Source organism: Cupressus sempervirens, chromosome 4 (assembly GCF_028749045.1).
Source record: "Cupressus sempervirens isolate cs-2001-9-10 chromosome 4, ASM2874904v1, whole genome shotgun sequence".
NCBI lineage: Eukaryota > Viridiplantae > Streptophyta > Pinopsida > Cupressales > Cupressaceae > Cupressus > Cupressus sempervirens.
Window position 1 is genome coordinate 499876841 of NC_143121.1, and position 288358 is coordinate 500165198.

General features: G+C 35.3%; 1 protein-coding gene and 1 pseudogene across 1 annotated transcript; one reads left to right on the top strand and one right to left on the bottom strand.

Annotated features, from left to right (window-relative positions):
* Positions 1-30663: 30663 nt before the first annotated feature.
* On the bottom strand, positions 30664-31200 carry LOC149562126 (small COPII coat GTPase SAR1A pseudogene; annotated as a pseudogene).
* A 78289-nt stretch (positions 31201-109489) lies between these two features.
* LOC149562127 (DEAD-box ATP-dependent RNA helicase 37-like) lies at positions 109490-227959 on the top strand. Its single transcript, XM_089825666.1, has 6 exons — positions 109490-110422; positions 112638-112721; positions 145207-145449; positions 175065-175232; positions 175431-175544; positions 226984-227959. Exons 1-6 carry the CDS (start codon positions 109757-109759, stop codon positions 227371-227373), a joined length of 1665 nt encoding a protein of 554 aa, XP_089681792.1. The 5' UTR covers positions 109490-109756; the 3' UTR covers positions 227374-227959.
* Positions 227960-288358: the final 60399 nt, after the last annotated feature.

A 288358-nucleotide genomic window follows, 5' to 3' on the forward strand; every position in this document is an offset into this window, starting at 1 on the left:
TTCTTAGTAGCTGAGGGAGAGGCTTCTTCCTCTTGTATAGGTGGTGACACTTCTTGTGCTTCTTGTTTTGGCACTTGTTCTTGTTCCTATTCTAGCAAAGGCACCTATAGAATATCCTAAACTTGAACTAGTTCTTCATTTTGAGGCTCTTGTTTCTCAGGTGCTTAAGCTACCTCTTGAGGCTGATTCACCTCTTCTTGTTGAGGGACTTCAGCTTTGGGTTTAGCCTGATTTGGAGAAGCTATTTTCCTCTTATTCTTCCCTATTTCAACTCTAAACTAACCAACTTCCCTATCATGTTTATATACTATCTCCAGCCTAATTGGAGATTGCACAAGGAAATTTGGTACTATTACTTTTGCACCTTTACCCTTTATTGGGTGTTTTGTGGCTTGGAGGTGATTGTCTAAGGAACTGGGTCCATCTTAAAGGGCTTCTTGATCCAATCTCTTGTCAATTGAATTACATGTCTCACCCTATGATTGATATATGAATTTTCTTCCCTGTCAATCTTTGCATTCATAATTAGTTTATTAAATATCTTGTCATGATTGTACAGGGGATCTAAGACCTCTTGAGTGTCTTGTTGGACAACCTTTAGTGGGATCTTTATCTTCAAGGCACTTCCTACCAAATATAGAGTCATCCTACAATAATCCCTAATCTAGATATATAGTCATCTATCATGTTTATCCAATAATCTTCTACTACATCTTCATGAACAAATTCTTTTCCTACCAAAAGTTGAACTCTACCAATATTGTCAAAGACTAGACGAGGGGAGTTGTAATCTTCCAACAGATATTGATCCCAGTCTACATCAAAGGTCATGATATCCTATTTTGGCTCAACTTCAAATGGACCTATAGTGATGGGTCATACCTAGGTCTTCTTATATTTTTTCCTCACTCTATCATATGCAAATGTGAGTTGTCTTGCAATCTCCAATAAAATGAGCCTATCCAATGGATATTTCAAGAGTTTCTTTGGATTCATAGTTGTACCAGCTACCCTTAGGTAGGTGAATGTCTTGAACTAGATGTAGTAGGCACCCATCTCTGCAATCCTTGTTGTTGCCTCTACTAACATCCTATTGGAATAATCAACCTCAATAAACGAGATGATTGCAAAAATGAAAGCATCATTCACCATTTTATACTCCTTGCTCTGATCCAAGAGCTTCTTCTTTACCAATTGGGGATATACCCCATACAAGGCCAGGCATTAGCATCTTGCATGCTTCCCTTCTTATACAATCTTGGATAGTCAGTTTTCCTTGCCACCAGTAAATATATTAAGTATGATTTCATGTAAAACTTGGGGTCGCTTTGACTCCTACCAACTACTCATCTAAGTTTTCACTTAGTATTGTGGCCCAATAAATTGGCATTTTAGTTGTTCTAATGATTGTGATGAAATGTACCATCCAGATATTTAGGTGCACAACTACCGGTAGACCCATAACCTTGCTTAGAAGCACAATGGAGTATATAATATCATCCTTCATGTATCCTCTAATCATATCTACCTTGCCTGGTCTTCAGCCCACCAATGTTCTATCAATCAAGAATGATGATTTTATGATCTTTTTAGCTTCCTTTTCATTTTCCCTATACCATCTTTTTGCTTGATGATAAGTAATCTTAACATATTGATCCACTCTTAAGAGATGGAAGACTTTCTCAATGTTCCCCGGTCTTAAGTCTAGGACTATCTCCCTTATTATACTCTTCACAACTCTTTCTACTGACACATAATTCTCTACCAAGGCCATGACCATCTCTAAAGATTGCATTGATGTGGGATGTGAGGCCGCATTAACCAAGCCTGATCTGATAAGTGCTAAGACCATCAAGGACCTCTCCTTAGGCTTGTTGCAAACTACCAGGAACACATTCTAATCTATATGTCCCAACTCAGTATCTCTAACCTCTAAATGTTCATCCTGAAAGCGTGATTTCTTCGGTGCACCTTGAAACTTGAAAATAACTACTTTTGGAGTCATCTTCTCTGCAATTGAGGATGATGAGGAAGCCATTTTATCTACACAAAACATAAAAACATTAGTCTAAAGCCATGAAAATTAAACCCTAACAAAACCCTAATTGCTAAAAAATTAGACACAAAACACCAAACCCAATGCAAAACCAATTAAATCCCCTAAACCCTTGATTTGTAGTTTAGTGCACCTTCTGCACCTTGATGGATGCACTAGGTGCACTAAATAACCTTCAAAAAAGGTTTTAAGTATGCAGTGGTGCACCTACACAGGTGCATGCCCTTGTAGAGTGTGCACCTACACATGTGTACTACTACACACATGTTGCTTAGCATGTGTAAAGGGGGCTTAATTGGTCTAGCAAGGTTATGGGTGTGCATATGTGCATCTTGATGACATGTGCATATTATATTTCTATCTAGGGTTTTAAGGGTAAATTATGGTGTGCACATGTGCACCATTACAAGGTGTGCATGTGCACACCATTACCTTGGTCTCTTAGTTAGGTTTTGATGAAAGGTGTGTACATGCACACCTTGGATAGGTGTGCATGTGCACATATTTCCCTTAGGAGTGTTAGTGTTATTTAAGTTTTTTAAAGATGCAAATAAACATGTGCACCTCTGATAGGTGCACATGTCTGCACCTTTATAGTGCCTTGACTAAGTGTTGTGTGTAGATGGGCAGAATTGTAGTGCACCCCTATGGGTATGGAGGTGCACTTGTGAATGCTTTGTAGGGGAAAATGAATAAGGGGAGGGGCAGTCCTAGGTATTTATAGACTCGAGACCATGTACACCTTTGAGATGTGTGCACCTATGTAAGTGCACACCTCCAAAGGGTGCACATGTGCACTTCCACATCTAGTGCACTTGTATAGCTTAACCTCTTAATCACCTTTCAGGTCCAAATTTCTCAAATCTGGCAATTGGGTTTTTTAGATAGAGGACTAGGTAGAGTCCCAAAAAGACTTAGACCTTAGTATAAGAGTTTAGGAAAGAAAAAAATTCACTAGGGGGTCCCTATTTCTAGAAATAGAGCGTGTGTTATAAAACCACAACATGTACAAAAAGCTTCAAAAGCATGTCAATTGTAGAACCATTTCAGATGAAGGGTATTGATTGGCTCCTTAAGCGATTCTCTTTCAGTTGTTGAGAGTTGATAAGCATTGTATCCAAACACTGCAATGGCTATGTAAGGCCCAAGCTAGTTAGGTTCAAACTTCCCTTTATGTATATGTTGTTGATTCTTAGGGTTTCCCTCAGGATGAGGTCACCCACTTGGAAGTCACATGGTTTAATTTTCTTGTTGTAGCTTTTAGACATTTTCTTTTGATAAGCTCATAGATGATCAAACACCACTTACCAACATTCATCTAGTAGTTTTAGCTCTTGTCGCCAAGATATTTTGTAATCATTATCAATGATGAGGCCTTTTAGAGAGATTTGTAAAGTATGAATCTCAACCTCAATGGGAAGCACAACATCCACTCCATATACAAAGGGCATTATTCTTGTAGGAGTCTTAATACTTGTTCTATAAGCCCATAAAACTAGATTGATATGAAGGTGTCAGTCCCTTCCAAATTTGTTGATTGTGTGATGTAAGATTTTAAGAATAGCCTTATTGGATTTTTCTCTTGTCCATTACCCTAGGGATAATAGATGGAAGATTAATGTTGTGTGATTATAAATTTTGTACACAGCTCCTTGAGATCCTTGTTTTTAAACTATCCCCATTGTCAGTAATGATGGAGGATGGTACATGATACCTATAGATGATGTAGTTGAGGATGAACAAAGCTAGAATATTTCCATCAGCCTTAGAAAGAGGGACTTCTTCTACCCATTTTGTAAAGTAGTCTATAGTTGTGATAATGAACTTATGTCCATTTGAAGAAGACAAATGAATATAACCCACTAGATCAAAGGCCCATTGTTGAAATGGCCAAAGTGTGATGAAAGGGATCAGCTCCATGGATGGAGCATAAATCAAATTTCTATGGAGTTGGCACTATTTGCAGGACTTGGCATATTGAATAGCCTCTTTCTCCATATCTGGCCAATAGTAACTATCTCTAATAAGTTTACAAGATAGTTTCAAGCCATTTGGATGAGATCCACAAATGCATTCGTGTACATCTATTAGTGTGCATTCCTACACATCAAATTCTAGACACCTAAAGAGTGTACCGTTGAGACCTCTCCTAAACAAGTGATTGGCAATGATGACATACCATAAAGCACTACAGATTAGGTGACATTTTTCATTCCAAGTTAGATTGTCCAGAATTGTTTAGCCATGAAGGTAACAGTAGATATGAGAGTAGCAAGATGAATCATGTCCTATGATAGAATAGATCATTCAAGATTTGGGTGAATCATAAGTAGGTAGGATAACATCTAGACCAAGTACTTATGTCAAAAATCATTTTCAAGCTTTTGTAAAATTGAAGTGAGATCATTCATTGCATTGGTTCTCTTGTTATCTACCAGAAGAACTTGCTAGAAAGTGACATGTACAAAGTACCTTTTTAGGTCATCAAACATTTTTTTAAGGTATGAACTTCTCATCTTTTGTTTGAAAAACATCATTAACCTAGTTGATTATCAATTGTTAGTCACCAAAGATATTTATTTGATCTACCCTCCATTCAATAGTGATTTTCATCCTATCGATCAAGGCTTCATATTCAGCAATATTATTTGTACAAGGAAATATAATCTTGTATGCCTTGGGTAGAGAATATCGTTGTTGTGTTATGAATAGAATTCTAGCACCAGATACTTGTTGAGTGAAGGATGTTGGTCTTAGATGGTTTTGACATTTGAGTGTCAACACACTTAACCACTTTCTACATTGAAGTCGAGCGACTTGAGGTGCCAAGCAGTATAGAAGTGCTGAGTGATATATAGGTGTCGAGTCACAGTTAATGCCAAGCAATCCAAAACTATACATGTGCCAAGCAATCTAGAACTATACATGTGTCGAGAAATCCAAGATCTTACATGTGTTGAGCAAGACAAAGTGTAATAGGTGTCGAGCAAGCTAGGATAGTATATATGTCAAGCACCAGTAGTCTAGTATGTGCCGAGTAACACAGAATCAGCATATGAGTTTGTACCCTCACAAACTTAGATGTAAACTATTTTTGGAGCCAACATAGAAGGATTTTGAAGGAGAAAAAGGATAAGGATGAAGCTTTTACATTCCCTATGCAATTAGCATGCAGCCAATTAGAAAAATGGAGAAGGCATGCAACCAATGAGGAAAATGCAAGGAATGAGTGAGAACTTAAAGATTCAATATAGATCATAGATCCATACCTAACTCTAAGCCTTCACAATCTTTAAAAGGAGGTCGAAAAACCCATTGCATGTGTGGAAGAGAATAGTATATGGAAAAAATATAGCAAAATTCAGTGTGAAGGAAGAATGACTTAGAGAAACTGAGTAGCAATTATATATCCATTTGATCAGAATAGCATAAGGGACACGATCAAATATCAGATCATAGAGGATCAAGACCAGAAGGAGCAGATCAAGTGCCTAAAATTAGCAATTAGAGATTGTAAGCAATTAGGTCAAAGATTCCTAATACTCTCTAGCCATCCTTTAATAGGGTAACACTTAATGTAAAGTGTTTGTAAATCCTCTAACCAGTTCACTATTGACACAGTGTAAAGCCTTTAATAGGGTAGGCCTTTCACAGGGTAGACCATTAGAAGTGGTCAAACATTTATTGCTACAATGATTTTTGTGGGTATCATCCCCACCCCAGTTTTATCTTCTTATTCTTGGAGGGTTTCTGGGTTACCAAATTTGGTGTTATGTATTATTGCATGTGTTTAATTTATGTTCATTTATATGTTTACATGCATGTAGTTCACTTTTCAGTTATTTGATTGAAAGGATTAGAAAAGGTTAAAAGTGTGGTACTTCTAATTCACCCCGCCCCCCCCCCACCCTCTTAGAAGTACTCTTCCCATTTTGAACATTCCAACAATTGGTGTCAGAGTTGAGGTTCTCACAAGGAGAAGCCTAAAAAGTTAGAGAAAAGGTCTGAAGATGAAAGTCTTCAAACTTTGGAAGATCATAGACAATCAAGTGATTGATGTGCACCTTTCTCTACACAAATTGGAAGAAGCCAAAGAAGAATTGAGAAAATCCTTTAAAAGAAGGAAGGCTATAGCCATAGGTTAAAATGACATACACTACAAGGAGATTGATACCACACAAGTATTTTCCAATGGAGATTCCAAGGAATTTGATATAGCAATAGCAGAACTGATGGAGAAAAATAGAGCACAAGCTGAAGAAATCAAATTACTCAAACTTGAACAAGAATCACAAGCCATAATGCTTTGTGAATTGACTCAACAAAAAAAAAGAGCCATTGAAGACAGGGCCATGATAGAAGATGACAAGAGAAATCTTACCAACAGACTGGAGGAGAAGACAATTGAGTTTGAAAGGATCTCAAGCATGCAGTTAGACACCTTAAGTCAGATGATGAATGCTAATCATGAGCTAAACATCTAGGACGTTGAGATTTCCACTCTGAGAATAAAGAATGAACAACTACAGAATGAATTGAAGAAAGAAAAAGAGGTAACAGAAAGCTTCAACAAACCCAATGAGGCTATCAAGAACTTTGAGCAATTGCTGAAATCACCAAGGGCTAGTAATGATACTTCAGGACTTGGTTACACCAGCACTGAACAAGGAGAATCATCCAAGACTATAGAAGAAAAGAGTAACAAAGGTAAAAACACTAAACCTACTTGTCATTTCTATGGTAAAAAGGGACATACCTCTAATTTGTGCAGGAGCAAGAATAGTAATCAGCATGATAAGCCTACAAATGCAAGCTTTTCTGACAAGTGCAAAAAGCAAGGACATCAAGCACATGAATGTAGAACCAAGACCATGAGGACACCAAGATTTGAAGGTCATTGCTACAACTGCAAAAAATATGAACATAGAGCATTTGAGTGTAGATCAAAGCCCATGTGGACACCTAATCAGCCTGTAAGAAAAACCAACCATGCACATCACTACATTGGGATTACAATACTAGATATAGTTGTCACTATTGTTAGGAGTATGGACATATTCTTGAAAATTTCATAAGGACACATTTTAGAGGGAGTTACAATAGATGGCTAAGTCAAACTACATGTTTCAGTTGCTTGAAAATTGGCCATATCAACATGAATTGCCCAACAAAGTCAAAAGCACCCCAGACAAAAGTCAACAAAGGAAAAGAGAAGGTTGATGTTGAAAAAATAAGAGGATAAATGGACAAGACTTGCAAGAAGAAAGATGAGTACAACACATCAAATGGAGGGATCACTTCACCTAAGAGGTCAAGTGGTCACACTTCATCCAACCAAGCAAAAGAAAGGTGCATGGGACCAATATACAAAGTTATGTCATATATCAGTTCCAAAACAAAGAAGCATTGTAAGGAAGAAATCTACATGAGCAAAGATGCCAAGTCAAAATTTAAAGTTTTTGCATATACTATTGAATTATCCTCAGATGTCGAGTAAAGCTCCAATGGATGTCAAGTTTCTAATAGAGACCGAGTTGATAGTTGATTTGAGTGAAGTGGAGAATTATTGGAAGTCGACTAAACAAAATACAATGGGAGTCGAGTCATGGTGAAACCTTCAAGTGTTGAGTTGATAGTTGTATGCACTAAGCATTTAATGCTAGGTTTTGATAGGTATAAGGTTGAATTTTCTCATTTTCACACCATTCAAACATAAGAGCAAAGATGAGAAGAGTGAAGAAGTGATCAAGCAATAACCTAATAGCCATTTGCATGAATTTGAATAGCAATTCAGCACAAGTTCATTGATTCAAAGGTATTTATCAAGTGTCGAGCTATGCAGAGTTAAAGTTGTTAATACATTTAAACCCTAGTTTGGTATAATGGCTTCTAGCTCAAGGAACCCCAAAGGGAAATAGAGTCATGAGATTCAATTAGTTAGGAATGAGGTTAAGCAACCAAAGTTTAGGCCAATCCCTGAAGTTGCTTACAGAAATGACCCAGCTGGTGCATTATCCATTATTCCACCTAAAGTAGTCATGGTACAAGATGTGAGAAAATGTTACAACTAAAAAATTGGTGCCATAGGTGATTTTGAAATATTTCAAGCTTATGACAAACTATGTGAGAAAAAGATTCTGAAAAAGGAATTTGAGGTAGTTGAGAAAAAGGGTTTTACCAATGCCCTAGTCTACCCTATAGGATTCAAAACTGAATGGATACAGATTGTTTTGAGTAAAATTCATGATGGTTGTCTATGGTTGGAGACAGGACCTATTAAGATTACAAAGAGGATAGTTCATAGGGTTATGGGATTCCCAACCCTAGATCAGCCAAAGACCTTGAGAAGCGATAGAAAGGAGGTCATTGAGAAAAATACAAGAGCCAAATGGAACAATTAGGGAATGACCATTGATACTATAACTGATCCTCTTCTAGATTTTGTTGTGAGAATAATATCTCACAAATTCTATCAATCTAGTAGATTAAACAGTGTGCCATGTTTAGCAGTTGATATAGCCTACAAACTGGTGAAGAAAGATCACACATGATCTGTCAAAACTCATGTTGCAACAAATTAATGAAAACCTAGGAGCAATAAGGAGATCAAAAGGTGCTCAATGTAAATTTGGTTCAGTTCTTATGTGTATATTCTTTTATGTTATGGAAGAATTTCCTTCTATAGGAAAGGTGAATTAGAACCCCAACAAAATTGCAATTACACAAATCAATGAGTTCATTGATCAAATGGGTGACAATTTTGAGGCACAAATGACAAGTTATTTTGAAGACTTTAAGAAATTCATGAAGCAAAGAATGAGAATACTAGTTTCATTAGTAGAGAAACATGTCAATGACATATGCTTCTTAGTTGACATTGACTACACCTACATCTAGGCAGCAATACCAAGAGTAAGATGGCTAATACCATTGGGATATGAGCTTGATGTAGATGAAGCCTCAGCAGCAATCACAATATTACTTGCAAAAGAAATAGATAAGGCAGCTCCTCACTTTGGAACATATGATGGTGTCAAATCCAAAAATGAAACTGAATTGAAGATAGCTTTTGTTATCAAGAAGAAAGACAAAATAGTGAAAAAGATAAAGAAGCAATTTGGAGAAAGCATTGAAGGTGAAATAGGGGAAGAAGAAGAAGAAGAAGAAGAAGGAGATAGTGAAGAAGAAGAGCAAGGGAAAGGCCCAATAGAGCTTACACGAGGCTTAGGAGAAGACAAGGAGGAAGGTGTCAAGGGAGAAGAAGCCAAGGAAGCACCTACACCTACCAAGAAAAAGAAGAGAAAGAAAAAAACTTAGCCTACAGCTTAGGCCAAGCCTAAGAAGGTCACTAAGCCAGCACAAACTAAGCCAGCTCCAGCAACAAGGGCTACTAAAAGAGCATCCACTGAAAAGGCTAAAGAGGCATCAAAAGAGATGAAGAAAGCCACTAAATAGCCTGCTAAAGAGCCAAAGAAATGAAGAAGGTATGTGGCACAGCCAAATATAGATGATGAAGAAAGAATAAAATTAGAGGACACCAGCCAATTTAAACTGGTAAGCCATCCTCCTAAGACTACAATTGATAAACTTTGTGATAAGATTAAAAATGTAGATTTGAATGATTTAAAGCCTCTTAATTTCAATAAGCTCAGTAGGGAAGAGTAGAATAAAGTAGAGGAATTTGTGTATGCCATGATGGCAGAATTTAAAAACACACCTCTAGAACTTGACAATACCATGCCTAAGGAATTGTATGAAATAATTGAGAATAAATGGCATTATTGTCTAAAAATGGAAAAGGAGATTAAAGAATCTACTCTAGCTCAAGTAAAGCCTAACATGACAAAGGGTCAAATAACAAAGGCAAATAAGAAATATGGTGGAAAATTTGCACCAAAGTATAGAGCCTTCAGCATCCTTCAAAACAAGATTGAGGATGTAGTGAATAAATCCACACAATTGTGGAAAATAATTTATAAGATAACTGATGACAAGCAAGAAGAAACAAATGAGGCAGAAACTAATGCCAGGGAAAAGGAAGAGGTAAAGAAAATAGAGAAGAAGAAAGGAGAGGAAGAAAAGCAAGAGGAGGAGGAGAAGGAAGCAACAGCAAGAGCTGAAGAAGAAAAGAAGAAAGAAGAGGAAGATAAGAAAGTTGAGGAGGATAAAGAAAAAGGTGAGGAGGAAGAAACATAGGAGGAAGAACAAAGTGTGCAAGACATATAAATGCCACCTCCCAATCCACGTCATGTAACCATTACACATGTAGAGACAATAATTATTAAGGATGTTCCTGACAATTTAGCTTAGAACATCAATCCCCTATTATTAGAGGATCTCTCCAAGATCCTTCACCAATCCACTCTACAAGCACAGTTATGCACAAGCCCTGTATTGGTGAGTGTTGATGAGTTACAAAAGGTAGTAGCAGCACCACAAAAAGAAAAGGTGAAACCAAAGCAACCACCTTTCACATATACAACTACTTACACTAAGATTTTAATGCTTCCACCACCACCTCCACCAAGTGCAACAAGTGATACTATTTAGATGTCGAGTGCAATGGAAGGAAAAATAGATGAGAAGGAAGATACCTCAAAAGAAAAGGAGGAAGCTGCCATACAAACATTGGTAGAACTACCAAAGACTGGCATTCCTACAAAGACCATTCAAAAGCCAAGCACTGAAACCATTCCTTTGCAATTCTCAACTCCAGGCTCAAGCTCAACCAGAGTGGCCAGGGTACTTCACTATGGAGAACTTGAATTAGATGAAGATATTGTAATACCCTCCTATGATTCCAAGACCATCACAATGGCACAAATAAATGAAATGCAAAATGCATTAGACAGAAGGATGAGGCAGGAAATACTTAGGAAGGAGTTCAAACACAAACAAGCACTACATGACATTAAGGACATCTTTATGGATGTCTTCAACTTGCAGTCACCAGATGAAGCAAAGCCAATAATAGAGAAACTATCAGATATAGTTGACCAAGTGACCAATGAAGACCAGGATACTAATGTTCATGGAATGGTCAAAGAGAAAATTTCAAGGAAAAGTAAATGAGAAGATATCAAGTGGAATAACACTTGAATAGGTAGAGTTGGCCAAGAAAATAGACAAGGTCAAAGTTGTAAGTGAAAACATTTTCTCATTTTACAAGGAGTTGTTTGATTTTTCCAATTTCACACAAGAAACAAATCAGAGAATAATGAGCTTGGAAAGAAATTTGAAAATTTCTAGCATGCAACTGCCAAAAGATCCAACTCAAAGTGAGAATCATTTTGCACAAATGTTTCACAATTAAAGGGAGTTAGTTGTACTAACAGTAGAGGAAGCCAATATAAATGTGCAAAATTGATGCAAATTGAATCCTCCATCACTCCACATTTAGAAGTCCTCCACAAGGAGCAAGTGTATGTAGAAACAGTTTTTAAGAAAGATCCAAATCTTTCTACACTTGATGGACTTGTACACCTTGCTGCAGAGACTGCCATCCAGTACAAGTCACTTGACATTGCTTTGGAGAATTGGGATGCAGCTCTGAAAAAAATATTGGAGGTAAATAGTATTTTTTTGGCTAAGTATGGTATTTTTCCTTAGAACTCTTTGACATAAGTGTCAAAAAGGGGGAGATAATAAGATAGGGGGAGAAATAATAGTAAGGAAGATATATCTAAAGGGGGAGATACAAAATTTTTGGCAATCATATGGAAGATAGCATATAAGATCTAATACAAAATGCAAGAATTCCATAGCTCTGATAGATCAGATATAGAAACACAAATACAAAAACATAGGTACAAAATATAGGTACAAGGTAGAAGACAAGGAGTATTAGGCACATTCAACACAAAATTTTGGTTGCAAGAATGCCAAGGCACAAATCAGCTCAAGGGGAGTTAAGGTATTTTGAAAAAATTTTGAAATTTTGTGGATTAGGTACTCATAAGGACATATTAGTAATGATTAGTTAAGTGGTTTTGAAACTCATGTCAAAGGGGGAGATTTTTGGTCTTAGATGGTTTTGACATTTGAGTGTCAACACACTTAACCACTTTCTGCATTGAAGCCGAGTCACTTCAGGTGTCGAGCAGTATATAAGTGTCGAGTGATATATAGGTGCCGAGTCATAGTTAATGCCGAGCAATCCAGAACTATGCATGTGTCAAGCAATCCAGAACTATACATGTACTGAGCAATCCAAGAACTTACATGTGTCGAGCAAGATAGAGTGTGATAGGTGCCAAGCAAGCCAGGATAGTATATGTGTCAAGCACTAGTAGTCCAATATGTGCCAAGTAACACAGGAATTAGCATATGAGTTTGTGCCCTCACAAACTTAGATGTAAACCATTTTGGAGCTGACATAGAAGGATTTCAAAGGAGAAAAAGGATAAAGACAAATCTTTTACATTCCCTATGCAATTAGCATGCAGCCAATCAGAAAAATGGAGAAGGTATGCAACCAATGAGGAAAATGCAAGGAATGAGCGATAACTTAAAGATTCAATATGGGTTGTAGATCCATACCTAACTCTAAGCCTTCATAATCTTTAAAAGGAGGTTGAAAAACCCCATTGCATGTGTGGAAGAGAACAGTGTATGGAAAAACTATAGCGAAATTCAGTGTGAAGGAAGAAGGACTTAGAGAAACTAAGTAGTAATTATATATCCAGTTGATCTAAACAACATAAGGGACATGATCAAATATTAGATCACAAAGGATCAAGACCAAAAGGAGCAAATCAATTGCCTAAAATCAGCAATTGAAGATTTTAAGCAATCCGGTCAAATATTCCTAATACTTTCTAGCCATTGTATTAGATAAGTGAAAATCCTATGTTGATAGGTTAGCTTAACAGCTACATTGTAGATCCTTTAAAGAGGTGACTAAATCCTTTAATAGGGTAACATTTCATGTAAAGTGCTTGTAAATTCTCTAACTAGGTCACTATTGACACAGTGTAACGCCTTTAACAAGGCAGGCCTTTCACAATGCAGACTATCAGAAGTGTTCAAACATTTATTGCTGCATTGATTTTTGTGGGTATCATCCCCACCCCATTTTTACCTTCTTATTATTGGATGGTTTTTGGGTTACCAAATCTAGTGTTATGTGTCATTGCATGTGTTTACATGCATGCAGTTCACTTTTCAGTTATTTGATTGAAAGGATTAGAAAAGGTTAAAAGTGTGGTACTTATGATTCACCCCCCCCCCCCCCCTGCCTCAGAAGTACTCTTACCATTTTGAACATTCCAAAAAAGGAGAAATTGAATAACATCACCCATGTTTGATGTGTTAGCAATAAAATAGATTCATCAAGGAATTCAATATTTAGTGGTAGAAGACTTTGCATTGGTGCTCATGCTAGTTGATCAATAATTAACTGCCCTTTGATGGCTTTATGTTTGACATACTTAGTGTCAAACTCGCTCATGATCATAACCCATTTAGCTAACCTTCCTATTAGAGAAGCCTTGCTGATAAAATGCTTTAATAGATAATTTTTTGCAATCAATCATGTAGTATGAGCAAGCATGTAGTGTCACAACTTTTGGGAAGAAAATGCAACTGCCAAGCAAGCTTTCTCAATCATACTATAGCTCATCTATTATAAGATCAATTCTAAAGAATCTCACTAAAAATTAAAAAAATTAAATTTGTAGAATGCAGATCAAGAAGCTCTTGTATTTTAGTTGATGGCAGATCAAGCGTTTCAAGGAGTTCAAGATTTTCATGATGGTTGGGCAAGCCTTTTATACCATAACAATAGGATAAGTGAAGATGCTTAAGTGAAATTAGCTTTGTTGCACCATGTAATAGCTCTAAGTCCTCTAAAAAGGATAGATCTAGATATTTCAACTCTTGTAGTAGATAAAAATAGGTTGGTAACCTTGAAAATTTCTTGCAATTATTTAGGTGGACGGCCATAAGAAATGTGTGGTATGATAGATTGGGAAATTCATTTAGATGTAGGCAGCAATTAAGGTTTAACACCTTGAGATTTCAGGAACATGTTGAAGTAGTAAGATGCATTAATTTCTTTAGTAGAAACAAATAAGAAAAAGGCAAAGAATACTTCCAAGATCCAAAAATTACCGTTGGTTGTGAACCCTAGCTCCATAGAGTTTTGATATTAGTTCCATTCAAATCTAATATAGCTAGATGTTCCAGATTCCAATCTATGTTTAGGTGATCCAAGCTAGTACGAAATTCCATTTTCAACCATCTTAAATCGGACAATAAATTTTTGAAGCCACCACAGATTGTCATGCTAGTTAACCATAGTAGTTGTAGATTTTGCATTGATTCCAAATATTTTGTGCACAAGACAAGATCTTCCCTATCCAATTCTCCATCTAATATTAGATACCTGACACTCTTTTTTTCCTTACCAATTATTTAAATAGGATCAGCACAATAAAACTCATACTCATTCCTTCTCTTAAAGATAAATAATCATAAGTATCCAAGTAGCTTGCTTTACTTGACAACTCTTTAGCACTTGTTGCACTTCATGTGGCTTCCATAGGAAGTTGTGATGGCCAAGATCTATGAATTCATTTACAACAATAGCCCTTCCATAGTCATGTAGGTGATCATGCATCATGAATTTTCCATCATCACTTATTCTAACAAGGGACTTGAGTACCATATTCATCACATTTATATTTGGAGCCAAATCTAAAGCTCCCCAAAATGTGATTGTTGTTTCAGTCTCTTTACCAAAAAATATACAAGCTATGTCTATGAATATTTCCTTCTCATTAGAATTAAGACTTTTGTAGCTAATTTTGAGATTTCCATGGATATTTTCATACATGGCACTCTCCAATTGCTTTTTTGTTTCAAGCCAAAGGCTTCTCTCTCGCTTTCCATACAAGAGCCCCCCCAATTACCTCTAGTGAAAGTGGTAATCCATCACAGTATTTTACAATCATGAGAGAGAGATCTTCAAATTATTTATCAGATCTTTGGTGGAGAAAATTATGCCAACTAAATATTTGAAGAGCTTGATCATTAAGAACTCCCTTCAAGTCATACATTTTATCATCTTTTTACCACTCAAAACATTTTTATCAGAAGTTGTGACAATAATTCTACTTCCTAGCCCAAACCAATCTCTCTTAATTGCATTCAATTGTGTAGAGTTATCAACATCATCAAGAATGACAAGGAAACAAATATATTTGAAACGATCTTTGATGAGAGATTTTCCATAAGCAACATCATTTTCTTGGAGTTCTACCTTCAACAAATCTTTCACTACTTGACCTTGCAATTGACTTATATCATTAACTTGCTATGATTTTAGGCAAGCATCAGACACAAAACATGCATCTTTGAATTTGAGGTAAATATAATTATATACCACCTTTACAAGGTTGGTTTCCCCACACCTCCCATACCACAAATTCCAATAGTTCTCAATCTATCTTCTAAATCGATACCAATTATTTGGATCACCTTGACCATCTGCTCTTCCATTCCAACAAAAAATTCTCCAACATCTAATGGAACATTATTTAACTTGTTAACTATGTCTTGGACCACAAGCTTCACCATCTTTCCTTCATACTTGAAAATATATCTGTACACTCAAAAGGTGTCACACTCTAAACCCTTTTATTCAAGTGATTCCATGATATTGGAATGCTTGAATGGTGGCTTAGAGCTCCCTATCCATGGAGTGCAAGAAGTGTGTTTTAAGCATATAATGGGCTCTCATATGAGCCTTAGGAACACATTCCTTGCTAGTAAACCATGCAATAGGAGGTTCTTTGAGACAAGAACAAGAAAGCAAGTGTCCACAAGAGAACCCTCAAATATGCAACGCAAGCATGAACTAAGCTAATTTGAAATGCAAAATATAGCTATATTAAACAAGATGAGATTGTTAAAAATCCAAATATTTAAGCTATGTGAGCTAGATTATTGCAAAAGATAACTAAGCTACATTCATCTACACTAAAATGCCTTGATATAAGAGAATTTATACAATAGGATTGAATTTCTCCACAAAGCTCTCAAGGATTCAAATGATAAACTTGTAGCATAACAATACTCAAGAGTGTGGATCCTTTGACAAGGGGAGAGCTCCTTCTTTTGAACATGTAGGGATGGTGGAGATCAAGATCAAATGATGAATGATCAAGGGTGGAGTTTGAAAATGGGAGTGATCCATGTGCACAAACAAGTCAACCAATAAACAAAGAGTTGACTTTTCATGTGAGACAAAAAGATCCTTTTCTTCTAATTTTGAAATAGGAATAATGCTTTCTATGTGTACATTGAGTGGGTTAGAAGAATGTGTTCTTTTATTTAATTAAAAGGGGACATTTCTTTTAATCAAATAATGAACTTAAGATGGCTAGTCAAAGTATAGGTTACCAAATTAATTGATTTTTAGCAATTTGGCCCAGGCAAATGGTTAATTAATTTAGACAAAATGCTGAGAAGGGGGCTAATAGTCTAGGTGACTATTTTTAGGTGATTACATTTGCCCCTCTTTGACTAATGTGTGATCAATTTGGGAATGCATTACGTCAAAGAAAATAGAAGCCAAGTAAGCAACAATAGATAGAGATGTCTGAAGAATGAAGAATGAAATGCAAAAAGAAATAGAAAATCCTAAATGTACAGCCTAATAGCGATAATATTGAACACTAGGAAAGAGGCGATGTCATAACTCAAGAAGAATGCTAACATCAAGCAAAGTAGATAGATCAAGAGAAAATGAAAAGATCAAACATATGCTCCTAAGAAATATATAGATGTAGCAAGCAATGATAGAGTATTTTTGCCCCCTTGGGATCAAAATCAAAATGAGATAAAGGGAATGCAAAAACAAGCTAGATATGAGAAAATTGAGATATAGAAATGTTCATGATGACATATATATGATTAGAACCAAAAAATGACTATAAGAAAATGGTAGAATGTCCTAGTTTGACTAGAGTTGACCACAAAGGATAAAATATAAAAATTAGGTCAAATTAAGTAAAACAGTGATTTAGAAGTAAAAGATGCAAAGTGAAGTAGATATGAACTCTAGAAATGGTGAAGACATGGTGAAATGAAGATGCCCTAGCAAAAATTCAAAGATTGGATCTCAAAAGGTTAGCTAACTACATAGAAGAAGGTAGGATTTTGAAATATGATTTTGACTATCAAGATGAACTCAAATTTCAAATTTGATCCCAAAAATGGATCTAGGACATCGAAATTAGCTAGGGGTGCAATTTTTGTGAAATTTTGAGGAGTTTGAAAAATGGGTCAAAATGAGGTCAAAAGGCTATATAAGGGGTCCAAGTGTCATTTTCAATTCATTTTTTCTTGTGTGAATTTGAGAGCTTTAGAGTGCTTTGCAGAGAGAATGGTGTTAGTGAATATTCTGATTCGTTGACATCATTTTGAGCACAATTAGCTACACAACCGGCCAGCCAATTATGAGGCGTCAGTAAGTCATTCACTTTTTCTCATTTTTTGGTGCATTTATGACCTTTTTTCACATGTTTTAGGGGTTTAAGATTGAATAGTGTGTGTATAATAAAAAGTATCACAATGGTACTTTAAGAAATATCGCATGATATTTCACATGCAAAATTGTATCTCACCATTTGTTAAAGTCTATTGTATGAGCCATACCCAAATGTCACCTGAGCCGATGCGAAATATCACCTGGGCAAAAAGTATTGCCTGGGTAGTGTAAAAAGTATTGTACGATACTAAGACAACAAAAAGTATTGTCTTTCTATTAGAAGAAGTATCACATAAACTATTTTTTGAGTATTTTGAGTTGTATTTTGCATGTTTGATCATTTTTTCGATGTTATTGATGTTTGCTTGACCTTGTTTTGCAAATTGTGTTTTTGGCACTTCACATTAGGGCCCCCAAAGTGGTGGGGTTGTGTGTTTTAGGGTATCTAACTGATGATAAGAATACCACCATATCAAGTATAGGGCTGAAGTGGGTTACATGGATGTCGCATATATGGGCGAATGATGGGTTGTTGATTGTGCTAGCCAAGCAATGGTATAGCGAGCACAACACCTTTCATCTATCTACTAGAGAGGCAACTATCACACTGGAGGATGTATATTGCATCCTTCGAGTACCCTATTATAGAGATCATGTGAGTTTATGTTTGATTGCTCTTTTGCATTTTTAGTTTCTGATATCCATGTGAGGCATACTAATGTGAGTTTGTTTACATGTCACAAGTTTATTATGATCAAACCCTAATGGAAGGGAGAGTAGATGTGCAGGGGATGTTTCAGGATGTCACCATTCTAGACTGCCATTTGAGTTAGGAGCAACTCATTGATGAGTATGGTGATGACTACCCATTATAGTGCACATTATGTTCATTGGTTGCCCAAGCTCTGGTTACTGACAGGAGCTAGAAGGGCTTCTCACTAGGATAGGGTAGATTAGTAGAAAATCTGATTGGGTGGCCCTAGAGGATGGCATGGGAACCATCCATCTTAGCATATATGTATCATGAGCTACACAAGGTAGTATATCATAGCAAACAGTCTTGGGCATGTGGGTCAATGCTAGTTCAAATATGGGATTGGGAGCACATTGTCATCATTCAATCATGGGTTTAGTCACGAGAGTGCAACTAGCCCTACATATTCATATACATAGGATTCATACCCCAAAGTCATAATGGGTATGTGACCTACTATTAGCAGCCCCTAGATGAGCTTACATCATTTGTGTACAATAGTCATATTGATAGTGCCACAGATGGTCTAACTCTTGGGAGATAGAGTACATGCATTACAGTTGACCACTAGTCGAAAGGCACCATTGAGCACTTTATGATTAGCTGAGTGCAGTAGTAATTTAGTGAGTGATAGGTGGTATTAGTGGAGACAACTATGTATGTGCGGTACCAATTAAGAGGAGGCACAGGGTTGGCTGCCTATGCTTGATTATCAAAGATCTCTATGAGAGACAATAGCCTTGGTGTGTGAGCTTTGGGATTACTGTCCAAAGGTAGCAGATGTAGGAGTGGACCCAACATATTTATATGAGATGTAAAGGCATCCATCTCCTAGGTTCACACAACTAGATGCCCCACTTGCAGTAGTAGGATAGGGGGAGAAGGAGGAGATGGTGGCAATGATAGAGGTAGAGGTAGCAGACAGATGGAGGTTAGGGGAAATCCCTAAGTAGGGAGGACGCACATGTGGGCCCAGGCTATGAGGGAGGAAGAGGAGGAGGAGTAGCATCCACTAAGATGTAGGAGAGCTAAGCAAGTGGAGGTACAGGTGATGAGGATCAAGATGCTAGGTTTTGGGCCATAAAGGCAGAGTTGTAGGCAGCATGGGTGACCATCGTTGTGTAGGACCAGCAGCTCATAGATGAGCGGACACAAGGAGAGGAGCTCCATAGAGAGTAAGATGCAACTAGGTGAGAGTCAACATATCATGAGGCCAAAGCAACATACTACTAAGCAGCATACAAGGGTGTGGGACTTCTCGACTACTTAGAGAAAGTTGGTAGTTTAGAGGGTGTGGTACAACCGCTGGATAGGAGATAAGCTTCTCCACTAGGGTCACCACCAGTTGTAGAGGGCGCCAAAAATGTACACTCAAAAGATTCAAGTGATTCCATGAGATTGGAGTGCTTGAATGTTAGCTTAGAGCTCCCTATCCATGGAGTGCAATAAGTATGTTTTAAGCATATAATGGGCTCTCAGTTGAGCCTTAGGACCACTTTCCTTGCTAGTAAACCATGCAATGGGAGTTTCTTTGAGACAAAAGAAAGAATGCAAGTGTCCACAAGAGAACCCTCAAAATATGCAATGCAAGCATGAACTAAGCTCATATAAAATGGAAAATGCACCTATATTAAACAAGATGAGAGTGTTACAAATCCAACTATTTAAGCTATGTGAGCTAGATTATTGCAAAAGAGAACTAAGCTACATGCATCTACACTAAAATTCCATGATATGAGACAATCTAGACAAGAGGATGGAAGTTTTCCACAAAGCTCTCAAGGATTTTAATGATAAGCCTGTAGCATAACAATACTCAAGAGTGTGGATCCTTTAACAAGGGGAGAGCTCCTTCTTTTAAAGATGTACGGACGGTGGAGATCAAGATCAAATGATGAATGATCAATGGTGGAGTTTTAAAATGGGAGTGATCCATGTGCACAAACAAGTCAACCAATAAAAAAAGAGTTGACTTTGCATGTGAGACAAAAAGAGCCTTTTCTTTTAATTTTGAAATAGGAATAATGCTTTATATGTGCACATTGAGTGGGTTAGAAGAATGGGGTCTTTTATTTAATTAAAAGGGGACATGTTCTTTTAATCAAACAATGAACTTAGGATAGCATAGTCAAACTATAGGTTATAATCAAATTAATTGATTTTTAGCAATTTGGCCTAGGCAAATGATTAATTAATTTAGCCAAAATGTTGAGAAGGGGGCTAATAGTCTAGGTGACTATTTTTAGGTGATTACAATATTCAAGGATCTAGGATTCTTGATGTGTTCTAGTGAGTATGAGATGCTTAAGTTCTTTGAGAATTCCCTTAACTTGTGATCATTACCAATGCTCATAAAGAGAATCGAAGATGCAAGTGTTCAAAGGAAATGAAAGGATGAGTTAAACGATAATTGTGAGAGCTCATGTGAGAAATGATGTTGTGTGATGGTGATGCAATATAATATCACTGAAGCTAATTAGGCTAATGATTGGCATGTGCAAGAGTTTGTGGAAGTTTCATCTAATGTGTATGAAATTGAGTTTCTAATTGGAATTTCTATTTCTAAAATATTCAATGTTGCAAATTTGTATGAGTTTCATGAGGGTGAATGGAGTGGACAATAGAGTACACTTTCAGATTTATTAAATGTACCAACACATCAATTTATGGATGAGGAGTTTGAGAAAATTGATTGGATTATTGATTCCTGCACTACTAAGAATATAATGCAAGAGCACCCCAAGGATGCACTCAAATCCTAGTGCAAATTTTTGGTTTATAGACTCATGACTGAGTCAAGGATGTAATAAGGGTTAAACCATAGCCCAAGTGTTTCAAGTCCTTCAATGTGTTCTTATTTGTTTGAAACTTTGATATTAATAAGGCCAAGAGTTGTCAAGCAAATATAAGAGTTTTCCAAATGGGTCAAACTTGGTCAAAAAGTCAAAGCATGGGTCCAAGGACCAAAATATTTTGATTTGGGTTTAATAAGTCTAAAAACACCATTGGGAATCAAATTTCATCAAATCACTGCAAGGAAGCCAAGTATTGTATTGAAGTTGTCAAAATTGCAAATGTTGTCAAAGTTGTTATGTTGCAACTTGAGCAACATTTTGCACAAAAGTTGCATATACACCTGTAATCACCTAAAAATGGTCATCTAGACTATTAGCCCCCTTTTCAACATTTTGGCTAAATTAATTTAATCACTTACCTAAGCCAAATTGCTAATAATCAATTTATTTGATTATAACCTATAGTTTGACTATGCTATCCTAAGTTCATTATTTGATTAAAAGAACATGTCCCCTTTTAATTAAATAAAAGACCCCATTCTTCTAACCCACTTAAAGTGCACACATAAAGTCCTTTTTCTATTTTGCAATTAAAAGAAAAGGCTTTGTGACTTTTGTCTTATATGACAAGTCAACTTATATTCTATTGGTTGACTTGTGTGTGCACATGGATCACTCCTCTTTTTGAATTCCACCGTTGATCATCCACCATCTTCATCTTGATCTCTACCGTCCATACATATTTAAAAGGGAGAGAGCTTTCCCCATCCATCCTCATTTTGAATATTGTTATGATGCAGGTTTTCTAACAAGTTTCTTTGGAGCTTTGTGGAGAACTTCTATTTCTTGTCTACATTCTCTCATCCATGGCATCATGGCATTCTAGCTTAGCTTAGCTTTCATTTTTATATGTAGCTTAATCTCACATAGATTAGTAATGGTATTGTAACACTCTCATCCATGCTTAGAATAGCTGCACTTTGCATCTCATTCTAGCTTAATTTTCATTTGCATTGCATTCTTGAAGAACTCCTTGAGACATTTTCATTCTTGCATCTTGTCTTTGGACCCTCCCATTGCATGGTTTACTAGCAAGAAGAGTATTCCTAAGGCTTAGCTAAGAGCCCTTGAACTTGAAATACACTCTCTTGCACTCCGTGGATAGGGAGCTCTAAGTCGGCATCCAAGCATTCCAAACTCATGGAATCGTTTGGAAAGAAGGGTTTAGAGTGGGACACTTTTGAGTGTACAACACCAAGATGATAAAAAATAGTTATGCCCAACCTAGAATTGGTTGAGGCAGGTCATTTAAACCTAATTAAGCCTAGTCCAAATCCTAGGTAGGGTTAGGAGTTGGAGTATTGGAAAGTGAATGAGAAAACTTAATGAATTTTACACTATAGAAAGTTTTGCAAGTGTTACAATTGTGCAAATATGGATTGAAATTGTTATCTTTTTGTGTTGAATAGTTAGATTATCTTGTTAAGGACTTCTATACAAAGTTTGGAGATTTTTTGTTCGATTTTGTTAGCCTAGTTTATTTTTATTTAGTCACTGCCAGTTCTAGGCCATAATTGGGCAATGCTTTGTAAAATGGTGTGTAAAACTCATTGCCATAGTTGAAACTTGATGACTCTTGGGGAAATGAAACTAGACACAATTTACTTTACCTTGCAAAATATTGGAGGTCAAAAGATGTTGTTTGCTATTTTTTCTACCAAGCCCTATGCGGGTCAAGCTTGAATCTGGCTAGGTTATAGACATTAACTAATTGAAACTTGCGGGATTTACATAGCCTTGATGAGCCACCTTATGCACCTAACATAAAATTTTAGAGGATATATAAATATAAATATAGATATATGATGAATGCATGTATTTATGTATGTATGTATAGGACAAGTAGAAATACTTCCAAAAGTTATCATAAATGTTTAAGAATCAAAAGTAGTCATCTACAGCAAGAAAAGGCCCTAGATATGATGCAATGAACATATATTGGCCCTTGATAATAAAAATTATATAATTGTGTGCAAATATATAACACATATCATTTGGTTCAAAGTAGAAAATCCTACAATAATAGAAAATGAAGTCCCAAATCAACTTATAGGATGCAAGAACTATGATGTGATAAGATTTACATATCCTGAAAGAAAAACTTTAACCTTGTAAAATATTAAACATATTGAATGCATCATGGTAGTATACCTATAAGGTGGGATTCTTTGACTCTATGCCTAAATCATCATCAATTAGATCTTCAACACTACTACTATCACTCTCACATTCATCATAATCCAATATTTTATGCAGATTTGATTATTATCAATATTTTATGTGTTGTGGGAAGTGTATTTGAATTTCAAAGGGATGCTTTGAAAAGGAAGAATTTTATTATGTGGTAGTAGTTGAGGCATTAGTTCCTTTCCATTGATTCAAAGGTTAACGAATAGTTGGATGAGGATGTAGGGTTGTTGATAAGCAAGAGTATTAGGAGAATTCAATTGATATTTTTTCAAATGAGGATGTCTTAAATACCATATTTCAACCCTATAATAAAAATGAAGATACCACAAAAACTTCAACAAGTCAAAGTCCTGTCTAGCAAGAAAAAAGCCATATTGCAGCAATGTGTTCTCAACTCAAAAAGTTTAATCAATGGTTGGATGAGCTTGGGCATGATCCAAAAGATGAAGACAATGCAAAATTGGTAGAATTGAGGATTTATGCCATACAAAATTTTGTTTTCAAAATGCTCAAGAGCCTATAGATCTCATTAATATGTTGTATGTTCTTGACTGCTTTAATGAAATTAATTGTATAGATTGACTTCATAGATTAATATTCCCATGTTGGATTGACTTTTATTAAATTTGGATTTTTTTTGGTATATTGAGCAAATGGTCTAGATAGTGCATCTTGCAAATTTACCAACATATTTACTTACTATTACTATTTAACAAAGAAAATAAAAATTCTAAAGTCAATTGATTTCTACGTATTTTTCAAATTTCATATGGATTTATTACAATGCAAAATAATGGTAAAATTAAATAAGAAAATTTTACATTAAAAAAATAAAAACTTCTTATAGTATACTCTGTTACATTAAAATCACAAAACCAAGCATGTCATCAAACAAACTGAGACCTATCATACAATAGAGGAGAGTTTCACTTGAATGAGAAGTTCATGCAACCAAGTTTAGTAGAAGTGTCTTTTGACTAAATCATAAAGGTAATAGTCAATATTTAATGATAGGAGTAGGTTAAATTTTCCTGACTAGACAATAAAAGCTGATTCCATTGAGAGAAAGCAGACAAGAGAAATCTCTACCATTATGATTTCCACATAATAGGGGAAAAATTCTCAAGATTGAATACTAACCTCCTCTATGGTTATACTTGTATCAATTATGAATTTGACCTCTTTGAATCTGAATTAAAATGCATCATAAAGTTACAAAGTATAAATGTGAAGTACGAACAACTGTGAACTACAAAGAATGGGACTAGAATAATCATATCAAACATGAAAAAAAGTTGTGTTACTAACTAATGATTCCAAATAAAATGAAGACAATGAATATGATTTTTATGATATAATAAATAATTATCAACTTGGTGACTCAACACTTAGTCAACTACTCAGAACTAAGACTCAACAAAATGATCTTTTGATATTATCTACATGAGACTAGTGGTTGATGAAAGAGTCTCCATAATGAACCTATTATTATGCCTAATCATTGATTCAAACAAAACAAAAAACACAATCATTAAGAAATGAAAAGTCTTAGTATGGAGTAAGGGATGTATCTGTTGACATGGAACCTCATCACAGAGTATAAAGGATGTCAACACAAAAATAGATATACTAGGAGGGATACACATGTGAGATTACACATTGAATAGAAAGGAGTATTTTGACTCAACATTCAATATTATATCTTTATCATTTTAGACCTTGATAAAATAAGTTGGATTGTCTAATCATCAACAATATTATGGAGATTGAAACCATTGCTTGAAAAGTACATGACATTAAGGGAAGGAGAACATAAAATAATAGATAAGACTTCATAAATGATGGAGGATTCAAACAACCTCTGACATAGAGATACTCTGAAGAGGAAATAAGAAGAAACAAAGAAGAAATGGATACGATACCAGAATAATAAGTTGAAGAACATTCTACAGAGAGATAAGACACATAGAAGGAATTAGCCACTGAATTTTGATGGAAGGAGATCAATGAGGACTAATAGAAAATTACACATCTAATAAACATGGTAGTACCTCCCTGAATGCTCATAGAATTCAACCCATAATCACTATCGCATTAGAAAATGAAGGGGCCTTAGGCATTGAAAGGGAATCACAAAGGCATTTTATGCTTTGAAATATATCAACAATCCCATCAATGCCAATTATGATTTTAATATCAACATCTATAATGCAATCAATAACCAATATTAGAAACAACATTGAAGCCAAAAATTTCATTTTTTATAAAGCATGATTCCATAAAATTGTGGGTTGTTCCTAATAATATGTTTTCATCCAACAACACCTAAGATAACCTATGATAATGATGACCCTTTAGTATAGCTAAGATAGGAATATATTTTGGGGTGCCAAATAAAGTAAAACATGAAGATGAAATCCCATATATCTCTGTTGTCCTTAAAAGTGATGATACTTTGGAAAAGTAAGCCCACAATCAACTAATTCAAATATTAGACATGCATTGAAGCATACTCAAAAGGGAAAGTACAATTAATGCTAATGATTTGGGAGGATCCATATACAATGTTTTGGTGTAAAATCCTAGAGCACTTCTCACATATGTTGAGAGTCAAAGTACAAATATGTAGGTATAGAGAGAGCTAAAATAATCTCATATAGATAAGAATGGAGATATTATATCTAGGGGCTAAGGTACGTATAGATATACATGAAGTGGAGATCATCTTTAGAGTCAGGAATAAAGATATTATATTGTAAAGAGTTGGTGTGTGTGTGTGTGTCTATAAACATTTTGAGAGAATTGAAATAAGATAGAGCTCATCATAATAATGATCATAAGGAAGAAAGGCAAATAAAATTTAATAGATTGCAGTTCATTAAGTACTATTGAGCATAAAATATTTAAGTATACAAAATTTTGAAAAGTATATCACTATGGTACAATCATAATCAAAGGTTGTAAGAGTTGATAGAGTTGTAGACCAATAATAAAGAAGTATAGAAAGAGAAAATATGAAATATATAAAGAATTCATAATTAAATTAATGAAAAACAACACCTAAAGAATAGATTATAGAGGCAACCAAAGTTTTGAGCATTAAATACTTAGTCTAGAAGAAGGATGCATTACATCATATGAGAGTGATTCAAAGACAGGGACTCCATCATCTTATAAGATACCTTTGAGATTTGTCACATCAATCTCACCATAGCTCACAAGTTTTTCTAGGCTAGCATCTATTGGTTAATTGGAGCATGCAACTATTTATAAGATCATCATGTACCACAAAATTTAAACCAAAAAAATGGGCCATTATATTCAAATCAATATTGACATTAATTTTGCCATTAAATTCATGAATGATTTCTATTATACAATCTAATTCCATGAATTTTTCACTGTGGAAACAATAACTAATATTTCAGTCACCTTTTGGATTGAATGAAGGTTTGAATGTACATCATTTTGATTTGTCTCATTTGATTTTGTTCTCTAACAAGGGAGATATTCATATTTTAGTATAGACTGATGAAACCCTCACTAGGATAATCAATAAGCTTCTTAAATATAGGTCTTTAGTTTTAACATGGATTAGTGCACCATATTCACTAGGATGAGGGAATGATGATTTTATTTTGTTTCGCTAAAGTTGTAGAGATGAATGCATTTGTTGGCATGTGTGAATGGGTAATGACAGGTCTGCAAAAGTTTCATAGACTACATAAAAAGGTATTTTTGTGAAAAAATTAGGTATGGAGAATATTTTGAAGGATGGAATAGGTTTGGAGGAGTGTGAAGTAGAGTTACAAATGTGTCAAATTGATTATCTAGGCTTGGACACCTTGTTGTGCTTAAATATGTAACTTTCTTAGTAATGGTATGACTGATTGTCATAAGCTGATAGTGAAAAAGAATTAGTTTTCTTGGTGAGTTTATTAAGTAAGTCTCAAAAGCACTTCAAGGGTTGTGTGTGTAGGTATTAGAGTCTCGGAGAGTGAAAGGATTTAGATTTCTCAAGGTTTTTGGGACTGATCCAAGGGTAGGGTACATTTAAGTGTACTAGTGATGATATGTTGATAGGGACTATCACTTAATTATTGGAATTTTGAAGCATTGAAAGTGTTGGGTTGTTAGACATTAAAGTAGCCTTGAGTGAGAATTTATAACACCATGTTGATGTGAATTTCATGTTGATAGTGCAAGTATGTGGATTTTCCAAAAGGGCATAAGGTGTCTATCTTAAGATACAAGGGGATTTGAACAATCAATCAATAAAGTTATGTGGTCAAATTCTGATAGAGTGGAAGATCAAAGAAGTTAGGTAGAAGTAATAGAATGTTTAGTATCTTGAGAGGATTCTCTACTTCATGTACAAAATTTTTATAGGCCAATATATTGTCAAGCAAGGCAAGATTGTCCTCCTTTCACATTCACTGACAAACCCTCTATAGGGTTCCTAGGTACTAATCATACCATGTGGTTATACTCCACTGATAGATGAGAGTAAGATTGATTCTAAAACATTGAAAAAAAGTGTAGTCAACAACATGACTATTTCAGCAAAGTAGACCTAACATTAATGGTCATGCAATGAATCATGCCTATTAAGAATTGAATAACACAATCCTTCTTCCTATCATTGGATACTCTACATGAACACAAGACTTAGCATATTTCCTAAGATGACTAAGCTTCATGAACCTATGAACCATGGACAAAAAATAATCAATTGGCAATGTAATGTGATCGATGTCACTCATGATTGAAGTATGTATATCCCCCATCCACTAAACTTGCATGGCCACATAAACATATAAAACAAGAAAATCTTAATGTGAGGATATGTTCTAGAGTACTTCATTACTTCACATATTTTTCTAGCATACTTGCATGGTTGCACTTTAGGAGATGACATCTCTTTCAAGCATTCTATTAAAAATTTCTCATGTTGTGCCTATGATTGTAATTTTTGCATACATGTTTACTAAGAGGGCTGGTGGAATTACATGTCTCACACAATTCTTATATCTTGTATGCTTCAATGGATGTCCATACTTACTCTAAATCTTATACATGACATTTCCTATTATCAACTTTGTGCATTACTTTTATTCATAGAATTCATCAGGTTTGGAATTTTTTTCCAAGGAAAAAATTGAGTCTTTTGGCCTCCCCCTTCTTTAGGCCTAGGTAGGGAATTCAATAATCTAAATTAATTTTTGAAGCTGGGAGATTATTGGATGCACAAAAATCAACTCTTTGCAAGTTTCAATTGTCATTTTTGTGCTCATTTTTGCAAAAGTTTCTATGTAATTTAGTACGACTCAAATCCATGGGCCCAAAATTACTTGGAGTCATACTAAATTAAAACAATTAGCCCAAAAATATCTAAATGAAAAATGAACATTAGAGTTTGGTTCTGTTTGGTTTATGCTAGTGGTTTCAAGTCCCTGTAAAACCTAGATTTTTTATGTTTTATGGTCAACTTCAAGTTTTAGGTCCTTGTATAACCTAGTGATGTGTCATGTTTATCTTTATCTTTTGTTAAGGATTTTGAGTTCCTTCAAAATTTGTTTTTACTTTAATCTAAACTAAATGTAAAATAAACATCGGAGTATTGCCCAAGATTTTAAAAAGAAATCATCAAAGTATGGAAAATGGGATTGAAGATATGATTGGTCATATTGAAAAACATGGAGCCCTACTAAATCAAAACATTCAGCCCAAAAATCATCAAAATGAAAAATAATCATCAAAGTATTGCCTCAAATTTTTAAAAGAGATCACCTAACTAAAATATAAACCATGCAATAGGAAATACAAATTTCCTACCATGAACTTATAATCCAAGCCATTCAATTGGCATGACTATGGATCCTCCAAGCGAAGGATATGAGTAACGCCAAAAACATACCGATACCATCCATAAAGGTAGTGTTATTTTTGGTCAAAATCATACACCAAAGAACTTTTGAGAAAATATTTTTTTCTAAAAAGAAAAATTTCCATGGATTGAAACTATGTCATGTTCAGCACTAATTTTTTTGTATCTAGTACTAGTAAATAAAAGAAAATGATAATCTTCTTTCATTTAGTTAAGAGGAAGGTAGATTGATAGTTGGGAGTATCGCATACAACACCATTCTAATAGTTAAAGGTTCAGAATGGGCAGTAAAAGAAATTAGGATGTCTTTGCAATTTTTAAGCTAAGTATTTTTGCTTTTTGCTTCCAAAAGATAGTAGAAACTATTCATGATAAAGTGGCTACATTTCTTCAATCAGACATCCACCTCTTATTAAATGAGATAGTTAAAGGAAGGAGAAAAGGTACTAAGGAAAGAAAAAACATAATGAGAGAGCAGCCTACATCGTATATAGTCAATATTCTTCTCTAGTATTTGGCATTACCTACTACTATTGTGTTTAATTATCATTATCAAAAAAATAATTAATATTTTTTTCAAAACATGGGTTGTCTTTTCCCCATTGTTAAAACTAGCAATGATTCATGAACCTCTAGTTTGTATTTCAAAGAACTTAAGTTTGAAACAAATTGCATTAATCCACCAAGAAAAAGGACCAAAGAAAGGGAACCCAAAAAATAGAAAGGATTTAATGGAATAAATGGAGAAACAAAGAAAATAATTGTTGTTCCATTACACCATAAAATTAAAACCAATTTCTAACAATTGGTCGTAGGTTTCCTTCAACAGTTTTTTGTTAATGGTAATCTGGATTTTAAATTTGGTTCCATTGAAAAGCTATCATAATTGATTATAGGCCCATATTCCACTTCTTTAGACTCGAAGGAATGCTAAAAACAATTGAACAACATAAAAACCTAGATTTGTTCCAAGATTTTCTCCCCAGCAAGCAATTATGCAAGCTTCATAAGCTTATGCCATAAATATATAATAAATTTTTCTAAATCCTTAAACTATGATAGAAATTTCCATTATATTATTTTTCATGAAGCATATTAAGTTAGAATTGTACCAATTCATAAATTTTAAATAGCTAAGAAATATCTATAGAAAGAACAATCCTATAATATTTTTTCCTCAAAACTATTACATTGTCAGGCTGAAACCTTAACAAAACTACACTTGCACTAAATTGAATATACAAGATTCATGTATTAGTTATGTTAATGCAGTTAATTAATTAATAATGCATCATAAATATTTCTCTTATTAGAATTGACCCCCAATTATAATTAATTTCAGATACAGTAACATCCTTGGATTACAAAAATATTATGAGGAATTCTCTTTGATATACTACAATAACAACTTAATACCTTTGTCATATCCTATTTCCTAACGATGTTGCACATGAAAACCTCAATAGATCATACATCAGAGTCTGCCAAATTGACCTTCCCCTTACCAATGGTGTAGTTTTCCAAGCGTTGGTAATATCAAATCTCCTCTTCTGATGTCGCATATGGAATGTCCATTTTGTTTCTTAAAATTAAGAAATTCACAACTATAAGTGAATAATTAGAAAGTAATACATCCAACTCCTTTTTTGATTCTGCAAATCACTTTCTATCACTAGCATCAACAAGATATACAACAACGCCCACCTTGGCATAGTAAGATTTCTAGACTCTCCTAGCAATCTGATGGCCACCCAAATCAAAAGCCTTGAATTTTATTTTCCTAATACTAAGTCCCTCAAATGTGGGATATTGTGTAGGTTGATTTTGAACTAGATGCTCATCTTTCAGCATGTACATCAAAGTGATCTTCCTCACATTATCAAGACTCGGGAACAATATCTTTGCCTCCTTCTTCCACAACCGTAGGATGGCTAGAATGTTATAGAACCAATCAAACACAAACATCTTTGACCCCTTATCTATACAAACCCTAGCAACAGAACCCAAATTTTAACTAAATCAGTGGATCAAAACTAGAAGATTAATATGAATTACATCCTAATGGGTGCCTGAAATTATAATTGAAATGCATAATTAATGTACTGCCAAATCAGGCGACCCAGAAAATAAAAAAAATCCTATTTTATATGACTTGATATGAAGATTTTTTGATAATAAGTAAAAAATGGTGGGAAAACAACTAGGGCATAAAATTAATCTTACACACCTCTTCTTCCCAAAAAACCATAGGAGATCAATAGAAGATCAAGCTAGTCTGTATCCATGGGGTTCTCTTGATGTGCACAATCTCAGATGGGCTCAATGCAATTTGCAAAAATTTATTATAAAATCTTTTTATTTTTCTTCCCAAAAATTTTACCATGCCTTTTTTTGACCCTTCTTCTACCTCTTATCATAGTTATAGACGAAAATGTATAGGATGTTTAGTCTTAAAGTGGGTAAATGAAAATATAAGAAAGCTTTATGTTCCAAGAAAATAATAATAGTTTTTATTATCATTTATAATAATTAAAATAATATTATAATTATTTAAGATAAAAAAATTATTTCATTTTTTTTAATATCTTAAAATATGTCTTTATATAATATTAAAAAAATGATTTTAAAGTTGTTTATAAATCTAAAAAGATAGATCACAATAAATAAAGCATCAAATTAGATGATGCAACAATAGCGGTATTTTCTAAACACACAATTTAGTAATAGAAATACAAATAATTCAATAATAGAATTATAGATATCACTCATGGAATCAAAATAGCTGCAATTAAACGTAACAAACACACAAATAGAGTATGGTTGTTTGAAAAAAGCTAACTCTAAAATACTTTGTGTATAACCAATGAGATTTTCAATCTACAAGATTTCTACTCATCTTAAACAAATGAAAACATTAACAAATGGTAACTATCCCAAGGTCATAAAGCTTTATTAAAATACTCCAGTCTCATTGCATGGTAGTCCATCAACTCACAGAGCCTTGTCACTACTAGAACATGAAAGTCCTCTTGTAACTATGGATGTTGCTTGAAGAAGATTTCTCTCCAAGTAAGACAATACCTTGGGGCACATATGATGGGAATCTCTGGGGAGATTCTTTTCTCCCTTTACACTAAAATAAGATAATGTTTAGAGGTGTCTTAGGTGGCTTCTATCCTAGGGATCTTAATCAAATCTATATCACTTGCCTAATTAGACAACAAGAGGAAACTAAATTCCTTGGTTAATTACATTGGCTCGCCAAATCCAAGTCACTAAGAACATGTATTCCCACAATTAGTTAGGTAAAACCAAAGTTTAATCAAAGCCTTATCTTTATACTAAAAAAGGGACTTGTTAGATTGAGGTCATCTCTAGGGTGATGAAATCCTCTGATAGATATTTCCAATGAAAAAGAAAATGGTAAATATTCTAGAGGAAAATGTGCAAGGACACTAGATACACAAGAAACATAGGGTTAATTGATCATCCCAAATAAAAATGTGTATTAGCTACAAACATATATTTTTAATTATTATTTATAAATCATCAAATACAAATGTGAAAGTTTGTTTGAATCAAGCAATTAAGGGTGGCACTCCATGCCATAAGATGAAAATATAATAAATTAGTATCAAAACCCCTTGGTTATAGAATCTAATTCTCATAATCAAGAAAATAACATTCATCAATACTAATATACATGTATTTATCATAATATGTGTATACCTTTTACAAGTAATATTTAAAGGTTTCTCTCAACTCACTATCAATCACCAATTCTTATGCTATTGCTCTATGTGTGGAATCTCGATTAAGTTTCATTTCCTTCTTTCCTTTTCTCTATTAAGATGTTTTATTGAGTTTTACTTTTCTATGTTTATAAAATTGATTGTGTTGCTTCATGTGTAAATGCAAATTTCAAAACAATAGGTGTGGCAAATTTGTATGACACTTGTGTTGAATACCTTTATTAGATAAGTCGAATGAAATCACAGAAACAAAGATGAATCACAATTCAATTTGTAAAAATGAGGATGTTATCCAAATAACCTTGCATGCATCTATAAAAAATACTATATGATATTCATAAATAATACCACATAACCTTGTTAAGAATAAACACAACCACCTATACAAACAAATTAATTGTAGAAGTAATGTAGTAAACAAAACATTGTTGTAGTGCATTAATTAGGTGAATGAAATTAATGGAACTAGTAGATGTGATGTATAGTTCATATGATTGTGTCGAATACACAACATTTATGTTATATGGGTAATATAGTTGTGTCAAAAAAACTTTTAACCGCGCACAAACACATAATTTTTATACAATAAAAAACTTTTTGGTCTTTACATTGAGTTCACAATTTTGTATTAGGGTAAAATTGGATCTTGGAAATCTAGAACAACACAATTAGACAACCATAGAATATAAATCATTGCTAAGGCAATTCATAAACATCAAAAGAGAAAGACCAATGGAATGCATAAATCAAATAATGTAATTCAAATTAAAATCTATCTTGTTCTCCTCCTTAATGAAAATTTTGGGTTCCTAGTTTTGTGCTCACTTGGACACCATAAGAAGTCAAAATTATGTGATTTTTAAATTATGAGAATTACCTCTCATTTTTTAGAAAATGTGGAATTCAATTAGGATTCCATGATTGAGGATATTTATTGGATTTGATTGATGAGTGAACAAGGATTGATTAGATAGTTGAACTCACTTTATTAACTAGAGAAGTGAATTGATTGGAGGGCGGAGTACTACATGGCTAAATTAATTGGCTTGTTAAATCACTTAATGAGAAGTGAATTGAAATTTATTAGATAATTGAATAGGATCAACTAACACTTCCTCAAGTAAGAGAGTTAAAGGAAAGGGCATGAAGTCTCCTTCTGCCATTATCCCTCGAAGGAAGAGTCCCAAAGGTCATGGGTAAAAAATTCCAGGTCAGGATGATAAGGATTATAATGAGGAAGGGGAGGACATGGTTTCTGAAGAAGTGGAAAAGGAGGAAAAGGTTGTCAAATCGAAAGATCTTGCAGGGAAGAAAAGGAAGAGGGAAAAAGGTATGGATGAAGAGAGGGTTTTGAGCCAAGGACTGGATATTTCAACTATTCCACTTTCCCCTATTCATCCCTAGTTTCAACCCCAGGAGCAGGAAAAGGAGGATATTGGGGGTGAGGGTGGCGAACTGGTTGTGAAGGACAGGAGAAAAGCTTGGAAGAACTTCAAAGTTAGAACTGCGACTATGGGTATTGTAAGAGAGGTTATTAACCCCCAAATCCTAGTAGATAAATAGGATCAGCCCAAGTTTGAAGACCTCATCGACCCTAAAATTGTGGCAATAACTGATAATGCGAGGGAGACAAGAATGAATCTATTGAATAATGCTCATAACATCATGATTGACAACTTTAGATCAATTAAGTGGCTTTATCACAAGTTGGAAGAGTTCAGGGAAAAGATCAAACATATGGAGAGGAATAAGAAAGAGCCAGGTTAGCGTTATCAAAAGGACCAAGAGGATAGATTCAGCTTGGCAAAGTGAAGAATTCAAAACCTAGAAAACTACAACCATAACCTGGCGAATCAAATGATTTCCATTCTCAATTTGATCAATGAAAACATTATGTCCCTGACTGGTGTGTTAAAAGCCAGAGGTATGCTAGAAGTGGATTATGACAAGGATAGAGGAAGAACCAAAATTGATGAGGATGTGGTAACTGATATCACTTTTCACTAGTATGGATTAGGTTGCATAGAAGACCCATGAGCAAATGGTAGAGGAGACCCATGAAGCCTATGAAGCTACTCAGACTATGCAGGAGCTTGAAAGGAAGACAGAAGAGTAATTTTCCTATTCTATCTTTTGTTGATCGATGAATGTTGTTTTTTGTTGGTTTTTGCTTGTCCTAGCTTTCTGACTGGATGTTCTACTAGCCTTTTTGTCGGACTTTGTTTCTGGCTAGGCTTTTTGCTTATTATCATCCGTAAAACCTATCTTTATTTGGTTGGGCTTTAATTTCTTATTATCAGCCATAGTTATGTAATTACTTGTGGGTTTTAGGATCCTTGTAAAACTTTTTTATCTAATCAAAAACTAACAAATGATTATATCGATTTAGTAAAGAGAATAAATTGATGAGAGAACTAAATAGATTGACTAGTCAAACTATTACTTGGTATTTGTTATTATGGGAAAACATGTTTTGAAGGGTCCTTGAAACCCTGTTATAGAAAATGGCTACATATAGGCAAAATTATAACACAAACCTTAAACCATCATAACCAAAAGCAATAAGCTAGCAATTGAAAAAAATCTAACCTAAGAAAAGGACATCAACAAAAGGGAAAGACCCACAACACAAAAGACAACACCAAACACACACACATAAAAGGGCAAAAAGAACCAACTACCCACAACTCTTGAGGAGCTTATCCTCCTCTTCCTCTAGCTTGTTCATGGTCTTTTTCAATATCTTTAGGTCTTCGACATCAAATTCCACAAAAGACTCTTTCTTTTTGTATTTGAACCTAGTTCTTCTCCCTTGACTAGAAGGATTCTCCACAGGGGGAGCATTATCATCAATGACCTAGATGAAAACTCTATCTTCACTCTCTATTTTTCTAAATAGAATCTTAACATGCTCATTAGAGGCTTTTAGAAATTTTTAACTTTGATCTACAATGCCCATGAGAGTAGTATCCAAGGCCACCACCTTGTTGTCCAACACCCTAACTTTGAGCTCCAATTTAGAGAAGTTCTCCCTATCCATAGTTGTAGTCAACAAGCTCATGGTTCCTCCTTCAACATTTTCTTTGTCCAGACCATGATCCTTAACATTAACAATCTCCTCGTGAGTATTAACCCTACTCTCAAGGGCCCTAATATTGAGATTCACCTCTTTAATTTCATGAAAGTAACCTTTTATAATACTTGAGAAATCCAACATACCATTTTTAGCAATGAGGAGAATGTCCAAGTTAGTCTCCCCAATAGATTTTCTCAAGATCAACATTGAGGGATCAATCAACTGCATCAAATTATTGTCACCTTTTTCCTCAGTGCAAATCGTCATATTTAGCATAGGCCTCTCAAAACACCAAGCTTAATTTTATTAGGATTAACCCTTTTCCATCTAGGCTTATTAGTAAGAGGATACACCATAGGATGGATATTAATCTAAATAAAGGTATCATGCATAATATTAGGAACATGGGAGCCTCTCATAGCCTTTTCCTTATGAACATCAACTTCAAAATGTTGAGATTGCTTCAATTTTTTTCTATTTGTATCAAAAGAAGAGGGAGACATCTTCTTTTTCTTTTCCTTTTTTTCCTCTCGTCTCTTTCCATATCCATGTCCATGTCTTCCTCATTCTCATTGTATTCATCATCATAAATCACTATCTCCTGAGAAATTATCCTCTTCTTTCTCCTAGACTTGCTGGTACTTAGAGTATTCATAGTAGAGTCGGGTTTACCTTTCCCCTTGGAAATATTTACAATCACTTCCTCTAAGTCACTCCATTCAACATATGAGAGGCCATCATCATCATAGGACTTAGATACCTTAGAATCGTCCTTAGACTCCACTATATAAAAAATGAAGACCCCATAGAATTGGGCTTAATGAACTTCGAAATAAGAACCATCAACCCATCATGGAGGGGGGGAATGGTAACTCAAGAGAACCTGTCACATTAATACCAACATTGAGCAAAGAATATAGATAAAACATAATACAAATGTTCATGCCATACCTAAAATGATTAAGGAGAACAAAGTGATGCATGCAAACCCTCGAGAATATCTCGTTCAAGGTAACATAGTAAACAATAGCCCTAAGAATAAATCTCAAATTTTTCTTCAAAGATTCTAGGTTGTAGTAAGTATTACCACCTTCCTTTAGAGCCTTGTGTTTCTTCTCATCCTTAGGGAAGTTGTCTACCATATCATCTAAAACCATCTTGTCACTGTAAAATTTATTTCCCACTCTAGGGATACCCATTACATTGGCAATCATTTCCTCTATGACCATAATCTTCCTCCCCTTATAATTCATTACACCTTCTTCCCAATTATTCTGGAAGAAATTGGTGACAATAATTAGTGTTAGTTTGAACTAGAAGAATATTTTCAATTAAATAAATAAACAAATTCATTTAATTGCACATGTGAAATAGTTAACTTTTGATTTATTTATAAGGAAAATGTGATATAAAATTAGAAAATTAATTAATTGTAAAACAAGACCAAAGAAAATTGTTGATTGTATAAAACTTAAGAATTATAAAATTGATTAATTGTAAAGACAAGATTAAGAATTTCTTAATCAACTTATGCAAGAATATTAAGGGGAACAAAATGATGTGTGAAAACACATTACTTTGTTCTCCTTAATCCTTGGTCAAAGAATATTTATAAGATAAAGCAGGCATAGAGAGCATTAAGCTTATGGTGGACTTTACTGGAGAGGACATATTACATCATGAGGAAGTTTGGGGAAGGCCTGGATAAAGAACACATGGAAATTTGAATAGAAACAAAGTAGCTATAGTGCTAAAGAACATAGAGAAGGACCCAAAGGTAGCTGAGATATAGGTGGCCAAGCTCCTGAAAGAGTGTTCTATTTGTTTTTAGTGTTTTTCTTTTTTTGGTCCAGTATATTTGTTAGTTTTTTGCTTTTGTGCTAGTCTCTGGTTTTAGGATGCTGGAAAACTCAATGTTTTATATTTTTCTAGCATAATTATAATTTTGGACTTTATCATTTAAAACTTTGTATTTTGATACTATTGGGTTTTAGGTCCCTAAAAAACCTACTTTTACCTTAATCCATAACTTATACAAGAATAATTAAAGGATATTGGTTAGGAATTGATAACTAAATAATTGATTAAAATTGGTTAATTATGGAAATGGGAGGGAAAATCAAAATCATGCATTCACAATTTGAATATAGTAGAAAGACACTAATTAACTAAATAATTAAGATATTTTAATCACACATGCACGAATATCAATTTTATGTGTTTATAGTTTCCTTGGGATTTTTGGACCTTCTAAATGAAGTATACATGCAAAGGACTGAATCTTGATTTTTGGGGTCTATATTGGCTAGTTGCCAAATTTTTGCTTGTTCAAGGTAGATTATGGTGCCCAAGATTCCTTAGTCTTGGGATTGGGACACCCTAGGCAACATAGTTGTGATTTTTCCTAATGAAATTGACGGTACAATTTTGTGACTATCTTAAGTTGATTCCTTTCTACAACACCTCCTTAAACTTGCAAATAAATCTAAGTATGCACGCAAGAAGAAAATAATGATATTTAGGGGTTGTATAAAAACACTTTCCTTAGTCAATGACTACGTTGGACTAAACCCCATAACATCGATAAAGTGAAATACACTTTTGAATTGAAATACTTTAAAGGAAAATATTGAATTAAAATAATTATACATCTCATCAATGATGCAATGCTCTTAGAATATTTTCAATAAGAATTGATGCAATATCATTGATTAAAACATCCTAAAATCATAAATAGAAAATGCTTGAAGATGCATTCAGTGTTTTTCTACTTCTTGAATCAGTTATTCCCTCAACATCTGTTTAGTTCATGAAATTGTAGAAATTGAGATTTCTACAAATCTTGAATTGGCTAAATCAAGAATTTACAAATCTTGAAAATGATTTTTGGGATTGTAGTTGAACCATTTGGTTCCCTTAGAAGATGAATGGGAAGATACATTTTAATGCATTTAGTTCCTCAAATTGAAATTGGATTGGAATTAGATTTTAGGTAAAAAAATATCTAATTGTAGCGATTCAACTTTCGCTATAGTAGTGATTCAATTTATGCTATAGTCAATAAAGATAGTTGGGATTTAATTTTCAATTTGACGTCATTCACAACAACAAAGGAATACACAATCCTAATAGAGGAAATAACTTGTTTGGAAATTTTGTCGGCCTTATTATGCTTTGCATGCATCTTCCTACCAATGACCATCAACTTTCGCCCATGAAATACTCCTAGTATTATCAATAATGTTAAGAAGGACAAAGTCACCAAAGAAAGCCTCCAAGACAAATAGAAGGAAACACTATAGAAGCTCACAAATGTAGACAATTTTGATGAAACTGGAGAACTAAACATTCCTCAAAGTTTGTTGGAAACTTACAATTAGAACAATTGTTGTTTTGTCATTAATGTCAAATCTACGGATGAGACATATTGCTACCTAATCTAAATGTTATATATATTTAATTGATGAAGAGGATTTGAGAGTTACTCATAACTATAGCACCTAGATGAAAGGTTGAAGTTATGAAAAGGAAGTTGCAATGGACATTTGATTAGATAGACTTTGATAAAGAAAAATTATTGTTTATGTCAAGAAGCTAAGCCAAGCTGAGTAAAAGAGTAAAATACTAAGGAGGGCCAAGAAATGCTAGTGTCAACCAAGCCATCGTTAGTGCTAAGAAGATCTAGTGTTGACTAAGCATTAGCATTGACTTAGAAAGTTAGTTGATGTCAAGCCAGAAAGCTTAAACAATGACCAAGTATTTCAGTATTGATTGAGTGTCAAAATTTAGCGATTACCAAGTGATAGTAAAAGATCAAATTCAAAGAAATCATAAGATCAAGCTAACTCAATTGATTTCTTGGGAGATGTAAAATGTGTTAAAGATTAGATCGATGAGTTGGATCATTAAATTCAAGGTGGTGATTAGGTAAAGTCCTAATAGAAGGATTCTAGAAAAGTTTCTAGAGGCACTAGTAAATTTGAACTCATTTTTCGATGAATTTTGGTCAAAATTTTGACCCAAGTTGGTCGAAATTTTGGCCAAACAGTTCGTGGAAATTTTTCTCCTCAAAATTTTGACCAATGTGCAGGTTGGTCAAAATTTTGACCAATACATTCATCGAATTTTTTTGATTTTTAGTAGCTCTAATTTGTCATTAGTGGTAGAAATTTCCACCAATGTTTGCTCGAAATTTTTTTATAATTGGTGGAAATTTCAACCAATTCTTGGTGGAAAACTATCAAGAATTGGTTGAAATATCCACCAATGTTTTGTTAAAAAAAAAATTATAATTGGTGGAAATTTTGACCAATTCTTGGTAGAAAACTATCAAGAATTGGTCAAAATTTCCACCAATGTTTGGTCAAAAAAAAATTTAATGTTGTATCAAGCAATTGTTTATTATCCAAGCCATTTAATTTGCAACCTTTAAATCTCTGCAAAGATAAAGTTGGAGCAAGAGAATTTTTCTTCTTAAAGGTGTCCTCTGATTGTAAAGCATCCATTCCATTACTTGATACATCATGGACCAAATGGACATTTATGCATAAAGAGATGAATCAAAAACATATCAAACTTCTTGCCATCCTAAATTTGATTCTATTATTCTAAGAGCATTATTGATATTACTGAAATTGACATAACAAATATAATTGTTTATATAAATTTATCTCCATTATCTGAAGTAGTCCAGATATAAGGTTTATATAGCTGAGTTAATGGTATTGAGGGTATGAGTTGAGGGTGTTGAGGGTGCAAAATTTGGGGAGTGACCAGTAGTATTTGCAGTTCCTAAGCTATTAGCTGGACCAGATGATGACCTAGGCTGCTTTCATTTTCTTCCATTCTGACCTTTAGAGCCAACCTTTCACAATCACAAAAATCAGAAATAAGATTTCAACCAAACTCTATTTAAGTCTCACTTGAAGGTTTCCAACTTAGGTGCATGGGCTTTACATTTTCAAATTTCTCTAAGAACAACTTGTTATGTTTCATAGGTCCTATAATTGTGTCAACATTCATAGTTTCACAAGAAACAAGGATATCTTTTGTAATTGGGAAAACTTTCTGAAACACAATATACTAGGCATTAAAGAACATAATTGCTCAAATTTAAGACACAATATTCAACCATTTTATTTATTTGCATCCACAATGTTCAATGCAAGATATAGGATCACCATATTTGCAACAACTACCTAATCATTTTTCCACGAAGTGAATTTGACATAATCCCATCAAAAGTTACAGCAACAACTCCAATTTTCTCCTACTACTGTTGTTAATGGTTAGCAACTTGGGATTGCTGACTTGACAAAGATTGTTGTTGAAGTTATTGTTGGCTATTATTTTGTTGTTGTTGCTCTTGTTGTTACTGCTATTGTAGTTGCTATTGTTGTTGATGTTGCTATTGTTGTTGGAAATGGGCTATCTTCATCTATAAGTAAATAAATGCCAAAGCATAAGAAGATGCATAAACAACTATAATAAACAACATTCTATTTAATAAAAGCACAAATACAATAGTACAAAGATCAAGGTATACCAAAGGCAATAGACTAAAGGCAACCACTCAGGTAAGAAAATAGATTACATGTCTGCAATATAGAAGTCTATCCTCTTAAAACTCAACTGCAAACAGTTGTACAGAATAACACATTGAGCTTCAGACATATTTGAACTAGTGATGCAAAGGTATTATTAGTTTCACATTCAAAAGACACTCAACCAATAATGTGGAAATTTGTGATCATACACAAAATTTGAACCTATTCAAGGGTTTGGGTTTGAGCCAGTGTTGGAGATTAATTAAAAAGGTACTCCTCACTGTAGGTATATCAAATTTATTATACATTGATATTAATATTTTAGTTAATATGTGTAGTAGCTAATTCAATTCAAAAACCTCAACAAAGTTTCCCCAAAAGCCTATTTTCATAGTTAATTGTATGGTCTAGCATACAGTAGATTTATTTGAAATTTGGCTAGGTATACCTAGAGTTATGAGTATTCATACACAGAGGTAAGAGTAAAGTAATTATCATCACACTACAAGCTAGTCAAAACTTAAACCATGACTAGTAAAATATAAATCCAACATAGCCAAGAAACAATTCTTTAAGTCCTATAGGTCCATCACACAAGCAAAGGATGTGAAGCTTCATCACTAACTCACCTTGGATCTTCTTGAAATCATTAGCCGTGTACATTCCATCTTCTCTCTCATTTGTGTTATCTTCTTAGTAAATCCATGCACTTGTTTGAGAATAAAACTAAAATAATCCACCACCCAATTCTAATGATAATGGAACATCAAATATAGAGATACCAAAATACTTAGAAATGGCTCACTATTTTTATACTATGTTGTCCTGTCTAGAGCGTATGAGGAGAAAGGTAAAGTCTTCCAAGTTAGTGTCAAATGAAAACCCCTTATATCCAGGTCAGTGTTGTTACCTAGGGTTTTGAAACCCTAAGTATTACCCCTCCAAAGATTTAAAAGATTAAAATATCTTAAAGGTAACAAAAAATTTTAAAAACATTATTAATTATTTTGCATTATATTTAATTATTTATATAATTAAATATCACTAAATGAAAAATAATTAAACATTATCTTTTAAGGTAACATTTTATTTCCCTCATAATTAATTCTACCAAGAACTAATTATTATTATTATCATGTAACCGAAAAATAGGCAAATTGTTATACATGTTAATTCTTTAAGAATTAATATTATATTGTAAAGTGTAATATAAACATTGCACTTAATTAAAAGTGGAGGGATAACATAGGGACATAAATTGTAAATTGGTTTGGTAAGAAGTTGTGGTAGTTACCAACTTCTTGGGAAAATTTTCTTAAATAGGGGAAAATCCTATTGTACGGGGGTTCCTCCCATTTTTGAAGAGGTTTACACCTCTAAAGGAAGGGGAAGAGAATTTAGGTTTTCAATTTTGTATCAAAAAAAGTTCATCTCTCCATAGACTATTGAGTCAGAACTATTCTTGCTCAAGTATTCTATGCTTTAAAACTTTGAATATATTTTCTGAAGTTGTGGCAAAGTATATAAAATTCTATAGTTTTATATGTTATGTTAAAATTTTTGGAGTAGATACTATTGTTTACTCTATTGTGATTCATGTTCTTGTGGATATTAATTGCATGTGAAAGTTTAGCTTTCCTTTGTTGCATAGTGGAAATGTGTTTTGGAGTTTAAAGGTTCTAAGGGAGGAAGTTAAAATTGTCCATCTATTTTTATTTTAAGATTCAATCATGTTGACGAATGGATGTTAGTATTCCTTCATTGCCTTCTAGGTTAAAGGCATAACCAAAAAATCATTTATTGTAAATCAAAAGGAGGGAGCTATACCTTCATTTCAAAATTCAAAGAGCACTTGACAAGATAATTGCAAGTGACTCTATTGTTAGTTTCAGAGTTTCTCTTTCTTTTGGGTATTCAAGAGTCAATTGTAAAGGTGTTTTTGGAGAGGACAAACCTATTTACTAATAATTTTTTGGTGACTCTGTTGGGGAAATCAGAGTGCCTTGTGCATTTGGTTTCTTAAATTTTGAGGTACCTCCCCTAGGATGGAGGTTGGTAGCTCTATTGAAGATGAATACCAGAAGGTATTTCAAAGATATCTAAAAATCTTGAAGGATTGGATTCCTAAAAAAAATGAAAATGATATGGATATCTTTATTCTTATACCATCATTCAGAGAGAATCCAATCCAAGAAGTCACAGAGGATTTGACAAAGCGAGTAGCATTTTTAAAATCTTTTTATGGTGCTATCCTCATCCAAAGAATATTTCTTGTGAAAGAGCTAGAAAAAGTACAAGAGAAGTGTGAAGAAAAAGAGATTGGTGAAGTGATGCATGATCAAGAAAATGCTCTTGAAGAGGACTCAGGGAACAATCAAGAGGAAGAAAAAGATTCACATATTTTTTAGCCTCCTACAAATCTTTTACACTATCTTCCTTTGGAGGAATCAATGCAGCAATTTTTTGGTGGAAGCATCACATAAGCTATCAAAAGTTCAAGGATTTCAAGGTATGGAGACCTTTATTGGAATTTCATCTACCTTTATGAAAGATGTTGATTTGAAAAATGAAGGAGATTGTAATTCTTTATTTATTTTTCCTCTCATACATATATCTTTCATAGATGAGATGAGCTTTAATTTGGTCATGTTGCTTTCCCTTCAACCAAATATGCATTCATCTTTCCAAAAATTGATCAAAAAAGGCTCATACTTATTCCAACCTATAAATGGTCACATTTATAGGGTTTTACCCTCCCCATTGTAAATAATCACCCTCTTTTTGCAATTTTGGCTTGAGTTTGTGTCATGTTTTGTTTTGTTGTTGTTCCTCTTCAATAAAGTTGCATCACCTTGAATATTTTCCCTTTCCTTGAGTTAATTCATATGCTAATTAGAAGTTTCAATAAATAAAGGCCTCCCATTGATTGATCATATCCTGTGCTCATCTAGTTTCATTATCAATGTTGTAAGGTTCATTCCTTGTTTGACATTTATTTTTATTTCTTGTGGGCCATATGTGGAAACACAATGATAACATAGTGAATGACACCTGACAACATGGAAGTGCAACAAGTTGGAAGTGCAAAGGTTCTGGATATTTCTACACTTTTATTTCAAGAAGTTAGGGTTTTCAAAAAAAAAAGGATTCATGGTAGATAGCCTCTATGTAGAGTTACATTTACCTTTTTGAAGTTGGTGAATATGTGGAGTCTTCATTAACATTAATATTCAATATTAATATTCAAGAACATTGTTCAATATATTGCACACATAATAGTTTGACTCCCTATCAAGACTAAATGTGTGGACAAGTGTTTGATGCTAAACTAAGGTCAAATAATCAATTTGTTTTTAGAAAAAGGAATATTTCTATTGGTTGGAAACTTGGAAGAATTCTATGATCATGGATCATATTTTACTTGCAGTTGGTTATAATCATGCCTTTTCATTTGAGGGTAAGTGGCATTAGATTAAAGATGGATGCTTGGATTTCAAAGACACTGCATGGGCATGCAATTTTATTTTAGGGTTATGGTCACCTATTGATGCATATGCCAAAGAGCACAAAAGTTAATCCTTGATGGGATGTTTGTGATCAACAGCCCTCCTATCATAGAGAGATAAAGAGTAGTTTAGAACTGAGAACCGTGAAAATAATTTCTAGTGTTAATGTGAATACTATGGATTCCTCCTTTATTCATTAAGGATATCAGTACAAAGAATTGGATAAGGCATCAAAATATTTGAGCTAGTGTAAAGGTTTGGAGCACATGATCACAACATTTTAAATATTGTTTACTCCTTTAGCATGCATGGATGGTTATATTTAATGGAGGTAGGTTGCACATACTCAGATTGGGACTCTTTCTCACCAACATCAAGGAAAGGAATTTCTAATGTATTCCTCTTATATAGTAAGAATGTAGAGAACAATTCCTTCGGACATCACTACCTATGATCTTTGTGAAGAGTCACGATAAAGTGTAAACCCTAATTTGGTTTATAAGCATGATATGAAGATACCAATAAAGTTTTAAAATTTTAGTGAAAGGTGGTAAAAACCCAAAACATGAAGAGAACGTGCATTATTATGACAGTTGGCTGAGAAAATCCGTAACAGAATCATACATCATTACATGTAATTTACTGCTCCCACTGACAGATGTAATGCCAAAATCCACAATTTTGTGAATCACATCATTGCTGGTATCTTCACACAGCCTGTAAGTTCATATTGTGTTCAAGTAGAACTACGGTTGCTAGAGTAGGGTAGCTCCAAAGAAGATAAATGCATATGTTTGTCTTAGATAGTAATTGAGTTAAAGCCAGATAGACATGGAACAAATTGTAGATTTGCCATCTCAATATTGAATACAAAGATGGAGAGTGTAGCAATGCCATGTAAAGAGTTAGTTCTCTTAATGCAACATTTGATGATGATGATTTAGTTGTTCTAAAATCATTTTTTGGGATGCAGAGATTGACAGTTATGAATTATGATAGATAGTTTTAGTTATATTGTAAGAAGCTTGCAAGTTATGTTGAATAGCAGAAGCAAAAAAAAAATTAAAAATTAAAAATTAAAAAAATAAAAAGAGGAAGAAGAAGAAGAAGAAGAGAAATTGTCATCAAAGAGGTAGCAGGAACTCGATGCATTTGATCAACAAAACAATGGTGTAGTACCTCAGTATAATGACAAAAACTATGTCAAAGATAAAAGTAGTTTTCATGGGGCCAATAGTGTTAAAGTGACCTCATTTGAAGAGGAAGCTCTTTGGACAATGAAAGTATTTTGGTTGCCTTCTACAACGCTTGATGCATGTGTGAAAATTGAAGCACCTTCAATCGATACAATTTTCCCATAAGGTAAAGAGAAGCTCAGGTTGAAATCTCTTTTCCCTGTTATTTTCACAAAGGATAAACATGAGAACCAATCTGAGACTTTGGGTGCAAGTCATATTTGTCTTCGTTGCAAGGATATATTAACAAATAGACATGCATTGATGGCAATCAACACATATGGTCTATGTGGCCACAATGAAGTATGCCCAACATGCATTGCAAGGTTGTGGCTTATACTTGATGATAAACATTATTACATTTGCAGACAAAAGTGCCCAACCATTTTTGTAACTAAGGCTCTAAGAGACTATACAAATTCCATAAAGGATTTCATTTCCCTGCTAGCCGGTGCAAATGAGGGGAAATTTGGTAATTATTGGTTTCACTCAAACAGTCTAGCTTACATTGATGACAAGAAACATTACAAATGATCAAAGCAACATGCATGTTGAGCTGCAGTATTTATTAAAAAGAAAAATTTCCACTCTTATTCAGGAAATGAGTTGCATAAAAGGGAAAGAGAGTTCAAAAACATAGATCAATTAAAGGGACACATTGTGTCCAAAGCTCCCAAAGCTTAATTCTATTGTTTCGTCTATAAAAATAGACATGCTAGAACCAAAAAGGTGGTGTGAGATCTTCTAGCGGCTCTTGTCCACGCGAACCATCTACATTCTCGAGTCTTGAGACCATCACAACGCATATAAAAAAAATTGTGAGATCAGTGGACATTGAATATTGTTCATGTCACACACCCTCAAATTATGATGATTACTAGACCTAGGCTAGAATCTATTGAAATGGAAGTGCGTTGAGATCGCATGGTGGAGGATGGATTTGCCTAGAAACTGAAGTCTTCTATTAATGTTTTTGTTGTCAATGGACATAGTCTTCTAAAAGATCAGCTCTTTGGGATTAGGCTACAAATGATTGAGTTTCTTTGAAGAGTTATAGGTGAATATCAAAGGTCAGATGTGTCATGACAACAAACTATGCAATCTTAAGTTCAAACCTATTATGTTCAGATGTTTTAGGCTCCTCAATGATTATTGTGCATCGCTTTGTTCTGTAAGATAAGAGGGAATATATAATTATGATCAAGATGATAATGGATAGAAGCAAAAAAAAAACTAGGATCATGGTCAGAATTTCATGATAGTTCACCAAAAAAAAAGATGAAACTTCTTGAAATAGAGAAGCAATGGTGAGTAGCTACCCAGAAGTCATAAAACATAGAGGAACTTTGTGAGACAGTGTTGTGAGCATTATTGTAATTATGGGAGACCCAAATTTTGGTTTTTGTTGTGGATGGTCATTCTAGATACGCACGTAATACTTTTTGAAGCACATCTTGTTGAATGAAGTAGATGGGGATAGATTGGTGTGAAAATATTCAATTTTGTACAGAAAAAGTTCATCTCTCCATAGACTATTGAGTCAATACTATTTTTGCTCAAGTATTCTATGCTTTAAAAATTTGAATATATTTTCTGAAGTTGTGGCAAAGTATATAAAATTTTATAGTTTTATATGTTATGTTAAACTTTCTGGAGTAGATACTATTGTTTACTCTATTTTGATTCATGTTCTTGTGGATATTAATTGGATGTGAAAGTTTAGCTTTCCTTTGTTGCATAGTGGAAATGTGTTTTGGAGTTTAAAGGTTCTAAGGGAGGAAGTTAAAATTGTCCATCCATTTCTTATTTTAATATTCAATTATGTTGATGAATGGATGTTAGTATTCCTTCATTGCCTTCTAGGTTAAAAGCATAACCAAAAAATTATTTATTGTAAATCAAAAGGAGGGAGATGTACCTTCATTTCAAAATTCAGAGAGCACTTGACAAGATAATTGCAAGTGACTCTATTGTTAGTTTCAGAGTTTCTCTTTATTTTGGGTATTCAAGAGTCAATTGTAAAGGTGTTTTTGGAGAGGGAAAATGTGTTTACTAACAAGTGTCAAATGAGAATCCCTTATAGAAGCAAATAGAACAAGTTGTTCTTAGAGAAATCTAAAAATGTAAAGCAAACCCCCTTCCTCATACTGAGCAAACAACTAAGGAAAGACCAAGGAGTGCAAATTGGAACAAAATTTGATGTCAATCAAGGAGATGAGTTCACAGTAGAGTTGGTGAGGTCGAGTCTTCATAAGACTTTGTTATTTCTTTGTGAAGGTCTTAAGGATTTTTACTTTGCATTTAACTAACACAAGAAATTGAAAATGCATTGGTATGAGTGCAACTGCTCTATTTGCATTCACACATAGGTATTACACACTTGACCTAAACCTCCCTCATAGTCCTATTGTTCCTTGAATTCTTCTAGAACCAATTATATGCTCAACTAAATGTAAGAAGCCCTATCAAAAAAAATTATGAACTTGCAAGTTTTTTCAAATTAGGATCATAGGAAATTCATCAAATAGTTGACATGCAGCCATTCATTCTATATTTCTGATTTAAATGCTTATAAACAATTGCAACTAACTCACAAGAATATAGGCGTAATCAGAAATATATAGCAAACATTGGGTATTTCAAGGACATTTTCACAAACAACTTGCAGCCAAAATTATTTCAATAGATTGTCACAAACAAACACAAGTTACATTTATCAACTCCAGATGGTAGAAATAATTCTTGTTTGCAAAGATACAATTTGATGTATAACCTTCAAAACAAAGATGAATTTATTCATTGTTGTTATAAGCTGTGGCATTTAGAAATTTTAAACAAATTTTAATTAGTATCTTCATAATCCTCAAGCATTCCTAATATTTCAATTTCTGACCTTAAATAGGAGCTGACTGTCAAGACCAGTTAGTAGTCAACCCAACTTGGACCCCTCCTTGAAGAAGTGTGGCACCCCAACAGAAGATGATTACATGGTAGCTCCTTTTGAGTGTTCATGTCCTCCTAAAGGCTACACAGAAGGGCTCAAGATATCATGAGAGGCCACATTATCTTAGAAAGAGGCATTACAAGTCTTTAATGATACAACTAACCACCTTTGCATAAACTATGTGGTGTACGTCAGATTTTGGGTGTATAGAAGAAAAGGAAAGTATTTCAATTCTTTAAATTGAAAGCTTGTTGACTCTATTGACCTTTTAAGTACATTGGAATATTTCCAAAGACTTTTTGATGTCTATGTGATGTTGTGTGATATTCCAATCTCACTTGATGTATATCATGAATTGATCCACAACAAAGGATGTGACTAAAAGTATGATATTTTTAGAGGTTGCTCAATATATAAGGAAATTTGATCCAATCTCTTTCTCTATAGCCTCACCTATACACCAAGTTGCAGCCATGGGGAGTTGTTGCATTGGGGTAAAGGTTTGATGAAGTATTTGACATGTTAAACATAAAATTATTCATGCTCTTATGATTGCTCTTCCCAATTCACAATAATATTTTAAAAATAGAAACTAATGCAAGTAAATATACAGTGTTACTTGGAACCTCAGATTATCTCAAGTATGGAACCTCAACATAAACTTATGAGTAGTTATGAGTGGCCTAGTTCATATTTCATGCAATCTTCTAGTCGCTATGAGTGATCTAGTTCATATTTCATGCAATATATTGTTATGTGATGGTATTCAAAAGTCATCCACTATGTATTTAATTTTGAATGGTGCATTTGAAACAAAAGACATCAAAAACTTCATAATCTTTAGTTGTTGATTAGATATAGAGTGCCATATTTGTACAGTATAAGTAGTCAATCCAATGAAAATGTTTTTTTTTTGGAATTCTTTTAGAATAACTAAGGGGGGGGAGGTGAATCAGTTATTCAAGGTTCAGATATCCAAATAAAACTTTTATAATTCAGTGAACCCATAAAACTTTCTTCACCATGCATGCATTCATTGTGTGTAAACCAAAACTGATATGTTACTGTTAAACTAACATGCAGAATTGTAAAGTATAAAACACAACACATCCATCAGTACAAATAACACAATGATTTAACGTGGAAATGCAATTTGGGAAAAACAACCAGTAACATGCTACTCCTTTCTCACTCTTCTGAAGTGATGCCCTATTAAAGGCCAACCCTATTAAAGGTTACAACACACATTGTTAAATGTGACCCAATTAAGGGATTTCAATCACCCTGTTAAAAGTGAGCCTTATTAGAGGACTTTAGGTCATTCACTTGGAATGCCACCCTGTTAAAGAATTTTCCAATGACTATTAAGTCAACCTTTCTCCAAAGGATTTACCCTAATCTGATACAATTGTTAGAGAGTAACAATAGAGTTTGATCCAATACAACTTACAACCTTACTTGTAGATTACAGATCACTATTCAATCCTCAACTCTGCTTGGATTCCAATCTTTGTAGTTCTGACAGCTTGTTCACCCTTCAAGCATTTATCTTCATTAAGCCTTATTGCTTAGTTCACCATTGCAGACTTCTTCACTTAGGTCACTTGATGAAGCAAACCCTTCTTCCTTCTCCTTGTCAAATTTTTTGCATCCAAAAAAAATTTCTGACCTCTCTCTTAAAACTTTGCTTAATGACCAGGCATCCCTAGATATAGGGAATTAGAACTCTTTTTCCCCTTCATTATCCATCTCAACAATTAGGGTTTTTGATGGATTAGGTAGGATACAATGTATCTACCCCATATCTTGTCTTTTCTAGAAACTTCTCCTAGAATCCATTTGAATTCGCCTCCAAAACAGTTTAAATAAGATTATGTTCCTCCAACTCATCAATCTTATCTTCCTCCTAATTCACAAGTTCTAAGAAAACAAACTTGTCAGCTTTTATTTGACAAATCTTCAATTCTTTTCATAATGCAGCAGCTCAACATTATCAATTTGTCGATGCTCAACACATACTGTGTTACTCGACATCTACTATAAAATCACTCGGCATTAGCTGGATTTTATTGGTACTCAACACATACTAAAAATCACTCAACATCTACTAACTTGCTCAACACCTATTAGTTTGCTCAGCATCCACTAGAAAATACTTTCACTTGGCTCCAACTAAAATTTTGCTCAGTTTGCACTATCTTTACTTGACACCTTCTATCATCTTGGTCAAGCTTAACAAATGATCTTTACTCAACCTTTTTCATCTAAACTTTCTAAGTGTAGCCAAACATTTTGTAACTCCAAGTAGATCATCAATACATTATGTTATCACTATCTTAACTAATTCTTGCACTTTAGTACATAATCATAACTCAACCTTTCCTCTAGGTACTTTTGTTACATCTTGTTGACCAAATCCTCTTCATCAATCAACTAAGTGATAGTGCTTGAAAAGTATAAGCAATTGTCTTACCAACACATGGTAGGTTTGACATTAGTGACAAAACAATGATTGAAAACACTTCTTACAACAATCATATATCAACAATCTCCCTCTTTGGAATTGATGGCAAACCAAACTGATCAACCAGTCAAACATCAATACTAATTAGGTTAAACAGTAAGAAAATACCAAAACTTCTCCCTCTATTAACAACTCCTTCTTAGGTTACAAAATCCTCACTTATCTGATTCACTTTTGTCAGAATATCTCCCTCTTTTGTCTTTTATCCTACTTTCTCCCTCTTTCTTTTTTCCAATCTTCTAATTTTCTGATGATGTATTCTCACTTCATTATTCCTCTTGTGCACTAATAAGTTTCTTGAACATTCTCCCTCTTTGAAAACAATGCTAAATACATGTACTAAACACTTGGCATCTTAGTATATGCAAACATAAACTTTTGCAAGCTCTTCAATTTTCTCCCTTTGTCACCTTGCTTGTGGCTGATCTGAATTTCTAGCTCTATAATTACTTCAGGCAACTTCCTAAAGTAATATCCACTACATCAATTTGTATAAAATTCATGTTAGCTTGTTTGATGTAGGGTACTCCCTTTGTCTTTTGCATAGCCTTTAATAGGGGTATCACCCCTAATTTACCTCTTAGATACTCATAAGCATCCTTAGGTAATGCTTTGGTGAAGATATCAGCAATTTGCTCCTTTGTGTTGATGTATTCCATCTCTTGAACCAACTCCCTTACATAATGATACTTTATTGCAACGTGCTTTATCTTTGTATGCATAACAGGATTCTTTATTATATTTAGAACACTTGTATTATCACAATAAAGTGTCACTCGTTCACTGATTTCTTCCTTCATTCCTTTTAGTAGCTGCTTGATCCATACAATGTTTGTGCAATTGATAGCAGCAGCAACATACTCTGCTTCAGTAGTAGATTGTGAAGTACAACTCTATTTCTTGCTTGTCCATGTAACAAGTCTTATGTCTAAGAAAAATGCTCCTCCACTAGTGCTCTTCTTGTCATCAATATTTCTAGCTTAATCAGCATCAGTGTAGGCTTTCAATTCAAACTTTTTATTCTTCTTATAGTATAAGCCATACTCTTTAGTTCCCTTCAGGTATCTCATTATCCTTTTCATTGCCATCATGTGATTTTCTCTTGGATTAGTAGAGAATCTAGCAACTATTCCCACAACTAATGTAATATCAGGTATGTTGTGTACTACATATTGCAATTTTCCAATCATGGATCTAAATAATGTTTAATTGACCTCAGCTGATTCATCATTCTTTGATAGCTTGAGTGTTGTTACCATAGGTGTACCTACTGGTTTTGAGTCCTCAAGTCCAAATGTCTTCAAAATTTCCTTGACATATGTTGATTGAGTAATGTATACACCATACTTCATTTGATATACTTGTAGTCCCACAAAGAATTTTATCTCACCAAACATTGACCTTTCAAACTCTTGCTTCATTTGATTTGCAAAATCTTTATGCAAAGCATCTTGTCCTCCAAATATAATGTCATCAACAAAAAATTTTGATAACAGTATACCTTTTTCTTCATCTTTCTTCATGTACAAATTGTTGTTATCATCCATTCTTTCAAATCCAATCTTAACAAGATAAGTATGAAGCCTTTCATACCATGCTCTTGGTTCTTGTTTCAATCCATACAAGGCTTTGTGCACTTTATATACCATGTTCTTATTGTTCTTATCTACAAATCCTTCTGGTTGTTCTATGTAGACCTCTTCTTCCAATATTCTATTCAGAAAGGCAGACTTGACATCCATCTGGTAAACTTTGAAACCTTTATAAGCAACATAAGCAAGCAGAATTCTTACTCCTTCCATTCTTGCAACAGGGGAAAATGTTTTGAACCATAGTCAATTCCTTCTTCTTGTGCATACCCTTTGCAAACTAGTCTTGCTTTATTTCTTGTTACTTCACCATTCTCATCTAGCTTGTTTTTGAATACCCATTTTGTGCCAATCACATTCTTGTCCTTTAGTTTAGGAACTAGGCTCCAAGTCTTGTTCTTTTCTATCTGCTGAATTTCTTCTTCCATAGCCTTGTACCAATCATCATCTTCCAATGCATCTTTTACTATTTTCAGTTCCTTCATGCTCAACAAACATGATTCACCTCTCAATCTATTTCTTTTCATTGGCCTTGCATCTTTGTCCCCAATGATTTGATTTGCAAGATGGTGTCTTTTGACATATTTGGACAATCTAGGCTCAGTTCTTGTGGCTGCATTCTGTCTCTCAACTTCAATGTCACTATGTGCATCTCCGTCAGGTATTTTAGCATCTCTTTCATGTGTGCTAATCTCAGAGTCAAATTGTGCATTCTCCTCATTCTGCAACTCAGCATCTGAATGCAACTCAGCATTCACAGGGTGTGATTTGGCAATTGTTGAAACTTGTTGTTGATTTGCTGCATGATTTGTGACATCTTCTTCAGTAGGCATTCCTTCATAGTAGTATGTAGATGTCTTTTAATCTTCTGGTTCTTTTGTAGATTCAGCTTCATGTGCTTCTATAAACTCATCAAAATTCACATTTGCACTTTCCACAATTTTGTTAGTGTTAGTAATTAAACACTTGTAAGCTTTACTTCTTGTGGAGTAACCAAGGAATATACCTTCTTCGCTCTTTACATCAAACTTTCCACTACTAACATCTTTGAGAATATAGCATTTGCTTCCAAATACCTTAAAATATTTCACATTAGGTGGATGACCATACCATAGTTCAAAAGGTCTTGAGTGAGTACCTTTCTTTACTTGCACACGGTTCAAAGTGTATACTACAGTACTTACAGCTTCTCTCCAATATTTTAGGGCAACATTTTTCTCCATCATTAATGTTTTGGCATAGTCCATTACACATCTATTTCTTCTTTAAACAATTCCATTTTGTGGGGGAGTCCTTAGTGTCTTTTAATTCCTCTATCATTGTAGAACACTTCAAATTCATGTGAAGTGAATTCGCCTCCTCTGTCTAATCTCAAGCATTTCAAGCTCTTACCTATTTCTTTCTCAACTCTTGCCAAGTACCATTTAAACATTTGAAAAGCATCTAATTTTTGTTTTAGAAATATGACAGTTATCATTCTAGAGTAATCATCAACAAGTAGAATTATATACCTATCTCCTTTGTAGCTTTGTACTTCAATAGGTTCAACAAGTCAATATGAACAATTTCAAGTATTTCCTTAGAAGTATGAACTTTACTTTTAGAGCTTGACTTGTCATCTTGCCTAGCTGACATTGTTTGCACATTATATTTTTTGGTTTCTTCAACTTAGGAAAACCTCTAACTCTTTTCATGTTACTTATACTAATCAAATTATCAAAGTTGACATGACATAATCTCTTGTGCCAAAGCCATAAATCATCAAATTTTGCAATAAGACAAGTAGCATCTTCTATATCCGAATAGAACATATTACTCCTAGATTGATCACCTTTTCCAATCAAATTTCTATTTGTATTATATATCTTAGCTGATTTGTTCTCAAACTCAACTTTGCACCCCAAATTGTTTAATTGTGACACACATAACAAATTATAATTCAATCCTTCAACATAATAAGCATTGTCACAAGAATGATATTTTCCTTTTATTGAACATGGTGCATCATTACCAAATCTTACAGTATTTGCATCATAACAAGTTAAGGTAGTGAACTTACTTTTGTCTCTAGTCACGTGATGTGAGCATCCACTGTCAATGATCCATTTGTCATTCTTGTTTACACAAGTCATGAGTGTCGTAGCCTCATCCCCATCTGATTCATCCTTCATTGCAACATATACCACTTCATCATTATTTTTATCAGAGTTATTTTCATCAGCAATGTAGCATGACTTCTTGCCTTTATCTCTGTAGTCTCTTCCATCATCTTCTCTTCTATTTTTGTACTTGTTCCCTTCTCTAGAGTTCTTCTTCTGTGTACATATTGCTACAATATGACCAACTCACTAATACATTTGGCATCGATTTGGGACGGCTATGTGTCACAAATACGACAAAAATGTGTCGCCACTGTGACAATAATAGACGTCATTATTTTTTAGTTGCAAATTACGATGCCTATCCTATTCTGTCACAATTACGACGCCTATTTGTCGCTATGTAACCACTTTATTATGACATCAACCCCGTCACAATTCTTGTGGCCAATGTCACAATTGCAACGATAGTTGGCATCGCAGCTACAACAACCTCGTCGCAATTCTTGTGGCAGATGTCACAATTGCAACAAACACCCTGGCAATTGCGACAACAGATGGCATCACCGCTACAACAACCCCATAGCAATGCTTGTGGTTGACGTCGCAATTGCGACAAATACAAAGTAAAACAAAAACAAAAAATTCCTCAATTATATTCAGTTGTCAATACCTGCCCATACTGACCACCCCTGTTCTTCCCAGGTAGAAATTTGGTCAACAAATTATAATAAATTAAATCAAATATAAGATTCCTAAATGGGTCAATACCTGCCCATACTAAGCCAACAGTAGCAAACTAGAAACGCAGATCCCATGTTAGTTTTCCTTTTTTAATTTTTGATGTTTTACATTTCTAGAGAGATTTTAAATGTATGTTGATTAGATATTCAGTCATAACATTTTTTCCATTCTAAATACTAGATTTTCCATATTTGGGTTTACATGTATCTAACCAGGCTCCTACTAAATATCGTTGATAAGGTCAACCTCTTTATAGACTCTTTTGATTTTTCATTTCTTCCTAATCAACTAGCAATTTGGGTACTTATTATCTTCAATCCATCTTCATACCAGATTTATCTTCAACCTCCTTCAGAAATATAGAACTATGCATCATGAGTGATCAAACCTTTAATTAGATTTTGGTACTCCCGTGTAACCTCTCTAATCACTTTCAAATGGGCTATTCTAGATGTTGGTATTAGAAATAGAATGGATAGACTAATCCAACGCCCAAATATTACCAATTAACACTGCTCAAATAAGAATGAGATTCAATTAAGTATTACATAGATTTGAAATTACTTGTGAAGAAACTCTGAAACCCCCTTCTGAAGAAATTACTTGTTGCCCATCTTTGACTCGCTGTGTTAAAATGGTCTGTGCAAGACATCCTGTAGTGCAACAAAAACCCACGGGTGAAATTAAAATTCTTAGTTAGGCACAAGAAAATGAGTTACAATGATTACCCAATGTCTATAATCATCAATCCCTTCACCTTAGCTAACATGTCAATTCTTACCCCAAACTCTTTCTCACCAATGTTTATTTATGCATAGATGGGTACACCACGATAGTATATGCTCCCTCAAGAGGCAAGAAATATTCCACATGGAAAAACAACCAACCAAGTTCTATGAAGGGAGCCCTAAAAAAACAAATAATCTAAGTGTTCCTTTCAAAAGCTCACCATCCCTTCCAAAAGCCACCCCCTCTAGATTTTGACCTCCCTGTACCCAGCTAGAGAACTGCTCTATGGGTGGACAACCATGTTTACATTTATAAAAATTAATTATAAAATTGTTAAGATTGAAACAACATATAATCATTTTTCTATATGGGCTGAATATGATGATATGGAATCTTTTAGAAATATCAGATTTCCACAATCCATTACAATTACAATTACAATGATTAGTTTCTGAATTAGATTGTCTTTGCGTCTTTAGCATTACTCATTACAATTATAATGATTAGTTTCTAAATTACAATAACCTATCATCAAAATGAAAGAGAGATCACTGAATGTGATTCAAAACGTTAATATTAAAAATATAAATACAATCTAATCCACAAGCTAATGACTGTAAATAAAATTTGTCATCAATAAATCATTGAAATAAAGATTTAAAAGTTCATGCAGGTTATATAAGATGGTGTGATCAACATGTTTGATTTCCTGAGATTGATTTGCAAGGAGCCACTAGCAAAAATAGGGTAGCTTGAACAAATGGTTCCTTTGCTAAATTCTCATAGTTGGTGAGATACTATTGTTAAGAATGTTGATGTACTCAGCTTCTTTTTAATTTTAGGCTTTGGAAACCCCCATGCCAGAAGGAAGCTTCCCTTGAAGTTATTACTAGAGTCTGTTTCAATAATTTCAATTGCTAATGAAGTAAGCGTTGTATATGCATTGTCATTTCAATAATTTCAATTACTAATGAAGTAAGCTCAAAAGAAAAAACATGAGAAACAGAGATAGGTTTGATAGAAAATTTTGGATCACAATAGGAGTAGAAAAATACAAATATATAAATAAAAATCAAGAAACAGGGAAATGTAAATGTAGGAGGAGAAGTTACAAATAGAATAATGATTAGTATTTGCATTACTTTGAACCTGTTCAAATCTATATGAATTAGCTTTTTTTTTTTTATATAGACATTCTACCTCGAGAGAAGACATTTTAACAAAAAATTTCATTGTATGTTACAATCAAAACATTTTAAAAGAGAAATGCCATTCTGAAAATCAGATTTACCATACTTCTATTACATCTCTCTCTCTCTTACCTCTTCTTTGGTTTTTCTAAATACTAGATTTACCATATTCGTGTTTACATCTATCTAACCAGATCAACTAGCAATCTGGGTACTAATTATCTTCAGGACTCCTTCAAAAATATAGAACTAGGCATCATGAGTGATCACACAATAGTCATTCCTGAGAGATACTTCCATTACGTACAAGTCATGACCATAAATAAAATGATAAATAATAGCATAGTTAGTGGCAGTTGCCAATTGAAAAGGTTTAGTGTCTTCAACTCTAGAATTCGCTTGGTAATTTACTTTCAGTTTTCTTCTTTAAGTTATTCGGCTTTGCTTGTAGGCAGGCAAATTTTAACATTAAAAGAATCCTTCAACTTTAACATTAAGTTCTTCAACTTTGCTTGATAGGTTTTGTTAGCTTAAAGAATAAATTTGACAACTGAGTATCAATACACTTAACCAAGATCAAGAATAAGTGTCGAGTGCAATAGGTGCCGAGTGATAATAAGTGTCGAGTGCAACAGGTGCCGAGTGATAATAAGTGCCAAGTGCAACAGGTGCCAAGTGATAATAAGTGCTGAGTGCAACAGGTGCTGAGTGATAACAAGTGCCGAGTGCAACATGTTCCGAGTGATACAGTTTTGTTCAAGTGCCGAGCTATCCAGGAAACAGCATGTGCTGAGTATCAGAAATACTTCAGGAGCCGAGTAACTCAGTATATCAGCATAAGAGTTTGTAATTGCACAAACTATGATGTAAACAGTTTTTACAGCTGACATAAGGTAAATCTCAAAGGATTTAATGATGAGATCGAATCTTTTAATTTTCCTATGCAATTTGCATGTAGCCAATAAAAAAAATGCAAAAGGCATGCAACCAATCAACAAAAAATAAGTATTAAGCGGGAACTTGAGATTCAATATGGATCGTAGATTCAAAACAAACCCTAAGTCTTTGAAGTCTTTATAAGGAAGACAAAATTTCACTGTAAAAGAGAGAGATGAGATATATTGAAAGACATATAAGGGTGCATAAGCAAATCTATTTTCAGAAGCAAGAGTTATCAGATCACAAAGGATCAAGATCAGGAGAAGCGAAAAAGGAGCCTATATTCAGCAATCAAGGATTATAATCTATCAGGTTTATTGTATCTAATACTCTCTAGCAATTGTATTAGAATGAAAATCTTATGGTGATAGGTTAGCTTTACAACTATTTTGTAAGAACCTTCTGATTAGGTGATTAAAATCCTTTAACCAGGTGACACTTCATGTTGAGTGTTTGAAAATCCTCTAACCAGGTCACTATTAATACAATGTAAAGCCTTTAACAGGGTAAACCATCAGAAGTGGTTGAACAATATTGCTGCAATAAATTTTTGTGGGTATCATCCCCACCCTAGTTTTACCTTCTTATTCCTGGAGGGTTTCTGGGTTACCAAATTCCAATGTTATGTGTTATTGATGCATGAGTTTTGTTATATATTTATTTGATGTATTTACATGCATGCAACTTATTCTCAGTTAAAAATTTTATTAGCAAAAGTTTGGTACTTATGATTCACCCCCCCCCCCCCCCCCCCATAAGTACTCTTTCCATATTTGAATATTCCAACAATTGGTATCAAAGCAGGTTCGGTTCTCACAAGGAAAAGCCTAACAGCTTGGAGGAAAAGATCTAAAGATGGAAGCTTTCAAACTTGGAAAGATCATTGAGAATCAGGTGATAGATGTGCAACTTGCTCTGCATAGCTTGGAGGAATTCAAAAACAAATTGAGAAGCTCATTAAAAAAGAGGAAGGATCTAGCCATAGCTGAAAATGATATGCACTACAAGGAGATTGATACCACCAACATATTTTTCAGTGGAGACACTAAAGAGTTTGATGCAGCAATAGCAGAACTGGTGGAGAAAAATAAAATTCAAGCAGATGAGATAAGAACTCTCAAGATGGAACATGAATCACAGGCTACAATGATATGTGAAATTACTGAACAAAAGAAAAGAGCAGTTGATGATAAGGTCATGATGGAAAATGACAAAAGGAATCTTGCAAATAGACTTGAAGAAAAATGTACTGAACTGACAAGGATCTCAAACATGCAGATGGATACACTTGCCCAAATGATGAATCTTCATCATGAACTCAATATAAAGGATATTGAGATCTCTACCTTGAAGATGCAAAATGAACAAATGCAGAATGAATTAAACAGAGAAAAAGAGGTAGCAGAGAATCTCAACAAATCAAGTGAAGCAATCAAGTATTTTGAACAGTTGTTGAAATCACCACAATCTGCCCATGATACATCAGGACTTGGATATAATAGCACTGAAGTTGGAGAATCATCAAAGAGTGTTGAACAAAGAAGTGATAGAGGTAAGAATTCAAAACCCACTTGTCATTTCTATAATAAGAAGGGACATACAGCTAATGTGTGCAGAAGTAGAAGATTTAATCAATCAAACATACCCAAAAGTTTTTGTCACAAGTGCAACATGCAAGGACATATGACACAAAATTGCAAAACCAATATCGCAAGGACTCAAAGATTTGATGGACATTGTTATAATTGCAAAAAGTATGGACATAGGGCATTTGAATGCAGATCAAAACCTATGTGGACAGTAAATCAACCAGCAAAAACATCAAACCATGAATTTTGGGATTACAACACCAGGAACAGCTATCACTATTGTCAAGAATATGGACATATCCCACAGAATTGCATAAGAACACATTTTAGAGGAAACTACAAAAGATGGTTGAGTCAAACCACATGTTTCAGTTCCTTAAAAATTGGTCATGTCAGCAGGAATTGCCCAACAAGGTCAAAGGCATCAAGTTCTGAGTTTAGCAATGGAAGGGCAAAGATAGATGTTGGACATATCAGAAGTGAAATGAATAAGACATAGAGAAAGAAAGATGAGTCTAGCACATCAAATATAGAGATCACTTCACCTAATAGGTCAAGTGATCACACTTCATCAAATTAAGTAAAGAATGAGTGTGAGGGATTGATAAACCAAGTAATATCAAAAATCAGTCCCAAGACATATAAGAACTGCAAAAATGAAATCAGCATAAACAAAGATGCTAAGTCAAAATTGAGAACTTTTTGAAGATATGTCAAAGTTGCTTTCAAGAGCCAAGTTGCTAACAACAACCGAGATTGATAGTTGATGCCGAACTATGAAATATCAATAAGAGCCGAGTAAAGTAAAACATAATGGGAGCCGAGTTATAACGAAACCTTTCAAGAGCCGAGTAAAGTAAAACATAATGGGAGCCGAGTTATAACGAAACCTTTCAAGAGCCGAGTAGACAGTTGGCGGCGTACTGAGAATTTATTACTCTATTTTGAAGGGTACATAAATCCTATTTTCAATCATTTTCCCACCATTCGAACAAGAAGCAAAGTCGAAAAAGGAGCGGAGAAGATCAAGAACAGCTCAGAAGCCATTCGTGAAAGATTTCAACAGTGATTAAAGACAAATTTTATCGATTTAAGGTATTTTACTTAAGTGTCGAGCTACGTAGGACTCATAAACTTGTTTAAATTATAAACCCTAGTTTGGAAAACAATGGCATCTGGGTCAGGAACCACCAAGGGTTTAGAGAGTCATGAAATTCAGTTGGTCAACAACGAAGTAAAACAACCCAAATTTAAGCCCATTCCAGAAGTAGCATACAAGAATGATCCTGTAGGAGCATTATCAGTTATTTCGGATAAAGTTGTTATGGTACAAGATGTTCGCAGATGTTATAATTGCAAAATTGGTGCCATAGGAGACTTAGAAATTCATAATGCATATGATAAACTGTGTGAAAACAAAGTACTGAAAAATGAGTTTTCAATAATAGAAAGAAAGGGATTGACCAAAACCCTAGCATTTTCGACTATTTTCAAAATAGAATGGGTATGAATAGTTTTGAGCCGAATACATGACGGAGCTTTTTTGGTTAGAGTATGGGCCAATAAAATTTACCAAGAAAACTGTTCATAGGGTTACTGGTATTCCAACCCTAGATCGGCCAAAGACCCTGCAAAGTGACAACAGGGAAATAATAGAGAAAAATACAGGTGCCAAATGGAACAATAGAGGAATGACTATCGACACAGTCACAGATCCCCTACTAGATTTTGCTGTGAGAATCATATCACACAAATTCTATCAATCAAGCAGGTTGAACAGTGTACCTTGTATAGCAGTTGATGTTGCATACAAGATAATCAAAAAGGATCACACTTATGATCTGGTAGAGCTCATGTTTCAACAGATTAATGAAAATCTGGGAGCTATAAGGAAAAGCAAGGGAGCTTAATGCAAATTTGGATCAGTTTTGATGTGTATATTTTTTTATCTAATGAAAGAATTTCCTTCTATGGGTAAAGTAAAATGGAATCCAGATAAAACAATTGTTGAAAAAATTAATGGATACATTGAACAGATGGGTGAAAATTTTGATGCCCAAATGACTAGTTATTTTGAGGACTTCAAAAAGTACATGAAACAAAGAATGAGAATTCCAATCTCATTGACTGAGAAATATGAAAAAAATATTTGTTTTCTTGTAGATATAGATTATACTTATATACAAGCAGTTATACCTAGAATAAGATGGCTTAGGCCACTAGGTTATGAACTTGATGTTGATCAAGCCTCTGCAACAATAACAACCTTACTTGCAGAAGAAGCAGATAAAAATGCACAAATTTTTGGAACCTATGATGTTGTCAAATCAAAGGTAATAACAGATTTGAAGACTACTTCAGTAGTAAAGAAGAAAGAGAAAATGGTAAGACAAATCAAAAGAAAATTTGGCGTAGAAGAAGAAGGAACAACAGAAGAACAAGGAGAAGACATTGAAGAAGAAGGAGATAAACTTCAAGGTCAGACTCAAGGGTCAGAAGGAGACAGAGAGGAAAGTGCTGAGGTAGAAGAAGCAAAGGAAGCACCAGTTAAGAGAAAAACCACAACTCCTGCTCCTAAATCCAAGGGGAGGAAAGTAGTTGCCCCTGCACCAAAGAGACCGACCACAAGGGCTGCAGCACAAAAAGCCCAAGAGGAGGCAAAAGGAAAGAAGAAAGACTCAAAGAAGACTTCCGCTGAGTCAAAGAAAAGGAAGTTTATTCCCCAACCTGAAACAGATGAGGAGAAAACAGAGTTAGAGGACAATAGTCAATTTCAAGTGGTAAGACACAAACCCCAGACTGTTGTTGATAAATTATGTTCAAAAATTAGAAATAATGATTTAAAAGGTCTAAAGAACCTGAATTTTTCTAAGCTCACCAAAGAAGAGCAAAATAAATTAGAGGAATCTGTGTATGCTATGATGGTTGTAATGCCCCGCCAAGGGATCCAAAGAATTTTACTAAGTTTGCCAAACAATTTTTTTTTTTAAACATGAAAGATAAAACCATTCATAACATTTGCGAAAACAATAGCAACAATTCAAATGAAAATAAACATAACATATATACATAACAGGCTACATTCTTTAAAGATCCCTTAATGTTGTATCACATCTAAATTAAATATTCATCTAACATCCCATCCTTATGAAATAACATTGATACATCCAATGTACTTAAACAATATACAAGTGTCCTTTTGTAATTATATTTTAGTTTAGCTCAATCATCCACTGTACATATCATAGGGTATGAAAAGCTTAAAAGAATAAACATCCAAGTAAATAAAGTACATCATCATCATCAAATATTAATCCATGATGCAATTAAAGTAAATGAAACCACATATCATACATGATACATCATCATCATCCATCACAAAATGTAACCATATATCACAAACATAAATAACTAAGTGCACGGTTTCTCCTAACCGTAAATAGCATCATTAGACCATCGTGGATCCTAGCCATCCCTCCGTGCATAAAATTCCAAAGCACCGAAGAGATCATTGGTATTGACATAGTAGGAATGTCACTCCTAAAACATCCTACTAACATGCAAAGTAAAGCATAATAAATCATCAACTAACATATGCAAAGTAAAGCAAATCATCAATATAAGAAACATACTAGTAAATACATCCATCATAAGGTATATTATCTATCATAATGCTCCAAGAACATAATGAAGAATAAATACCAACCAAGGATACTCCAGCCACGGTGTCTCGGACGGATCTCAAATGATAAGAGTGAAAATACAATACCACCCGACCAAGTGGAACTTAAGTGGTCCACTCCCATCGTGCTGAAGAGATAATCTCAAGTCCCAAATAGGATATCAATACACATAGCATAAAAAGTTCAGGAATCTTAAAAGTATACTAACTCAAAGGTTCCATCACACAAAACCGACATCTAATTCTCAGAGGCACACAAAGACATGTAGGAAACTTACTATGCAAGCGGAAAAGTGTCATCGCAATTATCATGTACAAGTTACCCTAGTAGTTAGCTAAACTCCACGGGTCCATACTGATCTCATGCGGCCACTAGTATCCTCTCATACTGACAAGGCATACTACGAAATGCACGGTCGCAACCATGCGTTCTCACTACTCCCATCCTAGCCTGTACAAGCACTCAAGGCATGGGCGAGAATATCAAAACAATTATCTTTTTAAGTTCATTTAATCCCCATTTAGTGTGTAAATGTTATCACTTATTAACCAAACTTAAAATGAGTTACCTTGGCAGCCACTTAGGGTCCTGGCCCCCATTGCAAGCCACTTCCCGATAGTACAAGTAGATTACCTACCCTAAGCTCATGGAATCATAAATCTCAAAATCATAAAAGATAATCCAAAATAAAATCATCAAATATGCATAAAAGCATCAAATATCCATAATAAGAATCATCAAATCTTCAAGATAAGAATCATCAAATCTTCATGAGCATCTGAAAAAGAATCTATAGAAAATCATGACCACAACAGTTTTCTATTGGCAACTGAAGGCATCATTGATAATCATAAGTATCAATTGGTTCTCAATAACCAAAATATATCTCAAGATAAATCACAATATCTATTGGTTCTCAACAAGCAACCAAGAATATCTCAAAATCATACTGATCGAAGACTCCAAAATGGTTAAGTCAAACATGTCACAACATGACATCATCAAGAAATAAATCCACATTTCAGTTCCATCATGGCGACTAGAAAGTAATCCAAGGATAACTGATCGATGACTCAAAAATGATTAGCTCAAGCATCTCAGATATATATACATCTCAGCTTCACACATGAAGGCTGAAGAATAAATACAAATATTTCATAGAGCATACGAAAAGATCAAGACCAAATAAGATCAACATGCCATCACATCTCATAACCCCCGAGCCTCTGGTAACATCCTAAGACTGGTCAACACTAGTCAACCCAAAACCCAAAACAAGAAGCATATAGAATACACGATGCAAACACATGTTTTGGTTTACTAAATTCACATAGTTGAATAATGTGTAGGGGTTTCCAATTTTCTGTATGCAAGTATACTTCAAGTGTCTTAAGTTTCATCATTTGACCTACAAGTCAACCCATTGTCCCCGATAGCATTATTCTTTCATTAATAAGAATTACATTCTAAGAATAACTTAAGGATAAATATTCACTAAACTGATCATCATTGACCTTTAATTAAATTGTTCTCTTTATTTAACTGAGATCCATATTACTAATTAAATAAATTTTCAACTTTTCAATGATCATTATTCATTATAAGAACTAATTACTAGTCTTCGAATAAGAGGATTATAACTTGATCGTGCATTCCGTAGTATGCCTCGTCAGTATGAAAGGATACTAGTGGCCGTATGAGATTAGTATGGACCCGTGGAGTTTAGCTAACTACCAGGGTAACTTGTATGTGATAATTGCGATGACACTTTCTCGCTTGCATAGTAGGTTTTCTACATGTCTTTGTGAGCCTCTGGGAATTAGATGTCGGTTTTGTGTGATGGAACCTTTGAGTTAGTATACTTTTAGGATTCCTGAACTTTTTATGCTATGTGTATTGATATCCTGTTTGGGACTTGAGATTATCTCCTCAGCACGGTGGGAGTGGACCACTTAGGTTCCATGCAGTTGGGTGGTAGTGTATTTTCACTCTTATCATTTGAGATCCATCTGAGACACCGTAGCTGGAGTATCCTTGGTTGGTATTTATTCTTCATTATGTTCTTGGAGCATTATGATAGATAATATACCTTATGATAGATGTATTTACTGGTATGTTTCTTATATTGATGATTTGCTTTACTTTGCATATGTTAGTTGATGATTTATTATGCTTTACTTTGCATGTTAGTAGGATGTTTTAGGAGTGACATTCTTACTATGTTAATACCAATGATCTCTTCGGTGCTTTGGAATGTTACGCACGGAGGGATGGCTAAGATCCACGATGGTCTAATGATGCTATTTACAGTTGAGAGGAACCGTGCACTTAGTTATTTATGTTGGTGATATATGGTTACATTTTGTGATGGATGATGATGATGTATCATGTATGATATGTGGTTTTATTTACTTTAATTGCATCATGGATTAATATTAGATGATGATGATGTACTTTATTTACTTGGATGTTTATTCTTTTAAGCTTTTCATACCCTGTGATATGTACAGTGGATGATTGAGCTAAATTAAAATATAATTACAAAAGGACACTTGTATATTGTTTAAGTACATTGGATGTATCAATGTTATTTCATAAGGATGGGATGTTAGATGAATAGTTAATTTAGATGTGATACAACATTAAGAGATCTTTAAAGAATGTAGCCTGTTATGTATATATGTTATGTTTATTTTCATTTGAATTGTTGCTATTGCTTTCGCAAATGTTATGAATGGTTTTATCTTTCATGTTTAAAAAAAAAAAAAATGTTTGGCAAACTTAGTAAAATTCTTTGGATCCCTTGACGGGGCATTACATTCTAAGAATAACTTAAGGATAAATATTCACTAAACTGATCATCATTGACCTTTAATTAAATTGTTCTCTTTATTTAACTGAGATCCATATTACTAATTAAATAACTTTTCAACTTTTCAATGATCATTATTCATTATAAGAACCAATTGCTAGTCTTCGAATAAGAGGATTATAACTTGATCAATTAAATCAATCAATTAATATAGGTTCACAATCCATGACCTTTTATCATTCTAATAATTTTCAATTATATATTACTAAGTCTTCACCATTAAAATATCTAGAGTCGTTATTCAAGTAATGAGAGTACGACTTATCAACTTCGATGTAAATACTTCACAACTTTGCTAGAGGAATCGATATTAGCATATCAATTAAAACACTATTACATAACTTGATTATTAATTAAATCTAATTAACTCTAATTAATTCAATTAATAATTACAAATCCAGTTGACTAATAACTAACAATAGTTTGTACGTAAAAAGTCATCTACAATCCAAATATTCATATTAATAGTTCAATAACTTGTTAATAACAAGCTATGTTGGAAATCTTATTAATAAATCTATAATGACCACCTTCGTCATTCTATCAATAAAAACTAACTTTTCTTTGACAAACTCGTATTATTGATAATCATTTAGTTAAACCTCATTCGATTCAACTAATTATCAATCAACTATATTTCATTTCATTAACATTAGGATTAGTAATAGTTTAATAACTAATAACAAGTTAAAATGAATCTACGATAATAGATTCTTTATTATTTTTGCTAATAATGATGTCACTAATAAATTAAATATAACTTCCTTAAGAATCGTTCTCCGGATAAGATTTACCAATAATCAATAGGTAATCATTTGTCCAAAATAATCTTTGATGATTCTAAGTATAATGATCACCAACTTCATTAATCACAATTTCATTCATGATAACATGAATTCATTTCCATTGTATTTTCCCCCTCTTAATTTGATCTCAACTAAATTCTTAATACTATACTTCAATTATTAACTAATCTCAATTAAATTGAAATTAATTGAATCGATTAATAATTATATAAACTTATATATACTATCTTTCATTAATAATTTGTTAAACTTAACAATTATTAATAAATAATAACTCACTAATAATTTTAATATTCAATTATAATGATTGATATTCGAATCAATCAATGAATAACAACTAAATCATTAGTATCTCTTTTCTTTTAATTTTTTTTCATCCATTTACTTAGATTGACTAATAATTAATTACACTTCTTCTACTATTAATTAATCTTAATTAAATTTGATTTAATTAGATTAAATAATAAACCATATAAAACTAATGCATATTAATAAGATTCTAATAAGGGAAGATTGCAATAATATCTTAATTCATTCCATGCTTTGATATATATTATTTTTGTGAAGTTTAAGGATAAAGAACTCTTGGTTATGGGAAATGGAGAAATATCTGTTCTTGAATAAAACAGTTCTAGTATGACGGTCATATCTCCCTAATGAACCGTTGGATCGGGCGGAAATTTAAATATGTTGGAGAAGGCCAAGTTGCGCCAATTCTGACCGGAGCGATCGAATAAATTCGATCTCAATAAAAAGTTATGAATGACTGAATTCAGGTCTATCTAAGGGGCAACGACAGGACAATCTGTGATGAATTAAGAATTTCCTCTTAAAATAATTGTTCTCTAAATTTAACCATAAAAGGGTTTATTCATAAGCATCTAAAAATATAATTGATAGAAAGATTACATCTAATCATTCGAATTTTCACCATAAAATTTCTATTTTAATTCCAAATATTATCTATCTAATTTAATATAAATTCGAACCCAAACCCAATTAAAATCTAATTTCTTCTTAATTGGATCTAAGATTTTTCTATTGTTTTCTTCTCATCCAAATAAAATATCTAGATTCCAATTTCAAATACAGAGAGTATTCAGACACATAAAACAGATATGATGAAGACAGAAAGAGAAATAGTGAAAAGGGAATATGAGAATATCACGAGTGCACCTAGACACTGATGCTAATTTGCCATGTCTCAGAAGTTCATAGAAAATCCCTTCCTTCTCCATCATTCACAATTCTTTCAAGAATCCAAGCCGATCGAATCCTCCAAGTGATTAGAAGAGCTAGAAGGAGCATAGAAGCAAATAAAAAATATATGAGCATATGAATCTTCTCCCATGCATATAAGCTTTGAAATTTTTATATATTTTTTTAGCTTGTAGCTCGAAGCTTCCATTAAGTTTGTAGCTTCCATTCAGCTTGTAGCTTCCATTAAGCTTTTCATTTAAGCTTCTATGAATGTATGAATATCAAGAGCTCTCAAGAAACCTTCGGATTGCTTTTTGAAACCGCTAAAAGGTGTCACCAACTAAGCATGGGTCTTTTCCAATTCTTTTTGATGAGTCATAGAATTGTAGACACCTTGTGCTTAATTGATGCACTAACCCCCGTGTTGTTGACACATGTTAATTCTCATGTAAGCTTGTAACTCCAATTTACTTTTTAAATAATCTCTATTTAAATTTTATAACTTTCATTTTAATTTTTATAACTTTTATTATTATTATTTTATTTATTACTTTATTATTATTTTATAATTATTATTAATTTTAATTTCTAGTTTTCTTTTATTTAATTCTTTTTCTTCAATAATTCACATTTAATTAATTACAATCAAAATATCAAAGATCATGATATTTTATTAATTTTTTCAAATAAATAATTTATTAATTAAATCTATTTATTAAGACTTAATTAATGGAAAATTCACCATAGACCTCCAAGATAAAATATGAAAACCCATCATAGAACAAATCATACAAAATAAATCTGAAGGGTTAAAAATCACGAAATATGTCATCCGACACATTCAGTGGGTATTCAACTCAGATACTTGTCCTAATTTTTCAATTAGGACAAATGGCTCAAAGGGTTGGGATTTGGACTTGAGAATTTATCTCCCCTCTCTTATCATTGAGATAATGTGATAGGGTACGCTCATCCTGGCAATTCAGAGAAGTCGATACCCGGTACCTGCAACCTGCATAAAAACCATGCATGTACAAACACAATATATACTAGACTAAACAGACAATGGTAGGAAGTGGTGCATCGTGTAGATCCCGACTAGCAGGTGACTACGACTCCCTTCTTTAACCACATTAGACACGCCATACAAAAGCAAGCACGCAAAACAAACACGCACACCATACACATGCAAGTATGGGGTAAGTATCCATAAGAAAGCACATGTGATAATAAATCATCTTACTAATCATCATTAATAATTGAAAGTAATGTAATAATCATCATCAATAATTGTGAACACTAAAAATAATTATCATACATACATGAAATGTAGAGTCTAAGTAATCTCATCACATAATAAACTGAATCCATATCACAATATCTGATAATCTCAAAAGAATGATGTTAACCAACAACATAAAACTAGTTCTAAAAGAGTTCAGCAACGATAACAAAATGTGAACTAGGGGCAGGCACTACAATGGCTGAATATAAGCATACACCTCTAGAATTAGATGAATCTATGCCAAGGGAACTGTATAAAATTATAGAGGATAAATGGCATTTTTGTTTACAAATGGAAAAAAAAATAAGGGAGTCTACATTAGCAAGATTGTTGCCTGATTTGACTAAAGATCAAATAATAAATGTCGTAAAAAAGCATAATAACATATTCACTCCCAAGTATAGAGCATTTATTATATTACAAAATAAAATTGAAGAGGTAGTTACCAAATTCACAAGATTGTGGAAAATAGTTTACAAGAAAATTGAAGATGTATATAATGAAGAATATAAGGCAGAAGCAATTGCCAAGACAAAGGAAAAGAAAGCATTAGAAACAAAAGAGAAGAAACTAGTGGAGGAAAAAAAAGAAGAAAAGGAAGAAGAGGCACACGAACAGGAGAAAGAGGAAGAGAAAGATACAACTGAGCCACAAGATCAAAGTATGCAAGACATACAGGTATCTCCTCCTAGTCCTCCTCATGCCACCATCACACCTGCAGATTTCATAAAAATAAAGGATGTTACAGACATTTCAAATCTAAACATCAATCCATTAACTGCAGAGGATTTGGAAATCCTTGACCAATCATCACTAGTAGCAAAATTAAGTTCAAATCCCGTATTGGTCAGTGTTGATGAATTATAGAATCCAAAAGTCAAGGTAAAAGCACAAGTGCCACCTTTGACCACACAAACTACTGGTATTCTATTCCTTCCACCACCACCTCCACCAAGTATAATCACTGATACACTCCAAGTGTCGAGTACAGCAGCAGGGGAAATAAAAGAAACATCTGAACAACCAACGAGTTCAACCCCACCTAGCATTCATAAAAGGGATATTCAAGCTGAAGAAAAAGATGAGACAAAGAAGAAGAAGGAGACTGCAATACAAACATTGGTTGCATTACCAAAATTTGGTACTCCTACAAAAACTCTTCAGCAGCCGAGCACAGATGGATTACAGTTGCAAATCAGAACACCAGGCTCGAGCTCATCAAAGGCAGTCAGGAGACTTCACTATGGAGTTCCTGAGCTTGATGAAGAAATAAAGATCCCATATTATGAATCTAGCACTCTTACTGAAGAAAAGATTAATGAAATTTAGAGTGCACTAGACAAAAGAAGGAGACAAGAAGCACTAAGAAAGGAATACAAGCATAAGCTTACATTGAATGAAATTAAAGACATATTCACGGAAGCTTTTTGCTTACAATCTCCAGATGAGTCAAGACCAATCATGGAACAACTATCTGATATAGTTGACCAGGTGACTAATGAAGACCAGGAAACAAATGTTAGATTGCTTGAATGGTCAGAAAAAAGGTTCTAAGGAAAAGTAAATAGTAAAATATCTGGTAATATAGCACTGTCACAAGAAGAACCGGCAAAGAAAGTTATACCAGTTAAAATCATACTAAGAAATATTTTTTCCCTGTACAACAAGTTGTGTGATTTTTTATTCACACAAGCCACTAGCCAGAAAATACTGAGCTTGGAAAACAATCTGAAAACTTCTAGCATGCAACTCCCCACAGATCCAGCTCAGACTGAGAAGCATTTTGTCCAATCGCTTCACACACAAAGAGAATTAGTTGTTTTAGCAGCAGAGGAGGAAACCAAAAAAGCCAAATTGATACAAATGCAATCATCAATTACTCCTCATTTGGAATTACTTCACAAGGAGCAGATAAATGCAGAGACAGTCCTCAGGAAAAACCCCAACCTTTCTTCAATTGATGGACTTGTACACCTAGCAGCAGAGATTGTCATCCAGCATAAGACATTAGATGTCGCATTAGCAAATTGGGATGCAGCTCTAAAGGTACTCCTTGAAGTAAATAGCACATTTTTGGCCAAATATGACATTTCATTGTAAAGACCATTGACATAAGTCTCAAAAAGAGGAAGAATAAGTAATAAAAGTTGAGTACATGAATGAAATGATAAGTATAATAAAAGGGGGAGATAGCAGAGATAGAAAATTTTGAAATTTTGGGGGAGATAGCAAATTTTGGGAGCAAAGTTTGAATGAAGGATAAATTACTGAGTCACATGGATCTTAATTAAGTGTTTTTGCCACTCATGTCAAAGAGGGAGATTGTTAGCTTAAAGAATAAATTTGACAACTAAGTGTCAATACACTTAACCAAGATCAAGAATAAGTGTTGAGTGCAACAAGTGCCGAGTGATAATAAGTGTTGAGTGCAACAGGTGCCGAGTGATAATAAGTGCCGAGTGCAAAAGGTGCCGAGTGATAACAAGTGTTGAGTGCAACATGTGCCGAGTGATACAATTTTGTTCAAGTGTCGAGCTATCCAGGAAACAGCATGTGCCGAGTATCAGAAATACTTCAGGAGCCGAGTAACTCAGTATATCAGCATATGAGTTTGTAATTGCACAAACTATGATGCAAACAGTTTTTATAGCTGGCATAAGGTAAATCTCGAAGGATTTAATGATGAGATCGAATATTTTAATTTTCCTATGCAATTTGCATGCAGCTAATAAGAAAAATGCAAAAGGCATGCAACCAATCAGCAAAAGATAAGTATTAAGTGGGAAATTGAGATTCAATATGGATCGTAGATCCAAAACAAACCCTGAGTCTTTGGAGTCTTTATAAGGAAGACGAAATTTCACTGTAAAAGAGAGAGATGAGATATATTGAAAGACATACAAGGGTGCATAAGCAAATCTATTTTCAGAAGTAAGAGTTATCAGATCATAAAGTATCAAGATCAGGAGAAGGCAGAAAAGGAGCTTGTATTCAGCAATCAAGGATTGTAATCTATCAAGTTTATTGTATCTAATACTCTCTAGCAATTGTATTAGAATGAAAATCCTATGGTGATAGGTTAGCTTTACAGCTATTTTGTAAGAACCTTCTGATTAGGTGATTAAAATCCTTTAACTAGGTGACACTTCATGTTGAGTGTTTGAAAATCCTCTAATCAGGTCACTATTAATACAGTGTAAAGCCTTTAACAGAGCAGGCCTTTAACAGAGCAAACCATCAGAAGTGGTTGAACAATATTGCTGCAGTAAATTTTTGTGGGTATCATCCCCACCCTAGTTTTACCTTCTTATTCATGGAGGGTTTCTGGGTTACCAAATTTTGATGTTATGTGTTATTGATGCATGAGTTTTGTTATATATTTATTTGATGTATTTACATGCATGCAACTTATTCTTAGTTAAAAAAATTATTGGCAAAATTTTGGTACTTATGATTCACACCCCCCCTCTCATAAGTACTCTTTCCATATTTGAATATTCGAACAGGTTTAATGACTTCCGAAGAAATTGCAATACTGAAATTTTGTTCTCTTTTCTCCTTTGTATTCTTATTTTCAATATTCTTTTCCTTTTCTATAAGAATGAGGGACAAATTTTGAAGGTGAATCAAGCTTTTGAACACATATTTTTCTCATTCTCTGGTTGAGGCAAATGTGTGAGTAAATCATGTACACAATATAAATATATTTAATTAGTTAGGTCTGTAGGAATTTCCCAATTGATCATTCCTTCAACGATCTATCTATTTCTAACAAGCATCAGATGAGAGAGGTCAGTTTCATTTTAAAAACATTGGGTAGTCCATTTGAATGCCCATGTTTAACTATCTTGTAATTGGATATTACAGAAGAACACATTACTTTAATAGTCTAGACAAGACAATTCATGTGCCTTGTTATGCTTCGATAGTCTGGACTCTGGATGATACAGTTTACATGTCTTCTATAAGATTTCATAATTACTTCAGCAGTTACACATTTTTTCAAAAGCTCCCATTTTGGCAATTGCCTTTTTCTTTTATTGATTTTTTTTAAATGATGGAATTCAAACAGTTCACTTGCTACCAGTCTATAGTTAAGAAGTTCCTCCCTCGTCTACAGTGGCAGTAAGCATTTTCCCATACATGCCCTTACTGCCACTGTAGAAATTTTAAAAAACAGTATACCTTTCTACTTGGATAAGGAAAATTGAGCATGAAGATAATACTTACCTTACCCATAATACTGCGCTATTGACTTATTCTCACCCATTCATAAGTTTTCCCATCAAAATAGCGCACAGTTGTCATACCTACCCATATACCTTCACAAGAAAAAACAATAATGACATTAGGACTAGATTTGTATACTGCTTAAACAATCCATGATATAAAAAAGTGGAAATCAAAGTAAGGTTTGCGATTTTTTCTGAAGATTGAACTCTCCAATTTAGGCTTAGTTACAATGAGGTGAGACATTGAGTATGACATTTGTGTCCCTAATTATATTATTCATAAGCTTTCTTGTCTTTTCCACATTCCATCAACATTCTATATTATTTGTCACAACCCATTTTATTAACTCATTATGTGAATAAAAAAATTGATTATTAACTAACTATTTATCTATGTGCATTTGATGTTTTGATACAATGAACTAAATGTGATGACACTAAATACAAATTTATGTCAATTAGTATTTTATTATTTTACGAATATCCATGACTTGATATCTTGTTAGTCTAAATCTTTTCCATAGGTCCTCCTATTCGAATAATTTATAAATAAGATTGGTAAAATTGATTGTGTTTTGCAAATCATATACATGCAATATTTTAATTTTTTCTATTGACTTGAATTATGATCTTTTGATTCTGACATTGTCTAACTACAATCTATTGGCATGAGGTGGATGTTGGTCAGTCTTTTTCCCCTCTCGCTTGTTGAGTTAGGCATCATCTGGAAAAGGGAGGCTGATCATGATAGTGAGGAAATTGTACTGTAAATTTTAAGAACTTGTACACATGCATCAATCATAAGTTGATTGTATGATAATGCAGGGTACACACGCAAAGGTTTTCTCAAGTGTCATCACAAGTATCTGTACTCTCATTGCCTTTCTATCGTTGCATGAGATCCAATGAAACATAGGGACTCATTGTTTCCCTAGTTAATTATGATAATTGTATCACTGGTGATAACACAGTCCCAAGACAGTGTTGAGATCCAAGGATGCAATAAAAAAGCTACAATTTCAGAACTTCATGATAGTTCAAAGCATGAAGCCTTAGATGCATAGGACAATAGTCTAAACATAGGACAAAATAGAGAAATATTTAGTATCTTATTGAGCTTCACTTTGTTTCAAGAATAGTTTAATATTCTCTACTAAACAAGGCCAACCACGTGAAGGTGGAAGCTCATTTGGCCCTGCCCCCCTCCCCCTAACATCACTCTACATTCCCTGTTAACATCTAACATTCATTCATTCTTTCAACCATTAATAAATGTAACATTCAATCAATATCACATGATAACATTTATTAACACATTAGATTCGTTAACATGCAACATTCATCAATATTCTGCATTAACACATAATTCATGAACATTCATTAGCACATAATTAAATTCATTGAGACATAAAATTCAGTCATTATCAATTAAGGTATGTAGATGACAATCATTACTTTTTTTTTCTTTCTATTTCTTTTTTCTATGTAAGCTCTAAGAGGAGCATCAGTGTCATCATCAATTCCCCCCTCATCAGTTGTTCTGTTCTCTGTTCTTGATGATATCAAATTCCTATGCTGTTGCAAAGGGGGGTCCTCTACAATAACAAATAAAAGAGTTAAATTAAAAATAATTTATTATAATTGTTACAAGTATTTAATTATTTTAAATAACATAATTGTGGCGCTCTTTACCTGATATGACCACATCATTTTGTCTAGACTCAACGTCAACACGCTCATGAACATCGACCCCTCGATCCTCTATAGGTGCTATACAAAATGTTATGTTAATCCAAACAAAAATTGCAATTACATATAAAAAATTTAATAGAAAATGTATACCTCCACAACTGGGATGCACATCATGCAAACCTTTAGCATCCATAGATTGTGTAGAAGGATTGTCAAGCTGCATTCCAACATCCTACGCATTGTTATCATTGCTTGCTTAAAACAGATATACTCACTTTATATTGGAATTTAACATCAAATAGACTAATTGGTAAGGTATTCAATTTGAAATAAATTTCATTTAGCTTATTTACCTGTGGCTCAGATGCATCATTATTAGAACCTTCCACACTGATTTCAGCTCGTAGCCGTTTAGCCATGGCTCTATATCCTTGTTGGAAGCCAATTCTCTTATCCTCTTCTGTGAGGCATCTCTTGAACTCTGAGCCCTGAATTTTTGCATGATATGGTGAATTTTACTTGCATTGTTTCATCAACCAATGGAGGGTAGTTAAAATATCAAAAGGAAATGGTAAATAGTTAGCAGGGTTTCCAACCCTTGTTACACCTTATTTTGGTCATGTTGGAGTTGTTCTAAACTGTCTTTGGTGTTTGGGAGTCCTAGAGGATCCAATTGCACTCTTGGTTGGGTGTGTAGAATAAAGGTCAAGTGCTGCAATCTGCCCTGTGATTGGTAACAACAAGTTTGCTTTAGACCTAATTTGTTTTGGGTTGTGTTGATGTTTGTTTTGGTTTCCATTTATGTTAGAGGGTTGGAGTTGTCCAAAACACTTGGTGTCAAGGTTGGGTGTATGAGGCCTTGAATGGTACAAGGGAGAAGTAACTAGTATGCAGCCTTATGTGATGAGTTGGGTCCATGAATTAAAGGAGCAGTTGTAATAGCAAATTAGTGCCTTGTTTGAAGGTGAATCAAGCCTTGAATGTTCTTGTGGAGAACAAAGGATTGGGGTGATAACTTTAATTGCTTAGTTGTTCCAAGGTGCTAGGAGTTTGTTGGTGCTTCCAAAGCATGTTACTCTGCATCATATATTGGTGTGGAGGAACACTGAGATCCAAGTTGAGGATCAGGAGCATAGACAAGCTAGTCTATCCTAGCATTTCCCATCACATTATATAAAAAATTTGATACAATTTTTCATTTACTAATACTTACAACTCGTGCTTGAAGTTTCAAAAAACCATCAGAGCTAAGCTTGTGTGTCCTGTGCTTTTCTAGTCTTGCCTTTGTTTCCTTTGATGTGTCAGGCAATCTATGAAAAGTTTGAAATATGTTAGATAGTATAAATATAGAGGTTAATTAGTACATAATTGCATTCTCAATATTATCACATACCTCGTTGTACTCTCTACTGGTGTAATATTATTTTTATTGTCAGCTTTATACTTTCCATCCAAAATCAGAGCCTGCCACTCAGCCTCAAGAACATAGGGCGGACGCTCGTACCTAGGGTTATCCTATAAAATTTTTTTTTACTGGTCCCTAATATACTTCAAACATAAACTAGCTTTTTCAAGGAGCTTGTTTCTCTCTAATGCACGAGGTCCAAAGAGTTGGGTCATGCTCTCTATAAGATCATCCTTCAACGGTTTGTCTTGGTTATTCCACCTTTTAAGTAAAAAAAAACATGTTAGACTCATAAATGAAGTGAAGCTACCTTTAATATAGTTCAAGAAATGGATGAAAAGGAAAACTATTCTAGCAATGATATGAAATCAAAATAGTGGTTTGGGGTTTTAGTTAGGATATGATGTTCCACCAAGTACGTAGGGCGGGCCTGAATATTTGCAAACACTCATCACCAAGTTTTCTCCAAAAAACATCATTCCCTACAAAACAATCATGGGATCATTAATAGATGAAGAGTGATCAAAAACTAAATTACTATTAAATCACTGTAGAATAATAATAACTTTAAAGTACCTAGAACTTTGGCTGCTTTTAATGGAATTCCTTCATCGTCGCTAACGATCAATATGACATCCTTCATCGTTCCAGTACTAGGAACAAAGGAACATCTAGGAAATGATGTTGCAGCTCCTATTGCAAAAAGTTTCATAAGTCTTTGTCATGAAGTATAAAAGAACAAATGATAATTGATGTTAAAAAGTTGTAAAAAAAAAACTGTTTGTTGCTATCATAAGAGAGAAAAAGAGGGATTTGTGTACCAGTAGGTGGTGCAATAGTCGATGCCTGTAAGTTGCATGTTGTCAACTCAGCAGTCGAAAAGAGATTTGTGGTTGTCCTAGATGGAGGCGGTGTCATCATAGGATACAATTGATTTGAAGCTGAAGAATAAAATTGTTAGAGCATGCATAAATATAGAACGCGTGGACTAGCATGGACAAGATTGTTAGAGCATTAAAAAAAAGGATTGTTCGAGCATGTATTATTAATGATTATGATCATTCCTATATATATTTAGTAGAAAACATAAGTGGGGAATGGAACATGCGATCTACCTGAACCACTTGCAGCACCCTCATCATGGGAATGGGGCTCGAAATCACGCAAAAAACTCTGTAAAGACAACACATCCATATTTTAATTAATGCCATAAAAGAGCATAACATAAAAACCATTATTGAACTCTTGTTATAATTAAAATTTTCATTAATACTTACTTTCAAGGTTTCAGAGGTGTGCAACAATTCAGATCCCCTATCTTTTATTTCCTGAGTAGTAGGCTTTATGGTTACCAAACATATAATTTCTCTGCCAATTTTCTTTAGCACCTTTTTAATCGAACCAATTGGGTCATCGGTCTCTGCTAAATCAATATAGAAAGGGTCCTCCTTAAGGGGGGCTGTTGAGGGACTGCAGGTTCCTTTCCCTCCCTCCGACCACTGGCCCTCTATGACAACAATAGTATTAGTATTATGAAAATTACTCCAAAACAATGAAGAAAAGAACATTAAAAAAATAACATTTTGCTTCTATCTAGTTTACACAATTACAATGAGTTTTACCTGCTCATGTGTAGATGAGCCGAGAACATCGCCAGCATCCCCTCCGAGCGGTTGCTCCATATTGTGCCCCTGTGTCAAAGATCAAGTATAAAAATGTTAGCCAAAAATTTATTGACTAAATGGTATGTTGGAGTCATTAATTAGAAGTTGGTTTAATAGTATGTACCACCCCCATGATAGTAGCCTCGTTTGTATCTATGTGGTTCAAATTGTAATCAATAAGAAGCTCTTCCCTTGTATGTCTTGATTTTATTGCACAGATGAATACACGATTTCCCTCACGAGCCTCAAATATGCAATTGGGTTGCTTTATAGTTGACCCAGGTCATGTACTATTTATAAAACCCGCAATATTCCCTATTGCTTTTGGCCTTCCATCAATGTATATAGCCACATTTTTACTTTGATTATTGTCTTGCTGTTGTATATAATTTGCCAAGAGGGCATACTTAGGCATACTTTTTTTATATTCAACAATATGCATCCAACTTTTGTAATCGTAACATGGTCCAACATACTCCATCAATTCATAAACTTTGTTGTAAGACACCTTTATGCCATCCATAGAAAATAGGCCCAAACCATGTAATGATTATGGTGCTATGCGATATATCCTCTCGTTAACACAAAAATAAGTGTTTATTAGAAGAAGTTCCTTGGGTACCCAATGTTTCTGTAGATGTTGGTACCTCAAGGGCACCTCGATGTCGCTTTCTGTCTCATCATCATAAGAACATGACCCCCCTTGAGCAAGGAAAATTTTCATGCATTTATTGAATTTCCTTCTAGTCCTTTAACCTCTAGTTAATCTCCCTGTTCTAGATAAACTGCATGTCTCACTTTCCTCTTCTATTCCTATATTTCCCTCACTCGAGGAAGACACTTTTGACAAATACCTATTTGTTGGTACCTACAAATGGGAGAGATCTTAGAAGACATCAATCTTACTATTGATAAGTGTATTAAATAGACTGTTTATAAGGAGTATTGACTTATACCTGTCGATCCATGAGACTATGCGGGATGCTCCTGAAAGGGGTTCAGTTTCCTGCAAATGTAATTCAATTATCGTGAGCATAATCACATCCACCATAAGCATCACATAAAAATTAAAAACATTAAAAGGTACACAATATAACACTTAAATCAGGCTCACATTATAAGCCTACTAGGGAAGTAGGCCTAGTGAAGGGTTAAAACTGGGTTTTTGTATCAGCTGATGAGTTGAGGGCTTAGTCACCTTGGGGACATGTTATTTGAAGTTGTTTGATGTGTGTGGAGGTGGAGGAAACACCTAGTTAAGGTAAAGTCAAGTTTGGCGCCTATTGAGGCATTGTGAGCATTTGATAGTTTGTTGATTAGATTGCTTGGATGAATCCATTGGATGGATTGAGGGACATTCATGGGATTATTCCAAAGATGTAGAACCTAAGGTGGCATAAGGATTTGGTGTGCACTCTGATAGGTTATGGAGTTGGCTTGGATCAAGGAGAGGGATCTTATGAAGATGCTTGGTTGGTGTTGTGAGAACACTATGGAAGTCCCTCTTGTTATGAATGATTGCAAGTCCACCTAGGGTCTTTGCATCACCTATAGAGGCAGAATTATTAACCAACAAATTGGGTAAGCACTTATATTATGTTTTCCCTATGAATTTTATTCTAGGTACAACTCCCTTTTATAGATATTTAATGAATTCTCTTTTCTAAACTAAACACTTACAAATGCTTTTGACCTAAAAGAAAATAAGGCTCAATACATTCACACATCAATATGTGTTTTAAATAGTTTTATTTAATTAATTTAGATTAGCAGTATTCTATTTGTAGTTGAAACTTGTAGCTTTTAAATAGATAATGAATAAACTATGTAACCATAAAAGACAAATATATTTCTATCGAGAAATGAATATTAAATAGATTAAGGATTGATGGCATACCTCTAAATTTCATCATCATCATCCTCATCATCATCATCATCATCATCATCATCATCATCATCATCGTTATCATCCTCCTTGTCATCATCGTCATTGTCATCATCATCATCATCCTAGCCATTGTCATTGTCGTCGTCATTATCGTCGTCGTCGTCATCATCAACATCAACATCATCTTCATCATCATCATCAGTAGTAGCATCATCATCATCATCATCTTCTTCTTCTTCTTCATGAAAATTTGTGTTAGGAACATCATCCAATAACTGTCGATCATGATCACCATCTACATCATCTTCTACTTCGGTATCTTCTTCTTCCATCGTATTATACTTTATTGACCTTCCTCTCGGTTCATGTCTAACAAAAGATGACCAACCCAGTTTATGTGGAAACTCTGAGTAAAATACCTGCTCACATTGGCTTGGAAGAACATAGGGCTCATCCCCAACTAGCTCAAACGACCTTGTATTAACCAATGTAAATCCATTATCATGTTCAATAACAGTTCTATCAGGATCATTTGGATTAAGTCGTAGCCTGTACCATTTGACAATGAAGAGTACTAATTTGAAGGAACTAAAGTCACACTCAAGTATATCATCCAAAATGGAATAGTATCAATTTTCAGACTCTCGAGGATGTAAGTCGTTTCTGGATGAAATATTAGTCACTTGAAAGATTGCAGATATTCCTGAATCACAAGTTTTCTTCATGTCATCCAACACTTTGACGTGAATTTTCTGACCATTACAGAACATAGCCTTGTGGTGTTTAACTTGCAATAATATGTTAAACATGTCAAAATTATTGTATCACGAGTTGATAAACATACTGGTGATTAATAAATTTGTACGCACTTGAAAATCTCTTGAACCACGTGCTAAATCTATTTCCCTTTGCATAACATTGGAATCTCCATTACAATGAGCTTCTTTAACCAATGAAGATACACCTTCCCATGTTAATGTGCAACCATAATGTTGACATCGTTCAATCCATACCATTATCCAATCAAGATTGTTTGCAATATACAAATGTAGTGCATCCCACTCTCGAGCACCTGTACAAAAAAAAAATAGACAACTTACAACCAATTTATTTTGAAGATTAAGAAATAATTTATTACAATAACATCTTATAATTTATTACCTCTAACTTTCCTCAATGTACCTTTCCCCATCAAGTACTCCCCTTCTAATTTTTTAAAAGGCTTGAGATCCCAAATGCGATCTACATGGATATTTGATGCAAACTTAGGAAGATATTTAGTAATGTACACCATAGTCTGGTATACCATAGAACCCTTAGGATGTGCTCTTTGTCAAACCAAAGCCTTCAAATATTTCAAGTGCCTCTCAACCATCCACATTGACCTAGTGTGTACAGGTCCACACAATTCAATCTCCTCAACTAGGTGTATGAGGTAGTGTTCCTGTGCATTGAAAAAAGTTGGAGGTAGACACTTTTGCATTTCACACAGTAAATGAGGAATTCTTCTCTTCCAATAGTTTATATCTTCTTTATGGATTTCTTTAGATGACAACCACCTACATTAAGAGATTCAAGTCACAAAAAATATATAGATACGAGACTTTACAAAATAATATACAATAGATTACATAGCAAGAAAAACAAATCACGAATATAATAAATATATACAACAAATTGAACAGATATTACTGCTTACCTCATGTATTTTCCAAGATCATATATCACTTGTTTGATGTTATTGTTGAAGTGCTCTAGGAGAGATAGAGGAAGTACGTACTGCAATAATTATAAACCAATCATTTCATTGTTTTCTAACATAACATAATGAACAGTACACGTAGTTTATGAATATATTGTAAATACAGAAGAACATAACTTACCTTGATGAAAGTATGCCAATCATGTGTTTTGAGCCCTGGCCCAAATTCACTTTTTTTTTATATGAGATTGTTTATGTTCGCAGCAAATCTTGTGGGAAATCGAATTTTTCGTATGACTTCTTTTATGGCATCACTTTGCTGCTCTGTTAATAACCAAGGATGGGCACTTATATTAATCTGATCTCTATTGCTATTTGAATGAATGAAATTCTTCAATGCATGATTGGATTCATGAATGTCATTACAAATTTTGACAATTTTTTCTTTGTCACACCTTCCATCCAATATTTTTCACAATGTCTCTGTTATATTCTTTCCAATATGCATAGTATCAAACAAATGCACAATTTGTAAGTGCTTGTAGTAGGGCAACCTACTAAATTGTCTAAGATAGCTTTTTAGTCTCTTTGGAAGGTTGTCAGTACTGCCTTGACGACCTTCATGATCATCAATTACACAATTAGTAAAAAAAAATCACAATAGAAATATATAAATTACAAACATAAACCATTAGGTGGAACGGCATTACCTCGATGATTAATTCTATTATATTCCAACTTCCATAGGCAAGGTGTCATTCGTCGTGACTTTGATATAGTCTCTTCTTTCACATTGAAAAGATGTTTTTCCATACTTCGATACTTATGATTCCTGTGGAGGAAGTGTCTACACTCATCAAACACCTGCTTTCCTAAACTTTTTGAATGACGAGATTTCATCTTTGGACCACAAACTGGACATGCAAATTTTCCCTTTTTTTGAAGACCTACAAGATAATGATATAATTAGATTATTAAATATGTTGATTTTTATAATTAGAATTATCGTGCGCAACTTGAATTCACTATAACATACCACAAAAATGTGTTAGCCCTGGGGCATCATGTATTGTCCATGCAAGTATTGCATGGAATTGAAATTGTCTTTGTCCTATTGGTCTAGACACGTCATACATAGTGACACCATTCCATAACTCCACCAACTCGTCGATAAGAGGCTCAATATATACATTCATATCTTTTACTTGATATATACCTACTTGAATAAACAGTAACATTACATAATTATTGTGACCGTTTTACTGAAAGATTTGTAAGTACATGTAAATTAATAACTATCAAATGATAAGATACTTGGAACAATCATTGCCAACATAATGTGCTCCCTCTTTATTGACATCCACGGAGGAATGTTATTGTTGATAACAAAAATAGGCCACATCGAGCAAACAAATCTCATATCTCCAAATGGATTGACATCATCCGCTGCCAATGAAAGCCTGAGATTACGAGGTTCTTCTTTGAAGTGTTGCCACTTTTCCTCTATGTGCATAAATGTCGAACCATCCGCAGGGATTCAAATAATGTCATCTTGACTTCTATTGCATGCATGATAATCCATAAATTGAGCCAAGCTACTACACCTGAATAATTGTCACATTCGTGGAATAATGGGGATGTAACGAAGAACCTTTTGAGGCACCTTTTTTGTTAGTCGATCTTTTCAATATCTACTCGTATGACATACAGGGCATTGTGTTACAAATTCATGTTCTTTATAATATATAATATGATCATTGGGACAAGTATGTATTGCTTCATACTCCATTCCAATATCTTCCATAACAGCAGATAATTCTCGATATGAGCGAGGTAGAATATTTGATGGTGGTAACAGAAACTCGCCTATCAATCTACTGCAAAAAATATAAGTTGTTAATATAAACAATATTAGTGGTACATTATTCACCCTTTGTTAACTATAAAGACATATATGACATACCTTAACATACATGACATTGTTATGTTGGATAAACCATTCATAACCTTCAAGTTCAACAACAACAATATAGCAGAGAGAAGAGTTGTTTGGGAGTCTTTGTGTAGGGGCTCGTATGCCTTCTCAAGTAGAGGTACATCAAGGCTATCATCATCGTCATGATTAGATACGCTTGGACTAAATGTGTCATGGATCAATGTATTTATACCATCATCTTCAATTGTATTTTCTGGCGCATGATCGTCATCTTCCATGGGATCATTATCTTCACCTTGGATATTCACACCTCCATGTTCCTCCACTTCGAAAACCATATTCTTCGAATTGTTGTGGTTCATATCATGTACTTCCCTGGGGAGATCAACCTATATAAAATTGATTAACATAAATAAATCATGACAATCAACTCATCATCAAGTGATTTCATATGTATATAAATTGTTAAAATGATATAATGAACAACTTACCAGTGGATGATAGTCATGCCCCCCTTCAATGTGACCATTCTCCCTATAATGTCTCTTAACTATTTTGATTAGCAGTCTTCTACAGTTTAAGCCCTTACAAATTTTACAAGGACAATAACATTTTCCATCACTTTTTCTTTTTAAGTTAGACCACAATCTAGTGATTGTCTCCCTATTTTGTTCTTCACTTATATTATCTGACATGATCGTTCTTCGCAAGAAGCAAAAATTGGGCTATGAAAACTTCGGTCTACAACTTTCACAAACTAAGCAAAACTGTCAAAAGTACACAAATCTTATTAGACCTAGCTAAATACTTTAATATTTTAAAAATACTTTCTTTGACTTTATTCCAAAGACATTTAACCCAATCACCTTTTATAACATTCAGTCAATTGCTTTAGGCAAATTTGTGGATAAGATTATTTGTAAAACTTTGACCAACTGCCTGAAGGTCTTATTTCAAGAGACCTTACAACATTAAGCCACTAAAAGCAATTTCAAAATATATAAGCTAAAATTCTAGTTAAAATATACATTAGATTAAAAAATATACAATTTTCATACCCAAGCGCACAGCTATAACTCATGCAACGGCCTTCTTGCTTAGCTGTAGAAGCTCTCCAAAAATCAAATTATACAAGCTACAAGGCCTAACAACAATTTTAAAACATATAAGCGACAAGGCAAGACATATTACATGACACGGAAAAAGGAACAAAATTTACAAGCTTTAGCAAGACATATTAAACAACATCATAGTGTTAGAGAGATCACAATTATATGAGTCAAACATAGTCATGAAAAAGCACATAAATTAGTTATTATATGCAATTAAAAGATATATAGTTAGATAGGGACATCCGTAGGGCATATTGAAAATGGAGCAATGAGATCTGGTGGGGGTGAAATAGGTGGCCAAACACAAAGGAACAACACAGCAGTGATAGATGCAGATGGAGATGTAGACGAGATGGATCGATGGTGGGCAGTGTTAGTGGGGTTGTGTTTTGGAGTTGGATTTGCCAGCATGATTGCAATGTTGTGCTTTCACCTAAAATCAAGGTAGAAGTGTTTTACTTTGATGGATAGTTTTATCCAATATCTTTTTGAACATTGAATTCATGAAGGTTTTATGTTGGTCCTGATGTATTTGAATTTTTATATTTAACTTCTTACATACAGTTAGAAGTCCCACGAAGCAGTTGTTATATGGGTTGAACTGATTCTTCCTCTCCTTTATTTTACTGACCAAATTTCTCAAAATTAACTGTTCACATATTGCATTTGATTCCAGTTTTCCCTAAATGCTTGCAATTGAATATTAAAGATATAACATTTTGTTAACAATCAAGATAATTTTGCGCTATCAGATTTTATTCAAGAAGCAACTTCTTATCACTTTGAAAGGTGACCAATATTTGGTGGATCTACACAATAAAATATATAATTCTTGCATAATTTCGATAATGAGTAGAATGTATGTGAGAATTTCAAAATATATTTCAATTGCCCCAGATACATATTCTTGATAGAATCTTCTTAACAGTTTGCATTTCAAGAGTGCAAACATAAGAGCTTATTTGTACTGAATTAAATATGATTAATGTTATTTGTTGATATTCTTTTTGCTGAAAATTGTTTTGGAGCTTTGGTTAGCAATCTGTAGCAATATATTACAAAGATTACAACAAGTAAAACATGGAGGCTCTTCAATATATTTCCAATGACACAAAATTTGTAACTATCTTGTTAACTGGCTCTATTCCGCTATCTATATGTCTCGCCAATAATATTTTAGTATTTGTGGACTTTTCAAAGAATGCACTAAGTGATGTCACTCCTACAAATCTGGTCAGATGTTCTCAATTGAGAATTTTGAATTTGACTCAAAATTATTTCAAAGGTGGGGTACTAGAAGAGTTAGGGAATCTTCCTCTACTTGAGACACTAAATCTGAGTAAAGAAAAAATTACAAGCTATTATTCCTCCTATTGCAAATTGCACAAAACTTCAAGTATTTGACTTGCAAAACAAAATTCAGGGGTGTATCTCAACTTGGATTGGAGAACTAGCAAAGTTACGATTTCTCAGCTTGTCTTTTAATGAGTTGTAAAACATTCTCTCACCAAAGTTGTTTACGTTCATGAATCTTCAAATTCTAGATTAATCTCATAATAATTTATGAGGATTGATTCTTGAGAGTTCAAGGATGTTGAATGATATGACAAATGTGACACAAAGTGAAAAACAAAGCTCTCTCTGTCTTCATCCAGGAACTTGATCGTTGCTGCCATTTTCATTGTAAACTATCCCTTTTTGGCCTCTATAAACCTCTTATTTCTAAATCTTTCATCAAAGCACCAAAAACGACATGTAATTGGTGCCTTAATCCTCGGCAGTCCACTCTTCTTTTCACCCAAATTTATCCCAATTCTCAGAATGGACTTTGCAAAAAGCTCCTCCATTCCACCCGATGCCCAACTGCAGAGCCCATACCATGATCTTGGAATGGATGTCGATGTTTGTTTTGTGACATTTCTCAACTTGGTGGAACAGCTCCCTCAACAAAAGAAAAACACTCTCCATTAATTTATTGTCCATAAAATTGAACATTTTATCAACCCTAGTCTTCTTACTCTTCCCATGATAAGAATTTTGTTGCTTGGTGCAAGTGAGAGTGAAAGCAATTTCCATCACTCCAATTGCAAAAAGCCTCTCAAACAACAATGTGGTTACCAAATCCAACTTGTATTGAGGATTAAATTCTGGAGGCACACAAGAAAAACATTCTCAATCATTATCAACCTAATTGATGGTACTTACATGGCACTTCCAGCAAGGATCGCCAAGAACTCCCATCACATCACTATCATTGCTTGCATACCTCATTGAATGGATGAAGTTGGTGGTGGCCAATAAAAGAAAGGAAAGAAATAATCACAATGGATGAAGTTGATAGTGCCCAATTGGACATGGTGTTGACCTCTTTATTGCCTTGTCTTCTCAAATGTGATAATTTGGAGTCATCCAGAGAAGCTAATTCTGCATTAATTTGATCTATGTAGTTCTACAAGTGCTAAGCCGCCATGTCCCTTTTATTATTGCTTTTACAATGATTTTTGAATCACCCTCAACATGAAGTTTTCTAGCTCCTAGCTACTTTGCTACTCATACTACTAAGATAGCAGCCTCTAGCTCCGAAACATGTTTTCTACCATCTGAATCATACTCCATGATCCATCATCAGGATGAAAGAGTTTAATGAACCAAAAATTGGATCATGGTGTATGATTTAAAACGTTAATTATAAAAATAATGGAAACCTGCTATCTTTAATTAGAAATATACTTATGAGCTCTACATTCATTTACTTTTTTCAAAGTTTACCTCAATTATCTTTTATTCAATTTGTTGCATATATGCATCTGATTAATTATTTGGACATCTTGCAACAAAACAAAAGTTTAGTTTACATAAGATGACTTTTTTTCAATGGATTGATATGCATTTAGATTATTGGTATATGATTTATTTGCTAAGGAGAGATCGAGGGTTTTTCTATTCATCATTTTATGGCAATCCTAAATAAGGATAACTATGACCCTTGACAAAACAGTTGCTTGACACATCTTAAGTTGCTTTATCTTTATAGACTTATACCAGAACCAACTATACCTAGGACACAATCAACATGGGGAACTAATATCAACCATTTTGTAAGACTAATTAATTCCAATGTTGATTCAGACATTGTGTGTTGTATTAGACCTTCATTACCCATTCACGCTTGGACCATAAATCTCTCCATTCCCAAATAATCTTGGTACAAATTGCCTCATTCCCTTTGATTGTTAATGTTTTTCCCAGAAGTAAGGATAAACAACAAAAAAGAACACAAAAAAGGTATAAAAGACACAAGACATTTATTCTAGGAGAACACTTCGGCTTGAAGGGAAAGACCCAACCACACTAGGAAAATATATCTTTTATTGTTATAAAAATGTTCAAGTACAATGCTTTCAACTTGATACGTTATCTCAACACACAAAGCAATCACATACACACACACACACACACACACACATATATATATATATATACATATATATATGTATACATATATATATGTATATATGTATGTATATATATATGTATGTATATATGTATATATATATACATATATATGTATATATATACATATATACATATATATGTATATATATATACATATATACATATATATGTATATATATATATATACATATATATGTATATATATATACATACATATATATATATATATACATATATACATACATATATATGTATATATGTATACATATATATGTATATATATATACATATATGTATATATATATACATATATACATATATATATACATATATACATATATATATACATATATACATATATATATGTATACATATATATATATACATATATATGTATATATATATACATATATATGTATATATATATACATATATATGTATATATATATACATATATATGTATATATATATATAATTGAAGGACTCTTCACATCACAACCAATGTTCTCTTCAATTTCCAAATACAAGTCTCTTCATATTTCCAAATGCATGACACATGTCACTTCATATAATATTATCTCAAATATCCAACTATAAACAAAATCCATAGGTATTATCTCAATTTCAATACATAGAGAAAAATCAGAGATAAAGATTTCTATCACAGCTAAAATCTTTAACATTATCGATGCTAGAGTTCATTGCAAGAAAAAACAAGTGTGTGATACAGTGTTTTTAAGGTCAAGTGCATTAATAAGTACAAAAAAATTACATAAAAAAAGCCAAGAGATTGCAATAAATTGGGAGGAAGAAGAAACCAATGAATGTGTACAACTTTATTTGTGAGCATTTACAATAGGTTGCTAGGAGTAACTTAAACCTCACCATTCATCTCTATTGGGATTATGCAAATGCCTATTAATTTCAACAATACCTCTTAATTTCCACTTGCAATAATATTCTTCCTTATGGAGAAACTTGGTTTCTTCTAAATCAATGTGGTATTTTGTATTGAAACAATGCTTAAAAGTGCATATTAGTTTATGTATTCATGTGTAATGTCAGCATTATGTTCTTTATTCCTGAGAGCAATAAAGTGGATAGTTTCTCCAATATTAAGGGAACCATATGAGCAATCAATTCTATAGACAGCTAAATTGAAAATTCACAAGTGGTTCTCTCTAGATTCTAATCCTGCATAGCAAAGATCACATTCCTAATCATCTAGTGAATTAGGCATTATATTGATGCTTTTTCCTCTAATATTTTTTAGATCTCATTTGAGATTTCCTTTGACATAAGTTTATGGAGTTGCAGTGTAATAGAAAATTGCCTTTAATAGCCCTTCCTTGATATTATTCATTTTCTAAAGCTTGATTGTTCCATTTCTATCAAGTGTTCACGAAAAACAACATATTTACCTTTATCTTTAGACATCTTATCATCACCATGCTACCCAAAAAACAATTCTACTAAACACTAATGCTGCAAGAGAATTTCAAGTCTACATTGAGGTACAAATTGACCAGAGATGTCTGACCTAAGATAAGTGTTTGAAAAGAATCAATACAAATCTAAGTCAATTGCTAGGGCATTTAAAGAAGCCAAAAGATGAAACAAGGGAATTGTGGATACTCACAAAATAATACAAGACCTACAAAGCAAAACTGAGCAAAACCTACAGGGGGTTGGCCTGAGAGGCTTTCCACTCTGTCTGCTTCTTTAGCGGCTCCATTGCTCCCATTCACCAGCAAAACCAAAGCCAACTCAGTCCAAAAATGGCCTCACCTCAAACTTGCCCTAAATCATCCATCCATCCATCGACATTGCATCTGGTAGCAGAACGGTTCAATATCAAATGAGGTGATGTTGTATAACAAATGAGCAACATTTTTTTTTCTCTTATATCCCATTAGCGTCGTAATTGTGATGTCGTCAAGCTATAATTGAAAAAAAAAGCCAAAAACACATTACATTTGCCTGCCACCGCAAATTGACGTCGCAAATTGACCCCTAATGTATTAGTGACTTCATGGCAGTTAAAACAAATGATAGGTAGCTTACCTTTGAATTTATCTTTTCCTTTATGGAATCTTCTTGCCAGCAATACTTCCAATTGTTCAATGTCTTCCTCATCTGTACTGTTGTCACTAGATGCATACTTTATTTTTCTTTTCTTCTTCTTGGGCTTTACCTCCTCATAATCCTTCAGTAACAATTTGGCTTTGAAAGCTGATTCAATACTCTCTAGTCTGTAGTTATCAAAATTAGATAACTCAAATATATTGAGTCTACCTACTATACCTTCAAGGGTTAGATCAGTTCCTGGCATACATCTTAACTCTTGAATTGCAGATACTCTAATGGCATATATAGGCAACAATGTTCTCAATACTTTACTCATCACAGTTTCATCATCTATTTTGCCAATTGCACCTTTTATAGCACTAACAACTTCTTTTATTCTAGCAACATATTGAGAAATGTTTTCACCTTCTTCCATTCTCATGTCATCAAATTTACCTCTAAGGCTCTTTGACTTGGCTCTTTGAACATTTTTGTCTTCTCCATAGATGGTGTTCAGGGAATCCCACATCTACTTCACACTTTTGAGGTCTTTGATATCATCAAACTTAGCATAACTCAAGGCAAAGGCAATCTCCGACATTGCCTGATTGTGCTATTTCTTTTTCTTAAAATCTTCAATAGTTAGGGCTCCTGCTGGATCAACATGTTTTGTTGTAATGCAGGTTTGTGCATAGTCACCAAGTCCTCCAAGGTGAAGCTTCATCAAACTTTTCCATGCAGGAAAGTTATCTTTATTCAACTTGGGTACCTCTCTCTTTGACATCTTGATCTTTATGCTTTTAGTACCTTGAAACTAATTCTCTTAAGAAACTGCGCTCTAATACCAATTATTGGAATTATTTTAGACTAACCGAGGGGGGGGGGGAATCAGTTATTCAAGGTCCAGATGTCCAAATAAAACTTTTATAATTTAGTGAACCCATAAAACTTTCTTCGCAATGCATGCATTCATTGTGTGTAAACCAAAATTAATATGTTATTGTTAAATTGACATGTAGAAATGTAAAGTATAAAACACAACACATCCATCAATACACATGACACAATGATCTAACGTGGAAACCCAGTTTGAGAAAAATAACCAGTAACATGCTACTCCTTTCTCACTCTTATGAAGTGATGCCCTGTTAAAGGCCAAACCTGTTAAAGGTTACAACACACACTGTTAAATGTGACCCGGATAAGGGATTTCAATCACCCTATTAAAAGTGAGCCTTATTAGAGGACTTTAGGTCATTCACTTGGAATGCCACCTTATTAAAGGATTTTCCAATGACTGTTAAGTCAACCTTTCTCCAAAGAATTTACCCTAATCTGATACAATTGTTAGAGAGTAACAGTAGAGTTTGATTTGATACAACTTACAACCTTACTTGCAGATTATAGATCACTATTCAATCCTCAACGCTTTTTGGCTTTCAATCTTTGCAGTTCTGACAACTTGTTCACCCTTCAAGCATTTATCTTCATTAAGCCTTATTGCTTAGTTCGCCATTGCAAACTTCTTCACTTAGGTCACTTGATGAAGCAAACCCTTCTTCCTTCTCTGATGCAGGAGCATCTTGCATGGAAAAAAAAAAAAAAAAAAAATTTCTGGAGGAGAGAGAAAAGTGACGAAAATTAAAGGAGAAATAATAAAAAATAAAAAGGAGAAAAGAAAAGAAAAGGGAATTTCTATTTTTGAGGTGCATGGGTGGCATAATAGAAAAAATAAAAAATAAATGGTTGTCATTCCATTTATTGAGGTGTGTGGGAAGAATTCTAGAAAGTTATGAATTTTGTAGAAGGTTGTGGAGGAATTCTAGAAGGTTGTGGATAAGTCATGCATGGGGTAGTAAGTGCCTATTTAAGCAAGGCATATGAGCATTTCTAAATCAAGCTCAAGGGGGAAGCTTGAGGAGTAGAAGCTCAAGGAGAAGCTCGAGAAGTGGAAGCTTGGGAAGCTTGGAAGGCTTCAAGGTGTGAAAGAGAAGGAGAAAGTGAAGAGTGAGTTTTCCTGAGTCTGTGGACAGAGTACCGAATGTGAGGCAGTTTACAGCAGGATTGTGATGGAGTTGTGAGTGTAGATCGAGCGTTGAATGTGAGGCAGTTTACACTTGGATCTTGGATAAGGTTGGAGAAGAGCTAGTGGTTGCGGTTTAGAAACAAGGAGGTTGCTTGGTGGCTTGTGAGCACAAGTTGAGATCTTGGAGGTTTCTACCAGAGTTTGGATCTGGGCTAGCTTGGGTTTGGATTGGATCTTGAGAGATCTTGTTGCATTCTTTGTCATGAGTTGGTAGGGGTGGTGTGGCCCTTTGTCAGTGGTATCAGAGCGTACCTTCATCAGTGGTATCAGAGACGTACCTTCATCATTCTCCTTGTCAAATTTTTTGCATCCAAAAAAACTTTCTGACCTCTCTCTCAAAACTTTGCTTCATGACCAAGCATCCTAAGATATAGGGAATTAGAACTCTTTTTCCCCATCATTATCCATCTCAAAAATTAGAGTTTTCAATGGATTAGGTAGGATATAATGTATCTACCCCATATCTTGTCTTTTCTAGAAACTTCTCCTAGAATTGAATTCACCTCCAAAACAGTTTACATAAGATTTTGTGCCTCCAACTCATCAATCTTATCTTCCTCGTGATTCACAACTGTCCAAGAAAACAAACTTGTCGGCTTTTATTTGACAAATCTTTGATCTTTTTCATAATGCAACAGCTTGGCATTATCAATTTACTGATGCTCGACACATACTATGTTACTCGACATCTACTGTAAAATCACTCAACATCAACTAGATTTTACTGGTGCTTGACACATACTAAAAATTACTCGACATCTACTAACTTTCTCGACACCTATTAGTCTACTCGACATCCACTAGAAAATGCTTTCACTTGGCTCCAACTAAAATTTTGCCCGGCTTGCACTATCTTTACTCGACACCTTCTATCATCTTGGTCAAGCTTAACAAATGATCTTTACTCAACCTTTTTCATCTGAACTTTCTAAGTGTAGCCAAACATTTTGTAACTCCAAGTAGATCATCAATACATTATGTTATCACTGTCTTAACTAATTCTTGCACTTCAATATATAATCATAACTCAACCTTTCCTCTAGGTACTTTTTTTACATCTTGTTGATCAAATCCTCTTCATCAATCAACTAAGTGATAGTGCTTGAAACATATAAGCAATTGTCTTACCAACATATGGCAGGTTTGACATCAATGACAAAACAATGATTGAAAACACTTCTTACAAAAATCATATATCAACAATCTCCCTCTTTGGCATTGATGGCAAACCAAACTGATCAACTAGTCAAACATCAATACTAACTAGGTTAAATAGTAAGGCAATAGAAAAACTTCTCCCTCTATTAGCAACTCCTTCTTAGGTTACAAAATCCTCACTTATTTGATTCACTTTTTTTATAATATCTCCCTCTTTTGTCTTTTATCCTACTTTCTCCCTCTTTCTTTCTTCCAGTCTTCAGATTTTCTAATGATGTATTCTCACTTCATTGTTATGTGATGGTATTTAAAATTCATCCACTATGTATTTAATTTTGAATGGTGGATTTGAAACAAAAGACATCAAAAATTTCATAATCTTTAGTTGTTGATTAGATATAGAGTGCCATATTTGTACAATATAAGTAGTCAATCCAATGGAAATGTTTTTCCCATCTAGTGCCCAATTAACACTGTATAGCAAACTACATTGCTAAGAGCTATCAATGAAATATTACTTTCACTCCAATCTAGTAGATTCAAATGATTATCATCAACAAGGTATGGAGCATACAATGTTCCATTTGCATGTTGCCGAAAACTACATTATAAAGTAAACAAATGACATTTCATAACTCTTATTAAAATAACTAGTTAAAGAGATAATTTGTAGCAAAAATATGAAAATAATGTGGATGAATCCTTATCAACCTATAAAACATCTTATTACATAATAATATGTCCATTCCTTTGAATGCAAGAGCACCAAATTTGATATCTCAGCTGAATCTACAAGTTCAAAAAGTCACTAAAGCCATTATAGGACCAAATCAATATTCTGAAGTGTAGTTTAGTATTAGAAAATTTTAGTTTACTTATCGGGAGAAACTGATTCAAACTTGACAAACAAGAATTTCCACACAATTGGATGTAGTATTCCATTGTTAAGTAGCTACTGAAATATAAAACAATAATTAGAAATGAATAATAAAACACTCATTGAAACAAAAAATAGAAATAGTAAGGAAAAATGAACAAGAAATGTGTTCTTGGTATTTATCTCACAAAATTGTGCAAGAATATTAGCAATATACCTTATCTTGTAACCACTATTGTTCTATCTTTATTTTGGTGAAAACCTAAAACATTTCATTGTGGAAAAAATAACTATAGTTATACACATTTAAGAATGAGCTCAAAAAATTCTCTATAGCTTAAACCATCTTAGCCATGGAGTTGCAGGCCATGTGATCTATACACCTTAGACCATATCCAAAATTAGAAATGCTCTAAATCCAAAAAATTGAAAAACTACTGCCAAAGAAATGGAAGCCGCTAAAAAGGAAAAACAATCCAAATAAATGAAACACATTACATTCCTTTATTGGGCATTTTTTACACTTGGAAAGGAAACCATGTAACATGACTAGTAGCAAAAATATTTTTAACGGGTTGTATTATGTTAAATCAGTTACTGTGAAGAATATTGTGGTGGGTAATGAGATATCATCTTACATTCCTGTAGAGAACTTTGTTCATAGAGATGTGCATACCAAAACAACATCTAAGAAACATTTTCCATTTCTGAACAAAAAATAGAGTCAACACACATTGATATACAAAGTCTGCATAGGAATTTGAATCTAGATCTCCACAATGAAGCTCAATGCTTTAAGTTTAACCAATTAATTGCAACCTAAAGAATAAATGACCACATGCTACACAAGCAGCTAGGAAATGCCCACAAGGTGAAAAATGTGCCCCCATTTCTCTGTATCATCCAAATTATAAACATAAATTATCCTTAAGTTGCACTATGAGTTATCAGTTAGAATTACATCAAGCATGTAATGCAAATCATTCATATGTAAATAGAATTTTACAAGATAATTCCATGTAAAGACAAAGTCAATTTGTAAAGTGACAGGACTAGTTTAGCACTTAAAGGAGTAGCTCATCAGCAGAGACAAATCAAACAGATTGGCCTTGCATCCAAGTATTTCTTGCTTTGATATTATAAACTATGAAATGCAAAAATAAACATCTGGAGCATCCTTGTTAGGTGAAAAAGCTATCAAATATGTTGAATACAAAAGTTAATTTCAAAGTCTCAATATAAAAAAAAAATTGCATAACATAATACAGACATGGAAAATAAATATATTTTTTAATATATATGATAAGACTAGTCAGTGTCGCAAAAAGCACAATAAGGGATTTCTAAATGGTTTGAATCATATCAAACATAACAAGAAAATTCCATGCAGGATACAAAAATGTTATGATGTTAAGCTATTCACTAATATGGTATGGTTGTGCAACACTTGTTTCCAAGTATTTATAGCTTCATATTGCATAAACATTGCACAATTCTTTAAAAGCTAATAATGCCTTCATATCTAACATCACAAATCTATCCATTATAACTTATAGTTCATAGCAACTCAAATGCAGTGAAGTGAATTGATAGAATACTTGCATAAAACTACATGTGGTATGGTCAAGCAGCATGTCTTTGAATCAAGCGATGCATAGGGGTTCTTAATATCATATGGCCATATTATTAACTTAATAGTGCATGGTAGCTTAGCAGGTGCAGCAGTAGCAACAAAGGCTTCATGTGCAGCTGCAACTTCAGTGGTACTCAAAATCGGTTGTGCACCTTCAGTTCCAAGATGCAAACCCAACCCACTACTTGCCTGAGAGTTTAATCAAGAATGTGATCGATGACGCCTAATAAAATTTCCATGAATTTTGTCTATGGGCATACTAGCAGCTAGTGTAGTTGATGTTAATGACAGCGAAGCATTCTGTTGTAACTTATCTGCAACAGTGATACACACATTAGATGGAATAGCTTTTTCACCTAACAAGGATGCTCCAGATGTTTATTTCTACATTTCATAGTTTATAATATCAAAGCAAGAAATGCTTGGATGCAAGGCCAACCCCTATCTGATTTGTCTCTCCTACTAATGAGCTACTCCTTTGAGTGCTAAACTAGTCTTATCACTTTACAAATTGACTTTGTCTTTACATGGAATTATCTTGTAAAATGCCATTTACTTATGAATGATCTGTATTACATGCTTGATGTAATTCTAACTGATAACTCATAGTGCAACTTAAGGATAATTTATATTTATAATTTATGTTTAAGGATAATTTATGTCTGCAACTTTGAATCATTCTGAACTTAAATAATTCATATAGTAGCATGTTAGAAACTACAATGGAGATACATATCACCTCATTGCCAAGAATTGTAACCACTTTTGCAATGATATTTGTTTCAACTCACTAGTAAATCTATCACAAGATGGGTTAATCAACTTGCAAAGATTGGGTCACTTTGCAACTGTTTGCTTCTAGAGGGTCTTCATGAATTTTTTGCTTGATATGAGCCTGACTATCAAGCATATGAAGGAGAGAAAAAAAGATTAAGAAGTTCCTTTTACTAGTTTCCTGGTAGTCATGCTTCAATGAGTACAAGATAGAAGCATCTTTCAATTTCTTCTATTCGCTTGACCTCCCCATTGAGAGGAAGTGTGCTTCAATGGGAATTGAAAGATTCAGTAATAGAAAAGTAAGAGAGTTCATATTGAATCCCATTGTAAGACAAGCATGTTCATGAGTTTTTAAGTGCCCAATAAATATTTTCTTCAGAATCTTTTGTCATGAAGAAATTCAAATTGACCTAAGTGCTTTCAGAATCATATGTTATAGGTGAGGTTAACCCTTCCATCATAGTGTATGCTAAACATTTCAATATTTTCCATTATATATTTCTTAAAGGAGTTAGAGATGATTTATTCCTTCATTATATATTCAATGTGCATTGGCAAGACATGCAAACACCCAATTTGCTTTTGTCATATTTTGGCTGAAAGCATATGCCAATACTATTAGGGAATTAAATCTAAATCAGTTACAGTTGCAGATAAATCATAGGCATAACCAACCACTAATTGAGTTGTAATTAAAATATAAATAGTAGTAGACAAGGCCATTCTAAGGGCACTTAGCAAATACAAAATTCTAGTCGTAGATAAGATCGTGCACCTTCCAAATGTGTTAGTAAAAACTAAATCCATTAGAGTGCTTCATAGACCACCAATAATACTGATAGAAACTAATAATCCTATGGTAGTTGGATCCAATTTAAACTCTTTTGCAAAATAAACGTACATTTTCGGGGTACGCAATCTAGGAATGGGGAAACTTTAAAGTAAATGCTAGTCACTTTAAATTAAATGCTAGTCAATATATGTCACATATATATTAATGAAAGCATTTATGATAATTCCTAAACATAGACTTCCATACCTTTAGAGCAAGGAGAAAAGTAATAGTTTCCAAATGGTGTTGTCCTCGATCAACATAATCTCCCAAAAAGACACAACAAATGGATGACCATAATCAATAGATAAAGATAAAAACATTGGAAAGGTAAAGGGACACAAGAACACAATTAATAGGCATGGAGGTTTCCTCTATCACAAACAAAACAAATAAAAGGCTAAAATAGTCTAATGACACTAACCACATAAATAATAATCAACCATCTTGAGAAAATGAAAGAGACAAAATTAGGATGCTAGCTTAATGCAATAATAAAAAGAACATTTCAATCACAAGTGAAGATTGCCCCTGTCAAAGGAAGGACCACAGTAAGAAAATGCAAATGAGAGCATCATCATGAAAGAACACCAATACATCCAGTTTATCATTCCATCAGTATATATAGGTAATTTTGAAGGTAGACATATCATGCCATGGTGCCATACATTCACGTATGCTCCACTCAGCAACCAAACTCTTGTGTTCATTATAACAAATATTTATGTTCCTAAGTTTACATAAAGTAGCCATTTAGAAAAGGGCCACAGAGTTATGTAGAAAACATTATATGCTGCAACTCATAAGCATGCTTTGGGAATTTGGCAACTATTATTAACTTGTCAAAACAAGTAACTACAACACATCAAATAATCATACTTAATGATCCACCTGAAACATACTAGTCTCATTATAGTCACAGAAGCATTTATGCCACTTTTTTAGTAGTAAGCATCACAAATACAAATTAAAATAGTAAGTGTACTCGACAAGTCTAAACAATACTTGACTATTTAAACTTGAAGAGACAATACACTTCAGCCATAGAGACAACTAACAGATGCAATCAATATATGAGGCTCAAATCAAGACATACTAAGTTGCAAAATAATGACTAGCATGTACATATTAAACCAAAAAACCAAACACTACACAATATACACAAATATTATGCATGCGTTTAGCAGAAAACTAGAAATTTTGGAACCCTTTAAATGAGAAAGAGAGAAGAATATATAGAGAAGAGAGAGGCTCCAGATTTCACCAATAAGTGATAAGTGTCCACCCTCTTTTAACCTATTTTGAAAACTCTTCTGTCAATCTACCTCTTGCTGAAAATAGATCTACATGTTGTGTGCTTGGTCTTGCACCACACCTCCATCATATCTAATCACAAGGGTAACAAAATTAATAAGAACCATAATCTATATTTTCATGAGGGGATACCTTATCTCTCTTCCTCCAATTGTTGTTCAGGATGACCTTAAAGATTAACCATCTTGTATCACCAAGTATCTTGAGTTAGTGGCTAATTGCCAAGGATTAGTTACAAGACTGAATCTCCTTCACTTTAGGCTCAGTAGGACCTAGGGGAGAAACTTTAATGTTGGGAAAGTCTCCTATAGAGAAGTCTCTACCAAAAATAGATGCGCAACTCATCAATATTGCAGGCTACTCGACCACTAGATTTGTTCTCCTGTCAGATTCCTTTTCTTCTTCATTCTAGAGCCTCAAAAGGATCAAGTTATGCAGCACTCAAGTGTCAAGGATATCAATCTCCCAACAATGTTGCCCCAGTCTCGAATATATACTCTTTCACAGTAATGAGAAGTTAGTAGAGATTGAAACCTTGCCAAATTCAGTAAAGGACTTAGAGTTGATAGAATGTAGAAAGTTGAAGGACATGGATGTTTTATCGAGCATGCAAAACCTTGAGCAATTGTTTATAGAGTGTTGCGGGGGAAGCTAGATGAGCTTCCAAGTTTTGCAAATCTCTTCTTCCTTAGATAATTTCAACTTAGAGAAACTATCGACCAAACAATGAAAATACAAGGCCTGAAAAATTGCAGATAATTGGAGGAGGTGAGAGCACTAACTTGGTGGAATGTGCCACCCATACAAAATATGGAACATGTGGAGGGACTGCAAAGACTATATCTCTCAGCAACATGCAACATATTAGCATTTGAACCTTGTCTTAAAACTATAAAGGTAATAATAGTCTTTAGATTCATCAACTCATTATCTTGAGTATGTATTGGATTGACAGTAAATTTTATGTGTTTGCAGAAATTGCCATCCCATGATCACCACTTAGCAAGCCTAAACTCACACAGTTTACTGCTCTAATCAGTCTGAAAAACTCAAAATAGGGAAGTTCCATGAATGTAATCTTAATTTATTTTCTAGAGCACAAACATACAAACTTCAAAATTTGGGATGCTTAGCAAGGATGCTCCTTTTTCCATCTTGTGTTGTGACGCTTTTAAATAGACAAGAAACTAGACCATCATCATGAAAGCATATTGAGTAATTTTTTGTCACAATTCACCAAACACTCCTATATTTTTGAGTTACAACAACTCTTGTAGTAAACCTCCAACAAGAGTCATATGGTGAAGCAAGAACATGCAAGACAAATAAATATTCAATTAAGAAATCTATAGGATGAAACTAGTATTTTTTGCTGTTGTTCTAAGTTATATGGAAACCTCTGGCATATGTGCCTTCATCAGTGCCATGATGTACTTGGCATTGAATTTCTCTCTTGTTGTTCTCTAAAGCACATGAATCTATCTACCCATGTGTCATGGTTGTGACTCTCACTATTTGTTTCTTTAAACGATGTAAGTGGGAGACCAAAAAAAGACCATTAGCTCAGAAGAGTAACGCTTGGAAAATGTCAAGGCATATATTTGAAACACAAACTGTCATCCCACTAAGCATAGATGAACCTGTTTTGTATATGCAGTTGTATTTCTGGGCCAAATTTGTGTATAAATTTTTAACCATAAATGTTTTAGATTGTACTAGAATGACCTTGTCATCCCACTAAGCATAGATGAACCTATTTTGTATAGTCAAAGCTAGTCTTAAATGCTTCATTAATCTATGCAGTCCACAATATGTACTTGCTACAACTAGACCATGCCAGAATAGAGACATCTGGTTCAGCATTTGAGAATGCTTCCATATACTTTCCATGGTATGCATACCATGTTGTAAAGTGCCACAAGCTTTGGAGCTACTTCGAAAGGCTGATAACAAAGGCTAACAACTGCATTTGCTAAAAATTAGCCAAGGCTTTCTAGTAAGGCCATACTATGTATGTGCAAAAATAGTAGGTGTTGAAGGCCATCCAAAACTAAGCTGGAGGGGGTGGAGTAGCCAACAAAAACAATTCAACCCCTTGGCTCATAAGTGGCAAAAACATCCAACCAAACACAATTCCATCCAATTAGGACATTGATGGAGGTGGTTAGTCAGCAGTGGACAAGATCCCATGAATGAGAAGAGGACAGGAGAGTGCTTTTGGCAGAGGAGGATGATTTATGATGGAAGTGAAATCCATGTGGGTGAAGAGGAAAATAATGAACACATGATGGAGGAGGATGACAAGTGTCCAAACTAAGTGTTGAAAGAGGTGGAGGAAGAAACTATCTCTACCTATATAAGTGATTGATTTTGCTATAGTTTGCGAGCAACCTAAGAATAGTCCAACTACTCCACTCCATTTTACCAGGATAGCAAAAAATTTCCTTCCTAGGATGACAAATGCAGAAGCATCATCTTGGGTTATATGGGCAATCAACATAAAAAATATATTTCTTTAAATTTTTTTCACAATTTTAGAATGAACCAATAGCTTCATCATGACTTTACAATTTCAATTCTGCTCTTTGGAATAGATATTCCACGATTCCTCCCCATTTGGATCATTTCCATAGAGGATGCAAGTGGGCTTTAATAGAAGAGAATCTCCCTATACTATTTTGTGTAACCAAAAATCATATAATTCCTCATAAGATAGATCCTCATCCAATTTGAGTGAGATGAATTAAACATCTCAACTCAAGTAAACCGAAGTGTTGTTTGGTAAGCAGTGAGTTGAAGGTTGGCATGTTTCTTTGTGTTTGGGTGCATGGTGATCTGAAACAACATGTCCAAGAAGCTATAATGCCTCGTGGTAAGGGTTATGTTTTTAGCAGCATGCTATTCAAACAAACAAGATTCAACTTCTTTTAAACTCATTTCACACCGAGGTTAAAAGAAAGTGCAACTCATTATAAATTGTAGAGGAATTAATAGTATCAGATGGAGAACAAAATATCAAGGAGTTCATAGGAAAATTATGTGGAGATCATGAAATGCCCAGGGGAATTAAAATAAATGTGAGGACATGATATAAAGTCTAAGACAAAATTAACATTTAATTACAACATGAATTCAAGACACTCATTTGACAAATTGTTGATTCCCATGCATTGATTTAAAAATCAATGTACGTACCTGAGGGAGATCTATGATTGCATTTTCCAAGCGGAGTCGATGTCACTTAATGGCAATGGTCCATGTTATTATTATTACGCTGAGCTTTGGCTTGAGGGATTATTTCATCATCCCTCGTTAAAAAATATGAAAATGTGTATATCAACTTTTCATTAGTGAAGCCTTTTTTGTGTTAATTCACCAATTAATTCCCTCAAGTTAGACATGTATGATCATGATATAGAATGCGAGGAGAAACATGATTATGTCATCTAATAAAGATTGGAGATTCATTGCATCCCAAGGATTATAATACGAGATAATCAACAAATCTGTAATAAGCCATCTTCACATTTATTAAAAGAGGAAGTGAACATTTTATCTCCACCAAACCTTAATACCTAAAAATGCATAATCGAGAAAGCTTTTGTTAGTAGTACTTTGAATTTGTGATTTTTCCTTCACCCCGTCCAATTCACGATTTTGCAAAAACAAATGATTTTACTCTCAAATAATGTGAAATGCTAAATGGAGTTGGAAATGAGTCTATTACATCAAAAAGGGTAAGTGATATGGCTTCTCTAAAAACAATTTCTTTTTACCTTTTCTGGATAATTCAAGGGTTGTGATCTCAGGTAATTTTGACACTGAACTTGATAATTTTGTGTATGGCAACAATGCCATTTGAGCTGTTATTTGAAGAAAAATGCTTTCTGTCTAAATTTTTTAAAATCCAAAACAAAGTTTAGATGAAGTAAATTTACAATGAAAATGCTCTTTGCAATAGCTAGGCTTAGAGATGGATTATGATACCTATACCATCAAGCTCAACTTCCCTATTCCCCATGTTCTTGTGATCCCAACAATAATGGGAGGTTTTATTGAAGGATTCAACAATAATGCAACAAGACCTTTTGCATAGTTAGCCCTTCCTGATCAATTTCAAAAATGTAAGATTATCTTAAAGAAAAATTATTAGGAACATGTCGAGATGGGTGCATCTTGAGCTGATTTTTGTTTATCGAGATTGTCTGCTATAGTTGGTTGGTCATTTGCCTGTTCGACAATTCTCTCAAGTTGTTTTGAAATTGAAAATTAAACAAGGATTCATAAATCTAAAATGTGAAGTCATGTAAATGCCAAATATTACAGTCAAGGAAGGAATTAAAATGTACCTTTCTTTACATTCTTTTCTTTTTCATGTGTTAAAGTTTGTCTCATTCTTTATGGTGAATATCCTTCAATTGATAGCCTCTAGCAATCAATTCTTTGGTCATTTCTATGCTTCCCATAGCAGTAGCAGTTTTCAACATAATGAAGTGCAGTTCGACCATCGCAATCTTGTTCTTCGAATGGATGGGCACCTTCATTCAACCGAATATCTACTGTATTACACTCTCCACAATTCACAGCCTTATGAAGAGCTCTTTGCCCAAGGAAATCTCTTCTCTTCAAATATTTGAAACCTTCCCGTGCAATGAGACCTGATCTTGTGTTCAAATCTCTCCCATGAGAGCACATCCAACGAACTCCTCCCGCTCAAAAAGAATGTGATGCCGCTTTTTTAATTTTTTGTTATTGATTTTGATTTGGTCGAAATTTTGACCAAGTTGAGCAAAAAACAAAAAAAAAAGATTTTATAGGCCAAAATGGCCTTTGGTTATAAATTTAGGTCAAAAAATAAGAGGAAATGTACTAGTGAGGATGATCAAGAAGATACATAGATACATTGAATTGAGTTGAATCTGATTGTAAACCCTAAGATCTACAATGGATGTAGAAAATGGTAAAGCACAAATTATTTATTTAAGGTGACAAAAACAAACCTTCGATGCCTAGTCCAATGCCAACTAGTGTGTATGAGTTTGTATGTGAAGGAAGTCGTACAAAGAAAGGTTGATCAGAAACACACAAGTGAGTAGATGCAAAGCTAAAAGGGAAAAACTTGTAGATGTGATGTTGTTGTTGATAAGTGAATTTGAGCAGAAGGCTTAAGTGTTGATGAGAAGAGTGGACTGATTGCTTGAAGAGTGTCTAAGCAGATCAAGATCATAGATGACAAAGAAAGGCTTATTAGTGAACCAGTATAAGGGTTGAACAGAGATCTGAACCAAAAAAAGTAAGTTGTAATCACACATATCAAAACCTACTATTTTTTTTCTTACCATTGTAAATAGTTTGTAGTGAAATCCTTTTAACAGAGGTCAACCTAACAATCATTTGAAGACTTAACAACTTGTGTAAATCCTTTAATTAGGTGACATTCTAAATGGAATGATCAAAGTCCTCTTACAAGGCCATTCCTAATAGGGTGATTAAATCCTCTAACTAGGTCACATTTAATAGTGTGTATTGTAACCTTTGACAGGGTTGGCTCCTAACAAAGCTCACTTCGAAAGAGTGAAAAATAGTGACATGTTGCTGGTGGTTTTTCCCAAATTGGGTTTCCACATAAACTTTTCCACATAAACTTGTAGTGTCAGACTGTGATGAATGTCATATGAATGTTTTACATGTGATGATGTTTTCATTATGCAATGCAAGTTAAGTTTATGGCAGTTTTATAGTAGAGTTAGAGCAACAACATGATACGCAGGATCAATAGAATAGTAATATGTTTGAAGTTTATTTGTTCAAGTGGTAAATATAGACCTTGAGTAATCGATTCACCCCCTCGCCCCCCTCTCAGTTATTCTAAACATTTCTAACAAAGTTATCTTAGTCAAACTAGTTCGTAAAAAGATTGATCTAATGTACAATATGAAAATAATATTGAAGAACCCTGAAAAATGAATCTTTTGCTCATTTGTGAAAATCAATTACCTTACCACTCAAAATATCTTGTATGATGAGTATATCATTGGACATTTTGTTGACAATCTCCATTGTATCAATGCTTGTAGTGTTGATAATGACACCTGCTTCTTGGCCCAAAGAAAGAGTTACCAATGTTCTCCAAATGCAGATTGTGAAAATATAATTTGGGATTATATTTGCAACTGTAAGAATGGCTATGATGGAGATGGTTACACCAACATTAGATGTGCCTTGTCTAGTTTGTAATTCCTGCAGTTTTAGTTTTTCGTTTAAGGTATGTAGGGATTTCTACAATTCTCCTACTCGGCAATGAACTCCCAAAAAAGTTGTATGAACTCCAAAAAATAGGCCAATGTCATTTTGAGCAATTCCACAAAAAATAAAACCAGGTTTAATTTTCAATTCATAGTCTAGAGAGGGAAGATTGATAATCTAATTTTGAGGTAAAATTAGAAGTTTGAAATTCTAATTTCATTTTGCCTTTTTTGAAACAAATGCAAAAATCTTCATATCTAGATTTTTCAAATGTCGATTCTGGTCATCTTCCATGAACCAAATGAACCCTCAAAGTATGAGTTGCTATCGAGAGATCACAATGAGATGTTCAAATAAATAGAGAAAGTGGCGTTATACAAGGATCTAGAAAAAACAACCTTTTGGTTGACATGGGAAAATGATATTTATGCATCAATCAACTTAATAGGGAGTGTATGACTAACAAATCCCTCTCCTAAAATTTTGGGGAAAACCTTAAGAGTGGAGCATGTTGCTCAACCTGCTCTTTGCATTATGACATAGTCGATCCACTCCATTCAAAGGTGCTCGAATTTCAAGGGAAGCAAGGTAATATGACCTACTTATTGTAAATATATACCATGTTGAAATATATGATTTTGTAGACATGGAAAATGAGTCTTAAACTTTAAAACAAGGCAGAGTTCATTTTAAATTGAGGCAATGAAATAATTTAAATGGTACAACTATAATAAGGGCCTAGAAAGAATTTGGTTGAATTTAATTGAGAGAACTCACAATATTAATTTAAATCAATGAAGGTCCCATGATGCATAAAGAATGATATATACTAGAATGAGTGCTAAGAGAGTGTGAAATTGGACACTCTAATTAATAGTGTAATTTACAACACTACACTTGTTACATTTCAAAACATAAATATTTATTTGAAATTAAAAAAAATTATGATGTTTGATTAATTAACATATACAAAAATGAAATTACAACAATCTTTGACATAATTATGACTAATTGATTAATATATACAAAGAAAAAAAATCCCTTACCTATCATTGGGTACTAAATGATGCAAGGGAGTAAAATGACAATTCTGATTATAATGGTAATTAAACTCATGAACCTCTTGCAAACAAGTTTGGTTAGAGCTTTTGCTACAGTAGAAAGACATATTTTTTAGTATTAGCCTTCCACTCTATTTAAAAAAGAGATACATATTCATGTATGCATGTACATATGCATGTCGAGTCTCTTAATCTAATATAGTATAAATAATTTATTTAGTCTATTTGAACAATTTGTATTTGAATTTGAAACTATTCCCCATGAGTGCGACTCATAATGATGCTTATTTTTTGTGTCTGATAGATCTTTTAAATCATAATGCTCATCAATTTTCACATCATTACTACATTTCACGTAGTTTATGAAATTTTGTAAACTTATATCCAAAAGCTTGTAGGGAATTGTGGTTGAACAATAATAATTAATTCTGTGTCTTTTTCTCTTTCTTGGATGACCTCCAAGTCATTTGATGCTAGGATGTCCCCTTTTTACTCCTGTCCATCCATAATCTTTTGGACAACTCTATATTTTTGCACCAACTTGATTAACCATCATCACATATCCTTTAACACTTCTGGAGAGCAAGTGGGGATAAATTTATAAGTGTGGGTGTCTTTTGTAAAATATGAGATTCTGTAGAGGGCCCATTATCATGATAGATAGTAGAGGGAGGAGGGCAATCTCTATATAAGAAAGTTAGACAAACCTTTGTATAAGATCTATCAAATATCTACAATCTATGAATATGATGCAAATATTGTTAGGACTAATCGTGTGTTAATTTTTTCATCAATTCTTTAAATCACACTACATAATCCATCATTAGGAATAAGTATAATGTGATCCCAAATATTATCACGTGCCACATAAAATAGTAATTGAAATAATAGATTATTTAATCCTTTATTTAAGCACATTAAAAATATAATAAAAAATAAATATTTAATAAGACTAATTACAAGTTGAGTTTATTATAAGAAAAATTGTAGTGAATTGATATTAAATTAAGTAAATTAAAAGAATAGATTAAAGTAGATTTTGAATCACTCTTTCATATGCCCTAGCCTTTAATTTCATGTTAGATACTAGAAATTAAATGCCGAGTAAATATTATATATGCAAATAGATATGATTGTTGAGTCATAATTTTTTATATAGTAGAAATTTTTTAGTTATAATTTTTCCAATTAAGTTTTTTTTGCAAATGTTAATGAAATAGTAAATTAATAAACTAATCGAATCATAATATATTTCTTAATGATTAGTACAAATTAATTGAGTAATGAAAAAAGTGAATACAATAATATTTATCTATGGCAAGTACACAATTAATTATTTCTTCCATAGAAATATAAAATTGATTCACATTTGAAGAGGAGGAACGATATAATGGAAATATCAGACTCCCAATATTTAACGCCGCCTATAGGTGCATATAAGTTGCCCCATGTCAACCAAGGTTTACCAATATATTATTATTATTTCATAAACCAAAAATATTTTTTCATAAACCAAAAAATAATTTCCGATCTGTCAGCATGGTACTGAAAAGCTTGAAAGTCAAACATTAAAAATTGTTCCACTGTTGTACGTGGATCAATGGTGAGGTTGCAGAAGAGAAATAATAATAATAATTTTTTTTTTTTTTGTGATTGGCAACCGAATGATGACGTGCAAGTGAGTACAAGATGTGGTGTTAAACTCCACAGGGGTCCACAACGACTCCAGAGAAGCGGCCATCTGTTAAAATATCCTCCGCTTTCAGGCCTCCTCCATATTAAATACCCCTCACGTTCTGCATTCACTTGTGTCATCCCTCAAAATCATCCCTCAACCAAACGCCAAACTTCTTTCCATTCTGGAACCTGCAAAATTTCCTGTTTGAAACTCGAATGGTTTACAAAGCGCGGCTTAAATATACTGGCTCTTGTGAGATTTTGAGACTCCAAGGAATTATATGTTCAGAGTCACACTAGTAATGGTTTAGAGCAATTTCACCTGAAAGTAAGGAATTTAGCAGAGTTTTGATAAGAAATCAACATTCTCGGGGTTTGTAAGTTGCAAGTGTGTAAAGATGGCGTCTTGGGGGGATGAGTCAGTGGCACAAGAGAATGGGAGCGCGGCTCCTGCTGTGCGCCCCACTCGTAACACTTACGTACCTCCCCATCTGAGAAACCGTGCTGCCGCTTCGGCTGTACCTTCTTCTTCTGGTACAAGACCTCCGCCGCAGAGCCAACCCTGGAATCGAACTCACGACGCTCCAGAGGCCCGGTCTCGCGGCGTTGGCTGGGGAAACAATACATCTAATAGAGGATGGGGTGGAGAGCGCGAGGCCAATCCCTTTAAGGAGGAGGAACAGTTTGAGCACGACACTGGTGAGAGTGGCAGTGGAATTGATTTTGATGCATACGAGGACATCCCCGTGGAGACGAGCGGAGACGACGTTCCGCCTCCTGTGAATACATTTGCAGAGATTGATCTGGGGGAAATCGTGAACGGCAACATTATCAAGTGTAATTATGTGAAGCCCACCCCCGTACAGCGACACGCCATACCGGTTGCCCTCGCTGGTCGGGATCTGATGGCCTGCGCTCAGACGGGATCCGGAAAGACAGCGGCCTTTTGTCTTCCCATAATTGCGGGGATTTTAAGAGGCCAAACCCCTATCAAGTCTCGGGGGGTTCGTGGGGCCTTCCCATTCGCCCTTATTCTTTCTCCCACCAGAGAATTGGCTTCTCAAGTGAGTGCCTCTTATTATTTATATTAAAATTCAGGTGGTCTCACGTTGTTTTTGATTAGCAGTGTGCATAATTAAAAATTTTCTCTTAAAACGACTGAGCAACTATAATTAAGGATTTTAGAAACTTAAGGTGTAGTTTTAGGGAGGGGCTGAACTTATGCGGCTACTGCACAATCTCAGATCTTAGCATATGGCTCCTAATTTTTCCTTCCTTTTAACCTTTCCCCGCCGAAATACGATGATAACCCTTCCTGACGATGAATCAATCATCGAAACGTCGAGCGAAAAATATGCACACAGATTTAACCAGAACAAGATTGCATTACATATTATGGACTGCGGACAATTGATTCCAATGAAAATCACGGTTTGATAATTACATAAAATTATTCAGGGGGAATATAAATCACAGGACAACTGGGTCCAAATAAAAGAATAGTGAAAGATTTGAACCGTACTTGCCACAAAAATTAAGACAGTCACTGCACGGGACCCTGCTATCAATTTTTGCATCATATTTATGATGGACCAATTATGTTAGTAAATTGTTTTATCTAGTGTTCCTCTATTTTCTTTAAGCGACTATCCCGTTCGTAGCGCAAATTCCTGTGCTTCAAGCAGCGCTACGAGATTGTGTTAACGTAATTTTCAGGTCAGACGGGTTTTTCTACACCGGCTAATTGTGTATGTCTGCATTCTACCAGTTTTTCCAAAGTTGTGCTTTCAACTTTGAATTGGAATAAATGATAGTATCCTCAGCCTCAGCAGCGAAACATCAAAATCAAATTGAATTTTCCTTAGTGTTTTAGACCATTTTTTAAGGAGTGAAGTTCTAAGAGATCTTTTATACCAAACGTAGAATAGTTGTACATTTCCATGTCCAAACTGAAAAACTGAAAGACGTGTGTAACAAAATTTGTTCTTCATTGAATGAATGAATGAACGATTTTAATAAACATTAGGCCTTTTGGAGTTGCTTCTCTAAGTCTGCCCTTCGACAGTGAATATTGACCAGTAAATTTGATGTCTTGTCCAACTGCTCTTCCTCAAAAAGAGTACATGTCCTTTTGCTTTTGCGCAGATTTTTTCCTTTTTCTTTTAGGTCTCAAAAAACACCTACAAAAGTTACTCGACTTAATCGTTGGATGTAATTAGATTTAGAATTATAGTAATTGGGCTGCACTTTTATAGGTGGAATTCGTTCAAATGGAGCAGAAGAACATACGATGTCTGTTTAGGTAGAAACCCATTGTGTATGATTCAGAAGTTGAGGTTTATTCTATCAGGCTTCCTTTAATCTTTTTAATCACTGTCCTCATCTCAAAATCTTTTTTCCGTACATTCAATGCATTTTGTGTGCTTTTTTTTTGAGTGCCAAACAATTTCAAAATGAATTTGTGTAAATATGGAAAATGATAATGAAAATGTCTTGTACCATAAGCTATTCTTTTCATCAGGGTTTATTTAATCATGTTCGTGACTTGACTATTGACTGCATTTATTTGTTAAATAGTTATTATCAATGTATGTTCTCAGTGTGCTGCATCCATATCTGGAGAATATAGGCCAAGAAATAGGTTCAAGTGAAATGGAGTCATGTGACAGTAATCATAATCTGAAAAAATGTTTCATCATTGGCTATGGATGCAAGAACTTTGGAAAATTATCATTTTAATGACAAACTTAATAAATTGGACTGAAAATGGTTCATTTCACATCTCTAAAAGGAATTTAATTTGGTATTTCTGAAATCTATCTATAACAACTCATCGGTAGCACAGTAAAATAGGAGAGGCAATAAATGTTTTTCTGCCAGAAGGTAAGAGTCTTTTCCAATATATGTTTGTTGCACTTGCAAACATCAAGTATTTGTTAAAGGGCTGTTGACTTCCATGCACTTCTTGATCATGCTACTGTAAGTCACTCTGTTTATTGTGCTCTGCACTTTGTAGCTGTAATATAAACAAATATACGGACAAGGCATGGTAGAAACTAAGAAATGTTATCTTGTTGATTCTCTGTACTTTGCTCTATAAACTTGGGCATATACACGAGTCGACATATTGTTGTAACTCATGGGATGGTGACACTTAATTTGAAAGGGTTTGTATTGTATTTGCTTCCTTCATGGTACACAAATGAACGCTCTAGATTGTAAATTGTGGAAGTTTCAAGATTTGTTTCACTAATAGTTGAGATCTATTTTTTTGACCAGATACATCAAGAAGTTAGAAAGTATTCCTATCAAACTGGTCTTAAAGTGGTGGTTGCATATGGAGGTACTCCGATATATCAACAGGTTTGCCGATTTATACGCTTTCAGTATATAATTGATACATGTATTAAATGTTAGGTATGTCTGTTTTCCAAGGGAACATGAAAATAAGTCAAATACGCAATTTTTATTAGGAGGCAAGAGTTTTGCAGCACTATAGCAAGATGGGGATATGATGTGGGATATGATGTGTAGGTGTTATTTTTGGAATCTTTTGCTTTTGGTTTTTGTAACCTATATATAAATGCTCGTGATCCTTCCTTCTAAATTGAACTCATCCCTCTACGTACTTGTCAGCTGTGTCATTCTTTAAAGCTTCTGTACTTCTTTTTCTCCACCAATACTGGATAGCCTTCCTTCCAAGCATGTTTCATCTTCTTTCCAAACATGCTGCTTTCCTGCCCTTCAACATGTTATTTTTTATGCATTTTGTTCTACATAAACACAGTCACCGAAATTTAGAATTTCCAAAAGCTGAAACATTGGTACATAAAATCACTATAAAAACCATTCAAAACTGCTCAGATTTATAATTACGAGCTTAGTATGATGGGTCAGGTGAAGGGACAGTATTTAAAACAAGATAAAAAGAAGACTTCATTTGCAAATTGTTTGGAAGAACTCCATGAAATCCTAGCTTGCTGGAAATCTAAATAATAACTGTAAACTTGGAGCCATAAATTCTGAGAATGATTCTATCTTATGTCAAAGCAGCATAAAAGTTGATTAATTAAAGCAAGAAAGATTGACTAATAAATTAATAATTAGGGAAATCATGTCTCTGAAGAAATCCCATGTCTAGCCGATAACCTGTAGATCTTTCTTTTTCTATCTGAAGATCAAACCTGGACTGAAGTTAACTTTGAGCTACATATCACACTTAACACAATGACTAACAGTTCTAGTTGTACTTCAATTTTCAACATATTGAAGTGCAATTGACATGCTAAAATGCTCTTTTAAAATATTTAATAGCGTTCTCAACACCTAGCTCTCTGAAGTGGGTCTTTGATGCAACTAATGTTTATGGTGATAACTACCCAGTCCTAGAAATTGGAAGCAATTGCTTTCTATTCTAATCAAGAGTTAGTTGACTCTGAAGTGGGCTTATAAATTAAATTATAGAAATGTAAAGTAATGTTGAAAACAGTACGTGCTATATTTCAACATCTTATCAAACTTTAGAAAACAAATTAGATGTGGACTCGATACCTTTACAAAAAATAAAACCTCACTATAATAGAAAAATATACGGAAAATTAAATTTGGAGAACTTGTTAGAAGGAAGCTTGTTAAGTTTGTAACAATGATAATCTACTGGTCTGAGAGTGCAGACCACACCTAATCTTCTCCTTCTTAGGTATCATATGAAGGCACTAAATATATTCCAATACACCTCGTGATAGGCGGCGACTTCTAAAGATTGTTTGACATTTAATGCTAACTTAACACGCTGTGTTAGTTGCTGATTAATTGTTGACCATTCTTGCAAATCGCCAATTTCTAGGAGAGGGGTTTGTGCTCACTTAGGAAGGGTCATGTCCCTTTGAGGGACATGCCCTTTAGTCATGATATTTAGGGAGGGTGTTATTGTAGTTTGAGGACACACAAATACATCAAGTCTGCTCCCTCAAGCAATAATACCGAGTCGATTTATTGCAGACATAAAACAACTTTCAGGTCAAGATAAAAGCAAACAACTCCTCCATAATTCAGTTTATTAAGAAGTTCATTTTCAGCAATCAAGGATAGATTATAAGTTTGATCAAAGGTATAGAATTTGTAGAAACTTTACATGGTATTAGAGCCAGGTTGTCGAACGCAGTCTTTGCAAAATTCAGTAATCAGACTTTATATATATCTAACAACTATCTCCTATCTTCAATGGTATACACAATTAGACCCAAGGACAGGTTTGGTGGGAAAGAACACTTTGATGCCTGGAAATTCAGAATCATGATGATGTTTGAAGAAAATGACGTAAAACAATTTGTTGATAAACCATCCAAACAACCTCCAATTGAACCTCATAAATCTATCTGGAGCAAAAGAAATAGGAAAGCTATTCAAATCATATTAGATGGAGTAAAAAATGATATCGTACCCATGCTTACAAAACATCAAACAACATTTGATATGATGAATGCATTACTAAATGCATATGAGGTCAACAATGCAACTAGAGTTCTCGCACTGAAAAAACAACTAAATCACATATAGATAAAGAAAGGAGAATCAATGAATTCTTACTTCCTAAGGGTTGCCGGCATTAGAGATGAATTGTCAAGTATAGGAACCATTATTAGTGACACAGAATTAACATTGATGGCTATCGATGGATTACCAGATTTGTGGGAAACTTTTGCACAAGGAATAAGTGCCAGAGATAAACTCCCTGACTTCAACACACTTAAAGAAAGGAGGGAAACTGAAAACAGAAGATGAAGAATTTCATGTTCTTAATACAAACTCCTATAAGGGCAAGAAGAAGCATTTCAAGGAGAAAAAAGGAAACCAAAAAAATGGGAAACCCAAGAAAGATCTATCCAAGATAAAATGTTTCAGATGTGAAAAGTTTGGACACTACAGATCTAATTGTCCTGAGAATTCTAAACAACAAGTGAACTGTACAAATTTTACTAGGGAAGAAGATAACTATGATATCGAGAATTGTATATTGTATTCGTCACTATCAAATGAAATCTCAAGTAAAGCATGAGTAATTGATAGTGGATCTTTTAGACATATAACAAAATACAAAGAAGCACCAGACTCTATATCAGAAAAGGTTAATGGCAAAGTTACCATTGGTGATAATTCAACATATTCTGTCGAAGGAATTGGAAACTGCACCTTGAAACTAAAATCAGGAAATTCTCTTCTCAAAGGTGTACTCTATGTACCAGGAATAAAAAGAAATCTAATTTCAATTACAACACTTGAAGTTGATGGGCATAACGTTGCATTCGTGGATGGGAAAGTAATAACCCAGGCAAAGGACTCTTCAATCAAGAAAGCGAAGTTGATTGGTCAGAGAAAAGGATATTTGTATGAATTGAATTCAGAATCTAGTCGACCTATTCAAGCCTTAATTCAATGAAATATGACACAAAAGATTAGGGCATCTAAATTTCAAAACCTTATCAACTATGGAGAAGATGGTTATTGGTCTACCTAAATTAAATAAAGACCACTCAAGCATATGCAAAGTGTGTGTACTAGGTAAGAACACCAAAAATCCATTTCATGATAGCATTAGAAAAACAAATAATGTTTTGGAATTAATTCATTCAGATTTATGTGGACCTATCTCTGTTCCTTCTCTTGGAGGATTTTGGTACTATATTTTGTTCATAGATGACGTCTCTAGGAAAACATGGATTTACTTCTTAAAGTGCAAAGAATCAGAAGAAATCCTAAAGAGATTTAAAGAATTCAAAACATTAACTGAGAATTTATCAGAACATAAAATTAAAACTCTTAGAATTGATAATGGAGGGGAATATAGTTTAGATTTGTTTAAAAGGTTTTGTAAAGAAACAAGAATTAAGAGGGAGTACACTGTTCTTTATAATCCATAACAAAATGGGGTAGCAGAAAGAAAGAATAGAACAATTATAGAAGTTGTTAGAGCTATGATATTTGATCAAAATCTAGAGTATTATCTTTGGGTAAAAGCCTCTTGTACTGCTGTCTATATTCAAAATAGATACCTACATTCTTACCTTAGAATTACTAAGGTTAAACCTAATATAAGTCATCTTAGGATTTTTGGGTGTCCCGTATATATCCATGTTCCAAAAGAAAAGAGAACTAAACTAGAACCCTTTGAGAAGAAAGGTATTTTTGTAGGGTATAGTGAAACATCTAAGGCATATAGGATATTCATAACTGGATAGAAAAGTATTGAATTTAGTAGGGATGTAATTTTTGAAGAAGATCTAGCATTCAAAAGAGCCCTAAGTTCTGAAGAATCTTCTCCTTTGCTTAGTTTTGAAAGAAATAGCGAGTCTGAGTCCTAGAGGGAGAACATAGAAGAAATTGAAAATGAAATTCAAAATCTAAATCTTGAACAACTCAAAATTCAAAGAAAAGACTACTTTGGGCCATTAAAATAGTCGAGGAGGCACAAGACTTTGCTACACCTTCTAGAACAGTTAGAGAAAGCAAAAGACCTAAAAGATTTTTTAGTTATATAGCAAACATGAATGATTTGTCCAAAACAAAACCTACCAATCTTTTAGATGCTATTAAACATTCAGCCTGGAAAGAAGCTATGACAGAAGAATACCAATCTATTATGAAGAATGATGTTTGGGAAATTGTTCCAAGACCTAAAGGAAAATTTGTTGTTTCTTCCAAGTGGATATTTAAAATAAAGCATGCTGCTGACGGTAGCATTGAGAAATATAAAGTTAGATTTGTAGCCAAAGGATTCTCTTAGAAAGAAGAGATTGATTACGAAGAAACTTTTGCTTCTATCGCTAGATATGCCTCTGTAAGAGCAGTCCTAGCAATTGCAGAATCGAAAGGATGGAAAGTACATCAGATGGATGTAAAATCAACATTCCTAAATGGAAAGATTGCAAAAGAAGTATATTTGGAGCAACCTGAAGGATTTGAAACTCATGATCCTAACATTTTTGTTTGCAGGCTCAAGAAAGCTCTCTATGGGCTTAAACATGCTCCAAGGGCTTGGTATGAAAGAATTGATAAGTATCTCATTGGCTTAGGATTTTCCAAGAATGAAGCCGATCCAAATTTATATTACAAAAGAGATAAAGATGATATGGTAATTTTGATACTGTATGTTAGATTTACTAATAATAGGTGATGATCATCTTATAGATCAATGCAAGAAAGATCTAATTAGAGAATTCAAGATGAAACACTTGGGGCTCCTCCATTACTTGCTAGGATTGGAAGTATGACAAAATTCTGATAGTATCATACTTAATCAAGGGAAGTATACATTAGATATTTTGAAGAAATTTGGAATGTGGAATTGCAAGACTATGTCTTCTCCAATGGAGGACTAATTTACATAAACTTAAAGAAGCAGCAACAGAATCACCTTCCATAGGTTTTACTCTCTACAGAGAGATGATTGGGTCCCTTGTGTACTTAGTAAATACCCCTTGTGTACTTAGTAAATACAAGACTTGATATTTGCTATGTTGTTAATGCCTTAAGCTAGTTTATGTGTGAGCCAAAAGAGATTCACCTAGTTGCAATTAAGCACATTATGAGATACTTACAAGGCACTCTTAATTTTGGACTCAAATATGAGAAAGTTGGTTTATATTTACGTGGATTCATTAACTCAGATTGGGGTGGAAGTGTTAAAGATAGGAAAAGTACTTCAGGATGCTGTTTCAGTTTAGGATCAACAATGATATCTTGGATATGCAATGAGTAGTCTTCAGTAGCTCAAAGCTCCATAGAAGCTGAATACATTGCAGCAGCAATGGCCTCTTGAGAAGCAGTTTGGCTAAGGAAGTTACTTGTGAGATTATTTGGGCAAGCCATGAATCCTATGATTATTCATTGTGATAATTAGAGTTCATCAAGCTTTCGGTGAATTCAATTTTTCATGATAGGTCCAAGCATATTGAAATTCCTTACCATTATGTAAGAGATATGATAGATAAGAATTCTATAAAATTAGAATACATTTGCACTGCAGATCAGGCAACAAACATACTCACCAAACCTCTATCTAGAGTGATGATAGACCACTTCAGAAGAAGACTTGGTATGGTTGAATTGTAATCCATTTGTACTCTTTAAATTATTAATAAAATAATTTTATTTGTTAGACTATTGACTGTTATGGGCTCCACCATTTGTATTCATTATTTAAGAGGTGACGATCTCTGAGATAATAACACTTGTATAAAAGACATTATAAGAGATGACGATCTCTTAATGTGCTAAATAGTAGAGTTCTACTGTAAGATTTAGATGAGTTCAAGATCATGTTGTGATGTAGACATTGCTATGTCTATAAGTCACAATTTGGATAAAGGAAGAATTTTATTGTTCTCCGGGGTTTATCCTATGTTCTGGTAGATCTGAACTTTGGATCATGTTGTGATATAGGAATATCAATATCTATGAGTCACAACTTGGATAAATGAAGAACTTAAATTATTCTTCAGATTTATCCTGTATATTATCACTAGTAGTAGTGATTTGTCATATCACAGGTTTAGTAATATTGTACACTCGAAAGTGTTTCACTCTAAACCCTTCTATCCAAACGATTCCATGAGTTCAAAATGCTTGGATGCCGGTTTAGAGCTCCCTATCCACGGAGTGCAAGAGAGTGTATTTCAAGTTCAAGGGCTCTCAAATGAGCCTTAGAGACACTCTTCTTGCTAGTAAACCATGCAATGGGAGGTTCCAAAGACAAGATGCAAGAATGCAAATGTCCCAAGGAGTTCCTCAAGAATGCAATGCAAATGAAAATTAAGCTATAATGAGATGCAAAGTGGAGCTATGCTAAAACATGTATGAGAGTGTTACAATACCATTATTAAGCTATGTGAGATTAAGCTACATGTAAAAATGAAAGCTAAGCTAAGCTAAAATGCCATGATGCCATAGATGAGAGAATGTAGACAAGAAGTAGAAGTTCTCCACAAAGCTCCAAAGAAACTTGTTAGAAAACCTACAACATAACAATATTCAAAATGAGGATTGGATTTGAGGGGGAAAGCTCTCTCCCTTTTAAAGTCGTATGGATGGTAGAGATCAAGAAGAAGATGGTGGATGATCAACGGTGGAATTTGAAAAGAGGAGTGATCCATGTGCATGTGCACACACAAGTCAACCAATAGAATATAAGTTGACTTGTCATATAAGACAAAAGTCTCACAAGCCTTTTCTTTTAATTGTAAAATAGAAAAAGGACTTTATGTGTGCACTTTAAGTGGGTTAGAAGAATGGGGTGTTTTATTTAATTAAAAGGGGACATGTTCTTTTAATCAAATAATGAACTTAGGATAGCATAGTCAAACTATAGGTTATAATCAAATAAATTGATTATTAGAAATTTGGTCTAGGTAAATGATTAAATTAATTTAGCCAAAATGTTGAAAAGGGGGCTAATAGTCTAGATGACCATTTTTAGGTGATTACATTTGCCCCTCTTTGGCTAATGTGTGATCGATCTGGGAACACATTATGTCAAAGAAAATAAAAAGCCAAGTAGGCGGTGATAGATTTAGATATCTGATTTCAAAGAATGAAATGCAGAAATAGATAGCAAGTCCTAAATGCACAGCCTGATAGCGGTAGTACTAAACATTAGGAAGATGATGTTAGGATCCAAAAAGAATTTTAACACCTAGCAAAGCGAATAGATCGAGAGCAAGTGATAAGGTCAAACAAATGCTCCTAAGAAATAGATAGCTGTAACAATCAGCAATAGAGTATTTCTGCCCCCTCGGGATCGAAATTGAAATGAGGTAAGAGGATGTAGAAACTGGCTAGACATGAGAAAATTAGAATAGAGCAATGTCCAAGATGACAGATAGATGATTAGAACCCAAGAATGACTATAAGAAACTCATAAAATGCCCCAGTTTGATTAGAGTTGACCTTGAAGGATATAGCATAAAAATTAGGTCAAAATGAGTAGAAAGGTGATTTTAGACATGAAACATTGAATTGAAGTAGATATTAAGTATGGAAATGATGAAGACATGAAGAAATGAAGATGCCCCAGTGATGATTTGAAGATTAGACCTCAAAAGGTCAGCTAACTGCTTAGAAGAAAGTAGAATTTTAAAAGACAATTTTGACCATCAAGATGAACTCGAATTTGGATTTCGATCCCGAAAATGAATCCAGGACATTGAAATTATTTAAGAGGTCAAAAATTTATATAATGTGATGATAAGATAGAAAAGAGATTAAGTAAAAGATTAAGAAGGTGAAAAGACATGAACAAGAAGAAAATAAAGAAATATATGAAAGGAGTTAGCTGATATGTCCACAAAAAGATGAAGAGAGAGCTCTCCCCATATGCAAGAATGCAAGACTAATCTAGAAAATGAACCTAAAATGCAAGCTAATATGCAAAGTGGTTTACTAGCAAGAAGTGCATAACATTTAGACTCTTAATTTCATCATTGAGCATTTATTAGGGACATCATGAGATCATACAACCATCACTAGTGTAACTATGAGGATATGAATATGATCGATATTAGATAGGTATGTGGAAATCCAATCTAAGCATCAGAGACATGTAAGTCAAGATAACTACACGATTAGATTCCCTAAGTTTAATTTAGCAAGATTACACCTGTATCAAGGCATAAGTGCTAGGATAAACCCTGAGTGCGATCTTGCAAAACAGTCAAGGATGATACATTTGTAAGTCAACGTGTTGAATAGGACCAGCATAAATGCTTACAACACTATAGAAAAACAAAATTATACCCACAAGCAGAAATCCAGAAAATATTTCCCATGCCCCCAGTCTTCTAGTCAATGACATCCTTGAAAGACTATTAGGGAGGGAACACATGGCAAAGAAATCATCATAGACAGCACACAAAGTAGATAAAGATCAGCATAGCTCAGTCGTTTAAGTGTTAAAGTGCGTGTGTGCAAGTCACTTGGCCATTTCTTTAAGACTTGATTCTGATAGTGAGAAATATCGCGACATCGGAGACCGTAGGTAAACTATCTGTAAAGTGTTAAAAAAACACTTGATGTCAAAGTGGGGGAAGTGTTGAGAAACACTGTTTTGTGAGTTGTCAAAGAAACCCTAATGCACAAGAATACCTCAATAGGCTAAGTAGCTATGCCCTCGAGATGAGGACAAGGAACAATTCCAAGCCAGGAAATGTGTAGCGAAGTGGATGATTGAGATTGATAGACATAGGTGCAAGGATTTCAAGTAGCGCCTGTTTCCAGGTTTTCACCACTTGACAGATTTTTTCAGGACTTTTTTCAATTTTTTTTGTATATATTTTTATTTTTTATTTTTTTGGTGATACATCAAAGCACCTATTGCTAGGTTTTCACTAAGATGATCATTTTTTCAGGACATTTTCTGATTTTTAGGATTTTTTTCAGCATCATATATGATTTTTTGGATTTTTTAGAATAATTTAGAGATCACTAGTTCTCAAGCAAGATCACATCATTTTCTCCCAATGTATAGCAAGGTATAGGACACGATGGAGAAACAAGTCGGTGGATAAGCAAAGATGGATGAAAAAGGAGCATGAAGCAAGTAAAAGTGATCCTCAAGGACTGACTCCTCAAGAGTACCCAAGCTAGGGAAAGAGGTGAAATAGTCATATGAAGCATATTTTGGATAAGCAATGGAAGTAATGAGAAAGATAGCGTGTAGGATAAGCAGTAAAGCCAACAAGTGCGATAGCATATAAGATAAGCAATGGAAGCTAATGAGTAAGATAGCATGAAAGCGTGTAGTCCAAAAGAGTAGCCATGTCAAGAGACCTATGAGAACCATGTTTCATTTATTATGATCAAGACCAAGGGGTCAACTAGATAGGATAGTGATGGGATAGAGCAATAAAAATAAAGCTCAAGATGGAGGCTATGAGGGAATGAGAAAGCACAAATAGAGAATCTCATGGATAAGATAGCCAATATGCAAAGATAGCTTAACATTGTCAAGATCAAAGAGAGAAGAGGGGATAGATGGATGGTGGAAGAATTACGCATGATGCCTGTTTGCCAGGTTTTCATCATGGTACTTATCTAAGGTGCCACAAGAAGTAGTTTTCATCATAGGATGCATTTATTTCTCTTTACTTTTGCTACCAAGGTGCCACAAGAAGTAGTTTTCACCAAGGCACATTTTCTTTTTTCTTTTTTTTTTCTATTTTTTCTTCTTCTTTTTTTTGAATTTTTAGAAACAGATGAAGCTGTTTGAATGTAGATAATGCTCCTATAGAAAAGATAAGTCATGATAAGCCAAGACCATAGAAAGGTATGCTCAAAGATGTTGATAGGGTGATGAAAGAGAAATGGTAGTAGGAAGAGTATATGGAGGATAATAGTTCATGTATAGAAAGTTAGTGTAAGCTTTAGAGGATTTCATGAGGGTAGTTGAAATATTGTACAAGATCAACATTGACACACACCTTGAAGGGTATTGGAATGATGGAGGAATGATGGATGAAATAGCTTGAGATTTAGATGTATGAGGTGGTAGAAGAGATTTGGAAAAAAGTGGAGTGGAAGGATTTGGAATATTTTTAGGAATATTTTTGGAAGAAGATGGAATGGAAGCCTTTGGAAGCTTGAATGTCAACTTTGAAGTATTTGCAATATTCAAGCCTTTTAAAAGAGATTTGGGAATCCATATAACTTTAGATTTTCCTTTGGATACTTCAAAATACATTTCTTCAATAATGGGTTTAGGAATCCATATTTTCTTTAATTTAACTTTTTTAATAGTGGACCTTTGCGGTCTCTTTTGTGCATTCTCCTTCTTAGCATTCACATGTCGATTAGATGGGACATAGTGATCTTTCTTTTTCAATGGATTCTTATGTTTATTCTCACTTCCAAAGGACTCGGGATTTGTGGATGAATAAGGATGATATGACTGGTTTAGATGTATAGATGGGTGAAAAGTCATCAAGGATGAGTTTCTTTGTTGATCTTGAGGTATTATAGGAGAGCTAGGGAATGAGCTAGGAGTGAATGTAGGAGATGGAGGAACATAAGGCCCCAATATGGATGGAAGATTTGAATGCTTTAGCTTAGATGGATAAGGACCAAGGATAGATTTAGAAGATGCAAAGGGATAGTGGGAAGGGATATCAACATCTTTAGAATGAGCAACATGGTCAAAGCCAACAATAGACTCATAATTACCTTTGATAGGAACAACATTTTTAATAGAAGCACTTGAAGCTTGAGCACAATTTTGAAGTGGATGTGGAGAAGTAGAACATGAGGGGATGCTTTGATCTTGACAAGTAGCTTTGGATAGCATATGAAGAGAACTTTTCTCATATTTTTTAGTAAGCTCAAGGGAGATATTGGAAGTGGTATCTTCATCATACTTAGGAGGTAGATAAGACATAGGATATGGAGGAGTGACATTTTGAAGGAGATGAAAAGGTGCTTGATCTTGATTTTTCTTAACATTTATAGCTTTTTCATTTTGAGAGCCCTCTTGACATGGATCCACTTCTAAGGACAAGGGAGAATGAAGAGTGAATGGAGTAGTGCTTGGATTAGGCATAGTAGTGCATGAAGGTTGAGGATGTTTAAGATTAGTAGCATGGAAAAGGTTTGCAACCAAGTGAAGGTTAGCTTGACTTTCTTTTAGAGGTAACCCTTGAGGATACATGTAGTCAATGTGGAAAGCATTAGGTTCCTTTTTTGATAGAGGCATGTTGGAAAGCTTTGAAGTGTTGGGAGATGCATGAGTGTTGGAAGAAGTGGAGGTATCAAGGAAACCATCACTAGACATAGGTTCATTAATATGATCTTGCTCAAGAGAAGTATCCTCAGCACATGAGTCACTAGAGGTTCCAATAGTTCCATTATCAATAAGATCTTGGATTTTATGTTTTAGCTCAATGCAATCTGAAGTACTATGCTCATTATGTTGATGATAATCACAATAGATATCCAAGAATGGGTTTCCATATGAGCTAGACTTAGGTAACATGATGATCTTATTGCCAAGAAGTTTTTGCAAAGTGTCATCAGAAGAATCTTCCAAGGGAGAAAAAGTTCTATTAGAAGAATGTTGTTTCTCAAGTGAATGGTAGGCATCTATGTCTTCATCATTATCTTGGTCAAAGATAGGTCCATCATGAAATTTTGGCATAGGCTCAAAGGAGGTATCACTTGCTTGTTCTCTAAAGAGGTCTTTAGATCTAGAAGATGAAGACATTTGATGTCTTGAAGTAGAGCATGTAGACTTAGAAGAAGAGGATGACCTCAAAGAAGGTGACTCACATGCATGTAAAGACCTTAAGGAAGATTCATGTAATGATGCAATCTTCTCCTCTAACCTTTTCTCAAGTTTAGACTTCATTTTTGTCATGCGCTTAGAGAAATGAAAGTAAGAAAGATCATTTGTCTCTTCTAGGTCTTTGTATTGTGCATATAGATCTTGAAACTCTTTAGTGACATGGAGGATATCATGATCATCCAGATTTGGCCGAGATTTGATAGCACAAGCTTTGAATGCCATAGTTTTAGATGCAAAGCCAAGCATAAAAGAGCCTAGAAGATAACTTGATGTTGAAACTATAGGAGTTAGAGTGTTCACTTGCCAAGATAGTAGAGAGAGATTAAAGTGACTTGTCAAAAAATATGTCCAAGAAACTTATGACATGAATGATTCAAGTCAATAGCTAGGCAAGATGCCCAAATAGCCAAATAGATAGAGCAAGCAGGGTGACAAGTGAACAACTCTCCAACCCAAGACTGTAGTCAAGAAATCAAGGCAACCATTTCAGCAAAAGGATAACTAGCAAGCAAACATAGACCATGAAGACAAAAAGACCAAGAGCACTAAGACCAAAGAGTCAATTTAAACATGTTCAAGCACTAGAGACATATAAAAGAAAAGTCAAATGATGAGACTCCTCTTAGCAAGCAACACAAGAAAATGTTTGCACTTGATGTTTTGACTTGGTTGACAAAGTTTGACAATAATTGATAGCATAGCAAGTTTGATGTTCAAAAACAATTTCTTTCCAAGCAAGATAGTGACACATGGAGTAGTCTTCAAACAATCAAGCAAGGGACAAAGCAACCTTGCATGATACAAGCATATGTGAGGTCTTAAAAGAAAGTCGTATAACTATCATCATGTGTATGTTCCAAAGATTTTCACAGGTGTAGCACATTCGAGAACACATCAAGCAATATCTACCTAAAGGACATGGTTCATTACTCAACAACTTGGCCCATGCTTGATGCTCCTTCGCCTCACACCAAGTGGTTGCCCACAAGAGATATTGGCTTTGTCATGGAAATGCCATAAGCATAACCAAGGGAACACATATGGTGAGTGTAAATCTTGGGGTGATCCGGGTTGTCCACTAGGATCAATCCTTGCACCAAGAAGTTGAGCGGCTAAAAAGGGTAGTTACTAACTTAGGATGTTTAGATAGGGCTTTCGTTCATAGTGTTCCTCTTGCTCCCAATTACGGGACACCTCACCTTGCAATGAGTAACCGATCTCGCGACCACAAGAGTACCTTAAGCATTCTTGCCTAGTGATCTCCCTATGGTCGAAATCTCATAAATGATCACACTAGGCGAAGACAAACACTATGTCTACCAAGGTTTTGTGTCCTTGATAGCCTTGAGTTTATAGTGGGTTGGAAGAGCCGGGTAATTTGCTTGTCCCCACTTGGGTCGTTCCTCTCAGGTTGTCCGAGAGCAGGCCCTCTAAAGGATTCTAACTACACAAAGAGTGGATCAACTTTCGAAAGTCAAGATTTCTGATTCACCACAAGGGTGAAGAGCATACTCTCCTATTCCAGTCATTTTCTCCCAAACATGCCAGGAAGATTCAGTTGCCTCTTACTCTTGAAACCAAATGGTAAGTCAAGATTTCTGATTCACCACAAGGGTGAAGAGCATACTCTCCTATCACCAAAAGATCTCAATTGTAAGTTTTAATGTGCCTAAAAATAAAAAACTAGTATATGCCGCACATGTAAAAGTAAAGAACAAGCAAAATTGGGTTTTTATGCGTTGGGCAACCCTGCAAACAATGTTAGTAGCCGTTGCGCATTTGAAGCTTTGACATGCATTCTTTTTATGCAATGTTTCAATTTTTTTTCACAAGGATGGCAACCTACAATCACAACTTGTTAGCACCAAAAGTTAGTGTGAATTAATATAAAAATCTAGAATAAAAAGTGGTTAGTTGCCTCAAAAATCCAATTTATCTTCCAACCAAGTGCATGCAAAGAAAGTGCAAGTTAATCACAAATGCTCTCATTTTTACTCTTTGATTTTGACCTAGTCAACAAGATTGTTCTTTTTTGCTATGATTTCGGATTCAAAAATAAAAATGAAAAGAAGAGACCCCTACTAAAAATCAAAGAGCTTTCCAAAAATGCAAGAAATTTAAAAAAATCTCTTCATTTGCGCTCTAGAGATCAATTTTGTCAAAACAGGCCAGATTTATCAAATCGAATTTTTGATCCTTAATACGACCTCAAAATTCAAAACACAAAGAAAGAACCCCCATTAGAATTGAAAAACTTTTCTGAAAATGTAAGTTTTTCCGAAAAATGTGCTGATTTGCGATCAGAAACGCTTTTTATGAAAAATAAAGAAAAAATCATAACTCTCACAAATCACGTCAAAATACTTTGAAAATCAGACTAAAACATTTTGAACACATACCCAACCTACAAAAAAAAAATCAGAACCAAACTCCAAGCGGTTTAAAAGATATGATCAAATATTTAAACCAACTAAGTTTTTGGCCTTCAAACCAATCTACTTATGGGTTGGCCTTAAAACCAAAGTGATAATTCTACAAAAGCACTTGATTAGATCCAATATGCTGCTGTTAAAAACCAGAGATAAGAAATGAAAGCAAATGGAGCTAGAAACTTGATTCAAGCCGGTGGGCGCCAAAAATGTACACTCGAAAGTGTCTCACTCTAAACCCTTCTATCCAAACGATTCCATGAGTTCGGAATGCTTGGATGCCGGCTTAGAGCTCCCTATCCACGGAGTGCAAGAGAGTGTATTTCAAGTTCAAGGGCTCTCAGATGAGCCTTAGAGATACTCTTCTTGCTAGTAAACCATGTAATGGGAGGTTCCAAAGACAAGATGCAAGAATGCAAATGTCCTCAAGAATGCAATGCAAATGAAAATTAAGCTAGAATGAGATGCAAAGTGGAGCTATGCTAAAACATGTATGAGAGTGTTACAATACCATTATTAAGCTATGTGAGATTAAGCTACATGTAAAAATGAAAGCTAAGCTAAGCTAAAATGCCATGATGCCATGGATGAGAGAATGTAGACAAGAAGTAGAAGTTCTCCACAAAGCTCCAAAGAAACTTGTTAGAAAACCTGCAGCATATCAATATTCAAAATGAGGATTGGATTTGAGGGGGAAAGCTCTCTCCCTTTTAAAGTCGTATGGACGGTAGAGATCAAGATGAAGATGATGGATGATCAACGGTGGAATTTGAAAAGAGGAGTGATCCATGTGCACACACAAGTCAACCAATAGAATATAAGTTGACTTGTCATATAAGACAACAGTCTCACAAGCCTTTTCTTTTAATTGTAAAATAGAAAAAGGACTTTATGTGTGCACTTTAAGTGGGTTAGAAGAATGGGGTGTTTTATTTAATTAAAAGGGGACATGTTCTTTTAATCAAATAATGAACTTAGGATAGCATAGTCAAACTATAGGTTATAATCAAATAAATTGATTATTAGAAATTTGGTCTAGGTAAATGATTAAATTAATTTAGCCAAAATGTTGAAAAGGGGGCTAATAGTCTAGATGACCATTTTTAAGTGATTACAAATATGACATTATATCATGTGTTCTATGATACCACATGCTAAGAAGATTCAGATAGATATAGAGTATCAATTCCTGCTTGTTCATCTTTATTGATGTTGCTAGATATGATATCTCTTAGTATGATTATCAAGTTAGGAGGGAGTGTTAAGTTTGTAACAATGATAATCTATTGGTCTGAGAGTGTAGACCGCACCTAATCTTCTCCTTCTTAAGTATCATATGAAGGCACTAAATATATTCCAATACACCTCTTGTGATAGGTGATGACTGCTAATGATTGTTTGATATTTAATGCTAACTTAACACATTGTGTTAGTTGCTGATTAATTGTTAATCATTCTTGCAAATTGCCGATTTCTGGGAGAGGGGTTTGTGTCGACTTAGGAACGGTCGTGTCCCTTTGAGGGACATGCCCTTTAGTCATGATATTTAGGGAGGGTGTTATTGTAGTTTGAGGACACACAAATACATCAAGTCTGCTCCCTCAAGCAATAATACCTAGTCGATTTATTGGAGAGATAAAACAACTTTCAGTTCAAGATAAAAGAAAACAACTCCATAATTTAGTTTATTAAGAAGTTCATTTTCAACAATCAAGGATAGATTACAAGTCTGATCAAAGGTACAAAATTTGTAGAAACTTTACGAAGCTAACACACTCTCCCTTATGGAAAAAAGACTCTCTATTGCTGAATTTAGTTCTTTCAGGAATGGAAACACTCTCTTTGGTAAATTCAATTCTATGTGCCTCCATTCAATTCAACCACCAAGTCACAAAGGTTGTCAATCTTGCCTCTTGGGCGTCGTTTGACATGGACATAGGCCGATGGGCCTCATTCGTTAATGAGGGTGGTTGTTACCTTAAATTTTCTTAGGTTCTAGTTTTTTATATTTATTTGTTAGTTAATATTATTTATTTAATTAGTATTGTTTATTTAAATATAAATAAATAATTAATATTATTTATTTATTAGCGATTATCTAATATTGAATTAACTTTTTCATTATCGGTGGGAATATTACACATTAAAGCTCCTTTTGGTCTTTGTACAGTCCCCTGTTAGAGATTCATACTAGAAATGACACAATACACAAAATAGATAACACAAAACACAGAATATGAATTGTACGCAGGGAAAACCCTCCAACCACACAATCCAGCCACACAATCAAATCACTTTTATTCAATAACAATACAAGTCTGATTTTTATAATCCTCAATATAAACTGAATTTACAGAAACAATGGAATTTAAACACCTTCTATGCTAGTCACCATTAGAAATGTTTGAGACAATAAAGGCATAGCCAAAATAGAAGATCTATGCGAACTATCAAAAGTCCTAATTACATACGGTATGCTAAAACAAAGTGTGCCTTTCAGAATATACAATATGCTGTGCGAAATATCAGAGAATATAAAATAATACTTGATTGAAGATTAAGCAGCATAGCACATCATGAAGAGAGGATGATCAGATTTGGATCATAGAGAATATTGTCACTACGAAAGGGATCTCTTGATGCTACTTATATCAACACTCCCTCTTAGCTGGGGAGATATCTTTCTAGATAACCATGTCATGAAATCTTTCATCAGGACACCCATAATGGCTACTGGGTATATGTGGAAATTAGATTATCATGAAATCTCTCAATGTGATAATGTCATGGACTCGCTTATGTGACATTGACCATGGCTACTTCCATGTGTGAAAAAAAACTTATACACAAACCAACATTATAGTCACTCAATGTGATGTCGTCATGGAATGTCTTAACATGATGTCCACCATGGCTGCTCCCATGTGTGGAAAGAGGCATATACACAAGGTCCCATCATAGAATCACTCAATGTGATGGTGTCATGGAATCTCTCAACATTACCTCCACCATGGTTACTCTTGTGTATGAAATAGCAAGATCTCTCAAAGGCTTTCACCTCATATCTCTCTCACAAAGAAAATGCATTACAAGGGCTTTCACCTCATATTTCTCTCACTGAGAAATATACACTACAAGGGCTTTCACCTCATATTTCTCTCACAAAGAAATATACATTACAAGGGGTTTTACCTCATTTATCTTTCTCATAGAGAAACATGCATTTTAGCACATAACAAGAGCAACTGATACTGAGGTGACAGGTAAAAAGATAGAGGTATAATGGGTCGTACTTTCGATTAGCAAGTAGTAATAGCAGATAGTGACATCAAGGAGAAAGTGACTTGAACAACAAGTAGTAGTAACAAATAGTGACATCAAGGAGGAAGTGACTTAAGAAGATCAATTGACATAGGACCTCGTTCAAGCATGGGATATTGCTATAAGCTGGTACAAACAATATGAGGTGGAGTAGAGGGCTATTCCATATAGTATAGATTGAACTTACGATGAACAAGTGGTGTACGATCTCTTGGGGACCCTTCCAAGGTGTTATTGGCATGTAGGTTGGTAGAAGTAGAAGAAGAAAGAGAGGCTACCCAAAGAGAATAGCAAAGACAACAAATGCTGCAGCAATTCCATGAAAGGATTCAACGGGAGGAGGAACCCCAAGACACAAACAGACGTTGCACATCCGATAATTCCAAAAATTAACACCTATTGTCAAATAAGGACAAGAGGCATCATATGGAGAAACAACTAGAGGAAAACGAAGTCAGAGTGCAATGATTTTTATGAATCCAGCAACAAATAGAGAGATAACGTAGGTTGCAACACCTTGTGGAAGGTCTCATAGTCCTCACAAAACCCACTAAAAACCATGAGGAGGGGTCGCCACTTGGTACTGTCACATAGGCAGAATTAATATTTGGTACTACCCCGAATGAGGTTCACACAAATAGTTGGGGAAGTGAGTTGGATGGAACAGAGCCATTTGTGCACTCTGAAATCGGTGACAAAGAAAGAAGTTTGGAAGAAGAGGTAGCCAACTTATTTGAAAATATGAAATGCCAATTAAGGGGGCTTGCCATATCCGACAAAGTAAGAATCAGGCAAATAGAGTCGGAGACCTGAGAAGGAGGGAAGTCTCACAACTTGATGGTACGGGTCAAGTACCGAGAGGGCATAGAGGACCCACTTAATTGCCATAACACATGGGGTACTAATCAGGAAAGGAAAATGTCAAACACTCCAGACAAACAGAAACTCCCCAAGTCTAACGGTGAGGGGTCAGAAGACCCAACACAACATTGTAAGAGATGTGTGATCATTTGGGAGGCAATCAAGCAGGAAGATGAAGATTATTAGTTGAAGGCCTTCCAACCACCTTGTGAGGTATAGCTAGTGATTGGTTCACTGACCTTCTAGTCACCTAAAAGACAACTTGGAATAATTTGAAGAAATCCTTTGAAGCAAAATTTAGGTTGTTGCGGGATGATATTGAGGTAGTCGCAAAAATATAGAACACATGACAAGGAAAGAGCAAGACTTTTTGGGCCTACCATTGTAGGCCAAAGGAGCTCATAGGCAAGTTGGAGAAAAAACTAGCCGATGAATTAAAAAAGTTGGTTCATAGAGGGTTTAACTCCCCTTCATTAAGAAGAGAATGAAGGCGGTGTTCCCCACCATGTATAAGGAGGCTTATGATTGAGCAATGGATGTTTAAGCTCATAGGCAAGTTGGAGGAAAAACTAGCCGATGAATTAAAAAAGGTGGTTCATAGAGGGTTTAACTCCCCTTCATTAAGAAGAGAATGAAGGCAACGTCCTCCTCCATGTATAAGGAGGCCTATGATTGAGCAATGGATATTAAAACAAAACATCAAGAAACAAGAAAAAAGTGAGTGATGATAGTAGCAACGGGGACAACAATGGTGACTCCTGAACAATCCAGGCACTTCACAAAGATATTGTAGGCTAGTAAAATGTTTGCTTAGACATAACATAGGATCAAGATAAAGGTAAGATACAACTTCCTAAGGAAATAAAGTGCCCATAATTATAAAGTGACATTTAATAATATGAACTTTATATATAGAATTACTTTATTAATGAATCAATTAAGTCTATGAACATTAAAATCATTGATCAGATGGACTCGGATAAGCATGGGTGGTAGCTTGCTGAAAATGTCTTGACGAGATGCTCCTAGTCCAATATAGAAGTGCCAAGAATGCTGAGCTTGTTAACTTACTAAAAAGTGAGTGATGATAATAGCAATGAGGACAGCAATGTCGAGTCCTGAACAATTCAGGCACTTCGCAAAGTTATTGTAGGCTAGTAAAATGTTTTCTTAGACATAACATCAAGAAACAAGAAAAAAGTGAGCGGTGATAGCAACAACGAGGACAGCCATGTCGAGTCCCAAACAATCCAGGCACTTCACAAAGATATTGTAGGCTAGTAAACTGCTTGCTTAGACATAACATAGGATCCAAATAAAGGTAAGATACAACTTGCTAAGGAAATAAAGTGCCCATAATAATAAAGTGACATTTAATAATATGAACTCTTTATATAAAATTACTTTATTAACGAATCAATTAAATATTTGGATATTAAAATCATTGATCAGATGGACTTTGATAAGCATATGGGTAGTAGCTTGCTGGAAAGGTCTCAACGAGATGCTCCTAGTCCAGCACTGAAGTGCCAAGAATACTGAGCCTGTTAACTTACTAAAAATAGTAAGTGTTTGGAAACTCCACTAAAACAACCCCGATTAGCCAACAACTGAAATCACCTAGGTCAAAATTGAGCTGATCCCAATGAATACTCGATTAGCCCATAGGGCCAATGCAATTCGGGCTAATGGTGCAATGAAACTCACTCACCTAGAAAAGGTGACATGACTATCCTCCCTTCCCAAAGATTGCTTCCCCCAAGCAATGCGCATGTGTATGTTGGAACCAAATGCTTGGATCCCAGAGCTGCTTCAAAGATAATGCTCTGTCCAACGACCATGCTACATTGGTCTAAACATCTGTAACCCTAGAGTTGTAAAGTAACACAACATGAACCAAAACACTAGCCAATTAGATGCCAAGAACCCAAATTATTTCAGGTGTATACTTAGTCAGGACAATTTGCTATGTGTTGTTATCATAAATAGAATACTCTCTACCTCACTGAGTACTTCACCCCAAATCCAACTACATACCTCTAATATCAAAAGGTGGCGGAAGTTCAACAGTCTACCAACCTCTATCAAGAAAGGAATGCAACAAATCTCTCCTTCTAACTCCCTCATCCATAACCCATGTGAATGCTCCACTTGGGTCCTAAGTGAAGACCTGTGTGATGTCCCTGATATCACTAACTCTTGTAATACCTGCACCAATGAAGATGTAATACTTGCACCAATGAAGATGTAATACCTGCCCAACTGATGCAATTACCATGACACCATGCAGAAAATGGTGTAATAATCTAACTGTACGTGTCATAGGGATGAAATTCTCGGTAGAGAGCAACTTAGAAAGCCAACGTGTCACACCTCCCTCAACTTCGCAATGGTATGTACTAGACCAACTATCAAATCTTGCACATACGAGGAATCGATCAAAATCAAAGTAGGTTCAAGGAGATCATCGAACTATTGTTGTTCAACTTGAATCTCATCTTCACCAAGCTAGAATTGATGAAGCCCATCAACAAGATTCGCCCAAGCTGTGCTACGAACTCTATCAATACTCGGGTCCCAAAGCCATTGCCCTCACATCCATTAGTCGTAACGAGATACAAAACACTGGAAGAACTTGTAACCTCACAACTACCTCCAAATTTTGCAAGACCCTCATAGATGTGTTAACTTTGCAAGTAATCCAATGTGTAGCAATTGACCCATAATCACCCTATAACCTTTTATTCAAATGAGATCTCTATGATATAAAAGTAACCATCCGTCTTAGATACATACCGCTATGATAGAAAACTAGTTGGTGTTCTTGTATGTAATCTCCCATATCCATCAGGATTGGATGCTTGTAGCCTTTGATTCCATCTTCTAATGACAGACCTCTATCCTATAATGAATGATACAATCTTTGAGTTAATAGACACTTGCGTCTTATCAAGTTCTCCAAGTGTGGATCAAAAGAAAAGTGATGAGTGCTCCTCATTTTATAGGCATGATAAATAACCTCTATCAATGTCTCATCACTAAGTACCATCTGAATTTGGGAGGCAAATGAGCAGGAAGATGAAGATTATTACATGAAGGCCTTCTTGACTACCTTGCGAGGTATAGCTAGTGATTCGTACACTGACCTTCTAGCCACTTAGAAGACAACTTGGAACAATATAAAGAAATCCTTTGAAGCAAAATTTAGGTTGTTGTGGGAGGACATTGAGGTATTCGCAAAAATATAGAAGACACGACAAGGAAAAAGCAAGACTTTTCGAGCCTACCATTGTAGGCCAAAGGAGCTCATAGGCACGTTGGAGGAAAAACTAGCCGATGAATTAAAAAAGAGGTGGTTCATAGAGGGTTTAACTCCCCTTCATTCAGAAGAGAATGAAGGTGGCGCTTCTCTCCACATGAGGAGGCCTGTGATTGGGCAATGGATATTGAAAGTGAGAACAAAACATCAAGAAACAAGAAATTAGTGAGTGATAATAGCAACAACGAGGACAGCAATGGCGAGTCCCAAACAATCCAGGCACTCTGCAAAGATATTGTAGGGTAGTAAAATGTTTGGTTAGACATATCATAGAATCAAGATAAAGGTAAGATACAACTTCCTAAGCAAATAAAGTGCCTATAATAATAAAGTGACATTTAATAATATGAACTTTATATATAAAATTACTTTATTAATAAATCAATTTAATCTTTGTACATTAAAATCATTGATTAGATGGACTCATAGAAGCATGGGTGGTAGCTTGCTGAAAAGGTCTTGATGAGATGCTCCTAGTCCAACACTACAGTGCCAAGAATATTGAGCCTGTTAACTTACTAAAAATAGTAAGTGTTCGGAAACCTCACTAAAACAACCCCGATTAGCTAACAACTGAAATTGCCTTGGCCAAAATTGAACTGATCCCAATGAATACTTGATTAGCCCACAAGGCCAATGTAAAATAGGCTAATGGTGCAATGAGACTCATTGACCTAGAAAAGGTGACATGGCTATCCTCCCTTCCCAAAGATTGCTTGCCCCCAAGCAATTTGCATTTGTATGTTGGAACCAAATGCTTGGATCCCAGATCTGCTTCAAAGATGATGCTTTGTCCAACTACCAGGCTACATTGGTCTAAACATCTCTAACCCTAGAGTCGTAAAGTAACACATGAACCAAATCACGAGTCAATTAAATGCCAAGATCCCAAATTATTTCAGGTGTATACTTAGTCAGGACAATTTGCTATGTGTTGATATATGATAAAATAAAATACTCTCTACCCACTGAGTACTTCACTCCAAATCTAACTACATACACCTCTAATATCAAGAAGTGGCAGAAGCTCAACAATATACCAACCTCTGACAAGAAAGGAATGCAACTAATCTCTCCTTCTAACTCCCTCATCCATAACCTATGTGAATGGTCCACTTGGGTCCCAAGTGAAGACCTGTTTGATGTCCTTCATATCACTAACTCCTGTAATACCTGTGCCAATGAAGATGTAATACCTTCCCAATTGATTCAATTACCATGACACCATGCAAAAAATGGTATAATAATTTAACTATGTGTGTCATATGGATGAATGTCTTGGTAGAGAGCAACTCAGAAAGCCAACATGTCACACCTCCCTCAACTTTGCATGGGTATATGCCGGACCAACTATCGAAATCTTGCACACATGAGGAATCCATCAAAATCAAAGTAGGTCCAAGAAGATCATCGAACTACTGTTGTTCAACTTGGATCTCATCTTCACCAAGCCAGAAGTGGTGAAGCCCATGAATAGGATCCGCCCAAGCTATGCTACAACTCTGTTAATACTCGGGTCTCAAAGCCATTGCCGCCACATCCATCAGTCATAAGGAGATACAAAACACTGGAAGAACCTGCAGCAACCCCACAACTACCTTCAAATTCTGCAAGACCCTCATAGATGTGTCAACTTTGCAAGTAATTTAACGTGTAGCAACTGACACATAATCACCCTGTAACCTTGTATTAGCATGAGATCTTTGTGATATAAAAGTAACCATCCCTCTCAGATACATACCGCTATGATAGAAAACTGGCTGGTGTTCCTGTATGCAATCTCCCATAACCACCGGCATCAGATGCTTGCAGCCTTTGATCCCATCTTCTGAAGATGGCAGACCTCTATCCCACAATGAATGATACAATCTTTGAGCCAATCCCCACCTGCACCTCATCAAGTCCTCCAAGTTTGGATCAAAAGAAAAGTGATGAGTGCTCCTCATTGTATAGTCATGATAAATAACTTCGACCTCTATCAATGTCTCATCACTAAGTACCATCTGCCCACTTAATATAGATGGATCATGCTTATGCTGATCAATTCTCATGCTATCATCACTAACAACCTCCTCAACCATCAATTTTGAATGTTGAGCTAAAGTAGATGTGTCAAATTTGATTTCTGATCAAGCTCACCAATCCTATTTTCTGATTCATGAAATGTCACTAGGGCAGCCTCTGGTGTGTTTTTAGTATGCGAGAGCTCACAAGTAAGGGTGTCCACTTCTTCCTTCTTCCTTAATGCCTTGGAAAAGATCTCTGTGAGATTGCGAAGATGATCACAATCTGAAAGAAGGTGTAGATAATCTAATTTCATTGTTCTCATCCCTTCCTTAATCACCTGCAAATGTGAGAACTCCTCTTTGAGCCCTTTTTGTCCCTTCTCTAATTGTTCCTTCCAAAAGTACTTTTCAACCATCTCATATATGTTACCAAAGTATGACAGAGCTGCAACAATTTTTTTTTCAGTTAGTTTCATTTGACTCTCCAAATAAGGTGAACTAGTAGGTGTATGAGAGAAGTCAAATGCACATATGGTGGGAGAATGTATTTCATCACACATATCCATGTCATAATGTCATCTTTCATATTGTGTATAGGAATTAAGGGCACGATTATGTTCAAAAACAAATTCATCACAAGGAGAATCCATACCATATGTAGAGACCATTAAGTTAAGATCAAAATCGTCACCAACACTCACAAAAGAGTTGGAGTCATCATCGTTGGTCTGATTGGACAATCTTCTCCAATGTATTATCAACATGCCCATCAAGAGCACTAGTATAGAAAGAAACTTCTACCTCCATACTATCTTATCTTTCAATAGACCCTTGACATATTTAATATCTTCTACAGGACCATGAGACAGCTGCAATCCATTAGTAGTTGATTGCTCCTCTTTTCCAATATCACTTATAACCTGTGTAGCATTTTTCTCTCGTTTCCAAATCTGGTTTGAAATTTGGTTCACCTGTAGCTTGATTATAATCTACTGAAAACTCCTCGTACAAATTTTTGAACCTATCTTTTGCAAGAAGATCTTGGGCCAAGTCCTGGTACTTCTTCTTTGCCACATTATTCTTTTTCTGAAGCTTTGGATAGAAATTCATCTAGCTAATGAAGGATAAATCTTTCTCAACCTGTGGTGGAGGGAGTTTGCTTCATACATGTCGAATATTTCTGTTCTTTTGTCAGGTTGGCAATTCTGGGCCATTGCTGCTATGGCTTGACAATATCTTTTCTGATTTTTCCCAGGCCATGTATTTTTCCCATAGCCGCTTTCTCAAAAATTTAAAAGTTTGGCATGCTGGGACTTTCAACTTCTTATTATACGCGACCAATGTTTGGTCTTTGCAGTCTTAAATTCCTAAATTTCTGATTTGTTACAACACTCTGCTCTCTTCTGTCTACTACTATAATGCTTAGGAATTGTCCCCCACAGTTTGATTGCAATGAATGAAACAGAGCTTTCAGACTTGCATATGAGATATGATTACATACAATTCAGAGGAAGCAGAACAGATTTATAATGGCGTCCTCTTATCTCTCTTCAATATTTGGCAAAATATCAAACAGTTGACATGCACATAGTAATCTCAGAAGATGATTCTGTCCATTTAACAGATTTGCAAGGAGATGAATGTTGGTGCCAGTCTGCTGTAACTAAGGTCGGATTAGATTTGAAATGCTGTAAATGCTCCAGAGTGCTGCTATGACCACATCAACTTCCCTCATATCTGGCCTCACTATCATTGCAATATCAACAGATACAACCACTGTGAGATTCCTTGCTTGCCATTGAAAATAGCAACCATATTTGTTCTGTAAACATGTACCTGCAATTGCCTCTACTACTGGTTTGGACCTGTAACTGTTATTGTTGCACAGCTAGTGTCATCAAGGTAGAGTTCAAACCTAGTGTATTTGCTATCAAAACTCCAGAATTTTTTTTTTCTGGAAGAAATTGTTAATGTTACAGGCTGTTTGCAAAGCCAATTTGCATTAACCAGAAACAATTTGCAAGTATGTGTAGCACTCCTCAGCTTCTATTCTCAGCATCTAGCCAACAGTTACCTTCAGCAACCCAAGTGACTCCAACAATCCAGACATACAGCAATCTACAATGTGATATAAGGAAGCATGAATGCACACACCTAGGAATAGGCACTTCCAGTTACACAGATCCTGCGTCTAGAAGGAAAACCCTTCATGCCAAGAATATAGAGCAGCTGCCAGTAAAGAACTCCAACCAGGGAAGCGACGACGCCTAAGTTCGTGGTCTAAATTCCATGCCAAGCATGAGCGATATATCCATTGCAAGGATGAAGGAACACTTCCACACCAAGATGTGATGATAAATCTGCTATAATTCGTACAGTTTTTTAGTTGAAAAAGCGTTCGTATAACTCAACCTTCTCTAACACAACCAACATTGGATATATGAACCTAAGCTTTCTTCCTACCAAGGAAGACGACAAGATAAACAACCGGTCAGCAATGATTGATTCCCTTGCCAGAAACTTTTGAATCTGTCTTAGAAACAAACACAATGCCCTGTGAAAGATTGCACAGACGCTCGACATAATTTTATTCATCTGCTAGGAGTGACCCATTCTGACAGCCCCTAGCATTTCCGAACAGCGTGTAATCATCTCTCAACTAGTTTGATGGTTCAAAACCCATTTCTTCCAGCACAGTTTGTTGCGTTTAGGCACAACTACATTCTGAAGCTCTCAAACAATTATTGTAATCAATTTCAGAACTTATCGGAACAAAATATATTTATCTTGAACATCTTGATGCTGAAATCTCCAAGCACTCTGACATTTCACATAATTAAAGGCTGATACCTTTCATATAAAATATTCACCAAATGATAAGCTTTAGAAAAATATTAGCCACAATGTTTTCTTTGCGAGTTGTCAATAAATGAATAAGAGGAGAGCCTGCAAATCTCAGGATTAAAGACCTGATAGTGTGTCTTCCACTCAATAATATGACCCAAACTTTTTAAAGTGCCAAAAAATTATTAATGTAATAATCGCAAGGTCCACAAGAACAGACACTTCAAATATATGCTTGGAAATAATAATTTCGGCCCCAAAGTCTTCTCACAAAGTATCAATTTAATTGACTTTATTTCCTTACATTATTTCAGCTCACAGATTAATGCTTCTCAAACTTTTGAAAAAGTATTGCTTCACCTCAAATATTTTGACATGGAAACGTATGTTCTGCCCGATAATAGTTTGCAAAATATTTGATGCTTAAAAATTACACAACTGAAATATGGTCGTACTAATCACGGCAGTGAGAAACTTAACAATTATATTATCTGTCAAACTATAAACCTTGCAACAGTATAATATTATTCTGAATAAAAAACTTTATCTGCAGATTTATCCTCTTATTCCAGACAATCGAACTACACTTCTTTGTGGCTCATAAAAACTCACAGGCTGAATACACCAGCTTTGATAAAACCTCTGTAAATATGTCCCACAGGCTGGCAGGATACATGACAGTGATAACACTGTATTATCCCTAAGTGGATATTATAACCAAATCTCTCAGTGCAATCTCTGAAATTTTAAACAAATAATCTCATGCAATGTATTTCAGATTTAGCCAACAAAACTCATAAAATAACCAGATAAAATGAAGACTTATAAACTATATTGTAATCAATCTCCATCAGTAAATTTTTTTTGAAATAATATTGTACTAAAATTGTTTAGCAAAACAACCACATAATCCAAATGGCAATCACATAAATTACAGCAAGATTGGATTTAGAAATATGACCCCGATGCACTAAGTGGAACACCTGTGCGATGTGTCCAACTGACAATGGGTTTCCGTCCATTGTCACAAGTTTAAGAGATTTCGTCCTCACTGAAAACTGAAGCTTTCCGAGGCTCTCCAATAGAGAAAATGAAATCCAAAATAATAAAATCCAGTATGGTGAAATAAGATCCTCCTCCTCCTTATAAACACAAGCTGGTGAGCCTTCACATTCCCTTGTATCTTAATCTCTTTTTTAAAATAATAGTTCGTACCACTAAGGAAATAAAGTGCCCACAATAATAAAGTGACATTTAATAATATGAACTTATTTTATGGAGTCACTTTATTAATAAATTGACTAAATCTTCAGGCATTAAAGTCATTGATCAGATAGGCCCGTTAATGGGCCTTAGAGGGTCGATCCTCTGCTGAAGGATGAGCAGCGGAAGAAGTCATGGAAACCACCTGGAAGTGGGTTGATAAAAGTGAATTTTGACAGGGCCTCAAGGGGCAACACAGGCCAATTAGGGGTAGGGTATGTGGCCTGTGATGAATTTGGGAATATTTTGGCAAGAGGTGCTAAAAGGCTTCTTGAGGCGACAAATAATGAGGCAGAGTGTCCACTGTAGTTGGTGTTGTTCTTCTTGCCAAAAAACTATGAGTTCAGAAACTACATCTTGAAGGTGATTCTTAGCTGTCTGTGAATGGGATTGCCAAAGGCAAGATGGACATTTGGTACCTCAACAAACACATCAGGAAGATGTAGGCATTACTAATGGAATTTGAAGATTTCAAGGTGACACATGTATTTCAGGAGGCAAACTCAATTGTTGACAAACTCTCCAACATTGGGGCTAATGGGTCCTTAGTGGACAATTTTGAACTTTTTGAAGATCTAGGTACTTGCAGTACCTAGACCTTTCTTGTCTGAATGAAATTCCTTAAGGTGATTTGCTTTCATCAGCCGGATATGAGGTGTGATTTTATATGAATGGAGGCAGGGAAAGTACAGTTCATTTTCCAAAGTAGAAGTATTGGAGGATTGGCTGGATATTGCAGTAAGTGGCAGTACAAGCGGGATTTTCTCAGATCTTTTGTATTATTAAAAAGATGGAAAGGACAGCTGGACAGGTCACACACTTCAGAGCAAGTTTTGAGGCATGACCTGGACACGCAAGTTGGTTGGGTGGTCATAATGTCTGTTTTCCAAAGCCTGCAGTGTCTGCAGTGATCTTGGGTAGGAGTTTGGTGTTTTGAAATGGAAGCCAATTTCTCCATACAATCAATGAGTCAAATCCTGTCTTTCACGGGCCCCATTTCCATTGTGTGGATGCACAACATACTCAAAATTGACGACATTGAGTTGTGGGAGATGATTGTGCTAATGCTGGGGGAGGAGTTTCTCAACACAGAATGATGGTCAAGATCCAACCTCGACATCTCACTCTTTTTTGGGCCTGGCTCTAATGGCACACTCTTCTTGAGAGGAGGTGTTGTGTGTGGCCCATGCATGTCTATTACCCAAATGGGCAGGTGGGCTGGTAGGAATAGTGGCTTGGGCTGAGATTGGTGTGGGTCTGCACATGTACCATGGGCCGTGGTGGCTGATTGGTGGGGGCAATGGGGAGTTGCAACTGCTCGTTGTCTGGATGTCTTCTTGTTCGAAGGAGGTACACATGTTGATTGTGCGAAAGGGATGGTAGGATTTGGTGTCCTTTTTGGATAAATGGAGGCAAACAGAGTAGTGGTGGGAGAACGAAGATTGCAAAGGAATGTGACCCCAGTGAAGTCTTTTGTTCCCAGGGGGGAGGACAGATGCCCTATCCCTCGTTGTTAGTTGTAGGCCAAGAGGTCAGATGGTGTTCCTGGAGAGGTTCCTAGTGTACTTAGTGGTGATGAGGTGTCTCTGTTTGTTGATGGAGTGTGGAAGCATGGTCATGAATCGATGGCTTGTAGTGGTTCAAAGATGAGAGTTGCTAAAGGTGGTTCGTCTGCTATCAATTTCTCAAGGGAAGAGGCTTCGAGTTGGTTTCGTTGAGGGACTGTTATTTGTTGCTTTTGTGCCCAATTTTTTGTATTATGGGCTAACATTGTATTAGCTATGTTGAGTTTGTATAGTCTTTTGTGGCTACTGCTCTTTTGGGTGGTTATGGTAGGGTATGTCTTAGATGATCTGCCAGTATTTGGTGCTTTTGTAAGGGGAGTTTGTTGGAAATCTGCCAAACAATGGCCTTATGAATGTACTGGAACTTTTTTGAACTAATATAAAACTAAATATTATCGATAAAAAAATCATTGATCAAGATGGCCTTATGAATGTACTGGAACTTTATTGAACTAATATAAAACTAAATATTAACGATAAAAAAATCATTGATCAAGATGGATTCGGATAAGCATGGGTGATAGCTTGTTGGAAGGTCTCAACGAGATGTTCCGAGTCCAATACTAAAGTGCCAAGAATACTGAGCCTGCTAACTTACTAAAATTAGTAAGTGCCCAGAAACCCCACTAAACCAACCCTAATTGGCCATCAATTGAAACTACCTAGGCCAAAACTAAAATGATCCCAGAGAATACCTGGTTAGCCCACAAGACCATTGCGAAACAGGCTAATGACCCAATGAAATTCACTAACTTAGGAAAGGGAATATGACAACTTGCAAGAGCTTGGATATATTTTTTTGGATAGTAAATCGATGCTTCCAGGCATTTTCTTGCAAGTCCCCTCTTTACAATTTATATGGCCAATATCCATGTCACAAATATTAATGACGACTTTCTAAATATGACAAGAAGGTAGGGTGCCTTGTTGCAGGGAATTTATGCCCTTGGTTTTAGGAGACATCTATTTATTAAACATGAATTTGAGCTTGTATTTCTACCCAAGAATAGTTTGGGAAAATTGACACAACAATACCCTCTTTAGGTTTCCTGTTTTTATGTATAAATAAGAAGTCAAAGTGAAATATATCTACATGGTGCTCCAAGAATGACCAAATGCTATAAGTAAAGTTACCCTTAAGTGTGTCTTGGCCATTGTATCTCAAATATGATCTCCTTGAAGAGGGCACACCTCTAAATTGATTGTTTTAAATTTGAAGGCGAATGAGTGATTGTTTTTAATTTGAAGGCAAATGAACAAATGCTCACCTTGTACATTTGCTATGTTAGTTGAGCATTTATCACTTTGTTTGAAGTGGTGAGTGACAGTTTGGCTAGATGAAATCGTATATCGAAATGACTTTTGGCATCACCGAAGGGATCGGAACCACATTCATGGGCCGACAATTTCTCCGAGTAAGTTGAACCATTGGAAGTGAATTGGAAGGGAACACCAAGTAGGATCAAAGAGACTAGCAAACTGATTACTGGATAAATACAAATGGGTGCGAATTCCAACATTGCTCACTTCGTTCTGTTCCCATGCTCATGGAATACCTTTTGGCTAAAAACACAAGTTTCTAAAAATTCTTCAATTTTTATCTTTGACGCTCAATCTGAATAGGAACAATTGACCATCCTGAGACATTATCTGAATACATATTGAGGAGAAAGCCACAAATTCATCGACATATGAATGGTGATATAAAAATGATAAATAAGATGAATAAGAATGAATGATGATGTACATACAAAAGTGAAGGGGAAAAATTTAGAAGGGGTACAACACTTGTTCATACTGCTTGCTGTTGGAATATATTATAAATTTTTTCCTTCAAATTCCCAAATTTACAGTTTTTTCAGTAAACCCTAAGTTGAACTTATTTTATATACACAACTTTCCTGAATGAACATTTAAAGCTAATCCAATGCATAAACATGGATTTAATATCACATTGATTAGTACTAATATTATGCATGAAATACATTTAAGCTTTGAACATGATTTTTTTATGCACAAAGAGACAACAGAATACATAAGTAGTCTTATGTTGCCTGAGTTTGAAAGGACCTCTTTGTGATGGGGAAACTCCATGCTTGGAATCAAATGGTTTGATTTACTATTATAATTACGTAACTGGTTAATTTTTTTGTAACTGCAAAGTAGCAAACAAACAAATAGTTTTTCTGATAAATAAGACAGCCTGGTATTACAAAGTACTTTATTAGTTGTCAGGGCTTCTCTCCTACATTGATATTTTGTTTTGAGAGATTCTTTACAAAGTCATCTTCTCTATTGATTGACTGAGAGATTGAAATGATTTCTTTTTACAACTTAGATGTTACCTATGAGTGCTGAGGAATTTCGTGAACTAGATTTGCCGTTTGTCACACATTTGTTCACCTTTTTTGTTTAACTTGTAATGGTTATTTATTATGCCCACTCTGTACTGAACTAGAACTTTGGATGTTCCCACCTAATGGATCCATAGAGAGTGCTTCCTAAATTTTCTCACCAGTTGTGTTAGCAGGCTTCCACAATTATGTGGGCGCAGTTCAGCTTGTCTTCTACCAGCTATAGTTTTTTTGGTTATCTCCATCTAAAATTATAGATTACCAACAATTTCTATTGCATTATCTGTTAAACCACCCTTTTTGGTAACTTCAAAAAAACTGTCCCAGCTTCAATTTTTCATTACATAGAAGCCATTGTTTTCTATTTACTTTTTTGGAAATTTCTAATTCCATGGGTTTATTGTGGCCCCTAAAATTGGAGAGAAGTGGATGTTCCTTGTTCTGGAATGAACCTAGTTAACAACTTTGTTTGTAAATTTTATCAGTATCAGTGTGGTCTTGACTTTAGAAACTTTTACTTACATTAGGTTTGTTAATTGATTGGAACATGTTATTACACAGATCCGTGAATTGGATAGGGGGGTTGATATTCTGGTTGCGACTCCTGGACGTCTCACAGATCTTCTTGAAAAGGGCAGATTATCATTATCCATGGTACAGTTCTTGGCTCTAGATGAGGCAGATCGCATGCTTGATATGGGTTTTGAGCCACAAATTCGTAAAATTGTTCAACAAACAGATATGCCTCCTCCAGGCCAAAGGCAGACAATGCTCTTCAGTGCCACTTTTCCAATGGAGATACAGGTACTTATATATAATTTTATTCTATAACATTCTCGAGATTCATCAAAAGTAAGTAGTAACAAGCAAGCCTTTCCTTGTGGATGTGATAATATTTTCTAATGGGGTCAACTTGTATGCATAGTTTTAGATAATTAAATATAGAACACAGCTGATAAATGATATTTCAATGTTGATTGCCAAACATTTTTAATTTAAGGTAAAACAGCTTTAGAAAGGACCTTGAAACCCTTTGCATCAAAAAACTGCCTAAAAAGAAACATTTGGAAACCAGAAGCAAACAACTGATTGACAACAAACTCAACACAAACATAGGAACAGAGCAGAGGAAAGGACACTACTGGAGATCCTTAAGAATATGGGCTGCCTTCAAGTCCTTGTTAATCAGATGGCTCTGGAGGTTAACCACCTCCCTAATAATCTTAGACTGATCCTTATCCTGCTTTGAGTGGCTCTGAATCCTAGTAGGACCATGCTTCTAGGGAAATGACATTGCTCCCTTATTGCACAACATCCCGAGAATCCACATTATTCTTTGGACCTTTTCCCATAGTGACACTATTTTTGCCACTGGATCAGCCATTATTTGAAGTAAGCATCTTCAGATTCTTCACTTGAGCCCTTCGTTACCATTTAGCATACAAGAATGGCTTACATTGACTACTGTATCTAGCTTTTGGCTCACATTTTTGATAGTTTCCTCCATTTTATTTATCCCGACTTCATAGTCAATTCAGAGAACCTTAATATCCGTGGCCACCTTCTCCAAGATGAGTAACATCTTATTCTTATCGTTCCTCTCAGGACAATACTCTGAAAATCCTGGACCTTCTCATGAACAATGTTGAATTATTTAGACAGAAACCAATCAAAGGCATTTACCTAATGTTAAATAGACATAAAAGTGGTTTGTATAAGTGCAACAATACATGAACAATCACATTATTCTTCATTGAGACCATCTGATGCAGGGGAAACCCCAAAGGATTAAGAAAAAACTATTTTGCCATTTCGCAAACTGCCTATTTCCATACTTGCAAAATAGCAAAAATTCTGCTATTTTGCAAGTCACCTTTCTACACACTTGCGAAATGGCAAAATCAGAGCCAGAAAGCTAGTTTTCGCTGTTTCACAACATATCTGTTTGCAGACTTGTGATATAGCGAAAGTTTTTCTATTTTGCAACCTACCTATATGCCAACTAACGAAATAACGAAACACCTTCAAGGAGAAGGGTGCAGAGTTATATGTCTTGTTAGGAATACTCATGGAATGCTATGGAGTATAAATGGTGTAAGAGGAAGTCACAATTTTGGTTTGTGGATCTCTGGATCCAACGTTTTTGAAGCATTTGTAGGTCAGTCTAGGTGTGTGTATCCATGTGGCAACTTGATGCCAACTTGGATTTAGGATCTTTAGAATCTTGGAGGTTATTTCTAAGTGTCTTTAGAGGTTTAGTTGAGTTTCAGTCGGGTTGAAGGCAGATAGACAAAAGAATGACAAAAAGATGAGGATTCAACACAATGACAAAAAAAATGCAATGTCGTCAAAAATTGCAACGATACAAACAGTTAAGAATCTCACCTAATGAGTATGGAAGGTGAAGAGTCACTGGCAGAAAGACTATGAAGGGCCTTAACTCATCTTAGTATAGATTAGTATTAGAGCAAGGAGATCGAGAAAAGTGAGTGTATGTGAGGATGTGAAGGAGACATTGATAGCAACATGCTTCCTAAGGGGATGAGTGCAAAAATAGCAAGGAGATCCTAAGAGATAGATAAGATAAAATAAGATAATGATATTAATGTTTAATAAGAGGAATGAAATAGATTCCTAGAAGAGGAGCTTAAGGAGAAGAATAAGTTCTAGGAAGAGGAATTAAGAATACTCAAAGGGAAGAACAAGGAAATGCAGTCTGATGGAGAAGAGGAAGGGTAAGCGCAGAAATCCCCTGAGCAGGAACCAAAGATGCTTGCTGATCCGAAGTGTTTCATCAATGCCCTTAAGTCAATTGAGAGTTGTCACAGATTGCAAGAGTAACATCCTTGTATTTTGTGGGAAATCGAAGTTAGATGAAGTTATGGATTGGATAGAGGCTTGAGTGTGAAGAAGTACCCGAGAATGAAAAGGTGAAAATTGCGAAGTCCAAGATGAAGGGGTCTGCATTGACCTGGGGGAATTATCTGTAAGAAGAAAGAGTTCAAGGTGGGAAAAATGCAATCTCATAATGGGAAAGAATGGCGTCTAAAGTTGGGCAAGTTTTTGTACCAAAAGATTATGTGGTACAACTACACAAGAAAAGGCAGAATTTGAGGTAGAAAGGGATGGATGTTAGCAGTTACACTAAAGAATTTCATTGACTCAGTCTGAGATCTAGATTTCATGAAGGAGAAAAGGAAAAGGTGGCAAGATATCTTAATGGGCTGAAATATAGTATGCAAGATGAGCTCAACTTGCTAGCACTTGATATAGTCCATAAATGTTTCCAATTAGCAGTTTGAGTGGAGGGGAAATCAAAGAGAAAATAAGATCAAGGCAATAGAGGGAGAGGTGGAAGGAATTTCAGAAGAAGAGTGTGATGGTCCCTTCTACTAGGTCAGCGTAGAATGACCCTAGAACAAATACGAGATTCTCTAGAAATTGACTCTTGATATATTTAAGCCAGCTTGTAATTATCATCACTAAAATCTATTATTAATTCTAGATAACATCCATATTTGCCGTATATTAGATCACATAATGGATGGTAGATTCACAACTGCTCAAGTTCGGACACGCTCTATGTGGGGTTCTCTTCCCCAACATGAACGATTTACTCCTCTCCCTGTGGACACTCCCTATCCACTATGTAATTAATATAATAGTTCTTATAGATTTATCCATCATTTACTAATAGTTTTTGCTATTGTATTATATTAGACTTCTTGTCAAAGAACAAATTATAATCACATTAAAATATAATCATATTATCAATGTGTTTAGACTCAGTTCTATTATAATAATGATACTTCATAATAATATTATAAATTATTATAATATTTGAAATTAGTACAAGATAGATCAAACATGAATTGGATATTACCAATACCAATCTAAGAAATTATTACCAATGGCAACTGTACTTGATATTCGCAAGGGAAATACTATTCTTTATTTATTACCAAGTGCCAACAGTACATCATTCATGTTCCAATGTTCTTAAATAGTGCTCGGTTGGTTAGGGAGACCAATGGATGCACCCCCTCACTTCTTAATTATCCCAACCCAATTACTATCTTTAATTACATAAATGCTTTATTATGCCCTACATTATCCCCCCCAAAAGAAATCGTCTTCCAGATGACTCAAACATCATAACCTTTACAACTACACGTGGCTTAACTAATCCAACTTCCTCCAAGGTATGATGCATGGTCCTTTGCAGTCTGCACTCCGTACGATGGAGTCACTCCATCCTCTGGTACACTATCTTCTTCCTGTCATATGGTCAATTTACTTCCACTGTGCCCTCTTGTTTCATACGAAAATTCTAATCCTCCTCTGGCCTTCTTCTATCGTTTGAGTTTGTTCTTCACGCATGTGTATGGAACCTCCTTCCCTTTGCTTGGGTTGCCAATACTTGTATTTACCAATCTGCAATATTGTGCAATTAGTTTTGATTGTATTTTTTATCCAACCTTTTGTTTCTATGTGTCCTTGTGAGATTTCTCCAATTTCTCCTTGACATGTTCTCCCCTCGAAGTGTGTATTGTACCACTTCTTCCAACACTCTTTGTCGTACGCGTACGAACATACGCACGGCCTCTGTGCTTCCCTTTTGTACAAATCGTACAATATTTGCTCCTTTTTGTATGGCTTATATGATCTCTATTCCTCCCTTCTGTATGGCTCGTACGACCTTCGTGTCTCCTTCTCGTACAACTCGTACGAGCAATTTGTGCGGCCTCCGTGTTTCCTTGGTGCTCGTATGGACAATCCATACCTTCTCACACACGTACGAACTATTCCTCTCCTCCTCGTAAGCGTACATGCTCGTAAGGCTTTGGTTCTTAGTGCCTTGGTTTGTGCGAGTGATGGTTTCCTATTCAAGGTGTTGTTGCCTTTTATAAGTATTGGACTTCGTTTAGTTTGGCCCTTATTCGTTTTATCCATTTTTTCTCCTGTCATGCCCTTGCACGAAAATTCCCTACCCTTATGGGACTCACATACCTCGTTATGGCTTTTTGTCTTTGCTGGTGTTTCCTTTTGATTTCCCAAGTTAAGGTTTACCACCTTTGGCTCTTTGTACTTTATCTTCTCGTCTTCCCCAAACTGGTGGGCTGGTGTATCATCTATTCGTACCATTCCTTCTTTGTACTCCTTGTACTCCTTAGGGTACACGGCCTCCTCTCCCTCCACCTTGACAATTTCTAGCATATTACAGTTTGGTTCAACACCTCATACTCCTCCATTTTCCAATGGAACAATCCATTGAGAGAACTTGTTCCATCCTCTGAACACTCTCCCAACTATAGCACATTGTTATTATCCTTCCTTTCTTTTACTTCCTCCTTAGTACTGGTTCCGTGTGCTATTGCCACCTTCAAATATGGTAGGGTTTCCAATAGATCTCCAATCTTTATTGGTACATTGGCCTCAAGGACTTACTTCATGATATTATTTTCCCAAATTGATTTAGTGAAAGGAGATTCATAAGTACTTACTTTTTCCTCCTCCATGATGTCTTGGATCACCTTCCTAGCCTTGTTTGACCTCTTCTTTTCCATACTCATGTCAGGATATGAAAGTTTTCTCCCTTGCATCCTCATGATAGCCAATACTTCCTCTTTTGGCTCTACCACCTCAAGCATGTTCACACTTTTCTGTTTGGGGTAGTTGGCATCCTCATGGTTTACCAGTCTGCATCACTTACAAAGCATCCCTCCATTCTGTACACCACTCTGACAGTCATGTGTGAAGTTTCCCCATTCATGACACCTGCTACATTGTATCATAGGCCATCCCTTGGAGTCGTACTGTATTCTACTCTTTGAAATGTTATTATTATTTTTGTTGTTGTTGTTGCCTCTCCTTTTGTTTCAGCATCCTCTAGGTGATGCTTCTGTGCTTTTGTTACGTAGAGGAGTGGAAGGAGGTGTGGATGGTTCTCCTTGAGTAAGCAATACTTGAGCACTGTGGGCCTTCAAATTGTAGGGACAATCCTTAATAGAGTGCCCCAATACTTGACATATGTCACAGAATGCCTTTCAGGGACAATTATTCTTTGTGTCCTTCCTTCTCACATTTTGGGCACCATAGTTCTTTTCCTTCTCTTTTCTCCTGCTTGCTTGTAGTTAGTTCCCGCATCATCCTCATCATGTCATTCCGCAAAGCTTTGATAGTTTTAGACTCATCCCCACTTCTTTTTGAACTCTCCCTTCCACTTCCATGTCTCCTTCCTTTAGCAGTGTTTCTCTCTCTATATCTATTGCGCAAGTACATGCCTCGGCAAATGATGACGATGGAACAATTTTCATTGTCCTCCTTAGAGGGGAGTTAGCCCTTCAATAAACCACCTTTTCTTTAGCTCATCCGCAGGTTTGTAATCCAATTTCCCTATCAACTCCTTTAGCCTCTTGCCATAAGCTCTCACCCATTCATTTTGCCCTTGTCTCGTGTTGCATATCTCAGTTACAATCTCATCATCATCCCTTAGGAGTTTGAATTCTTCCTCGAAGGGTGTGCAAAGATCCTTCCATGTGGCCTTCTTTTCGGCCTCCAAGTTTGCGTACCAATCAATAGCCTTACCCCTTAGGGTGGCAGGAAATGCCTTTAACCATTTATCGGTGTCATTCTCCCCATTCGCCTGCCATATAGTAATACAAATTTTACAATGTCGTGTCGGATCCTTGGTTCCTTCCCTCGTAAATTTTGGTAGTTTTTGCTTTCCTGTAGCCATTCTATCTCTTCTGCTATTTGTCTTCTGGGTTACTAGCGTTCATCAAGCTCCCAGTGTGTTGGCGTACTCATACTTAAGATTTCTCGTACGTTAGGATTCTTGTACATCATAATTCTTGTACGTGACAGATTCTCGTACGGAACTGATTTCTTGTACATGACAGATTCTAGTAGAGGACAAATTCTTGTATAGGACAGATTTCTTGTACAGGCCAGATGTGTTGCACTCGTACTCTAATATCTCAGTGCTTCTCAGACCAAGTCTCCAAGACTCTAGCCTCCGGGTCATTTTTCCACATAATTGTGTGAGAATGGTGGTACTGTGTCTTGAGGAGCCGCTCCCTACTGGCTTCCTCTTGCATGTACTGGCAACCAAGACTTTCCTCTTTTCCACCAGTCCTTGTAATCTAGTTTGTCTTTTCCTTCTCCGTGAATGTTTATGACCCATACTTGTGATAGTAATAGCCTGCCAATTATTCCATTTGCCTATAGTAGGACCTCCAGGTTCGAACTTAGGCAATGACGCCAAATGTAGAATGGTTACAGTACATGATAAATCAAATATGAATTGGATATTACCAATACCAATCTAAACAATTATTACCGATGGCAACTGTACTTGATATTCGTGAGGGAAATAATATTCTTTATTTATTGCCAAGAACCAATAGTACATATTCATGTTCCAATTTTCTTAAGTAGTACTTGGTTGGTTAGGGAGACCAACAGACGCACCCCCTCACTTCCTAACTAACCCAACACAATTACTATTTTAATTACATAAATGCTTGATTATGCACTACATTTTTTTGGGTGCTTCTTTTTTGTGGAATTTGGCTTCGGCCAACATCCTTCTTTCGCATGTGTGTGCCTTGTTCTTCGTTGATTTTGTGCGTTCTTTTGTGTGTTTAATTCTTTGCCTCGAGTCTGGTTGATTATGGCCTTAGATGTTTGCAATGATGGTAGAGGCAAGTTGAAGGAGGGTATCGTTGAAGGAAATGGGAGCCAGGGCTTTGACAATAGTATGGCTTCGAAGCCCTCATACAATGCTTCTGTCCTTGAAAATACATCTACAGTGTTGCTGGAGTTTGTAGTTTTCAATGGAATATTTTGCAGGAGAAATGTGGAGACAGGAGGAGATGGAGCTTGTGGCAATGGAGATAGACAGAATGGACATGAGTCCAGTAGTGGAAGAGAAGGTGGAGGGGAACGAGAAGTAAGATTCCTGTGCCAGCGATAGTAATCCTCAATCTAGAGCCGAACGATGACATGGTGAAAAGCTATTAAACTTGAGCAAGAAAGATTTAAAAATGTTGCCATTTTTTTTGTTTGCATGGACATGAAGTTTCTCTCTGCTAGGAAATTCTTGGATGACTGGTTCAACATTGTGTGGGGTAAGAAGCTTGGAGTCTTGGTTAGTTTTAGTAGAACGATACAAAAGGCATGTTTGTTATTTTTCTTAAAAATCAGACTGTGTAGATGAAGGTGCTAAATAAAGAACTATGGAATGTTGGTCAGACATTATTTAGGGCCTTCCCTTGGTCTTCTAAGAACAAGCTTGAACTTGTGCATACTTCCTCGACACCTTTTTGGGTGGAAAGTCAAAAACTGCAACCAGAATTTTGGACCTTTTTACCTCATATGTTAAAACCCTTAGGGTCAGTTTTGCAAGTAGAAAATCCGAAAGCTACCCGACCTCATCTTAATGCTCAAGCCCTCATCTCTATCAACCCTAATATTGTTTTTCCTGAGGAAATTTCAGTCAAAATTGAAGAGGATACTTTTTGTTGGAAGATTAATAAATTGGGTGATGTTGGTGCTTGTTTGCATTGTAAAAAAATGGCATAATCGTAAAGACTGCCCGCTGCTAAAAAATATCCAGAAAATGTAATGCTCCGCCAAGGAACCTAAAAGAAATTAACCTTAAGTTTTCACTAAATGTGCTAAACATTTTTTTTTGAAAGATAATAAACAACAATAGATATAATATAGCGGAAGCAATAATAACAAGAGATAAAATAGCGAAAGCAATAACTCACATACATACAACCATCATAAACCGATTACATCTCCTAAGGGTCCCATGACGTTGAATCACATTTAAGTTTAATAATATTAGATCTAACACAACCAAAATCCACATCATAGAGTTATTAAATGTACAAATCCATTTAAACAATATACAATTATAGGATGCCACTTGGTAATGATCGGAATGCACAATCATCCACTATACAAGTTAGAGGGTATGAAAGATTGAAAGAATATACAGCATATATAAAATGCATCCTCTCATAAGATCTATGATAAATCAAGTACAGTATAACAAGATATAACCATACAACAGAAATATAAGACCAGAAAGAAAGGATCAATTGCACAAGCACATCCAGCAACAACATCCAACGGTCGAATCTCAATGGTATAAGAAAAATGCACTACCACCCGACCTTGTGGGACCTAAATGGCTCACTCCCACTGTGTTGAGGAGATAAACTCAAGTCCCATACGGGTAACAAACACAAAAGTTAAATCCAACATCTAGGTCAAGGAACACTTGAAAGAAAACTATCTCAAAGGGTACCAAGACACAAGTATCAACTAATCCTAGAGGCAACAAGACACGTAGGAAATCTACTATGCAAGTGGACAAATGTCATCGTATGAGCCAACTCTAAGGTTACCCTGGTAGCCTCGTTGGACTCTGGCCCCCTAGTGTCTCTATGCGACATCAGTATCCTTTCGTATAGACCAGGCATACTAACTTGTCAACTCTAAGGTTACCCTGGCAGTCTCATAGGACTCTAGCCCCCTAGTGTCTCTATGCGTCATCAATATCCTTTCGTACATACAAGACATACTAACAAGTCAACTCTAAGGTTAGCCTGACAGTCTCTCAAGACTTCAGCCCCCTAGTGACTTTATTGGGCACCAATATCTTATTAATTCATTTTAAACCCATTTAATGACATGTTATTAAAACAACCTACAATGGTTTACCCAGGCAACCTCTTTAGGGCTCTGACCTCCATTGCAAGCCACTTCCCAACATGACATACATATAACCTACCCTAAGCTCAACAAAAGTAGGTGGTCTCATACGACCATAAACCACACATCAGTTCTTAAACAAGCAACTTGAAAGTACTGAAATATCATTGATCAAAATCACAGATTCCACCAATACTATCATCCTAACAGGATTGATCCAAAATCGAGTACACATATACCAACCCATGACATCACATGACATCACCAAAAACAAATCACATAATCACCTCAATCCTATACAAACAACTAGGAAGCAATCTAAAGACAATTGATCGAAAACTCAAAGGTTATACCAAAAAAGTCATACCATTCACTTTAGTTCTACACGAGAATCTGGAGAGCAATAACAACCAATAGATCAAACTCATCAAAAAAGACATGTGACTAGATCACAATGGTCAAGTATAAAAGATCAGATACATAACGTCATCACAGAACAAAACCCCCAAGCCTCTGGTAAACATCCTGACTGGTCAAAGATCTAAGTCAAACCTAAAACTCACAATATTAAACCACACACCGCATACAGTGCATAACAATGTAATTTACATAATTCATTAGGTATTGAGAACACAACAGTTCAATTTTCACTCGAGGTTTTCAAGTTTTCACTTTCATTTTCAAAACACAAAGACTATAGCAACTAGGGTTTCAGTTTTCGTCTTTTCAAAGTATTATAATTACTAAATTTTTCGAATAATAAAATTTCCCTAGTATTACAAATCATTTTCATATATCTGAACCATATAAACACATCCAAGCTTATAAAAACAAACATTAATTCTCCTAATTAATTTTTTGATTTTCAATTTACTTTAAAATTATATTTAAATAATAAAGTAATAAATCAAATGATTAAATTAAATTTTTTAACAATACTTATTAAAATTATTAATAATAATAATTATCAATTATTACCAAAATAATTTTAAATTTATTTAACTTTGGAAAAACTTTCCGGAAAAGGAAACCTGCTAAAAATGGAAACTTTCTTGAAACAGAAACCTGTTACAAATGCAAATTTTTGTGAAATGGAAACTTGCTAAAAATGCGAACTTTCCAAAAATGGAAACCCGCTAAAAATGAAAACTTTCTTGAAATGGAAACTTGCTAAAAATGGAAATTTTCCCGAAATGGAAATATGCCAAAAATGGAAACTTTTGCGAATTGGAAACCTGCTAAAAATGGACTTTCTCGAAATAGAAATTTGCTAAAAATGAAATATTCCTGAAATGGAAATATGCTAAAATGGAAACTTTTCCAAAATGGAAACGTGCTAAAAATGGAAACTTTCCAAAAATGGAAACCTGCTAAACACGAAAACTTCCCAAAAACGGAAACTAATCTCAAAGACAGATCTTTAAAATTCACAAGATAAGGGTTTCAAATTTTCAATTTATTTACAGAGGTTTTTAGAAAATGAAGAACAATCAATTCACATACAAGAGTTTCAATGTTCATTTATTTACCAACGTTTTAGAAACGAAAACAATAGATTCACAAGGGTTTCAGATTAAATCACAAACAATACAATAACAAAAATCAATTTCTTCTCAAACAAGGGTTTCAACCCAAATGAATTCTGAAACAAATTCATCAATCATGAAGAAGACAAAATGATTTCACAGAGAAAAACTACTGCACAAAACTCATGAGATCCTACTTGGATCTGATGCTAAACGATGGATGCACAAAACTTGCAAACAATTCTATTTCTTTCGAAAACCCTCTTCTCGAAAATCGGCTTCTCCAAACCTCGGTGTGGAGAAATGAACTCTAATTTCCTAATAAAGAGCTTTCCCCAAAATTAGGGCTTCGATTGTGCAATCACGCGAAAACCCTTTTTTTCTTTTATCATATGATTTTTTAAATTTCATGCACAAGCTTTATGCAATTTAATTAAAATAAACTTTATTAAATTAATGCTTTCTCTCTCTTATTAAATAATGAGACGCTTTTAATATAATATTTATTAATTTAACTAATAATATTATTTAGAGTTTATTATTAAAACAAAACTCTTAAATAAATTATTATTAAATTAAATAAATATAAAACGCCAAAATTAGAACTTTAATAAAATCTTTTAAATTTAATTCCTTTATTTAATTAATTAAATGTAATTAAATATTGAATTTTCTTTATAATTGTTTTATTAAATTAAATCAATAAATTATCTTTTAATTTGATTTAATTACAACTAAAAATAACACTAGACCCACAAGACTAAATACTACAACTCAACTGAAGACAAAGAACAAAATCAAACTTCAGGGTCAAAATCACTAATTCACGTTACTTGATGAATTCGGAAGGGTAAACAACTTAGGGACTTGTCCTACTTTCGAGGACAATTGGCTTCAGTTAGGATTTGGACTCAAGAATTATCTCCCCACTTATACCATTGAGATATTGTAATAAGGCACACTCAAAATGGCAATTCAAGGAAGTCAATGCCCAATACCTGCAATCTACATAAAATCCACGCATGTACATACTCATATATTTAAACTAAACATGCAATGACGGGGAGTAGTACATCATGTAGATCTCGACTAGTAGGTGACTACGACTCCCTCCCTCAACCACATCTGGAACCTCAATCATAAAGTAAAATAGACAAGTACAACAGTCACATGCAGGTATGGGGTAAGTAATCATAAAAACCGTATATAAATAATCCAACTATCATCATGAAATAACTGAAATCACTATATGTACATACATGTATTATTATCGAATTAATCATCAACACACGAAATAACTAAGTAACTCAACACATATATTAACTGAATATGAAATACATTTAATCCAATATGGTAACCAAGTACGGATAATCATAAACATAACATAAAATAGGCCTAAAAGAATCCGAGAATACAATCAGAAAAGTCAACTAGGGGTAGGCATTACATCCACTCCCCCTAGACTTAGGCTTACTCCTGGAAGCCTACAAGAAAGATGAAACTAAACTAGGGGTAGGCATTACAGAAAACTTTTGACTTTCCAACTATTGGCCAACCCTAGAACCTTAATAAGATGGATACTTCAAATAAGGAAGATACTAGTAATAAAGATAGTTCTTTGAATCATGTTGATAAATCTAACAATGTGGATATCTTGCAGGATGACTGTGGAGAAAAATTTGTTACTTTAACTAATTCTTTATATGAGGATGAATATGTTGTTGTGCATGCTTCTCACTGAGAACAAAATGTTCAGAACCCTTTGAATTCTCGACCACAATACATCCATGTGAACAGAGAGAAGGTGAATGAAGATACTACCTTAAAACTGAATGCCCTCAAGAAAATCAATGACAAAATGGACTCAGATCTGAGGCGGCAACCCTTGGGTTATAATGTTTGTCCTGGTATTGTGTCTACCCACAATGAGGAAACACCTTTGAATAATATCACAATATCACTAATGATAATTCAGGAGTTAATATTTCATTAGAAGAGGGAATATTTCATTAGAAGAGGGATTTAAAGAGGTTGCGAACAAAACAAAGAAAATAAAGATTTACGAAAGAACTATTAGTGGAAAGACCTGTGAGACAAATGCTAAAATCCTCAATAGTGAAATACCTAAGTGTTTTAATAGATTGTGTAAAAATGTTCCCCCCTTAAAAACTGAATATGAATTGTCACATCCACAGTTGGAATATTAGGGGTCTCGAAATGCTTGACAGGAAATACATGGTGAGGAATTCGTGTAATAAGTTGCACCATAAAGACATTGCTTGTCTTCAAGAGATTAAAGTGTTTGGATATCATGCTTTGAACATTCTTAAAGTTCATTCAAGACATATTAGAGTTAAAGGAGGTGTTGCTATTCCAGTAGGACCAAGATGGATTGACAATGTGGTCTCTCATGATACCTCCCCATACAATAGAGCAATTTGGGCCACCTTCAAAAACAATAAAAATACCTTTAGTATATGTAATGCCTATGCTTCAAATTATTATAGAGAAAGAGAAGCCCTATGGGATTGGTTGGCTGAGAATCTTCCTGACAGTAATTGGATCTTCGTAGGAGACTTTAATATGATTGAGAATAACTATGACAAGATGGGTGGATCGAAGTATGAGTGAAAGGGTAATGAAATTTAGTTTTGGTCCAAGTTTAGAAGAAGATTTAATATTAAAGACCCTTTGGAAAAAAACAATAATGAGTTGGATGGAATCTGGTTCACATGGTGCAATAATCAAGCTAATAGAAAAAGGATCTATTGCAGATTGGATAGAATCTATTTTAATCCCTACTCTGTAGGGTTGATGCAGCAATCGGGGAATCTCCTGTCACAGTCTTCCTAGCAAGTATGTTAGACCATTCTCCCATCTTGGCCTTTATTTAGTTGAAGGAGGATGATATGCCTAAACCTAGCCCTAGAAGGAGTTCTTTTAAACTTAATATATCTTTATTACAAGATGAAGATTCTATCAATGCTATTAGGATGTCATATGTTCTTACTAAATATTGTAACAGTAATACATCTACTTGACATAAGTGGGTTCTAATGGTAGATTCATGGAAAAAGATCTTTTAGATTGTCGGGATAAAGAGGCCAAGGATAGAAGACTTAGAGAAAATATTTACCATAAGAAACTCAACGAAATTGAAAGGAGACTACAAGACATTGGAAATGATGTGAATCTTGAAAAAAGACTTGGTCAACACCAAGATGTAGTCAAGAAACACTCAAAATTATAAAATTCAGGGTCAGAAAATGAGAGCTAAGGCCAACTGGCTTAAAGATTGTGATAGGGGATCCAAATATTTCTTTAATCTGATCAGAGCAAAACATGCTAGGGAAAGCATTGCGAATATTCAAATAGAGAAGGGTTTCACCAATGATAACAGAGAAATTATTGGTGCTATTCAACAATTCTATAAAGAGTTGTTTACTTTAGAGGTTGATTAGGTGAACAATGAAGCCTTTAAAAAGTGTCTTAGTTTCATCCCTCGTAAAGTATCCAAAAGGTAGGTCAATGCTCTTTGCCGAAAAATTGAGATTCAGGAAATTGAAGATACTATTATCTCTCTAGCTAAGGAGAATATCTCGGCCTGGATGGTTTACCTGCAAAGTTTTATAAAGAAAACAAAGAGTGGATCTCAGAAGAGCTTCTTCAGGTTTATGATGAGGCCTTTGAGGTTGGGATTCTTGGAGAAAATATCAACAAGGGTGTTATCAAGCTATTGCCTAAAGGGGGAGATAAGTCTCAAATAAAAAATCGGAGGCCTATTAATTTGTTTAATTTATCCTACAAAATTATTGCTAAATTGGTGGTAAGAAGAGTTGCTAACATGTTTGATAGTAATATATCTGCTACTCAAACTGGTTTCATCAAAGGGAGATACATTCTTGATAACCTGACCACAAGTTGGGAAGCTATGAAATGGGCCAAAGACAGTGGACAAAATACTGGTATGATTCTTCTTGACTTTGAAAAGGCTTATGATAGGATTGAGTGGCAGTTTGTGATTGGAGCTCTTTAGGCAATGGGATTTCCTCCTTTCTTTTGTAATTGGGTAACTATTCCAAGGATGCTTCTACTGTTATTGAGATTAATGGCAAACTCTCGGAAAAAATATCCTTGTGGAAATATATTAGATAGGGGTGTCCCCTCGCTCTCTCCTTGTTTGTGATAGCTGCGGATGCTCTGTTCTATGTGCTTAAAACAAAGGAGTTAGGCCCACCTCTTAATGGCATTGAGTTACCCAATAAGGAAGAATTGATTCTAGAACAGTTTGCTAATGAAACATCCTTGTTCATTGATCTCTCTGAGATTAATTTTTGACAATATGGTTTATAGACTTTTATTCTTTTATGAAGCCTTAGGAGCCAGAATTTCCCAAATGAAGTCCTCTATCCTTGGTTGGGATGAAAACCCTCGTGCTTGGGTTGCGAATAGAAATTGGTAGTCCATAGTGTTAAATCTTGATAACTTGCTCATATTAATGTTCTGATATTTGAGATTAGACAGATCTAATATGCATGTAAGTTCCCTTACATATGGGCTTATGATGTAAGTTCCCTTACATATGGGCTTATGCATTTAAGTTCCCTTATATGCCTTGTAATTAACTATTGTAGTTGATTATTAATTCACTATTAGTTAAATGAAAAGGTTGTTGATTTGTAGTGGAATAGGATTGTTTCAGGGAGGGCCGACCTAGAAGGGGTTGTGTCTTATGAAAAGGCAAGACACTTGGTTAATGTATAAAGTAGGAGAAAGATTGTGGATAAAGGACACAATGTTATCAAAAGTTTGCTCTTCTAGCAATTTGATCCTTGACGACTTAGTGTAGAGATAAAATATAATTTCTAGAATTTATTGCAGACTTCTTGAACTATAACATTCAGCCCAGAATTAAAGTAGATTGATTTGCAGCAAGAGTAAAGTCATTATATCAGTATTGGTTGATCAGAATTTGCAGAAATCTTACATGTTATCAGAGCTCTGGTAGTCGAACCTAGGCTCTGCAAATTGACAATCAGACTTAAAATATCTGGCAACTTCCTTCTACCTTCAATGGCTAGCGCAATTAGACCTGAAGACAAGGTTTGATGGAAAAGAACACTTTGTTGCTTGGAAATTCAGAATTATGATGATTCTTGAAGACAATGATGTAATACAGTTTGTTGATAAGGAATCCAAGCAACCTGATGTTGATCCTCTTAAAACTATCTGGATTAGAGGAAACGAAAAAGCCATGCAAATCATATTAGATGGAGTTAAAAATGAAATATTACCTATGCTAATGAAACATTAGACAACATTTAATATGATGAGTGCATTATTAAATGCATATGAGGTTAACAATGCAACTAGAACCCTTGCACTAAAAAGGAAACTAAATCAAGAACCCTTGCACTAAAAAGGAAACTAAATCATATAAAGATAAGGAAGGTAGAATTTATGAATTCATACTTCTTAAGGGTGGCTAGTCTAAGATATGAACTTGCAAGTATAAGGACCATAATTGAAGACAAAGAGCTATCACTTATGGCTATAGATGGGTTACTGGATTCATGGGAAACATTCTCACAAGGAGTAAGTGCTAGAGACAAACTTCTAGACTTCAACACACTTAAAGGAGTTTGCCTTAAAGAAGAATCTAGGCAACTCAAGAAAAGAGGGAAATTAAAAATTGAAGATGAAGAACTCCATGTCCTCAACACAAATTCCTATAAAGGTAAGAAGAAACACTTCAAAAAGAAGAAGGGTAATTAAAGAAATGACAGACTTAAGAGAGATTTATCCAAAATAAAATGCTTCAAATGTGAAAAATTTGGACATTATAATTCTAATTGCCCTGAGAATACAAAGCAGCAAGTAAACTGGACAAACGTTATTAGGAAGGGGAAACTATGATCCTGAGAAATGTGTATTGTATTCAGCATTATCAAATGAAGTATCAAGCAAAGCATGGGTAATTGATAGTAGATCATCTCGACACATTACAGGATACAAAGAAGTACTAGATTCAATATTAGAAGTTAATGACGAAGTTACCATAGGTGATAATTCCACTCATTGTGTCAAAGGAATTGGGAACTACACCTTGAAACTGAAGTCGAATATTTCTTTTCATCTCAAAAGAGTACTCTATGTACCAGGAATCAAGAAGAATCTAATTTCCGTTACAACACTTGAAGATGATGGACATAAGGTTGCATTCATGGACGGTAAAGTAATAACTTGCTCTAAGAACTCTTCATTTAAGAAATCAAAGTTGATTTTTAAAGAAATGGATACTTGTATGAATTAAATATAGAACCTATTCAAGCCTTAATTCATGAAGCTGCTGATATAAATGAAATGTGGCATAGAAGGTTAGGACATCTAAACTTCAAAGCCTTATCGACTATGGAAAAGATGGTTACTGGTTTACCTAAATTGAATAAAGTTCATTCAAGCATATGCAAAGGATGCGCTCTAGGTAAGAATGCCAAAAGTCGATTTCAAGATAGCACTAGAAAAACTAACAATGTTTTAGAATTAGTCCACTCAGATTTTTGTGGATCTATGTTTGTTCCTTCTCTTGGAGGATTCTAGTACTTTATACTTTTCATAGATGATTTCTCTAAGAAATCATGGATTTACTTCTTAAAATGTAAAGAATCAGAAGAAATCCTTAAGAGATTTAAAGAGTTCAAATCCTTAACTGAAAACCTATCAAGACTCAAAATTAAAACTCTTAGGACTGATAATAGAGGGGAATATACTTCAAATTTGTTTAAAATTTTTTGTAAAGAAGCAGGAATTAAGAGGGAGTATACTGTTCCTTATAACCCACAACAAAACGGGGTAGCAGAAAGGAAGAATAGAACAATTATAGAAGCAACAAGAGTTATGATATTTGATCAAAATTTAGAATATTATTTTTGGGCAGAAGCCTCATGTACTGCTGTCTATATTCAAAACAGAAGTCCTCACTCCCACCTTAGAGATAAAACTCCTGAATAAGTCTTTCTAAGGTTAAGCCAAATATAAGTCATCTTAGGATATTTGGGTGCCCAATATACATACATGTTCCAAAGAAAAGAGAACTAAGTTAGAACCCTCCGAGAGGAAAGGTATTTTTGTCAGGTACAGTGAAACATGTAAAGCATATAGAGTTTACATACTTGGTCAGAAAAACATTGAACTTAGTAGGGATGTAATATTTGAAGAAGATTTAGCATTCAAAAGAACCCTAAGTTCTGAAGATCCTACACATATACCTAGTTTTGAAGAAAATCATGAATTTGAGTTTCAGAGGGAGAACATTGAAGAAATTGAAGGTGAAATTCAAAATCTTAATCTTGAGGAAACTCAAAATCCTAAGAAAAGACCACTTTGGGCTATTAAGACTGTAGAGGAAGCACAAGACTTTGTTGCACCATATGGAACTTTTAGAGAAAACAAAAGACCCAAAAGATTTTCTAGCTATGTAGCAAACATGAGTGATTTATCTAAATCAGAACCAACCAATGTTTCAGATGCTATAAAACATACAGCTTGGAAGGATGCTATGACAGAAGAATACCTATCCATTATTAAGAGTGATGTTTGGGAAATTGTTGCAAGGCCCAAGGGAGAATCTGTTGTTTCTTCTAAATGGATATTTAAAATCAAGCATGCTCCTGATGGTAGCATTGAAAAATATAAAGCCAGATTCGTAGCCAGAGGATTCTCTCAGAAGGAGGGAATTGATTATGAAGAAACCTTTGCTCCAACTGCCAGATACACCTCTGCAAGAGTAGTCCTAGATATTGCAGCATCGAAGGGATGGAAAGTACATCAGATGGATGTGAAAACAACATTTCTGAATGGAAAGATTATAGAAGAGGTATATTTCGAACAACCTGAAGGATTTGAAACTCATAATCCTAAAATCTTTGTTTGCAGAATCAAAAAAACTCTCTATGGGCTTAAACAGGCTCCCAGGGCATAGCATGAAAGAATCGATACATATCTCACTAGTTTAGTATTCTCTAAGAATGACTCTGATCCAAATCTCTATTATAAAAGGGATAAAGAGGATATGATAATTTTGATACTATATGTTGATGATTTACTAATAACAGGTGATGATCATCTTATAGATCAATGCAAGAAAGATCTAATCAAAGAATTTGATATGAAAGATTTAGGAATCCTTCATTACTTCTTAGGACTGGAAGTGTGGCAGAACTCTGACAGCATCATACTTAATCAAGGAATGTATACATTAGACATCTTGAAGAGATTTGGAATGTGGAACTGCAAACCTATGTCTTCTCCAATGGAGACTAATCTATACAAACTTAAGGAAGTAGCAGCAGAATCACCCTCCATAGATCCTACTCTTTATAGACAAATGATTGGGTCTCTTATGTACTTGGTAAATACAAGACCTGATATTTGTATGCTATTAATGCCTTAAGTCAATTTATGTGTGAGCCAAAGGAGATTCACCTAGTTGAAGTCAAACACATTATGAGATACTTACAAGGCACTCTTAACCTTGGGCTTAAGTATGAGAAAGTTGACTTGGATTTACATGGGTTCACAGACTCAGATTGGGTTGGAAGTGTTACTGATAGGAAAAACACTTCTGGATGTTGTTTTAGTTTAGACTCAACAATGATATCATGGATATGTAGAAAGCAGACATTAGTAGCACAGAGTTCCATAGAAGTGGAATACATTGCAATTGCAATGGCTTCTCGGGAAGCAATTTGGCTTAGAAAGTTACTTGTCGGATTATTTGGTCAACCGATGAGTCACACTATTATTCACTGTGACAATTAGAGTTCCATCAAGTTTTTTGTGAATCCAGTTTTTCATGTCAGGTCCAATCATATTGAAATTCCTTATGATTATGTAAGACATATGGTAGACATGAAAATTGACAAGTTAGAATACATTTTCACTGCAAATCAGACAACATATATTCTTACCAAACCTCTCTCTCTCGAGTGAAGATAGATCACTTTAGAAAAAGACTTGGTATGGCTCAATTAAAATACATTTGAATTCCTTAGTTATTAATGAAATAGTTTTTAAAATTATAATTGTCATGCTATTGATTGTTATGGGCTTCACCATTTGTGTTTATTATCTAAAGAGGTGACGATCTCTGTGATAATAAATAGACATTATATGAGATGACGATCTCTGAGTTAATGTTCTATCATAGTAGGAAACTACTAGCAGATCTGGATGAATCAAAGATCTTATTGTGTTATAGACACTTCTATGCCTATCAGTCACAATTTGGATAAAGGAAGAATTTAATCATTCTCCGGATTTTATCCTGTGTACTGGCAGCTCTTAATTCAAGATCATATTGTGACATAGGTTTGTCAGTGCCTATGAGTCACAATTTGGTTAAAGGAAGAATTTTATCATCTCCGGATTTTATCATGTGTATTGCATTACGTGTAATATTGTTATCATGAGTGTTAATGATAATCCATAATACAGGTTTAGTAATATAACAAAGTATCATGTGTACCATGATACTACATGAATGGAAGAATCAGATAGATATAGAGTACAATTCTATGCTTAACGATGTTGCTAGATATGTTGCTCTCATTTATATTATCAAGTTAAGAGGGAGTGTTAAACTCGATAACTTGATCATATTAATGTTCTGATATTCCAGATTAGACAGATCTAATATGCATGTAAGTTCCCTTACGTACGGCCTTATGATGAATACATCTCCCTATACTGATCGGTGATTTGCTAGGCATATTTATATGCCTTGTAATTAACGATTGTAGTTGATTATTAATTAACTATTAGTTAAATGAAAAGGTTGCTGATTTGTAGTGGAATAAGAATGTTTCATGGACGGCCGACCTAGAAGGGGTTGTGTCATATGAAAAGACAAGACCCTTGGTTAATGTATAAAGTAGGAGCAAGATCATGGATAGAGGACACACAATATTATCAAAAGTCGGCTCTTCTAGCAATCTGATCCTTGACGACTTAGTGCAGAGATAAAATATAATTTCCAGAATTTATTGCAGACTTCCTGAACTATAACATTCAGCCCAGAATTGAAGTAGATCGATTTGCAGCAAGAGTAAAGTCATTATATCGGTATTGGTTGATCAGAATTTGCAAAAATCTTATAGATAGGATCCAATAAGATTGTAAGATATCTTGGCATTCATTTTTCTTTGGATCCTTCATTAAAAGATATGTGGAATTGGATTCATAAAAAGATTGAGGATAAGCATCTTAGATGGCAGACCCACACGCTTTCATTGGCTAGGAGAGCTCAGATTGTCCAAAAGGTACTTTCATCTAACGCAGTTTATTATGCCTCAGCATGGATGTTTGCTTACTATAAGTATAATATATTGCAGAAAATCTTGAGGGAGTTCCAATGCTATTGGTAATAAGAAGAAACACTATGTTAAATGGGAGTGGTGCTGTTACCCAAAGGATCTTGGTGGCCTTGGCATGATAGACCTCAGAATACAAGGCCCTGCCCTTGCATCTAAATGGATTATTGGGGCCCTTAATGGGGATCGACTCTGGAAGGTCTTGATCAGAAATAACATAGCCAGAGCTCACATTAAAAAGAGTAAGCATTGGGGCAAGGTCCCTATGATTGATGTTGATTTGGGGAGCTTTGATGTCAAGGCTGCAGGATCCTTGGTGTTTCAGTCATTATGGAAGGCATGGTGCCAGGTTAGACACTTGCTTAGCCCAAGGGATACTACAGGCTCTTACACAAAGTTGTTTTGCCAAGGCTTGGATTAATAAAGGCATGTCTCTGATTTAGGATACTGTGGTCAAGAATAGGGTTTATTCTTGGGAGGAACTAAAATGCAAATTCAATCTCCCTCAATCTCAGAAAAAAGCCTACACTTTGATTGCAAAAGCCCTTGGTAATTTTTTTCCAGGCAAGACTTTTAATTCTAATCAGTTTCTTGATCAGGTGAAGTGAGCTGATGGTAAGATGTTGAAGGAGAGTTCTTGTAAATATATTTAGAAAATGATGCTGAATGGTGAGCTGGATATTATAAAAACAATTAACCAGATCTGGGGCTTTGATTGGTCATGCTCTAGATGGCAGTTTGTCTTTGATTTATTTTGGCACTCACATGTTGAACCAAAAAAACTCTGGTTTAGATGGTTGTTGTTGCTCCAAAAGTTGGTTGTTGGTTTTTTTCTTTCTCCTTTGGGTAAGCAGCCCATTGTTTGCTGTGTGTGTAACTGTAATGAGTCCTTTGAACACCTTTTCTTTGGAAATGTGTTTGGTCTATTTCTTTGGACATGTTGTGCAATGGAATCATAAGCCTGGTCTGTCTTGGCAAGAAGTTCTTGGTGGGTTTGTTGAGATTTTTGATTCTAAACTCAATGCCTTTGGTTTTGTCTTACTAATGATATTTTATGGTTAATCTGGAAGCAAAGGAATGAGGAAATCTTTCAGCAAAGGCAAAGGGATCTTAATGGGTTTTATCTAAAACTCACCTAATCTCACATAATATCATAGGTCATGGCTATATTGGAGATTGTGAGGGAACGATTTGTTACTCTGCTCAAAGAAGGAAAACTTGCTGATTTTCAAAGAAGACATCAAACTGTCAAACTTTATGGAAGCTGCAAATGTTAGGGATTTGCCTGGTGAAGATGTCAACTTGGAACCGGGTCTAATTTTGCTGATGCAGATAATGACAATGATACAGTGCCGGTCATCAATCAGGAGCTGAACTGGAATGAACAAAGAGAGGAAACAAGTATTACCCAAACTGAAGATGCCTACTATGGGGGCAATTGGGACCTTCCTATTTACAGGAGTGACTTCAGGGATGGCTGGAGTTGAAGTGACTTGCTGTTTACTGTCTTGTTATGAACAGTTTATATTGGTTGTTTTGTAATATGTATAGCTATGCACTCTAATGCAGCTTTGACATGATTAGTATAGGCGCATTTTGAAACTGTTTAGTATCATGCTATTTTGATGTAACAACTGGGTCTCTTGTTGTATCCCCTGTTATATACTATCTCTAACCCAAAAAAAAACATATATCTAATATTTAAAAATATAAATTATCATCCATCTATTATAAATTCATAATACCTATTCCTAAATATAAATGACATAACAAATAAGACATACCGTATGTGTTGTTCATTACCATACCTTTCTTTCATTAAACTTGCCTCTTACCATATTTATTCTTATTGGGAACCTTGTCCCATGAATGTCTCCTTGGTTAGTGACGGATTCCTTGACCCCTTTCTTTGCATGCATTAAAACTTTGTGGGTCTTCTCAGCATCAGCATCTTCCCTTAATTGCTCCATGTCATCCCCCGCTCCTATATCTTGACTTGATTGCCTTTTGATGTGGCCCAGCATATGCCATGTCATATTTGATTGTGCAGACTGATAAGGATTAATTACTTTCCTTTTTATGTTTCCAAAAACTGTCGTGTCTCCATTCGGTCAACTCACGCTCATTCCCTTTGATTTGCTGATATGTCTCCAGTATTCCATTTTGTTGCATTTATGGAGGGGCCTTCCTACATGGCCATGTACTATCTTCTCATCCGTTTCATATTTTCTATTTATTATATATGTATTTCAGATTGATGATGTTGCACCATATTTTGGTGTTCGCTCTGATTTCCCCCATATATATATATATATTCATGGGTCAAGGCGCATGTGGCAGTTATTAGGCATAATTCTCAAAGTGTCAGCTTGTGTGGGGTCATTGCCTCCATTACAACTCTTAATTAAAATGTTCTCGGTTACTTTAGAAATTTGATTTAATAGTTATAAATTGATTATTATATATTTATTAATAGTCATTCGACTTGTGTATTATCTATTTAATAAATAATTAGTTATTCTAATATACATACAATTTAATTGATCATTTACTTTATCAAATTCTTATTATAAGTAGAGTTGTTCATTATTATTTAATAGTCAATTTTATCATTAGAGATAATTATATATATTATTATATTTGTAATGTTTGTATATACAATAATGACTCTTTTTAACAATTTAGTTATTATCTATATTATTTGGGCTCATGACAAAGAGGTGGATCAAGTGGCAGAGGACAATCACCTAGGCCAAATATAGAACCAAGTCAGGACACTTCTCAAGGAAGAGACCACAGTAGGGTTCATTCAAGAGGAAGAAGACCAAACAAAAGAGGGGCATTTGGAGGAAGGACTTATGGTTCTTGTAGACATTACAACTATAACCAAGAAGGCCATCCAACCTATAAATGCCCAGAGAAGACTAATTTCAACAACTAGAGGGAGGGAAGGAAGCACTTGATCCAAGATGACACACAAAGTGTCAATTCACCATCAAAACAATTGGTGCCAGAAGGAGAGTTCTTAATGATGAAGAGAACCCTATTGAAGATTTCAAGTGCCCAGAATCCCCCGCCCCCCAAAGAAAAACAATTTTTAGGACAAATTGCAAAAGCCACAGAAAGGTATGTAAACTTAATGATTGATTCTGATTCAATTGAAAATTTTGTGTCTTTGAAAATAGTTCAAAATTTGAAACTAGAAAGATTGTCTCATCCTTTCAATACATGGCGTCTTGGTTAACTAAAGGTTAATAGAACTTGGTGAACAAACAATCTTGGGTAGAATTTCAAATAGGAGAATATAAAGACAGTCTTATATGATATTGAAGAAATGGATGCCTACCATTTACTTTTAGGTCTTTCATGGCAATATGATCTAGATGCTCAACATGATGGCAGAAAAAATACCTATACTATAGTCAAGGATGGAGTGAGATATGCCATGAAACCCTTACATGATAACAAGATAGAAAAGTAGAGAGAAGCCATTGTCATGTGTGTAGGGGCAAAGGAATTTCCACAAGCCATTAAGGAGAAAGACACACCATGTTTTGGTTGAGCTCTCAGACCTAAACAACAAGAGAAGCCAAATTAAGTCAAAGAGGAAAAGAGGGAAGTAGGACCTGAAGAAGTTAAAGACCTATTGGATAAGTACAAAAGAATTGTCTCCAAGGACACACCTACTACTTTACCTCCTATTAGAGAAATGAGTCATCAAATAGACTCTATCCCTGGCTTTTCTTTGCTCAACAAAGCTGCGTATAAGTTGACACCTATGCAAAATGAGGAATTAGCCAAACAAGTTCAAGATTTGCTTGAGATGGGATTAATTAAGAAGATCCTTAGCCCTTGTGTTGTCCTTGCAGCCTTAGCCTTTAAGAAAGAAGGCACATAGAGTTTATGCATTGACACAAGAGCCATTAACAAGATTACCATTAGATAAGGTTTAGAGCTGGCGGTGAGCGGAACATAGCTTTTAAAACAAATGAAGGATTATATGAATGGATGGTTATGCCCTTTAGACTCTCAAATGCCCTGAGTACCTTAATGAGGCTTATGGATGGATTCTTAAAACCATTCGTTGGTTGATTTGTAGCCATTTATTTGGATGACATACTAGTGTTTAGCAGAACTACAAAAGAACATTTGATACATTTAGACCATGTTTTGAAAAGGCTACATGAAGAGCAGTTGATGATCATTTTGGAGAAGTTTGTGTTCTTGTAGGAAGAACTAGTGTATCTTGGCTTTGTGATATTAAAAGGGAGTTTAAGAATGGATCTAGATAAGGTCAAAGCTATACTAAGTTGGCCAACTTTTAAACAGTGGGAGGTGTCAGAAGCTTTCAAGGATTGGCAACCTTCTATAGAAAGTTCATTAGGAACTTTAGCCATATATGTAGTCCTATTTTGGAAACAATAAAAGGTAATTTTGCATGGACTTTATAGTAGACAAATCATTTTAGTTACTAAAGAGAAAGGTAGTAGAACAACTTGAACTTGCATTCCCCAATTTCAACAAAATATTCACTATTGAGGTGATGCATCTAATTTGGCTATAGGAGCAATATTCAGTCAAGAAGGAAGACCTATAGTGTTCTTCAACGAAAAATTGAATGATGCTAAGAGGAAGTACTCTTATGATTTGGAGTTGTATGCATTAGTCCAAGCACTTAGAAATGGAGACATTACCTATTGCCTAAAAAATTAGTGGTATGTACAGACAACTGAGTACTAAGTTACTTGAACAGTTAGGAGAAATTAAGTCATGAGCACTTGAAATGTGTAGAATCACTACCGGCCTATACCTTTACGATAAAATAGAAGAGGGGACAAGCAAACAAAGTAGCAGATGCTTTAAGTAGAAGAGTCATGGCAATACAAGAAATTCAGCTACAAAGTGTAGGGATTGAAGCTCTCAAAAGACATGTACTCAAGTGATGATGATTTCAAAGTGGCGTACAAGGTTTGCTTTGATTCTCTAACTCATCATGTCGAATTTTATGAATTTTTGATAAAAGATGGTCTACTCTTCAAGGGAGGACAACTTTTGCATTCCTAAGTGTTCTATGAGAGAATATTTTGAAGGAGAAACAATTTGGAAACCTTGGAGGACTTTTTGGCTTGGATAAAACTTTAGAATAGGTAATAAGGTTCTACTATTGACCTAAATTTCAATCCGATGGTAGAAAGTTTGTTGAATCTTGCACAATTTGTCAAAAGGCAAAGGAAGCCACTGTCGATGGTGGCTTATTTTAGTCACTCCCTATTCCATCTAGATCCTGGGAGAGTAATTTGATGGAGTTTGTGATGGGATTGCTTAGAACCCAAAGGGGATTTGACAATGTTTTTGTAATAGTAGATAGATATAGCAAGATGGTACATTTCTTACCTTGCAACACTACTAGTGATGCTTCATATATTGCAAAATATTTCTTTAAGGAGGTAGTAAGAATTCATGACTTACCTCTAAACATTGTATTAGATCGAGATGTTAAATTTGTGGGCCATTTTTGGCACACCTTATGGAAGAAATTAGGGACAAATTGGTCTTTCAGATTTGCTTATCATCCTCAAACAGATGGCCAGACAGAATTAGTCAATAGGTCATTGGGGAACTTAATGAGATGTCTTACCAGACAATGTAAGGAGAAATGGGATACTATCTTACCTTAGTCTAAGTTTACCTACAATGATCCAGTCGACAGAAGCACAAGAAGAAGCCCATTTCAGATTGTTTATGGGGTTACATCCTAGAGGTGTATTAGAACTTCAAGATTTTCCCAATTCTAGCTAGATCAGTGCACATGGAGAGCAATTTGTAGAGGCAATCCAAGAGATACATGAACAAGTCAAGGAAGCATTGGAGAGGTCTAATAATAAATACAAAGCACATGCAAATAAGTCAAGAAAGGAAGTAGAATTCCAAGTAGGAGATATTGCATGGGCTAATCTGAAGAGAGAAAGACTACCTAAAGGCCCTCACACAAAATTAGTTGTGAGGACACTTGGCCCTTGTAAAATCTTATAGAAATGTGGTAACAATGCAGATAAATTGTTATCATAGATTTCTACATTTGATTGTGTGCTTTTAGCATCAACATCTTAGAACACCCTTCGTGATCCATCATTAGGATGAATAGCAAGAGATGCATAACAGGAGTTGTAACACACTTTTTGTTATGCATCTTTTGCTATTACACTTTCTGTTATGCATCTCTTGCTATTCATCTTGATGATGGATCACAGAGGGTGATCCGAAATGTTGATGCTAAAAACACACAATCAAATCCTGAAATCTATGATAACAATTGTGATGGATTGTGGAAATTTGATGTCTTTGATTGATACCCTTAATGGGAGGGAACTTTGTTTCAAACATAAACAGTTGAGATGGTAAGAATTAAATTGTATTGAACGCACTTTCTGTTATGCATCTCTTGCTATTCATCCTGATGATGGATCACATAGTGTGATCCAAAACATTGATGCTAAAAACACACACAATCAAATCCATAAATCTATGATAACAATTATGATGGATTGTGGAAATCTGATATCTCTAAATGCATATAAAATTCATCTACCAGAGGATATGTGAGTCTCTGCTATATTTAACGTTGCAGATTTGAGCTTGTAAAAAGGAGATAATACTATTGTAAACGAGATACAATAGGAAGAGAAAGAAGACCTGACTAAATTTTTTCGCCCACGTACTCTTGCAAAACTTGAAAAGGTTTTAGATACCAAGGTTGTGAAGAAGACAAGGAGAAACACATATAAATAGTATCTGGTTAAATGACATGGTCGACCTGAATCAGAAGCAATATGGCATTACCGTTGAAGAACTTATCTCAAGTAAGTAGATTTGAGATCAAATCTCTTGGGGAAATTGATGTAGGGGGCAACCTTAAAAGATTAAGAAACAACTTTTTCTGCCATTTCGTAAATTGCTTATTTCCATACTTGTGAAATAGCGAAAATTTTGCTATTTCACAAGCCATTTTTCTATAAACTTACAAAATGGTGAAATCTGATGAAATGGGGATGGCTCTATAACTATAGGGAAATAAATATATATAGGGAAATTTGCATAAATACATTACATTCCTATGAAGACATGGATAAACCATGCCATTTCATAGAACCTTAACATACAACATTTCAACAATCAAGCTCAATGCTCAATATGCTATAATGCTTTCATAATTTCAAATTATTGTCAATGTGCATCTAATATTAAAATAATAACATAAAAATTTGAAATATACCCAAGAGCAGAATTTAGAATTTGTTTTCAATAGCAACACGAGCAATAACCCACCTTCCAAATTGAAACACACTACTGTCATTTAATTGAAAGTACACTTCCAATTCATTGTAAGTGGTGTAAGTGGACTGATATTAATACAAAAAGGTCCTCTATACTTCTGATCATGATATAGGGTTGTTACAGTAAGACGATATCTTGATTCAACTTCCAATATCCACCATGTCTTCCACAAAGAGCCCAGATCAATCCAAGACCAACCAAGCATTGATGTATTGCCTGGAAATGACATAAGGATGCATGTTCTATGTCTATAATGCACTTTTCTGACTTTTTCAGCACCTTGCAAACAGTTTGCTATATAATTCTGAGCATGTAGTGGGACTGTAACATCAATATTAGTTCCATGATTCTTAATGTGATGTTGTCAAATACTAATTAGAGGGCCCCAAATAGCAAGAATTAACTACCAAACAGTAATAAGCATGTTAGGATGAGCTTGGATGGTGGGGCCCACTTTAAAATTAAAAAAGAGAATGTTTTATTAAAGAAAAATAGCAAGAATTAACTACCAAACAGTAATAAGCATGTTAGGATGAGTTTGGAAGGAGGGGTCCACTTTAAAATTAAAAAAAGAGAATGTTTTATTAAAGAAAAATATTTTATAAGTGTTGATGTTGTCTATAAACTTGGGGACGCCCATCTGTCCTAGGGACTTCCAAGGCATCCCTAACTGTCCCCAGGACTTATGGATGTCCCCAAAAAATTTTCCCGAAGTTCCCAAGTTTCTGGGACGTCTCCTACGAATATTTAGAAAAGGGGGACGGAGTGGGGACGTCCCCTAGCCATCCCCAAGTCTTAGAAACATTTCTGGTCCAGGGACAGGTTTTTAGGTTGGGGACGCATCCCTGGGTAACATCGGAAATTAGTCATGAAGTTGTCCTCATTGTGAGGAATGAGTAATGATAATCTGATTCTCAAGAGTGGGTCCATTATCTTCCAAAGCACCTCTGTATCACCATCACCATCACCATCATCAACTGGATCATTAGAACTGTAAGCAGTGCAAGTGCCATTTCTGCCAGCTGCTTTTGTTGTGTGTTATTAATCGAGTTTTCATTAAAATGTTATTATTTACTTTTTTATTTTTGGGTGGGATCTCCTTGGGTTCGCCTGGGTATCCTTGGCCTGTGGGTTCAGCTCCAGTATGTCTGAGTTATCTGGGGGTCAAACCCACACACCCAGGGCAGAGCCCTGGCTAAACATCAGTCGACAGATCTGTGCCTGGTCTGATCGTGGCTGAATTTGGTCACGGTTTCAATTGAACCTCATAATGGCATTAAAAGTCTTAATATTAAAATCCTGTGCTTTATTCTGCTTCATATCTGACAAGCTTTAAGATTCATACTGTAATCATATGGGGGCTATGTGCAAGATTTGTTTACTATTGGATTTAAAACTCTGCATTGAATATTTAGCTGGGGTTCAGTTTTTTCAAACATCATAATCTGCTTTGTGGCAGGGGTTGGCAGGGGATTTTCTTTTCAATTATATATTTCTAGCTGTTGGAAGGGTCGGTTCCAGTACAGATCTGATTGTGCAGAGAGTAGAGTTTGTCCCAAATAATGATAAACGAAGCTATCTAATGGATCTTCTTCATGCTCAAAAAGCTGAGGGAACTCATGGGAGGGTAAGTACAGTCTATATTGTAACTTTTATAACTTTGAGTAACAAGTAGATCACGTAATATTCAGATACTGAAGCCTTACAAGCTCACTTAGTCAATGTTCTATTTTCCTGTTCAAATGGTAGTTTTTAAAATCTGACCTCTGTTGAATTTAATTCTGAAGTTAATTTATTGAATGCTATATTGGTGCATGGAACACAGCAAACATTGACCTTAGTGTTTGTGGAGACAAAAAGGGGAGCTGACTCATTGGAATATTGGCTATCTTTGAACAATTTTCCTGCAACAAGCATCCATGGAGATAGATCTCAGCAGGTTGGCTGATATCTCAAATCCTTGTTGTTGACTTGTCAGATTCATATTTCTCTTTTATTATGTTTGCAAATCATTTTGTTTTGATCATTTCTATCATTTCTCAACAATTCTTCCTTGTGTCAAAAGAAAAGTCTTATCAATCTCATTTACTGTTGTCAGTTATTGCATACAATTTTTTTTCTTTAAATGATCTTCAGAACTGTTGTAATAAATTGTCAGAGTGAATTTGCATTCATCCTGTTTGCAACACTGCCAGCCATGTGCTAGGCAGTTTCTTTTAAGACATTTCTGACATGTTGTTAGGTTCCAGTTGTTGCTTTCCTGTAACCAATATCTTGTTTAGCTACAGATGCCGGTCTCTTCAGAGCAACAATAAAATGGATCCAGCTGATGGTTTTCTAAGCAATGCCCTTGTTATACTGCTCCTTTAGAAAATGCTTTACCAGTTTGAAAGATTTATTTAACTCTTTAACATAAACTCTCATATTCATGCCCTTTTGTAACATTTTCGTACAAACTGTTGCATTTTTACCATTTGATGTTAAAGTATAGCTTCAGTAGAAGTGAAACTCTCATTATATTTGGTATATGAATTTGTGTTTATCATATATATATATATTGATTATATATAGTTTCTGATTATATATATCTCAGAAATCATTCATATACTAAATATTAGTTGTATCTCCCAGAAGTTTATATATATATATATATAAAGTGATTATCAAAAAGGGGTACCAATGTCTTTCATAGTTATTGGCATTGCTTATTAAAATTAAAACAAAGGCATGAAATAGAGTTTATGTCCACGTAAGGACATAAACTCTCCCAATCATATAAGTATCAGATCGTCGGCTGGGAGGATATCAATACAAGGCAATGTTCTATCCCCAGCAGCGATCAATTACATAGTTCAGTTTTACAGTATAAGAAATTGCAGAATACACTTGGCATCATAGTTATATATATAACAGTACTACTATTATTATTATTATATATCAGAATTCTGGATCAGAATTATATATATATATATATATATATATATATAGGTTCTGATTATATATATCTCAGAAATCATTCATATACTACATATTAGTTGCATCTCCCAGAAGTTTATATATATATATATATATATATAAAGTGATTATCAAAAAGGGGTAGTGATGCCTTTCATAGTTATCACCATTGCTTATTCAAATTAAAACGAAGGCATGAAATAGAGTTCGTGTCCACGTAGGGACATGAACTTTCCCAATCATATAAGTATCAGATTGTCAGCTGGGAGTAGGATATCAATACAAGGCAATGTTCTATCCCCAGTAACGATCAATTACATAGTATAGTTTTACAATAGTTATATATATAACAGTACTATTATTATTATTATTATATATCAGAATTCTGGATCAGAATTAATTTTGTGTATATATATATATATATATATATATAAGAAATACTGATTGTTCTATATCAGTAATTTGACATTGCTATCAGGAAGAATAAAGAAAATATCAGTATATCTCTATCAGAGATCCCATATAACTTTTACATGGTATCAGAGCTAGGTTGATAGAGAAATTCAATCAGCCTTAAAATTTTCAATATCAGATTTTAAATATCTTCAATTGAAAAATGGTGAATCACGTAAGACTAAAGGATAGACTTGAAGGAGCCTCAACTTTGCATCGTGGAAAATTCAAGTGATGATTATTTTACGAGAAATGGAATTAGAAGAATATATAGGAGGGAAATAAATCTATGCTACAAAATGATCCAGACAAAACAACTTGGAAAAGACACAACAATAAAGCTATCAAGATTATTATAGATTCTGTGAAAGATCACATTCTCCCATTTATATCAAGTCTTAAGACAGCTTATGAGATGTTTTCCACAATTAAGAATACCTTTGAAATAAATAACACTAATAGACTGTTAACATTGAAGCAAGATCTACTATACATAAAAATGAACAATGGAGACTCAATTACATCCAATTTTTAAAGAATCTCAGAGTTGAAAGATCAAGTTGCAACTATCGGAAATCAAGTAGATGATAAAGAACTTGGCATTATAATCCTAAAAGGACTACCTCTATCTTGGGAAACATTCATTCGTGGACTAAGTTTTTGACCTGAACTTCCTAAATTTGAACAACTTGAAAACAACTGTACTCAAGAAGAGTCAAGATTAATTTCTAGACAAATCGGTTTAATTCAAGAGGGAGATGTTCAAGCTCTTCAAGTCAATACCAAAAATAAAGGAAAGAAAGGGAAATTCAAACAAAAAAGAAAGGAACTCAACAAAACATACAAGAAGCAAGATGGTCAAAAGTACAATGCTTCAAATGTGACAGATTTGGTCATACTCTTAATTTCTGCCCAGAACGAAAGAAAATTCAAGCAGCTCTAGTAGAGGTCAAAAATAAAAAATTTGCATTTCAAGTGAATTAAACTCCAACAAAAAACACATGGATTATAGACAGTGGAGCGTCACATCATATCACAGGCTTTAGAGATAAATTTGAAAGCTTTAAAGGATACTCCTTTGAAGAAGTAACGATTGCAGATAACTCTACACATCGGGTAAAAGTTATTGGGTCATGTTCAGTATAACTGAATTCAGGTATCACTCTTCAACTTAAGAATGTTTTGTTTGTACCTGGTATAAAAAGAAATTTGGTATCCATCTCTTGTCTTGCAAACCAAGGGTATCGAATCACTTTCCAAGAAGATAAAGTACCATCTTGGGCAAAGAATTCCAATGTTAAGGAAGCCATATCTATTAGATTTAGAGATGGAAGTTTATATAAACTTTGTAGCCATAAAAATTTAGCCCTAAATCATGAAATCTCAAATACGAAGGAAATCTGGCATAGAAGACTAGGTCATCTTCATTTCCGTGCTTTATCATCGATAGAAAAAATAGTAACAGGGTTACCTAGTTTAAAACCTGATTATTCTAGTATTTGCAAAGGATACACCCTAGGTAAAAACACAAAAGGGTCCTTTCCCAAAAGTGAACACAAATCTAAATCTATACTTGAACTCATTCATACTGATCTATTTGGTCCAATGTTTGTACCTTCACTAAGCGAATATCTCTACTATGTGATTTTTATAGATGACTATTCCAGGAGAACTTGGATCTACTTACTCAAACAAAAGGAATCAATCGAAGTATTATCCAAATTCAAAGAATTTAAAGCTCTAGTTGAAAACAATCTGGACTTGTTAGTAAATAGATTTTGCCCTTAAAAGAGAAATATAGATAATGACTCGATATGCTTGAATTGAAGAAACAAAATGTACTAACAATTGGATGAGTTATCATTGATTGATAACTCTCCTCTGAATTGAGAGGTACAACTCCCTCATGAAAGGACATTCAATGAATGTAAATAACATCATGTATCTTTAACTTGAAGACACAAAGGATTTCTAGCATTCCTCCATCAACATGGAGTGAATGCGATTACAAGGTTTACAATGAGATAATGAAAGAAAGATAAACAGGCGACCATAGGACCACCTATTGAATCTTTCATGTTACTAGAAGAGAATAGAGAGAATCAAACATATCATTTTTCAAAAGACAATGACACAAGACTGTATTTGAAATAGGATAGAAAAGACCATAGGATCTTGCTCTATCAAAAAAAAATATCTAGACCTCAAGATCTAACATACAAATCGTCCCTTCCATTTCTAAAACATAACAAAATAACAATAGTATTATTTCATCCCTGCCATTACAATCAGATGCAGAAAACAAAAGAAATCATTTCTCTACATTCCTTGTTACATTCAGAAAATATTCTTCTCCCTCCTACAGCTACAGAATTCCAGAATCAAAAAAGAAGAAGCCTTTACAATTGATTTTCCCCCATTAAATAAATTTTCAAAGAAGTTTGGCAACCACCACAACTTCTTACCAAACTCATTTTGTCTTCTCCGACACATTACTATAATAATTAATTCTTTTTAAAGAATTAATTATTTTTACATCCTTTTTCAAATTTAATCCATTGCCTAAGAGCTTTTACTTATACAAACTTCATGTCACAAAAATAATTAATTCTTTTTAAAGAATTAATTATTTTGAATTCTTTTTCACATTTACTTTACCCCCACTAACTTACCATTTATCATTTTTACTTTCAATATCACATTACAATAGTAACAATTAATTCTTTTGGAATTAATCATTTGAAAGATCATATTACTTTAAAAGTTTGATATTTAATTATTTTGCATGTAATAATATTTAATTATTTAAATATTTAAATATAATGCAAAATAATTTATAATGCTTTTACCTTGAAAGTATTTTAATTTTTTTAATATTTGGGAGGGGTAATACTTAGGGATGACAGCGACTCTCTTTGGGGGCTGTATTCTATGCCAAGACGCAGAGAACTCTAGAATCTATGTCTGTTGTTGTTTAGTACTTCATCCATTGGGCCATAGAGTCATTAATCAATGTGAATATGAACCTGTACCATTTCAATGAATATTGCAATAAAATCCTTACCAATATCTTTGGCTTCTGTTATTCAATGGATGTTGTGTTAATTGACTTCTTACACTGTAACCAATATGCTTCATTGTAGGCTGACATCTTGAGAGAGAGAGATCTTCTTGAATGCACCTAAGCCTCACCACATGAAATTAGTTGTAGTCTAGTTGGATGCACACCCACTGAAAACATGGAATCTCTCACTTCCCAGTTGCCTCCCATCAAAGGTTCACAGGTTCCAAGCACCTTGAGCTTCTCAATTAATTGAAATCATAACATCAATTGCCATCTTAACAAGTAATTCATTTTCCCCTCCTTTTTAATATGTAAGGATGAACTTGTAATCTATTTATTCCCTTGCAGCAAGAATATTTCATTTTGGTCTTGTAAAAATTATGATGTGTCATTGCCAATGTTAGAGAAGTGTCCAGCTAGAGCATCTTCCACATTAGTCATTGTTACTTTAAACTGGAAGCATGTTCTGTAGACTTTCTTAGTGCTTTCGGCCTTGGGCACTTCCAAATTTGAGGTTACCACTTGGATTTGGGCCTCTACTCCCTGCCATCACATTTCCTCATCTCACACTTACAAACCAAATTGGGATCACATTTTTATCGTGATGCCTCAGGAAGGTTGTAGATAGTGGAGTTAGGGTAAATTAGTATCTATTAACCCGTAATGTTATTATTATGGAGGCAAGTATTTACCGTCAAACTCGAGGCATATGTACCTCCTTGAGGTAGTCAATTATGCAGGCTGAGTCTGCCATGGATGGCTACACTTCATGGCATATAGCTTCATACTGGATACCTCCCTTCCCATTTGACACTGTTTATGATTCAGTTCTACTTTGTAAGGATAAAAATTGTCACCTATTCAACACAAAGAACTTATTCAAGCCGCTCAATCTATCTTTCGTGGAAGCATGCTCTAAATCAACTCCCAACTTGGCATTCGTGTTCAAGATTGGCACCAAAAAAGACCTCCACATTCTTGATCCCTTATACTTTGACTATAGGCCATTGAAGGAATTAGGTTTCTATCTATCACCTGATCAATTATAGGGTCAAAACCTTAAATAAATATAATAGAAGCTTATGAAAGTAATGTGGTTTTGTTGTTGCCGCCTGTCTTTCCATAAAGAGGTGACCAACTTATATTAGTTCCCAGTTGTTTTTCATCGTTACTGAACTACTTCTTCACCAATTCTTTGGGTATAGTCTTGGGTTCATGTTGAGCCATCATAGGTACATAATCATTGTCCTGTTGGTTATTCCTTTGAATCAACTAATTCGTGGTCTCTTAAACAGCTAACGTGAAAGTCTTGTAGCATCTTACATGACACCAATCTGGAGAATGTTAAGCCAGCAGCAATGCAATTCAATAATGTGAGGAGTGACTACAGCTAGAGTACTTTTGGCATCGGGTGTGACCAACTTCATGTTCTCACTGGTCTTGATTAGTCATATTCAACGCCTCCATGTGTCAGCTTGATGGATTGCTCAAAAGATGTTACCACTTTTTAATTTTTTTTTTCAATCCAAATCTCTAATTCTTTGAGATTTTCCAATGGGCCAAAGTTTGTGTCAAACCAAGAAGTCTTGCAAGTGCTCAATATCACAGGTGACTACCCTTTACTGACATTATTTCTAGTCGATTTCTCTCTTCCAGAGAACACATTTTTTCTTCATCTCGTGTTTGTAACTAACTTTATGGTTCACATTATTTCTCTGATCATAAAAAATAAATGCAACTTTACTATATAAGCTGCCCATCATAATTTTTTTTTGAAAACCCTAACTTCTGAATACAATGCAAAGAGAAACTCTAAAACCCACTCATGCACACTCATACTGAATTTGAACTTGAATCTGAAGCTCGAACTATGCATCTAAATCTTCGAACCCTGAATTGAGCTTCGAAACTGCATGCTGAGATTTAAAATTGAGCCTTGAATTTGAACTTGGACAGTACAACTGGGTGAGTATAGAGTGTTGCCGATAAATTCATAAAGGCCTTTATTTCTGAAAAATTTCATAATATGGATTCATTGAAGGGAAGGGAAAGATTAAAAGATGATGCAACCTGAAATGAAGGAAAACGACAAACGAAACACAACCGAAACAAAGCAAGCCAAAAAAAACAAAATGGAGACGGTTATTTACAATGGAGAGGACAAAACCTAGAAAAAAACTAAATGTGACCATTTATAGTCTGGGAAAAGTATGAGCCTTTCTGGACCAACTTTGGATAGAATGGAAGCTGATTTTTTAAAAGGTAAACTAAAAACAACCAAAGTGTAAGGTTTTTTCCATTAACAAGGCAAGGTAGGGGTGGAAAAATAAACACAGAATCAAGAGTGTTCTTATGAATAACATGAATTTCATCATAGTGAAATATGGAACTAACATCTTGCATAGAATTTTTCACCACTATATTTGAAATTCCAACAAACTCTTCCATACCTTGATCTTTTGACTGTTGCATTGATTCCTCCAAAGGTGACATTGAGCAGAGAACTGCAGGGGCGTCGGAAAACAAATGGATCCTTTTCTGCTTCTTGGCTATCATTTGGTTCTCTTTCAATATCGTTTTCTTGCATCAATCCCATTCCACCAATCTCTTTCTCTTCAAACATTTTGTCTTCCATTTCTGGGTCTTTCAGAAGAGATTTTTTTTTGGCTAAGGATGGCACCATAGAAAGATTTTAGAAATGCTATTCTTTTTGTCAAATCACCTACGACTTCAACTTCCTCAAGACCCTCTGGTGCATTAGGCTGTAGTAATGCTTCATTAGTTTCCAAGAGATCAAAGAAGAATAATTCATAATCAACTTCATGCTCATAGGAAGAGCCATCCAAGCATGCTGATAGATATTGCATTGTGTGATCAGCCATACTATTAAAAGAGTATTTGTGCTCTTCCAATCTTTTAGGCTGCTAGTGTTCGTCACGATATTGTGTGCCATCAGATAAGGTGGTCACACATTTCGTTTGTTTACCAAATTGACAAGTAATCCTTGTCTCTTTTGCATCAATATTTTCTTGTGCATGCTGATACCTCATACCTTTCTTAACAACATCATTGGATGAAATAGCATAAACAGTCCCAAATATAAAATAATCAAATTTTGAAGTTGGAAAATCTCCTAATAAGTTTTCATTTGGTCTTTCACCCTCTAGGCCTTGTTCAATGGGAGGTATATCAAGGCCAATCGTTGAGTCAGTTGATTGTGAGGCGTATTCATCATCATAATCAACATGTAGATGGTAGGCTCCAGCTACACTACAGGGGGTGCTTTCAATCACAAGAGGGATTAGGAAATCTTCATCATTGAAAACTGTTAGACTTTGATAAAAAGAGGTGGGGGTGCTGATTTTACTGCCTTGAGAATGAGCCTTTTCTGTTTAGGCTTTACCTTCGGATAATTCTGCTGTTCATAGAGACAAATTCCCGCCTATGCAATTTCTTTACACTTCATTCCGCTTAGAATCATGTCATCATCTAAACCAATAGCCTCCCTTTGTGCATCTTGCAATGTTTGCATCTCTGGCGCTTTAACAAAAACTTGATTTCAGTTTGTAAAGCAGCAATGAAAACACATAGTTGATTACTTTCATTTGGTTGCCTGTTTTGAGGATTTTTGCTAGTACACCTATTGAACCTATCTACAAAATCCTTCATAGGTTCAATCTCCTTCTTTTGAATTTGGAAGAAATTTAATAATAACTTAGCAACATCAATTGTGAGCTTAAATCTATGGAGAAATTTTACCTCGAAATCACTCCAAGAAAGTGATACAACCATTATGCAAATTCTAGAAGCAATCAATAACGCTTCCAATGAGACTCCCCGCAAACAGTCTGACAAATATGTTCTCTTCCTGCACACCAAGAATCCCACAGGCGACTGTAGTTACTTTAATGTGATCATTAGGGTCTTGGTTTGCGTCACTGGAAAACTTTGGGAGAGATTCCATTGAACTTTTAGGTAAGGTTGAGTATTGAGATAAAGAAAACGGCCCAATCCGAGCCCCCCATGGCTAGGTTGCCACCAAAGCCATAACACCAAACTTCTTTTACAAAATAAATTAGAGTCGCCAACCTCCGCCCTCAGGGAGGTACCTTCAAATATCCAAGGAAAGAAAAGCACTTGAACTTTGCTTTCTTTTCCCAATAGAGTCGCCAAAAATTTGTTAGTAAATAGATTTTGCCCTTAAAAGAGAAATGTAGATAATGACTCGATATGCTTGAATTAAAGAAACAAAATGTACTAACAGTTGGATGAGTTATCATTGATTGATAACTCTCCTTTGAATTGAGAGGTACAACTCCCTCATGAAAGGATATTCAATGAATGTAAATAACAACACGTATCTTTAACTTGAAGACACAAAGGATTTCTGGCATTCGTCCATCAACATGGAGTGAATGTGATTACAAGGTTTACAATGAGATAATGAAAGAAAGATAAACAAACGGCCATAGGACCACCTCTTTCACGTTACTAGAAGAGAATAGAGAGAATCAAACATATCATTTTGCAAAAGACAACAACACAGGACTGTATTTGAAATGGGATAGAAAACACCATAGGATCTTGCTCTATCAGAAAATAATTATCCAAACCTCAAGATCTAACATACAAATGTTCCTTTCCATTTCTAATACATAACAAAATAACAATAGTATTATTTTATCCCTGCCATTACAATCAGATGCAGAAAACAAAAGAAATCAACTCTATACATTCCTTGTTACATTCAAAAAATATTCTTCTCCCTCCTTCTACAACTATAGAACTCTAGAACCGAAAAAGAAGAAGCCTTTACAATTGATTTTCCCCCATTAAATAATTTTTCAAAGAAGTTTGGCAACCACCACAACTTTTTACCGAACTCATTTTGTCTTCTCCGACGCATTACTATAATAATAATTTTTTTTTTAAAGAATTAATAATTTTTATATCCTTTTTCAAATTTAATCCATTGCCCAAGAGCTTTTATTTGTAAAAACTTTCCCACAAACTTCATGTCACAAAAATAATTAATTCTTTTTAAAGAATTAATTATTTCAAATTCTTCTTCACATTTACCTTACCCCCACTAACTTACCATTTATCATTTTTACTTTCAATATCACATTACAATAGTAATGATTAATTCTTTTGGAATTAATTATGTAAAAGATCATATTACTTTAAAAGTTTGATATTTAATTGTTTTGCATGTGATAATATTTAATTATTTAAATAATTAAATATAATGCAAAATAATTTGTAATGCTTTTCCCTTGAAAGTATTTTAATTTTTTTAATATTTGGGAGGGGTAATACTTAGGTATAACAAGACTGAAAATCAAATTAGAGAATGGGGGTGAATACATATAAGAAATTTTTAAAGATTTTTGCATCTATATTGGGATTAAGAGGGAGTTTTCTATAGCATATAATCCTCAATAGAATGGAGTCATCGAAAGGAATAACGGATCCATTATTAAATCAGCTAGAGCTATGATGCATGATCAAAACCTTCACACCTCCTTCTGGGTTGAAGCCTCCAATACTGCAGTCTATATTCAAAATATATGTCCTTACCCAATAATAGAGAATACAACTCCTGAAGAAGTATTTACGGGCAACAAACTAGATTGAAGCCACTTAAGAATATTTGGGTGTCCTATTTATATTCACATTCCTAAAGAAAAGAGAACCAAACTAGACCCATCTGGAAAAAAGGGCATATTCATCGGATATAGTGTATCATCCGAAGGTTACAAGATTTATGTCCCTAGACAAAGAACTATTGAAATCAGTAGAGATGTGAAATTTGAAGAAGACATTGCCTTTAATCTCTCCAAAAACATTGATTAAACATACCCTCGACCTACGACTGAACTAGATGAAAACCTTCCAATAGAGAATGAGCGGGAGAGTGATACTGAGAATTTTACAACTCCAAATCCAAACTCTGAGAATCTTGAAAATCCTAACAATAAAAAGAGACCACTTTGGGCAAGAAAATGATCGGAGAAAATCAGATAGAACTTGGTGAAGTAGTTAGAGAAAACAAGCAAACAAGGAACCATTCATGCTATGCGGCACTACTCTTTGAACTCATCAAAACAGAGCCTACAAATGTTGAAGAAGCATTATCATGCTAACTTTAGAAAGATGCAATGATTGAAGAATATAAATCCAATTAAAAAAATGATGTGTGGGATGTTGTACCCAGACCCATAAATAAATTAGTTGTTTCTTCTAAATGGCTATTCAAAATCAAACATGCACCAGATGGAAACATTGAAAAATTCAAAGCCAAATTTATGGCCGTGGATTCTTACAAAAGGAAGGAATAGATTATGAAGAAACTTTTGGACAAGTTGCTCAATACACCTCGGTCAGAACCATTATAGCTATTGCAGCATCCAAAGGATGGAAGATACACCAAATGAATGTCAAGACTGCATTCCTAAATGGTAAAATTGAAGAAGAAGTATACATCGAACAACCTGAAGGATTTATCACTCATGTCACAAGCTTGTTAGTCTTATAGATCTCTGATAGATAAAACTATTACAATAAATATGGATAAATACTCTTACTTGTATAACTGCAGAATCGATTTGATTCTCAAATGGTGACTGTTCTGTGATTGCTGATATGACAATGATCTTCAATGATGTCTGCTAATGATCCGTACTGTAGAGTGAATATGATACTTGTCTTTCAGCAAAGAGTGCAGAGGAGAAAGTTTAGAATAATCCTGTGATGATAGTGCAGATCGTTGGGACTTATAATGCCGTATATTGATATTGTTCTCAGTGATTTGACTATTAAATTATATATAATAGTGAAGGGTCATGACTCTCTGTAGAGTCATGACTCTACATGTCCTTTGTCCACAAAGAGTCATGCCTCTATGGTGGCATGACTAATAACTACTTGTTAATGTAATACAACATAAACACAAGGTAGTTGGTGTTTATAATCAACACTGTCGATGCTTGCAATGGTTGTTAATACAACATTGACAATACAATAACCTTATTTGATATATGATATAGTCTATCGATGTTCTATCTGTCGATAATGTCATTGATTGGATATTAATCCAAACAGCATACACAAACATATATAAGTAACAATAATGAACATTTATCTAAGAACTTAAATATAGATTTGTATATCAGATGAGCATCATTACTTCTACTGATGCTATACAATTACACTCCCTCTTAGCAAGGGAGAAGTAATACACCATTAGATTTCAGAATAGAATATATGATCACTTTATCTGATCTTAACACTCTAAAATAGTGATTAGTCAGATAATAAAAATCATCATGCTATGAACACTATCATAACATACATTATGATCTCTAATTGTCCGAAACAATATCTAGAGTAATCATAATGAATATGTTATTTATGATCTCTAATTGTTCGAAACAGTATCTAGAGATATCCATGGTAACATAATGCGTTTATTATCTATGATCTCTAATTGTTCGAAACAATATCTAGAGATGTCCATGATAACAGGCCTATCATTTGCAAGATTGTCACCTTACAAACAATTACTTTTTGAAAAAGTATTTCTATGAAAGATCCTCACCTTTCATTACATATTTGATGCAACTAAACAACAATAGAAGCATAAACTCACATGAATTGAAAATTTAAATTCAATATTCAATATTACAAATTAATTATACCAAAATTTTCTTTGAAGTATTTCAACTTCACTTTAGCAAGAGGTTTGGTAAAGATATCAATTGTTTGCTCATTAGTACTGATGTACTCCAGTTGAATGATTCTTCGATTCACCATATCTCGAATGTAGTGATAAGGAATTTCAATATGTTTGGAGCGATTGTGGAAAACTGGATTGGTTGAAATTTTGATGCAACTTTGATTATCACAATGAATCACAGTGGGCTTCAAAGGTCTTTTGAACAAGTCTGCTAACAACTTTCGTAGCCATATTGCTTCTCTAACACCCAAGGAAGATGCAATGTATTTTGCTTTGGTAGAACTTAATGCAACTGAAGACTATTTTCAGCTGAACCAAGAAACCATACTAGATCCTAGACTGAAGCAACATCCAAAAGTACTCTTACATTCAGTAGGACTGCTTGCCCAATCAAAATTAGAATATTCATGAAGTTCGATGTTGACTTTATCATATTTGATTCCTATTCCAACAGTACCCTCTAGATATCTCAAAATGTATTTAGCTAAATGTAGATGTATCTTCTTTGGTGCACACATAAACTGACTCAAGGTGTTAGTAGCATAACATATGTCAGGACAAGTATTCACCAAATACATTAAAGATCCAATAATCTGCCTGTAGTAAGTAGAATTGTAGGTTTTGATTTGATTGTATCATATTTCAACTTGTGTAGATTTACTTCCATAGGAGTAGCAGTTGGTTTACATTCCTTCATTCCAAATTTTGTTAAAATGTCGACCATATATTTTCTTTGATTTAGAAGAATGTAGTTATCCTGTTGCCAGACTTCTAATCCAAGAAAGTAGCAAAGTAGACCTAAGTCTTTCATTTCAAACTCTGCTGTGAGTTCTTGTTTGCATTTTCTTATGAGATGTTCTTTACTTGTTATTAACAAATCATCAACATATAACACAAGAATAATCATATCATCACCATCTATTTTGAAGTATAAGTTAGGATCAGCTTCATTTTTAGAATATCCTAACTTCATTAGATAGTTGTCTATCTTTTCATACCACGCTCTGGGAGCTTGTTTGAGACCATAAAGAGTTTTCATTACTTTACAAACGTGAGTTTTGCTGTCACGAGTGTTGAATCCTTCTGGTTGCTCGATATAAACTTCTTCAAATTTGCCATTTAGGAATGCTGTTTTGACATCCATTTGATGAACCCTTAGATGCTGCAATAGCCAAGATGGTTCTAACTGAAGTATATCTAGCAATGGGTGCAAATGTTTCTTCATAATGAATGCCTTCTTTCTGTGAGAAACACTGTACTACAAACCTGGCTTTGTACCTTTCAATGCTGCCATTAGATGCATGCTTAATTTTAAACAGCCTTTTGGAAGAAACCACTGATTTGTTTTTAGGTCTTGGTACAATATCCCATACATCTTTTTTTAGTATACAATTATATTCTTCAATCATTGCTTCTTTCCAAGACTGATTTGAAAGTGCTTCTTTAACATTAGAGGGTTCAATTTTTATAAGTTCAGTTAATAATGCAACATAACATGATTGATTTCTCTTTTTTTGCTTTCTCAAATCACTTCATTAGGTTCAACTTGATTTTCTTCTATCATTTTCCTAGCCCAAAGTGGCATCTTTTTATTGTTGACATTTTTAGAATCTTCATGATTAGACATAGTAGAAGAGGATGGTTCAATATCATTCTCCCTCTTAATTTCTACTTGGTGATTTTCATCTACTTCAAGAATAGATTTAGTAATGGATTCATCACTGTTTCTAGAGATATTAAAGGCAATATCTTCTTCAAATTTCACATCTCTGCTAATTTTAATTGTTCTTTTACCTGGAATGAAGACCCCGTATCCTTTTGTTGTTTCACTATATCCAATAAGTATCCCCTTCTTTCTGGATGGTTCTAGTTTTGTTCTTTTCTCTTTAGGAATGTGGATATAAATAGGACATCCAAATATTCTTAGATGACTTAGATCAGGTCTAATGCCCGTAAATACTTCTTTCGGAGTGGTTTTTTTTAATACTGAGTGTGGACATTTGTTTTGAATATAGACTGCAGTGTTAGATGCTTCAGCCTAGAAGGAAGTATGAAGGTTTTGATCGTGCATCATTGCTTTGGCGGATTCAACAATTGATCTATTTTTACATTCAAAAACTCCATTTTGTTGAGGATTATATGGTACAAAACACTCCCGTTGAATCTCAACAGTAATGCAAGAGTTCTTAAAAATATCAGAGATGTATTCACCTCCATTTCTGACCTTAGAATTTTTATTTTTTGTCCTGATTGATTTTCAATTAAGGCTTTGAACTTTTTGAATTTTGATAAAACTTCAGCTGATTCTTTCTGTTTCAGAAAGTAGAGCCAAGTTCTTCTAGAGTAATCATCAATAAAAATTACATAAAAGAAGTACTCGTTAAGAGAAGGTACAGACATAGGACCGCAAAGGTCAGTGTGAATCAGTTCAAGGATGGATTTTGATTTGTGAACACTCTTAGGAAATGATTGCTTAGTATTTTTGCCTAAAGCACATCCTTTGCAAATACTTAAGTGATCAACCTTGAGACAAGGTAAACTTTTTACAACTTTTCCGATGGATGATAATGCACGATAGTAAAGGTGACCTAGCCTTCTATGCTAAATTTTGGTGGAATTTGAAGTTTCATGACTAAGAGCTAGGTTTTGATTATTACAAAGTTTATATAGACTTCCATTTTTAAATCCGATGGAAGTGGCTTTCCTGATATTAGAGTTCTTTGGCCAAGATAGAACTTTGTCCTCTTGAAAAGTGATTCTGAATCTTTGATCAACAAAACTAGAAATAGAGACTAGGTTTCTCTTCATTCCTGGTACATATAAAACATTTTTTGAGTTGTAGGGTAATTCCTGAATTTAGGTAAATTGAACAGGAACCAATTCCTTTGATAGGATGAGTAGAGTTATCTCCAGTGGTAACTTCTTTTGAGGATTGTTTAGAGAATGTTTCAAATTTATTTTTAAAACTGGTGATGTGCCAAGGTGCTCCACTGCCTATGATCCAAGTGTTTGGTTTGAGTTTAATTCACTTGAAAGGGCTAAGTAAAAAGCATAGTTTTCTCTTTCTTCTTTTTTTACTTCCTCTCCTTTGATAAGGCTTCTTGAATTTTTTACTTTTTAATAATCACATTTGAAACATCTAACTTTAGACCAATCACATTGCTTATATGATTTGTTAGATTCCCTTTTGTTATGTTTGAATTTCTTGTTTGATTTTACATGAAGTGACTGAATGTCTCCCTCTTGATTTGTACTTAGTCCTCTTGAGACTAATCTCAATTCTTCTTGTGTGCATTCATTTTTTAATAAATCAAATTTAGGGAGTTTGGGTCGAGAGCTTAAACCTCGAATAAATGTTTCCCATGATAGAGGAAGACCTTTTAGTGCTATCATGCTGAGTTCTTTTCCATCAACTCGATTTTCCATCGTGGCAAGTTGATCTTTTAGTTCAGAAATCCTTAGAAAGTAGGATGTAATAGATTCTCCATTTTTCATCTTTATATATAGAAGATCTTGTTTTAGGGTTAATAATTTACTAGTATTGTTGATTTCAAATGTATCTCTTATAGTGGAGAACATCTCAAATGCAGTCTTGAGACTGGATATGGATGGAAGAATATGATCTTTTACAGAATCTATTATAATTTTCATTGCTTTATTATTATGTCTTTTCCATGTTACTTTCTCTGATTCATTTTCAGGCATGGATATGATTGTTTCAGTGTACTCCTCTAATTCCATTTCCCTTAATATTATCTTGACTCTAATTTTCCATGATGAGAAATTAGATGCACCCTCAAACCTATCTTCTAGTCTCACATGATTCAGCATTTTGATTTAATAATATAATTTAGCTTTTGAAAATCTGAGACTTTAGATTTTAATTTTGAGTAATAGCCTTTCTTATTAGAATGGCTCTGATACCATGTTAGTTTTATAGATCTCTGATAGATAAAACTATTACAATAAATATGGATAAATACTCTTCTTTGTATAAATGCAGAATCGATTTGATTCTAAAATGGTGACTGTTTTGTGATTGCTGATATGACAATGATCTTCAACGATGTCTACTAATAATCCGTACCGTAGAGTGAATATGATATTTGTCTTTCAACAAAGAGTGCAGAGGAGAAAGTTTAGAATAATCTTGTGATGATAGTGTAGATCGCTGGGACTTATAATGCCGTATATTGATATCGCCCTCAGTGATCTGACTATTAAATTATGTATAATAGTGAAGGGTCATGATCCCCGTAGAGTTATGACTCTATGTGGCGTTTGGCCATGAAGAGTCATGCCTCTATGGTGGCATGACTAATAACTACTTTTTAGTATAATACAACATAAACACAAGGCAGTCGGTGTTTATAATCAATATTGTTGATGCCTCCGAGAATAATATGAAGGGCGGCCCTACCTCCTATAGAACAATTTGTTTGGCAAGCGAAGCGATGCTGGCTCTGTGCCTTGGAGCCGGTGGGAAAGTTGTTCCTGCCGGCCCTACCCAACTAGAGAAAGGTGGGGGGGGGGGGGGGGGGGGGTGGGAAAAGGGTAGGGTTTGTGGGCCCATGCTATTCTAAGGGCCTATCCGTTGGGGTTAATTAGGGTTTGTTGGTAGTTCCTAGCTTGTGGGGTTCCTTCCGGCCCTACTCTTCTAAGGCAGCCTTACTATTCTATTATTGGTAGGTTTTATTCCCGCCCCCTTGTTCCATAGTAGGCCCGACCCCCAACTAGAAAGGAAGGGCCGGTGGGAAAGTTGTTTCGGTTGGCTTACCTCCCCAATGATTGTTAATACAACATTGACAATACAATAACCTTCGCTGATATATGATATAGTCTGTCGATGTTCTATCTTTCGATAATGTCGTTGATTGTATATTAATCCAAACAACACACACACACACAGATATATATATATATATATATATATATATATATATATATATATATATATATATATATATATATATATATATATATAAGTAACAATAATGAACATTTATCTGAGAACTTAAATACAGATTTGTATATCAGACAAGCATCGTTTCTTCTATTGATGCTATATATTAACAGAACTCTCATGTATGCAAACTAAAGAAAGCACTATATGGTCTTAAACAAGCTCCCAGGGCATGGTATGAAAGAGTAGACAACTTCCTCTCAAAATTAGGGTATTCCCAAAATGAAGCTGATCTTAACATATATTTCAAAATAGTTGAAAATGATATGATTATTTTGGTATTATATGTTGATGATTTACTAATAATCTCTTCCATGGGAGCAAGAGAAGCAGTATGGTTGAGAAAATTGCTAGTCTTATTATTTATAAAACCCTTGAAGCCCACAATCATCCACTGTGGTAATCAAAGTTGTATCAAGCTTTTACTGAATCCAGTTTTTCATAATCAATTTAAGCATATTGAAATACCCTATCATTATATTAGGGATATGGTAGATCGAGATGTTCTCAAGCTAGAATACATAAGTATTAATGAACATACATCAGATGTATTTACCAGACCTCTTGCCAAACTCAAATTGGAATACTTCAGAGGCAAATTTGGTATGATTAAATTGTAATTGTAAATACTGAATTCAAGTTTCAGTTTTCCTTTATTTATGTGTTATATGCTACTATCTTGTGGTTGCATTAGATATGTAATGAAAGGTGACAATCTTTCATGGACATATATATTCAGAAGGTAACCATTGTAAGGTGACGATATTACAAGTCTTAGGTCTGTTATCTTGACAAATTGTGTTATTATTACAGATAAATGAAAGTCTTGAGAACAAATGTATTATTATCAGACTTCACTAAGCTGTTGTCCTGGATTGCCGGAAATTTCAAATTCCATTTTCTTGACAGATATCATTAAAGATGATACGTACTGTATCTAAATATTTTGAATCTGGTAATCCATTTTCTTGACAGATATCATTAAAGATGATACGTGTACATATCAAGACTATATGAGAAATCTTGGTGTTTTCACTTCTCCCTTGCTAAGAGGGATTGTTAAAATATAGCTTCAGTAGATGTGAAACTCTCATAATATTTGGTATATGAATTTTTGTTTATCACACACACACACACACACACACACACACACACACACACACACATATATTAATGATTATATATAGTTTCTGATTTATATATATCTCAGAAATTATTCATAAACTAAATATTAGTTGCATCTCCTAGAAGTCTTTATATATATATATATAGACACACACACAACACACACACACACACACATAAATGATTATATATAGTTTCTGATTATATATATCTCAGAAATTATTCATATACTAAATATTAGTTGCATCTCCCCCCCCACCCCCACACACACACACATATAAATGATTATATATAGTTTCTGATTATATATATCTCAGAAATTATTTATATACTAAAAATTAGTTGCATCTCCCAGAAGTTTATATATATATATATATATATCAAAAAGGGGTACCAATGCCTTTTATAGTTATTGGCATTGCTTATTCAAATTAAAACGGAGGCATCGTAAGGACATGAACTCTCCCAATCATGTAAGTTTCAGATCACTGGCCGGGAGTACGGTATCAATACAAGGCAATGTTCTATCACCAGTAGCGATCAATTACATAGTTCAGTTTTACAGTATAAGAAATTGCAGAATACACTTGGCATAATAGTTATATATATAATAGTACTATCATTATATATCAGAATTCTAGATCAGAAATACTGATAGAACTATATCAGTACTTTGACATTACTATCAGGAAGAATAAAGAAGATATCAGTATATCTCTATCGGAGATCCCATATAACTTTTACATTTGAAGGGCTCTTAGATCCTTATATGTTGGGAGGAAATTATAAATAGAGTACACAGTGCTTGATTTATGTTTCAAATGTTTAATTGTGCAACTTAAGCATTCTGTAAAATTTGTATTTGTTTTGGATATGCAAAGAATTTGTGGCTCAAGCTTTTGAGGTTGTTTCTACGAAGCACTCAATTTAGGTGGATTCATAAACAATTTAGAGATAAGGTTCAAATTAGAGCTGATCTTTGGAAAGTGACGCTTGTTAGCATGGCCTTAGTATTTGGTGAAAGAAATATTCTTGCATGCAATGTGTGCCTTATAACAAAGAATTCCATGTATTGTGGCATATATTTTGAATTTGCAAGTATTGATCACAAGATACATACGGTCTAGCTAGGGTTTATTTACCCCGAGTTTCCTTGATGGGGAGACGGGGAAACAGGTTTTGGGATGTATTTTTGTTTTGCCATTTTAGAGGATGGAGGGGACAATAGAGGGGACACCTCTATAAAAAATAGAAAAAGTTGAAAATATCTAGGGAAATTTTAAATAGTCATACGAAAATATTAAAGAATGCTTATATACTTATAGATCCTTAAAGTTAAAATGTAACATTTGTGTTGGATAGTTTTTATTGAGAGTTCACATGAGAGTAAGTCAAACAAATTATGTACACTCAAACATTAATACTATGGGACAGCCAAGGGATGTGTCTCCATGTGTCCTTCAGTTTGTTGGACGTCCTTGTTTTTGTGACCATTGATGGATCAAATATAATTGGGGAAATGTCCCCAGAAATTTAAAGAGGGTTTTTGTCTGTAAAAGATTATGGAAGAACTCAAAGGTTCAAATCTATAACAGAACAAGATCAAACCTCCACTCATTCACAAATGAACCCAACGCCTCCTATAGCTTTTTTGAGGGAACTAAAATGATATCCTGTTTCCCCTAAAAAATGACCCTTTTGATATAAAAATAATATTTCATCTGCAAAGGCCTCCTTAACTAAGTTTCCAACTTTTATAACACTTCATCACGTTTCCAATGAGCTATTACGCTGAGTTGTTTGTTTATTGTTTCTCAACATTTTACAACATTAGTAAAATAGTAAGTTGCTGATTTGGGCAATGGGTATAGGAATGAGAATCAGAACCTGGTATTTTCCCTTGGTTGCATTGACACACATACAGGGTATGAGTATAACATTATAAATTTTAACTATAATAAAAGTGACACTCATAAATTAATAATTGCCAATAAATAGAATACTTAAAACACCTTGTATTCTTAATTTGCAAAAATGAAAATACTCAAGTCTCAAAATGTCATCATAGAATGAAAATTCAAATAATGATTGATCTTTTGACATTTATAATCTTGTTCATCAAATATTGCTAACATTATAGGAACATACAATGAAATTGCTAGCACCACATCAATGAACACCATACTTGCATCCCTTATTTTATTATTGTCATCACTTGCTTTATTGGAGGACTCTACATCCATCTTAGATAGTGGATTATCAACAAGACGATTTTTTTTAATCTTCCTCCTTGAACCAATCTTCTTTTTGATTCTATTTTGGAAGTAATTGGTAAAATACTTGCTTGTTATTAATAGAGACTGAAAGGTCAATAGATACAAAAGAATATAACAATGTTTCCTTAGGAAACAATCGTAAAGAATAGAAACATTCTATTCTAATAGAGAAAACTAAAAAAGAGAAAGCAAACTAAAGCTAACTAGATATTTACAATAGATAACCATTAACTAATAATAGACTACTATCTATTATTGTAATACCCTCCCTTAATGGTTAATCTATCTAGAACACCAAGTTGTCCTCTAAATTTGACAAACTTATCAGGACCAAGAGGATTGGTGAGAATGTCTGCAATCTGATCTGTGGTAGGAACATATTGCAAATCTATAGTCTCGTCTTCAACCAACTGTCGTATGTAATGACAGTGAACATCCACATGCTTGGTTTGTTCATAGAAGACTAGATTTTGTGCTGACTTGATAATGCCTTCGTTATCAACAAACAGAGTAGTCGGTCTTGCTGGTGACATTTGCATATCCCTAAAGCATCTGACAAAGCCGAACAACTTCCATCCTCGCTTAATAGTCCCTCTATATTCGGCCTTTGTAGAGGAGAGAGAAACTACCTGCTGCTTCTTACTAGTCCATGTGATTGCACCGGATCCAAACTGAAGACATCCGAAAGTTGACTTTTTATCATCAACAGAGCCTGCCCAATCTGAATCTGTGAATCCACTGAGTTTAGAATTAGAACTTTGAGAGTACATAAGTCCATAATCGGAAGTGCCCTTCACATAACGAAGCACACACTTTGCTGCCATCCAATGATCGGCCTTAGGAGTTGTCATAAAGCGTGAAATATAGCTAACTGCGAAGCTGATATCAGGCCTAGTAGTAGAGAGGTAGATGAGGCTGCCTACTAGTTTCCTGTATGTAGTATCATCAATGGAAGGAGAATCAGACTTTGCAGATAGCTTGAGATCGTTCTCCATAGGTGTAGATGTAGGCTTGCAATCTTGCATATGGAATTTGTCTAATAGGGCCCTAACATATTTGGACTAGGAGATGAATATACCAGAAGACTGTTGCCAAACTTCAACACCTAGGCATAATGCATGAGCCCAAGGTCAGTCATATCAAAAGATTGGCATAAATTGTATTTGATTCCCTGAATCAAAGATGCCGAGCTGCCGGTGATGATCAAATCATCCACATAAATATCTAGAAGGATGATGTCATTGGCAGTAGTCTTGATGTACAGATTTGAGTTTGAAGAACTCCTCTTGAAGCTTTGATCCCTAAAGTACTTATCAGTTTTGATGTACCATGCCCGAGGGGCTTGCCTCAAGCCATAGAGAGCTTTTACCAATTTGAGAACTTAATGGTGTTTACCAACAACCTTGAAACTAGGAGGCTACGTCATGTAGACCTCTTCATGGAGATCACCATTCAGGAAAGCACTCTTGACGTTCATCTGATGAACCTTCCAGCCAAATTGTGCTGCCATAGCTAGGACTAATCTGATGGTGCTCATCTTTGCAGTAGGGGCAAATGTCTCCTCATAATCAATGCCTTGACGCTGAGAAAAGCCCTTCGCCACTAAATGAGCTTTGTACTTATCCAAAGTACCATCCGATTTGTAATTGATTTTGTAAACCCATTTGCAGCCAATGGGTTTCTTCCTTGGTGGAAGATCAGAAAGGACTAGGTGTTGTTCTTCACCAGGCTTTGGTGTTTAGATGTCATGGCATGTTCCCAGTCTGGAATTCCTTTAGCCTCAAAGTATGTTTGAGATTCAAATACATTGTGAATGTTGGCCATGAGAGCAAAGTTAACAGACTCTGTAGTTTTGCTCTTTTTCTAAGCAGTTCTCTCATTTATGAGCTCATTATCACGTAGATCAGCAAGTGTCTTAGCCCACCACTTAGGTCGGATAGGAGAATGACCAACATTAGTATGAGGAGATGCTTGATGAACAGGTTCCTCATCAGAAAAATCTGGATCAAGCTCAGGTGAAACATCTACAAAGCGAGGTGATCCTGCAAGAGAAGCTGGAGTTGTCTGTACAGGAATCACTAGTATAACTGGAGTTGCAGGAGCTATTGGAGCCCTCCCATCAGGTGGATGTAATGGAAGCCGAACTCCCAAATCATGAGCTTTCATAGACTGCTCTGCTGGATCAGGAACAAGAGAAGCAGGCATGAAAGGTCCTCGCTGCTCATCAAAGACTACATCACTACTGTAGATGAGATGAGATGTCTCAACATTGATCAGGTGGTAGGTTTTGTGAAGACTACTATATCCAACAAGCATGAGTTTCTAACTCTTGGCATCGAACTTGGTGCGTGACGCATCAGAGTTCCAAACAAAAGCAAGGGAGGCAAAAACCTTTAGGTGACTAATTCTGGGCTTGCGACTTGACCAGGCCTCTTCCAGAGTTTTACCTTTGATTGCTACTGCAGGTGACTGGTTCAACAAATAAATTGTAGTGTTAACTGCTTTTGCCCAAAACTTCTTCGGAACATGTTTGTGTTTGAGCATGGATCGAGCCATCTCGGTGATTGTCCTGTTCTGATGTTCAACTACACTGTTCTGTTGTGGTGCATTGGGTGTGGTTAACTAGCCTTTGATGCCATGTGTATCCAAGAAGCTGGAGAAAAGATTAGAACAAAATCCCCCCTCATTGTCTGATCTAAGAGTAATAATAGATTTCCTAGAGTCTTTTCAACTAAAGGTTTAAACTTCTGAAATATAGGAAATGCACCTACATTTTTCTATTGAAGTCATCAACAAACAACAGAAAATACCTGCACCCAAGAACAAGAGTGGCCATAGGGCCGCAAATATCGGCATGAACAAGCTGATGTACCTGAGAAGCGTGCCATGAATCACCATTGGTGAAAGGTGTGTGATGTTGCTTCCCAGCCTAGCATGCATCACAAACCCCAAGCTGTTGGGTTTGTATCTATGGCAATCCAAGAACAAGCTCATCTCGAGCAAGCTATGAGAGATAATGCACATTTAAGTGCCCATATTGCTAATGCTAAAGTGTATTGACAGAAGACTGCCGAGCAGCCATAGCTAAGTCCTGAGAATCACTAGAATCAGTAAGTTTGAAAAGACCATGATCCTCAAGACCCACTGCAACATTAGATTTAGTCGCCTAATCAATGATGGTGCACTGATGTGAATTGAAGGTGACTGCCAAGTGTGGAGAATTTCGTAGCAACTAACTGACTGAGAGTAGATTTAGTTCCATTCGTGGAACGTAGTACACATCGAGGAATATGAGATTCCTCCCAACGTATTGAATTTGAATGTTGCCTTTGCCGACAACCGTGTACTCTTCTCCGCCACCAAAAAAAATAGTCTGAATAAGGCTAGTAGTCAGTAAACTAGTCTCTGTGGTGAGTGAAATGAGGAGAGGCACCTGAATCAATATACCAGGCATATGACTTCACATGATTTGTAGGTCTTTTAGCCATGAAGGCGTAAAAGGAAGACTCCACCTACTCAGTGTGCTTTGCATTATTCGCTTTGGGCTATGAACTTGATTGCTTAGATTGTGCAACTAAGCGTTTCCGACATTCAACCTTCATGTGTCTAAACTTGTCACTGAAAGGATTTCGCAGCAAAGGCTTACTTTGTGGAGTTTGAACTGGAGCTACTACCGAATTGTTGTTTCCATCGATCTTGCTGAAGCAACAGGGTGCAGAGATTATTGAACTTCAGAGTAACACCAGAAGATGTGATGTTGATAGTCTCGATAAAATGTTTATAGGACTTTGGTAAACTCCAAAGAATGATAACCGCAATATCCTCTTCCTCCATCTTGCAACTAATGGCAAGTAACTGATCACTGAAAGGATTTGACAGCAGAGGCTTGCTCTATGGAGTTTGAATTGGATATGCTATTGAACTGTTGTTTCCACCGATCTTGCTGAAGCAACAAGGTGTAGAGATCAGTGAACTTCAGATCAACACTAGAAGATGTGATGTTGAGAGTCGATAAAATGTTCATAGGACTGTTGTAAACTCCAAAGAGTGATAACCACAATATCCTCTTCCTCCATGTTGCGACCGATGGTGAGTAACTGATCACGGATTTCCTAAATCCGATTTAGGTGTACTTGGAGGGAGGTGCGCTCATCCATGACAATAGAAAACAATGTTTTTTAGAAAGAAAGCTCTACTTTTGTCAGAAGTCTCATGAAGACCTTTGAGATATGTCCAAATCTTGGTAGCTGTCTTGCTTGATGAAATCTGAGAAAGCTGATCATTAGCCACGGATAATTTGAGAAGCATCACCACCTCTCGATTATTCAGATCCCATGTATCCTGATCAGAACTAGGAGCAATTAGATGTTTCATAACACCTAGAACAAGTTGATCAATGTTCCGGTATTCAAAAATTGCGATGATCCATTGCTTCCAAGTGCTATAATTTCGACCATTGAATTTGGACTTGTGCTCAAGCAGAATGTTTGTCAAAGATGCCATTGCACGATTTTCAATGAAAAACTCAAAAAATTTGTGAAGGCACATTCTTCGAGGCAAAAAATGGAAGACCCAGAAAAATTAGTAACCCAAAAGAAAGCTCGGAAAACCTTGAAGGAATATGGTGGTGTTTTTTAGATCCACTAGTTCGAAAATTGAGGCACAAAAATTGAGGCACATAGAAAAATCTAACGACGACCCAGTTGAGCTCTCGAAAAACCCATCAAGAATCAAAAATAAAAATTTTTCTTGAGCTCAAAAACTAGGGTTTCAAAGAAAACCCTAGGCAGTGGCTGTGGAGGTCGGATTTGTAGAAATTATGGTCGATTTCTAATAAAGGAACACCCGAAATGGATGATTTGATTACAAAGAGGGGCGGATAGGCTGCATTAAGCAAAGACCGACACCATTCATAGCAGGAAATTGTGATCAGACGTTGCAGGCAAAAATCGTGTTTTTACAGATGGCCGTGGTTTGCAGAGAAAGCATGAAGCTCCTTCAGTAATGTTGAACAAACCTTTGTGGTTTGCAGAGAATGGATAGACTGAAAGTCGCATGTATGAAATGAGATGCGATTTTGGAGCTCGCGATTTTCAGATGCTATTGAGGATGCGAGTGTCAAAAAAAACCACCGGGTCTGTGATTTCAGCAGATGTGTCTTTTGAAAAAGCCCTAAAAAAGATAGGGAACACACAAATTCTTCACAAAAACAGAAAACCCTAGATGGGCTTTTGAGAAATCATAGAAATAATTCCGAAAATTTTGGATCAAATAATTCCAAAAAGAAATTATAGAAATTTCGAAAAAATTTGAAGTATTAGCTCTGATACCATATTATAGAAGTAATTGGTAAAATACTTGCTCATTATTAACAGAGATTGAAAGGTCAATATATACAAAAGAATAAATTGATGTCTCCTTAGTAAACAATCGTATAGAATAGAAACATTCTATTCTAACAGAGAAAGCTAAAAAAGAGAAAGCAAACTAAAAGCTAACTAGATATTTACAATAGATAACCATTAACTAATAATAGACTATTATCTATTATCTTAATAGATTCAACTTTGCATATAACTTCTGATTTATTTGGAAAATGTTCCAAATCAAAATCCATTTGAAGGATATCATGCTCTTCAATTACTTGGCTGTTTTCATCTGCCTTTCCTCATTTTCTTGCTTGTTGAATCTTTCTGCAACAAGAAGCTGATTATTGGTTTCTTGAAGTGTCATTTGGAGACTTTCTAATGATTACTTAGTTGATTTAAACTCAAAGATCATTTTTAACAACTTCCTTAGAAGCTGATGATTGGTTTCTAGAAGTGTCATTTGGAGACTTTCTAATGATTACTTAGTTGATTTAAACCCAAAGATCATTTTTAACAACTTCCTCTTCTTTACCCGTCATTGCATCAAGGGGTCTCTTTTGCAAACATGAATGTATGATCCTTGTTTAGAAGCAAATGTAGGAAAACTTATTTAGTTGTTTCCAAAGCATCTTAAATTACTTGCAAATCTGCAAAACTGGAGCGTCCCTCTATGCCTTCCTGCCTCTTCTCAACTTGGGCTTTCCATTAAATTTGTATGTACCATAAACTTTTGTCAAGACTCGTAACTTTTTCTCTTCTCCAGCCAATAACTCTTTCTTCAAAGCTTGCAACTTCCTAGGCCTTTGATCTAAATTAGCAAGGTCACTTTGCTCATGTGTTTCTTCAACTTCTGAATTGGCTTTGCTACCTTCTGGATACTCTTGGAGCTCCTTCTCACTTGATTTTGTTTGGGAATCATTGTTGAACACTTTCTGCATGGGAACATTCCTCTCAACTTCTGAATTTTTATCAGTATAATGATGCATGGACTCATCACTAATTGCTGTCCTCAAATTTTCAGCTAGCTCAACTTCATCATTAACTAGCGACATCTTCAGTAGATTCATTTTGGTACTTTATGCCATATGCCCCACTGTTGAATATGGTTTTAATATATTTTCACATTGGCTAACACATTTGCAACTTTTAAGGAGATCTGGTCACCCTTCTCCACTTTACTTGCATTTTGGCTCTACTTGAGAAATTTTTGTTGTAAACTTCTCTTCCTCTTCCTGATGGCCCACTGTTGAATATGGTTTTAATATTTTTTCACATTGGCTAACACATTTGCGACTTATAAGGAGATCTGGTCACCCTTCCCCACTTTAGACAATAGAACTAATATGAGTGGATTGGGGATACTCTCATTACCCATCTATGGCATAATTGTTTGCAAGGCTTTATAATGTGATTATCATAATTGTTTTGACCACAACCGAAAAGTATTTGAAAATTTGGAGTATCCAATCATTGCCGTCAAGATCAATCATCAACACACGAGATCTAATATGACAATAGAACTAATATGGAGATCTGGTCACCCTTCCCCACTTTAGACAATAGAACTAATATGAGTGGATTGGGGATACTCTCATTACCCATCTATGGCATAATTGTTTGCAAGGCTTTATAATGTGATTATCATAATTGTTTTGACCACAACCGAAAAGTATTTGAAAATTTGGAGTATCCAATCATTGCCGTCAAGATCAATCATCAACACACGAGATCTAACCTTTACAACCAGCTTCTGGAACTCTTACTCTCTTGGCAAAGGAGGGATGTCTAGTATTTCTTGAACCATGGAAAATCTCTACCATCAGCTGAAAAAACTCCACCTTGTCATCAATTTATGGAAACTTTAGGAGTTGTAATTCCTGTAAATTTACTGATGCAAGAAATAGCTTTAACTTCATCCAGGTATCTCATAAGAGTAAGCTTAACCGACACATTCATTGCTGGAGCTAAAGAAATATCAACTTTATAGATTTTAGCTGATCTATCTTCAAAAAACAACTCTCCCCAGTATTCATAGTGCACACTGCATGGTAATTCATCCCTTGTTAGATGCAGGTGGTCAAGTCTTTTTCCTGCCTTATGAAACTTCTCTTCTAATTCAAATGCCATGTTCACAAAAAGGTGTATACAAAGTCCTGAATTGTCTTCTACCGTATCTGTATGGGATGTTGAACTTAACACAGGCAATTTGTAATATCCCTTTATAGTTTCACCAATCTCTCATCTGTTTTCCAGATGTATTTTGTCAAGTAGTTTGTGTAATATTGGACTCTATGCAATGATTGGGTTACAATTTGATGTTTTAAATTTGTATGCTGTTCACACAGTTTGATATTCTATTCAATGCAACGGCTTCTCCCATTTTCTCTAATTTATGGAACCAAATCTGCTCTGATTTCTATTGAGTACTCCATTGTACAGTTTTCTTTAGAGAATCCCAGGATTACCTGTGATACTTTCAGCAGTTAAGTATGGTTTCTTTTCCTTCCAGTTTCATTCTCTATGTTGAGTACCAAATATTTCTTCCCCTTTCTAAACCTTTTTCCATTGTTGCTTTCTATTATTCCTTTCTTTCACAAGGAGATATATCCATTAGTAATTAATAGACATGCCATTATTCCTCCCTAGCTCATATGGTACATTTTCGCTTCTCAAGATATTTTTTTACTTCATAACAAATCATACTGTTCTTCATCCTTTGTCACTGCCTTACAAAATTCATAATTCCTGCTCTTTACTAAATCAACAAAACACATCTGCTATGTTGTCATTTATCTCCAACAAAATTGCCGAGTTATAGGACATTACTGATAGTAATCAAGGAAGGATGTCACTAAAGATATTCAAATGGAATTCACATGCATATGATATTCGTCAATTTACACTTAAGAAGCTTCCAATACTCTTAACATCCATGATTTTCCGTACTATTTTCTTGTCGAAGTCATGGGTTCAATGCCTAGGGCTTTATTTGTTGAGGCATCTCATTTAATCACAATGGAAATATTGATGGAAAAATTAATATGTCACAGCTTTAATAGTTTCAATTCAAAAATGCTTTCAAACCCACCCTATTCGTTCATTTTATATTCACTCCTAAAGCTCACTGGATTTAGTGTCTTTTTCTGCTGGAATGAGAGTCTCTACCGCTGTCTTGACATAGATAAGATACCAAGTCTTAATCACAGTTGATTACAACTGTCTGCTACTAGACTTTGCTGACTGTATCCTTGAGTGGAGGCCTCTTAGTGTTTCATTGCTGACTGGATATTTTTATTCTTTTGACCTAGTTACCAATTCGTGAAATGAATCCAACTCGGGCACGCGAATCAGATCCATGGATTTGTAATTTTTATTTTTTTTCAATTATGATTCATGTATATTTGTATATATAAACATATAATATGCATTATATATACTGAAAAATGAGAGAAATATACATAATTCTAAAGCTAAATCATTTCAAACTATGAAGCTATGATTCTAAATCATTTCACAGTATGAATCTATGATTCTGGTATAAATCCACTATGATTATAATCAAATGATAGGAAAAAAAAAAACTGGAAGAATCCGGATGAACCCAGCCACAGATCCGAATCCGGATCCAGCCTCTAGGGCACGAATCCGGTAACTAAGTCTTTTGGTCTTGGTTCATTGTCATAGAAATATCCCCATTTCCTTGTTATCTCCTGGTCAATCTTTTTCTGCCTACTGACTAGTCTTATATCTGTCGACTTGGTCGACTGGTCTCTGGCTGATGCTTATGGTGTTTCCTCGCTGATTCCACCATATAAACTGACTGTGTTGTTTTAATTGCTGATTGGGACTGTTGTCCTTTTCTCCTGCCTGCATGAGTGCTCATGTGCTGATTCCCCTTTAACCTATGCCTTTTTGGTTGCTACATTGAGTTTCATTGTTACGACTTTTATTAATTTTTGTTATTGTTAATTTATGTATAATAATTTATATAGCAGATTGAATATCATGATTTATATTTAGATGTATTATTATATATTATTTAATATATATTATATTATCGTCTTAATCACATGTATTTTTACATTAATTATGTCATATGTTATTATATTAATTATATCATGATTATATAAATGATTTATTTGTTCTCATTTGGATTATTATTATTTATATTTATTTTTTAATAGTATTATATATCTATTTATATTATCATTGGTTGATCAAATCAGAAATCTTCTTTCGGAGAGGGGATATCACACAATTGCTGAAACGACGTATTGAAACTGAAGAATATTCAAGGGTAGCTTCCTAATAGGCTGGCAAAATCACCCGCTTTGATACCATTTTGAGTCTTTTCGACAACTACCCTCAATTTTTTTCAATATTGTAATTATGTAATTTCAACATTAACATGTCAACAATGATATAACACTGTCATAAGTGCTGATCAAATCACTAGCCATAGTTGCCTGAAAGCTTTAAACCAAATTTGTAATGTCCCCATTTTTGCCAGCATTGGAGTTTCAGGGATTAACCTATGACTGTGGTCCTCGTAGGCTAATTATTGTGGATAGAGAGTCTTCTGAAGCAATGGCTTGGCTTGGGAGGGTCTTATCTTCTCCACAATTCAGTAAGCTACAGGGTGGTCTTCGTTTGGCTCAGATTGGACTTCGTTTGGGCTTAGTTTTGTGTACTTACTATTTGTGGTAAGTGGGGTTTGATTGAGATGGACTCTTTCCTTTTTTGGAAAGTGCATTTGGTCACATGGAGAAATAATAGGTATGACTCCTATTTCAAACGACATATTTAAATAATGAGTATTTTGGGAGTTACTGTATTTTTGAGTGGCCAAATTATTATTAAATTATTAAATAGCTTATTATAAAGTTATAATTTAACTTTATAATTTCACTTAAGTTGAGGGTTGAGTTATCATTGGAAAGAGCCATTCATTAATTAGTTAAGCCAAGTCAAGTCAAAGACTCTAATGAAAGCTTCTAATTAATGTTGTGTGGTGAAGCATCTTGAGTGAAGTTACATTTTGGCAATAAAAGGGGCATCTGGAGGTTATAAATACAAGCCCATTTGCTGAGAAAAGCATGCTTGAATATTTATTTGCTTTTGTTTTCTTTGTGGCTTTTTTGAGGTTCTGATTTTCAAATCCCTTGCTGAGGTATAAGGGTTTGATCTGAGGTTTTGCTCCATTGCTGAAGTATAGTGGAGATTGGTTTCTTGTGAATTTTGTTCCTGAAGATTGCTTGAAGTCACTGCTGAGGTGGTGATTTCATTAGGTAAATCTCCTTACTGTGATTATCCGTGACTGGGAGATTGGGGTTATAAATTCTGATAAATAATTTAGTGTCTTCCATTACTGTATTACTGTTTCTTGGAGGACTGTTATTTTGAGATTTTGAAGGTGTTGGAAATCTGGTATGTTCTGGGCTGCCTTTGAATGTGTTTATAATGATAATCAGGGCACTTAAGGGATTCAGTTTGGACACCAAATATCCTTTGCATTTGGCATGGTTTTAAACTGCTAATATACTTGAGTCTGGAGGTTACTGGAATTCTGCAAACAGGGGGTCCATTGACTGAATTGTAGATGCCCAATTTTCCATAATCTGAAAGTCAATCTGCAGGACTGAGTTATTGCTCCTTGGGTGGTTTTTTCTAATCTGCTGGTGCTTGTATTTGGCACAGTGCTTAAGCGATTTGGGCAGTGATTGCAGACTCATATCTTCCTACCTGTGAACGCTCAGGCTGGGTGAGTTAATGCTGCAAGTCTGAATGCAATCCTGGGCGTTGGGAAAATAATTACAGTTGGAACATAGTAACACGGAAGTGAATATTTTTGTTATAGGGCTGAAGTTCTAAACAATGAAGAAACTTAGTCAAAAAATAACAATCATCTGAGTTATTAAGAACCACCAAACATTTGCTACATGGAAAGAGCATTTCAAACCTCAAATGCACCCCCAGAGCTATGAAAAGATGTTATAACATTTTGATAACAACTTCAGTGAAATGCATACCTAGAAACATGGCATTCAAAGCAAGGGCCAACAAGTATAAAAATGATCAAATCTGTTCAAACCCATGTCTGACTCACATCAGATGGCTTGAAAATGAAAACAAAAATCTAGGTGCCACAGTAAGGGATGACGGAGTCCTCAAAGATTAGGTGCTTGTAATAGCCACCCATGGAATACGACTTTACAAATTCTGATTTTTGGTAAGTGAAGTTTTTTCTTTCCTTTTTTTTTTTTCTGATTTTCTTTTGTCTTCTTTGTGTTTTTGCATTTTTGGTAAATGATTGCAATGCTTGGAAAGTAACAAATTGGAAAGCAATAACTTCTAAACATCAATATCAATCAAGACATAATGATGTTTATTCAATCCTAAATTGTAATTTCATTTGCAACAGAATATATCTACATACCCGGGCTAGGGTTCGTATAATTTGACATGTCATGACAGCAGCTAATTCTTTGTGCTATGTATCTAATGCTGACTCTCACTTAGCCAATTCAAGTTGCTTTTGACAAAGGGTGAATGAATCTGATATTTAGAGATGCCTGCTGCTCTCCAAGTTCCACTTCAAACTGGTAATGATTTGTGCCCTGGCGGTACTTGTATGGCTGCCGTAGAGACTTTGGAGAAGTGACTTTGCTGCCATAATCTGAAGATCTGATGTATTATTTCTACATTGGGGGTACGGCTGGTGAAGACACTCAATAAATGATTCACAATCTCTCCAGTAGCTCGGCTGAAAGTCGGTAGTTTGCTAAATTTTGATGCCAAAAATCTCCAGATCTGCATTTATATATAAGTTCTGCCTGGGACCAATTTGATATGACAAAATTCTCCATTGAATTTGATACCAAACTGAAGATGGTGCTGGTCTACACTGTTTTCTATCAACCTGAATAGTTGGTGCTGCATCTAACTCCAAATTCCCTCCAGATGTTTTCGTTTTTGGAAGACCTATTGCTGTGCAAACCTTCACAGAGCTCCTCCCCCAAATTGCTAAATAGAAAAATAAACCTGGATGATCGAAAAATGGCTCTCCCACTTCTTATTCATTTTCCCTTCCCCTTCAAAAGTATCCAAACTACTTCTAAGGTTTTATTATTATATAAATTTCATTAAACTTTATTAAAGCAAGTCATTCCCTCAAATATTTGGCCATTGAGGTTTATTTCTCCATGAGTCATAAAAAAACACATTATAAATTAATAAATTATAACCTTCAACTTTGTTTCTTGGGGAAAGTGCCCATGACTCCCTTTTCATCATAGCATATTATTATAATATATACGTGACTATAACAAATCACTTATAATTTATTTATTAAAATCTTAGAAAATAATATAATTATTTCCAAAATATTCAGAGTTCTTCATCTGGACCTCAATCTGAAATTTGTTTGATAACACCTGTCCGCTGATGTTGTCTGACCGTTACAAGCTAACTGACAGTCTCCTAAAATTTATAACCCCCCATAAAAATAGAAACTATGCCAAAAGTTTTCAAGCTTATCCTAGAGTTCTCTTCATGCATTTTGGTCAACTCCTAGTCAATCCCTAAAAAGTAAGGATCCCTCCTAAAATCTTGGAGGCTGTCCCAAACTATAACTAAAATGGCTCACAAATCCTTATGTCAGTCTCCTACACAAAATTAGGCACCTTCTAAAATTTAGGAAACTGTCTCTACCACAGGTGACATCAGCTAGACTCTTGAAATGAGTCAAATGATGTCGTGTGAAAATGCAATCCCTGGGTAGGCTCCCTGTGCAATACATTGGCCTGCAGAACTCGGATAATAGGAAAATCTTGCTAGAAACACTATTACTAAGGAAGGTGCATAAATGGGGACATTACAACCCACCCTCTTGGAAGATTTTATGTCCTCAAGCAAGGCCAGTTTTAACTCCGATCAACAAGTTGATTCAAACTGAAATAAAAAAATGATCCTAGGGTCCCAATTTGTTCCCTAGAAGAATTTGCTACATTGCCATTGTGCCACTCTGGTTATAATTGAAATATAATCTTGCCAACCCACCATATCTCCATATCTAGTATCCCTCACCTCATCAAGAAACACCAACAACGGGATGTGATGAACTTCCACATGCTATTAAGTCAACACATAGAATCTCCTAATCTTGTTGTTATAACCTTGGCCAACAAAATGCTGGGTACCAAAGGTGTTATCATACTAATGCAATTGAGAGGGATCCACCTCTGTATTATCCCAAACAGATATTGACTCGATTCCTTCCTCAAAAATATATTTAAAACTTAAACATAGGCAGATGAATTGCAAAACAACAATAGAATCAAGTAGATTCTCCAATAGATATTAACCCGTTCTTTCTCAAAATAATGTTCAGGATTCAAGTATATGAAATGCATTACAAACCAATAGTATAAAACCAATAAGCTCTCATAAAATTCCCTAAAACATGTTATTGCATTATACAACAACAATACAATAACCAACATTCAAAATCCAATCTTAAACACAAATTTATAGTGAGATTGGAACACTAAGAGAAGAACCTATAAGTGCATACGAGACACCTAAAGTGACGTCTCCACGGACAATGGGTTTGTGTCCACTGTCTACTGGCATGAGGGGTTACGTCCTCACACTAGCTAAAGCTTTCCGAATAACTCTCGTAAGAGAGAAACTGAAATTTGAATCATAAATCAAGCATCCCAAATGAATGAGTCTCTTTTGCTTTTATCTTCACAGCTGTGAGTCTTCGACTCCCTTCCTAGCTTTTCATCTCATCTCTCCTTGTCATTTTTAGCTCACTTTATAATAATAAATTGAGCTTTTATTATTTGAGGCGACAACTATCTATAGTCAAATTTAGTTAACTTTCTTGAAACATAATACTCCTCAACTCTCCACCAAGGTCTATTCAATGGCTGATGTAGGAAATCCATCCGACTCTTGTATAGGTTGGAATTGGGAACCATATTTGGACTGATCAAATGACAAGCGATAATAGTCACTTCACCACTCCCATCCTATGACCAAGATTCACCGCTAGGAACTGTAACTGGATCCAAAATTCTTAAGTTTGGATCATCCTCTTCATGACAATCAAAAGGAGTGCCCTCGTTTATCTCAAAAAGAGGATTATCGGAAGTTCAATCAGCATCCACTTCAAATATGGGGTTGTCTATAAGCTGAATGTGATTTGAAAATTTGATACTTGGTCTTTTGGGACAGCTGTCGAAGTCATAAGTCTGCTGAATGCTATCAAGTACATAAATTACTTCTTGGAAAAACTCTTGCCTCTCATTTCCCTCATGTTCTAGAAAATGATTCGTGATCCTGATCTGATTTTCTGCTTCCTAAAGACAAAACTAAGTATCATCCAATGCCTCACGAGAATCCTTAAGCTCCTTGTTGAGCTCCACAATCTTATTCTTTTCTTTGTTCGACTGATCAACGTATATTCCAGCAACCTTAAGAATATAATCTTTGTTGGAAAACAAACACAAATAATCTGATTTCATAGTTTCAAGAGCTGTTTTGATCACCTGCAAATCAGCAACAAGCCAATCTCCTTGCACTCCCTTTTGAGCCTTCCTGTAGAGATCCTCAACCAGCTTGTGAGTGCTGTCATAACGTACCAAAGATGCCACAGCCATGTCTTTACTAACCTTCAGCTGGTTTTAAGGTATGCATTTCATTGTTGTCATGTAGAAGCAGTTCATCGTTTTGCAGTGTCATCTTGGATTGTTCCTCTAAATTTGTGTCATAGGCATAAGAAACATATGGTTCGTCACCCCTCTCAAAATCATAGGCCTCCTTTCCCCCAGTCTTTTGATTTGTATGCAAAGGCAAAAATGTTGCCATGTTATCATTCGTATATAAAGGCTCATTATACGAAGACTCCAACCTACTATTACCTCGTGTGCAACAGACCTCATCAACCTGTCTGTCAAGGCTAACCTCCAAATCACCAACATAGAGACTTGCACCCTATGTAACATCTTCTGCGTGATCACGAGAGGGCTGCAAATCAATGGTGGTTGATTGCTATTCTTTTTCAAGACCCTCTATTGGATGATTTTGGTCTGCTGGAAATTTTTCATACAAATTTTTGCATTGGTCTTTTGCAAGGAGATCCTGAGCTAATTCAAAATACTTCTTTTTTGCCAAATCGGTCTTATTTTGGAGTTTTGGATGAAAATCTATGAAATCACTGAAGGCTAAATTCTTTTTGAATCTTTGGAGGGAGTTTTTTGTACTCAACATACACATCAATTACCTCTATTTTGCAATACCATTTCTGGTTTTCAATTTGCTAAACACTTGACATGATTGGTGAAGCATCTTCATTCTTTTCCCAAATATTCTCCAATTTTAAGGAAGTTGCTTTCTTTTCTAGTTTTGTTTTAGGGTGTTGCATTTTCTCTATTTTGCATGTCTCGCGCTGAATTAAAGAAGAATCTGTTAGCTTTGAAAAACCACTCTCCCTCAGAGGTAAAGATGACATGGATTTAGTATCATTTATAGCATCAAGTTCTATTCAAATCTGAATTTCCTCCATACTTGAGGTTGTGAGCCACCAAACTGTGCTTGCTACTTGAGAGTTGTAAAACGACCTTCCCAATTTTCCATATTTACTGTAGCATTGATCCTCCAATATTAGGCTGACGTTTTGGAAATCAAGATTTTCATTTCCTAGTCGTTTGAGAGCTTGTTGTGCAAGTAATCCCAACCTTTGTCTCCCAGCATCCCTCAGATTTTCTAGAACTATCTTTTTGTTATTGAGCTCTTTCTTCGCTATGTGAAACCCTTGTTTAGCCTCATACTTTTTTGAGTCATTGAAAAAGTTATTTTGTTGTATGCTCGTTCCTGCAGTCATACTTTGTATCAAGCTTTGTAGTTGTGCATCCAGAATTTGATTATCTACTCCAGAAGACAATTTTCCACCATATTTCTTCATGATAATCTACATTCCAACTATCTCTACTAACACAGGCCTCAACACATTGATCTTCAACACATTGGTGCACATACTCTTTATGAATTTGTCCAATACAATCATTTTGGAAATGAGGATAAGGGCCCAGAATTTGGGTATCAAAGGATGATTGAAGGGGATTCAGTACAACTCGTTCAGTACCAAGTGCTAAGGTAGAGGTGCTATACGTTGTTCAGCAAAATTGGCTCTTGCTACAAATTGACTTGACATTGTAATGCTTGAACTTCTAGTAGAGTATGGTGTCCAAGCACCATTTCTTGGATCTAGTAAGTGGTGATGTTGATCTGTAACCTTTTCAAATGCCATTTGTGAAGCAATACCATTTTCACTAGCCTGGTCATCACTCAGTACTCCATGCGAAGACAATGTCGTAACGTGATGGGATCTATTACTCGTCAGTGAGCTTGCATCATATTGAACCGCTCCATTCCAGCGCTCGTACGTATATTTTACCATCTTGCTCATAAAACCTTTTGAATTTTTGAAAGTTCATCCACAAGAATGTATCTACCATCTACAAGAACTCCCACTGGTTCACAGACAACAGTGATTATTACTCAAGTATGTGTTGCTCATCAGCATAATAAGCAAAAAGCTTGTTGTCAAGCACACAAGCCTTAGCATGATTGAGAGTTCCTTCCCACATTTTGTTTGACATGCCTTGTCATGCAGTACTGGCGGATAATGCTTCTTGTAATGACTCCTTGTAATGAAACTTGGCAAAAAGACAAAATCCAACGCCTAGACATATAAAAGAAAAATGTTATAAGCCAAATTGTGTCATTAGGTGTCAAGCATGATGTCTCTTGTGCGTTAAGGCTTCCTTCGATTTCGTTTGTAACGTTCATGCAAAGGTGCTTCTGAAAAGTAAAGGTTGCTAAGACATCTATTATGTGAAGAATGATGACTTCCCAATATAGAAGTCACCACCAATGATGATAGTATCTAGCAGTCACGATACGATAATACCAATGTGATAGGTTTTCTAATAGGCTCGAATGAATCAACTCACAGTCTCCTTACACCACGGTATATGCTTAGTGTGTATCGTCATACCATAGAATTGAACCATTGGCTAAAAAGGTGAAACGTTGCCCTTCAAGAACAAATCGCAAGCCTTATCAAGTTATTGTAGGTTCAAGATGGTGAATGTCAACCGATTACAATGAGAGACCATGGATTGTTGCAATCACCCACCATTTCCTGTGTAAATCGTGACCTCATACCTGAGCTTCTTCTATGGTTACAAATGACTCCTGACTTTCATTATCTCTGCGGTGAGAGTAGTGGTTCCAATCAATATTGCTACAAGAATAGTGCCCTCGATCACAGCTGATCAAAAGAGTTGCGTTCATCTATGTAACTGTTGAGGGTTGATCCCTCATATCTAGGAAATCTATTTGATTAATCCTTGCTCCTCTATCTCGTATACCGACCACATAACCATCCGAGAGATCCAACTGAGGAGTTTTGCTAGATATCACTCCATCTGTCGTAGAAGAGATCACCTAATACCAAATATTCATCCCATTCCGAAGAGTGAAATAGAACATCAAACCATCCATGAGTGGGTTGAATACAAAAGAATGTGCATACCTCACAAGGTACTCACTAAACCTGAGGCCAGACTCAATACTAGCTGTAATAAGAGTATCAAGAACTGAAACACGGAATGTAAGATCTGCATCAACATGCAGCAACTATTGGAAAATTGACCAACATTGCTCATCATAGTCAACTGGAACAACCTCACCTAGGTCTATTCCTATAGTAATGTCATACCCTCCATGATAGTAGATCCATTGCTACCACTAGATACCTCACTACTCAAAACTGATTTTACAATACTCCCATGGCTGCCATCTTACTCAAAAATAATAGACATGGGCTGTAGATAAGCTTCTCACTGTCCAGCTTTGGAGGAATATTAACACCTTAATGAAACCTTCTGTTGCCCAGAGGCAATATTAAAATACATATTTGGTATTTCAGGATAAAGCCCAACTTTTCCTAGCAACTTATTCTGAAATAACTTCTGATTAATTATTTTCAGTTTTTTTTTTGAAAATGATAAATCCACAGGATAAATAATTTCCAAGAACCACACAGGCTGGTAGAATACACAACTTTGATACCACTATATTATCCCAAATGGATATTGACCAGATTCCTTCCTCAAAAATATATTCAGAACTTAAACATAGGCAGATGAATTGCGAATCATCAATAGAAACCAGTAGATTCTCCAATAGATATTAACTCGTTCTTTCTCAAAATAATGTTTAGGATTCAAGCATATGAAAATGTGTTACAAACCAATAGTATAAAACCAGTAAACTCTCATAAAATTCCCTAAAACATGTTATTGTATTAGACAAAAGCAATACAATATCCAACATTCAAAATCCAATCTTAAACATAGTTTTACAGTCAGATTGGAACACTAAGAGAAGAACCTATAAGCGCATGCGAGACACTTGAAGTGACGTCTCCATGGACAATGGGTTTGCGTCCACTATCTGCTAGCATGAGGGGCTACATCCTCACATTGGCTAAAAGCTGAAGCTTTCCGAATAACTCTCACAAGAGAGAAATTGAAATCTGAATCATAAATCAAGCATCCCAAATGAATGAGTTGCTTCTCCTTTTATCCTCACGGCTGTGACTCTTCGACTCCCTTCTTGGCTTTTCATCTCATCTCTTCTTGTCATTTTTAGCCCACTTTATAATATTAAATTGACCTTTTATAATTTGTGTTCACGCTCTCCAAGTCAATTTTAATATTATATGAATATGTCTTAAACTTTTCTGATGTCCCAAAAGGGGGGCATTGCAACCTCATATCCGATGTCCAATCGATAGACATGTCCACAAGTCACTTCACAAATCAGCCCTGTAGTGAGCCTAAACACATTGAGCCTTACTCTATTCAAAACTGATTGTGGATGTACACCAGGCTTCCACTACATCACCCTACCAATGCTATCGACAAAATTCCATCTAATTTTGAATTGCGCCATATGACCCTGACTGAAAATTGCCATGAGTACCAAGTCCGTCAACTTTGTGTGGCTGGTATGACAGGGACTAGCGCCCAAATAAACTTCAAATTATATTGTAGAGCCTATACCTGGCCTCTGACTTAAACCAAACAACTGCCAATAGCATGTTGAGGTCAAAAGGAAGGATGGGTGGTAAAGTGGGGTCAGGACCAAAAATTGTAAGTAGATTAAGGTAAGCTACATTTTCATAATATCCGAGCGACCCTTGTAATCTGCAAGGCGCATCAAGGGAAAGCCTTGCTACCTCCAACTGCCTATGAGATCGGAAAGCAATACTCATCAAACCACCTATTGGTCCAAGAAACATAGTGTTGCTGATGGATAGAAAACCAACATCCTCTGCACACTCCTCCAAAGAAAAGTATCATGCCTAACCATGCGAGTGCCCTCATAAGAGTATCTCAATTGACTGCGAACTCCTTGTGGCCTGTAGCCTACATGACTTGAGACACCAGTGCACCAAAGAATCTCTAGGTGACTAGCAAGCATGTAATCCCCAACATCAAGCTGGAAGTAAAAATTTGACTGCAATGCACACACTAGTGTTCCTTGGTCATAAATTCTAGCAACATCTCCATTCCTTGACTCATTAGCCAATTGTGTTTCCAAAGCATGCCAACTGAATGCAAGAGGCTCCATGGTATGCATACCCAATCTATGGGATAGATAAGCTACATATTCTTGTGAGACTTGCCACTAACAGGCTCATCAAAGGCTTCATAAACACTCAGGGACCAAGGTAAATCTGTTTCACCCACATCGCTATCTGCATATGTAGTCATAACACTAGGAGCTGATCCACCAAGTGTATGCTACATAACACCCTTGGGTTCCATGTAGCGAACCTCTAGGTATCTCTCCACAAATGGTGACACCAAATCCTCATAAAGCAAATCATATGAACCCACAAAAGATTCTGAAGAAAACCTAAACCCTGATTTCATTACTGGCCTGGCCGGCAACTCATGAGTGCTAACATGGTAAAATTGTGTACTAATATCATCCTGTGATGTGGCTGCTCCCACCATTCTATGTGTTAGTAAAGGACTGCTGATTCCAAATTGAAAACTAGAACTTGTCGTCAGCATGTCATGCAGCTCTACCTTGGCATTCTTTTGAATCAAACATCAAATAAGACTTTTATCTTGACCCTCCAGTGGCTGCCAATTAAAGGGAAAAACCATACTAATATCCGAAGAATTTGAGGCTGCCAATTTACATTTATGCAAAACCACAAAATTCTGCCTCAAATCAAAACATTAGAACAGCTAGCCTGCCATTCAAAACTCTTCTTCCTTGTTGGAGGATCAAGTGTGACGTCTCCCTCAATCTTAGTCATCCTTTTTCCCATTAGAGGGAAGATATCAATAATTAATGTTCAAGGAGTAAAACAAGTTGAATACCAAGTATATTTGCCATCCCATTGCTGCAAGTAGCATCATCATGTAAACATCCTTCCTTTAATCTCAAGATTCCACATCAATGTTCTCCCACACCAACCCCATCAACTTCTTTGATTCTGTTGGTTTGATGAATACTAAGCCGTGCAACATCTCAACTTGAATGCCGTCATGCCTGAGCCAATTTATTATTGACATGCAAGATAACTCTTTCCTCACGATGAAACAAGATTCTAGTACCATTGTTGCAGAAATCAGAGTAGTTGCCATACACATCAGCACTGTTATACATGCCATCTTACATGTCCAATTGTAAAGGGGAAGTTCGTACAACATTTTGGCCAAATGTGTATCCCTTATTAATAAGATCTGTGTCATGTGAAGGAGCCGTCACACATAGATCCAAAATGCAAAACCGCTGATTGCTACATTTTAGAAGTATGTGATCTATGTCCCTTCATATACATAATGTCGATTTCTCTCAGTTACCATCAAGTGGGTAGGCACCCTCCCAATCAAAGTTAATTATCTTCTCAATACCCAACTCATACAAGGGGTTATCAAAGGATACAAAATTCTGATTTTTCAAAGGAAGTGAACTGCTGCAATGATAATTACCAAATTCAGAAGCATCATAGTGGTCATCAATGATTCCATAGCTATTCAAACTCTCTTGAACATTCTCATTATCATTTCCAGTGGTATTTAGTGAATCTAAATCATAAGGAACCTCTAGGCTAATGCTCAAAGCCAGTTACCTACAAATGAATTAGATGTGTTCTCAAAGATAAAATAAACTCCATCATAGTAATGAGATGATGAGTCATCATGGTTAGCTCTCTAGAGGACTTCATCCTTTCTTCCTTCAACAAGTCTGTCTTTCGAAGGTGAATTAATGACGATCTTATCTATACAATCCTTTATTCTAGGGTCAATAATGTCCCCGGAAGGCTGTAAAGGTATGTTCAAGGCTGTTTTAATGTTGTTCCCTTCATGCCAAACCTTATCCCCTGTGGATGGATGTGTGACCAAAGTGGTAACCTGTGCTTAGTCTCATATTCACCTTGTTCTGCCTTACGACTGACTGAAAATATCCTTTAATATCAGAGTGTCATTTACTTAGAAAGTTCTTGCATCAACTCAACTATTGATTTATCGCCAATAGCCATCTTGTACTCTGTTAAACAACTAATGAAAAGTAACAATTGATCACTCTCCAACAGGATGGTGATACTCTGCTTTGATACCACTGTAATAGCCACCCCCATCTTTGGCCCTTAAGGAAATGTCTTGGAAATGTGTCCTCTGCCGTCCCCCTGTTCCTGTCCTCATCCCTGAAACTCCGTGGAACACACATATTTTTTTTAATTACATTTAAGCATAAATTGAAGCATGTAACATAACACCAGTACAGTACAATAGAAGGAGAATTTAATCTTTTCCATTACAGGTTATAAGCTCAGTATACATCAATAAATTTCCACATCAAATTACAATTGATGAATTTTATGAATATCACAGTAATCATAATCAACAGTACATCCCATGAATATAATACAAGAATATAGGCAACATTACAAGCACATCCACATATACGATACTAGCAGCATAAGCAATCTCCCAAATTTCCAAATATCATTGTAACAATAGTCCAAATATTTCCACTCCAACCTATGCACCAACTAGATAATGTGGAAGGCATGATAGATCCATATAATGAAGGGAACTCAATCTTCCTTAATGGTTGGCTTGGCTTGAAGTGGCTAAATAGGCAATCCATGTCCATGAAGAAATATGTATCTCTATAGGATAGTTAAGATTCTTTAGTATAGTCACATTTATAATCCTAATAGTTCTCTAATCTATTATATATTTTATAACACTAAACCACATATTGTAACACTTACAATACATCATGAGCCAATTTCCAAGTCACTGCAACACATCACAACATGAACAATCTATAGTAACGCTTAGAAGGATACATATAAAATCATGAGACATATTGAAACATTATAAGGCTACCACAAATATTGCAAGACCCCTAAAAGGTATCTCCAGCAAAGCTTGAGCTAATTTCCCATAAAGTAGTGTATTACTTGCAAACAAAAACACGTGTATGGATCTTTCATCCTCTCCATGTACAATACCCCATGTGATGTGATCTATATATTGTTAGAAGTGTTCTTTGGCTATATATATGTCACGGGAAACATGATGATCTAAGTTATCAAGACATGCATACTATGTAGTACTAGGTTTTATCATCCACTACAAGGATTCTTGTATATATAAACTCCAAGACTACAACAATTGGAAATATAAGTAATTGACATTATCAAAAAATTGTCCTGGTGGAAAGTTAGATCAACATCTAAACTTAAATCCTATTACTCATTTCCAAATGATCTCACTGTGAGAAGTACTTGGTGTTAATGATAATCCCAATATTTTTTCTGGGTATCAGAAACTTGGAAATATATAACTGTTACAACTGATTTTTGGAAAACATAATGGGGGACGCTAGCGGTGGACTGGGGTGCTGGTGTTTTATATGAAGGCTACTGGTAGCTACCATAGGTGGTCCTGACCTTCCCCAAGACAATAGTTCTTGTGGTGGGTGCACCTATCCTGTCTCACCTGGACACTAACATCCAACTTGACTGTTGGTGTTTGAGTGCAATATTCTTCAAAAAATGATTGATTAGATCTGACCTACATCATCTTTATCAACCCATAAACGGTACTAGACTTCCTGAAATATGGGAAATAACAAAATGGTTTTACACAGGTATCTCAGTACAATTTCCAATGATCAAATAAAATCTGATAATAATCATACTTTATATCAATCCTAAGGAATACTCCGTAACAAGCAATTGTCAGGACATCAGATCAAACATTCTAATAGATGCAAATCATATCCAATTGAGTCCACTTTCTCAAAAAACACGATACCCAACAGGAATTATTAAAATTTATACTAGTACAAATTAACATACATATTATTCATGGATCCAATTGTATAATATAGATTCCATTCCAATGCCAATCAATTGTATTTCACTAACCTTAGTCTTTACTTCTTGTATTAGTCTTTAAAGTTAATGTTATTGTAAGAATTTCCCTTAGGGCGAAATTCACCCAAGAACCAAGAACTCAAACACAAGCACAACTGTAGACTAGAAAGGAGTATGATCAGAATAACAATGTATTTAATTCAATATGCATGAAAGTACACTAGGAGTGCCTGTATATAAAGGCCTTTGAGATGCATCTAGAATGCCTAAGAATCAGCATCATGATAAGTCATACAACCGGGCACATGTTCACTAGATATGGGTTATCCTCCATTAAGCACGAAAGTAAGTGCGATGATGAGAGGATAAGCGTACAATCGTGTAACATGCAAATCTATGTTGTAGACAATATGTGCTAAAAAGGGAGTGCGAATAACTGTGTTGTCAACATGACAACTCAGTGAATGATGCAAACTTCAGCATTGTAGGCACCATGTGCTGAATTAGAGTTGCGTACTTCTATGTTGTCAACATGACAACTCATAAAAGTGCGCAAACTCCTAAGTGTCTCATAAAATAAATAATAAAATAATGCATTAACCTAAGTAAACTTAAGTGTAAATATTAAATACATATTTACACCAACACCCTCCCTTAAGTGCAACTTAGGGGAATGCCCTTAAGCTTACGAAAACTAAGATGAAATGCAGACTGGGTCCCGGCTACTGGGCCATGTTAGGTACCCATGTACATAATGAAAATGCAATCTCTTATAAAGCGGAGAAAGAGGGAAAACCTCATGGGAAAAACCCTCCCCTAAAAAGAGAGGTGAAAAGTAAGATGCATGGATGGATGGAGTAATCAAGACCCCCCCATTATGACATACATCAAGTATATACAATAGTGAAGAATAAGAAGAACAAAAGCTCATAAGAGGGAAAAGTCCCCCCATAAGAAAGAAGAGGAAGAGAGACAAGGTAGTCCTCCCCCCCCAAATGAAGAATGCCGACCAGTGATTGCTGCTCCAAGGAAGAAGTTGGTCTGTGAGTGCAGAATGATGTTCCTCCCCTTTGGAGGAAACAATGGCAAAAGTACAATCCTGAAGATGTATGGTGGCCCTAAAACCTGCTCAAGTATCTCTGTGTCGATGCTGATGTTCGCCCCTTCCAATTGTGCTGAAAAGAACGAATGCAGATTTGGCAAGGATGTTTGTTGAACCTGTTCCAATGAACCATTTGTCTCCTCAACTGATAAAGAGACCTCCAACAACTGCTGTTCATAAGGATCCACAATCACGCCAACCTGTAAAGATCGATCGTGTAGAGAATGGACATGAGGGTCAGAGTGAGCCCTCACAACAATTGTAGAAGGATCATTGTCATCAAAGAGAAGATGTAAATCCTCAAGGATGTCTCCCAAATCTGTGGTGTGTGACTCCACGAACAAACCTACAATGTTTGCCATGTAGTCATCTTCTGTTGCTAAAGCTAGAAGACAATGTGTCCCTGCTGTGCCGGACCTATCACTGTGGCAATGTATGCATGTGGACAGCATTGATGTCGTGATCTCTCGCTGCAATTGTTGATAGAATTCCCACGTGTTTGAATTTGTTGAAACACTATCGCTAGTGTCACTATCAGTTTCCACAATGCATGAAGTATGGAGAGGATTAGAGGATAAGCTGGGTGAACTTTCGTCAAAGTGAACATCCTTCTCCACAAAGATCGCATGAGTTTTTGGATCCATAAGTCTATAAGCCTTCACATTATCTTCATATCTGATGAAAGTACAAGGCCTAGGTGTTGGTGCCTTGCTCTGGAAGATAGGTTTGCCCATGTTGGACAACTGAAGACTCTAAAGTGACTCACAACTGGGTTTTTGCCACACCATGCCTCAAAAGGAGTCTTCCCGTCTAGGGCATTATGAGGACACTTGTTAAGTATGTGAGTAGCTCTGCTAATGGCTTCAACTTCAAGTATTGGATCAAGAGACTTGGCTTCAGTCATGCAACTTGCCATGGACTTAAGAGTTCTAATCCTCATAGCTACAACATCTGTCTAGTGTGAACTGAATGCTGGTGGGTTTTGAAGATCGATCCCCTCAAGTTTGCAAAAGTCTTTGAGTCTTTTGTTCACATATTTGCTTTCGTTGTCCATCCGTAGAACCTTGATGGCTTTCCTTGATTTTTGTTCAACATGAATCTTGAAGGCTAGAAGCTTGTCTAACACTTCATTCTTATGATGAAGAAAATAGACCCATGTGAATCATGAAAAGTCATCAACAAAAGTAAGGATGTAGCGGCCTTGGCTGACTGATGTCCCTACAAAGGGTCCTGCTAAAACCATGTGAACCAACTGGAGAACAACTGGTGCTCTGGAACACTTCCCTTTATCATACTTCTCCTCGAGATGCATATTCATTGAACATGATGAACACTCACCCTTAGAAAAGTTGATGTTAGGTAGACCTTTGACAGTGTTTGGAGCAAAGTTGTTGAAGATAGCGGAAGGCAAGATGACCAAACCGCTCATGCCATAGTTTGATTTGTGAATGTGAATGAGTTAACAAGGCATGAGAAGGAGACTTAGGCACAAAGTGGGAAAAGGAATAAAGCCTCTTGTCATGATTGACTTTCCCCACTGCAACCAATGAATCATCTCTAAGACTACGCACCATCATTGAATCTGGAAGGAACTCAACTTTGTTGCCATCTCCAAGGTGAGTGATTTGGTAAACTGAGAGGAGATTAGAGCTAAGATTTGGAACGTAGAGAACATCTTTGAATTCCCCATTGTCTATTTCCACATGTCCTTTCCCTTCAACTTCCATTTTTGTATCATCTCCCACAAAGATGTGTGGTACCTATGACCGCTTCAATGAAGAAAAGTCACCATTTGAAGAATCCATATGATAGGAGGCACCTGAGTCAAGTATTGATTCCGAAGAAAAACTTGTGTTTGCCATAAGTGCTTGCCCTTTTCCCTTTGAAGAGGTTGGAGTTGAATCCTTGGAAGTACCTGGCACTTGAATTTTGTTCTTCTTGAGTAGGTTTTCCAACTCATCAATTCTTTTAGTCTTGTAGTGATGCTCATCATGATTTGGCCTCTTGCAATATGCACAAAAAAGTTTGTCCTTTTCATTACTTCCCTACTTGTTGGAAGAAGAATTGCCTTGCTGTGAGGACGATTGTTATGTCTTAGATTGTGATTTCTGCTTCCACTGTTTCTTTTTGTTGTTGTTAGAACTTCTTCCTCCTTGACTTGATTGGTGCTCATCACTAGCCACCAATGCTTTGGTCTTTGATGTCATGAGAAGTCCCAAATCTATCAAGTGAGATTGTTCAACAATCAACATCTCTGCAAATGCATCAAATGTAGGCTTCTGGCAAGCAGATCCCATGGTCAACCTGTGAGTAGTATAACTTGAAACAAAGGAAGCATACTCTGAAAGTAGCCTCTTTAGGATGTGATGAATCAACTTGTCATCCTTCATGGGATTTCCACAATCTTAAGGAGTGCCCTGTACTCATTGGCTTTGTTGATGTAATCTTGAATTGTGTCAAATTTCTTTGGATCCAAGAGAAGTAGATCATCCTCAATCTGAAATCCCTTTTCCTCATCCACCTCACCATACAATGATTCAAGTTTGTCCCAAGCAAGTTTGGATTCCATGAAACTGGCAATGTGGAAGAAGAGATCTCTATGTACACAACTCTTGATAATTCCTAAAGCGCGATTGTCTATAATTTGCCAATCAATGAGTTCTTTAGCATCAATGGGTTTTCGAATTGTACCATCAACATAAAGATTTAGACCTGTTGCCATTAATCTACTCCATACAATGTCTTTCCATGTAGAATAATTGCGTGAAGTTAGAAGTGGACATTTAGGTGAACCCATGATGTAGAAATAAAAAGAGCACAAAGGAGAGACACAAAACACAGTACACACCCCCTCTTTTCACTCATTCAAATGACCCCCCCAAAAAAGATACTTTTGGCACTTTATATGTAGTGTGTGTACAACAGGCCACTTGTCAAAATGAACAAAGTGGACTTTTGATTTTGCTTTTTACAACTGCCTTTTGAGGCTCAAATTTGTCACTAAGCACTGTAGCTCAGATGTACAACAATTCTGAAAAGTAATCAAAGCAGTACAATGTAGGAAAAACCCTAATTCTGAAAGTGAGAATTTTGTCCACACAACCCTAGAATCTGATTGAAAATTTGGAAAGTAGATGAAAAATAATGCACTTAAAAAAAAAAAACAGAACCTGTTTTCGTATCCAGATGAGCCTGTATAGAGTGTATGAAGTTGCAAAATGCAAGATTGAATAGGTATAGTCACTAAAAATTGCAATTTTTGAAAAATCTTTGCACCAAACCATAAAAGAACACCACCACTGAAAAGTTCAGAAAATTCTACCCAATTTCAAAAAAAATCATACTTGATTTGGAGTCCGGATGACCAAGTTATGGGCTCTCAAAGTCAGGCTACCAAATAAAAAACTCATCTAAAAAGGGGTTTGGAAGAAAAATTGCGTGCTTAAATTTGACGGTCAAATGACCGTCATAGCAGTTATAAAAGACCTAGAAATGATGGTCAGACAACCACCAAATTTTTTCCCATGGAATGCTGATGTCAGCAGAAAAAGTCCGCTTGGGTGACATGGCAAATCCGTATGGTGACGTGGCAAAGGTACAACTAATGGATGAGGTGGTGCCATATGCTGATTGGGTGCTTGTGTGTTAATGTACAGATTCGATTGGGCATGGTGACTTGCGCTAAGTGGATGATGCGTCAGGGGTTGATGTTGTAGATGTGTCACCACGTGTCTTGGACTGCGCGGGGTGATGTGGATGAATGACAGTGTGGTTGAGTCTTCGTGAGTCACCTGCGGACGCGTGGTACCTGTTGGAAAAGCCGCGTGTCACGCGTGGGAGTCTTGTAGGAAGTACTGTATGGCGTCGAAATTTTAACCGTCGCTACTAAGGGACGTTTTGTGGGCGGGAATTCGGATAGCCGCCGAGAGGTATATATAATTGCTGCTGGGGCTTGTTTGTGGGTGGGAAAACTTGAATCATCTGCCAAGAATTTTTGGGTTTTTAGTCCCACATGGGACGTGTGGGGAGCCCAAGTCTTGTTCAAAACAAGAAACCCATAGATGTTTAAATAAACGAGCTACTGCCAGTTTGTTGAACTTTGCCGGAATTTCGCTGGGCCGCCACTTATGTATGCGGTGCTGAAATTTAGAAAGCCAAAATATGCTGCTGGCTTATTCTGTACTCGCAAGAATATACTATGATGCTCGCTGATTAGAAAATGCTTAGCCGAATGAATATTCCTCCAAATTGCAGGGCTGAGGTGTGATTGTTTGGTTCTGCAAAAATAATTTATCTGCTAGCCCGATTGTGCAAAAAAAAAATTTGAAAAAAATGCAAATTTCGAAAAAACACAGAGAATTAATTAAATTACAGATCCGAATTGAATGAAATTGCACATCTAAAATATCATACTTGTGTTGCAAATCGGGGCCTCCAGGTGCCGATTTACAAATTTTTTTTGCCTCACGATCGACTTTGGCCTAGGGTAGTCAAATTTATAGCCAATTTGCACTGAATCGACGTTCCAGACACAATAGCGAGGTCCGTTTTGGCTCTAGACGCTCCCAATTTCTGCGGTACTCTAGATTCAGGCCGAGGTGCTGAAGCAACAATGGTCTCGAACAGCTATGTGAAGAGAGATTCTCCAAGCTCTGATACCATTGAAGAATTTTCCTTAGGGCAAAATTCCCTCAAGAACTAAGAACTCAAACTCAAGCACAACTGTAGACCAGAAAGGAGTATGATTAGAATAACAATGTATTCGATTCAATATGCATGAAAGTACACTAGGAGTGCCTGTATATAAAGGCTTTTGAGATGCATTTAGAATGTTTCAGAATCAACATCATGATAAGTCATACAACTAGGCACATGTCCACCATATATGAGTTATCCTCCATTAAGCACGGAAGTAAGTGTGATGATAAGAGGATAAGCCTACAATGGTATAACACGCAAATCTATGTTGTAGACAACATGTGCTAAAAAGGGAGTGCAAATAACTGTGTTGTCAAAATAACAACTCAGTGAATGATGCAAACTCCAGTGTTGTAGACACCATAAGAGTTGCGTACTTTTGTGTTATCAACATGACAACTCATAAAAGTGCACAAACTCCTAAGTGACTCACAAAATAAATAATAAAATAATGTAAAATAATAAAATAATGCATTAACCTAAGTAAACTTAAGTAAGTGTAACTAGTAAATACGTATTTACACCAACAGTTACTAGTTTTCCCCAACTCTAGCGTTTCATAATAAGTCTGATTTTCTTGATTTTTTAAATTAAAATTAGCCTACCCTGTGTCCAAAAATTCCTTAATCTCCAATTAGCTTCCTCATGAATCTCATAGGTTTGTTCACTAGTTTTCTAATTATGAATTATTTAGTTATACTTTTCTTACAAATTTATTGTTCATATTAACCTGATATTTTTTAAAGTTAAAATTACATGTTAATTAGATTTTGATTATGCACAGTGGAATATGATCTTATCTTTCAACGTTATTCTAGATCTTTGTTTAGCTATTGTTGACAAACCTTTGCTTGAGCTCGCCAAAAATCTTTGTGAATCTTATTTTGATTCTCTTCCAATTGTAACAATTTTGTCTTTCTTTTAAAGCTTCTATGCTTTTAAATGTTTAATAATTTTTCATAAGAAATATCATATCTACATTTGTTTTTATTACTTTTTCAAGTGAGCATGATGATCTGAAGTAGCAAAATTTTCTTTGATGGTCCACTCATTGATTGAAATGTTTGATCGACTCCTGTTATACTTTTTTTCTATTAAAAGTTTTTTATGTTGTATGTTTTGGCTGAAGTTGTTAACTGTTCCAGGAACGTGAACAAGCTCTGAGATCTTTCAAGAGTGGAGCTACCCCTATTCTGGTTGCTACAGATGTTGCTGCCCGTGGCCTTGATATTCCACATGTTGCTCATGTGATTAATTTTGATTTGCCAAATGATATTGATGCTTATGTTCATCGCATAGGGCGTACAGGTCGTGCAGGTAACCATGGATTGGCAACAGCATTTTTTAATGAAAATAACATTTCCCTAGCAAGGCAACTAGCAGAGCTCATGCAAGAATCAAACCAAGAAGTTCCTACATGGCTGTCAGATTATGCTTCAAGATCAACATATGGAGGTGGAAGAAGTCACCGATCTGGTGGAGGCAGGTTTGGTGGTTATGATTATCGAAGAGATGCTGGTAGGGGGGGCTGGTGATTGTTTTGCACCATTAGATGGCAAAACAGGAAATGCTTTTGGAGCTTCACTAAGATATAATTTTGATACTGCCAATTGGCTGGGATCGACACTGTACCTTTGCATTTGACTTGAATCATCTATATGCTCAACCAGGAAGGTTGTCTTGCTTTGGGAATTGGAACTTTTACCTTGATGCTGGTCTTGGGTAATTTTGCAGTGTGAAACATTCTCGTGCATCTCCAACAATGTCCAAACCCACAACTAATTAATGCGGCAATAGGTATAAGATTTTTTGATGCTAACAGCTATGTAATGATGACTGTAAAATAGAATTTACCTGGCAATTTACTGGCAGCGATTATATACAATTTGATAGGCATCCCTGGAGATAGCACCATCCGTATCAAATAACATGAGCTACTGATTCTTGTGTATAGGGATTTGTTTATTATTCCATGCATGCAAATATTGAGATAAAAGGCCAACTTGCAAATGTATACATACGAGGATATCTTCAATTTTTTCAGTATTGCCTTCCCACTTTCTTGGAAGGGCAATCAAACAGAATATTTATAATTATTGATTGGTGCGAAATTGCAAATAACTTCTCTTCCAGTCACTTTTCTTTTGGTGTGCAGAGGTTTTCTTCATGAAGCAGCTCCTAATTTTGTCCCGGTGATTGAAAATTCCACATGTTCTTGAATTATGTTTGGAATAATGTTCATCTATAAATAGAGGAAACATTTAGATATTGGTGAGCGATTCTGGTTTAATTGGGCATGGACGTGTTGAAATTAAATTTGCGGAGTCTTGAAACTTCTCAATGTAATGTCCCTTGTCCGGATCCTGAATGGAATGCTCAAAACTGCAACAAGTCGTCTGTATAATAGAAAAATATGTATAAGATTACATTAGAAATATTGAAACAACTATATAAATACTATCCCATCTAAACCTTCCTAATTGCTTGGAAGAAGTTCTTCTCAAATCGCCTAACTCCTCTAGTGAGAATTACTTCCCGATTAGGCTATTGTCATATAAATATCATCTTCCTAAGGCCTCTTTCGGGATCTCTGATTAATTACTTGGTAGAGATCCCACCTCTACCAAGTCTCTTGTCTCTCTGATATGTGCATATGTTTGACCACTACAATATATATATTGCCTCTAAGGGATTCTCTGTGTAAATCGCCCTCTCTGGTATTCTATATCAGAATTCTGACATCCTATTAGGAATGTCCTTTACAAGAGACATAGACATTCACTCTAATGTCTCCTGCCAAAGAACCCGATCTCTAAGGATATGAACTTTTATTGGAAGCCATATGCTGTACCTCTGTGTGGAAGACTTAATTAAATTTTACTTTGATCACCCGATAATTGTTTGCTCTATTATATAATTGGTGCAAATCTATGGGTGTTCAGGTGTTTGTAATTGGGAGTCACTGATAATTACATTTTACTCTGATCACCAAATAATTGTTTGCTCTGTTATATAATTGGTGCCGGTCTATGAGTGTTCAGGCGTTTGTAATTGGGAGTCACTGAATATTGAATTTATTGTCGGTAACAACCTCCATATTTATTCACAATCTTGCATGTTGTACATGATGTTGCCCGAAGAGACCTTGGTCTCTCGTGAATGGTGGTCGTGAGTGTCTCCGGTGCTACGTAGACTTCTTCACTCCGCTATTGGTCTTGTCTAGGTGGTAGCGTCCTTAGTTGGAAGATGGTACACCTCTTTATGTGGAGTGTGATTTGCGTGTTTACTCTTCCATCATCGTCTTTTTGACGTTGGGTATTATCTTCCTCTTCAACGTCGATGTGTCTTCTGTCCTTTTCCCTTTCCCGATTCACATATTTTATATACGCATACTTTACCAGTGGTGACTTTTGGATGGTAACTTTAAGGTTATTCAATGAGATGGTTTATATTTGTTAATGTTTACTTTATCTATCAATGTTTAGCTATCGAAAAGGATAGTTTATATTAATAATTTGGTGATGGTGTTAGTTTATTTATTATTATTTTTATTTGTAATTATTATAATAATAATACACATGTTTTATTATTATTATTATTATTATTAAATTATGATTATTATAAAATATGAAATTTCTTGCAAGGAGATTACATTCATTACTTATTTGATAGAGAAAGTTTGGGACACTCCGGGGAACGAGGCTTTTTGTTGTTTCGTGGACTTTAAAAAAGCTTTCGACACAGTGCCACGTAATAAACTATGGGATAGAATGGTAGAGCTGGATGTCCCTAAAGAACTTACGTCAGCGGTTTACAGATTATATGAGCAGGTCAAAGCTAAAATCAGAACGACATAAGGGTTATCAGAAGATTTTGATAGCAACATCGGGGTTAAGCAAGGGTGTCCGCTTTCTCCCACACTATTCGGGCTTTATATTGACAAGTTAGAAGAGTGGATAAACAAGACCAATGGTGAGGGGGTGCAGCTGGCCCACTTCGTGATAAGATTGCTCTTATATGCAGATGATCTCATAATTCTTGCTAGAACAGCTAAAGGTTTGAAAGAGCACTTGAAAGCACTAGAATTTTTTTGCCATGATGTAGGAATGCAAGTTAACACTAGCAAAACCAAAATTATGATCTTCTCACTAAAGAAGAATAGGGGCATACAAGACAAGTTTCTGTTTGAAAATAGCCCCCTTGAGATTGTGGAAGAGTACAAATACTTGGGCATCGATTTTCATAACAAACTCAACTGGGATACTTGTAGATCGAAAAGAATCCAAGGGGGCTGGAAGGCGTTATACTCTTTACAAAACAAGTGCAGGAACGCAGAATTATGAGATTGGACGACCATGAAAACTCTGTTTGGTTTGCTGGTCACTCCGGTTATTCTATACGGATGTGAAGTGTGGGGCGGTAGTATGTCCAAACAGAAATGGCGGCAAGTAGAAAGAATTGAAAAACACTTTATCACATGCAATCTTAAAGTCAAGACCACAGTTCCGTATGAAATCCTTTTGACGGAGGTGGGTTCCTTTCCATTAGAAGCCGTCGCATTGACCCAAATGCTAAGCTATTTAAAGAAAACTCAAGGTCTAGAAACACATCGTTGGCCCAAGTTGGTAATAGAGGAAAAACTTGTGAGGCGGAAAAGCACATGGATGAAACAAAATGACAAATGGATGCAAAAATGGGATATCAACATCCAAGCTTGCCCGGATAACATTAAAGAAATAAAAAAGTTTGTCAATGAAAAATTTCGCAATATTCTGTGGACAAGACACATAGGGAGGAAAAAATCTTATTACATTAAAGAATTTAATCCCACTTCTAGTCATGATGAAAAGGCCTATATAAGGGCACCTATTAACTGGAAAGCAAAAATGTTGATGGCACAAATTAGAACTAGTTCACATCAGCTGCGATGTGAAACTGGTAGATGGCAAGTTCCAAAGGAAGAGTGGGCAGACAGAACATGTTTATTTTGCAATATGGGAACAGTGGAGACAGAGCAACACTTTGTCATGGAATGCTTGGCTTACAACGACATCAGATCTGATTATACAAAAATTCTGCAGAACAAGGACTTCAACTATTTATTTGAGGAAGATCAAGTGAAGAGAACAGCGGAGTTGATTATCAAAATTCAGAGAAGAAGAGACAAGTTAACCAAAACTTTGCAACTGACTAGTTTGGCTCCTGACTCGGGAGGGCGATTGCATGGGTCCCATAGACTACTTTAGTCTCGTGGACGTCATTAAAATCTATCATATCATATCATATCAGTCCCTTTGTCTCAATTTTGCTTGTCCTCAAGCAATTTGAGGCTCTCCTTTTTTTCCCATATGGCATCTTCATCTAGCAATCCCTTCCATTTGATTAGGAATTATCTCACAATTTTACTTAGTGCATTTTCTCTAGTATCCAAAATTATTTCTAGTTCCAACTTGCGCTGTCCATCTTCTAGTGGGGGAAGTTCTGCACAGGGTGCTATTTGTTGGCCTAAAACCTTTTTGAGTCTAGATACATGGAATATGTTGTGAATTCAACTGTTACTGGGTAACTCTAGCTCATAGGCTACTTCTCCAAATTTTCTGGTTACTTCATATGGTCCATAAAATCGAGTTTTGAGTTTCTCGGTTCCATTATTCTTAATAGAAGATTGTTTGAAGGGTCGTAGTTGCAAGTACATCAGATCTCCTTCTTGGAATGATTGCTCAATTCTATTCTTATCTACATAAAGTTTTTGTTGGTTCTGTGCAATATGCAAATTTTCCTTCAATTCTTTCATAATATCAATGTTTCTTTGAATGAATTCTTGTGTGCTAGGTACCCTTCTCTGTATGATGATTATGCTTCCGAACATGGTAGGCTCATATTTGTATAATGCTTTAAACGGACTCATTCCTATGGACTCGTGATGTGTTGTATTGTAGCAATACTCTCCTAAGTGTAGCCACTTAATCCAAGCATATTGGTGTCTCGTGGCGTAATTCCTTAGATACCCTTCTATCCACTTATTCACAATCTTAGCCTAACCATCGGTTTTTGGGTGATAGCTGGTGCTGGAAGTGAGTGAAGTCCTTGCTACTCTAAATAGTTCTTGCCAAAATTTGCTAAGGAATTTTCTCTCTCTATCACTTACAATGTTCTTGAGTAATCCATGGAGACTAAAAACTTCCTTGAAAAATATTTTGGCCATTTGAGGTGTCTTCTATACTCTATAGAGATTGGGAAGAAGTGTGTAAATTTTGTGGGTCAGCCCACCACTACATAGATGTTGTCTTTCCATTGAACTTTTGGACTCTGTAATGAAATCCATAGATGTACTTTCCCATTTCTGATTTGGAATAGGTGATGATTATAGTAGTCCTATAGGGTGTGATTGCTCCACTTTGTTTTGTTGATAGATTTTACATTCTTGTACATATTTTTGTATGTCTCTTTTCAACCCTTTCCATAATTTTTTCCCCCTTATGTGCTTATATGTTTTCTAGTATCTAGGGTGGCCTGCCAAAGGAGTATCATGATATTCTTGTTTCTTTTGACTTGGATTTTTGGGTCAAATAGATCCTCCCTTTGTAGAAGATAATGTTTTTTGAAACTTTAAAATCTCTATCATGATATACCTTCCCTTCCATTATTTCGGTCGCAAATTGATCCTTAACATAATCTGCTATTATTTCGTCTTCCAATTTCTGGAGATGCAAGAAATGGTATTGATGTGGGGTCTTCTAGATAAGGCATCCACTACTTTGTTATTCACTCCTTTAACATACTCTATATCAAAATCATAGGCTTGAATTTTGTATACCCATTTTTTTGTCTGTTGTTTACATCTCTTTGATTTAGGAAGAAGCGTAGGCTATTGTGGTCTGTTTTGACTATGAATTTCCCACAAACTAATTATTGACGAAATTTTGCCAAGGTGTGCATTATTGCCAACATTTCTTTGTCATAAATAGAATAATGTTTTTCAACTATGGTGAGTTTGTGGCTTTCAAAAGCTATAGGATGTTTTCTTTGCATTAGTATTGCCCCTATGCCTTATGCTAAGGCAACAAACTGTAGCTCAAATGGTATGGAGAAATTTGGTATGGCTAATATTAAGCATGAGCTCATAGCAACCTTTAGTTGTTCGAAAGCTTGTTGTGCTTGTTCATCCCACATAAAAGCTCCTTTCTTGGTCAAGTTTGTAAAACAAGCTAAAATATTTGAGAATCCTTTAACAAATCTTCAATAGTAACTGCATAATCCGACAAATCCTCTAAGTTAGGTAAGGTTTCTCGATTTTGGCCATTCCTTGATAGCTTTGATTTTTCCTTCGTCCACACTTACTCCTTTATTGATCTTGTGTCCATGGTAAAGTATTTCTTCAACTCCGAAATCATGCTTTGAGATTTTAGCATATAGGGATTCTCTCTTTAAAATACTTAGGACCTCCTTGATGTGTCCTAGATGTTCCTACCATGTCTTTTTATAAATGAGAATGTCATCAAAGAATATAAGAAGGAATTTCCGTAATTGTTGTCTGAAAGTATGATTCATACATGATTGAAAAGTTGTTGGTGCATTTGTGAGTCCTAAGGGAAGTGCAAAAAATTTGAAATGTCCATAATGGCCTCTGAATGTTGCTTTTGGTACTTCCTCTTCTTTCATTCTAATTTGGTGATATCATGATCTAAAATAAATTTGGGAGAAATAGCAGGCTCCATGTAATTCATCCATTAGCACATCAATTCTAGGGATAAGGTATCTATTTTTAATAGTTTTTTTGTTTAATGCCCAATAATTGATACACATTCTCATACTTCCATTTTTCTTTTTAACTAATACTAATGAAAATGCAAAGGGGCTGCTACTTGGTTGTGTATGTCCCATTTCTAAGAGTTCCTTGATAGTTATCTCTATTTCTTCTTTATATTTGTGGGAACGTCTATATGGTGTGGTGATTATAGGTTTTGCTCCTCCTAATTCAATGGTGTGTTCAAAACCTCTTTTAGGAGGAAGTCCTAGGGGTACATCTTCAAACGTGTTCCTATACTTTCTAAGGATGGGTTGAATCTCTACATGGAATGTTTTCTCTTTAGTGGGATTATTATCTAAGATCATACATACATTGGGCTATCATCCCTCCTTTGTCATGTTTTAATATTTTCTCCATTTTATTACAAGATACTACCTTTGTTGCTTCAACATTCCTCTCAAAGTTATGTCTCTTCCTTCATGTTTGAAACATATTTCTAGGTTTGGTCCATCCATGATGAAACAACTTAGGGAGTTTATCCATGGCATTCCTAGGAAGATATCATTTTGTATGTTCTCTACATAAAAGTTCTTTTAATTACATGTCCGTTAGTGATGATTTCTACTTGTGTAACCATCTGTCTACAATGATCTAAGTTGCCATTTTCCAATTTGACCTTAAACCCTTCAAAATCTTGAGTTTCTAGCCTTCTTTTGGCTACCAAGTGTTTGTTGATAAAGTCATGAGAAGCAAATGTATCCACTACGGCAATTACCTTTTCTCTCTTAAGCACACCCTTGATGCGAACATGCCTACCGCCCTCTTGTGATATGATTGCCAAAGTGCCTTGTCCCGATTCCTCTATCCTGGCCTTCTTGTTTGTTTCTTTAATTTGATTTATTTGTCCCCTTTTACAATGGTGACCTTGTCCCCAAGGTTCCCTACATTTAAAGCACAAATTTTTTTGGACTAATTCCTCTTGTTGAGGGCATTTGTTACAGAGGTAGCATGGTTTATTTTGGTTATCCCTACCGGTTCCTTCATTTTGGGGTAAAGTTTTAGAGGGAAAAGTTTGGAGTCTCTCCTTACAATTAGATTCAATCATCTTTGCCTTTCTTATGGCTTCTTCTAGTTCTGTGGCTCATGGGGTTTTACCATGGTTTTTATGGATTTTTTAAGACCTTCAAGAAACATACGTGTGAGTCTCTTTAGGGACAAATCAAGAATCATGATTGGAATTTCTTGGAATTGTTTTACATATTCGTGTAATGCCCCTGTCTGGTTATGGTGTGTTAACTCTTGGAAGTACCATTCAATGTCTTTCTCATCAAATCTATTCATGAGTTTTTGGGAGAATTCCTCATAAGACTTCACATCTTTATGCCCTTGGGTCCACCAATCATGTGTTGCTCCCCAAAAGAATTATGGCAAATTGGAGGGCTTCTTCTTCTGTCATGGGATTTAGGATAAAGAATGTATTCAATTTCTCTAATCATTGATGGGCTGTCATCTCTCCTGATCCATTAAAATTTGGGATTGCAACCTTGCTTACTTTGCGTTTGAGTTCTTCATTCACATAACTTTTTGCCTTTCTCTTCTTTTATCTGCACAAAATTTCTTGAAAGAGACCGCTTCTCGGATGTGTGGTTCTAAGGCTGCATAAGCTCTTGCAATATCTTCAGTGCTTGTTAAGGGTTGTTCTACTCCTTCCTCCTCTCTTAGGTTTGGTCTTCTAGGTAGGAATGTAGGTTGTGGTAGACTCAAACTTGAAGTTATATTATTATTTTTAGAATGGACTGAACTGGTTTCCCTCCCTATGTTTTGTTGATTTCTTAAATTCTTGATTGAATCTCCCATGTTTTGTAAGGCTTGTAGGAGGGCTTGATTGAATTTCTCCATTTGGTTTAATAGAGTTTGATTAGTTTGGTTAGTTTGTAATATCCCTTGCCCAAACTGACTGATTTTGGCTCAAGGAATATTGTCAAACACTTGTTAGTTGCCTTTCAATGCTAAGAAATTTAGAATGTTTGCAAATGATATTACAATGCCTTTTACAATGAACTAATATGCAAGTGTAGTTCTTTTAGTACTTTCAATGCATATACATGGAAACTAGATATGGAATGCATACCTACAACCAACTGACATACAAACAATTGACATACAATTATTATGCTGATCATATTTTCTATTAGGTGGACATTTAGTCAAACAAATGGTATGCAACATGTATCTCTTTTATTGAATTCATTCTCATGTACAATGTTGCTATGAGTTTGCCAAGACAAATGGCTTACAACAATGACTACTGTAACGCCAAAATTTGATTTCAAATTATCACAAAAAAATCATATGCCCTAAAAAAATTACAATGCTAACTACTAATAGCTGCAAGAGGAACCTGATAATAGTGATGCCCAAGGATGGAGATGAATCAAGCATAAGTATTGTAGCGCTACTGTAGTAGCCAACAATAAATGTAAGCTCCAATTTAAGCACAAATAAAACTCCTGAATTGAAGCTCTCTTGAATACCTAATTTAGTGGATATTTCACCACCTCAAATGGTTGTAACACTAAAGAGTTGATGTTCTCCAATGGCTGATTGAAATCAGAAACCTTAGTTTCTTCTCCCAATTTTATATCAAATGCAATTCACAATAATTAGATGATTAACAATGAAACTCTCACCTCTATTCTTTTCCTTCACCCTTCTAGAAGGAAATAAAATATTATATAATTGCATTCTCTAGAAGTTTCCCCTTTTCCAATACCAAAAATTAGTTGTGTTTTTAGAAAATGCACTCTCTAGAAGGTTCTCCCTTGCAATACAATAATTAATTGTGCTTTTAAAAAATTAAATTAATTAAATATAAAGTCACATTTTAATTTTAATTTTTTTAATGACTTTATGAGAAATTAATTTAATCAATTTCTCCTTATTTCTCCACTTAACCTTCAGAGAATGTAAAGGCTAAGAACTTCGTTGAAATGTTAAAAAGATAGGAACATTACAGTCTGCCCTCCCTAAAATTGCTTGTCCTCAAGTAACTTCAAGTCCGAATGCTACAAAATCTCCTCATTCTCCCATGTCACATCCTCTATTGACTGTTCCTTCCTTTTCACCAAATACTCCCTTATAGTATGTCGTCTCAAGTTTCTTTCCTTGAAATCAATGATAGCCTCTGGTACCAATACCAATTTTCCCTCATCATCCAAAGTTGGAAGCAGTGTAGAAGGAACAATATGATGTCCTAGGGCCTTCTTGAGGTGTGACACATGAAAAACGTTGTGCACCTTGCTCTCTGCCATCAAATCTAACTCATAAGCCACCTCTCCACTTTCCTGATAATCCTAAATGGACCATTGTATCGTGGCTTAAGTTTCTCAACACCACTCTTCTTGAGAGTGGATTGATGGTAAGGCTGCAACATAAGATCCACCATATCTTCAACCTCAAAAGTTTGCTCAATCCTCTTCTGGTCTGCATACTGCTTCTATTGATTCTGTGCCTTGGTTATATTATCCTTGAGAGTCTTAACAATGTCTTGACTCTCTTGTAACAAATCACCTGCACTGGGCACTCTATTGTCACTCAAAAGAAGATCCATAAAATTGGGTGCCTCATAACCATACAGGGCCATAAAGGGTGACATTTGAATAGACATGTGATAAGTGATATTGTAGCAATACTCATAGAGATAAATCCACTTCATCAATGCCTTCTGTTGCCTTGCTATATAATTTTTGAGATATCCCTCTACCCATTTATTCACTATCTTTGTCTAACCATTGGTCTGAGTGTGGTAGCTAGTACTCGGAGTGAGCTTTGTCACACACCACTTGAATAACTCCTGCCAAAAGTGACTCATAAACCTGCTGCCTCTATCACTCACAATGCTCTGAGGTAAGCTATGTAATCTGAATATCTCCTTGAAGAAAAACTCTGCCACTTGTGTAGAAGTGATTAGAAAGAAGTTTGCAAACTTCGTAAGGCGATCCAAAACCACATATATGCAGTCCTTGCCTTGGGCTCTAGGCAGTCCTATGATGAAGTCCATAGATAAACACTCCCACTTCCTATCAGGAATCGAAAGTGGCTAAAGTAAACCGGTTGGATAGGAGTGTTCCTGCTTAATCTGCTGGCAGGTGGGACACTCCCTAACATACTAAAGTACTTTTGCGTTGAGCCCTTTCCATGTGAAGTGCTCTCTAATCTGTCAGTATGTCTTGTAGAAACCAGGATGTCTTGCCATAAGTGAATCATGAAAAGATTTCAAATACATCCTCCTTGCTGTTGAGCCTGGGGCCAAAAATATTCACCCTTTGTAAATGATGAGCTCATTCACAAGGGTGTATCTGTTGTTCTGAAGAGTTCCATCTATAAATTTGGCTATCCACACATCCCTTGCATACTTTGCAAGAATTAAGTGCCTCCAATCCTCTGATATGTCCTTCAATAAGCTCAAATTTGGCCTACGTGATAAAGCATCAGAAACTACATTCTGCGTCCCCTTAAAATATGTGAATCAAAGTTATAGGATTGTAACTTGCTCACCCACTTCTTCTGCCTATCATTGAGATCTCGCTGCCCCAAAAAGTGTTTTAGATTATTATGGTTGGTTTTGATACAAAATTTGCTACCTACCAAATATTGCTTAAATTTAGCCAAAGCATGCATAATGGCTAACATCTCTTTATCATATATGCTAAAGCTCTGCTCTGCCCCTCTTAATTTCTTGCTCTCATAAGCAATAGGGTGCTTCTCCTACATAAGCACTGCTCCAATGCCCTCTCCGGAAGCATAAAAGTGTAGCTCAAAAAGTTTCCTAAAATCTGGTAACGTTAACACTGGATAGGAAGTCATCAACTCCTTAAATTTGTCAAAACACCCCTATGCCTCAGGAGTCCACAAGAAAGCTCCCTTTCTCATCAAATTTGTCAAGGGTGCTACATGCCTGGAATATCCATCTACAAAACTCTTGTACAAACCACAACACATTAAATAAGTTTTAGGAGATCATTTTTTAAAAATGTTTTATATATATCCAATAATTAATCATTCTTTCTCTCTTTGTGATGTGCAGGTAATATAATCAAATGGCGTCCACATCTGGATCAACAACAAAATCAGTTGTGTACAAGTTCCAAGGCGTAACCTCGAAGTCACGGTTGCACGATGAACACTCTAAGATCAAAGACACAGAACTTGGACACACGGACTTGGGAGAGTTTTTGAGAGTTTGTAACAACCCAATTGAAATATCTTCTTTGAGATCCGCCTTAATCTGGTCTGGATTGGTAAATGCAACATCACATCCTGGGACCGTTCAGTCAGCTGAATTGATTATGACCTTATCTCGACATTTTGTTCCTGAGGAAAGGGTGGTAAAGAGCATCACTAGGGAAGTGGTCTTACATCTATGACCTAATAATATTGAGAGGGTTTTTCACCTACCTAGAGCTGATCAGTTTATCAGACTTTCATATGAAGCAGTTGAGAGGTGGCATAAGGATCATTACCAGGAGGCCATCGACATCATATATTCATCATACTTCATTGAGAAGCCATCTCGGGGAAAGACAATCAGTAAAGTAGATATGACTCGAGGATACATGAAGGATGACATTGGATATTCAATCATTCTCCTGAGCAGAGTTATCGGATTGCTTGCAGCGGGTCATCTTGCTCCATTCATGGTTAACTTCATTGAGACCATCAGACACACAAAGATGCCACTGGATTGGGCCACCACACTTAGTGAGAACTTGTGTGATCAGTTGCGGACAGTAAAGGACAAGAAGAAGTTCTCTATGACTTCTTATGTGGTATATTTACTTGCAACAAGAGCCACTGACTATCTCGGGTTGTACAAGAAGGGTAGTATGCAGGATCCTAATGCATAGCCGTATATAGTTTATCCTCAGCTAGTTAAGAAGAAGCTCTCGCCCCAAAGAAAAGAGTACAGGATTGTGAATGATGCCCTCATCTTTTCCATCATTCGATTCATCGAAAGGGATTATGGGAAGAGATTGTTTGATGAGGCCAAAGCACAGATCATAGCTCTTGGTGCATATTTCATCCAGTTTCGAATATTCACATACATTCAGGTTGGTGGTGCATCCATCCATCTAAAGAAGCTCCCAAGATACCCAAGTGACAAGTTAGTTCTAATGGAAATTTCTCGGCAGATTGAGTCAGCTTATGAGAGGATCAAGAAACAACGAAGGCCTTGTTGAGATTGGCCTTTTGTAATAGGAGCATACCAGGTAAAGAAAAAGTATGATATCCTGACTTTCGAATGAGAATGGGAAAATTATCCTCTCGAAGAATATAACTCTCCCTGGCCATTCTTTGACAATGTTGGTAAAGTGGAAAATCTGGCAGGAAAAGAGTTCTACCATGAAGACGCCATTGAAGATCATTGGATGAATGCCACAAATGACTATGATGTTTGTATCAGGGACTATTGTAGAATGAATTTGTATTTAGCAGAAAAGGCTCTCCATTTGACCATACCAGATGAGATAAGGTTACAGGATTTACAGGAGCTACTGGATCCCTTATTCAATACAGATAAAGTTGGCGAAAGGCCCATCCTAAATGCAAAAATTGATAGAGAGGAAGGAGATGATATTAATCATCGAGGAAGACATGTCATTAGAATGACAAAGATTTGGATCAAGAAACCCTTTCCACTTGATCCAATTCCGGACATAGTGATATTCCATGCACATGCTCACCCAGAAAGGGTAAAGGGGAGGAAAGTCACAGTTCCTATCTTTGCACTCTAGTCTCCTATTAGGCCAGAAATAATCTACCAGCTTGATCGTCCAGTGGGATACTACCATCCTTCAGAGAAGAAGAAAGAAAAGAGGAAGAGAGCCTCTCCTCAGAGGATCCAGACAGAGCATGTTGAAGAACAGGCTCTTTCGCAGCAACATGAATCTACTCCCCAGGAGCCCCGAGACCCTAGAATTTCTCATATCCAGGTTGATTTTTCATTGCCTCCTATTTTGTCAAGCCAACAAGAAGAGGGAGAGATTCCAGAGACATCCATTCATCCGATGCATGAAGAGCCCGCTTCTCCTATGGTTCCACAAAAGCAAAAGAGGGTCAAGGTTAGAATGAACAAGAGGCAAAGAGTTCGTAAAAGATTAGTGCCTAATTCATCTGTTCCTGAAACCATTCCCGAGGAAGAATCAGATGAGGATGAAACAGAGTCAGATGGGGAGGAAGAGCAAGTTCCTCTACAAGGGAGAACCCGACTAGCCAAAGCCACAGAATTGGAAAGAAAGAAGAATGTCACAAATACCCCACCACCCACCCAAGCTGAAATGGTAGAACTCTCTTCTTTGGAAGATGAAGTACAACGATGGGTGAATGAGAAAAGGGAGCAAGGTGATGATATTCTCTCCATTCTAGATTTTGATTTCATGCCAGTGGGTACAGAATTGGTTGGAGATAAGATTAGAGATACTCCTATAGGTGAATTTCAACAGCAAGATTGGACGCAGATGCCACTTGAGACACAAGGTCCTCATCCAACGCCCCCATCTTCACCTCAGGTTATGATGGTAGATAAGGTTTCGGTGATGCTTCCACCTCTGAGTTCAGAAGAACATGTTCAGAAGGAATTATCATTACAAGGAGAACCAGAACCAAGGGTTATTGATGAGCCCTCAAAAGAGGCACAGGTAGTAGAATGTATACAACAGCCTCCCCAGGAAGTTGAGGATCAATCTACAGGATCTATAGAAACTGAGACTACAGAAGAAGAACCCTCACAACAGGAGACTCCGAGCAAGAGCGACAAAGGGAAGGAGGTAGTTGAACGCATCCCTTCATCATCTAGAGCCAAGGTTACAGAAAGACATATCCCGAGATGGTTTCGAAAGGAAATAATGAGAAGTGCTAAGCATCAATTCCTTGCTTCAAAGGATGATATTTGTGACATTGTAGAGATTTTGAACAAGCTTGACTCTTCATTACAGGATGCAACACCATTTGCATTCATTACTACTACTCAGAACCAGGACTTATTTGCACAGGTGGCTCACCCTTCAAAAAGTACAGATGAAGAAGCTGTCAGCCTTCAGGACTATGAAGTGAAGGATATCATGTTAGGAAAACCTACACGAGATACTTCTCGAAAGATGATGACTATGAGAGTCAAGGAGGTTCTTAACCATATGGAACATGATGAGATTGAAATCAGAGCACTTTGAAGGCAAGTTGAGATCTTGAAAGGATATCTAGCTGAAGTTATTGGTCCTCTTGATTCTGAACGCCCTGAGGAGACTTTGACTACCATTCTTAAAGAAGGGGAAGGTGTAGGGCTCAGTCCATTCTTGAGAGCTTTTCAGGATTGGCGAGACAACCTTGAGGATAGGGGTGTCACTATAATTCTAGGAAGTCTGAAATTATTACATACTACACAAGAGAATGTTGATAAGATCGTGGCAATTTTGAGGCAGGACTTCAGTATTATGGATGAGGGACGGGTTTGGAGCAAGGATTTGCAAACTCTATAGGCCATAAAAAGACAAAGGTACCGCATTTTGATTGATGTATATACCGAAGAAGAGCTAGACATGATAGATGATTGGATAGAAAATATTGCAGAGGGAAATAAAGTAATGGAAACATTGCATGATGAGATACATAGGCTCAAGGACCAAGCCTGAGAGCGAATTTTGGAAGCAGAAAAGTTGTACAGTGATGCATGCTTGGATATTTTTGAAGATGAAGAACGAGAGAAGCTTTTACGAGTTGAGGTAGTTGTGGAAAACTTTAGAAAGAATTTAGAGGAAGCATCCAGTGATGAAGACATCAGACAAGCCTTCAGGACAGAAGAAGCATTGTTAGAGTTGGATACCAAACTCAGAGATTTTGCAGAAACTCGAATTGAGGTGGACAACTACAGACAGAAGGTCAAAGATAAGTATGAGGCTTTGGATCTTCCTGATGCTACTAAGATTGCTGATATTATAGAGAAATTCAAGGGCAAACATCCAAACATATCTTTAGGATAGAGATGAGAAAAACCCAGATGCTAGAATTTCAATTTTGACACTTAGTAAAATTTTGAGATTTTGAGCCAGTCGAGGTCCACAGCTCCATAGGTCTGCAGCTCCGTAGCTCCACAGCTCCATAGATCCACAACTTCACAATTCAGAGGTGCGCCGATAGTTGACTGTCAGTTCCAAAAATAGCACTTTCCATGCATTGGAAACGCATTTTGATGACAAGTTAACTCCGACACACATCAAGTGAAGGGCCAGCTTCTATTTTTGGTGTCTCCATGCACTTCTACTTTGACTGATGGCTTCCTCCTATTTTCTCTCTCATGCTTTCATTGTTTTCAACATGTAAAGGGCTCACGCATCCAATTAATGAATAAAATATGGATGGAGTCCCTCTAAGCACTAGTTAGATTATCAGTTTGTATATATATTTAGTTTGTTTTAATGTTTTAAAAGCATTTTATTGCATCAAGATATCTCTCAATCTCAACACAAATTGAGGAGACAATTTCTTATAAATACCCCATTGTAAAATGTAAAAAGGGCAGCCGTTATTATGCAATAAAGTTATGCTTTTGGTGCTAGCATTCAGAGTGTAGTTATTCTTGCTTGAATATGTCATTGTTTTGTGGATTTTATTCATAAGATTGTGATTGAGCCAAAGGTTTATTGCATTGTTTCTGGTTGTGCGATCTTTTAGTTCTGGTGTTTGCTACAGATATATGAATTCTATTGACATAACGAGCTTGAGAAGAGATCACCCGATTGTGTCTAGATAGCTTTTTGTCTCGCATGAGTGCACTTTCTGTGGCCTTGCGATTTGATGAAGAGTGAAACATCATTCGATTTGTTAAAGATTCTCATTGACGATTGCATCAGTGGATTCTAGGAAGTGCTGCTCCTGTTTTCATTGGTTTCCTACCGATTTCTTCAAAGGTTTAACTTGCAACGTGTTGTGTTCAATAGCTTATGTCCGTTTAGGAATTTCAATTTCAAGTTATTTGATTTCATGTTATTTGCTTTTAGTTTCATTATTTTCTTTGCTAAGCCACCCTGTTAGAATAGGACCTCATAGTAGCTGCATTGTTAGAGTTGCATTCACTGAAAAATAGAAAATACAAAAAATATTGTTCTTTTGGTGTGATATTTTTGAGACAGCGAACATATTTTACTTGATTCCAAGGTAAAAGAGTTTTTGGAATCAGCAAAGGCCTCCTCGTGAACATTCACATTTATCTTCTACTGAGCGGATTTTGGTACGTTGCAAGACAAACACTGAACCTTGGAGTGGATCCTTAAAAAAGATTTTCTTTTCAAGAGAGGAATTACACTATGGATTCCTGCCATTGACCTCGTGCAAAACAAACACCCAACACTATTGTCAGATTCTTTTAGCCCTATTTGATGTTTATGTTTATGATTATTAGTATTTGGTTACTAGATTAGATTAAATTTATTTCATATTCAATTGATATATGTGTTGAGTTACTTAGTTATTTCATGTGTTTATGATTATTTTGATGATGATACATATATGTTCATTTAGTGATTTTCAGTTATCTCATGATGATAGTTGATGGACTATTTATATGCAGTTCTATGGTTACCCCATACTTGCATGCATATGGTGTACTTGTCTATTTTACTTTATGATTGACGTTCTTGATGTGGTTGTGGGAGGGAGTCATTGTCACCTGCTAATCAGGATCTACACAATGCACCACTCCCCACCATTGCCCAATTTAGATTTTATGTGTATGTACATGTGTAGATTTTATGCATATTGCGGGTACCAAGTATCGACTTTCCTGATTTTTTAGGATGAGCATGTCCTATTGCAATATCTCAATAGTATAAGTGGGTAGATTATTCTCGAGTCCAAATCCTAAACCCTAAGCCAATTTTCCTAGAAAGTAGGACAAATATCTAAGTTGTTTACCTATTCAAATTTTTCAAGTGATGTGAATTCATGATTTTGACCTTGGAGTTTGATTATATATTTTTTTGTCTATAGCTGAGTTGTTGTATTTAGTCTTGTGGGTCTGGTGTGATTTTTAGTTGTAATTAAATCATATTAAAAGATAATTTAATGAAAAATTCCATAAAGATAATTTAATATTTAAATATATTTAATTAATTGAGAAATTAATTAAATAAAAGAATTAAATTTAAAGATATATTTAAAGTTCCAATTTTAGTGTAATTATGTTTATTTAATTTAATAATAATTATTTAGGAGTTTGATTTTAATAATAAACTCTAAATAATATCGTTAGCTAAATTAATAAATATATTATTAAAAGTGTCTCGTGATTTAATTAAAGAAAGAAATGAATTGATTTAATAAAGTTTATTTTAGTTAAATTTCATTAAGTTGGTGCATGAAATTAAAATATAATAAAATAATAAAGGCAAAGGGTTTTCGCGTGATTGCAAAATCAAAGCCCTGATTTACTAGAAAAACTCTTTATGAGGAAATCATAGCTCATTTCTCCACACATAGGTTACAAGAGCCGATTTCCAAGAAGAGGATTTTGGAAAGCGAAGGAAAATTCTACATATTTGGTGTGTTCATTATTTACCATTAGATCTAGGTAGGATTTTGTGAGTTTTGCATTATAGTTCTTGCATTGAAAATATTTGTCTTCTCTGTGTTTGTTGTGTTCCTAGTTTCAGAATTCCTCTAGATTGAAACCCTTGTTTGAGAAACCTTGATATATGAATTGAGAATCTAAAACCCTTGTTTGTATCTTTATTGTTCTCTACTTTCAAAGACATTTGTAAACAAATCAAAAACTTTGAAACCCTTGTCTTGTAAATTTTAAAGATCCATGTTCTTAGTTGATTACTATTTGGGAAGGGTTTGGAAAATAAATCGAATTTTGAAATGCAAATTCAAATAGTTATTTGTGGTTGCTATATCAAATATGTATTAGAATTCTTATTAAAAAATATATTTGTTAATAAAAATTATCACAATAAAATATTTACTGCGATAATTTTTATCACATATTGGAAATTGTGAAATTTCATATTTTTATGAGGGGGGTGTTTCTGGTGTGTGTGTATAAAAAAAAATTAATTGTTTGGTCGTAAACAAGAATACATATGTAATAATTTATTCCTTCTCCATTTTCTATCACTATCTTCTTGCTTCAAATTAAAAATTCACCCTACGATTCACACTCTACCTGAAGAATAGAAAAACCTTTGTATGTTTCCCATTCTCTGCATGCATATTAGAATCATGTCTCTGAGATGGGTACACAACCTATCCATAATGTTTTCATTACTAATTTCTTGAAAGTAATCACTAAAGTATGATCATTACATCTTGCCAAAAATCAAAGAATCTACTATGTTGTGCAATATTTTGCAGCCTTATGATTAGGAATTCAAGAATCATACATAGAGAGTGTTGACAGTTACAAAGGGTGAATTGAATAAATACTGTCAATAAATATTCTCCAATGGAATTCACTTTCTCGTGGACTAACATTCTCTAGTGACCAAACTTTCCTGTGGACAAACTTTCCTATGGACAAACTTTCTAGTGGACAACTTTCCTGTGGACAAACTTTTGTGCAGACAATTTTCACATGGAAAAACTTTCCCGTGGACAAACTTTCTCATGGACAACTTTCCTGTGGACAAATTTTCCCATGGACAAATTTTCTTGTGGATAAAATTTCCCTTAGACAAATTTCCCATAGACAAACTTTCTCATGGACAACTTTCCCATGGAAAAAATTCCTGTGAACAACTTTTCCAATGGAAACACAAGTGAACGAACATTTTTTGTGTGGATTACCATTTTCCCATGGAAAAAAGTCACTCGACATAGAAGACTGAAATGAAAAATACTAACAATCTCCCCCCATTTTCCATTGATGGCAACCCATATTGATACTACAATATTCCTGAAATTGAGTTGTACTGAAGCTAAACATACAACTCCCCCCTACAAGCATACAACATAACTCCCCCTTTGACATCAATAAACATGAGATATAGCAGTGGACATCCCCATTGAACATATGCCATTTAATTAGGGAGAAGAATACCGAGCTTTTTTTGAAGATACTCAAAGTTCTTCAGAGATAACGATTTTGGAAAAATGTCAATAACTTGTTTCTTTGGATAGTGATATTTAAAAGGCATGTTCTTGGTGTGGGATTGCATAACATGATTCATGGAAATATCGATGGCACTCGTATTATCACAATATATGTAGATGAGATTATCAAAATGAATCTTGTAATGAATCAAGGTGCCAAATTACATGAGTGCAACATGAAATTGCTGCAATATACTCCAATTCAGATGTAGATAAGGAAGTGCAAGACTATTTCTTGCTAAGCCATGAAACAAAACAACTGCCTAGAAAGAAAACACAAAAACTTTTTCTCTTCTTGGCATCCACCAAGCCACCCTAGTTTGCTTCTGTATAGGCTGTAAGAGAGAAATTGAAACTCTTAGGAAACTATGGACCATATTCAACAATTCCTTTTAAATATTTAAAGATCCTCTTAACAACATTAATATGAGTATGTTTTGAAGATGCTTGAAACCTTGTAATTTAACCAAAAACCTACATAATATTAGGTCTACTGATTGTAACAAATGATAGAATACCTACCATTGACCTGTAGAATGTTTGATCAACAAAGGGAGACACATCATCCTTACTTAGTTTGCATCTAGTTTTTATAGGAGTGCTGACTGGATTGCAATCCTCCATTTTAAATATTTTAAGAAACCCTCTAACATATTTTCCTTGTGAAATAAAGATGCCATCAATTGTTTGACTAATTTGCAACCCAATAAAATAAGACAACTCCTCCATCATAGACATTTCAAATTGACTTTCGTGCAATCAACAAACTCCTTGTTCATTATGAGGCTATTACTACCAAAAAATAAATCATCAACATAAACAACAACTATAAGAATATATTTACCTTCCTCCTTAACATACAGGTTGTTATCCACATATCCCCTTTTGAAACCTTGCTGTTGTAAATAATTATCCATCTTGTCATACCAAGCTCTAGAAGCTTCTTCTAAACCATAGAGTGCTTTTCTCACCTTGCATACACATTCTAGATTATTAGTTAACATAAAACCTTCTGGCTGTTCGACATAAACTTCTTCATTTAAATAACCATTTAGGAAAGAAAAATTGACATCCATTTGAAACATAAAACCTTTGAAGGATGCAAAACCTAGAAACATTCTAAAAGCTTATATTCTAGCTACAAATGCAAAGGTCTCATCAAAATCAATACCCTCAACTTGTGAATACCCTTTGCAAATAGAACAAGCTTTGTTTCTAACAACTTTACCTTCTTCATTCACCTTGTTACGAAACACCCATGTTGTCCCTATTATGTTCTTTCCCTTGGGTCTAGGTACAAGCTCCCAAGTATTGTTCTTGTGGATATGCTCTAACTCCTCCTTCATGGTTGCAATCCAATCCTCATCCTTCATTGTTTCTTCATAAAATTTAGGCTCATACAAAGAAAAATATGAAAGATCATCTTTTCCAAAGTAATTAACATTTTTCCTAGTAACCCTTGACCTGCTTTCAGTTATGACTTGATCTAAGGGATGATTCTTTTGAACACACTTAGAAGGAGTTTTAAAAGAAGAGGAACATCAATTTCACCTTGAGTATCATGCTTCGAATGCCCACGTGAGGTTTCAATTTCATCATGTGAAGATCTTCCACTGCCACTCATTGATTTAGTCTTTTCTTTAGCATCTCCATCATCTTTTCTTGTTGTTCCATCTTGTATGAGTTGAGATGAAGAAGGTACAATAGTGCTGGTATAAGATTTTTCTTCACTATGACTATCCACATTCTCACTAGAAACATTAATGACTTCATGAATTTTAACATTAGCACTTTTAAAAATTTTATGTAACTTTTTATTGTAACATTTAAATGCCTTACTTTTTGAGGAATAAGAAAGAAAGAGTCCTTAATTAGCTCTAGAATCAATATTACCCAAGTCATCTTCATCTCTTCTAATATAACATGGATTACCAAATTTTTTAAAGTACTTGACTGTTGTTGGTTTACCTTTCAAAAGTTCATATGGAGTCTTATTGAAACTAGATCTCAATAAGGTCCTATTATGAATATACACATCTATATGAACAACTTCTCTCCAAAAGGTATTACTCACCTTTCTTTCGTTCATTAAGCAACATGCCATTCGTTAGATTGTTCTATTTTTTCTTTCCACTAGACCATTTTCGTATGCTATTCTTGGGGCTGAAACCTATCTTCTAATACCATGAATTTCACAAAATCCTATAAAATCATTAGAAGTTAACTCTCCACCATTATCAAAATGTAAACATTTGATTTTTAAATCAATTTCATTTTCCACTAGATCTTTAAATGCCTTGAATTTATCTAATGCTTCTAATTTTTTATTTAGAAATGTAACCCATGTTATGTGAGTATAATCATAAATAGACAACATAAATCATTTATCACCTTGAAGGGTTGTTGTTCTAGTTGGTCCACAAAGATTTGTGTGTACTATCTCAAGTGGCTTAGAGCTAGAATGTTCTTTAATTTTGGTTTGAAGGAAACTCTAGTTTGCTTCCCTTCTTGAAAATTCTTGCAAATAATATCAGTTGGCTTCTTTATCTTTGGCATGTCTCTAACAACTTTATTCTTGCTGATCTTCACCATATTGTCAAAGTTAATGTTCCCATGATGCTTGTGCCAAAGATTATTTATCACCTTGAAGGGTTTTTGTTCTAGTTGGTCTACAAAGATTTGTGTGTACTGTCTCAAGTGGCTTAGAGCTAGAATGTTCTTTAATTTTGGTTTGAAGGAAAATCTAGTTTGCTTCCCTTCTTGAAAATTCTTGCAAACAATATCAGGTGGCTTCTTTATCTTTGGCATGTCTCTAACAACTTTATTCTTGTTATGTTCACCATATTGTCAAAGTTAATGTGTCCATGATGCTTGTGCCAAAGCCAAGCATCATCCATGCTACTTAGAAAATAAATTTCACATTAGAGCCCTCAAGAATGTAGAGATTGTTAGCTACCCTAGTTGCATTTTCTATGACATCTTTCCCTTTCTTAATAGTGCAAGATTTTGAATTAAATCCAAGATCATATCCTTGATCACATAGATGAATCATACTCAATAGACCATGTTTGAGCCCTTTGACATAGGGAACATTTTCTACAACAGTTTGACTATTACTCAACAAGAGATTACCTATACCAGAAAATCTAGTAGAGGAACTACCAACAAACCTTAATTTCCCTATCTTTATTTGTTTTACAGAATGAAACTCACATAAATAACCTGTCATGTGTCTAGAGAAGCCAGTATCAATGTGTTAAGAGATAACACGTTGACCATTATTTGAATTCAGTTGGCCCTTTCTATTTGATAGAGAGCTTTCACCTTCTTCCCATCCAACACCTTTCTTGTCAAGAGTTGAATTTTGAGAGGCAAGAATTTCATCCACAGATATGCTATTGTTACTATTTGAGAACTCCAAAGTGGATAAGGTAGTAGATTTACCAATGTTTCAGACTGAAACAATCTCAACTTCTAGCTTGACAATGTTACCTTCCTTTAGCTAAATCTGATTCTCAAGATTCTCACAAATTATCTTGGCCTCCTGATTTTGTATTTTTAGACCAGCCAAGTGTTTTTCAACTTCACTAAGAGCCATAGCAATCTTCAACTTTTCTTCACTCTCTACTTGTAGCAAATCAACAAGATTCTGATTTTTCTTCTTGAGCTTCTTAATTTTAGTTAGGGCTGCAACAAATTCAAGTTCTAAGTCCACTTCAATATCATCCATAACCACATCTTCAAAGAAGTCTCAATCTTCAAGCATAACATCCTCCATAGCTAAACAAGCCATATCCTCTTGAAGGTGTTTACCATAGATGTGTCATTTCTCCCACATTTCTTTGGCTATTTTGAGATGAAGAACTTTGTCACAAAGACAATTTACAAGACAACTTATGATACCACTCATTGCCTTTGCATTTGAAATCATCTTTTCTTTAGAACTCAGAGGATTGAGGGGTGGATCATATTTAGCTAGAATACATTCCCAAACCTCAAGTCCACGAGCCTTGATGTAGGTAATCATTCTAAAGCTCCAAATGGTGAAATTTGAACCATCAAACTTGGGAAACCCATAATTAACATGTTGATCTAGATTTAAGTCATTAACAACCATGAACATAATCTCACCATTTTGAGGATCATCCTCATTGTTGGATTTTTTTTATTACCATCTTTAGAGTATAATACCCTTTTTGTTTTATCATCTTTCCAATGATGTTTGGAGAATCTTCTTCCTCTTCTAGCCTTTGTGTTTCTTTCATCTTGGCTATCATCTTCTTTCTCAAAAGGGCTTTTGGAGAGATCTTGCCTTTGTTCTTGCTAAGACTATTTTTCAGCTTCCTCACAAGATATACAATTTCATCATTTGAGCCTTCATCTAAAGTTTCACCTTGTTTATTTTCTTTTTCCTTGTCAGTGTTAGAGGCATTGAATGCCATCTCACTTTTGGAGGTGCTTTCAACATTTGTTCTTATCTCATAGGTAGTTAAAATACCATCCAACTTATCAATGGTGAGAGTATCCAAATCAAACATTTCTTCAACAATAGATACTTTAGCTTTAAATTTTATAATAAGAGAGTGAAGAATCTTTTGAACCACTATTTTCTCTACAATGTTTTCTCCCAATCCTTTAAACACAATTATAACTTCATCAATCTGAAGAAAATGGGCAACAATGCTCTCATCTTCTTTCATGCGAAGACTTTAAAAAAAACCCTATGTGTTTGGACCTTGGTGTTACTGACTTTAACATCTCCATGATAGGCATTAAACAACTTGTCCCATACTTCTTTGGTTGAAATGCTCTCATCTTCTTTCATGCAAAGACTTTAAAAATAACCCTATAAGTTTGGACCTTGGTGTTCCTAACTTTGACATCTCCATGATAGGCATTAAATAACTTGTCCCATACTTCTTTGGCTGAGGTGCAATGCACAAATTTCAAAAATTCAAATTTAGCCAGTCCACATAATAAAACATTCATGGCCTTAGCATTGTTCTCAAAATCCTTTTTATCATTAGGATCAATGGGTGGTTGAGTTGGATCAATGTAGCCATTAACCATACTTAAATAAACATCACAACCCAATGGCAGAATGTATGTCTTCATACACACAATCCAAAATGCATAGTTAGTTCCATCAAATAAGGGTGCAAATTTTGTAGCAAGACCTTCTAAAGCACTTGTGGTGACACATGAAAAACCTACCCTCGAACTTTTAAGCCTCTAAGAGAGATACCCAACTTTGATACTAATTCAAAAATTGAATAAATGCTGAGGGAGGGAGGAGGTGATCAATTTCAAAAATTCAAAAGTAAATGCAACTAAATGAACACAAAGAAAACAAAGATACAAAGATTTATCTCGTGGAAAACCTTTTGGGTAAAAACCATGATATCACTACTCATTGCAAATGTGGGCTACAACCTAGTACACTTGGCTCCAAACTTCTCAACAAAAAGAAGGATTCAACCTAATCAGACTGAGACAACTACCTCTAGAGGCCACAACCTCGAGCTAACTAACAAAGCAACTATATTACAACCAATTTTTAATGTTATTTTATTATGATTTCATAAAACACTATAGACAAGAATACAGACACAACAATTTCTTCCTTTTCCATTTTCTATCACTATCTTCTTGCATCAAATGAAAGTTTCACCCTTTGATTCACACTCTACCTGAAGAATAGAAAAACCTCTTTATGTTCTCCACTCTTTGCATGGATATCAAAATTGTGTCTCTGACATGGGTACATAACTTGTCCATAATGTTTTCATTTCTAATTGCATGAAAGTAACCATGGAAGTATGATCATTACATCCTAGCAAAAAATGTTCCTTTTTGATTTTCTATCACTATCTTCTTGCTTCAAATGAAAATATCACCCTTTGATTCACACTCTACCTGAAGAATAGAAAAACCTTTTTATGTTCCCCACTCTCTACATGCATATCAAAATCATGTCTCTAACATGGGTACATAACCTGTCCATAATGTTTTTATTGCTACCTGCATCAAATTCGCTAGTGAAGTATGATGATTACATCCTGCCAATAATTGTTCTCTGTTCGGCTTTAGGGCATAACAAAACAATACTTGTTACCTTCAAAAAATATTAGAACCTACTATGTTGTGCAGTAGTTTGCAACCTTGTGGTTAGAAATTCAAGAATCCTACAAGAGAGTATCAATATTTACGAAGGGTGCAATGAAGAAATATTACCTATAAATATTCTTTAGTGGACTTCACTTTCCCATGGGCTTAACTTTCCCATGGAAAAACTTTCCCATGTACAACTTTCCCATGGAAAAACTTTCCTATATACAACTTTCCTATGGACTAACTTTCTCATGGAAAAAATTTCTTGTGGAGTAAATTTCTCATGGAAAAACTTTCTCATGAAGACAACTTTCCCATGGACTAACTTTCCCATGGACTAACTTTCTCATTGTCTAACTTTTTTGTGGACAAATTTCTTGTGGACGCACTTTCTCATGGACAAATTTCCCATGGAAAAACTTTCTCATGGACAAAATTTCCCGTGGACAACTTTCTCATGTACAAACTTTCCCATGGACAAATTTCCCGTGGACAAACTTTCTCATGGACAAAATTTCCCGTGGACAACTTTCTCATGTACAAACTTTCCCATGGACAAATTTCCCGTGGACAAACTTTCCTATGGACAAATTTTTCGTAGACAATTTTTCAGTGGAAACACAAGCAGACGACTATTTTCCTGTTGACTACCATTTTCTCATGGAAAAAAATCACTCAAGCTAGAAGATTGAAATGAAAAATATTAGCAAGAAGAGATAGCTACCTTGTCACATTAGCATACTCAAGAAATGAAGCAGATCCTAACGGTGAAATGCTAATACTAGTTCTCCATGTTGATGATCTTTTGATAACAGGAAAAAACCACCTTATTGTTAAATGTAAGAAAGACCTCATATCTAAATTTGAAATGAAAGATTTAGGTCTTCTACACTACTTCATAGGATTAGAAGTAAGAAAAAAAGAAGAATATATTTTCTTAAATCAAGGGAAGTATACTATTGGCATATTGAACATATTTTGCATGATGGATTGCAAACCATTATCCACACCTATCGAGACAAATCTTCATAAACTCAAAATTGAAGCACATGAAACTGAGGCCATTGATCCTATATATTACAAACATATAACTGAATCCTTGGGTATGTGTAGGATCATGGTGTACCAAACTATGGCCTTAAGTGGCAGTGAAAAATTAGCAAATCAGGTTTATGTTAACTTGACACATAATTTTGAAGTGGTTATGGACTTTATATCAAAAAGTTGTAAGAAAATAATCTGTAGGAAATTGAATGTAGTTTCTAAACTAGTAGGCCTTATCAGGAGAAAAAAATAATTAATTGGTCAAAAGTTTGAATTTTAATGCAGTACTAAGAAAATTTCAAGGCGAAAATAAAAAGTAGGTGTACGTCTGACCACCTTAATAAAAATCAAATCATAATATTTTTTAATATAATTATAGATATGAAAAGTAGACTCATGCCTGGATGTGACGCATATTTTTCGATAATTTTATTCCAAATAAATAATTAAATATGAATTTTCTAACCAAACTTTTTCGAAAAAAAAAAGTCTCGTGTCTGACCACCCTAACTAATAGAAAATTTTACCAAATTTTAATTTTAATTTTTTTCTTATACTAGGCGAAGTATAGAATGTGATGCAACTTTTAGATTTAAAAAATGTTATACCGTTTGAAAGTTATAGCTTTCAATCAGTATGTCAATCAACACTTTACAATAATCTTCATTGATAATTAACTAATAAATACTTATCGAACTCAAAATTTGATAGAAATTATATTGATGGAATCTAGAGAGCGATATTAAAAAACTCTTTTCGTTTCATTCAATTTCGATCAAAATAAAATTGTTAGACGACTACCTAAAGTCTGAGTATCACTAAAACCCTCTTCAAACACGTCTCTCGGGTTGACAGGGTAGGCGTGGTAAATACCAAGCCTAATTGGATATCCGATATGCTTCGGGTGGGAAATTTCAAATCCCAACCCATTTTGGAAGGAAAATTGGGTTTAAACGTTATAACTTATGATTTATAAATTATTTCACTTATATTACTATGTAAAGACGTATTTTAATATATTATATATATAATAACATAATGTAAAGATATAAGATATAATCTAGTAATATATAATAATATATTATGTTAATCTTATTACAATCTATAAATATAATTTATATTATTATTATTTTTACTAAATATAATAACATAATTTATATATATATAAAATACTTATTATATATTATTATATTAATATGTATGTTATTAATATATATATATATAATAACATAATATTTTCATTAAATATAATATGTATTATATATATTATTATATTAAAATGTATGTTATTAATATATATATATATATATATATATATATATATATATATATATATATATATATATATATATATAATATTTATATATATATATATAAAATATTTATATATATATATATATAATATTAATATGTATGTTATTAATATATATGTATATTATTAATATATATGAGTCAAAGGGGGTCATAGGTCAACCATTGACCCCCTTTGATGCATTAAACGACGACATATGTCCCTAGGGGTCCTAGGACCCCTAGGGACATATTACAAAGGTTAATATGGGTCAAAAGGGGTCATAGGGTGACCTCTGACCCCTTTTGACCCATTAAATGAGAACATATGTCCCTACGGGTCCTAAGACCCCAAAGGACATATTTGAATCGTTCATATGGGACCCATTAAACGACAACATATGTCTCTAGGGGTCCTAGGACTCCTAGGGACATATTCAAATGGGTAATATGGGTCAAAGGGGGTCATAGGTCCCTTTGACCCATTAAATGACGACATATGTCCTTAGGGGTCCTAGGACCCCTAGGGACATATTCAAATGGGTAATATGGGTCAAAGGGGGTCATAGGGTGACCTATCACCCTCTTTGACCCACTAAACTACGACATATGTCTCTAGGGGTCCTAGAACCCCTAGGGACATATTCAAATGGGTAATATGGGTCAAAGGGGGTCATAGGGTGACCTATGACCCTCTTTGACCCATTAAATGATGACATATGTCCCTAAGAGTCCTAGGACCCCTAAGGACATAATCAAATCGTTCATATGGGTCAAAGGGCGCCATAGGGTGACTTATGACTCCCTTTGACCCATTAAAAGACGACATATGTCCCTAGGGGTCCTAGGACCCCTACGGACATATTCAAATTGTTCATATGGGTCAAAGGGGGTCATAGATCAACCTATGACCCCCTTTGACCCATTAAATGATGACATATGTCCCTAGGGGTCCTATGACCCTTAGGGACATATTCAAATGGGTAATATGGGTCAAAGGGGGTCATAGGGTGACCTATGACCCTCTTTGACCCATTAAATGATGACATATGTCCCTAGGGGTCCTAGAACCCCAAGGGACATATTCGAATGGGTCATATGGGTCCTTATGACCCCCTTTGACCCATTAAACGATGACATAATTCTCTAGGGGTCCTAGGACCCCTAGGGACATATTTGAATCGTTCATATGGGTCAAAGGGGGTCATAGGTCACCTATGACCCCCTTTGACCCATTAAACGACGACATATGTCTCCAGGGGTCTTAGGACCCCTAGGGACATATTGGAATCGTTCATATGGGTCAAAGGGGGTCATAGGTGACCTATGACCCCCTTTGACCCATTAAACGATGACATATGTCTCCAGGGGTCCTAGAACCCCTAGGGACATATTAGAATCGTTCATATGGGTCAAAGGGGGTCATAGGTGACCTATGACCTCCTTTGACCCATTAAATGACGACATATGTCTCTAGGGGTCCTAGGACCCCTAGGGACATATTTCAATCGTTCATATGGGTCAAAGGGGGTCATAGGGTGACCTATGACCCTCTTTGACCCATTAAACAATGACATATGTCTTTAGGGGTCCTCGGACCCCTAGGGACATATTCGAATGGGTAATATGGGTCAAAGGGGGTCATAGGGTGACCTATGACCCCCTTTGACCCATTAAACGACAACATATGTCTCTAGGGGTCCTAGGACCCCTAGGGACATATTCGAATGGGTAATATGGGTCAAAAGGGGTCACAAGGTGATCTATGACCTCCTTTGACCCATTAAACGATGACATATGTCTCTAGGGGTCCTAGAACCCCTAGGGACATATTCGAATCGTTCATATGAGTCAAAGGGGGTCATAGGGTGACCTATGACCCCCTTTGACCCATTAAACAATGACATATGTCTCTAGGGGTCCTAGGACCCCTAGGGACATATTCAAATCGTTCATATGGGTCAAAGGGGGTCATAGGGTGACCTATGACCCTTTTTGACCCATTAAACGATGACATATGTCTCTAGGGGTCCTTAGACCCCTAGGGACATATTCGAATGGGTAATATGGGTCAAAGTGGGTCATAGGGTGACATATGACCCCCTTTGACCCATTAAACGATGACATATGTCCCTAGGGGTCCTAGGACCCCTAGGGACATATTCGAATGAGTAATATGGGTCAAAGGGGTCACAGGGTGATCTATGACCCCCTTTGACTCATTAAACGATGACATATGTCCCTAGGGGTCCTAGGACCCCTAGGGACATATTCGAATCATTCATATGGGTCAAAGGGGGTCAAAGGGTGACCTATGACCCCCTTTGACCCATTAAAGGATGACATATGTCCCTAAGGGTCCTAGGACCCCTAGAGACATATTCAAATCGTTCATATGGGTCAAAGGGGGTCATAGGTCACCCTATGACCCCCTTTGACCCATTAAACGACGACATATGTCCTTTGGGGTCCTAGGACCCCTAGGGACATATTTGAATCGTTCATATGGGTAAAAGGGGATCATAGGGTGACTTATGATCCCCTTTGACCCATTAAATGACAACATATGTCCCTTGGGGTCCTAGGACCCCTAGGGACATATTCAAATCGTTGATATGGTCATAGGGTGACCTATGACCACTTTTGACCCATTAAATGATGACATATGTCTCTAAGGGTCCTAAGACCCCTAAGAACATATTTGAATGGGTAATATGGGTCAAAGGCGGTCATAGGTCACCCTATGACCCCCTTTGACCCATTAAATGATGACATATGTCCCTAGGGGTCCTAGGACCCCTAGGAACATATTCGAATCATTCATATGACTCAAAGGGGGTCATAGGGTGACCTATGACACCCTTTGACTCATTAAACGATGACATATCTCTGTAGGGGTCCTAGGACCCCTAGGGACATATTTGAATGGGTAATATGGGTCAAAGGAAGTCATAGGTCACCCTATGACCCCCTTTGACCCATTAAACGATGACATATGTCCTTAGAGGTCTTAGGACCCTTAGGAACATATTTGAATCATTCATATGGGTTAAAGGGGGTCATAGGGTGACCTATGACCCCCTTTGACCCATTAAACAATGACATATGTCCCTAGGGGTCCTAGGACCCCTAGGGACATATTCGAATGGGTCATATGGGTCAAAGGGGGTCATAGGGTGACCTATGAGCCTCTTTGACCCATTAAACGATGACATATGTCTCTAGGAGTCCTCCGACCTCTAGGGACATATTCAAATGGGTAATATGGGTCAAAGGGGGTCATAGAGTGACCTGTGACCCCCTTTGACCCATTAAACAATGACATATGTCCCTAGGGGTCCTAAGACCCCTAGGGACATTTTCAAATGGGTAATATGAGTGAAAGGGGGTCACAGGGTGACCTATGACCCCCTTTGACCCATTAAATGATGACATATGTCGCTAGGGGTCCTAGAACCCTTAAAGACATATTCGAATCATTCATATGGGTCAAAGGGGCTCATAGGTCACCCATTAAACAATGACATATGTCGCTAGGGGTCCTAGGACCCCTAGGGATATATTCAAATCGTTCATATGGGTCAAAGGGGGTCATAGGTCACCCTATGACCCCCTTTGACCCATTAAACGATGACATATGTCTCTAGGGGTCATCGGACCCCTAGGGACATATTCGAATGGGTAATATGGATGACCCTCTTTGACCCATTAAACGATGACATATGTCTCTAGGGGTCGTCGGACCCCTAGGGACATATTCGAATGGGTAATATGGGTCAAAAGGGGTCATAGGGTGACCTATGACCCCCTTTGACCCATTAAACGACAACATATGTCCCTAGGGGTCCTAGGACCCCTAAAGACATATTCGAATGAGTAATATGGGTCAAAGGGGGTCACAGGGTGACCTATGACCCCCTTTGACCCATTGAATGATGACATATGTCCCTAGGGGTCATAGGACCCCTAAGGACATATTTGAATCATTCATATGGGTCAAAGGGGGTCAAAGGGTGACCTATGACCCCCTTTGACCCATTACATGACAACATATGTCCCTAGGGGTCCTAGGGCCCCTAGGGACATTCAAATTGTTCTTATGGGTCAAAGGGGGTCATAGGTTGACGTATGACCCCCTTTGACCCATTACACAATGACATATGTCCCTAGGGGTCCTAGGACCCGTAAGGACATATTCGAATCGTTCACATGGGCCAAAGGGGGTCATAGGTCGACCTATGACCCCCTTCGACCCATTACACGACAACATATGTCCTTAGGGGTCCTAGGGCCCCTAGGGATGTAGTCGAATCTTTCATATGGGTCAAAGGGGGTCATAGGTTGACTTATGACTCCCTTTGACTCATTTAAAGATGACATATGTCCTTAGGAGTCCTAGGGCCCTTAGGGACATATTCAAATCGTTCTTATGAGTCAAAAGGGGTCATAGATTGACCTATGACCCTGTTCGACCCATTTAAGAATGACATATGTCCCTAGGAGGACGTATTTGAATCGTTCATATGGGTCAAAAGGAGTCAAAGGTTGACCTATGACCCCCTTCGACAAATTACACGACGACATATGTCCCTAGGGGTCTTAAGACCCCTAAGGACATATTTGAATTGTTCATATGAGTCAAAGGGGGTCATAGGTCAACCTATGACCCCCTTTGACCCATTTAATGGTGACATATGTCCCTAGGGGTCCTAAGGACATATCATAATCATTCTTATGGGTCAAAGAGGGTCATAGGTTGACCTATGACCCCCTTCGACCTATTTAATGATGAGATATGTCCCTAGGGGTCCTAGGGCCCCTAGGGACATATCAGAATCATTCTTATAGGTCAAAGGGGGTCATAGGTTGACCTATGACCCCCTTTGACCCATTTAAGGATGACATATATCCCTACGATTCTTAGGACCCCTAGGGACATATTTGAATCGTTCATATGGGTCAAAGGGGGTCTTAGGTTGATCTATGACCCCCTTCGACCCATTTAAGGATGACATATGTCCCTAGGGGTCTTAGGACCCCTAGGGACATATTCAAATCGTCCTTATGGGTCAAAGGGGGTCATAGGTTGACCTATGACCCCCTTTGACCCATTACACAATGACATATGTCGCTAGGGGTCCTAGGGCCCCTAGGGACATATTCAAATCATTCTTATGGGTCAAAGGGGGTCATAGGTTGACCTATGACCCCCTTCGACCCATTACACAACGACATATGTCCCTAGGGGTCCTAAGACCCCTAGAGATGTATTCGAATCATTCACATGGGTCAAAGGGGGTCATAGGTTGGCCTATGACCCCCTTTAACCCATTACACGACGATATATGTCTTTAGGGGTCCTAGGGCCCCTAGGGACGTATTCGAATCTTTCATATGGGTTAGAGGGGGTCATAGGTTGACCTATGACCCCCTTCGACCCATTTAAGGACGACATATGTCTCTAGGCATCTTAGGGCCCCTAGGGACATATTCAAATCGTTCTTATGGGTCAAAGGGGGTCATAGGTTGACCTATGACCCCCTTCGACCCATTTAAGAACGACATATGTCCCTAGGGACATATTTGAATCGTTCATATGGGTTAAAGGGGGTCAAAGGTTGACCTATTACTGCCTTCGACCAATTACACGATGACATATGTCCCTAGGGGTCCTAAGACTCCTAGGGACGTATTTGAATCGTTCATATGGGTCAAAAGGGGTCATAGGTTGACCTATGAACCCCTTCGACCCATTTAAGGATGACATATGTCCCTAGGGATCCTAGGACCCCTAGGGACGTATTCAAATTGTCCTTATAGGTCAAAGGGGGTCATAGGTCCTTTGACCCATTACACGACGACATATGTCTCTAGGGGTCCTAAGGCCCCTAGGGACATATCAAAATCGTTTTTATGGGTCAAAGGGGGTCAAAGGTTGACCTATGACCCCCTTCGACCCATTTAAGGATGACATATGTCCGTATGGGTCCTAAGAACGTATTCGAATCGTCCTTTTGGGTCAAAGGGGGTCATAGGTTGACCTATGACCCCCTTTGACCCATTTAAGGACGACATATGTCCCTAGGGACATATCAGAATTGTTCTTATGGGTCAAACGGTGTCATAGGTTGACCTATGACCCCCTTCGACCTATTTATAGATTATAATACTAATAAGATAACATATTATTATATATTATTAACATAGCTCATAATAATAATAATATATTATAGATTATAATAATAATATATATTAATAACATACATACACACACACACACAGATGTGTGTGTGTGTGTGTGTGTGTGTGTATTACATTATTATATTTAAGATTAAATATTAATAATAGAGCTCATAATAATAATAATATATATTACGTTATTACATTTAATAAAAATATAGGAAAAATAATAATAATATAAATTATATTTATAGATTATAATAAGAATAACATAATTTATTATTATATATTAATAGATAATATGTTATATCTTTACCTTTAAACGTCATTATATATATATGTTATATCCTATTATATATCGCTATATACTAAATAATATGCTATTAACATAGTATATATATAATATATTATGTATATATATAATATATGCTATGTATATAAAGCAATTATATACTATATATATATATATATATATATATATATATATATATATATATATATATATATATATATATATATATATATATATAGTATATAATGCACAAAAACATCCTATAATATACTACTATATACTAAAGCAAAAAGAGCATATAAAAATTATAAATAATGTCAAAAGTGTGCATATATATATATATATATATATATATATATATATATATATAATATATTTATATATAAATATATATTGATATATTTCTTAATATAAATATAAATTTAAAAATAAATACATATATGTATTTATATAAAGCAAATATAAATACATAAACATATGTATTTATATTAATAAATACATATATAAAAATATTTAATTACTATCATAAACTGTTTTTCCCTCCAAAATTTCATGGGGGACATATCGGATATCCGATTTGGATCAAAAATTTGATTTTAAATCAGATATCCAATTTTACTGGCATCAAATTCCAACTTATTCGCTATCCCTGCAGACATGACAACATCACTTTTTGAATTTTTTTTCACGGGTTTTATAAAAAGTTGTGTTTTGGGGCCTAACCAATCGAAAAAAAATTCAAAAATAAAACCTTAGGTGTTCGATATTGTCATCTGAATGGGGAGCAACAGTTGTCGTAAGGCTAAACGCAAAAGGAAGTTATCCAATGAAGACATTGCCACATATAGGGAAAGGGACAAAATGGGACACTAAAGAAAAAGACAAGGTATGATAAATATCAGTCAAGTTGATGATGAATTAGTCGAAGGTGAAATCATAGAGTCAGATAATGAATATGTACAGTTGGAGAATGAAAATGTACCTATTGAAAACAATAATGCTGAAATTGACAATTTAGAGAATGAAAAGTTTGAGGACGAAATGCTACCAAGTCATAAACCAAATTGCATAATTGACCATGTCGAACATGACAATGCACATAAATCTAATGCACAAGAAGCTTACATATCTCCTAATTATAATCAAAATGAAGGTTCTAGAACACCAAAATGGATAATTGAAATTGATGAAACGATTATTACCAGTTTGGAACGGAAAAAATCAGAAAGAACCATTCAGTTATGGGCTACAAGACTATATAACATGTTCTTCGGCAACAAGATAGTGGTGGAGCAATGTCAGATTTTCATGCACTTATTAAAGATGCAAAAGATGAGACCTATGCTTTCCAAATTGAAGATTTGTGTCAATAAAAAGTTGGAAAGAAATGCCATTATTGTGAAGGATCTTTTCAGTGCTCTCAATAGCATTGGAAAAAATAGCAGGGAGAAGGATAACAGAGCTGCTCGAAGGGTTATTACAACCTCTTTGGTAAGTCATCATTTGAGAAAAGGGTAGATATATGAGACAAACTTGTATTGATTTGAATCTAAATCATACTACTTTGAGAAGAGCACTTAGTTGATGAGAGAAAATTGATGATCCTCTTCAAAATGAAACATGGGCATTTGGTGGGAGACTTCCATGTATTGATAAGAAGCTATCCGATGATGTGAAGGAAGAAATTACACAATTTTGACACTCTAACTCACGGGTATCACCCAATGCTAAAGACGTGTTAAAGTTGAGAATTGACATCAGAGACCGCACGCCACATCCTAAATAGTATTTGGAGGTAAGTCAAACTATGTTGTTCAAACAATTTAGAGAGAGTCATCCAAGTCTTCATATATCACAAAGGGCTTTTGAATCTTTGAAGCCATTTTATTGTGTGCCACTCAAAATTTGAAATGCATGTTGTTGCAAATATCATGTTGATTTTTCTATGCACCATGAACTATTACGCTCCATCCATTCTACTTTGCATACTAAAGAAATGTTGGAGGATTGTGGGGCTAGTGGGCTTCCAAAATCATCAAGAGACTTGCTAGATCAACTTTTATGTCGTAGAGTTGATGGTTGTTTCTTTTATAGAAATACTTGCTTAAATGAGAAGTGTTCAGAATGTGGTGGCTTATCCAAGTTTGACACATGTTTCCATGAGGGGTGCGAACAAGATCTTAGAAAGACAATAGTGAAAAAGAAGGTATATGAAACGGTGAAATACACATTGAAGAGTGGGGGTGAGAGCTCTAGATTTGAATTGGTTGGAAAAGATATTAGTGTGGCTAGTTTTATTTTAGATTTCAAGGAAAATCTTTTCTACAAGTATGCAAGACATAGTCACAGGTCTCAGTGGTTGGATCAACAATTTAGAATGTGTAAGGATACTTTTCCCATTGGCACTATTGTATCAGTTGTTGATTTTGCTGAGAACTACACATTGCAACCTCAAAATGAGACATAATCTCAGTATTACAACTCCATTCAGATTGCTATTTTTGTTCACATAACATATAGACATGCCCCTGATAGTGTAGAAGATAATCGGAAGATTATAAATCTTACTCTCACGAGTTTGTGCAACATTGTTTCGAGAATTATTTTGATTTCTTACATGAGCATGCAATTGCTATGGATAGACATATCATTTGGTCAGATAACTATACAGGTCAATTCAAGAATGCTCACATGTTTTATTGGTTGTGTAGGATGCACGTAGAGAGAGGGATGCCTCATAGTTGGAGTTTTGTTGAGTCCAACCATGGAAAAGGGGAACATGATGGAGCAGGGGCATGTGTGAAGAGAGCTCTAGTTAAGGAGCAACTGAAGGTTTCAACAACAGAGCTTCTTGATGCTCATAGCATTGTTGATTGGTGTAGTTTAGCATTATCACAGGGGGGGACTCTTGATTCAGTGGTACGCAAGTTCTTTTGGTTGGTTGAGGAAGGGTCCATAGCTAATAGATCAGATTGTGCTATAGTGAGAGAGTCATCAAAAATGCATTCATTTCGGAGCTCTAATTCTAGTACATGGACCATTTGGACATGACAACTAGCTTGCTTTTGTCCTAGTTGTTTTCAGTGTGATTGGGATCACTGTGAGTCAAGTGAGTGGGTGGACACATGGGCTCCACATTATCTTACTCCATTGTCTATCATACCCTCTATCAAAAATGATGACATGGAAAGTTCACTTGAGCATAACCATCTATCAGATCTACTTCAGCCAGGACATGTCTTTGCATTGGTTGCACCACAGGGGAATGATGAGAAATCTGATTATTGGTTAGCACGTTGTGTAAGAGGTAAACAAAAACTTGCACAACCGATCACAGATGATGATGGATTCACATATCCTACTGGTTCAGTGGTTGTCGCTGGAACATGGCTACGGACATACAAAGACTATCATTCCTGCATTCAAAGACTATCAGAAGCACAAAATAATTCTCATATATTCGCATCTTATTATAGCAACAAATGTAAAGTTGTTGAAGCATCAAGGAAGACCAAAAGTAAAAGAACTTTTTACTGTTGCTAATGCTGATCATGAAGCCTTGTTGGAGACCCTAAAACAGAGAGAGGACCCTACTAGAACACTCGACTAGGTATATTTACTTCTTATGTTATTTTATCCATAATGATTCAATGAACTGATGATTATCTTGTTTAATACAATAAGTTACTAATTTTTTTTTATGATATTGGAATGTAGGTACATCATGAAGAGTTAGGGAGGGGGGTGGTGGTGTTTGGGAGAATTCATAAGATTTATGATGTATTATGATGTAAAATGTGAACTTTTTTTGTATATGATTTTTGTAATAACGAAAAAGACATGTTAAATTAGTTGCACATTGTAATTTGTATTTTGGTAGGTTCTTTGTAAGGAATTATAAGAGGAAGATATTGAACAAGTTCTTGCAAATCATATTTGCATATGATACAAGTCTATAAGGACAATTTTAAGAACATTTATAACTATATGAAAGATAATTGCTTGCAGATATCTTATTACAAGTTTGGCTTTTTTCTTATTTGACATAGAGGTGACATTATGATTATTAAAACTATTTTTATCAAACTAATCAAATAAGAAAAATCTAGGAAACAGATGAACAATTAGAATACTTGATTTCTTAAAAAATAATTTGGGGAATGTGTCAATAAGTTTGAATACTCATTCGCAATGAGGCATTGAAAGAAAAAGTGATTTTATGATTACAAGTACATGTAAGCCTTTTACTACAAGTCTTATCAATGCATTTCATTATTTTTTATGGTGTGAGGTTTCCATTGTATATTTTACTTATTATTTTTACTTTTGTAATGGATACAAGACTCCATGGTGCAACTATAAGCCTTGGGCATCAATTGGTCCAATAAGGTGGATTTTTTGTTATCTCTATGTTTTTTAGGTGGTCTAGGTGTTTATAACAATAGTAGGGTCACTAGGCGTTTGTGGAATCCATTTACAAGCAAATTTGCATAAAAATTGTAACTCCTAACAACAAAATCCTCATTATGCCCATTTTGAGGGAGGTTGTCATATTTGCATTGAATTGGGTGCATGTGGTTTTGGGTCGTACTTGTGGAAGGTAAGTCTAGAAACCTTTCGTAGTGTTTTGGGTCCTATGAGAATGCAATTTGAGCTTTGACTCTATCTTAAATTGGAAATTATGTTATGACGGGTGTTATATACTCATCTTATAGGTAAATTATGTCGAATCTATTTTGTGAAAATGAACTATGGCTCATGTGTTGATGAAACATGAAAGTTTGTGAAGGTATTTAATCCAAATGTTTATGCTAAAATATTATTAGACATTGATACTCAATAGTCACTTACATGTGCATGTAAGTTCAGGTGGGAGTTCCTTAGAAAGGTGTTAATTTATTCTACTGGGTGAGTTATGAATTGATAAAATAGAGGTGGTGAGAAAATGCTAAGATCTGCTAGTTGATGTTTACCATCATATATATACATGCTATATGCATATGGTTTCTAGGACATGAAAGAAGCATTAATAAAATAGTAGATGCAAATTGTATTAGGTCAAGAAGTGGTTCCATGGTTGAAATTATGTATGATTTTTAATTTTTCAAGTGAACCATTATGTTAGCCGTGATATGATAAAATTAGTTGTTGATTGTTAAATTACAATGTTTTACTATTTTATGAATTCGACTATCTTGACAGAGATGCATAGCAAAGGATATGAGGATTTTACTAGATAATTGACTTTTACAAGTTTATGTTCACCTTACTTTGTATCCAACCTAAATAGTTACTGGATACTAAAATCCATTGGGCTCATGATTAGCACCGAAAAAGAGGCATATCATATTCTATACTAAAATTCAAAGGAATAAACAATCTTGAAATCATAAAGTAGGGTATCTAGATGGAGAAAAATAAAAGGAGAGAAAACCCAGATGAAAGAGTGACCAGAATTTTCACTCCTACTAGAAAAAACTTATCAAAATTCTCACCCAAAAACCATATTCATGTCCTTCATAAATAGGGAAACCTTGAAATTGTTTACATGCTACACACACTCCCTAAATCCTCTCCTTGAGTTCTTAGAATTGTCATCTATTTATTCACATGACTCTCCCATTTTGGTATGAGCAAGGTCACTTTGCTCAGACATGTGAACAATTCTCATGACATCACCAGTGAAAAAGGAGAATCTCATGTACAATTCCTTGTCCTGTTGGAAAAATGTGCACCTAAAATGGTATAAGTCATCTTGAGAAAGTATCGAAGAGTTTATATAGAACTTATTGGACTACTGATACTTGAGTTGAGTTGTGTAGGGAAATCCATGGAATTAAATTTGGAGAATTAGAACCAAACTTAAGTGAAACAGTTAGCCAAGGTTGTGTATATTGAGAGACAAGACCTCATTTAGAGTCTAAATAGTATTAGCAAAAAGTGGTTGTTTGTTTGTTTTATGGTTGGGAATGCCTATATGGTTGTTCCAACAGTCATGTAGACCTTTATATATGTCATATGTGATCTCATTTGAAAGGGGGAGATCAGAGTGTACAGTGGTTTGGATAAAAAACAATAAAAACTTTAATTTTTTGGAAATTTACTGGTAATCGCTCAGCTGTTACGTTGGTATGGATCCATAAAAAACTTTTATGATTGCTAAGTGTATGAAATAGTTGTAGGGGTGAGTTAGGAAAATTTTGGTTTTGGTTTGACTCAAAAAGGAGTTGGGGTTTAAAAGTTATCTGCATTTTAGTAGAAGGTGGTATGAAAAGCCTTGTTTCCTAGACCCTTCCACAAATGCATCCCTAACTTGCATTCCCACCGGTGGCACCCTTTGAAACTGAGGGATATGCAAGTTAGGAGATTAGGAAACATAATGCCAGAGGTTGGAGGCCTGGAGAGAAGGGAAACTATTTTTCCAAGTTGGCCCTAGGTCAAGCAAGCCCATGTGCTTGACCGATATTAAGTGTGTTGGAGATTGCCTTAAGTGTTTTGGGTCTTGGGAACCCACCTTGCCCATTCTTCCTTGAAGCCCTAGCCTAACTTGATCAACTAGGCCTAGGTACTAAGAAAGAGTTTGGAGGGTGCTGGAGCAAGATCAGCCCAAAAGCTTTTGGATTCTTAGTAGGTGCCAAGAAGGGTGTTTGGACCTATGCAGAAGTCCCTATGTTGTTAAGGGATACTGGGAGAAAAGTGAAAAGAAGATAATTGGAAGGCTATAAGGTTTGTAGGCCTAGAAGTGCAAAGGTGTGTTGAGAGTTTGGTGGAACCAAACAAATTGATGCTTTTGGATTGGAACAGTATGTTCATGATTGTCTCTATTTTTGGTGACAGTTGGTGAGGCTTTTGAAGTGGGATTGCCTTGTTTGGCTTGGAGGTTGAGTATACCCGGAGTGGGTAAGAGGACTTGTGAGAAGTCCTAGAATCCTAAGTTGGATTGTGACAACCATTTATTGGCTTGTGGAAGGTAGTTGCTGCAGACTCTACATCAAAAGGGGATTGAATAAGATTTTAGATTGGGAGAGAATGAAGACCATGGTGAGAAATCAATTCTTGCCATCTGATTTAGCAATCCAAATAAAGATAAGAAGGAACAATTTGAAACAGAGGGATATGGATGTCATGTCCTATACTAAGCAATTCCATACCTTGAGTATTAGGGGAGGACTAGAAGATGAAGATGAGAAGGTGGCTAGATACATTAATGGCCTCAAGTACAATATTCAAGATGAAATAGGATTGAATGTACCAAGGACACTTGGAGAATGTTTTCAGTTGGCAATCCAGGTAGAGGAGAAGTTGAAAAGAAAGAATGAGAGGCAATCAAATCATAGAGGAGGTGGAACAATGACAGGAAGAGGTGTAAGAAGTCAGTTTGACACTTCAAACAATCAAGACAAAGATAAAGGAAAAGAGATTACATCTGAGACAAGAGGAAGTTTCAAGGGAGGAATATTTGGAAGTGGAAGAGGTAATAGTGTTTTCACAGGTAAATGCTTCACATGTGGAGGAGTAGGCAATCAATCCTACAAGTGCCCTGAGAAAGGTGTGGATTTCAGGAAGGAGGAGAGGAGAGTCACCTTGACCCAAGGAGAAGAGGAAGAAAAGAAGTACGATAATGCAGACCCTGAACTTGAAGAAGAATCTTTGATGGTGAGAAGAGGACCACAAATGCAGCAACAAAAGGAGACCAGACCATCCATTTTCAAGACAAATTGCATGAGCCATGGTAAGATTTGTAAGATGATAATAGACTCTGGTTCCTTTGATAATTTAGTGTCTTATGAAATGGTAAATAAACTAGGATTGAAGAAGTATCCTATTGATAGACCATATAGGGCATCTTGGGTCAGTGATGCACACAATATTGTTGTAAGGGAGAAAGCAACAGTGGATTTCTCTATAGGAGAATATAAAGATCAAGTTATATGTGATGTCATTCTAATGACATGCTGCCATGTAATCCTTGGAAGGCCTTGGCAAGCCTCAAGGAACACTATTCATTTTGGCTCATCAAATGTTTATATAGGACACAAAGATGGTGTGAAGTTTAAGCTAAATCCTTTGATTGGTCATGATGAGGATATAGTTTTTTTTTTTGGCAAGAAAGAGTTTTTGGACTTGCAGGAGCAGAGGGAGAGCAAACATGATATGACAGATCTGCCTCTGAAGCCATCTCTTTTGGTTATGAAGGATGAGATTGTTCAAGACAAAACTCAGAATTCTTCTTACAAGCAGACAGTGACAACAAAAGAAGTGATGATAGGAATAGTATGGTTTCCTTTGGTGACGAGAGTGAACAAAGAAGTGAACATATCCATGGAGGATAAGAGACAGGGTCAGCATGACCTCAGACAACAAGTTATTCAGCCTTTGTCAAGGATAAAACATGATTGTTCACAATCAACAGGCAGTAAGGTTACCATGACTGGTATTAAGGATCCAATGCTTTTTGTTTCTAATGATTTGTATGCAGGTGTGCAGGGTAATACATTGCAGGTGCAAAGTTGCAAACATCCCTCTAGAAGGATGGGAGGAAAGAAGATAGTACCCCTTAACTCTTGGGACAAGAGTTGCTTTGAAGGTGGGGTGTTTGGTGCAGGGGCACCTATTAAATCATCTAAGAGAGCCTTGGTACCAGATGAAGATAGAGGATCAAAGACATCATTGATTGTTAATTGGGATATATTAAAACCAATAATGGAATTATGTAATAAACAATGTACTTTGAAAGACAAAAGTCATAAAAGTCTTAGTAAGGACCTAAGGGAAACATGATGTAAAATGGCCAAAAGAGTCATATGGGGTAGTCTTAGGATAGTTTCATACTTAGTTGCATTTAATAAATCCATATGACCAATTTTGAGTCAATGGAATAGTTTAGAAAGTTAGGGAATGCATAAAAACTATAGTTTGAAATTTGAATTTCAAATGCAAACGATCATATTAGTTTTGGAGGAAAAGTAGTAATTTGGTATTTGTTTGATTAAATAAACCTTTGTAACCCAACTTGGTCGGTTGGACAGGTGCATATTGTAATCACCTAAAAATGGTCATCTAGACTATTATCCCCCTTTTCAACATTTTGGCTAAATTAATTTAATCATTTGCCTAGACCAAATTGCTAATAATCAATTTATTTGATTATAACCTATAGTTTGACTATGCTATCCTAAGTTCATTATTTGATTAAAAGAACATGCCCCTTTTTAATTAAATAAAACACCCCATTCTTCTAACCCACTTAAAGTGCACACATAAATTCTTGTTTCTATTTTACAATTAAAAGAAAAGGCTTGTGAGTCTTTTGTCTTATGTGACAAGTCAACTTATATTCTATTGGTTGACTTGTGTGTGCACATGGATCACTCCTCTTTTCAAATTCCACCGTTGATCATCCACCATCTTCATCTTGATCTCTACCGTCCATACATCTTTAAAAGGGAGAGAGCTTTCTCCCTCAAGGAATCCATATTTTGAATATTGTTATGTTGCAGGTTTTCTAACAGGTTTCTTTGGAGCTTTGTGGAGAACTTCTATTTCTTGTCTACATTCTCTCATCCATGGCATCATGGCATTCTAGCTTAGCTTAGCTTTCATTTTTACATGTAGCTTAATCTCACATAGCTTAATAATGGTATTGTAACACTCTCATCCATGCTTAGGATAGCTACATTTTTCATATTCATTCTAGCTTAATCTTTATTTGCATTGCATTCTTGAAGAACTCCTTGGGGCATTTGCATTCTTGCATCTTGTCTTTGGAACCTCCCATTGCATGGTTTACTAGAAAGAAGAGTATCTCTATGGCTCATCTAAGAGCCCTTGAACTTGAAGTACACTCTCTTGCACTCCGTGGATAGGGAGCTCTAAGTCAGCATCCAAGCATTCCGAACTCATGGAATCATTTGGATAGAAGGGTTTAGAGCGTGACACTTTCGAGTGTACATTTTTGGCGCCCACCGTGGGGCTTGAATCAAGTTTTTAGCTCCATTTGCTTTTATTTTTCATCTTTGGTTTTTTACAGTAGCATATTGGATCTAATCAAATGCTTTTGTAGAATTATCACTTTGGTTTTAAGGCCAACCCATAAGTAGATTGGTTTGAAGGCCAAAAACTTAGTTGGTTTAAAGATTTGATCATATCTTTTAAACCGCTTGGAGTTTGGTTTTGAAATTTTTTTTTCAAGTTGGGTATGTACTCAAAATGTCTGAGTCCGATTTTTAGAGCATTTTGACCTGATTTTTGGGAGTTATGAATTTTTCTTTATTTTTCATAAAAAGTCGTTTCTAATCACAAATTAGCGTATTTTTTGAAAAAACTTACATTTTCAGAAAGTTTTTGAATTCTAATGGGTATTCTTTCTTTGTGTTTTGAATTTTGAGGTCTTATTAAGGATCAAAAACTCGATTTGATAAATTTGGCCTATTTTGACAAAATCGATCTCTAGGGAGCAAATGAAGAGATTTTTTTGAATTTCTTACATTTTTTGACAGCTCTCTAATTTTTAGTAGGGGTCTCTTTTTTTCATTTCTGTTTTTGGATCCGAAATCATAGCAAACAAGTCCAATATTGTTGACTAGGTCAAAATCAAAGAGTAAAAATGAGAGCATTTGTGATTAATTTGCACTTTTTTTGCATGCACTTGGTTGAAAGATAAATTGGATTTTTGAGGCAACTAACCACTTTTTATTGTATATTTTTATGCTATTTTACACTAACTTATGGTACTAACAACTTGTGATTGCAGGTTGCCATCTTTGTGAAAAAAATTGAAACATTGCATAAAAAGAACGCATGTCAAAGCTTCAAATGCACAAGGGCTACTAACGATTGTTTGCAGGGCTGCCCAACGCATAAAAACCCAATTTTTCTTGTTCTTTACTTTTACATTTGTGGCATATACTAGTTGTTTATTTTAGGCACATTAAAACTTTCAATTGGGATCTTTTGGTGATAGGAGAGTATGCTCTTCACCCTTGTGGTGAATCAGAAATCTTGACTTACCATTTGATTTCAAGAGTAAGAGGCAACTTAATCTTTTTGATGTGTTTGGGAGAAAATGATTGGAATAGGAGAGTATGCTCTTCACCCTTGTGGTGAATCAAAAATCTTAACTTCCGAAAGTTGATCCACTCTTTGTGTAGTTAGAATCCTTTAGAGGGCTTGCTCTCGGACAACCTGAGAGGAATGACCCAAGTGGGGACAAGCAGATTACCCAGCTCTTCCAACCCACTATAATCTCAAGGCTATCAAGGACACAAAACCTTGATAGATGTAGTGTTTGTCTTTGCCTAGTGTGATCGCTTATGGGATTTCGACCATCGGGAGATCACTAGGCAATAATGCTTAAGGTACTCTTTTGGTCGCGAGATCAATTACTCATCGCAAGGTGAGGTGTCCCGTAATTGGGAGCAAGAGGAACACTATGAATAGAAGCCCTATCTAAACACCCTAAGTTATTAACTACCTTTTTTTAGCCGCTCAACTTCTTGGTGCAAGGATTGATCCTAGTGGACTACCCGGATCACCCCAAGATTTACACTCATCATATATGTTCCCTTGGTTATGCTTATGGCATTTCTATGACAAAGCCAATATCTCTTGTGGGCAACCACTTGGTGTGAGGCGAAGGAGCATCAAGCATGGGCCAAGTTGTTGAGTAATGAACCATGTCCTTTAGGTAGATATTGCTTGATGTGTTCTCGAATGTGGTATACCTGTGAAAATCTTTTGAACATACACATGATGATAATTCTAGGGAATTCTTTTGAGACCTCACATATGCTTGTATCATGCAAGGTTGCTTTGTCCTTTGCTTGATTGTTTGAAGACTACTTCATGTGTCACTATCTTGCTTGGAAAGAAATTGTTTTTGAACATCAAACTTGCTATGCTATCAACTATTGTCAAACTTTGTCAACCAAGTCAAAATATCAAATGCAAACATTTTCTTGTGTTGCTTGATAAGGGGAGTCTCATCATTTGATTTTTATTTTCCATGTCTCTAGTTGTTGAACATGCTTAAAGTGACTCTTTTGTCTTAGTGCTCTTGGTCTTTTTGTCTTCATGGTCTATGCATGCTAGCTAGTTATTCCTTTGCTAAAATGGTTACCTTGATTTCTTGAATACACTCTTGGGTTGGAGAGTTGTTCACTTGTCACCCCACTTCCTCTATCTATTTGGCTATTTGGGCATCTTTCCTAGCTATTGACTTGAGTCATTCATGTCATAAGTTTCTTGGACATATTATTTGACAAGTCACATTAATCTCTCTCTACTATCTTGGCAAGTGAACACTCTACCTCCTATAGTTTCAACATCAAGTTATCTTCTAGGCTCTTTTATGCTTGGCTTTGCATCTAAAACTATGGGATCTAAACCTTGTGCTATCAAACCTTGGCCAAATCTAGATGATCATGATATCCTCCATGTCACTAAAGAGTTTCGAGATCTATATGCACAATATAAAGAACTAGAAGAGACAAATGATCTTTCTTACCTTCATCTCTCTAAGCGCATGATAGAAATGAAGTCCAAACTTGAGAAAAGGTTAGAGGAGAAGATTGCATCATTACATGAATATTCCTTAAGGTCATTACATGAATGTGAGTCACCTTCTTTGAGGTCATCCTCTTCTTCTAGGTCTACATGCTCTACTTCAAGACATCAAATGTATTCATCTTCTAGATCTAAAGACCTTTTTAGAGAACAAGCAAGTGATACCTACTTTGAGCCTATTCCAAGATATCATGATGAACCTATCTTTGACCAAGACAATGACAAAGACATGGATGCATTCTATTCACTTGAGAAACAACCAAAGGACTGTAGACATACTTTTGAGAGAAATTTTACTCCCTTGGGGAATTCTTATGATGACATTTTGAGAACACTTCTTGGCACCAAGCTCATCATGTTACCTAAGTCTAGCTCATATGGAAACCCATTCTTGGATATCTATTTTGTTTATCATCAACATAATGAGCATATTACTTTATATTGCATTGAGCTAAAATATAAAATCCAAGATCTTATTGATAATGGAATTATTGGAACCTCTAGTGACTCATGTGTTGAGGATACTTCTCTTGAGCAAGATTACATTAATGAACCTATGTCTAGTAGCGTCTCTATTACATCTTCCACTTCTTCCAACACTCATGCATCTCCCAACACTTCAAAGCTTTCCAACATGCCTCCATCAAATAAAGAACCTAATGCTTTCCACATTGACTATGTGTATCCTCAAGGGCTATCTCTAAAAGAAACTCAAGCTAACCTTCACTTGGTTGCAAACCTTTTCCATGCTACTAATCCTAAACATCCTCAACCTTCATGCATTACTATACCTAATCCAAGCACTACTCCATTCACTCTTCATTCTCCCTTGTCCTTAGTAGTGGCTCCATGTCAAGAGGACTCTCGAAAAGAAAAAGCTATAAATGTCAAGAAAGATCAAGATCAAGCACCCTTTCATCTCTTTCAAGATTTTTCCCCTCCATATTCTATATCTTGTCCACCTCCTAAGTATGATGAAGATACCACTTCCATTAGGTCCCTTGAGCTTACTGAAAATTATGAGAAAAGTTCTCTTCATATGCTATCCAAAGCTACTTGTCAAGATCAAAGCATCCCGTCATGTTCTACTTCTCCATATCCACTTCAAAATTGTGCTCAAGCTTCCAGTGCTTCTATTAAAAATGTTGTTCCTATCAAAGCTACTCATGAGTCTATTGATGGCTTTTACCATGTTGCTCACTCTAAAGATGTTGATATCCCTTCCCACTAGCCATTTGCATCTTCTAAATCTATCGTTGGTCCTTATCCATCTAAGCTAAAGCATTCAAACCTTCCATCCATATTGGGGCCTTATGTTCCTACATCTCCTACATTCACTCCTAGCTCATTTCCTAGCTCTCCTATAATACCTCAAGATCAACAAAGACACTCATCCTTGATGACTTTTCACCCATCTCTCCATCTAAACCAGTCATATCAGCCTTATTCATCCACAAATCCCAAGTCCTTTGGAAATGAGAATAAACATAAGAATGCATTGAAAAATGAAGATCACTATGTCCCATCTAATCGACATGTGAATGCTAAGAAGGAGAATTCACAAAAGAGACTGCAAAGGTCAACTATTAAGAGAGCTAAATCAAAGCAAATGTGGGTTCCTAAACCCATTATTGAAGAAATGTGTTTTGAAGTATCGAAAGGAAAATCTAAAGCTATATGGATTCCCAAGTCTCTTTTAAAAGAATTGAATATTGAAAATACTTCAAAATTGACATTCAAGCTTCCAAAGGCTTCCATTCCATCTACTTCCAAAAATCTTCCTAAAAATATTCCGAAGCCTTCCACTCCACTTTTTTTCAAATCTTTTCTACCACCTCATACATCTAAATCTCAAGCTATTTCATCCATGATTCCTCCATCATTCCAATACCCTTCAAGGTGTGTGTCAATGTTGATCTTGTCCAATATTTCAACTACCCTCATGAAGTCCTCTAGAGCTTACACTAACTTTCTATACATGAACTATTATCCTCCATATACTCTTCCTACTACCATTTCTCTTTCATCACCCTATCAACATCTTTGAGCATACCTTTCTATGGTCTTGGCTTATCATGACTTATCTTTTCTATAGGAGCATTATCTACATTCCTATGGTGAAAACTACTTCTTGTGGCACCTTGGATAAGTACCATGATGAAAACTTGGCAAACAGGCATCATGCGTAATTCTTCCATCATCCATCTATCCCCTCTTCTCTCTTTGATCTTGACAATTTTGAGCTATCTTTGCATATTGGCTATCTTATCCACGAGATTTTCTATTGTGCTCTCCCATTCACTCATAGGCTCTATCTTGAGCTTTATTTTTATTGCTCTATCCCATTGCTATACTATCTAGTTGACCTCTTGGTCTTGATCATGATAAATAAAAATGGTTCTTAGGTCTCTCTTATTGGCTTCCACTGCTTATCCTACATGCTATCTTACTCATTGGCTTCCATCGCTTATCTTATATGCTATCACACTTGTTGGCTTCATCGTTTATCCTACATGCTATCTTTCTCATTAATTCCATTGCTTATCCAAAACATGCTTCATATGACTATTTCACTTCTTTCCGTAGCTTGGGTACTCTTAAGGAGTCAATTCTTGAGGATCACTTTCACTTGCTTCACACTCCTTTCTTATCCATCTCTGCTTATCCACTGGCTTGTTTCTCCATCGTGTCCTATACCTTGCTAGACATTGGGAGAAAATGATGTGATCTTGCTTGAGAACTAGTGATCTGTACATTATTCTAAAAAATCCAAAAAATCATATATGATCCTGAAAAAATTCCTAAAAAAGAGAAAATGTCCTAAAAAAATGATCATCTTAGTGAAAACCTAGCAATAGGTGCTTTGATGTATCACGAAAAAAAAAAAAAAAAAATATATATACAAAAAAATATTAAAAAGTCCTGAAAAAATCTGTCAAGTGGTGAAAACCTGGAAAGAGACACTACTTGAAACCCTTGCACCTATGTCTATCAAACTCAATCATCCACTTCGCTACACATTTCCTAGCTTGGAATTGTTTCTTGTCCTCCTCTTGCGGGCACAATTGCTTAGCCTATTGAGGTATTCTTGTGCATTAGGGTTTCTTTGACAACTCACAAAATAGTGTTTCTCAACACTTCCCCCACCTTGACATCAAGTGTTTTTCAACACTTTTCAGATAGTTTACCTATGGTCTCCGATGTCACGATATTTCTCACTATCAGAATCAAGTCTTGAAGAAATGGCCAAGTGACTTGCACACACACACTTTAACACTTAAACGAATGAGCTATGCTGATCTTTATCTACTTTGTGTGCTGTCTATGATGATTTCTTTGCCATGTGTTCCCTCCCTAATAGTCTTTCAAGGATGTCATTAACTAGAAGACTGGGGGTATGGGACATATTTTCTTGATTTCTACTTGTGGGTATACTTTGTTTGTCTATAGTGTTGTAAGCATTTATGCTTGACCTATTCAACATTTTGACTTACAAATGTATCATCCTTGACTATTTTGCAAGACCACACTTGGGGTTTATCCTGGCGCTTATGCCTTGATACAGGTGTAATCTTGCTAAATTAAACTTAGGGAATCTAATCATGTAGTTATCTTGACTTACATGTCTCTGATGCTTAGATTGGATTTCCACATACCTATCTGATATTGATCATATTCATATGCTCATAGTTATACTAGTGATGGTTGTATGATCTCATGATGTCCCTAATAAATGCTCAATGATGAAATTAAGAGTCTAAATGTTATGCGCTTCTTGCTGGTAAACCACTTTGCATATTAGCTTGCATTTTAGGTTCATTTTCTAGCTTAGTCTTGCATTCTTGCATATGGGGAGAGCTCTCTCTTCATCTTTTTGTGGACATATCAGCTAACTCCTTTCATATATTTCTTTACTTTCTTCTTATTGATGTCTTTTCACCTTCTTAATCTTTCACTTCATCTCTTTTCTATCTTATCATCACATTATATAAAGTTTTGACCTCTTAAATAATTTCAACATCCTAGATTCATTTTCGGGATCGAAATCCAAATTCGAGTTCATCTTGATGGTCAAAATTGTCATTTAAAATTCTACTTTCTTCTGAGCAGTTAGCTGACCTTTTGAGGTCTAATCTCTGAATCATCACTGGAGCATCTTCATTTCTTCATGTCTTCATCATTTCTATACTTCATATCTCCTTCTATTCACCTTTTCACATCTAAATCATCTCTCTACTAGATTTGACCTAATTTTTATGCTATATCCTTCAAGGTCAACTCTAGTCAAATTGGGGCATTTTATCAGTTTCTTATAGTCATTCTTGGGTTCTAATCATTTATTTGTCATATTAGACATTGCTATATCTCAATTTTCTCATGTCTAGCTAGTTTCTGCTTCCTCTTACCTCATTTCAATTTCGATCCCGAGGGGGCAGAAATACTCTATTGCTGATTGTTACAGCTATCTATTTCTTAGGAGCATTTGTTTGACCTTATCACTTGCTCTCGATCTATTTACTTTGCTAGGTGTTAGAATTCTTTTCGGATCCTAACATCATCTTCCTAGTGTTCAGTACTACTGCTATCAGGCTGTGCATTCAAGACTTGCCATCTATTTCTACATTTCATTCTTTGAAATCAGATATCTATATCTATCATTGCCTACTTGGCTTTCTATTTTCTTTGACATAATGTGTTCCCAGATCGATCACATATTAGTCAAAGAGGGGCAAATGTAATCACCTAAAAATAGTCATCTAGACTATTAGCCCCCTTTTCAACATTTTGGCTAAATTAATTTAATCATTTACCTAGACCAAATTGCTAATAATCAATTTATTTGATTATAACCTATAGTTTGACTATGCTATCCTAAGTTCATTATTTGATTAAAAGAACATGCCCTTTTTTAATTAAATAAAACACCCCATTCTTCTAACCCACTTAAAGTGCACACATAAAGTCCTGTTTCTATTTTACAATTAAAAGAAAAGGCTTGTGAGACTTTTGTCTTATGTGACAAGTCAATTTATATTCTATTGGTTGACTTGTGTGTGCACATGGATCACTCCTCTTTTCAAATTCCACCGTTGATCATCCACCATCTTCATCTTGATCTCTACCGCCCATACATCTTTAAAAGGGAGAGAGCTTTCCCCCTCAAGGAATCCATATTTTGAATATTGTTATGCTGCAGGTTTTCTAACAGGTTTCTTTGGAGCTTTGTGGAGAACTTCTATTTCTTGTCTACATTCTCTCATCCATGGCATCATGGCATTCTAGCTTAGCTTAGCTTTCATTTTTACATGTAGCTTAATCTCACATATCTTAATAATGGTATTGTAACACTCTCATCCATGCTTAGGATAGCTACACTTTTCATATTCATTCTAGCTTAATCTTTATTTGCATTGCATTCTTGAGGAACTCCTTGGGACATTTGCATTCTTGCATCTTGTCTTTGGAACCTCCCATTGCATGATTTACTAGCAAGAAGAGTATCTCTATGGCTCATCTGAGAGCCCTTGAACTTGAAATACACTCTCTTGCACTCCGTGGATAGGGAGCTCTAAGCCGGCATCCAAGCATTCCAAACTCATGGAATCATTTGGATAGAAGGGTTTAGAGCGTGACACTTTCGAGTGTACACATATAAGCCTATTTAAGTTGTAATGAACATATGCAAGACATGAATCATTATTGGTATGGAAAAAAATCACAGAAATTGTACGGAACAACAATCATACTTTCCTCTGCATCAATAAGAAAAATAAAAAATAAATGATACTTATACATACAATGGGGCTCTTTGTGCGAATGGAAATCCCTGATGATCTAGGACATCGAATTTGTACAGGCTCATCGCCAGTAGCCACACCCTATATACAATAAAGAATGTAATTAAATGGGATTACCACAAACATTTTACAAGAATGCATCGATATTTAATCAAATAGAAAACATCTAATTACCTTTCCTTTGTTAGTGCATGCTGGCTCACCCCCCGCACTTTGTCCCCTCGCAGCAGGTAGTATCTGCAAGATAAAAGAAAGATTAGCAACCATATATGCTACAATATCAAATAAAAAAAAGAATGCGAACACAACATAATGTATCGTAGATGTCTCAAGGCCAATTGAAATGGCCGAGAGTGTAGCATCGTCTATCTGTCTGAGCTCCTCCTCGGTCATCAACTAAACATGAATGAAGATCACATACATGTAAAAGTCAGTATGGCTTAAAAATTAAAATTACTCTATTATAAAAATTAATTTTAAATCGCATATGTCATAACAAAAAAATGTATACACGTACCGACACCGAAGGATTCCATGCCTCTGCATTCCCCTCCTCTCTCGCATCAAGGTCTGTAGCCTCTGCACGTGCATCTGGTGTATCCTCATCTAATACAAAATGATACTCAGGAAGATCACCTATGGGACCCAGGCAAATATTCTTGCATGTAATGCAAGTGTGAGGCACAAAAATGTGTGATGAGCTAGCCGATGATGAATTGGCACCAGCATCATCAACACGAGGAGGCAGGACTGACCTAGCCTGAGATATCATTAGGCTACTCAGCCTATGAATGGCTCTGATGGTTTGAGAGCTAGCCTCTGCCATAATATCTAGATGCTGCACTCGAGGAGGGGGGGAGATATTAGTGGGAGGGACAAAAGTGCCAAGTTTCTTTCGCTAGGAAGAGGGTCTATCCTGAGGAGCTCCTAGTCCTAAGCCCATGTTGGGCTTCATGCTCCAATAGTTCACTTTAAGTTTCAACACAAATTCTGCATATAATTTTCTAAGGAAATAAAATGGTATGTCTAAATTTCCATGTGGAGGGATTTCAAAGACCATCCACCAACGATCCCAAAAATTTGCACATATGGCGTCATTTGTGCACCATTTAATCGATAGTTTAGATTTTTTTGGGTCAACTGGTATACCCATTTTCGGGTTAGCAAAAAGGCTAGCCAAATCGTCTTTGGTTATGTTGAGGGTCGTGACCTCATCATAATCCAAACCATCATCAAACATCTGATGCATTTCATCATGCCAACGAAGAGCGGCATTTTGTTGGTTCTTAAGGGTTTTAATGTTATCCACTATGGTGTTTAACATGGATAACATAGGAGCCAGTGCAGGTGCATTATTATATGTTCTATGCAAACCTCTCAACTCGGTGAGATTTTCATTTATCAAATCTTCGATTCGAGGAGGGTTTTGAGGAGGTAGAGGATCATTTGGTGGATGATTTTGTGGGGGTACTAGATTGTTTGGTGGATGGTTTTGTGAGGGTACTGGATCGTTTGGTGGTGGGTTACGAGGAATATTATTCCCTGCCTCAGTGTCATCATTTTGATCAGCCATTCTTATTGAATTGCAAAACGTAATATTTATTAAAAAAAAATCTAAATTTTAACCATTTTTGTCAAAAAAACCCTAGATTCAACTAAAACAAACAAAATCATCCTAAAATCTATTGAATTTAGGTTTAAAATGAGTTGGAAAAAATAAGAAAATACCTGAATATCTGATATCCGATCTTGTATCTGATTTTTGATGGATAAAGGTAATACTGGCCCCAAATTAACATGAAATGAGGGCCCGCGGGTTTGTGAATTTATTTTATCCTATGCATAGGTATCGGATATCCGATGTTATATCAGATATCTGATATAACATCGGATATCCGATATGGCTGCAATAACATATAATGACATTTAATATATATAATATAACATATAATATATAACATATAACATATAATATATATTACATTTTATATATTTTTATATTATATTTTATATATATTATATTATTATAGTGTATTATATTATATTATTATAATTTATAATATATTATACTTTGTTATTATATATTATATTATAATATATTACTTTTTATTATTATATTATATCTTATATATATATATTATATTACATTACTATATATTATAATATAATATATTATTATAATGTAATACATTATAATATTATTATTATAGTATAATATTATATGATTATAATATAATAATAATAATATTATATTATAGTATAATTATAATAATAATAATAATATTATTATTATTATTATAATATAATAGTATGATATATTATTTATTATTATAATAATAATAATATAATAATAATACTATTATTATTAATATTATTTAATATAATAATAATAATATATAATAATAATAATAATAATATTAAATAATAATAATAATAATATTAAATAATATATCATACTATTATATTATAATAATAATAATTATTATAATAATATTAAATAATAATAATAATATTACTATAATATTATTACTCTAATTATCGGATATTCGATGTCAAATCGGATATCTGATAAGGCTCGGCTTTACCTTCTAGGTTTGGTTCTTGGATAGGTGAAGAAAAGTCAAAGCGGATTTGAAGTGCTTTTAGGTGTCTTCAAACTCTATTTTTTTCACATCGCTACTTTTTGGCACACCATGATCCTGCACATACCCCCTTAATGTACTTAGTGAACACACATCTTGATATTTGTTATGCTAAAAATGCTCTAAGTTAGTTTATGCATGAACCTAAGAAGATTCATCTAATGGAAATAAAGAACATTTGAGATACTTGCAAGGCACTATTGAACTTGGTCTAAAATATGACAAAGTTGAGTTACAACTTCATGTTTTTTTAGATTCTAATTGTACTGGATGTTCTACTGATCGAAAGAGCACTACATGATGGTGTTTTAGTCTTGAATGTGCAATGCTATCCTGGTTTAGTAAGAAGCAACCTTCTATCACTCTAAGTTCCACCAAAGTTGAGTACATAGCCTCTAAAATCTATAGTTTTGGTTAAGGTAGTTACTGGTTGGACTATTTGGGAAGCCTCTAAAACCTATAGTTATACATTGTGATTATCAAATTTGTATTGAACTCTCAGTGAATCTAGTCTTCCATAATAGATCCAAGCATATAGAAATACCCTTCCACTACATCAGAGATATAGTAGATGAGGGCATCATCAAGTTGGAATATATCAACATTGAAGAGAAGTTTGGACCAACATAATTACCAAACCTTTGGCCAAGTTAAAAGTGGATTATTTCAAAGGAAAACTTGGTATGACAAAATTGTAATTGTAATTGTAACTCCCAAGATCTCAATTTTCTGATATATATATATATATATATATATATATATATATATATATATATATATATATATATATATATATATATATATATATATATATATATGAGTTACTAGTGTGCACATGTGTTTTATCTATGAAATATGATGATCTTTCATTTTATGAGATGTTAGGTTCTCTATTATGAGGTGATGACCTTAACAATAAATTGAGTTGTTATCATAGACTTCATTAAATTGTTGTCCCAGAATGAGCTGAAATTCATGGTGCTACTTTTTTTGTAAATTTTGAGATCTTGATCCATTGTTATGATAAGATTGTGAACTTGTTGTCATGGAAAGTGCCTGAAATCATGAAAATAAAAGAATCATGATAGACTACTTTAGTCTTGGAATGAGCTAGAAATCATTATTCTATATTACCTTAAGATCAAGATGGACATTTTATAGATTATACCCTATTATTGTCCTGAAATGTGTCAGAGATAAGATAACTAACATCCTTCTAGGATAATAGTGTCGATGATCATCTTAATGATGCCAATATAAGATTGATAAAACCTAGATCATAATTCTGTGAGATAGTCATATTCTCCCTCACTACGAGGGAACGTTGAACTTGTAGCATTTGTCAGATAACTAATATTTGATTATTGTTCAGAAGGAACAACACACACACACACACACACACACACACACACACACACACACACACAAGAGAGAGAGAGAGAGAGAGAGAGAGAGAGAGAGAGAGAGAGAGAGAGAGAGAGATTATTGTATTTGACTATCCAAAATGATTTGATCTATTTTGGTACTGATTCAATCTTTGTTATGATGGAGCGATGATACTGTGATAACATCATAGTATGCATGAATCATGAATGTGACTATTTAGTTACATACTATTCTCCCACTATCATGGGTTATATTATGATTACTTAATTCACTGACTATGGTCGGGCACTCATGAATTCTTAGAAACCAATTAAGATCAGGCTCATGAGATATGTAATCATCGAATGTGATTTGTGTTAATGAGTTATAACTAAAGTTGTTAAGGGTTGTCTCATGTAGAGACATGACCCTACGGGCCAAAAGGGCATGTAGAGTCATGTCTCTATATTAGACATAACCGTTCCATCCCTTATATATATTTATTGCTATGATCACTTGGAAACACATCAACAATCACATGTTAGTACTTGGGATCTGCATATAGATTCACCTGCAATCAATAAAGGGTCAATATTGTTCATTGGAAGATTCAAACACAACTAAGATATCATTATTTGCATAAGGCATTATATCTATATCTCTGTAGTTGATTGATAACATAATTGAAGCATTCATAAACAATAATATGTATTGTTATTTGAAAATTGAATTGAAAGATAAACTCTACTATTGATCTAAATTCCTTAATGCGTAGTTGCATACTAGTGACTCCACTTGAGAAACCATGTTGCCTTTCATCACTTTGAGTTTCCCACACAAGTTCTTTAATGAATTTTTGAGGGCCGTCTATCCTTGTTACCACTTATACTAGCTATTCTTTTGTAACTAGTAGTTTGTCCATCAAATCTTGCAGCGATAAAGACTTATGTTCAAATCCACCTATAGCCTTTCATGTGATAGATTTTATGATTGATCCTTAATTGTTGGAACAATGGAATCATCATAATTAATAGTTTCTATAACTAATGTTAAGCACTCATCTTGAGGTGTTAATGGAATATCATTATGTTCATCTACGGATTCATCAAATGAATTTTCCTCTTTATTAGTTTTGTCAATAGTAATTGGCAATTCACCAAGTAAGAGATTAGGATACCTCTCATTAGTATTAATGGCCTCTTCCACCATTTCATCCTCAGCTGGTTGGTAGTCAAATTTTGATTGGTTTTCAAATGTATTTGTTGCAAGTGGTGCTTCACAAATAAAGTTTCCACTTATATGTGTCTCTTTGTCCTTACCAATGTGGGGCTGCATTAACTCTTCTCTATTCCAGTGTCGTATGTACTTCTCAATTTTTAGGTCACATTGTTTGAGCACCCTATTGACCAGTTTATAAGCACTTGGTGAAACCTTTTATTCTCCATCTGAAATTGCTAATAATATTTGTAGAAGTGGTTGACAATGAGCATCGATCTCATTATTTGTCATAATCATAATGTCTTCCATGGCTACAACATCATCTGCATTGTGTTGTCCCCTGATTGTGCCTAATAGACTTTGAAACATGGTATATTTTAATCATACAATCCCATGTCAAGTAGTAGATTGCACAACTTGATATCTACAAATGTTGTAGTATGATTGCCCTTCTTGAAAAGTGACAACTACTGGTGTCACCAAGATGTTGAACACTATCAACAGTAAGTTGAACTCTATCAACAGTAAGTTGAACTACCTTCTTCATGGTGTCTTCTTCATAGGGTTCCTGTAGTGCTAAAATTCTTATGACTTCCATCAAACAAGAAGTAACAACCACCTTATTTCTCTATTTGAATGCTTGAGCTACTTGTGTGGACTGAATGCAATGACTATAGGAACAAGAGAAATCTGCAGTATGTCCGAGGGTGATTGCTCGACTTTACTTAAACATCCTTCCAATTTAATCAAGGTGATGAGAGTATGTTCATCTGTTCATGAATCCAACCCTAAATTGTTACCTTTTTCTTAAACTGCTTTGGCCAAACTATTTTTTAATGCCATGTTTATTTGTACGTGAACCACTGTCAAAGTTATTCCCATTGGGGACTGTTATAATAGCTATTACAATCTAATTTGTATGTCACTATAAGAAGCCACTCAATTTAGTTGGCTTTAGTCAATATGAAAGAGCCCTGAATGTATTATAACTTTAGGCTAGAATGTGATCAAGTGTGCAAATGTCCCCCACTAGTTCTAGCCAATAAACTTAATGACAAATTACTAATTCACGACAAAGACATGAGACACTTAGCTAGAAAGTTCATTATTCCTATCATACAAAAGAAGCTAACAACACCTGTTGACTTATTCATAGCTCCCCAGACTTTCTCCTTATCCAATATTTTGACTGTGTTCTCGGGAAGATGTAAAATTTTGAGCAGGAAAAGCAAAGATCTATAGTTCCTATGTTATTAACCAAAATCTGATAATAATCTCAGGCAGTTCAATCCAGTTTCAGCATTATAGAATTCAATGAAAAGAAAACTCGAACGAGGGGAACCTGACATGCGAAATTTGTTGACGAGTAGTTCACATGCTTGACGAGTGGTGTTGTCAGTTTGCTAGGAAGGTTGTGAATAATCCTTGGCACCCATAACTTTATACATTGTTCGATGGCTCTGTCGCTCTCCTGTGATTAGGAATTAGGAACGGAAGTGCAGACTGCCGATGAATATATCTGATGTCTAATCCTCACTCTTCTCAGCTTCCACCCGAAGATGTCAACCTACCTTCATTCACAACGATTGCAAAGGAAACCATATTTAACATGTGCATCATTCCTGCGATAGGTAGCCGCTCATCTACAGCCCATGGACAAGTTTCAACAACTGTCTTCCACCATCCACGTTGAATATTTCAAGTAACTATAATTATTGTAAATACTATATATTTGTGTATATATAGAAAGCCTGAGACTCATATTTGCAAGCTTCCCAATTGATGTATTCTGCAGTTGTGTGTTGTATTTTCTCTGTCTTCTCATTATGTTGTCGCACTCGTATCATTCCCAAAGTTGCAGAAACATGAACTCTAAAGAGAGTCTTCAAATCTCCCGATTTGCACTCTTAACATTGTCAAAATTCTACTACCCACCATTGCAAATATATTTTTGAATGCCAAAATCTTGTGAAAAATATATCACGTCGATGCCCAGACGCCTCCAGATGCCTTTCCAGAGCACTTCACAGAAAATTTTCCTTGTATTTCCAAATGGATCCTGGACACCACAATGTGAAGAGTTTACGAAAAACTTAAGCTCCAATTTTTTTACTAATATTGCCTTGTCATGCTCAATGTGAGAAATAACCAGCACACTCGAAGCTTTGACCGCTTCGAGTGTGAAGTGTGGGTCCCTCCATTTTGTCGTCCATTTCGTTCCAAACATGTCTCCGCTAACTTTTCAAATTGAACCTCCTCCCACGCGAGAGTCGGTGGACCATATCCCTATGTCTTCATGGGCCTTCTTTTTATTTCGCATCAATAATGTCTATGCACATAGGGACTAGCGTACCTAAAATTTAAATTTAAATTTTGTGTAAAATAAACTTAAAGATATTCAAATTGAAGAAATATAAAATTTATAATCAAGATATTCAATTTAAATTTTGTCAAGCTATCTATAGGCAATGAGAATGAAATAAGACTTATGAAAAAAAGAAAAGGGAATGGAATTTGGAAACAATGATCTAATCTCTCCACATCATTCCCCATCTAAGAAACTCACAGAAGGGGAAAAAAAAAAAAAAAAAAAAACCAGGATAAGGTTTAGAGAGAAAAAGTACATTTTAAATAGATCCTGTTGTCCAAATTAAGGATTGAGAAAAATTATAGTGATCAATTATATACTTGTTTAGGTTGACCACTACTCTATTAGTTGTTTCACATTCTCAAGTTCAACAGAACAGAATAAGAAATCTGTCAATTTTACAATTCACTGTTGCACGTCAAATTTTTTTAAACTACAAAAAATTTACATTGAAATTTGATATCACTGTAGAAAGCCTCTCGGCTTAATGACCCTCTTACTCAAAACAAAGCTTCCACTAAGGATTATATTTGCTATCGCGTTCAATAGTATTCTGAGACTTGGGTGTTTTTATTTTTCCCGCATAAGGGTGATTCGGGTGATTCATTGCTCAAGTGGAAATAATGGGAGATATAGAAATGGGTATGAGAATTCATCCAATCATAGTGGAAGATTGTTTATTTTGTGAACATTATAGTTGGAAAGTCTTAGGCACTCATCTACACAAATTGTGGAAGTATAGATATAGCACATGA

Excerpts from the sequence above, each read along its gene's own strand:
- LOC149562127 (XM_089825666.1), top strand. The coding sequence starts at position 109,757 with ATGGCGTCTTGGGGGGATGAGTCAGTGGCACAAGAGAATGGGAGCGCG. Across the intron at positions 112,722-145,206 it reads GTACTCCGATATATCAACAG|ATCCGTGAATTGGATAGGGG; the intron begins GTTTGCCGATTT and ends GTTATTACACAG. Across the intron at positions 175,545-226,983 it reads ATGGAGATAGATCTCAGCAG|GAACGTGAACAAGCTCTGAG; the intron begins GTTGGCTGATAT and ends TAACTGTTCCAG.